This window comes from Geotrypetes seraphini, chromosome 3, assembly GCF_902459505.1.
Source record: "Geotrypetes seraphini chromosome 3, aGeoSer1.1, whole genome shotgun sequence".
Lineage (NCBI taxonomy): Eukaryota > Metazoa > Chordata > Amphibia > Gymnophiona > Dermophiidae > Geotrypetes > Geotrypetes seraphini.
The window spans coordinates 341,320,286-341,549,008 of NC_047086.1; the positions used below are offsets into that span (position 1 = coordinate 341,320,286).

At 43.2% G+C, this 228,723-nt stretch overlaps 1 protein-coding gene across 2 annotated transcripts; it reads left to right on the forward strand.

The window, feature by feature from the left end:
• Positions 1-3,985: 3,985 nt before the first annotated feature.
• Positions 3,986-207,200, forward strand: TOGARAM2 (TOG array regulator of axonemal microtubules 2). Of its 2 annotated transcripts, none has more exons than XM_033935971.1 (20): positions 3,986-4,184; positions 44,727-44,819; positions 67,555-67,686; positions 80,634-80,912; positions 83,689-83,903; positions 85,584-85,783; positions 89,204-89,250; positions 117,821-118,011; positions 124,527-124,680; positions 127,338-127,511; positions 140,330-140,471; positions 157,943-158,048; positions 158,415-158,650; positions 172,501-172,659; positions 186,841-186,958; positions 189,606-189,712; positions 202,861-203,059; positions 204,370-204,586; positions 204,717-204,803; positions 205,962-207,200. In XM_033935971.1, exons 2-20 carry the CDS (start codon positions 44,792-44,794, stop codon positions 206,216-206,218), a joined length of 3,048 nt encoding a protein of 1,015 aa, XP_033791862.1. In that variant the 5' UTR covers positions 3,986-4,184; positions 44,727-44,791; the 3' UTR covers positions 206,219-207,200. The 2 variants fall into 2 exon arrangements, with proteins under 2 accessions (XP_033791862.1, XP_033791861.1); XM_033935970.1 differs by lacking the exon at positions 3,986-4,184 and adding an exon at positions 4,432-4,486.
• The last annotated feature ends 21,523 nt before the right edge of the window (positions 207,201-228,723 follow it).

Genomic DNA, 228,723 nt, shown 5'->3' on the forward strand with positions numbered 1-228,723 from the left:
GGCTAGTCCTAATGAATATGCATGAGAAAGATTTGCATATAATGGAAGTAACAGGCATGCAAATCTGCTTCATGCATATTCATTAGGGCTATCCTGAAAACCCGATTGGCCTGGTGGTCCTCCAGGACAGGGTTGGGAACCACTGCCTTAGAACACGCGGAGATGCTAGTTTGCTTACTGCTTATTCAGATGTGACCAGGTTTTTGAGAGGGGCACTTCATTTGTGTCTTCTTTTCCTTGCATGGAATCTTAACATCATTCTTCAAGACCTTGGAGAACCCCATTTGAGCCACTAAAAGGGTGCTGCTCTTCTGGATCTGGCGATCAAGACTGTCTTTCTGGTCACAATTGTCTCAGCAATGCGTATTTCAGAGCTTCTGGCTCATTTGTGCAGGGAGTTCTTTTTCTGTATTACAGATGCAGGAGTTCTCCACACTGTTCCTTCCTTTCTACCGAAGGTGGTTCTGCCTTCCATGTTAACCAGGAGGTTCGTTTGCCTGCGTTTCATTCCACAGGCTTGGAACAGAAGGATCAGATCTTGTGCAAGTTGGATGTCAAGAGAGTCTTGCTCCACTGTTTGGGGAGGACTAATGATTTTAGGTTGTCTGATCACCCTTTTGTCCTGACTGCTGCGCCTCGCCGTGATTGGCCGACATCTATGTCCTTGATCACTCAATGGATTTGAATGTTTATTTCTGCAACTTATGTCGCATGTGGCAAGCAGCCGCCAGTTTCTCTTAAAGCCCATTTAATGGAAGTGTTGCTGTGTCTTGGGAAGAGTCTCATGGGATTCATCCTGGTGAAATTTGCTGGGCAGCTACTTGGTTTTTCTGAGTGAATGTGGCAGTTCGATCTGATACTGCTTTTGGGTACCTCAGTTTTGTGAGCAGACTCTTCTGTCCCTCCCTAGATGCTACTGTTGCTTTGATATGTCACCTAGCATATGGTATCCATAAGGAACGTAACAGAATGGAAGATTAGGTTTTTACCTTTGATAATCTTTCTGTTAGTCCTTGTAGGATTCCATACGACCCATCCTCTCTGTGTACACTCAGTGGTTTGGAATAGTCTGCTTCTTTCTGCCTTGGTTATTCTCCTTACAGGCTTGAAGATTTTCCAACCAGTTGCCAGATCCTGTGGGGAGTTTTCCACTTCTTTGAGTATTCTTAACTAAAGGCTGTCTACTGTGGATGCTTGTTGCACACAGCAAGTTACTTCTGAATTGTTCTTCAATGTTTTGCTGGATTGCCTTTGTGCCCGATTATTACTTGTTTCATGTTTTGCAGAGCAGACCAGGTCAGAAATTGTTTATGTTGCTGGGGATCTTCCCCCATACCCCATTGTCATGGATTTGTTTAAGTATGTTGCTTGGCTTTGGGACTCAACTGGATATGTGTCTAGCTCTCAGTCTAAGGGGAGGAGCATATGCTCAGAAAAGTGTTGGATTTCTGCAAATTCCAGATTGCGGGTTGGGATTGAACACCTAGTGTATGGAATCCTACAGGGACTAACAGAGAAAGAAGATGCTCAAAGGTAAAAACCTAATCTTCCATTGAGCTCCCCTGCTTCCTTTTACCACTGACCATTCTGAGTAGCACATCCTTTTTTTTGGTGAATTCGCCCTCATCACATGTCCAAAATAGGTCAGTTTGTCTGGTAATCTTGCCTTCCAGGGACACCTTTTGGTTCATAGAATCAAGAACATTTTTGTTGGTGCTCCTAGCTGTGCATGGGATTCGTTGAAGCCTTTTCCAGCACATGAGATCTAGAGCCACAAGAGGTCTCTATCCACCTAGAACCTTTGAGGTCTCTACAGTTATAAAGTGTTCACTTGCGTTCAAAGTATGCCATTAGTCCATAAATGGGAGCTTGATTTGAAAGTGATATTTGTGCCACAGTGTAGATAGGTGCTGAAAGGGTATATGAAGTGGAAGGAAATGTGTTTAAAATTTTTGCAATGTCTATGCATCCTAAGTGGCTGCTAGTGTTTTGAATATGAGTGTTTGCCTAAAGTGTAAAGGGGTAGAAGGTGCATATCTTCACTGTATTTGGAAATACCCTCTAGTAGCTCATCTGTGGAAGGAAGTATTTGGCAGCTTGTTAGTTATGTTGAAATGCTATTTTATACATAGTAACATAGAAGATGACAGCAGATAAAGACCCGAATGGTCCATCCAGTCTGCCCAACCTGATTCAATTTAAATTTTTAAAATTTTTTCTTCTTAAGCTATTTCTGGGCAAGAATCCAAAGCTCTACCCGGACTAGGACATGTTGAATTATTGCCTAATATGTTTTGTCGTTCTTTATATGGAATTTGTATCTTTTGTGGTCATTCATGAATATTTGTTATTAAGACATAACGAATAATCAAATAAATAAATAAAAAAAAAAGAAGCAGTAAATCATAGCCTGAGATTTAATGCATACTACAGAAATATGAAGCCCAGTATCCCGTTCTCATGGTGGCCAATCCAGGTCCCTAATACCTGGCTAAAACCCAAAGAGTAAGAACATTCCATGCTGCGAGGGCAAGCAGAGGCTTCTTTGTCTGTCTCAATAACAGACTATGGACTTTTCCTCCAGGAATTTGTCAAAAACTTTCTTATAACCAGCTACGCTATTCGCTTTTACCACAATCTCTGGCAATGTGTTCCAAAGCTTAACTATTCTCTGAGTGAAAAAATATTTCTTCCTATTGGTTTTAAAAGTCTTTCCCTGTAATTTCGAGTGTCCCCTAGTCTTTGTCATTTTTGACAGTGAAAAATCGATCCACTTGTAACCGTTCTATTGCAGTCAGGATTTTGTAAACTTCAATCATGACCTTTAACGAGGCCAGAGGTATGGTCCATCCTAGAGCCCTCAGGACCTCCCCCCCAAAAAAAAAAACAAACCCCAAATAAAAATTCTTCCATAGCCTTCGGAGCTACCTTCTGCCAAAAGGGGAAGGCAATCCGTTACACAATATTTAATAATACACCATGAACCACAAATCAAAGCAGCAGCAATACTAGCAAAATACATTTTCAGATAAGAGTTATCAGTGGAAACTAACATGATCATTAGAATTCACCTTTTTCTGTCTGTCTTATTTTTATTTTATCCCCAAGGAGATGTAGAAAGCTCCTGTTTAATTGCCGCCCCCCCCCCTCCCCCAAGACAGTTAGTTATACAAATATGTCTAAAGGCAAGAAAAATGCAGTATGGGTAGCTGAGTGGAGCGCTCATGAAATGAAAAAAAAAAATGTAGGACAAGAAAACTCCCAACCACCCCAAAAACAAAAACAGTGTCCCTAATAACAATAATTATAAAAACTTCATTAGATTGAATGAAGTAAAAAAAAAAGTTATATTGCTAGGACGAAAACAACGGCCCTAATAACAATAAACAAGAGCTTCCTTTTTAATGATGCTTTTAATGTATAAATTTTATATCTTAAAACTTTTTTACTTTTTATTCTATATATTTACTTTTTATTCTATATACTAAATAGAAATTTTATTTGTTACCCCTCCTATCGTTTTTTCCTTAAATGTAATTAAATTAAATTAATAATGATTGTAACCCTTTAATAAACCTTCCTTTGCTTTGAAATGATATGTAGAAATTATGTATAGTAATGTCTGTAATTATACTGTTTGTTATATTTGTCACCCTAACTGATTTTTTATGAGATTGTACATCGCCTAGGAAATGTGATAGGCGATTAATCAAATTTTTCTAATAAACTTGGAAACTTGGTAAAAAAAAAAAAAAAAAAACTTTATTAGATCTGCGCGAAAAAGTTATACTAAAATGAAAGGCGACTTGAGAATAAGATTTTGGGCAGGGCTGTGGCCCTTTGGAACGAGCGCCCCCGCCTCCCCATTACCATAACAATGCCGAGGTGTGCCCTGCCCCTGCCAGGTGAGCGCTCGCACACGGCTGCCCGCTGGTTGCTACGCAGCCTGGTTTGTTCCTGGCATGTGACAGGGCTTTGAGGAGCCTCCTGCAGGCTGCACCCGCGCGCCACACTCTGCAACGTTCCCCGGCTCAGGCCAGGGGTTCTTCGGCCGCAGCGCGGGAAAAATCTGCAGGCAGCGCCGCCGGACGGTTCAGCCTCAGCTCTCGGGGATGCGGTCTCCGCTTGCCCCGGTGGTTAGCGCAACGGTCAGCAGCTGGCAAATGGAAAGCTGAACGCAAGAGGTCAGTCCAGCAATCCCGCCGCTCTTCTAGGGTGTAAATCTTAATGGCAGGGACACACTGTTGACCTTACTAGTTTCAGTTGGCTCAGGGACTGGGCAATGGTTTTTTTTTTCCTTAGGTTCTTGGAGGCAGCCCTGGTAAAGTGAAGTGGGCTCCTTCCCTGCACTGTCTGAGGTGCATATTAAATTCTTACAGAGGAACTAGGCAACCTGACTGACTCCTAGCTCTAAAAGCCAGCAGTACAGGGGCTCTTTATGACTCCATGGATGGACCCCCAGAGATACAGACTCAGTGGCCTTCAGGTAAAAATGCCTCCTCCTTAATAGCAAACCCCATCATACCAAGTAGAGGTCTGTCTTCCTGCCCTCCTGTTAAACAGAGGACCCCTTACTCCCAAACATCTACACAAACACTGCGTCCCCAGCTCTCAGCTTTTCTATTACACAGAGAAATCCCACTCACAAACACCTCCTTAAATTCTGTATTCCCATCCTCCTGTTATACAGAGAACACCCCCACCTTCTTATATCACTGAAACCCCAGCCCCTACCCCCTTTTATAGAAAATACCCCCACTCAAAACACCTCCTTATGACACTGTATCCTTAGCCCCCAGCCTGTCTGGTTCACAAACAGCCACTGATGTTTTCCAGAGGGACACCACCAAGTCTGTTTCAACTTAGAAGTCAAATGGGTCTCTCTAATTGTAGATTTGATATATGAGGTTGTTGCAGTTGTCCGGGTCATAATGCAGAATGGCTGAAACACTGGTTTTCCCTACCGAGATGTGGCGAGACCCGGACAACTGCAACAGTCATGACGTCAGCCAGCCGCAGAAGCCCAAGAGAACATTGATATGTGGTATGTGGTTTGAAGACTCATTCTCAGGGGTTTTATTCCCCCCCAATGGTGGATCTGATACAGTGTTTCCAATGCAAAATTTAGAACAGGTCTCAAATTTACAGAATTCCCGAGCCCTGTAAATACATAAACATCCAGAAATCATTAGGCAAGATGATTTTTCCTCAGCCTCTCCCCTCCCCCCCCAAAAAAAGGCTGCAAAATTCACTTAACCTATAAGAATTTTCATTTTTGCCCTCTTAGATTACCAGAATTTTAATTTGTGAAAATCTGAAGGAGGTACCTGAACATCATTGAATGCACCCTGAATTTCAGTGGATGCACAAGGATTCACAGGGAAAACAAACACAACTTTCCTTGTGAGCTAGGGTAAAATGCAAACATTCATCAAACTGGAAACCAGGCATGAAACCCATCTGCTTCCCAGTTGATCTTACACATCTCCATGGGAAAAGATCCAACTATGATAGGACAAGGGACTTTTGGGATTTACCTTCTCAGCCTGGTCTGGCAGCTTCATGTGACAAGAGTGGGGGGAGGGTGGGTGAAGGGTGATAAAGGGAAGTATATTATTAACCAGTGTAGAGTCCAACAGATTCACTTATTAGCTCCTCTAGGAGGTTGTGCTCCTTTATCTGAGTAATAAGTTCCAGAAACCTATGGGTTGAAATCACAGACTGGAAGAAGCCCTGGTATGTGAACTTTCTTGTTTGCTTATGGTTAATTATTGCTAGTTTAGCAGAACTATGGGAGTTTTGGTTTCCTGTCCAGTGTTTTCTTATTCATGTTATGAATCTTAGGACAAATTTTGTTATAGCACATACGTTTCAATAAACAAGAGTATTTTGAGAAATCTATAATTCACAGATGGATTAAACAGCTGTAAGCAGGAAGGGATTAACGCCTTGATAAAGCCTTTCAGGCGAAACATGTTGGCCTGATATCCCGGCATCCCGACCGCTAAGGGCTCCTTTTACAAAGCGGTTAGCGGTTTAACGCATGTAATAGTGTGCGCTAAACTGCCAGCCGTGCTAGACGCTAACGCCAGCATTGAGCTGGCATTAATTCTAGCCGTGTAGTGCGGGTAGTGTGTGCGCTAAAACCACTAACGCGGCTTTGTAAAAGGAGCCCTAAGCTAAGTACATTAGAGTTAAAGTGTTAATTAAAATAAAATCATAAATATTAGAAGTAAAATAATAGTCCGATGAGGAATGGACACATAAAGCCATGAACTATGAGAGAAATTGAGTCCATGGTGGTGTCGCTGAGGACTATCACCTAATGGGTTTGAGAAATATAGAAGACACTGTTTAAGAGTTGAACAGTTGTTTAATCCATCTACGAATCTTAGGACAGCACACATCAGACTCATATAAGTTGTTTTAATGGTTTTAGAGACGTTTTCAGGATTTTCTTAGCAGAAAGCTAGAAAAAAAAAATCTGCTTGTGAATTAACAAGGTTTTGATATTCTTTTTTTTTTTTTTTGGTTGTTTTTGTTGTAGACTTAAGACTTGTCTTATTAAATCCGAGTGAAATAGCAGTTCAACTTTACATTAAAACTAAAGAAATTTCTGACTTATCATAGGGCCACACCAGGTAGTTCTTCTATGAACAATTTTGGACCCATTGAATGCGAGGCTAGAAAAAAAAAATGTGATTGAATTGCATCTACTGAAAGAGAGACATATGATAGGGCTTTTAAAATCATTATAATTTCTGTTTCATATGGTTGTCCTATGCTGCCTATTTTCATTTGTATTGTGCTGAGATTGTATCACAATTATGTTACATGAATGTACTTACATGTATGTACTGTACTGTGCTTTTTTAATGTGTACATTACTGACACTGTATCAGGTTAAATTCTAGTAAAAGCAATAATATATCTCCAGGTTTTACTTCATTGTTTTAATTGTGTGTGTAAGCTGGCATTTGGTCATTTTTATGATTGTGATATTGTTAATCCAGTATAAGTTACTTATGTCAAGCAACACTTTTGTACACTGCCTTGGGTGAATTTTTTCATAAAGGTGGTTAATAAATTTCAGTAAATAGACCTGATAAACAAAATGATCTTATAATATGGGAAGGATGGAATAGTATTGTATTTATTAACCGCCTTTTTCATGAAGAAATCTACCCCAAGCGGTTTACAATACACTGAATAGTAATCAGGTCCTTTAAGTATTTCGAATTAGAGAATGCCACGGGGACAAACTTTTCCCCGTCCCCGCAGGAATTAAATTTCCCCTGTCCCGTCCCTGCGAGTTTTGTCCCTGTCCCTGCCCCATTCCTGTAAGCTCTGCCTTAACTGCACAAGCCTCGAACACTTATGATTTTAAAGTGTTCTGAGGCTCGTGCAGATGAGGACAGAGCTTGCAGGAATGGGGCAGGGACAGGAAAAGAACTTGCGGGGATGGGACGGGAAAATGAGTTCCCGCAGGGACAGGGAAAAATTTTTCCCCGTGGCATTCTCTATTTAGAACGACCTTTTGAGAAACTTGCTGTGATGGAAGACAGTGTAATTGCTCATTTCTGAAGAAGGGACTTGTAGAACATTAGGGGCCTGATTCTAAAAATAGTGCCCTAAGTTAGTTGGCAGTAGATGCCCTAACGCCACCTAACTTTATCGCGTTTAATTGATTTAATGGGCACACCAATTGGCTGCGTTGATTTAAAGCCAATTAAAATGCTATTTAAAAAGAGGAGGTGCCTAAGAGTGCCTCCAAAAAGGCTGCAGTTATCCCATCTATGGAGGCGCCTTATGTAGGCATGGTTAACACCAGAAGTGGCATTAGGCATCGTACGGCACCTCCATAGGGGCAATTCTTGTGAAAGATAGGCACCCGAAATGTAGGCCTATAAAACCCTGGCCTACATATCCAACGCCTTTCATGTAACCGCAATTTTGTAAACATGCATGATTGACACGCGAACAGTGGCCATTTTTAAGATGTCCACCAATAACAGCGCTGTCTACAGAATCCAGGCCTAGGTGAATTGGACTTCATCAGAGCGTTTGGTTCTCTCTAGGGATATTGAGGAAGCCGCTTTAATAAGTGGTTTCTGTCAATATTGGTTTATTTAAATGGCAAAATTGGTAGCTATAGAGTACGTGATGTCAGAGAGGTGTGTCACGGTAAATAGAATGCTACTACAAACTCAATGAAATTCCTCTTTTTTATTTTATTTGATTTGGTTTAGTAATTTTGTAACTGCTTTACAGGGTAATATATAAAAGTGGCTTCTCATGCACTAAGGGGCTCATTTTCAAAAAAGATAGACGCCCAAAAGATTATATAAACCAAGACGTGAATGTCTTACTAGTCAAAACATCCAGGTGGGCATTTAGAAACTGACTTTTAGACGTCTTTCCAGTTATTTTGTCTCCAGTGCATCTAAATCTTAAGGGGGTATGTGTTTTGGGTGGGATTTGTACTTGGACATTTTATAACAATAAACATTTTATAAGCAGGCCTCTGGAATAGTCTGGTGGCAGTGCAGTGGACTGCAGAGAAGGGAACCCAGGCCCACATGCCATCCTAACTAGTATACTTGTGGTGGAAAGTGTGAGCCTACCAAAAACCCACTGTACTGCCCTATAAGGGCTTTTGGGGCGGTAGACAGATAGGTATAGTAGGTTTGGGGGGAGTTTTTGAGGGCTCACCATATAATGTATGGTGGTTATAGTGAGATGGGTACCTGGCACTCTTAATGTGAAGTTCACAGCAGAGCCCGCTAGGGTACCCCACTGCTTTGCTGGCATGACTGTATGGCCAATCCATTAAAAATATTGGCCGATCCTACATGCTGCGTGTCAAAGCAGCTCTTGATTGGTGAGGCCCGACTTTAATACAGGAAGAGGCGGTCGGAGCAAACCGCGAGTGATTTCCTTCACTCGCCGGCGCTCTGGCTGCCCTCTCCTGCCTCTCTGGCTGCCCTCTCCTGTCTCCCCTGCTAAAAACCGTATTCGTGGTTTTTCAACATTCGTGGGGGTTCCTGGAACAGAACCCCTGCGAATATCGGGGGGAGTACTGTATATAGGGAATGACATGGGAACAAATTTTCATCATCCCCTTGGGATCTCTCTATCCCCATCCTGTGCCTGTGAGCTCTGTCCCTGTCCCATTCCCTGCAAGCTTTGTTCTCATCTTCACAAGCCTCAAATACTTTAAAATCATATTATATATTCTACTAATGTTTAAGCCCGTTACATTAATGGGTGCTAGTAAAGCCTCCTTCCCTCACATGTCCCCTATTTTCAGCCCCAGCCCCAGCTCCAGCTCCAAACCCATTTCCCCCCCCATCCCTCTTCTCCCATCTTTTCCCTTTCAGCCCCAGCCCCCTTTTCTCACCAGCAGCATTTCCCTCCCCACCCCACTTCCCTGTACAGTAGCAGCATACCCTCCCCCTCCACTTCCCTGTGCAGCAGCATTTCACTCCCCCACCCCACTTCCCTGTGCAGCAGCACCTCTTCCGTGCTCCCCTGTCCCTCTTCCCCGCTCCCACAATCTAGAAGCATCTCTTCCGTGCTTCCCCTGTCCCTAGAAGACAAACTCACCGAGCATGTCCGCCGTCCGGTGCCGGGCTACGAAGCAGGCGTCACCCCCGTAGCACATGCCGTCCGCGGAAGAGGAGCAGAGTGTGGGGAAGAGGGAGGGTGAGCCTGTTAGAGCCGGTTCCTGCACATCTGCCGTGAGGTGAGCCAACCCACCGCCATCTTCCACTTTCGACGTCGTGTTCTGGACACAGTAGCCGGGGAGCCAGGCTCCCTACGCCCATGCTCCGTTAATATTCAAATGTGATCATCTCTCTGTCTTGCAGCGGGCTTGCCGGCTCCAGCCAGACAAAGTTCATTTTTTAGTTCAAAGCCAATGCTGCGTCTCCTCTCTCGATCCCCGCCAGAGTCGGAAGTCTTCTCAGCCTCTGGTGAGGTTTGATAGAGGAGCCGCGGCAGGGGCTTTGAACAAAAAAATGAACTTTGTGTTGCCGGAGGCGGCAAGCCCTTTGCGAGACAGAGAGGTGCGTGGTAAGCGCGCATGTGGACTCTGCCAGCTACGGAACTACAGATCAGGCAACACGGCATTAAGAGTGCGCATGCGCGCTTAGCGTTTTATTATTATAGATTTCTATGGATAGGGAAAGAAGTAAAGGAGTTTTACAACTATCCAAAAGTTGAGGGCAGCTTTGGTCTCCCAAACGCATGCCAGACTTTATTACTGAGTTTTGCAACTGGCTAGTTTTATTTATTTGGATTTAGTTCACATCTCTTTGATAATAGCTCAGGATAAGTTTCATTCAGGTACACTAGAAATTTTCCTGTCCCCACACGGCTCACAATCTGATTTTTGTACCTGAGGTGAATAGAGGGTTAAAATGACTTACCCAAGATTGCAAACAGCAGCACTAGGATTTGAATCTCAATTCTCTGGTTGTCAGTCGTCATCATCATTATCATGATCAGTTTTATTAGTTACTAGTGTTTAAGCCCGTTACATTAACGGGTGCTAGAATATATGCCTTACTGTCTTTGTTTATTTATGTCTCTCTCCCTGATCCTGTCTCTTTCTTCCTTTCTTTATGTCTCTCTCCCTCCTGCTATTTTTCTCTCTCTCTCCCTGGCTCCCTTTGTCTGTCTTTCTTTCTGTCTGTCTCTCTCCCTGGCCTCCTTTGTCTGTCTGTTAGTAACGAAGTGGGACTTGTGCTAAAACTGCAAGAGCTACTGATCAAATCATTTCCTCTAAAGAGGCAATTTTAGCAGTTTTGAACCGGTGGACCATAAGCTATTCCCTATTGGATGAAGACGGAAACCCGCCAGGGCGCCTGACTGCAACTGTCCCAGTCCACCTTAAAAGCCGCTTTCACCCACCTCGGTGGCGACGACTCCCGCCCGTGTGCCCAGAGGTCGGCGTGCGCAAGCCCCAACGGCTCTCTTCGGCCGCGCTCGTATCCCGCGTCTCCTCCTCCTCATTGACATGGCGGGCCCGCCGCCGCTGCCCCCCCTGGCCCCAGCGCCAACCCCTGCTACCAGGAATGGATCCTAGACAACATCGACTCGCTGCGCTCGCGCAAGGCACGGCCCTACCTGGAGCGCATCTGAACTTTTTCTGGCTGGAGCTGGCAAGCCCAGAGATACTTGGTAAGCGCGCATGCGTACTCTGCCAGCCATGGAACTGCAGATCAGGCAACACGGCGGTGAGAGTGTGCATGCGCACTTAGCTTTTTATTATAAGAGATATCACAAAGTCAACAGTGCATCTAAGCAGTTTATAATACAAGTCAAATAAAAGAAGAAAGACAAAGCATGGACAGAAGTCAACAGATACTAGAATACAAATCAAAAACCCAATCAATCAAAAACCCAAGGATAAATTATCTCTACAAGAAGACACAAAAGGAAATGAAGGCATGAAACCATAGTGGAAAGTGTATGCCACAGAGAGTTTCAACCAATCAACATAGCAAAATTCAACCCCTAAGGAATGCCTGCAAAACACAAACAAACATGTTTTCAAAGTAGATATAACTTTGGCATATGACAATTAAGAGTGGACATGAAACAGAAGGTCATTCCCTGGACCAGTCGCTGATTTTTGTTGCCAAAATTCAACGCCGCTCTTAGAAAATGACTCGGCGATTTTCAATAATGCATCAGAGTGCTCATTTCAATGCTGAAGAGCCCATTTGCATGTCATTGTTGGAGACTGCTAGAAAGCTCACTAAAGACAGAGATAATCCATTTTGATAATCCACTGTTGAAATGCATTCAGGCCAAACCGTCAGAAAACAGTTTATCGAAGGCGTTAAAGTTTTGAGAATTTGGCCCTTAGTCTACCAAACTTCACTCTGTGTTAAGTCCTGTAATACTTGGCCATTAGTAAAGAGGCTGGATTGGGTAATTTATTGAAGAAACGTCAAGAACATACACTGCACTGAATTTGTTATATCAAACATTAAACCCAAGAGAGATCTTGAATCCCATTTTAAAATCCATTTAAAAATATTTTTTAGTTAATATGTTATGAAGTCCACAAGTTATTTAAAGTAGGACTGAGAAAACATTTTATGAATAAGTTATTAGCAAGACTGACTACCAGCGGAGAAGATTTTGAGCAGATAAGGGCTAAACTTTAAGGGCTCCTTTTACTAAGCTGCGTTAGCGTTTTTAGCGCACACAGCATTTTAGCGCATGCTAAACCCGCGCTACGCGGCTAGAACTAACGCCAGCTCAATGATGGCGTTAAGGTCTAGCGTGCGGGGCAATTTAGCGTGCGCTATTCTGCGCGTTAAAGCCCTAACGTGGCTTAGTAAAAGGAGCCTTAAGTTAAGAAAATGTGTAATTGACTTCACAATTCAGTCTAATGATTAGAAAAACAAGCTAGGATAGGGTATTTAAGGGCCATGAATGAAGAAATTAGGGTAGGGTTGGGTTGTTGTTTTGGTCAAAAGAAGGTCACTGAAGGTTAATTTGAAACAAAATCTTTTGAGAGTTTATTTACATCAATTTATTGTATCCTGGACAACTGTCACACTTGATGCACATTATAGTCTTCTAAGTACTTTTCTGTTTGTTGGTTTCTCAATAAAATTTTAAAAGACAGAAGGAAGATCGAGGTGGCCTTAACAGCCCATGTAATATGAGGGTAAATCAAAAAGTAAAGGCAAAATACATTTAACAGGTTTTAATAGAAGTAACTGTGAGCAATTGAACATATCACTTTTCCACATAGTCCCTATGCAAGACGGCGCATTTGTTATATTGTTCCACTAGCTTCTGCATTCCTTCACCTGAAGCCAGGTGAGCACTACTTCCTTTACTTCATCATGTTTTGTCTTTTGTTCTCCGGGTTGCAGAGATGCACCCATGTCTCATTGCTGGTGACAGTTCTCTCCGGAATATTCATATTTATTTATTTCGATTTCTATCCCTTTCTCCCAGAAGCTCAGAACGGGTAACTAGTAGACATTCACAATCATTTGAAAACAAACTAGTCATGACAACAAATAGGTTACAGTAGACAATAACAGAGCTTATTCTAGAGACCAGACTGGTCATAGTGAAGAGTACAAGGAGAAGTATATTGAGGAGGCAGTTTTTAATAGCCTGATTGGCGGAAGAGGAAGGTCTTTACTGCCCTGCAGAAGGTCATTAGCGAGTCTAGCGACTGTGTGGGTAGTCGGTTCCATAGCTGAGGTAGGAAATGGCTGTAGGATCTTTTGTACGCCATACTCATTCAGAGGGATCTCCCTGCGGGAATGCTGAGTCTTTGTTCTGCTTTGGAGTGGAGGGGGCAGTTAGGGGTGTATAGGCGTAGCTTGGATGCTATGTAGGCTGGGGATTTTTGGTAGAATCTCTTGTGTGTCATGATCAGGGCTTTGAAGATGCATCGCTTTTTGACTGGTAACCAGTGAGCTGCATAGAGTGCATATCTTCTTCATACCATCTCAGGAACTGGGTCAAAACCTCCACACACTGTTGCTTGTGCAGATTGGGAACCCATCAAGCGCAGACTTTTCTGTATCCCAAGTCATCATGCATTGTGGCCAATGCAGCTCCATAGCTGATATCCAAAGCTGCAGCCAATTGAGACACCATTATCCATCAGTCTTCTCTAATCAGGCATCTGCCCTGTCGATATGCTCTTGTGTGCGCAATGTTGATGGGCGACCAGAACGACCTTCATTGGTTACACCTATTTTTCCCGCTTTAAACCTTGTTACCCACTCATAAATCTTTCATTGATTCATGGAGCTATGTTCATACTGAGTAAATATCCGACAGTGAATTTCCACAGGTTTCACTCCCTCTGCCCAAAGAAAGCGCACTACTCCAAATTGTTCTTCAGTGGTGCAATCTTGCCATGGAGCATCCATATTTCTGACCTCATGACTGCCACACGCCTAAAGACTGAACGCTGCACTGTGTGTGGATGAACTATCCAGCAGGCAATGTACGAGTACATTTCGCTAGCTCTGTTCTGGTTATTGCATAATTTTAACAATTGCCTTTCATTTTTAATTCATCCTCGTACAATGGTGGTCCTTTACAAGTAGAAATAAGAATACCCACTGTTCAAGTACTGTCAGGTATTATTGAATAATTTAAACTCAGGGTAGGAAAAACCTCACACTCTGGGCTCATGGAAAAAGATTTGTTATATATCTTTTGGACCCTTCTCTTATCAATCATAGGCTGAAAAAAAACCTCCCTGTATTTTTATATTCTTGTATTTTAATCCTTTTTTCAAACATCTTATCCATCTCATAAGTACTTAAGAGCAGCCAAAACAGTTATATACAGATATATTTTCAATATATAAAAAAAAATCACTTCAATAATCTTGTCTTGGTGTACTCAGTACTCAGAATTCCAAAAAGAATTTATATAGCAGCAAACTTTTTACTCTCCACAATCCTTTAGCAGCAGGTATGAAATTTCCAAAATCTGACGCTGCCAGCATTTTGTGGCCCTACTGCCACTGCATCAGGGAAAACAACCGCTGTTCTTCTGAAACAGATAATCAATTGCCTTTGTTCGCTATTCCAACATAGATCCTCACAAACTGTTTCACAAAAACTTCTGCCAGCTGCTTGATTTCAGAGTTTCTAATGGGCGCTACTCAAAAAATGGCAACCGGTCTTTCAAAGAACGCTGTCTTCAAATCTGGCCAATTGGCACACGATACGTGGAAGAAAATGATAGGATTAAAGCATGTTCAATCTAAAAAAAAAACCCCAAAAACTTTTATTGCAGTAAAAATGAATAGAAATTGCACTAATCAACGTCAATATTCAAACCATTAGGCTCAGCTGATTGTAGTTGATAAATTCAGCATTGCTCGTGTTGGGCAAACAATCTCCCCATGCAGAAATAACACATTACTAGAGTTTGACTGTAGAAGTTATTCCTGCTGTAAGACCAGTAGCAAAATAAGATAGAAGCAGTCACATTTTCTCAACGTGGGCATGTCTGTGTGGGTGACTTGGTGGAAAGAGAAATGCTAACATGTGCCTTGGTAGGGTCTGAGTGAGTGGATGAGATGCTTGGTAGTGAGTGCTGTGGTTTGTATTAGAGAATGACCTGGTGACAAAATTCATCACCGTTACCGTCCCTGTGGATAACCGTGGGATTTGTATTCAATGTATGCAACAGATGCAATCAATGGCGTACTGTAGGTGGGGCGGGCAGGGGCAAGGAGGGGTCCACCCCAGGTGCAAGGAGCTTGGGGGTGCTGGAGTGGTTATGGATCTGCCTGTGTGTAGCCTTCAGCTCCACTGGCTCCTGCCCCCTCTGACATCAACTTCCTGTTCTGGAGCAGGGGATCAGCAGAGCCGACAGCCACACACAGGTGGCCCTCAACTACCTGGAGGAGGAGGGTGCTCCGGCCAGAGGAGGGAGAGCTGTGCCCCAGGTTTTCATCCCATAAGGTATGCCTCTGGATGCAGTAAGTATTCACTGCAGACTTCTTGAAAACCATAGCTCTATAACAAGGTGGTCCTGATTTGAGGGTCCAGAATAGACGAAGGAACAACATCAGGAAAGATTTCTTCACAGAAAGGGTGATGAAAGCATGTAACAGTCTCTTAGGAGCGGTTTTGGAGAGAAAAAGAGGATCAGAATTCAAGAATTCCTGGAACAAACAAAGAGTCTTCTAAATTGTGAGATTTGAAGATGCAGCTGGAGACTGAATGTGCTCAGTGTTTTTACCCCAAAAATAAAATTAGGTGGACCAGGTGGGCCTTTTGGTGTTTTTCTGCCATCACATTCTCTGTTGCTCCAAGATGACTGTATCTTCCTATGCTTGTTTGCAAAGATACCAACTTGTCAGACAACACCAAGGCTCCGGTGGGAGCAGCTTGTGACTTACAGAGACTTCCTCTGTGAATTATTAAACATGTTTATGGCTATTCATTCTTTATCTCTACTTGTCTTTCTCTCTATCTATCCCTTGGGAAGATTTTGCCCATGTGGCTCTCAGTGCTGTATAGCTACGAACTTTCCTTCCTGCTCCGGTCTTCCTATGCCACCAAAAGATCATGTTTTAGACTTGGCATCATTAATTAAATGCTGTCATTCATCCTTGATTAACTCTCTACGGGTGAAGATTTGGCTGTACATGATGGAAGCACCGAGTGTGGCCACATGCCAAATCTCTCAGGATTCATGGAGTTTCATTATTATTTTTTTTCTTTCCTAGCCTGTGTGCCAGTTCTAAAGCAGTTCCTTTGCAAGTGTCCAATTGCACTTATAATTTTTTTTTAAAGCAGAATGAATGTTCTTTCTTAATGGAGGCATTGGATTTCACACACTCACACAAAAAATAAGGCTGCACCTTGGGTGTCCTTGGCTTCATGCCTCACTGTTCGCCTTGATTGTCCATCAAATGTCCTCCCTTATATATTTGTTGAACTAATTACTGTTTAGAATTGGCACAGGTTACCTGATGTCTGGGAAAACCTGGACATGTCCTCTTTTTGAGGACTGTCCAGGTGCCCGGATGGTTTTTTTAAAATGGGGGAGTCTGTTTGGGTTTACCTAGCTCTCCCGACTCCCCCACCTACCTCTTCCCTATGCTGGCTGCTGTAATTGAATCTTTGGGCAACCAGCAGCAGCAATGAGGTAAGCCTGCTGCCATTGGCCTGCCCCAGAAGCCCCATCTCTGTAGAGACTTCCTGTTCCCGAATAGACAGGACTTGCAGAAAGGGGTCTTCTGGGGCAGGCCGGCAGCAGCAGGCTTACCTCGTTACTGCTGCCAGCTGCCCAAAGATTCAATTACAGCGGTTGTCCTGGGACGAGGTAGGTTGGGGAGTCGGAAGCTACACAGCAGTATTGGAGAGGGGAGGGGAGAAACAGCATGGAGGGGGGAGGAAGAAACAGCATATGGGGGGCTGGAGAAACAGCACGGATGGATGAAAAGAGGGAGGGGGCTGGAGAAATACCATGGAGGGCTGGAGAAGTATTATGGAAAGGAGAGAGTGCAAGATAAAAGAGCAAGGAGTAGGTTTGTGCTGGGTGGGAGGGGAGAGACAGAAACAGCAGGGGAGGAGGTTGGAAGGAAAGAGGGGCAACCCACGGGAGGGCGATTGGGGATTGGAAGGAAACAGGATTACCAGACGTACGGGAAAACCCAGACATGTCCTCTTTGTAGAGGACTTTCCAAAACCCGACAGTTTGTCTGGGTTTTGGAAAGCCCTGAGCTCTGGCTGCATGTTAGTATATTTAGCTTCATTATTTATGAATTGGTTAAAATTTAAGTTTGAAGCTGTGCTGTGGTTATATTGTTTCCCCAGTGTCTTGTGTTTGATTGTAATTGATAGTCCATCTCTAACTTTCAGGTCTTCCAGCAGGCTCTTGGTACTGTATTGCCCTTTTCTCTGTGTCTTGGGGGGGGGGGGGGGGGGTCTTCATTCCACTCTTTATGCTGCTTTGAGCCCTCTGATGGTGTCCTTTGTTCTTCTTATTGTTCCATGGGGTTTTCATGCCACTCTTGAAGTCATGGAGTGTAGTTCCCTTTATGGATGATGCCTACCCACAAAATTTATGCTAAAGCAACTACAAATGGATGGAAAGTCCAACTGTTATGGTGTAATATAGATTTGACCTCAAAGATCTGAATAATTCAGTCTAAAGACAAACTGAACTGAAAATTTATGCTATACACAGCCTTAGCACCCTAGTTTATTCTTGCTTCACCCTTCATAAAAAATCACCAGTCGTAAACATGCCGAACCTGGAATCATATGTTTCCTTTTCTCTTATATTATAGATACACTAGCTGATGGCCCGGCGTTGCACGGGTATTTAATTATAGCAATAACACTGTAAATGGATTCAAATAAAGATACTTTATAGTGGTGAATGAAATTATACAGCTTTATAAAAAGTACAATATTCAAATTATAATGTGAAATATTTGATAAAATGAATACAATACAACTAACACAAAACTTGATTATAAACAACATTTTTAGTTTCACCTCCAGGAGCAAGAACATATAAATTCTTGGGTGAAGAGACCCCCAGAACATATCACCCCAGTTAGTGAGGATCTGCATACCAAGTTTCGTTCAAATCGGTCCCACAGCTTTTTACATTTTTTCCATTGACTTGAATGGGTGAAATCTGATTTTCTGTTTGTAGCTCCGCCCACATGTGCAGGTGGGCCGCGAGACCCCCAGAACATATCACCCCAGGTAGTGAGGATCTGCATACCAAGTTTCGTTCAAATCGGTCAAGCCGTTTTTGAATTACTGTGAGAATGGCAGCTTTTTAATTTTTTTCCATTGACATGAATGGGTGAAATCTGATGTTCTGTTTGTAGCTCCGCCCACGTGTGCAGGTGGGCCGCGAGACCCCCAGAACATATCACCCCAGGTAGTTGGAATAACTGTGAGAATGGCAGCTTTTTACATTTTTTCCATTGACATGAATGGGTGAAATCTGATTTTCTGTTTGTAGCTCCGCCCACATGTGCAGGTGGGCCGCGAGACCCCCAGAACATATCACCCCAGGTAGTGAGGATCTGCATACCAAGTTTCGTTCAAATCGGTCCCACAGCTTTTTACATTTTTTCCATTGACTTGAATGGGTGAAATCTGATTTTCTGTTTGTAGCTCCGCCCACATGTGCAGGTGGGCCGCGAGACCCCCAGAACATATCACCCCAGGTAGTGAGGGATCTGCATACCAAGTTTCGTCCAAATTGGTCACTGTGAGAATGGCAGCTTTTTACATTTTTTCCATTGACATGAATGGGTGAAATCTGATTTTCTGTTTGTAGCTCTGCCCACGTGTGCAGGAGGGCCGCGAGACCCCCAGAACATATCACCCCAGGTAGTGAGGGATCTGCATACCAAGTTTCGTTCAAATCGGTCAAGCCGTTTGTGAATTACTGTGAGAATGGCAGCTTTTTACATTTTTTCCATTGACATGAATGGGTGAAATCTGATTTTCTGTTTGTAGCTCCGCCCACATGTGCAGGTGGGCCGCGAGACCCCAAGAACATATCACCCCAGGTAGTGAGGGATCTGCATACCAAGTATGTACAATTATCTTTAAAACATTAGAAAATAAGACTCCAGCATTTTTATTTAGATTGCTCATCCCCTATTCAATTCAAAGAATTTTACGATCGAGTGAACGGAACCTTTTATCAATTCCTTCGCTTAAAATTATTAGTACAAGAAGACAATTTATCTTCTCATGTACATCTCCTCAGACTTGGAATGCGCTTCCCATGTTTTTACGGGAAGAGAAGGTGTTTGGGAAATTTAAAAGCGAGTTAAAAACCTTTTTGTTTAAAGATGCATTTGCAAATTAATTATAAATTTTATTTTATTGAGTTATTTTAGTGAATTATTTTGCTTTTACTTGTCTTCCTACTTCCTTTTGTATTTTCCTTGTATGTTCTCTCTTTACTAGAAAAATGTATTTCACCCCCTCATACCTTCTGTTTATATTATAATTAATTAAGTGTATGTTATGTTTTGGTTTCCTTAAAATGTATATTTTGCTGTACATCGCTTAGAAATCCGATTAAGCGATTCAACAAGCCAATTAATAAACTTGAAACTTGAAACTTGAAACTTTCGTTCAAATTGGTCAAGACGTTTTTGAATTACTGTGAGAATGGCAGCTTTTTACATTGTTTCCATTGACATGAATGGGTGAAATGTGATTTTCTGTTTGTAGCTCCGCCCACGTGTGCAGGAGGGCCGCGAGACCCCCAGAACATATCACCCCAGGTAGTGAGGGATCTGTATACGAAGTTTCGTTCAAATGGGTCAAGCCGTTTGTGAATTACTGTGAGAATGGCAGCTTTTTACATTTTTTCCATTGACATGAATGGGTGAAATCTGATTTTCTGTTTGTAGCTCCGCCCACGTGTGCAGGTGGGCCGTGAGACCCCCAGAACATATCACCCCAGGTAGTGAGGGATCTGCATACCAAGTTTCGTCCAAGTTGGTCACATTGAGAATGGCAGCTTTTTACATTTTTTCCATTGACATGAATGGGTGAAATCTGATGTTCTGTTTGTAGCTCCGCCCACGTGTGCAGGTGGGCCGCGAGACCCCCAGAACATATCACCCCAGGTAGTTGGAATTACTGTGAGAATGGCAGTTTTTTACATTTTTTCCATTGACATGAATGGGTGAAATCTGATTTTCTGTTTGTAGCTCCGCCCACGTGTGCAGTTGGGCCGCGAGACCCCCAGAACATATCATCCCGGGTAGTGAGGGATTCGCATACCAAGTTTCGTTCAAATCGAGCAAGCCGGTTTTGCAGAGGCAGTTTTTACATTTTTTCCATTGACTTGAATGGGTGAAATCTGATTTTCTGTTTGTAGCTCCGCAAAGGTGTGCAGGTTGGCCGTGATACCCCCAGAACATATCACCCCAGGTAGTGAGGGATCTGCATACCAAGTTTCGTTCAAATCGGGCAAGCCGTTTTTGCATTGGCAGCTGTTTTACATTTTTCCCATTGACATGAATGGGTGAAATCCGAAGTTATGTTTGTAGCTCCGCTCACGTGTGCAGTTGGGCCGCGAGACCCCCAGAACATATCATCCCGGGTAGTGAGGGATCCGCATACCAAGTTTCGTTCAAATCGGGCAAGCCGGTTTTGCAGAGGCAGTTTTTACATTTTTTCCATTGACATGAATGGGTGAAATCTGATTTTCTGTTTATAGCTCCGCCCAGGTGTGCAGGTTGGCCGCGATACCCCCAGAACATATCACCCCAGGTAGTGAGGGATCTGCATACCAAGTTTTGTTCAAATCGGGCAAGCCGTTTTTGCGTTGGCAGCTGTTTTACATTTTTTCCATTGACATGAATGGGTGAAATCTGATTTTATGTTTGTAGCTCCGCCCACATGTGCAGGTGGGCCGTGAGACCCCCAGAACATATCACCCCAGGTAGTGAGGGATCCGCATACCAAGTTTCGTTCAAATCGGGCAAGCCGTTTTTGCGTTGGCAGCTCTTTACATTTTTTCCATTGACATGAATGGGTGAAATACGATTATCTGTTTGTAGCTCCGCCCACGTGTGCAGGTGGGCCGCGAGACCCCCAGAACATATCATCCCGGGTAGTTGGAATAACTGTGAGAATGGCAGCTTTTTACATTTTTTCCATTGACATGAATGGGTGAAATCTGATTTTCTGTTTGTAGCTCCGCCCACATGTGCAGGTGGGCCGCGAGACCCCCAGAACATATCACCCCAGGTAGTGAGGATCTGCATACCAAGTTTCGTTCAAATCGGTCCCACAGCTTTTTACATTTTTTCCATTGACTTGAATGGGTGAAATCTGATTTTCTGTTTGTAGCTCCGCCCACATGTGCAGGTGGGCCGCGAGACCCCCAGAACATATCACCCCAGGTAGTGAGGGATCTGCATACCAAGTTTCGTCCAAATTGGTCACTGTGAGAATGGCAGCTTTTTACATTTTTTCCATTGACATGAATGGGTGAAATCTGATTTTCTGTTTGTAGCTCTGCCCACGTGTGCAGGAGGGCCGCGAGACCCCCAGAACATATCACCCCAGGTAGTGAGGGATCTGCATACCAAGTTTCGTTCAAATCGGTCAAGCCGTTTGTGAATTACTGTGAGAATGGCAGCTTTTTACATTTTTTCCATTGACATGAATGGGTGAAATCTGATTTTCTGTTTGTAGCTCCGCCCACATGTGCAGGTGGGCCGCGAGACCCCAAGAACATATCACCCCAGGTAGTGAGGGATCTGCATACCAAGTATGTACAATTATCTTTAAAACATTAGAAAATAAGACTCCAGCATTTTTATTTAGGTTGCTCATCCCCTATTCAATTCAAAGAATTTTACGATCGAGTGAACGGAACCTTTTATCAATTCCTTCGCTTAAAATTATTAGTACAAGAAGACAATTTATCTTCTCATGTACATCTCCTCAGACTTGGAATGCGCTTCCCATGTTTTTACGGGAAGAGAAGGTGTTTGGGAAATTTAAAAGCGAGTTAAAAACCTTTTTGTTTAAAGATGCATTTGCAAATTAATTATAAATTTTATTTTATTGAGTTATTTTAGTGAATTATTTTGCTTTTACTTGTCTTCCTACTTCCTTTTGTATTTTCCTTGTATGTTCTCTCTTTACTAGAAAAATGTATTTCACCCCCTCATACCTTCTGTTTATATTATAATTAATTAAGTGTATGTTATGTTTTGGTTTCCTTAAAATGTATATTTTGCTGTACATCGCTTAGAAATCCGATTAAGCGATTCAACAAGCCAATTAATAAACTTGAAACTTGAAACTTTCGTTCAAATTGGTCAAGACGTTTTTGAATTACTGTGAGAATGGCAGCTTTTTACATTGTTTCCATTGACATGAATGGGTGAAATGTGATTTTCTGTTTGTAGCTCCGCCCACGTGTGCAGGAGGGCCGCGAGACCCCCAGAACATATCACCCCAGGTAGTGAGGGATCTGTATACGAAGTTTCGTTCAAATGGGTCAAGCCGTTTGTGAATTACTGTGAGAATGGCAGCTTTTTACATTTTTTCCATTGACATGAATGGGTGAAATCTGATTTTCTGTTTGTAGCTCCGCCCACGTGTGCAGGTGGGCCGTGAGACCCCCAGAACATATCACCCCAGGTAGTGAGGGATCTGCATACCAAGTTTCGTCCAAGTTGGTCACATTGAGAATGGCAGCTTTTTACATTTTTTCCATTGACATGAATGGGTGAAATCTGATGTTCTGTTTGTAGCTCCGCCCACGTGTGCAGGTGGGCCGCGAGACCCCCAGAACATATCACCCCAGGTAGTTGGAATTACTGTGAGAATGGCAGTTTTTTACATTTTTTCCATTGATATGAATGGGTGAAATCTGATTTTCTGTTTGTAGCTCCACCCACGTGTGCAGTTGGGCCGCGAGACCCCCAGAACATATCATCCCGGGTAGTGAGGGATTCGCATACCAAGTTTCGTTCAAATCGAGCAAGCCGGTTTTGCAGAGGCAGTTTTTACATTTTTTCCATTGACTTGAATGGGTGAAATCTGATTTTCTGTTTGTAGCTCCGCAAAGGTGTGCAGGTTGGCCGTGATACCCCCAGAACATATCACCCCAGGTAGTGAGGGATCTGCATACCAAGTTTCGTTCAAATCGGGCAAGCCGTTTTTGCATTGGCAGCTGTTTTACATTTTTCCCATTGACATGAATGGGTGAAATCCGAAGTTATGTTTGTAGCTCCGCTCACGTGTGCAGTTGGGCCGCGAGACCCCCAGAACATATCATCCCGGGTAGTGAGGGATCCGCATACCAAGTTTCGTTCAAATCGGGCAAGCCGGTTTTGCAGAGGCAGTTTTTACATTTTTTCCATTGACATGAATGGGTGAAATCTGATTTTCTGTTTGTAGCTCCGCCCAGGTGTGCAGGTTGGCCGCGATACCCCCAGAACATATCACCCCAGGTAGTGAGGGATCTGCATACCAAGTTTTGTTCAAATCGGGCAAGCCGTTTTTTGCGTTGGCAGCTGTTTTACATTTTTTCCATTGACATGAATGGGTGAAATCTGATTTTATGTTTGTAGCTCCGCCCACATGTGCAGGTGGGCCGTGAGACCCCCAGAACATATCACCCCAGGTAGTGAGGGATCCGCATACCAAGTTTCGTTCAAATCGGGCAAGCCGTTTTTTGCGTTGGCAGCTCTTTACATTTTTTCCATTGACATGAATGGGTGAAATACGATTATCTGTTTGTAGCTCCGCCCACGTGTGCAGGTGGGCCGCGAGACCCCCAGAACATATCATCCCGGGTAGTGAGGGATCTGCATACCAAGTTTCGTTCAAATCGGTCAAGCCGTTTTTGTGTGATCGCGGCACATACATACATCCATCCGATTTTATGGGCAAATATATTTTATTGAGCAATCAAGAACACAACAGAGTAACACAAAATACAGAACCAGCTCAAAATTTTGAAATATTCCCCCAAAAGAACCACCCCCCCCAAACCCCCACCAACCCCCCCCCCCCCCCACCATACCCACCCCTGGGTCCTCCTTCGAAACACAAATTAACAAAGAATCTGAATAACAAACTATACAAAAGAGTCACAAAAGGGTAAGTACAGACAAAAGCTTCAATTAAGTATCCGGCTACGAGCCAGAGGGGTCAAAGTATTCCAGAAAGGTTCCCAAGTGGTCTGGAAAAGACGACCTTGGCGAGAAGACAAGTCAGTCACATCCCTTCGCTCCCACATCAAAAGAGCGATCATGCGGCTCCTCCAAAGGGAATAGTCCGGAGCCTCAGCTTCAAGCCATTTTAACAGGATGCATTTCAATGCGATCAGGATAGACCACTTGAGGAAAGCTGCAACTCCCTTGGAACGTTGGAAAGTAGTGAGGAACAGTCCCAAATAAAAGCAAAGGGGAACTGCGAACAGTAACATGCCAAAGAGTCTCCACAAAAGCAAATATAGCAGTCCAAAAAAGTTGTATCTGAGGACAAGTCCAAAACATGTGGCCTAAGCTGGCTTCCGGAGCCTGACAATGAAGGCAGGCTGCGTGGGGACGGAAGTGAGCCAAATATGCCCTTTTAGGAGAAATATATAAACGAAAAATCAATTTAAAATGTTGCTCCCAAAAGGTAGTGTATTTACGAAAAGCAGGCAGTCGACGGACAGCCTGAAGGAGGATATCAGAAGGCAAATCAACAGCAAGATCACCGGACCAAGCATCACGCAGCTTAGAATGGTCAAACAAAGGCATTCATCCTTCAAGTGGCGGTGATGAAACGTGAGAGGGACCGGTTGTTGAGAACCAAGGGTAAAGGCCATGGACAAAGTCTCATGACAGGCGGCCTACAAGGAGCTAGAAGGTAAGGAAGAGATGTAATGATGGATTTGCATGTAAGCAAAATAGTCAGTAGGAGGGAGATCAAATTCAGCTCGCAACTGAGCAAAAGATTTAGGGGCGCCTTCATCAGTAACCAAGTGAAATAGATATTGAATGCCCTTTGTTTCCCACCGAGCAAAACTCGGCCCATCAATCCCAGGTAAGAAAGAACCATTGAAACGAATAGGAAGGAAGGGAGAGACAGAAGGAGAAAGAGTGTGAAATTTACAGACCCAATGCCAAACCTTCTGTAAGGGTCGATGTAAAACTTTCATAGAAAGAGACTCGGGTTCAAAAGAAGGAATAGAATGAAGATAGGCACTAAAATGAGTAGAAGAAAAGCAGGAAAGTTCCAGAGCCGAGTTAGTAAACGCTGAAGTACCCCTAAAGAGATCATTAATATGCCTCATTCCACAATCAACTGTCAAATAGCGGAGATTCAATAATCCCAAGCCACCCCTATACCAGGGAGTCGCCGCCCGCTTATAAGGCAAGCGAGGCCTCTTCCCGGCCCAAAGAAATTTCTGGACTAGTCGTTCCAATCGGCGCTCGTCACGAAACGTCAAATAAAGGGGAAGGACCTGAAAAACATAAAGCCAATAGGGGACCAGAAGCATGTTATACAGGTGTACTCGACCCAAAAGTGAGAAAGGAAGAGACTCCCAAAGATGCAACCTATTCTGTAACGTCTGAAACAACGGGGTTACATTCAGCCGGTACAAACTAGATAAGTCTAGCGGAATATTAACCCCCAAGTACCGCAAAAAAGAATCAGCCCAACGAAGAGGGAAAACACCCCGCCACGAAGTTCGTAAATCTGGTGGAAAAGATAAGGCCAAGGATTTATCGAAGTTGAGAGACAGCCCTGAATAAAAACAAATTCAGAGATGAGATCCAGAGCCGCCGGGAGAGAATCTTCAGGTCGGGTAAGAATTAAAAACATATCATCCGCGTACGCCAGAGTCTTAAGTTAGAAGTCACCAACCGAGAGACCTCGGACCTCCGCGAACCCCCGAAGAGTGCATAACAACGGTTCCAAAGAAAGAAGGAACAAAAGAGGGGAGAGAGGGCATCCCTGTCGGGTACCACGAAGAATAGGGAAAGAGTCAGTACAAGTCCCGTTAACAAGCAATGAGGCCAAGGGATTGGAATAGAGGGAACGCACAGCATCTAGAAAGAACCCCCCGAGCCCCACATACTCCAAGGTACGAAACAAGAAGGACCAGTGAATGCTATCAAACGCCTTAGAAGCATCCAGGCTAACAAACAAGGTCGGAATCTGGAAAGATTGACACTGAGCAAGAGCAAGAAGTACCTTGCGGACATTATGTACAGACTGTCGGCCCCGAACAAAACCTACCTGATCCTCATGGATAAGCTGCGGTAAATGAGGAGCAAGACGATCAGCCAACATACGAGCAAAAAGTTTAAGGTCCACATTGATCAATGAAATGGGGCGATAAGATTCCGGCAAATCAGCAGCCTTACCAGGCTTCAAGAGTAAGGTAATAAGGGCCTCATTTGCAAAACGTGGAAAAGAACCATGGACCGTAGCTGCATCAAAATATGCCAATAAAGGTCCATAAAGTGTCGGAGAAAGGAGCCGATAGAAGTCACCCGAGAACCCATCTGGGCCCGGAGCCCGGTCAGAGCGGAGCGATTTAATAGCAGACTCCAATTCAACCACCCGAAACGGACTATTAAGAGAGGAAATCGCAGCCGCTGACAAACGAGGCAACCCGGAAGAGTGAAGATAGTCCGATATCATGTCCAAAGAAGCGTCATCCGGAGCTTCATATAACCGACTAAAGAAATCAAATAAGACCCCAGAGATCTCAGAAGTCCGAGACACCACCCCTCCGCCCCGGGTACGCAGAGATAAAATCGGCTTCCTACCAGTTAACCAAACGAGCCATAAGGCGGCCGGGTTTGTTACCGTAACGAAGGAAACGATGATGATAAAAGGCTTTGCATTTTTGGGAACGAGAATGGAGAAGGGAGTTCAGGGCCACCTGAGTAGACAAATAGCAGTCTCGAGTCTCCGGAAAAGGGTGGAGAGAAAAGGACCGCTTTGCCAAACATAAAGCCCGTTCCAGAGTAACGATCCCCTGATTAATACGCTTATGACGAGCACATAGAAATGAAATGATATGTCCTCGAATCACCGTCTTCCCAGCCTCCCAAAACAAGATAGGATCATCCATGTGGGGAGCATTATTTGTAGAATAATCGTCCCATTGGGTCTGCAAAAAAGCATGAAATTCCTCGTCCTGAGCAAGATAAAAGGGAAACCGCCAGGACGGCGCGCGGAGGTACGTAGGATCCAGGACAACATCAACCCAAATCGGGGCATGATCCGAGATAGACAGAGGTCCAAGCTCAGCCGAGTGAACAGAAGGTAGACAATAAAATATAATCTAGACGGGACCAAGTACCATGGGCACGAGAGAGATGGGTATAGTCACGAACTTCAGGGTGGAGAAGACGCCACGGGTCTACAACCGAAAGTGAATCACAGAAGTCGGAAAGGAGATGACTCTTAGAACCCAAAGAAGAGGCAGAAGAGCCAGACTTATCCTGAGCGGGGTGCATCACCAAGTTAAAATCTCCCAGAAGAAGCAGAGGGTCATCAGGAAAGCGGGAACGAAGGTGAAACAACCGCTGTAAAAAGGCTGATTCTCCAGAATTAGGGCCATAAACCACTAGGAAAAGATAGGAGCGACCACCCAAAGTAAGGCGAAGAAGCAAGAAGCGACCGTCAGACGACTTATCAAGAACCTGGACACCTATTGGCGAAGACTTACGAACCAGCACTGCAATGCCCCCATGACGACCCGAAGAAGAAGCAAAAAACACCTCCCCCACCCAAGAACGACGCAACTTAAGATGTTCGATATCAGTCAATCTAGTTTCCTGTAGACAAGCAATATCAGACCGGTAGCGTTGTAGAGCAACAAGTATTTTGGATCTCTTGACAGGCGACGTGATCCCCCCAACATTCCAAGAGGCAATTCTAAAAGGGGTACTCATAGCTGAAAAGCAGGAAGGAAGCAATGCCAGAAAAGGAAAAGCAGGTGAAAACTACCCCAAGGGCCCAGCCTCCCCCAGAGCAGTAGGAATCGCCAAAGAAGTGTAGTGAACAGAAAAGACCAATAATGAAACATATCAAACTTAAAGAGTAAATATATAGAAGGAGGACCCCCCACCCCCAAGAGCCCACCCCACCAACTCCCAATCCGTCCACCCCAACCCCCCTCTTCCCCCCCAAACCTCCCTCCACCCCCCAGAAACAAACCCTCCAAGAACCCAACCAGAATGAAAACCCCCGCCCCACATACGTGGAACAGAGATGGATACATCCGATTTTATATATATAGATATAGAACGATATGCTTCCTTGGTGTGACTTATTTTATGGTCATACAATAGCAGTAGTGGTGTAGTGAGGGTAGGAGGCGCTCGGGATTGTGGTGCTGCCCTGTGCCTTCCTCTCCACCCCTCCCCATACCTCTTTAAATCTTCGCCAGTGTGAGCAGCTCACACCGGCGTGGGCTTTCCCTCTGACATCACTTCCTGGCCTCATGACCAGGAAATGATTTCAGAGGGGAGCCAGACTGGCGTGAGCATCATGCCAGATAAGTTGCTCGCGCTAGCAAAGATTTAAAGAGATACGGAGGAGGGGGAGGGGGATAGTATGGTGTGAGAGGGAAGCAGAGAGGTGCTGGTGCCCCCACCAAGATGGCACCTGGAGTGGTCTGCCTCCCTGCCCCCGCCCCCACCAAACCACAGAATGTCAGTGCCCAGTTTCTTTTTTGACTGTGCAGTGTAGTAGTATGACTTATTTCATAATCCTGCACCACCATAGTCTTTTATAGTTTGACTGAGCAGTGTCAGCTATGAATTGAGATGAACCATGACAATACAAGGTCAGGCTGTGACCTTCACAACCATGCACAGTACTTAGGACCCATGAAATTGCCCTGATGATGACACCTATGGACCGACCTAACAACAATATTGAAAGAAAGCTGGGATTAGGACTGCTTCCTATTCTCACTTGCAGATCCAAATTACTGATGGAGACAGATGCAAAAGCAGAAATGCAAAATACTGAAACCTATGTATTAAAGATCAACCTTCGTGCCAGAATGAAAAAAAAAAGTCCTGCCTGAAGAAAGCATCCTTCCAGACTATGAGCTCTAGAGAAATGGTTTTGTAAAAGGCTCAACATGAATATGAGGCTTCAACTGCATCTTTGAATGTCCATTTGATTTTTCATCTCCAAGGGGGCACCATAGAAAACCTTAACATTATCACTGTTCCGATGATTGTACAACATAAATACTTACAGCAATTCCCCTGCATTCAACGGAAGATTTCTGGAGAGCATCTTGAATCTAAAATTTATCATCCAAACAAACATCAAGGGGCTGGAAGCGCTAACTTTGTTTTCCCATAAACACTTGGGGCTAGATTCACTAAGTTCAACGATCGTGTCCCGACCCCCAACCCGATTCACTAACCTCCTGGCTGATCAACCTCCCATCCGATCCGATCCGCACATGCAAATGAGGGGAAATGGCATGCAAAGTAGGAAGGCAGTGATTCACTAAACAAATTCAGGAACACCGACTGGGCTGGCCGATCCAAAAAGAAGCGACTGCTGAGGACCAGTCGCTCATGTCATTGCCGGCTGTCCTACTTTCTGCCACCCTGAAATAACCAGCCCTGCAGTCCTGAAATAAAACACATCTACCTTGCGCAAATATAAACAAAATAAAACACAGCGCAGTGCGAGCCCGTGATTTTAACCTGTGGTTTTAACCCACGGGTTTAAAGTGGGGCTGCACAAGTTCTGTTCCATTCTGGCTGCATCTGTCATGTTTTAAATGATAGGTGGTCCGGCAGTAAACTTAAAATGATTCCTCTGAAGTCCAGCGACTGCAGCCACCCCTCCCCCTTGTGTTTTGAGCGAGGGCAAGCACATGTGCATGCGTGGATAACATCTACAGCAAAGAGGATGGTCTGTACATGCATCTGGATCGCCCTGCAGTGATCTGTGGGGTCACTGTGGGACATTGTCTCCGATCGCATTCATTTGCATGAGGAGGCTTGGTGAATCGGTCACCACGGATCGGATCGCTTAGGTGAGTTTAATGAATCTAGCCCAAAATTAGGGAAACCTTTTAGTACAATTCACCTTTAGGTAAGGCTGGCTCAACCTTTGGACCAGGTGAAGACCTGGCCCAGGGTGACGGTGATAAAAGGTGCCAAAATCACAGTCTGGCATCTCTCTCTCTCTTCTTTTTCCTCTGTGAGTAGGGAGGGAGGGATACCAGACCACCAGCATTGAGAGGAGTGAAGATATGAGAAAGAGGAGGAGTTACTGGATCACAGATTGGGAGGTTCTAGTGCAACATTTGGTTCAGGGTACCACAGTCCTGTAGGCCCTGCCTGTAGCACTTCAAGACTGAGAATTAAGGCTGAATGAAAACACCATAATGAGAGACCTAACTTAGATGGGAGGATACAATGGAAACAATGCTTTAATACAAACTATGCTCAAACACTGGCCACTTGTTTAGAAGAAGCAAGGTTCTGAGATTCTGAAATCAGGGCTGAGGTCAGCTTCCTGGCAACAGTATTTAATTTGCTGTCTGCTCTCTTAGCAGTGCTTTGTTTAGGCATATTTCACAGTGGTCAGAGAAAGAATGAGACATAAATGGGCATACACGGTCCTCTACAATTACATGAGTCAAGTAACTTAATTGTCACATTTATTAAACATTAAATTAGTTACAGTGTGCACCTAGCAGGCACAGTTCCCTACAAGATAACAATAAAAGAGCAGATACCAAGTGATGTGATTTTTTTTTTTCATGCATTTTTAGATTTTTGAGACTGGGAAAGGCGTCAACTTGAGAGGATTGGACTCCAAATGTTTGATTTAAACAGAGCGCACTAGAAGTGCATCCTGGGGCTGTAGCTGTGAGTGGCAGATTATAGGCAGATAAAATGTCATAATGGAATAGATGAAATATGTATATGAAATATGTATATAAAATAGTTACATAATAAATAAAAAAGAAAGTTTGAAAATACATAAGAAGTTGTGCCTTTGTGAATGTGTTTTGTTTTAAATTCTCGTGAAAGTGGTTTTACTTTCCTACCTTTAAAATAATTTCCTTTTTTGACTTTTATATATATATATAAAAGTCTGGTAAATTGGAAATAAGTAATAAACAATATTAAGACATAAAGGCCCCTGTTTTACAATCGCTCTGATGCCCATAGGGATTCATTGGGCATCGGAGCCTTTGCCACACGGCAGCCACTACCACGCCTTTGTAAAAGGGGGTAGAGATAGGAGACCTGATACTGAGACCCAAACAGGTTAAATATGTTTATGTTTTTAGTTAGAAAAACAAAGGCAAAAACTGCAGTGATGATGTATAAGATGCCAAGTCTTTAATAAGCAATCATAACATATAAATATAATCATAAAACAGTTTGTATTCAAAAGGATTGCTCAGTTGTTTACCGCTGATTCCAGTTGTTATCCATCAGGTTTTTTGGTATATGATACCTTAAAGGACCCCTGAGGCAGTGGCGTACCAAGGGGGGGTGGGGGGGGAAGATCCGCCCCGGGTGCAAGGCCCGAGGGGGTGTTCAGCTGGCCACTTACCAGGGAATAGGCTGCCGCCGGGGAAAGGCTGCCATTGCCATCATCAGAAAGAAGCTGGCGCCGAATTCTCCCTCCCTGCTGCTTCTCTTCCCCGAGTCGTGCAACTCTAGCCGTCCAACGTCAATTCTGACGTCGGAGAGGACGTTCTGGGCCAGCCAATCGCTGCCTGACTGGCCCGGAACATCCTCTCCGACGTTAGAATTGACGTCGGGCAGCCAGAGTTGGTCGGCCTGCGGGAAAAGAAGGAGGGCGAATTCAGCACCGGCCTGTTTCCGATGGCCAGTGGCAGCCTTTCCCCGGCTGTGGTAGCGACGGTGGTAAGGGGGAGGGAAGGGAGAAAGAAAGAAAGGGGGCGGAGCCAGGGAGCCAGAAAGAAAGCAAGGGGGGGGGACAGGGATCCATAAAGAAAGAAAGGGGCAGGGTGAAAGAAAGAAAAAAATGGGGCATGGGGAAAGAGAGAGAAAGACAGACATAGAGAAAGAAAGGGGGCATGGGGAGAGAAAGAAAGAAGGGGGCAGGGTGAAAGAAAGAAATGGGGCACGGAGAGAGAGAGAAAGACAGACATACAGAAAGAAAGGGGGCATGGAGAGAGAAAGAAAGAAGGGGATAGGATGAAACAAAGAAAAAGTTGGGGGAGGGAATGAAGTCTGGAGGAGAGGAAGCATACAGGAGGCTGAAAGAAGGGAAGAAATATTGGATGCACAGTCAGAAGAATAAAGTGCAACCAGAGACTGTGAAATTACCAAACAAAGGTAGGAAAAATGATTTTATTTTCAATTTAGTGATCAAAATGTGTCCGTTTTGAGAATTTATATATGCTGTCTATATTTTGCACTATGGGCCCCTTTTACTAAGCTGCAATAGCAGTTTTTAGCACAGGGAGCGTCGAGAGCAGCGTGGGGCATTCAGCGCAGCTCCCTGCGCTAAAAAACGCTATCACATTTTAGTAAAAAGGGAGGGGGAATATTTGTCTATTTTTGTATAGTTGTTATTGAGGTGACATTGCATAAAGTCATCTGCCTTGACCTCTTTGAAAACCCGCGGAATATAAATGATAATTAACATTTTCTCTGCATACAATGTGCTTTGTGTTTTTAAAATTTTATTGTTGGTAGATCATTTTGACTTGGCCACGAAGGTAACGGGGAGGGAGGGAGGGGAGCTGCTGAAAGACATCTAGTAATCCTTGCAGGCTTGACTGCAGGGAATTATTTTTGTAAAATCATGTTTTGTTATGTGACTGGCATTATTTAGACTTTAATTTCTATGAATGAATAGAATGAAAATGATATAAAATTACTTGCTTGTTTTTATGTGCGTGCGCTGAAAGAAAGTGGAGAGAGAGGAGGCTGAGGACATTGAAGGGAAATGGGGAAGAGAGAGTGGGGAGAAGACACTGATTTATAAATTGACAATTGTACAGAATATTGTTTCTTTTTATACTTTAATATAATAAGTTCAATATAAAACAATTCAAGGATGGAATCAGGTGGTTTGTGGGGATGAGGACCGAGCTTACGGGGATTAGTCCAATAAAATGGTATTTTCATATTTCTCATTATTTGTTTTATTTTTATTTGTTAATTTGTAAAGTGGTGATTGTTATGTATCAGTTTTTCAAATTTACATCTACTGTCTTTATATTTTGCACAGTATTAGAGGACATGTATTACTGTTTTTGTGGTGTTGTGGTGTTGCATTGTATGCAGAGTCTGGTTTCTTGGCAGTTCAGTTTAACTTTTGTCTACATATTTCTATTTTTAGTTTGTGATTATTCCATATTGGGCAAAGGTGTATCTGTCTGTGTGTATGAAAGGGACATGGCTTTCTGATAGCATCGACTGTACTGGATCAATTGTGCAGGATAATAATAATAACTTTATTCTTCTATACCGCCACAATCTTGCGACCTCTAGGCGATTTACAATCAAGAGTGCTGGACATTCAGCGAAATACAATAAGTAGATATTCAGAGGAAATACAGAGATCAGAGACCTCAGGAAGCAATAGTATAGAAATACAATTTGCTGAGCGAAAATGTAATATGTACATTTTAGTAGGTAATGTCCGATAGGACCTGTTGGGGATAAATAGCAACGTAAAGTTACGATAAGATGAAGATAACAGATTATATTTAGAACAGTGCTGTAAGTTCAGGTGGAATAGAGAGGGGGGAGGTAGAGGGAGAGCGGGTCAATTGTTTAGGTATTTCTGGAACAGGTATGTTTTTAGGCGTTTCCTGAATTCCCCGTATGTAGTGGGCGAAAGCAGTTGGTCTAGGTCTTTGCCCCATAGGACTGCTTGGTGAGAGAGAAGGTGTTCGTGGTGTTTTTTCATTTTGCAGCCTCTAGGTGGAGGGGAAATGAGTTTTGGGTGTGTGTTTCTCTTGAGTTTGTTATTAGAAAATGCGTAAAGGTCCGTTATGTACTTGGGGGTCAGGCCGTATAGTACTTTGAAGCAGAGGCAGGCAAATTTAAACCTTACTCGGGCTTCTGTTGGTAGCCAGTGCAGCTGCCGATAGTAGGGTGTCACGTGGTCGAATTTCTTCAGCCCGAAGATAAGTCTGACCGCAGCATTTTGCATTATTTGGAGACGTCTCATATTCTTTTGTGAGATTGCTAGATAGTCGATGTTGCAGTAGTCAAGCTGACTCAGTATGAGGGATTGCACTAGGATTCTGAATGTTTACGTATCGAAGTATGATTTAATGGTTCTGAGTTTCCAGAGAGTAAGGAAACCTTTTCTGAATAGAGAATCCACTTGTTCCTTCATTGTTAGGCATTGGTCTAGAATAACACCTAGTATTTTCATGGTGGGCTGAATAGGTTAGTTGAGTTTATTGATGCATAGTGGGGTTTTATTGTCAAGCGGGTGAGGGGAGGCAACGAAGAATTTTGTTTTTTCTGGGTTGAGCTTGAGCTTGAAATCTGTCATCCATTGTTCCATCTCATTTATGGCCTTGGGAATGGTTTCCGAGATGGAGTTGGCAAATGGGATGATGATCGTAAAGTCATCTGCGTAGCTGAATAGTTTTATTCCTAGTTGGGTTAGTTTCACACCTAATGAGGACATGTAGATATTGAAAAGCAGTGGGGAAAGCGGTGACCCTTGTGGCACTCCGGATGAGTTGCTCCAGGTGTTGGAGTGTTCGTTGTTAAAGCGTATCTGGTAAGAACGGGATGTGAGGAAGCCACAAAACCAGTTTAGTTCCTCAGCTCTGATACCAATGGCGTCTAAGCATTGCATCATTTTCTCATGGTCTACCAAGTCGAATGCAGAGCTCATGTCGAATTGCATGATCAGGGCGTTGAGGCCCTTACTAAATAATAGGCGCAGATAGTCTAGGATGGCAGCGATTACTGTCTCCGTACTGAATAGGGTTCTAAAGCCAGATTGAGTTTCATGCAGGAGAGAGAATTGATTAAGGTAGTCCATTAGTTGGGTGTGTATTAGTCCTTCCATGATTTTTACAATGAATGGGATAGATGCTATTGGTCTGTAGTTTGTTATTAGCGCTGAGGATTCTTTTCTATTTTTTGGGATGGGGGTTATTATTATGTGGCCGTTGTTAGTGAGGAAAGTCCCATTTTTTAGGTTGTGGGTTAGTGATATTTTGAATTCTGGTGGTGCCGCTTTCATAATCTCTGGAGGGCACGTATCTAGGATGCAGTGAGATTTAGAGTATTTGTTGTAGAGTTTGGTGTAGGTATCCCATTCTGGATCTAGAAAGGAACTCCAGATCATGTCTGTAAGTATTTCATTGTCATGTGAGTTAGCTATTTGGTAGTTGCTGGGGATGATTGTTACATCGTTATTGCTTATACAGTTATTTTTTAGGTTTTTAATTTTGGAATCAAAATATAGAGCTAGGTCCTTCGCGGTGGGTAACTTCGTGTTGTGCTCAGTTGTGGTGTAGCGGTTTGTTTAGTTTTACAATGTATGTGTTGGTGTTCTAGTGCTCACTGCAGTGTTTAAGATGCTGCCTTTTCCTAGGTACACTCTTGTTGTGCGATATGTAGATTGTTACTAAAAATCATATTTTTCATATAGATGGAGGGGGTGTAAAAAAATGATGGGCCCCGGGTGTCACATATGCTAGGTACGCCACTGCAATCCACTATTACTTTTCTGTGTTTAATAGGGTCAAAGCCTTTAGTGACTGGCACTGTTACTCATGAGTTTTAAATCTGTGCTAATTCTGGCCCCAATGATTAAAAGGTTTCTCTGCTGGTAAAACTTGTTAAAGTAGTCTTATCTGGTATGCAAGCTTTCCTTCCGATGCACAAAAGGGTTCTCCATGGCTGCCACCAATCCTGGTAGCAGCCACCTAGAATCCTATGCAAATTCATTTCAAGGAGCTCATTTGTAATCTAATGAGCTTTCCTTGTGAAGCACGAAAAGGAACACCTCCCCCCATTTCCGAGGAAATTTTTACGGCAGCTCTGGGGCTGCTGGTAGCTTTTGTGTGTGTGCTGAGTAGGCAGCCCCTACTGGCTCATCTTGATCCCTCTGGAGCGGCGATCAGCTGAGTGGCAGGGGAATCCCCGATCAGCTGAGCTTGCAGGACTCCCTGAAGCTGCCTATTAGCAGCTTCAGGGCTTCCTCTACCACTCAGCTGATTTCAGCTCTGGAGCTGCGATCAGCTGAGCCAGCAGGGGAAGCCCCGATCAGCTGAGCAGCAAGGGAAGCCCCTTTGGAGAGTCACTACCAGCTCAGCTGATTGCGGCTCCAGAGCCATAATCAAGATGAGCCAGCAGGAGGGCGAGCAACAGTGGTGGCAGGAAAATTTAGCCAAAAATGACAAAGATGGAAAGGAGGAGCTGTGCCTAGCGATGTGCTTTTCTGAGAAGGTACCTTGCACAGTTCCTTTCCTTCCCCTTTTACTAGGCTGCTCTGCACAAATAGCATGAATATAATTTGCACGCTATTGTGCTGAGCATCACCCCATAAAAAAATCACTCCCAACACGGTATTTAATACCCCTATCTGTGTCTAAAACACATTCAAATTTTTCTAGATATAGTCCCCTTCTGTGCAGTGGAAATAACTCCCTGTAGACAGTGCAAGTAAAGGTGAGAGGAGGCCTGTTATCACATAGTCAGTAGCAGATTCTGGTAACCTTCCTCCTCTCCTCCCTTTATTCACAGCTTGAGGATGGAAGGTTTTCAGAAGGGATTATTCCAATGCCAATTACTGGACAGGGTGTTAAGTCGCTAAATTATTCTGCAAACAGCACAATGCTCACTTGTAAACAAGGCTCAGTGCTCCTGAGCAAATTGAAACAGACATGTGACTTTTATTTAAACATAGGCCAGATTGAGATTCTGAGGCCAAAAAGACCTCAAGGCTTTGTGCAGGTTTAGCATAGCTTTAGCGTCTTATCTTTTGGGCATGCACATGCAAAAGAGGTTTGGCATAAGAGCTTATCCTGCAAAAAGCCTAGCATTAAATACCAATGCACAGTCTATTTAAAGTAGATTGACTCATTTGAACTTTGGTGTTGGAGAAAGATTTTATGCATTCCAGGGACCACCAGAAGAACTAGCAAATCGATTCTGGAAGAGATCAAACTGGCTATGTTACTCAAAGCCCAAGTGATGAAGTTACGACTGTCTTTTTTTTTTATATATAAATTTTTATTAGAAAGATTTTTCAGGAAATACAACAGAGAACATACATCAACCATTGGGTACATCAATAGATCAGACATCAACTACTAATATTGCGCGATATACAAAAATGCACATTTTCCATACAATTTACACCCCATGAATCCCCCCCTCCTCCCCAGTCGTTCAATCATCCCCCCCTCCCCTCCCCCAGGCAAACCCCCCCCCCCCCAGAACCTTCGCTCACCATCCTATGAGCCGGCCAGGCAGAGAGAAATCAGAAACCCCTACAGGGCGTCCAATAAGGTTCCAATTGTGCTCCAAGTCAAAGAACTTGTCAGGAGCTTGTGACGGCGTTTAGCCACCACCAGTTCCATTCTCCCAATGGACAGAAATCTAGTGGTCCAGTCTGAGATAGAGGGAGCAACGTGATTTTTCCAGTGATTAGCTATGAGGCATTTAGCAGCTGCAAGACCCCAACGAAGTATCTTAGTCTGCCATGGGTGTTCTTTCTCATTATAGAAGCCCAAAAGGCAAGACTGTGGGGTCGCATCCACCATGTTTCCAACCATAGTAGACAGAACACTCGTCACTTCCTGCCAAAAGGGACCAATAGTCACGCAGTCCCACCAAATGTGTAAAAAGGATCCCACTGCTGAGCCACAGCGCCAACATTGAGCAGACACATCCGAAAACATTTTGTGCAACCGTTCAGGGGTATAGTACCACCTAGTGAGTACTTTATAGGCGTTCTCCTGAATCAAAGCACACGTAGAGGCCCGGGATACCTCCCCACAGATAACATCCCAATGTTGAGCAGTGAAGGAAAATGCTAAGTCCCAATCCCATTGCTTCTGAAAGATAGGTAGAGTAGGTAAGTGTCCCCTCCAAAACTGGTACAATACAGATAGAGGTCTGGGTACCTGTCGGAGCAACAACCACAAATTCTCAAAAGATTCCTGTTCAATACGTAATGGCATTCCCCATCCTTGAGCTTGCATGAAATGCCGTATTTGGAAATAGGCCAAATAGTCCTGGTCTGGCAAGTTAAATTTCTGCTGGAGCATGGCAAAAGATATAATCCCGGTAGACCCCATCAAGTCCCTAAAGACTCGCAGGCCATTCTGGGCCCATCTATGGAAAATCCTGTTATCACTCCCAGCTTGGAATCTGGGTTCGAATTGTATCTGGGCCAAGGAGGACACCAGTGCTCCGTTGCCCAATTTTGCTCAGGCATGGTACCACTCCGTGGCCAGATGTTGCACAAAAGGATTAACAAGACCCTGAATCCAAGATCTAGATTGTCCAGAAACCCATAGTCTATATTTCAACAGCATTCTGTCCCCCGGAACCTGTTCCTACATCACCCCACTTTTATGCTCACCCAATTCCCAGTCTAATATCAATTTCATCTGCGCTGAATGGTAATACCATTCCAAATTTGGTAATCCTCTTCCCCCCATGGAACGGTTCGCCCACAACAAGGATTGGGATATCCTAGGGGACTTACGTTGCCAAATAAAGCCACGCATCTCTTTTGTTAACCCCCTAAGTTCCCGTACTGGGACCTGCACCGGTAGTGTTTGGAACAAGAATAATAACCTGGGTAATACATTCATTTTCAGAAGAGCTATCCGTCCCCACCAGGATAGCCAAAGACCATGCCACAGTTGCAAATCCGCTCTGATGCGGCGATACAGGGGCTGATAGCTCTTCTCATAAAGCTAGGTAAGATCTTTAGGAATATGAATGCCGAGGTATTTAATCCCGTGGGTCGCCCAACGAAAAGGGAAACTACCCCGTATATTCTCTACCTCTAACGGGGTGAGGGTCAAATTTAAAATTTCTGTTTTATCAAAATTAATTTTGAACCCAGAGATTCCACCATACGAATCAAAAAGTTGTAACAGATGCGGGATAGAGACAGCAGGCCGTCCCACATATAGTAAAATATCATCCGCGAACAGCGCCACCTGATGTTCAACCCCATTCATCACGAACCCACTTAAATCGGGATGATTCCGGATGTGCATCGTCAAAGGCTCAATGGAAAGAGCGAACAGCAAAGGTGAAAGCGGGCACCCTTGTCTGGTCCCTCTACAAATAGAAATAAAGTCAGTATAATATTGATTAATACGTAAGCATGCCCTAGGATCTTTATACAGTGCCCGAATCCAAGCTATAAAATTCTGTCCCAATCCCATTCGATCTAGTACATCCCATAAGAATCCCCAAAGAACCCTGTTGAATGCCTTATCCGCATCGACAGACATCAACACAAGTTTATCCGCACACTGACTAGCTCCCCATAGTAGATTAAGGGTCCTCCTGATATTATCGCTCACCTGTCTACGCTGTATGAATCCCGCTTGATCTTGGTGGATTAAAGATGGCAACACCTTGCCCAAACGCAAAGCCAGCACCTTGGCTAGGATTTTTGCATCTAAATTTAGCAATGAAATAGGGCGATACGACCCACATGATAGGGGATCCCTCCCAGGTTTTAGAAGTAAAGTCACTCTAGCTTCCCCCATAGTAGGCGGAAGACAAGATCCCTGTGGAATCCCGTTTGCCACTCGTGCCAGTATAGGGCCTAACTGTTCGGCGAATTGTTTATTAAAAACAACCCGTGTATCCATCCAGACCCGGTGATTTCCCATTCTTCAACTTCTTAATCACTCCCATAATTTCCGTCACCTTAACTGGTTCCTGTAAGTATTCTCGATCAGATTCAGACAAAATCGGTAGGGGGACAGAATCAAGGAAAATAGCCTGATCTCCCTGGTCAATCGGGTCTGGAGGGCCGTATAATTGAGAATAAAAGGTCAAAAACTCACTTCTAATATCCAAATCTACCACCTTCAGAGCTCCCGATGGAGCACCTCGTATCCGAGTGATAATAGCTCTATTCTGTTTAATCCTGATATATCTAGCTAAGTGAGCTCCCGCCTTATTGCTATGTTCGTAAATTTGTAGACGGAAGCGTTCTCGCATCTTCTCAATATCTTCAACCTGAAGTTGGTACAATTCATCTCGCGCCCTTTTTAATTGAGTCAATACTGTCGCGTCCCGTGTTTCCTGATGTGTCCTCTCCAACACTGTCAGTCTCTGACGCAACTGGTAGAATCTCTGGGTTCTTTGGCGTTTGTATCTAGCCCCCCATTTAATAAGTTCCCCACGAACCACTACTTTCAAAGCATCCCATAATATGGCGTCGGTGACCTCCCCATTATCATTCAATTCTAAATATTCTGTTATAGTACTTGCTACCGCTGCAACAACTGGTGGAGATTCCAAAAGCGAATCATTGAGCCTCCAGTACCTGTAGCCTCCCTGATCCAACACACCAGTGCAGGCCACCCAGACGGGAGCATGGTCCGATATATGCAGGGGCTCTATTTCCGCCCGGGATAACCCTCCCATCTGGTTGCGATGTATCCACAACCCATCCAATCTAGTATATGTATTTTGAGCATGGGAGTAAAATGTGAACGTTTTCTGAGAACCATGAAGCAAGCGCCAACAGTCCACTAAGCCCAAGGAAGACATCAATTTGCCTAAAGCCCTAGCAGGACTGTTTAAGGATCTACGCCCCCCCGCCCGAGTGATCTAATACAGGATCTGGGGGGACATTAAAATCACCCCCTAGATATACCGCCCCTTTAACAAAAGAGATCAGGGTGGATTGAAGACCTCGAAAAAAGGTAACTTGACCGGAGCACGGACCATAGATATTGATGATAGTCAGCAGTTGGCCTTGTAACACTCCTTGCACTGCCAGACATCGCCCCTCTTTGTCTCTGTATATATTGTCCACCTGAAGATCCAATCCCTTTTGCACCAAAATGGCCAGCCCTCCTGCCCTTTTAGTGGCTCCCGGTCCTTGATGTGTCCAAATCAAATCAAATTGGGGTCTTTGAAGAAGACCAGTGTCCCTGGGTCTCAAATGCGTCTCTTGGAGCAAGCAAATATCCCATTTCATACATCGTAATTCTCGAAACGCCATGCTCCTCTTGCCGGGACTATTTAGCCCATTAACATTCCAGGATCCAATAAGAATCTCTGATTCCCCACCCCCTACTCTCTGCCCGGCCGGCTCATGCCGTTTAGCCAGTCCCCTCCCTCCCCCTTCCCCCCTTCGTTTAGCCGAGCTGCTTAACGCAGAATCAGCCATTATGAGAAAAGTACATCATAACAAAGAGGCTCATCTTGATCGCTATCTTAATCTCTACAGTCACATACTCTATTCGTCCCTTTCCCCTACAGTCCTAAGTTAACTCCCATTCATTCAACAATCTCACTGTCCCGACACAATCGACCATCCAAGATTATTATTATAAGTCCCACTAACCACATAATGATATACAACAAAAGTATGATTCCCTGCCATCAGTATCTAGAAGATGCAAGATATAATTAGAAGCTGGAATCCAAGAGGAACTGACAAATGCAGGGAGGAACAGCTAAATATAAACATAGCCAACCTGGGATCTCGCCCTAACAGTGAGCTGCCGTTCCCCATTCATACCACTCACTCATTCATCAACCCCTCCCATCCACCCCCTTCCATCACACAACAAATATCCAAACAGACTGAACTGTAGACTTAGAAAAAGCATTGTAAAAAATCAATGGAAATAAAACCAGCATACAATGTAAAAGCAAATACTGGTCAGATTACTGCCCATGATGGGCTCTTAATAACCAACCATTCTAATCATGTAGGAGCTCTCATAATTATAATCAGAGAGTTAGCTAAGAAATAGCTAAAGGGAACTCCTCAGTATCCAACAGTGAGATAAAACCCAACAGGAGAAGTCCATGCCAAGAATAATATGACAGTTCAGGTGCCAGATGTTGAAGGCTGAGGGATCTCTGTTGAAGCACTGTTATCCCTCGGGATAGAATTATCCGGATCCTCTGCAGGGCTCAGATCACGACTGTCCCTAGGCATCCGGCAGCCCAAGTCTTTCAGGGCCAGCCAAGCATCAGCCAAAGAATCCACCCGGCGATGTTTCCCATTTACAGTGAGCAACAACCCAAACGGGAATAGCCAGCGATACCGGTATCCCTCAGCCCGCATGAGTTGAGTCACTTCTTTAAAAGCCCGTCTCTTTTGGAGGGTCGCGGAGGCCAGATCCTGGTACACCCCTACCGCTACACCTTGCCAGGTAAAATTAGGGTGACGTCTGGCCGCTTGAAGAATCCGCTCTTTAATCGGAAAGTCCCCGAAACAGGCTATGATATCTCTATGGCCCGTGCCCCGGGCTGGGTCTAGACTCCGATGAGCACGTTGTAACACAATAACGCTCGAGTCCTCTTCATGTAGCAGGGCAGCGCAAAAATCCTGTATCACTGTCCGGGCCTCCTTGTAAAGCTCCGTGTCCGGAAAGCCTTTAAAACGCAAATTAAGGCGCCGAGAACGATTTTCCAAATCCTCTATTTGAGTCCGCAAGTCTTCTAGCTGGGACACCGCCTCGTGCAACTCGGCGGATTGTGCATGCATGGTGGTCTCCACATGCGTCAATCGGCCCTCGTTCGCTGACACCCGGGTGCCCAGTTCGCTCACCTCTGATCTTATCTCGGCCAGGGCCACCCGTACATCTGCTCGTAGCCCCACCATTTCCTCTTTCAATTCGCGGAACCACCTTTCCAAGTTCCCTTCCAAGTGTTGGGCTCCCGGATCAGTGTCTGCTACCGGTGATCCGGCATGGTTAGGCCCGGGCTGCTGCGCCATCTTAGGAGGGGCCGTTGGGGACTCAGAAGCTTGCGACCTCGTTTTTACGTTCACTGCTCCCGGATATTGGAATTTCGCTAACTTTTTCCTGCTCGCCATGCAATCACGCTGATACTGCACCTGCAACACCGCTCTCTCAGTGCTGTAGAAAGATTTTATTGAACTGGCAGTATCGAGCCCCTCCGGAGCTCGAAAATTAAGCGGCCATACTTCGCGATGACGTCACTTCCTCCGAAGTTACGACTGTCTTATTTTGGTCATACTGTCAGAAGAGAGAGATCAGTGGAGAAGGACATCATATTTGGGAAGATTGAAGGAACCAAGTGATGAGGGCAACCTGCAATCAGATGGCTGGACAGTGAGGCTATTCTGTGTAGATGCAGAGGAACTAAAAGGCTGAGCACACCAGCGGGCCGATGTTCAAAACCAAATGCAGGCACTAAAGCAGTGTATCACAAACTGTGTGCCGCCTAAGATTTCAGGAGTGCCGCGAGATGCCGGGGAGGAGGAGAGGTGCTGGCACAGGCTGACTGCCTACAGAACATGCCTCTTGCGGTGAGAGGCACATTTTGTAGGCAGTCAGCTGGTGGCAGTGCCTCGCCTTCTCTCCACGCGACTTCCCTTCCACCACAACCCTCACTGGAAGCTCAGACCTGTCTGGAGGGACTTCGCGCATGCACGGACGTTGACATGATGATGTCATGCATGCACGTGACATCATCGCATTAACATCCACGCACTTCCTGATGCCTTGAGCCGCAGCCACTACATTCAGTGTGCCACGGCTTAACAAAGTTTGCAAGACACTGCACTAGAGGCTCTAGACTAGTATCAGTGTTAAGGAGCCTAGAATGCTCAGAGGGCTGTAGCGCAGGAAAAAAATGTGTTTGCCAAAGATTAGCGCAAACAGCATGAAAATGTAGTTAGGTGCCAATGTACGCTTCATCTTCAGGTTTGCCGAGCGCATGTGCACAAGGGCTCGGCTTACTGCACAACTCTTGTGTGCATGTGCCAGGCACATTCCTCCCTCTTAACATCTCAATTCTCAACACCAACAGTGCGGATTAGCGGTATATAAGAAATAAATTACATTACATTACATTACACATATCATTTCCATGCAATTAGTTCTGAGCATTGGAAAGTTATTATGCTGTGCTGTTCTGGTGGTATTTCCCAGCTTTGGTCTGTACAGCATTGGAACTTTGAGCATCGGCCCACACGGCTTTAATGCCAAGTCTGAGAAAGTATAGAAGGGTTAATTTGTTCTTTTGCTGTATGTTTTTGAAGATTCAATGCTTGTTTATCACCTTTCCTATGAGTATACAGGCCTAGCAACTTTTTTTCATGGCCTCTGTGAAGAGAATGGTAAAAAAAAAAAAAAAAAAAGACAAGTGGACTGTTGAGAGAACACTGTTTGTGTATTAGAGCTGAGAGAAGAAAACTGTTCTGGCATATCTGTGCATGTGCTGGGATGCTATTATTTGCTTAAATATTGAAAAAATGTTATGCATTAAAAAAATTCCACAGCTCTAGCTGCCTTGGTGCAGAACCATATGTGTTCCCGCAGGTTAGTGCACAAGTTATTGCAAGTTCTATTTGCATCCAATTTGTTTATTGTACTGTATTGTAAAAAAAATCTGGTGTTATACTTGTTTTAGGAATCCAGATGTCAGCTCATGGCTCTAATGTAAGCTTACTGCATTGGCCCATCTGTAAATTGTGATGAAAAAACCATGAATGCCTCTGTTACCAACATCGCCTGTTTTGTTTTTTCTTTAGCCCAGACCTCAAGAGGTTGTCTGGTGAGGGAGTTTCGTCAGTCCTGCAGGTGCTCCGTGCTGACCATGGCTACACATAATGAGTTTGCAGTTGGTAAGAATCTGGATTGCACAACACCCTTTTATACCTCAGCTAATTGGGGTGGAGGGAGGTATTTTGGTAACAGGTTCAGCATTGTTTGTGGGGGGGTTGTTTAATCACAAAGAGGGAGGAGATGCAAGAAACTGATCTGAGAAATATCTTTCTATTTGTTGTCTTGCCTTAAATTGAGAAGGCACATAAATTTTCTGGATACCAGAGCTTTTTATTTACAGAGACCAAGTAAATCTCACATGATAGAACAAAGAGATGTGTGAACATTTCATATTGCCTAGTTTCCTTTCTCCTGTAGAGAAATCTGCATAGGCTTATGATAATTATTGTTAAGCAAATTTCTGGGTAATAAGTATGTTATTAAACATTATAGACAGCTTTGTTTGTTTGCCTTCATGTGTTAATATTTGTATGTGCTCACCTGGCAAGGGATTGGAAGGGAGGGAGGTATTGGTGATTGGTGGAGGGGGGAACTGGGACTTTCTTCTTTATATACCTAATTATGCTATAACAGTTCCTTTGCAAGTGTTGGACTACAGGCCTTGTCCTTGGCACCTTGTTGATTTATTTTTTGTGATCTTTGCATTGTTTCTGGCCTATATCAGTTTGATGCTGTTTTGTTTGGAACTGAATAAAGATGATATATTAAAAAAAAACCAAAAACATTATAGACAGCTGTGCAGCTTATAAATATTCCATGATATTATAGTATCCTCTTGTTAGGGTAACAGGGGGTGAGTATATGTCTAGCGCAGAGGTCGGCAATTTTTATAAAGCAAAGAGACATTTTATCCTAAATGTTTGACCCAAGATTTACAAAGAGCCAAATCGATAGAGAAGGGGGTTTGAGATATTCCAGGTCTCTCACGCTCTCTTTCCCCTCCCCCCCAAGGTCTATTTTCTCTCCTCTTTCCTCCAAACCCTCACAGATCTCTGTGGCTCTCATCCCTCCCTCCCCCAAACTATAGCCAAGGCTCTCTCCCCTCTCCAGGCCCCAACCCTTTGATCTCTCTCCCAACTCCAGGATTCCCCCTCCCTCCAAGAGCCTATCTAGGTACCTGGTCCAGTGGGAGTTAGGGCTATTCAGGGCAGGAGTATGGCCCTCTCTTGGCAGCTCAACCCCATAATGCCCTTGCCCCCTCCACTCTGCCATGTATAGTTTGGCCCCCCCTGGGCCTACAGAGGTCCAGTGGGGGTCTTCATGGCAAAAGCATGGCTCTCTCGCTCCTGCCTCCTTATGACTATCTTCTAAAATGGCTGCCATGACCTTTCGCAGCTGCTTGCGGCATTTCCTGTAGTACCGCAAACTGCCTCAAGAGGTCACACCATCCATTTTAGAAAGTAGCCATGAGGAGGCAGGAGCGAGAGGGCTGCACTCTTGCCATGAAGACCCCTGATGGTAGGTCTGGGGCCCTATTTGAGAAGAGCCGCATGTGGCTCGCAAGCCGCAGGTTGCTGACCCCTGGTCCAGGGTAATAAGCACACCTGTTCCTACTACTACCGTTTCCCCAAAAATAAGACCTACCCCGAAATTAAGCCCTAGTCGCCGGCAGCAGCGCTTCCCATGCCCCCCTTCCCCCCCATGCTCCCCGCTGACCCTTCCCTCTTTCCCTCCCATCCGAACCCCGACCGCGAGACTGAAATATTTGGTACCAAATGGCAGCGTCGACAGCACAGGCTGCATCGTGGCCTGCCCTTTTCACGCTCGGCCGTTTGGTGCTGCGTTGCTGATGACAACATCAGTGATGCGGCAGAGGAACGCCCGGACGTGAGAAGGGTAGGCCGCGATGCTGCCGATGCTGCTGTTTGTTTCCAGGTATTTTGGCTCTCAGTCGGGGTTCAGATGGGAGGGAGAGATGAAAGGGTTAGCAGTGGGGTGCGCGGGGTGCGCAATGGCGGTGGCAGGGGGGATGGGAGGGATAGAAGCTTCAAGGGTTAGGGATGGGAGGGAGGATGGGAGGGATAGAAGCTGCAAAGGTTCTGCTGCACAGAAGAATGGGAAAAAGGAAGGGATAGAAAGATACTGCACAAGGGGGATGAGTGAGAGGGGAGGAAAGATGCTGCACATGTGGGGGAGAGAAAGGAAATAGGAAGAATTGGGGTGGAGGAGAGGAAGGGAGAGATGATCATTGTACATTACAAAAAAAGACCTACCTGAAAATAAGACCTAGTGCCTTTTTTGGTACCAAAATTAATATAAGACAGTGTCTTATTTTTGGGGAAACATGGTACTATTTATAATTTCTATAGCACTGAAAGGCATACACAGCATTGTACATTTAACATATAATAGATGGTTACTGCTCAGAAGAGCTTACAATCTAAGTAGGATAGACAGACAGAACAAATGGGACCGATAGGGCTGGGGAGTTTCTTGCAGAGAAGATGATAGGATGGACATAGATATCTTACAGTGAGCGGGAGTTAGGAGTTGAGAACAGCCTCAAAAAGTGGACTTTTAGCTTGGATTTGAATATTGCTAGAGATAGAGCTTGATGTATTAACTTAGGCAGTCTATTCCAGACATATGGTGCAGCAAGATAGAAGGGACAGAGTCTGGCATTGACAGTGGAGGAGAAGGATATGGATAAGAGCGACTTACCCGATGAATGGCGTTCAAAGGGTGAAGCATAGGGGGAGATAAGAGGAGAAATATTGAGGAGCTTCAGAGTCTGTCAGTAAGAGGAGTTGGAAGAACTGTATTCAGAAATGGATGTGGAAACAATAAAGTGACTTGAGGAGATGGATACTTTGAGTATGGCGGCTCTGGTGGAATATAAGTCGTGCAGCAGAATTTTAAATGGAATGAAGGGGAGAAAGATGGTTGAGCAGAAGACCTGAGAAAAGTAAGTTGCAGTAATCTAAGCAAGAGGTGATGAGAGTGTGGGTAAGGGTTTTGGTAGCGGGCTCAGAAAGGAGAGATCAGATTTTGGTAATATTATAGAGGAAGGCTTTAGCGGTTTAGTTGGATCTGAGCGGAGAAGGAATCTTCACTGGCTACCCATCCCTGCATGCTTTTTTTTTTTTTTTGTTTAATCATTTTTATTGAAGTCAAACAGAGGAACAAAGGGCATACAAAAAATACCAAATGTGAACACAAGCGGCTGGTAACGATGCAAAACAATACAAGCAGCCGCACCAGCAGAGATCACAGTAATGGCATAAAGGATACATGGTTTGCATTTGAAAAACAGAAGAACAACAAAAATGCCAGAAGAAACCAGAACCAAATGAATGAGGAATCCACCGCCCCTTTAGAACTCATAAAAACTAGTATAATAGTCAATTAACGGGTAGGGTGACAGCACAGAACAGGCTCCCCAGTCCTTGAGAAAAGTAACTATGAGCGGCAAATATCTCCCAGCCGCGCTCTCAGAACACACCAACCACAAGAACAGCCCATGTCCCCCACTGGACCCCAGAAAAAGTTTTCATTAAACATAGTACCCCCCTGAAGAATCCCCTACTCAAAGATACCACACTCACACCAGCCATCACATACCATTCATACCATCACGCGCACACCACACATCCACCCCAAACAAGCACCCCCCCTACCTCCCCTCCCCATGACAAGAGACTAGAGGCAGCTGCAAGAACACTCTCCATAAAGCCAGGTAAGCCTGAACCTCTGAATTAGTGGAGCGTTTATGATAGCACAGCTCAAACCTTGCTAACTCAGACATCTGACCAAGCCAGCATTCCAAGGGGATAGCCCCTTCCTGTGTCCAATATTGTAGAATCGTCCATTTAACCATGAGGAGGGTCAGATAAATAAAATGGCACTGAGGTACAGTAAGGCCTTGAGCTTCCAGTAAAGTTTGATCACCAAGAAGCAGGGTTTTATAATCCCACTCCAGGTCACGCTGTATGACCAATTGAAGCTGCGTAAAGGAAGAATTCCATAAGATAAGTTCATGGCACTCCAGAAAGGAATGCAGAAACGTCCCAGGGGCCTGTTTGCATTTAGAGCACAAAGCAGTATCCCATAAACCCATATGGGCACCCTTGTCCTTAGTAATGTATGCCCTATGAAGAATCTTGAATTGAGTCTCCTGCCAAGCCGCGGATTTCACAAAAGCATATAAAGAGTGGAAAAGCTCCTGGAAAGTATCGGGGGTATAAGACGTGGCCAGCTCCCGATTCCACAAGTCTCGAAGAGAGTGTAAAGGCTCCGAAGAAACAGAAGAACGGATCACCCGATACCACACAGAAAGAGAACTTTGGGAGGCTGGTATACTAAGGAGAAACTCATCAAGGGGGCCGCACAGCCCCGCCGAACCATACTGTAACTGGATACTCTGAAAATAATGACGAGCTTGCAAGTAAGCAAAAAATTGTAGGCGAGGGACCGTCCACTGGTCCTGGAGTCGGGTAAAGGTGAAACATCCCTGCATGCTAAATATCATGCATAATGTATTACATCTTATGTGCAAGCTCAGCTGAACCTCTCATAAACCTTTTAATCAATTTGTGGTCCAATTCAGCCAGAAATGTTAAGAAACTTCTTCTGATTCTTCCATCACCAAAAGGGATTAAATACAAGTGCATATTTAACACACTTATCACCTACATTGGCACAAAGATCTGGAACATCCTCCTGATAACCATCAAAGCAGAACCCTATTATCTTAGACTTTGTAAAAATCTAAAATCTCATCTTTTTGAGAAAATATACTCCACACTGACAATCAGTAGTTTGTTCAAGATGAAGAGCATCAAATCTTCAGTTAATGTGGGGTCGCAAAGTCCCTCCTTGAGGGCCGCAATCCAGTCGGATTTTCAGGATTTCCCCAATGAATATGCATGAGATCTATGTGCATGCACTGCTTTCAATGCATATTCATTGGGGAAATCCGGAAAACCTGACTGGATTGCGGCCCTCAAGGAGGGACTTTGAGATCTCTGATTGTAAACTGTACTTCTAATGTCTACCCTATATTTCCCTTGTAAGAGACTCATCTTCTTTGTAGCTCCTTCTATCTCCTCCTAGCGTGCTGTCTTCTTACTCCTGTACTCTTCTGTGCATTTTGTTTATCTCTTGAATTGTACTTTGCCTTGAACCTAGTTAGGCACAAAGCAACTCATATATTGTAGATTAGATTAGATCAGGGCCGCCCAAGATCTACTGGTAGGCCAGGTTTTCAGGATATCCACAATGAATATGCATGAGAGAGATTTGCATGCACTGCCTTCTTGGTATGCAAATCTCTATTATGCATGTTTCTTTGTGGATATCCTGAAAACCTGGCCTGCCAGTAGATCTTGAGGACTGGACTTGGGCAGCCCTGGATTAGATGGATTTAGTCAAGGGAAATCTGGCTTTCCCAATCTACATTTTTTGAAGCAGTGAATAAACATGTGGATAAAGATGAGCTAGTCAATATTGTGTATCTGGGTTTTCAAAAGGCATTTGACAAAGTACTTCATGAAAACTTCTGAGGCAATTAGAAAGTCATGATATAGGAGGTAGTGTCCTATTATGGATTAAGAACTAGTTGAAAGTTAGAAAACATAGAGTAGCGTTAAATGGTAAATATTCTCAATGGAGAAGGGTAAATAGTGAGGTTTCCCAAGGTCTGTGCTGGACCCACTGCTTTGTAACACATTTATCAATGATCTAGAGATGGGAATAACTGGTAACATAATTAAATTTGCTGACAACACAAAGTTGTTAAATTGCAAGAGGATTGTGAAAAATTGCAAGAGGACCTTGTGAGACTGGGATACTTGACATCAAAATGGCAGACGACATTTACTGTGAGCAAGTGCAAAGTGATTCATGTGGGAGAGGGAACCTGAACTATAGTATGTGATGCAGGGTTCCATATTAAGAGTTATGGTCAGGAAAAGGACCTAGGTGTCATCGTTGAGGATATGTTTAAATTCTCAGCTCAGTGTGCGACGATGGCTAAGAAAGCAAATAGAATGTTAGGAATTATCAGAAAAGGAATGAAAAACAAAGATGAGAATGTTATAATACTCTTGTATCACTCCATGGTGTGGCTACTTCTTGAATACTGTGAGCAATTTTGTTTGCTGCATCTCAAAAACTATATAGCAGAATTAACATAGATACATGATGGCAGATAAAGGCCAAATGGCCCATCCAGTCTGTCCATCCGCAGTAACCATTATCTCTTTCTCTCTCTGAGAGATCCCACGTGCCTATCCCAGATAGAAACATAGATACATGATGACAGATAAAGGCCAAATGGCCCATCCAGTCTGCCCATCTGCGGTAACCATAATTTCTTTCGCTTTCTCTAAGAGATCCCATGTGCCTATCGTAGGCTTTCTTGAACTCAGGCACAATCATAGAAACATGATGGCAGATAAAGGCCAAATAACCCATCCAGTCTGTCCATCCGCAGTAACCATTATCTCTTCCTCTCTCTGAGATATCCCATACATAGAAGGATGACAAAAATGATAAAGGGGATTGGATGGCTTCCTTATAAGGAAAAACTAAAGCAGCTAGGGCACTTCAACCTGGAGAAAAGTCAGCTCAGGGGACATATGATAGAGGTTTATAAAATAGTGAGTGGAGTGAAATTAGTAGATGTGAATCTCTTATTTACTCTTTCCAAAAATACTAGAGGGTATGCAATGATACTATTAAGTAGTGGATTTAAAACAAAGCAGAGAAAATATTTCTTCGCTCACCCCCTCCTTTACAAAGCCGCGCTAGCGTTTTTAGCGCTGGCTGCCACGGTAACAGCTCAGATGCTCACGGAATTGCTATGCTTGTAGTTTTGGAGACAGAAACTTAATGAAATATATTATCTAGTGACTCTTCTTATTAATATAACCGGGAGCCATCAGAAGCAGCACTCTATTATGTGATAAGCACAGATGAAAATAGAGTTTTAATAATAATTATAATTTTATTCTTATATACCACCAAAGCCATAATAGTTTGAGGCGGTTTACAATAAGAAGTGCTGGACAATCAGAGAAAAAGCACAATGTAAAATCATCAAATAGCTACATACGAATAAAAGAAGTAAAACAATGAATCCTTAGGTTACAAATCAATTAAACAATTTCGTTTTTACTGATTTTCTAAAACTAAAATAGGATGAGGAATGCTTCATGATATTACCTAGCCAATCGTTCAATTTACCAGCCTGGAAAGCAAGAGTTCTGTCCAGGAATCTTCCTCGTAGGTTCCGGTTTGATTCTTCTAATTTTTAAATTTTTTATCAATTTTATAGAATAGTATTCCTTATCCATTCTTATCAAATCTTAATACAATAAATAGTTTTAAACTTATCTTGTAACTCTGATAAGGCGTATCGCCAAAGTTAAACCAACCGGTACTCAGTAGTGGGGAGTGTGTGGTGCAGTGGTTAGAGCTACAGCCTCAGCACCCTGAGGTTGTGGGTTCAAATCCCTCACTGATCCTTATGACCCTGAGCAAGTCACTTAATCCCCCCATTGCCCCAGGTACACTGGAAATATGATAAAGTACCTGAATATAAACCACTTAGGATATAAGTGGTATATAAATAATTAAATTAATTAATTAAATTTTTTAAAATAATCAAAAAAACATCACCGACATGCATGTTTCATTTGCATGTACTGTATATTCCCAAACTGTTTCAGGGTGTATTGTTCTAAAAAGACAAACATTTCATTAGTATTGTGACTCCAAATTCACAAAAAGATATCCTAATATCTATATTGCAATTCTTACTTACTTATTGTTAATGTTTTAACATGGTAGACCTTCGTGTTCACTTCAGTGTCTCTCTAATTGAGGGAACAGCCCACCTTCTATGTCATAAATAATGCGGAGCAATCTGATTGGACCACCACCTCAAAGACTATCTAATCAAAAAGCCATGTTCCCCAGAAATGGCTTTATGCAGATGTCTAACAATAGCATTGCAAGGCACTTTGTAATCTTGTTTGGATGAAGGGCAATCCACCATCTAAAATTCTTAACATTATTATGAATGTCTTAGGGTCTGCCTCACCACCCACAGAGGCTTTTTGCTAGTTCTCTGAAGAATTCCATTCGACCTTCATCAGCAAGCATTTTTGTCAGTACTCCAAAGTTTTACAGAACAATGGTTCCGATATAAAGTGTTTCAGTCTATTTTTATTTTTAGATTTTTAATCAAAATGTGCATTAGATCTCATGGAGCTGGAGGGATTTACTTGCTGTATGTGGTTGAACATTGCGATATTTTGGTAATCTATGCACCCAGTGACTGATTGGTTTCATAGATACATCACAATCAGGCTGGCTTGTGCCAGGGGTGGAATGTGCTTTTTTTATATTGAAGGGTTTTGTTTTTTTTGTCATATGCTTACTGCTTAGCCTTGGGCAAGGGAGCAGGGAAGAGTCAGTGAGTAGTCCTTCTTACATTTTTAGTTGGACAGTCTCAGCTAATGTTAACACTTTCCCAGTCATGGTGTAAGGTATCTGTAAGGAAGGGAGTGAGGAGTAGAGGTCTGCACGGGGACCCCCCTCTGGCCCACGGGACTCCCACGGGGATGGAAGGCTTTGGAAGCAGGGTTCATCCATATAATATAATGGACACGTCAGCCTTAGTAAAAGAGGGGGTTTATAAGTTAATTACCTGAACAGAAAACAAAAAAAGGGTTCCACCAAAGAGATTCCACAAGGAAAACAGCAGCGGAAACACAAAAGAAACTGTGGAATTGATGATCCTGTCAGAAGTAATTGCTGCTTTTTATGGGGATGGGCGGTGATGGAGTTAATTCCTTGCGGGGATGGGTGGGGACGGAGAGGATCCTGACGGGGACGGGTGGGGACAGAGAGGATCCTGGCGGGGATGGGTGGGATTTCTGTCCCCGCACAACTCTCTAGTGAGGAGTAAGACCATGGAACAGATTTTTAAAAACTTTATTCCTATAATTGCATGCTGTACTGCCCAGAGGAGACAAGAATGTTAACAGAATTTTTTTTTTTTTTGTTAAAGTACCTGCTCAAAATGTGGGTAAATGTATGCAGACCGAGAGGAGGTCTGGAGGCAGGCATGGTGAGGGGTTTCAATTACACATATATGAGTGGCCAGAAATTTATTTATTTATTTATTTAACTCATTTTCTATCCCATTATCCCCAAAGAGCTCAGAACGGGTTACAAGTTAAACATACATAATATACACTTAATGGGTTATGATTTGCCATAATTCCAGTACAAGTTTTATGATACAAGATGGCTCCTGACCAGTTAAATAGCTGGTTTGGGACTAATCGGTCATTATTAGAAGCATTAAACTGGTTAGTGCCACTGAAAATGACCAGTTAGACATTGATTCTATAAAAGACGCTTACAGTTGGGCACCTAGATCAGTGCGCCTAGCCAATCTAGGTGCCTAACTTAATTTTTTAAATTTATTCTGTAATTGAAAGCGCCATTAAAAACCAATTAAAAAAAAAACGAATTTGCCTGTAGGCACTTAAATCGGTATGTGCATCTGGTAGGCATCTACACCGAGGCGCCTACCAGTGCCTACACAGTAATTATCGATCATATAAACAATTTCATCAAAGTACACGTTTTACAAACTCACGCTAACTGGCCTCCTCATTAGTCCCATTGGTTTATTTTTTTATACTTATAAATAGTTAGTTAAATAGCAATCAGTTCATTTATTCAGTCTTCTTTAGACTTATTATTCTGTTATTTTTAATAGAATAGCTAAATACATTCAAATTAGTCAGCCATGTACTTAGCTTTGCTTAACAATACTACCTCTCCCCGAGATCAGATGGGCTCAGGCACATTCAGGGTGGTATGGCCGTAGTCATATGCGTGGTATCCTTGATGTGGGATTTAATCTTTAGTACTTCTGGTTGTAAAAATAAATCGATAAATTTTGACAAAGGCTCAAGAATAGAATTTTTCATAGAGACAATCGGTCATTCGGGTGGCTGATTCAGCCATTTGTGTACTTTGGGAAGAAAATATATCTTTGGAGTAACAGGGGACAGATTCTTCAGGAAATTCAACTCTTTTAATGTAATAATTTTCTCTTTGTATGCCTGATTTACCAGTGTATTGATCTTCATAAGCAAATCGGTAGTGGGATTGGTTGAAAGATGTTCATAAAACATAGCATCATCCAGCTGGGAGTGGGCTTCCATCAAATAATCAGGCCATGCTTGTATTACCACTGCCCCCCCCTTGTCTGCTCAAGAAATGTGTATGGCCCTGTTCTCCTTCAGTTGTTTCATGGCCATCCATTCAGCAGAGGACATATTGTAATGTTGGGGGGGCTTGTTCCAATAAGGCTAAGTACGGCAATACCAGATCTTTGAAGGTTATAAGATGAGAAGGAAGGGGAATTAGAGGTAACCATCTTTAGTTTTTCATAATTAATGAAGTATCCCCTTCAAATTAATGTTCTGCAAAGTACAGCTTAAGATGAAGCTTGCGTATTAAACTGTAAATTGCCAATCGTGTTTCAAAGGCATTGTATTTTGCGGTAGGTACAAAGCCTAATCTTGGATCTAAAACCGAAAGTTCCATAACTGATAATGCAATGCCTGAGATATTTATCACGGTTGAGTTGTCCTGTATTGAGATTGAGTTTGTGGGCCTGATATTGTAGTTGACGGTGGTTGAAATCCTACTCGACGCGCCCCTCTTTGTCTGTTGCGACCTCGCTGACCTTGGGTTAATAAACCTCTTTGTCCACGCTGCCCTCTACTACTCATTGAGCTACCTCTACCACTATTACATGTAGAGCCTACTGATGTTTGGTCATCATCAAATGGTTGTGTATTAGTATTGGTAATATTTTTAAACAACCATAGATATACTTGTAATCTTTCTCATCACGTTTAAATTTCTTGATTTTAGTGCGTTTAATGCTTTCCCTATATGTATCCAATGTCTGTTGTAATTCCTGCTCTTTTTGTTTGAATTCATCCTCATTTGTAATCAGTTGTTTTAATGGTTTGCTTCAATTGTTCAATTGATTCTTTCAACTCACTTTCCAGTTTGGTAATCTGTTTTATTATTAATAGCATCAAATTCATTGCACATTTATTCAAAATAGCTACCCATTTGTCTTTGAATTGCACATCATAAGAAAATAATGTGGGTCCTTTTTGAATTCTCAGACCTCTGGGAATCATGCTTTGGGACACATATTGGGCTAGAGTGTTGCCATGTAATTCTGCTCGAATCAAACGTTTTCCCTGATTTTCCCTTTCTGACCATGTAGGAATATTACTTGCGGCCATGTCATTATAACACAGCGTGGGGCGGTTTATTAGAACTGTCCTTTGTTGCTCAGTGAGCTGAAAATATCCTTGTTTACTTGTGCCATTTTGTAAAACAATCACTAGGGGCTTGATGATGATTCAAAAATTTAGTTCTCAAAAATTGATCATATAAACAATTTCATCAAAGTACACTTTTTACAAACTTTGCAAAACTTGCTAGTATTAAACCTTTGGGTCTTCAGAATGCCAGATAAGTCAATAGACTCATGCTGACTGGACTCCTCATTAGTCCCATTGGTTTATTTTATATACTTATAAATAGTTAGTTAAATAGCATTCAATTCATTTATTCAGTCTTCTTTAGACTATGGGTGAGGCCTTAGGCACATGGGCCAAACTAAGATTCCGGTTGGCCCAGGTGCCTAAGGCTCCTCCTATGGGTGGGGCTTTAGGCGCCTGGGCCAATCAGGCCCTAGGCTTCTCCTTGGTGCATCTCACAATCCACCGGGAAGAGGCAGGCCTGCCATTCTGAGGAAGGCAGGCCTGTCGGCCAGAGGGAGGACCGATCCATCCATCTGCTAAGGTTAGAGGGGGGTCCAGGGGGTTGGGTGTTAGGGGGAGTCTGAGTGGGAGTGGAAGGGGTATTCGGGGGGGGTGCACGGTCCGTTAGGGGTTCGGGGGGGGGGGATTGTCCGGCAGGATGGATTGGGCACCCAACTGCTGGCAATCAGATGGGTGTTTGTAGGGGGTAGGGGGTTTGTGTCCGGCAGGAGGGATTGGGCACCCTCCTGCTGGGAAACATTCAGGGAAGGTTCAGGGAATTGCAACAGGAGAGATTAGGCATCTCTCCTGCTGGGAAACATTCAGGGTGGTCACGGGGGATCGTAGCAGGAGAGATTAGGCATCTGTCTTGCCATGATAGTTACCAGTGTGTGGGGAGGTGGGTTGCCTGGACCGCGATCAGCTCAGCTGCCCGATTCAGAACTTATACCTGTTTTGACTTGGTCTAAGTCAAAACTTATAAGTTCTATCTGGCAATCTGTCAAACCTTTTTGGTTATGGCTGCCAGATGACTAAGCCTAGGTCAGCCCAACTTCCACCCTATCCACTCCTCCAAAAATGCCCCTTTTCACTCTGGGCTTACAGAGGTAGTGAAAAGGCCTAAGCTGGTTTTAGATACGTCTACAACCAGTTTTGATTATTGGTACTTGGACAATCTTTCTTTTTGATCGTCCAAGTACTGACTTAGTCTGCTTTTTGGATTTTTTTTTTTTTTTTTAATCATGAGCCCCATAGCACACAATAAAGGAGAAGAAAGGGGGGGAAAAAAACAAGCAAACCCATACTGTTTTTCTGTTACCATGTACAAGTGATGTCTTATGACAGGGGTAGGGAACTCCGGTCCTCGAGAGCCGTATTCCAGTTGGGTTTTCAGGATTTCCCCAATGAATATGCATGAGATCTATTTGCATGCACTGCTTTCAATGCATATTCATTGGGGAAATCCTGAAAACCCGACTGGAATACGGCTCTCAAGGACCGGAGTTCCCTACCCCTGTCTTATGACAAGAGAGAATTAAATAACCTCAACCTCTGCATTTGCAACACTGCCTGTACAAATCTCAGGCAGGGCCCACTGTGAAGATTAATAAAGTGATATCTAGGATGTAAATCTGGCTCTGAAGCACCCAGACAATCCATGCTGATGGATGGCTTGCTGAAACTCTTGTGAAATACCATGTTTACCATTTACCATGGCTACTACACATATCCCATGGGTCAGCAGCCACTCCAGATGGCTTGTGAGCTTTCTTAGGTCTTTAACAGTCATCACCAATCAGATGTGCTCCCCTTCTCCTCCCCATTATTACAGGAAACAGATTTTACACCATTCTACATATAGAGGTCATTCAACAGGTAACTTACTGGTGGCAGCTACCCATACTTTGCTAAAAACAGAGCAGCATAATAATTATTTACTCTTCTGCCAAGCAACACCCTTTGTTGATTTTGTAAAACAGAAATGTTTAACAGCGGAAGCTGGAATGGCCCGCTTTCTTAATGGTAACATCATCCAGCCCTTCAAACCCTTAAACAAACCCCAAAGAAGACACCTAAACGTGCGTGGTGAAACCTGGCCGCAGCCCTGTTTATTGTAAATTAACATACTTAAATAACATTTAAATAATATAAATAACAGTACAATCAACTTTTAAATAACCGTTTATCTATTAAAACCTTCACAATGGTATCACCATTGTGACCCAGATCCCGAGCTACTGACACAGATGTAAATGGCCCCCGACCCTGCCATCCAAGCAAGGGTCCGAGGGGTGGCATGTCCCCACATGCCCCATTGTCCAAGGTCATCCGACCAACCAGGCACGGCTCCCAACCGGCCCACCGCTCATCCCCATGATGAGACCAGCCGCCAGTAGCTCGGGATACCGCCTACCAATGCAAACTCACACCCCAGGTACTAACGGGCGGGAGGGCGGGAAAGTTGTCTCGGAGGACCGGAAACCCTTAAGGTCCTCCGAGACCCTCCTTAAATAATCCCTCCACCCCCCGCACCCCCCCACGGCCGCGACACTGACTTATCAGAGGCCAGTCCCTCGGCGGGACGGCCTCTGCCCGCCCAATTTCCTTTCCTACCTAACCCCCCCCCCCTTTTTCCCGAAACCTACTCGGCGGACGGCCCCGCGGGCCTTCCAGCTCCGCGTTAGAGCCGTCCGTCGAGACTAGCTCTCGGACTTTTTATAACAGCGGAAGCTGGAATGGCCCGCTTTCTTAATGGTAACATCATCCAGCCCTTCAAACCCTTAAACAAACCCCAAAGAAGACACGTAAACGTGCGTGGTGAAACCTGGCCGCAGCCCTGTTTATTGTAAATTAACATACTTAAATAACATTTAAATAATATAAATAACAGTACAATCAACTTTTAAATAACCGTTTATCTATTAAAACCTTCACAATGGTATCACCATTGTGACCCAGATCCCGAGCTACTGACACAGATGTAAATGGCCCCCGACCCTGCCATCCAAGCAAGGGTCCGAGGGGTGGCATGTCCCCACATGCCCCATTGTCCAAGGTCATCCGACCAACCAGGCACGGCTCCCAACCGGCCCACCGCTCATCCCCATGATGAGACCAGCCGCCAGTAGCTCGGGATACCGCCACAAGCCTGTAACCCGTTACAGGCTCCCCCAATAAACAGAGCTGCAACTAAGAGTCCAACACACGCTCGCAGCAGGTAGCAAAATCGTCAAGTAAGAGGTCCCACCCAATATCCGAAAGATGCACCTGATCCCGGAAAAACAAACCTGAACAACAAACATCAACCCAGGAATGTCTAATCTGAACCCCGCCCCGAGCTTCCACCCACCGACCAATCTGTCTATTCACCTTAATGAGTCCCCGAGTCCATCGTCGAGACACCAACCGCTTCGGCCGCGGAATAATGTCCGACCAGACGAGTCGTGCCCCCGGAAACCAACCCTGTATCACCCCCAGATCCCCTATCACCATGTCAATCAAATGTTTCCCACTGAGCGCATCCACATCATTGCCCCCGAGGTGGAAAAGCAATAGATCGGGACGCCGAGCTCGATGCCGCAGCTCCTCCATTAGGGGGAGCAGCTGGAGCCAACGCATCCCCCGCTGACCCCACCAGGAGACGTAGACTCCGCGATGATGGAGACCCAAGTGCTGACCACCCGGTCGAATCACCGCGCGCTCCCCGGCCCAATGGACAAAGGAGTGTCCAACGATCCAAACTGACAGGACACGACGCGCCGCACCTGAAAAGCAAAACCCAGCAGTCAAGCCAAATTCCCTAGAACTCAAGAGGTTAGTAACAAGAAGCCATGCAGTGCACCCGCCCGCACATCCCCGAACCGCAAACATCTAACCCAGAACTCAACAGCCCGCCGAACCACCCTATCCCAGGAGCTCCCATTAACCCAATCTACCTGACTGCGCATTCCCATGCAGGGCATCTATCGGGCGGATGTAGCCACGATACGCACCTGAAGACCATCTGCCCAGCCTTTGAATGGCCCCTTCGGGAACACCAGCCTCGAAAGCACTAGTGGCAGCTCCGATGCGAAAAGAGTGCGTGCCAAAGCGCGCCGGCTCTGCACCGCACCGTCCCAGAGCCCGACGCAAGACAGTCAGGAATTGGTAACGAGTAAGACGGACACCATCCGCGTGCAGTAACAAGGCCAAGTCAGAGCTAGGTCGAATCGCCATACAGGCTTCCAGCGACTGGACCGGGCATGAAGCACAGCCCACCACTCGGCGCAAGACCAAAGTGCGCCCCCTGCCCAGCTGATCCGACTTAGACCGGGCAATGAACAAGCGCACCGCATCCCCAGACATACTTACCTGTCTAAACAATAGACCTCGCAAACCCAGGGAGTCGGCCGGGTGGACAAGCAACTCACCCACCCGCAGCGCTCCAAAGAAAGCCAAGGAAAAGGCCACCCTAAACAAACAAGCCTCAAAACTAGAACTTGCAACCACAGGCAATACCGCAATGAGACGCAACAATAAGGCATGTGTGATGGGCAGCCGGGCATCTGGCAGCCGCGGAGCCACCCGATCCCAGGCCGCCAACATCCTGCGAGGCAAAAACCCGGATGTAGGGCAGGACCACCCGAAGGCCCTACAAAAATAAGCAAAGCCTGCCAGGTGCCCCGCTGCCGCACTCCGGGAAAAACCCTCCTGTTGAGATCCCGCTAAGAATTCCGCTAACAAGACCTCAGAGACAGGACCGGGGACCCAACCCCGCGTATGCCGAAATCGACAAACAGTCACGAAACCCCGATTGTATCGAATCCACGTGGCTGGCGCTACCGATCGCTGCAACAAGCTCCAGATCCGTTCACCAACAAGCCCCATAAATGTTCCGGCATCGGCGACCCCTCCTCCTTCGCCGAAGGCGCCAACTGGCGAAACTGCAAAAATTGAAAGCGAGAAAGTGTATCAGCAAGCCTGTTCTGAACTCCAGGTACATGTCGAGCCCGGATATACAAATTAAGGCGCAAACAGCGCAAGACCAGCTCCCGCATTACCCTATTCACCTGTAAACATTTTGCAGCCTGCCTATTCACTACCTCAACCACCCCCATGTTGTCACACCAGAAAACCACACGCCGGTTCCGCAACTTCTCTGGCCACAACTCACACGCGACTAACAAGGGGAAAAGCTCCAAAAGGGTCACATTACGAGTAAAACCTGCCTTCCGCCAACTCTCAGGCCATGCCGCCGCGCACCAGTCCCCCCGACAGTAGAGTCCGAAGCCTACGCCCCCTGCTGCATCCGATTGCAGCTCCAGATCCACACTGGAGGTATCCGGGAACTGAATGGGAAGCGAACCATTGAAATGAGCTAAGAAGATAGACCACATATGCAGATCTGCCCGAATCCCAGCCGAAATCCGAACAAAGTGTCTACGATCCCGAACACCGGATCCCATCGCCGCCGCTAAACGACGAGAAAAAGCCCGTCCCATACCCATACTTTGCTAAAAACAGAGCAGCATAATAATTATTTACTCTTCTGCCAAGCAACACCCTTTGTTGATTTTGTAAAACAGAAATGTTTTCATAAGCATCTCTTTCATGCTAACAGTCCTGCCCCATTTTTTTGAAAGACTTGGTAAACAGTAGGTGACATCAAACGTGTGGTGCCTAGGGAGGTCTAAGACGTTCACATTTGATCTTCACCTGCAATCCTAGAGTAACTTTTAACAGCTTGAATGAAAGTAGGATGCTGTGATTCTGCTCTCCTCTCTGATGCTGAGTCAGTGATGGAATATAGATTGCAAACTGCAGTGAGTATGTTTTCTTAACCCATGGCACAATGGTGTGCCCCAAAGAGATTCTAGGTGTGCCAAGAGAGAGTCCAGAATTTTACTTTATTTTTAAAAATTCCCTTCATAAGTATACCCTAGAAAAGATGACTTGTACGTCGCATATGCAAGATTCTGTCAATGTTATGAGCTTGTGTGTGTGTAAGGATACAACCGCCCAGACAAGCGTCATTCTTTGATGTGATTGGTCCTTGAAAACTAATGGCAAGTAATTTTAGTTTTAATTTTATTTTTTTTATGCAGTAGTTATCCTAACATGAGCAATCAAGGCTTTGTTATTGTTTGGATCTTCTTATCCTTGCGAACTTGGATTTTCAGCTCTGACAGAAATTAAATTAAAAAAATAAAAAGAACAACTATAGATGGTGGGTGATGAAATTTGTGTTTGCTTGTTGACTATCAAGACGTGTTTTGAGTTAAAATAAGCACATCTATCTCGTTGATTAACAATTCTATTCTATCAACTTTAGTTTCACCATTGTTACAATTACCCATACATAGCTTAAAGACTTTAAATAAATAACTCTCAAATTTAATTTTTTCTTGGTTTTGCAATTTTATAATTTCAATTGCAATGTGCTGTGAAAAACATTTGCTCCGTTTAGTATGCTAGAGCTAAACTTGTTTGAGAGACACTGTATTAACTTAATGAGGTTCTAGTCACTCAGCTATGTCCAGCTAGCAATGCATAGTCCATGTTAGGCAGTAGTGTTAGTGGATCATGGATTTGATGCACCACCTCACTGTGGCACAACCAAAGTAGTTTGCATTTACTATTTGCAGGTACTTTTTCTGTCCTGAGTTTTTGTAACTGAAGCAATGGAGGGTTAAGTGAGTTCTGAAGAGCTGCAGTGGTAATCAAACCCAGTTCCCCAGATTCTTAGCTCACTACATAAACCATAATGACATAAGAACATAAGAATAGCCTTACTGGGTCAGACCAATGGTCCATCAAGCCCAGTATCTCGTTCTCACGGTGGCCAATCCAGGTCACTAGTACCTGGCCAAAACCCAAGGAGTAGCAACATTTCATATTACCAATCCAGTGCAAGCAGTGGTTTTCCCCATGTCTTTCTCAATAACAGACTATGGACTTTTCCTCCAGGAACTCGTCCAAACCTTTCTTAAAACCAGCTGTGCTATTTGCTCTTACCACAACCTCTGGCAGTGCGTTCCAGAACTTAACTATTCTCTGAGTGAAAATTTTTTCTTTCTATTGGTTTTAAAAGTATTTCCCTGTAATTTCATCGAGTGTCCCCCCCAGTCTTTGTAATTTTTGATTATAATGTTTATTTTACTGCCAGTGAAAGAGAACATTAATAATCCCATTTATCCTGGTTTTAATTTTATTTAATTCACTTTTAACATTATTTAATTTTTTTTTTTTTTTGAACATTTCTTCCACTTAGCCATTTTGACTATTAGGAATCTCAATAAACACAGTTGTTGCTGTCTTGGATCCCACACAGCAATAGTCTTCACTCCCTGTCCTCAAGAACTGTCATTAGGTCAGGTTTTCAGGATAACTGTAATGAATACATTTGTATGCATACTACCTCCATTGTGTGCAAATCTCTCTCATGCATATTCATTAGGAATATCCTAACAATTGATCCATTGGCTGGAGTGAATACTGCTGCCAAGGGTAATCAAGGAACTGAAAGGGGCTATAGCTGAACTGCTTCAACTAATAGCTAATCTGTCGATCAAATCGGGAAGGATTCCGGAAGACTGGAAAGTGGCGAATGTTACGCTGATCTTCAAGAAAGGTTCGAGGGGAGATCCAGGAAACTACAGACCGGTAAGTCTGACCTCGGTACTGGGAAAGATGGTAGAGGCGCTGATAAAGGACCGCATTATTGATCACCTTGACGGACACAATCTGATGAGTATCAGCCAGCATGGCTTCAGCAAGGGAAGATCTTGCTTGACGAACTTGCTGCACTTCTTCGAGGGAGTAAACAGGCAGATAGACATGGGCGAGCCGGTCGACATTGTATATCTGGATTTTCAGAAGGCATTCGACAAGGTCCCGCATGAACGATTATGAAAAATTGCGAGCCATGGAATCGAGGATGAAATACTCATGTGGATAAAAAACTGGTTGGCGGATAGGAAACAGAGAGTGGGGGGTAAATGGACAATACTCGGACTGGAAAAGTGTCACGAGTGGAGTGATGCAGGGTTCGGTGTTTGGACCTGTGCTCTTCAACATATTTATAAACGACCTGGAAATTGGTACGATGAGCGAGGTGATTAAATTTGCGGACGATACGAAGCTATTCAGAGTAGTGAAGATGCAGAAGGATTGCGAAGACCTGCAACAGGACATAAACATGCTCAAGAAATGGGCTGCGACATGTTAAATGAGGCTTAACGTGGATACGTGCAAGGTGATGCATGTTGGTAACAAAAATCTTATACATGAATACAGGATGTCTGGTGCGGTAATTGGAGAGACCCCCCAGGAAAGGGACTTGGAAGTACTGGTCGACAAGTCAATGAAGCCTTCCATTCAATGTGTGGTGGTGGCGGCAAAAAGGGCAAACAGAATGCTAGGAATGATTAAGAAGGGGATCATGAACAGATCAGAGAAGGTTATCATGGCACTGTACCGGGCCATGGAATGCCCCCACTTGGAATACTGCATCCAGCATTGGTCGCCGCACATGAAGAAGGACATGGTACTACTCGAAAGGTCCAGAGAAGAGCAACTAAAATGGTTAAGGGGCTGGAGAAGTTGCCGTACTGCGAGAGGTTAGGGAAACTAGGCCTCTTCTCCCTTGAAAAGAGGAGGCTGAGAGGGGATATGATCGAAACATTGAAGATAATGAAGGGAATAGACTTAGTAGATAGAGACAGATTGTTCACACTCTCCATGGCAGAGAGAACGAGAGGGCACTCTCTAAAGTTAAAAGAGGATAAATTCCGTATAAACGTAAGGAAGTTCTTCTTCACCCAGAGAGTGGTGGAAAACTGGAATGCTCTTCCAGAGGCTGTTATAGGGGAAAACACCCTCCAGGGATTCAAGACAAAGTTCCTACTGAACCAGAACGTACGCAGGTAGGGCTGGTCTCAGTTAGGGCACTGGTCTTGGACCTAGGGGTCGTTGCGAGAGCGGACTGCTTAGCACGATGGATCACCGGTCTGACCCAGCAGCGGCAATTCTTATGTTCTTATACCATAAAGGCACCAAACAAATATAGCATATATAGTTGAACAGTGGACTTATGGGAATATTTTTGGACAGGCATCTTCTTGCTACTTTTGGCGTGGTCAATCAGTTGGTTCCTATTGGGTCCATGATCCTCATTTGCAAATATCTGGAATTCTCTGCCCCTCCCCCCATTTTAAGCTCTTGTCCTTTTACAGAGTCGCCACAATGATAATTTTCTGGCTGAGAGGCATGGACTACGGTTCCTTCCACAACCAACACACTGCCCCTGTTGCAAAGGACAGCTAAAAAGTATAAAAATGAAATGAAATGATATCTGAGATTCCTTTGCTCAGGAACTGTGAATGCTACCTTCACAACATCTCTCACCTTGCCCATCCTAGGGAGTAGAAGCTGAACCCAGAAATTAAACTTGAACTTCTCATATGTCAACAATGAAACAATGCCAGAACGCCAAATCTCTCATTTGCTAGCAGGCTAATGTATACATCATCTTATGGCTATATCAAGGATCCTCAGAATGCCACAAGAGTAATACAATTCAGTGTGGCTGCACTGGTCATTCATCCTGGTAACTTTTTTTTTATTTTTCTGACGTCATCTGGAAACATGAGAATTTTAGTTACATAGAATACAACATTTTTATTTTTAAAATAAGTTTTCATGATTAAAGCTTTATAATTTTCAGTGGAGCATACCATTAACAGGGTGGATCTACTCTGAATTACATCTTGAGAATCTTCTAAGAAACCTATAAGATCAATATCTGTTGTAATCAGTTGATCCACCCATTGTTCTGTATCATAAGCACTCATCTTAGGCTTCAGCTTAACCATCTGCTCTTATCTTTAATTTCAGTAGTCTCCAATCAATAATATGACTCCAAATTTAGCCCCCACCCCCTTTATGAAGCTGTGTTAGGATTTCTATTGCAGGCCATGGCATGAAAAGCTCCGATGCTCATAGGAATTCTATGAGAATCGGAGCTTTTACCACCACAGCCGGTGATAAAAAAAATCCCTAATATGCCATCATAAAAGTGGAGGCTAATGTTTAATTTACTACATCATAATTAATATGTCTATGTATTCTTCTAACACTGGAGTGCTGGGAGGGGTGGGAAGAGGGGATGGATTGGGAGGGGGTTACGGGGGTGGGGAAGATTTCTTTGGTTGGTTGCGATGTCTTTAAGTCTCCGCTATACTTTGGTTCGGATGTCTTGTCGTTGTGTTTGGTTTGAAACTTTAATAAAGAAATTTCAAAATAAAATAAATATGCCTACATATTATCAACATATAATCAGAATATAGAGCATTAACATTGCAGGATGATGTGACCGCAGGGTACATGCCAAGTGTCCAAATTTATTCTATACTTGATATACCATCTATCAACTTGTACCTAGACAGTTTACAATACTAAAAAAAATTTAAAAGAAGGTAGAAAAAATAAATATATGTTCAATAGACAAGACATAAACGTACAGAAACAAGAGGATCAAGGGTTGGGCAAGAGTAAAATACATTGAGATAAAATAAATAAAAAAGGGTGGTAAGAGGGCAAGGAGAAAACAAAGGAGGAAGGGATGACGCTTCTTAAAAGTGGTTGGTATTCATTACTGAGAGCGGAGTGTGTAGGTTAGATGAATAGCCCATTCTTATGTTAAAAATGTGTCCATAAGTTTTTAGTTTGGTCATAAATTTGTCCAGTGATTCTTCCAGTCTGATAACCAATGGAAGAGCGTTCCATAGGGTGGGGAGCTCTGACAGAGAATATGGTATTGCATGTATTATCGTAAAATAGCTCCCTAATAGATGGAATAGTTAATAAGTTCTGATTGTTAGATCATAGTCTGTGTCTGATAAGGTGTGGGGCTGTGTAGCAATGCCTTTCAAAGAGAAGGGCATCCTGGGTTGCAATAGGAGTTGCTCTTCATAGTGGCATAGTAATGTGGGGGGTGGTCTGCCCCAGGTGCCATATTGGTAGGGTGCTGATACTCCTTTTCTTCGCTGCCCCCCCCTCACTTCTTCCCATTCCTTCCCTCCACGTGCGAGCTCCCCTTACCTTCCCCCATACCTCTAGTTGAAGTTCACGGCAGTCAACAATGTGCTCTTCGCAATTCTGTCAGCTTTCCCACTGATGTCACTTCTGGATGCTGTGCATAGGAAGTGATGTCAGAGGGAGAGCCAACGGAGACGCGAGGAGCACGTTGACCACTGCAAGCAACAACTTCAACTAGAGGTACGGATAAAGGGAAGTGGGGGGAGATGCACGTGGCAGGCGGGATCAGGGAAGGAGCGGGGGTGGGAGTGGAGATGAGGGCGGGGGAGGGGTGCTACCACCCCAGGCACCTCTCATCCTCGCTACGCCAATGGCTCTTCACTTTCTCTAACCCACAGTTTTTAGACAGTAAGGTAACACATGACTGCTAATTTTCACATTCACTGTGATTTTGTTTTCAAAGCCAAGTTCCGGGCACCTGTTGCAGTGTATTGTGGGAGTGTACCAAAACTGAAACCAGGATGCAGATCATTGAGGACTGGTAGTGTTGATGCAAACCTTCAGCTCTGTGGGAACAGATGGGCACCAGACAAAGGTAAGGATAGATCAGAAATGCGGTCACTCTCTATACCTTAAGAGCAAAAGTGCTGAAGCAATCAGAAGTTCCTAGGGAAGAGTGTACTGATTGTAACCTGGTATTTACCCATATGGCCTATCCAATTTGCCCATATCAACTACAAATCTCTAATCCATTCTCCTTTGTTCTTGTCCCATGCTTCCTTGAATTCAGGCACAGTCCATATCACTATCTTCACTGGGAGACCCTTCCATGCATCCACCACTCCTTCTGTATTTAACGATGGGCAAACCTGGACGCATGACCCCATTCCATTCCATCTCAGCCCTGCCTTATTCTGCATCCAGTCCCACCCCATTCTGCCTCCAGCCCCTGCCCCCAAAAAGCCTCATCTCTTTTTTCTCAACATCCAGGTTGCATCTGGAGTGCCTCCAGCATGTGCAGATGTGTGTGACATCATCCACACATGCTTGTTGAAGGCCCTCCAGATGTGGCCGGGACTCGGGGCTTTCCAAAACCCGGACAAACTGCCAGGTTTTGGAAAGTCCATCCAGGAACCTGGACAGTCCTGTAAAAAGAGGACATGTCCGGATTTTCCAGGATGTCTGGTAATCCTACTCTCTTCTACCATGCACCTCCTACATTGTATTGTTCTCTTGGGTTCTTTTTAGCCCAAATGCCTGAGCTAAATTAAATCTGAGCTGCCAAATTCTGGACCAACATGCAAGCTTTGTTAAATCCCTCTTCATTCCACCTACCCATCCAATATTGCTTACAAAATTGTTAAAAAGAACTGAATCAAAATCAATCTTGTTGGCACATCACAGCTAATTCCTTTTTTCTTTCATTTGCCACAACTCTTTGTTTACTTCCACTGAACCAGGGTGTAACCCACATTAGTCACTCTAGAGTTCATACTGAGGGCACTGTTTATTTATGCCAGCATTGACCTGTGCTGACTGCAGGCTCTCTGAGAACAGGAGCAGAGTTGCTGGATAAAGGAACAGAGTACTGTATCTCTTTTCTAGTCTGTATCGCTTTTTCTGCTCCAGCCTTATACCCCTTCTCATTCCCTGCAGGTGAGGGAGAGCAGGATTATAGAGACTAGTGGCTCTTTTCTCCTCTGCTTGCTCCGGTTTCTGTTTCATCTCTTCCTGTCTGGAAGGGGAGGGGCTGAATAGGAAGCCGAGGGTGTTTCTTTGAGCGAGATTCTTCTCAACACAAACCCTGGGGCCAATGCAATAAAGTGCACTATTAGGCTTTTTGCTGGGGTTACCAGACATCCGGATTTACCCAGACATGTCCATGCATCCGGACAGCTTCATTTTAGAGGACTGTCCATGCATCCGGACAGCTTTTGTCCGGGTTTTGAAAAACTTCCAGCTCGGGACCGTGTGACATCATCGCATCACATCTGCACATGCACAGATGCCCTCCTGACATGTTTTTGAGCACGAGAAGAGGTTTAGGGGGAGGGGCCGGGGTGGAATGTGGTATGACTTGGATGGAACAGGGTGGGGTCAGGTGGAACTGGGTAGGCCTGTGGGCGGGGCCACGGGTTCAGATTTTATGATTGTAAAATCTGGTAACCTTACTTTTTGCACGGGGTTAGTGTGGCTTTATTGCTCAATTTCTTTGTGCACACAGTGCAGAAAGGGGTTTTGTACACAAGCTAACATGCACAAAACCTACTAGCACACAGCATATTTACAACCATGATAATGAGACTAATTAGCTATTCCCTAAAGATGCAGAGAAGTGCGCAGAAGACTAATAGGCTGAGGACGATGCCAGGGGTTTAACACCAAGTCTGAGGAGGCATAGAAGGTTGCTCCATTCTTTTGCAATAGCGTTTGTGAGATTTATTTTATTTCATTTTTATTGATGCTCCAAAAGGATTGCAAGTACACTTTAGTAAACAACATCATTATTAAAGTAATGCAAAAACTATTCAGCTGTGTTCAAAAAAATCACCAACAACGTTTTGTTGTACTAGCTGTCCTCTTCTATTCCCACCCCTATCCTCTTTTATTTCAATTAGTTTTATTGATGACAGCCACTACATTTTCGAAATACAAAATGTAAGAAACAATACTATGAATTGGAAGTATCCGAATAACAGTGAACTCGGTCATCAAACATTTCCCCCCACCTAATTATCCCCCCACTTTCTCTCCTTTCCTTCTCTCCTTCCCAAGCAAATGAGAGGGGACAAGTGAGATACATCAATGAAAAGTTCTAAATTACAACTCATCCAGGGGCCTGGGTTCTTATTAGAGAGCTGCACGGGAACGGGGACGACGGGGATCCCGCGGGTTCCCCCTTCGGGTCACAGTGATCCCATGGGGATGCCCCCTCGGGTCGTGGGGATCCCATGGGGATGCCCCTCATGGTCTTAGGGATCCCGCGGGGTTTGACGCAATTCGAGCCGTGAGGCTCGTCTTCTTTTCCTTCCTGCCCTGCCTGCAGCAGCACACATAGCCGACTGGAAGTCTTCCCTGATGTCAGCGCTGATGTTGGAGGGAGGGCTTAAGCAAGTGTGGGAGACAGGGGTGATCCTTGTGGCATTCCACATGGGTTGGACCATGGTTCTGATTTTTCTTTGTTTGTTTTGACTCTATAAGTTCTGGATTGTAGGAATCCTTTAAACCATGTTAGTACTTTTCTTGTAATTCCTATTGAGTCTAGAGTTTATAAGAGGATGTCGTGGTCTACTAGATCAAAGGCTGCAGAGAGGTCTAGTTGTATGATCATCATTTTCTTGCCTGTGCAGAGGTGTTGTCTCGCGATGTCCATGAGTGTTCCTAGTAGGGTCTCAGTGCTGTAGTTGGTTCTGAAGCCAGATGTGTGGAGTGGAGTAAGTTGTGGTTTTCTAGGTATACGTTTAGGGCTTTAGCTACTAGGCCTTCCATTAGTTTGACATAAAGTGGGATTGAGGCTATGGGTCTGTAGTTGGATGGTTGGTCCGTTGCTCCTTTGGGGTCTTTTAGGATTGGAGTTATGATGATTTCGCTGAGGTTTTGTGGGAACTGGCCATCTGTATGTAGGATTTGTATCCATTGTAGAAGCAGAGTGCGGAATAGCATACTGGAGGTTTTCAATAGGTATGGTGGGCAGTGGTTAAGTTCACAGGCTGCTTGATTGTATTTGTTATATAGTTTGTTGCCTACAGTCGGGATACTGTTTCTAGAATCCGGGCCTATGTCTGGATACTGGAATGCACCAGGGCGGGGCCTGTCTCTGATTGTCCAATGCACCTAAGGCCCCTCCCATGGGAGGGTTCTTAGGTATCTGGGCTAATCAGGGACTTAGACCCCTTCCTGGTGCATCCTAGGATACGCCAGGGAGGAGCTAAGTCTGTGATTGGCCCAGGGTTGTCAGGGGGAGGGTCCTTGAGCTGGGGGGGGGGTCAACCCAAACCACCCAGCTCATTAGACCACCTGAGTTTTGTTTTGGAAGCATGGGGAGGTATCAGGAGGGGTGGCCTTTGCTGTTCTCCCTACTGACTGATCAGCTGAGTCAGCTGCTCAGCTGTTTGGGGCCTTCCCAGTAGTGAGCCTGCAGGGGAAGCCCCAAACAGCTGAGCGGCAAGGGGAGCCCCAAAGCTGCTGTTCATCGGCTTTGGGACAGCTCCTGCTGGCTCAGCTGATTGGCTGGCAGGGAGAGCAGCAAAAAAATTTGACAGGAGGGATGGGAGAGGAGCTGGATGGTAAGGGGGAGAGAAAGGGCAGATATAGGGCGGCAAACATTATATAGAAGGAGGAGAGAAAGAGGGCAGAATTAGTGAAAGACTGGGTATAAGAGGAAGTAGAATAGGAGAGCTAGGGTGAGGGAAAGAAATGTAAAGCTGTCGGTAGATTGCAAAAAGAGGGAGCTTGACTAGATAGTACAAATGAGTTAAATCTGGACATAGTGGTAGAAAAAGAAAGCTGAAAGGAAAAGGAGGAGAGAATAAATCCTGGCAAGAGACTTAAGACAGAGGGAGAAGTAAATGGCCAGAAAACAAAGGTAGAAAAAAGAATTTTATTTTTAATTCAGGATAGTGTGATACCCATGTTTATAAAGATTAATAAATATAAATAAATTTATTTATTTATAGTCAAATCGATTTTTATTCATAAACAGACACAACAAAAGAAATACAGTGCCAAAAGGTAGAGTCCGTACTCTTGTGACTCTACTCCCAGAGCAGAATAGGTGGCACAACAGTACACCATCAAACATTAATAAATGGAAGAACCCACAGTCACCCACAAGAAGCATGCTCCCCCCATGCTCCCCCCCTTTCAATACCAAATCAACCCACCCCCACCCATCCCCGCCGGTGGAAGACGACCCGAAATGATAAAGCCAAATCATTCTGAATCAAACTCCTCACCTTATGTGGCAGGGAGTTAAGATGAGGCTCCCATGTCTGCATAAAAAATTGTTGGCGCTTAGAAGGTTTACGGACCTCCCAAATCTCAAGAAGCAGCAGGCGGTGGAGTTGATTCCTCCAATGTTAATAATTTGGAGGAGCATTGTGTACCCAAGACTGCATGATGCATTTATGACCCACCATACAGGCTTTCTGAAACAGCAAATGACGCCCTCTCCCATACACCCCACAGGAGGCTGCTTTACCAAACAGGGCACCTCTAGGGATACATGATTCTAGAATGCCCCCAAATAACCAAAAATACCATCCCAGAAGGAGTGAATAGCTGGACATTGCCAAAAGGCATGAGAAAATGTATTGGGAGCCTGATTACATTTAACACAGTTAGAGGAGGGAACCAATCCAGCATGAAAAGCCTACACCTGAGTGAAGTAGGCCCTATGAAGAAATTGATAAGTACACTCTCTCCAAAAAGAACCAGAAATAGCATGAAGTATCCGAAGGATAGCCTGACTAACATCAAGCTCCAGAATCTGCACCCCGAATTCCACACTCCACTTGTGGGCAAAGTCTGTATAAAGGCGTGGAGGCAGGAGTTCCCAAAGCAATTTATGTAACAAAGAAACTAAGATGTCAACCCTCTCAAAAAAAGTGTGTACCCTATTCCTGACTCCCACAGAAAGATCTGACTGTCTCAAAGTAGCCACATAATGGATCAATTGAATGTACTCAAAGCAATCTCCAAGCCCCACAGTCAACGCATTAGAAAAAATTTGGAACGACTGGACTGCACCCCTCTCATCTAACAAGTGGGCAATGAATTGAACCCCTTGGGCACCCCAACTGCGAAAAATTGCAGAGGTCATTCCAGGCTCAAAAATCACCATTACCTTGAATAGGCAAAAGGTCTGTCACTGCGGAGTTAAAATGCATAGCCTTCAGCAAACGATCCCAAGCTTGGCGCATATAACTCAAGATAAAACTATGACGGGTCTGAACAGGTAACTGAGAATGAGGCATATAGAGTAGATATAAGAGATGGTGGGGATGGAACAACGCTTGTTCGTAAAGCAGGGGGTATAAGTATCAGCATCCATAATCCAATCATGTAGATGTCGGAGGGAACATGCCCAATTGTATATTCTGAGGTCTGGAATCCCCAAACCACCCCTGCTTCCAGGTCCCAATAAACTAGCAAATTTCAATTTCGACTTTTACCCCGCCCAGCAAAATTTAACTAGTTCCCTCCATACAAGGCACCAATCCTTATTAGTTAGCCATAGGGAAAGAAGTTGAAAAGTATAGAGCCACTTGGGAAACAACACCATATTAAATAGGACAATACAACTCCCCAATGATAATGGCAAAAGCTGCCATTTAGTCAGGTCAGACCAGTTTACTGTCTTAATCTGGGGAAGGTGTTGGCCTCTGAGAGCTAAATGAGAAATATTTTAAGTCCTTTCAATAAACTATCATCTAATTTTCCATTTTTTAATTTATATTTGTAATTCTTAATTTATAATGTACAGTGTGTATAATACCATCAGGTTAATGTAATGGAACATTTTTGCTCACATCAACTCAGTCCTTTGCTCACAAAAAAAAGGTTTTACTCACATGAACTTTATCCTTAGAGGGAACATTATAAGCCATTCATATCCTTGTTTTTTTTGCTTCAGATCACAATTTTATTCACCTTTTTTAGAAGGTTGATGGACAGGATTCACACCTCCAAAACTCTTTACCACCTTTAGGATCCTAATGCATTTTCTTCAACAGCCCCAGTACATGGTTACCATAAAGACAACACTTTGCTTTGTGACAAGATGAATAATGAGCTCTATGTTTAAAACAGCCACTATGGAAAGAGTGTAATTATTTTTTAATTTTATTTTGTACCTGTGACACACCTAAGTGTTATGTTCTCAAATCTGAAAGGCATTTATAAACTTGTTACTGAGGAGTTGCTAAGTTACCCTAGTAATAATATCAACAACTTCTCGATTGAGAATTATCAGATCCCAGTGATACAGTGAAAAATGAACAGTCTTATATTGACAGGACGGTATGGCTTAGTTTGATAGGTGAGCATGGCTTACATTGACAGATGGGTGAGGCATTTACAGGGCATGAATAGAGCCCCAGCCATTCATTTTCTTTGGATGGTATACTAGGGGGAGGGGCCTTGGCATAGTTTCATTTGATAGGTGCATTTGATGGGTGGCACATCCCTAGTATTTTCAAGTTTCATAGGCCAGCTGTGCTGATTTAGTGCATTACAAGACTAGCACTGAATCCTTACAGATTCTGACCGTTCTTTCAGTGTTGACACTTTACAGGGAGCAATGTGCCAGGCAGGATGTGTCCACGTGCTATGTCAGCAGTTGATGATCCTTCTTCTACTGCAAAAGGCCATGATGCTGTGAGGGTAGTAGAATCCAGAGTAATATTAGAAAATATTAAAAGTGCTTTCCTCATGACTCTCCACATACCAGTTATTCCACATATCTTCTACCAAAGGACTTTCAGGGACCCCTGAAGAAGACTATCTTGTCGAAATGCGGACCGTGTTAGGTCCTACGCTTTCAGCGGACTAGGTCCTTTAGGTTTTTATGTGGATTACTTTATTTTTATGTGGATTGCTTAATTGTACCTTTGGAACTTTGAAATTCTCAATAAAGTCCATTTCAGGAACATCGTCACTGCACAGTGTTTTTTTGTTTTGTTCTTGGACTCTTTTCTCTGTGGAATCCCTAGGGTCAATTTTTTTGGTTTTGCACCAGTACAGTTTCCATTTTTATTTTATTTTTTAATAGTAATTTCAATTATACATATCAAGTATAGATATACAAGAAAAGAATAACATTGGTAAAACATATTTTTCAAGAAATATTATATATATAGAAAGAAACTAATTCTAAAGTCCACTTCAAGGAGAGACTTGTGAGGATAAACTAAAAGTAAATACAGTGGCGTACAAAGGGGGGGGGGAGGGTAGCGGTCCGCCCCGGGTGCACGCTCCAAGATGGTGCACAGCCGGCCGGATCCGGAACTTCCCGCGCTGCTTCAAACGGCACTTCAGTGTGGCTGCCGTACTTAGAGCAGAGTCGGCAGCCGCGCTGAAGTGAAGAAGGTCCCGCGATGACTGTGAAGAGGTAAGTGATGTCGGAGGGGGGACCGGCAGCCGCAGTCATTGCAGGATCTTGCCGTAAATAACTGCGTCTGCCGGCCCAGCCCCCTCCAACGTCACTTACCTCTTCCATCTGAGCAGAAGCAGTCATCGCAGGACCTTTAGGATGCAGAAAGAAAGGAGGTCAGGGTGGTAGGGAATCATGCTGAAGGGTGACAAAGGGGGGTCAGGGTGGTAGGGAATCATGCTGAAGGGTGACAAAGGGGAGTCAGGGTGGTAGGGAATCATGCTGAAGGGTGACAAAGGGGAGTCAGGGTGATATGGAATCATGCTGAAAGGTGACAAAGGGAGGTCAGGGTGGTATGGAATCATGCTGAAGGGTGACAAAGGGGGGTCAGGGTGGTATGGAATCATGCTGAAGGGTGACAAAGGGGGGTCAGGGTGTTATGGAATCATGGTGAAGGGTGACAAAGGGGGGTCAGGGTTGTATGGAATCATGGTGAAGGGTGACAAAGGGAGGTCAGGGTGGTATGTAATCATGCTGAAGGGTGACAAAGGGGGTCAGGGTGGTATGGAATCATGCTGAAGGGTGACAAAGGGGGGTCAGGGTGGTATGGAATCATGCTGAAGGGTGACAAAGGGGGGTCAGGGTGGTATGGAATCATGGTGAAGGGTGACAAAGGGGGGTCAGGGTGGTATGGAATAATGATGAAGGGTAAGAAAGGGGGTCAGGATGGTATGGATGCGTGGTGGAGGGAGAGAAAGGGACAGATGCTGATGGAATTGCAGGGAAAGAGACATAAGGGGAAACGATACTGCATGGAATTGGGTTGTAGGGAGCGAAAGGGGGCAGATACTGATGGAAGTGGGGGGAAAGAGAGAGAAGGGGCAGATGATGGAAGTGGGGAGAAGGGGCAGATGATGGAAGTGGGGAGAGAGAAGAGGGCAGATGATGGAAGGAGGGGGGAAGAGAGAGAAGGGGCAGATGGAAGTGAAGAGAAGGAGAGAGAAGAGGGCAGATGATGGAAGTGGGAGGAAAGAGAGAGAAGGGGCAGATGATGGAAGTGGGGGGAAAGAGAGAGAAGGGGCAGATGTTGGAAGTGGGGAGAGAGAAGAGGGCAGATGATGGAAGGAGGGGAAAATAAAAGGAGGGCACATGATGGGGTAAAAGGATTGAGTTAGGGAAATACTGGAGGGGCTGAGGGAAAGAGGTGGCGAGGTGTAGGTAGATAGTAAAAAAGGAAATTGATGAGAGGGTAGTAAGAATGTAATCTAGATGGATGCAGAATATAAATTGAAAAGGAAAATGAGGGAAGAAAGGGATTGCAGAAGAGAGGTGTGGGAGAGGGAAGGAGAGGAGAGAGATGCCAGACCAATGGGGGTGAAAGGAGAGATGGAAGGGGGAGGCATACAGTTTCTAGAAGGGGCATCGAAGGAGAGAAGATGCCATATAGGGGCAGAGAGATGGCAGATAGTGGATGGAAGGAAGAGAGTAACAAGAAGATGAGGAAAGCAGAAACCAGAGAAGACCTCATCCTTAACGAATTAGGGGGGCCTGCAAGAGGGGTAGAAGTGGGAGGAACACTAGGCAACAGTGATCACAACGTGATCAGATTCACATTAGAAAGGGGGTCACCCATAGTGGGGAGGGCCGCAACGACTGCGCTCAACTTCAGGAAAGGGAACTATGTTGCTATGAGGAAAATGGTGGGGATGAAGCTCAGGAACGGCTTTAGGATGGAGACTGTAGGGAGCGCCTGGACCCTTCTCAGGGACACACTGCAGGAAGCGCAAAAACTGTACATCCCGTTTCAGGAAAGGCCGCAAGAACAAGCGGTCAAAAGACCCGGTTTGGATGACACCTGAAGTAAAGAGGGCAATCAGTGACAAGAAAGTGTCCTTCCGGAAATGGAAGAGGGATCCAACGGAGGAAAATCACCAGGAGCACAGGAAATGCCAAAAGGAATGCCACCGAGAGGTTAGAAAAGCAAAAGGGAAATATGAGGAGGGGCTGGCCAGGGAGGCGAAAAACTTCAAGGCATTCTTCAGTTACGTAAAGGGGAAGCAACCAGTGAGAGAGGAGGTGGGGCCATTGGACGATGGGGATAGGAAGGGAGTGATTAAGGAGGATAAAGAGGTAGCTGAGAGGTTGAACACGTTCTTCTCGTCGGTCTTCACGAGCGAGGACACGTCCAATATACCGGACTCAGAGGAGCTCATGAGTGGGGAGCAGGCCAAAAGATTGGGGCATATAGAGGTAAGTCGGGAGGATGTCCTCAAGCAGATTGACAGACTGAAAAGCGGCAAATCACCGGGACCGGACGGGATCCACCCAAGGGTTCTAAAGGAACTAAGTCAGGAAATAGCGGGCGCAATCCAGCATGTTTGCAACCTATCCTTGAAAACTGGAGAGGTACCAGAGGACTGGAAACTGGCGAATGTCACACCTATCTTTAAGAAGGGATCGAGAGGTGACCCCGGGAACTACAGGCCGGTGAGCCTGACTTCAGTTATAGGGAAGATGGTGGAAGCAATGATCAAGGACAGCATTTGCGAGCACATCGAGAAAAATGGCCTACTGCGGACAAGCCAGCACGGATTCTGTAAGGGAAGGTCGTGCCTGACAAACCTTCTGTACTTCTTTGAGGGAATAAGCAGTCAGGTGGACAAAGGGGAACCCATAGACATCATTTACCTCGATTTTCAAAAGGCCTTTGACAAGGTGCCACATGAAAGGCTGCTTAGGAAGCTGTGGAACCACGGGGTGGGCGGGGATGTACACAGATGGATCAAGCACTGGCTGTCAGGTAGACTACAGAGGGTTGGAGTAAAGGGCCAATATTCTGACTGGCGGGGAGTCACGAGCGGTGTGCCGCAGGGATCGGTGCTGGGGCCGCTACTCTTCAACATATTTATCAATGACCTGGAAACGGAGGCAAAGTGTGAGGTTATAAAATTTGCAGACGATACCAAACTCTGCGCCAGAATTAGGACCAGGGAGGAGTGTGAGGAACTGCAAAGGGACCTCGATAAGCTGGAGGACTGGGCAAACAAATAGCAAATGCGCTTTAACGTAGATAAATGCAAGGTCATGCACATAGGGAAAAAGAACCCGTTGTTCGAGTATAAAATGGGGGGGAGATTGCTGGAAGACACCGGACTTGAGAGAGATTTGGGTGTGCTAGTGGATCCATCCATGAAACCATCCGCACAGTGTGCAGCAGCCTCGAAGAAAGCCAACAGGATGCTGGGCATCATCAAGAGGGGCATATCAACCAGGACGCGGGAAGTCATCATGCCGCTGTATCGAGCGATGGTGCGCCCACATCTGGAATACTGCGTTCAATATTGGTCGCCGCACCTCAAGAAGGACATGGCAGTTCTTGAGAGAGTCCAAAGGAGGGCAACGAAACTGGTAAGAGGGCTGGAAAACTGCCCATATGCCGAGAGGCTGGATAAACTGGGGCTCTTCTCTCTGGAAAAGAGGAGGCTCAGGGGGGATATGATAGAGACCTTCAAAATACTTAGGGGCATAGAGAGGGTGGACAGGGACAGGTTCTTCAGACTAAAAGGGACGACAGGTACGAGGGGGCACTCAGAGAAACTGAAGGGAGATAGGTTCAAATCAAATGCAAGGAAGTTTTTCTTCACCCAAAGGGTCGTGGACAAATGGAATGCGCTCCCGGAGGAAGTGATCCGGCAGAGTACAGTACAGGGATTCAAACAGGGATTGGACAGATTCCTGAGGGAAAAGGGGATCATGGGGTACTGAGGGAGGTGCTGGGGTGTTGCATAAGTATAGACAGCTCACCAGTTCTGTGCAGGTGCAAGGCCGGAGGGTTAGGACATTGATGGGAAGATAGGACTTCGATGAGAAACCTAGGGGGCAAGGGGGCCCCTTCTGGTGATTAAGGCAGGTCATGACCTGTTGGGCCGCCGCGGGGGCGGACTGCTGGGCGGGATGGACCTCTGGTCTGACCCGGCAGAGGCACTGCTTATGTTCTTAAGACAAAGGTAGAAAAAAAATTTCTATTTATTTATTGCTTTAGGAGACATGTGTCACTGTTTCTGTGGTGTTGCATTGTATGCAGAGTCCAGCTTCTTGCTGGTTCAATTTAACCTTTCTCTATGTATTTCTATTTTATCCCCCCTTTTACAAAACTGTGGAGCGTTTTTTAGCACCAGCCGTGGTGGTAGCAGCTCTGATGCCCAGAATTCTATGAGCATCAGAGCTGTTACCACCGTGGCTAAAATCCACACTACAGTTTTGTAAAAGGGGGAGGGGTTAGTTTGTGATGACATATTCCATACTAGGCAAAGGTGTTTTCTGTGTTCTATGTGTTTGAAAGACATGGTTTTCTGTTAGTATTGACGGTGTAGGATTGATCTGTACTAGTCTGGCTTGTTTAGTTTTACAATGGGTGTATTGATGTTGTACTGCTCACTGCATATGTAAGATGCTGCCTTTTCCTAGGTACTCATGTGTGACGTGTGGATTGTTACTAAAAATCATGTTTTTTGTACAGATGGGGGGGTGCCAAAAAATGATGGGCCCTGGGTGTCACATATGCTAGGTACGCCACTGAGTAAATAATTCCTGATGGAAATCCAGTTAGCATTCTAACTAAAAACATTGAGATCCATTTTCTGTTTTAATTACCCTTTTTTCATGTTCTAATAGAAATTTCTCCAAATGAGAATGATCAAAAAATATAAATTGTTTATCCTGATAGTGTAAAATACATCTACAGGGGAAATGTAGGAAAAAAGTTGCTCCAATAGCCAAAACCCTGGATATCAGGGCCAAGAACTGTTTCCTATGTTCTTGAGTGGCTCTCGTTACATCTGGAAAAATTTGAATTGGCTGCCCACAAAAAAATGACTTTTTAAAAAAAATATCTAAAATATTTTTTTAAAACTAGCAATTTATCTCTTTCTGACAAAAGAGTTATCAACAAAGTTGAACAACTGGAATTTATATTTTGAGTGTCCTCTAAGAAGGTTCCCCAGTTGCTAATCCACCACTGCTCTAGTTGACATTGCTAGTGATGATGGCAGGTACACAACCTTCTGAAATACAATTAACTCAGATATTTTCAGTTTTAAAATTTCCCTAAAATATTTTCTAAGCAATATTTCAGCTGAAAGTAAGGGGAAATTTAAAAAGTGTATGTATTTGTCATAGAATATAATTTTAATTGAATTTAAATGCTGTTAAAGTGTAAGATGACTGTATAATATGTTGCACTTATTTTTGGCTTTAAAATGAATAAAGATTTACAAAAAAAAAGTGTAGATTATTAACACGCAAATGATGTTCCAATTTATGATGCAAAATCAGACTATCTTTCACAGCTGAGGTACTAACACAGTTTCCCTTTATAAACTCAGCTTCTAAGCAGCTTGTTGCTTTGGCTTTAGTGATAAGTTCACCAGCTATGTTATTTCCACTTGCAGCCTCTTTGCAGTCTGCACTAAGCATGCAGATAAAGAAACCATATTCCTGGGGTGGTGACGGTGACCAACCTTATTCTGGAACAGTATCTGCTTCTGAAAGTTGTGAAAGCAGGAGTGCTAAACGGGATTTGGAGGACACAAGAGATTTCTATAAGATACCCAGCTCCGCGCTTGCATTAGATTGCATGGAGCCGGAGGTGTACAGTGCGGTTGTGGAGACTGCTCGGCTCAAGGATAAGATGAAAAGGAAGATATCAGAGAGTTTTGGACTTCAGGCGGGTAAGCTGTATGACTAGATGACCAATCTGAAATATTCACATTTTATCAGTCTCTTGATTTTTTTTTTTAAATATAAAATTTTATAGATCAAATAATAAATACTGCATAAAAATATTCATTGAGATCTGTTTTCAGCCAAAGGGCCTCCACTTAAATTTACATGTATAATAATAATTAAACTGGATTTGTAATTTGTTCATATCTCTACAGTTCAGAGCAACTCACAATACAAAGAAGCTGGACATTTCCAGGAAATACATATGCAAAAAAAATTCCATATAATAGAAATACAATCTTATAGTGCATCTTTAAAAACATATTTCTTAAGCAAATAAATTCTGCGAAACACCATATATGAAAGTGAAGATCTTAGGATAGAATAAATTTAATTTCCTAGTTTAGCTATTTGGTATGATAATGTTTGCTCAATTTCAGTCTTTTTGTACTTCTAGGTGATGGAAAGCAAAAGATGTTAACATTTGATTTCCTTTGAATATGTTCTTTTTCGTACATTGAATGGCACTAAACCATACATAAATATATAGAAAAAACTGAATAATTTAAAAAAGTATCCTTGCTTGTACAGGAAGCCGATGAGATCATACAAAATATAATAATATTCTCTATGGCTTCCATAATGAGTGTAATGCTGTATTTTGAATCGTCTAGAAATTACTTATCTGTGCTGAACATCCTACAAATGTAATATTACAATAGTTAATTTGACTTAAAATCATAGTTTGAACTAAGATCCTAAATTGCCCCACATTAAAATATTTGCGTGTGCCTCTAAGTTTTCTTAAAAAAAAAAACATTTTTGCTAAGGGGTCCTTTTATTAAGGTGCGCTTCATAAAAGGTGTGTGTGTAGGGGGGGGGGGAGGGGTTAGTTCCTTGTAGTAATTTTTCCCAGATGGGTCTTTTGAAAGTTCAACAAGGTGTGCAAATAATTGAATCCTGGATGAGTAAATATAAATTGATGCTGAATACCCATAAGACTTAGGGCTCCTTTTACTAAGGTGCGCTAGTGGTTTTAGCGCGTGTTAGACGCTAACGCCTCCATAGAGCTTGCGTTAGGGTTTTCTGTGTAGCGTGGGGTTTGCGAGCGCTAATCTTCACCGCGTGCTAAAAACGCTAGCGTACCTTAGTAAAAAGAGCCCTAAAATCATAGGTTTTGGAAATAATTCATCTATATTTCCTTTATTTTTATTAATCAAATAGAATATAAATTAGATTTTAGGTTTCTTCTTAGATAGGAAATTATCTGTAGATACTAAGATAAATCATTTAGGGGTCCTTTTATTAAGGTGCGCTAACTGATTTAGCTCGTGCTAAATGCTAAGGCATCCATTATATCCTATGGGCTTTTTAGTATTTATAAAAGGGGCCCTTAGACCTAAGAAACTACAGAGCTTTGATCAGCAATATCTGGGATTAGGACTATATATTTAGCTATTCTCTCAACAGTTTGCATAGGGCACACAGGGGTAAAGGAGGGAGGGGTCCTTTTAAGGGAAAAACAAATGGAGTATGTTTGGTATTCTTGTTTTGCTGACGTTCCTGTTGTTCATTGTAATGTCCTTATTCGTGTGTTTTATTATATGAGTGAAATTTTAAAAAGTTATTGCCTAAGTAACCCCCCTTTTTACAAAACCATGCAAGAGGTATTTAGTGCCAGCTGGCACGCTGAATGCTCTGTACGGCTCCAACAGTCATAGAGTTCAGAGCAGCACAGAGCATTCAGCACGCCAGCCAGAGTTAAAAACCAACTCGGTTAAAAACCAGTTCAGTTACAAAAACTTGATAATTCAAAATCTAATAGATGCTGGCATTGTCATATTAATATAAGGACGTTGGAACATCTGTTATATTTTTGTCCAATGATACTTAATTTCTGGAGGTCAATTTGGGGACAGATCAATCTTATATTAGAGTCATCTATTCCTTTATCATATGAAGCCATTATTTGTGGTACGTTGTTACAGGTAAAGCCTGTGTTAGATAAATACAAAAGCTGTCTTTTATTTATCCTGACAGCAATAGCTATTCAAATGATCACGAGAAACTGGAAATGTCATTACAGACTTAATTGCACATTCTGGTGGACAAGTGTGTGTAACACATACAAATATGAAAGAATGAACACGGAATGCTTGGGTTTTAGAAATGCATTTAATAAAATATGGAGCCCGTTGACTGCATTTGTTAATACGCAATAATAGTAATGCATTTTTCTTTCTTAGATTTCCTTACACATCCAGGGTAGGGGGGAAGGGGAGGGAAGGATATTTTGAAGAGTTAATTATTTGAGTATAATGCTATATAAATAATATGATTTAATGTATTCATAATTGAGAGGAAGTGGGGAAAATGGTTGTTTTTGCTATTCTATTTGTGTATTGTGGTGCATTTTATGTAATCTTCTAATGTTATATTATTTGTAATGCACTGTTAAAGTTTGAAAAACAATAAAGAATTTTTTTTTTTTTTTTTAAAAACCTTGCTCGGTTTTGTAAAAAAAAAAAAAAAGGGGGATACATATTTTTAATGTGTTCTTCACTGTACTGTTACTTAAATATAAAAAAATTGATTTATTTTCACTTTTACTTAAGTATTTTGACCAAGTGCTTTGAACAACACTATTGGATTGTACCTTTGCTATTATCAAATTTCCCTTAAAAATAAATTGACTGTTGAATTATTATTTTACAATTTGACTATGCAGCTCAATATTGCATCTTGGTTTTCCCTCAAAGAGCTTTTATTTCTTCACTGCAGCCCCGTCTGAATCCAATGGCAGCACTGGCATCATCTTAAAGCCCGCTGTCCCAAGATCTGCCTCTCAGAGGCTGTTGAATGCCCCAAATCCCATGCCCCCTATTCAAAGAAGCCCCACACCAAGGATCAATGGATCTTCAGAGAAGGAGCATAGGCCTGCAGAGGACAGTAATCACCGTCCTGTGAGTGCAGAGCAAACTCCTGCACCCAAGGAGGTAACTTGGTGAAAACTAGAATTCTATCTTGAGTTTTCTTTAAAGCTTCAGGAAATGTGTGCTTAGAAATGGGGTCTCTATTCACAATGAAAGACAACATAGACACCTATATATAAAGTGGCCTCACAAAACTTGAAGTGCCACTTGAATTAAAAATTGATTCCCCCTTCCCTTATATCCTCTCATTCTGGACAGATGCCAGTTATCCCTTCTTTTGGGTCACTGCAGTGAAAATGGAGTAGGAGTGATCCCCTAGTTGCTTCTGTCCAGTAGGTCCCATTTTCAGAATGATCCTTTCTGACCCTGAGGCCAGCGCCCTTGTCTTTATAGATTAGAGCTGTACCAAATATTCATATTCAATTAAATTTGGCCCTGAATACGTTATTCAGCCAAAGAGTGATTTAAATTTGAATACAAATAATCTAGTGTGCTGAATCCTACTGAAATGAACACTTGATCTCACCCATTCCCAACTCAGTGAGGTCATCGCCAAACATGAGTCTGTAAGACACTTCTCTACCTCTTTGTCCAAGTTCCCAACAAGATGATGAGCTTGCTCCTGCTCTCCAATGGTCTTTCTGATCTCTGATTTCATGTTGCTTCTTTTATTATTTATTATGTTAAAGCCCAATGCCCAGTTTTTGTATTTCGCGAAATAATATTTTTTTCATTATTCATATAGTAAAATATGCTAGCATAGATACTGTAATATGGCTGTACATCAAAGTGGTACTGACCTCAGGGCTGCCCAGCAGCCGTAGAAAATGAGAACCAGTGGGGCAGGAGCAACTGGGAATCATTCCTGCCCATTGCAACTATGGAGAACCCCTGGTTGGCATCCAGAAAGGGTATAAGGGTATAAGGTAAGGTTTGGAGGGGGAGGGGATGACAATTTTCAATCTCTAAATGGCAAGGATGGAGTTTCTTTCAGTAAGGTGAAAGGTGACAGACCACTATTTGGGGGGGGGGCTCTTTAATAAAAAAAATTAATACCCCCTCCCCCAAAAATCCCAGAACACATTTTTTTGTGTGCACCCCTGAAACAATATCATAGATATAGCAGGTTAACTGATAAGTCAGTAGGTTGTGGCCAAGGTGCCATAGTGCTGCTAGTTATTCTAAACTAAACTAAACCTTAGGTTTGTATATTGCGCCATCTCCACAAGCATAGAGCTCGGCACGGTTTACAGGGTTAGGTTGAAAAGGAGCTACAATGAAGGGTTATAGGAAAGGAGCTAGGAAGATAAAGAGGGACAGGGTACCAAAGAGTGGGAGGTGTTAGATTTTTGAAAAGAGCCAAGTTTTCAGGTGTTTGCGTAAGGATTGGAGGGAGTTTGAAATTCTGAGCGGGGATGTGAGGTTGTTCCAGAGTTCTGTGGTTCTAAAGGGGAGGGATGTTCCTAGTTTTCCTACGCAGGATATACCTTTTGCAGAGGGGAATGATAGTTTCAGTTTTTGGGAGGATCTAGTGGAATTAGGGTTAGAGGAGTTCCAGAAGAGTGGGATAACGGGAGGGAGAATGCCATGTAAGATCTTGAAAGCTAAACTGGCACATTTAAAGAGGACTCTGGAGTGAACTGGGAGCCAGTGAAGTTTGGACAGGAGTGGGGAGACGTGGTCGAACTTGCAGTGTAACTTCTCTTCTTGGCTAGTCATCGCTTAGACTTGTTCTTCCTGCAGGTGCAGAAGTCCTTGCAGTATGTGCGTTGCAGTGCTGAAAAGAAACGCAAATCTCTGTCAGGAGCATTAATCCCACCCATTCCCAACTCAGCGAGGACATCACCAGACACGAATCTGAAAGACACTTCACTACCTCTTTGTCCAAGTTCCCAACAAGATGATCAGCTTGCTTCTGCTCTCCAAGGGTCTCCTCGTGTCGGGTAAACCTCTTCTTGAGCCATCATTTATTTTTCTATGAAATTTCTTCTACAGTCTATAAAGTCTGATGAGTCTAGAGAGAAGTTATGAAATTAGATTGTATATAATTATATCCATTTGTCCATTTCCATTGCATCACTTGACAGCTTGCACACATGAAGTATCTGCTGTGAGGGTTGCCTCTGAAAATTTACCTCTTGCATGATTCATAGCTGAAAGTATCCTGGGTAATTTCTAATCTAATCTAATGATTTATATTCCACCAACTCCCTATGTGTATATGTGAAAACATACTTTTCTGGCTAAATAGGAATTCTAGAAGCACGCACTTAGATGTGATAGTGTGAACTTTGTCGGTAAACATTCACATGGGCAGGGCATATACATAATGTATATAGATTATATAATCTGTGCATGCTTTTGTGCAATTTAGGTGTGAATGTAGCCATGAGTTCAGCCACTTACACTAATATTCTATAAAGAAACATAGGAACCTATTTTTCTTTGCAGAATAGGCTTCAGATAGGCACCTTCCTAGTGCCTAAATCTAGTCAGTGCCATATAGATTTTTCCTCCTGGCAACCAAGTCTAGTGTGACTGGTTAGAAAATAATTGATCATACAGTATTCACATCTCACAAAAGTTATGGCCAAAATTCTTTATACGGTTCTGAAAAATCAGCAGCGATAAAATTTCATATCAAGCGTTATTCTATAAACAGCACTCAGAGTTGGATGCCATTTATAGACCACTGCTTGGTGCTGGGATCCATGCCCAATTTTAGGCATGAGAATTTACACCAACTAAAACCTGGTGTAAATTAACTCACTTAAATTATGCGCTGATCTCTCCAGATCACCCCCTTTTCAGATCTGCACATAAAATTTATATGTGAATCCAGTGTTTAAAAATTTGCAGTTAAATTTTAATTAATGACAATTAGTGCTGATAATTGATTATTAGTGCCCAGTTATCAGCACTAATTGGCATGTTATTTAATTAAATTGCATGCGGAAATTGGACATGCGTCAAAAAATCCACAAATAATTTTGATCATGCTACACAGAAGTAGGCAGTATATATGTAAGTTCTGAAACATGAATAGAGAACCTGAGAGATATCAAGTGGAATTTTAGGCATCCACTGTATGCTGTTTCAAATACTGTCCGCCTTAGGATCCAGTTCTGTGGGTTCTTGATACACTCCGATATTGAACAAAATCCTTAATTGTGTCTGGGGGAGAGAATTTTCATTGGGTTTAGCATCCCCAATCATTTTGAAAGGTTGGCTCTCATGCTATATGCCTGATATTCAGTGTAGAGAATGACATGGTGGCAGTTACCCGCGGCTAGCCGCAGGTAAACCTCCGAAACGGTGGGGGGGGGAAGTGTTCACTGCGGGCACGGTGGAGCGGTGAATGGCTTTGTCTCCGCAGTTAAGGGAGGGAAGGCGCGTGGTCACCGATCGCGCGCGGCCTCCTCCCTCCCTCCGGCCAAATCTATCTCCCTCCCTCCCCCTTACCTTCACGGCGCTTTCGTAAAAAAACTTACACAAGCCAGCGAAGCCTGCCTGCCTGCAGTCGCGTGTGTGTGGGCGGAAGCTTCTCCTCTGATGCAACCAGCTGGCTAAATATTGCTAAGCCGACTATCTCCCCTTGAATTTCCTAGCCACTGACTATGTTGTGCAACATAACTGGTCAGTGGCAACATTCATTGGCTGACTGGCTAAATCTAGCAGCCAGATAGACTCACCTACATAGCAGGTTTTTCTTTGGCTATTATGACTTAGACAGTTAGCCGATGAATATTGGCTTGGCCGGCTACGTCTACCATTGCTGAACATAGACCAAACATTCAATGCCGGTGGCTGGATACAGACCTGGCATTGAATTTCCAGGTTCGCTGCCAATTGTGGGCTGCATCAAGTGGTCTGAATTAGTGAGTTGCGCGGGGACAGAAATCCCACCCATTCCCGCCCGTCCCCGCCAGGATCCTCTCCGTCCCCGTCAGGATCCTCTCCGTCCCCATCCATCCCCGCAAGGAATTACCTCCATCCCCCCCGTCCCCATAAAAAGCAGCAATTACTTCTGACAGGATCATCAATTCCACAGTTTCTTTTGTGTTTGCGCTGCTGTTTTCCTTGTGGAATCTCTTTGGTGGAACCCTTTTTTTGTTTTCTGTTCAGATAATTAACTTATAAACCCCCTCTTTTACTAAGGCTGACGTGTCTATTATATTATATGGATGAACCCTGCTTCCAAAACCTTCCATTCCCTTGGGAGTCCCGTTGGCTAGAGGGGGGTCCCTGTGGGAGTCCCGTGGGCCAAAGGGGGTTCCCCGTGGGAGTCCCGTGGGTTAGGGAGGATTCCCGCGGGACCCCCATGGGACCCGCAGGATTCCCGTGATTCCCATTCCCGTGCAGACCTCTAGTCTGAATATTGGCCCCCACAACTCTGGATAACTCTACAAGACAAATGTATTGCATGGGTTGCATGAGTTGATGGGAGAATTTACCAGTATTTTGTACCAGTGCAAATATTGTTCTAGGTTTTCACCAGCATTTTTCCATTTGGAATATTTATTTATTTCATTTTCTAGTCCATTGTCTGCAAAAAGCTCAGAATGGGTTACAAGTTAAACATACATTGTGCACAGTTAACAGGTTACGATTTGCACTAGATTTGCTATAATTTCAGTACAAGTTTACGATACAAGTTTTTATCCTAACTTGACACATACTAAGGGTCTAATATAATATACATAATATACAGTTTACTATTTACAATTTGCCATAGTTATTCTTACAGTGCAAGTTTTCAAGTACAAGTTTTATCCTAGTTGACACACATAGACAGTTTACAGCAGGGGTAGGGAACTCCAGTCCTCGAGAGCCGTATTCCAGTCGGGTTTTCAGGATTTCCCCAATGAATATGCATGAGATCTATTTGCATGCACTGACTTTGGATTTGCCATAGTTACAGTGCAAGATTTTACAATACAAGTTTTCCTTACGTGACACATACCGGGTTCTGTTACCAACATACATTTCTTGTGGTCTATTGGTAAAGTCAGTGGGGTTAGGTGAAGAGGTATGCTTTTATTGCTTCCCCAAAGTTGAAGCGTCCTTCAAGGGAATATTTTGATTGATAAATTGGGAAGACGTCTGCACTACAACAGGACTGTAGCAACAACACTTTGCTAAATCAGTTGGAATACAGGTGTAAAATAAGTGCTGTATTCAAGCACTGCAGAAGCTGTTTGAGTACTCATCAAAAATCAACTGAAATTATTGTGTAATATTTGAACTGTTGAATGGTAAAGAAAGCAGAATGCAGATCTTTTATAATAAAATTGGAATTGAATAAATCCTGAACTCATCTGTCTTGATGGAAATAATTTTGCATATTCCACCTTATCCCATAGGATTACTCCAGATGGTGATGCTGCTGATAAGACCTTTGAATATCTGGGTATGTGTTGCTCAAATATTTATGCTCTCAGAACAAGTAAGAGTTGTGTAGATGTATACAATACATACACAGGACTTGTAGTTTTAATGGAAAGAGACAAAACTCCTACCTTCCATTAGCATTTTTGCAACAAAACTGAGATCTGGATTTGAATCTTCTGATACAGGGAACATTTTAATGTCTAAGTTACGTGTTTCTGTCAAAGACCGCTCAAAGCATTTTAATTAGGGCTGCATTTCAATTAAAATTTTAATTTAATTTCCCCAGCTGTGGATCTCCTTTGTCTTTCGTGATTTTATTTTTGGTTTATTTGTTCTGTGATTGTGTTGTTGTGTTTGTTTGATTCTTTACTTGTTCTATCCTATTTTCGGTGGGGGAGGGGGTGCCGGTGGGGGGAGGCTTGCCTTCTATCTCTCTGGGCTCATAAGAGTACAGGGCTCTGTTTGCAGTGTTTCCTATACAATTTTGTTTGGGCTTCCCGTTGGGCAGGGTTGAGCTTTTGACTTTTTGCTGGGTTTTTTATATTGTTTGCTGTTCGATCTTCGATTTCCTCCTTTGTTCAATGTTCCTGTACTTCTGTCCATAGTAATGGTTTAGTGGGGCAGATGCCCTTTACCTCTGTATCACCTTGATTTGGTCATAGCGGGGACAGTGGCACAGTAGATTTTGGGTGTTAGGTGGGATGGGTGGATTTAGGAGAGGGGGGAGTTGGGGGGCTCATGTTGTATATTTCTTGAACAGATATTGTACCTCTTATTGTCCTGTTGCTTTTTCTCCTGCTTGTTCAATAAAAAATTGTTTTCACTAAAATTTTAATTGCAATTAATCATGTAATTAAAGGTGAATTATTTATTTACTTTTTCCCTACTGCAGCTCTGACCCCCTGATATTCAAACCACAGGAGATAGCCAGCAATCTCCCGTAGTCCACGGTGACACCGAAAATTCAATACCGGTGCTGTATCCGTCAACCAGCATTGAATTTCCAGTCTATTTTTGGCCAGCCAATATTCATTGACTAGCTGGCTATGTCTTAATGGCCAAAGATATATCCTTTTAGGCGGCTCTATCTGGCTGCCGAACTTAGCTGGTGAGACCTTGAATACTGCCAGCAACATAGCTGGTCACTAATCAATCCGCTAAGCCGGATATTTTGTGGGAGATAGCTGCCTATCTCATGCTGAATATTGCCAGATAGCTGTCTATGTGTTATTTAGCCTGTCACTTAACCTTACATTGCACCTTTAACCTTTAATTGCACAATTAATTGAGATTACCTACTCATTTCTAAAATTTCTGAGTTGCTTCAGTTTGAAGTATCAGGCTATTATTTATATTTAGCTCAGACCTTTTCATTGGTAGCTCAAGATGAGTTGCATGCAGATGCAGCAGCTCTTTTTTTAAGTTCAAAAAGTTTTATTTAAATTTGTAGTTACAAAACATATAAATTCATGTGGCATCATAATAAACATATACAAATCAGATTAATACAGAGAAATACCATACAATGCCTTTGGGTTGTATATATTATGAATAATAACTAGAAAAGAAGAAGGAAGGTAAAGAAAGTGTAGGAAGAGGGAAGCAAACAGAAAATAGGCTAAGCAGAAAGACCTGAGTACAGTACCAAAATGCACTGGTAGCTAGATGCAGCAGCTCTTTATTTCTACAGAGCTTTACAAACTGGTTTTACAGGAGATACAACTGCCCTGCAAGAGGGGGCCTCAAGCCTGCTCAGTGCTGAAGAAGGCACAGCCTGCTGCTGGACCTTTGAGGTCCCCTTCCAAATTTTTGCACTGGATATATGCATTAACATGTTCCCAGTATATGTTATCAGCTTCTGTGCTGGTTTTTGCATTTTGGCCCTGATTCTATAAACAACATCTAACTCCTAGGCACTGTTTGGCACAGATGTCAATCAACTGCTAGGCGCTGTTTATAGAATCGCACCCAGCGGCACCTAAGCATTTGTAGGCACTCCTAGGCATTGAATTAGTAGGCACACTGCTATTCAGGCCAAGGTTTTCTTGGCCTAAATAAGTGTGCCTAAGTCATTCCATGCCCAAACTCCATCCTGAATCCACCCCTAACCATGTCTATTTTCTCTGTAGGTGCCTCAGTGTAGACACCTACCACGAAGTGGTAGGCACCTACTGAGTTAGGCGCATGTCGGGAAATTGATTTTTTGAAATTATTTTTTAATGGTGCTTTCAATTACCAGTTAGGCGCCTAGATTGGCAAGGCATGCCGATTTATGTATTTATTCAATTTTCTATACCGATCTCCCAGGGGAGCTCAGAACAGTTTACATTAATTTATTCAGATACTCAAGCATTTTTCCCTGTCTGTCCTGGTAGGCTCGCAGTCTATCTAAAGTACCTGGGGCAATAGGGGAATTAAGTGACTTGCCCAGAGTCACAAAGAGCAGCGTGGGTTTGAACCCACAACCTCAGGGTGCTGAGGCTTTAGCTTTAACCACTGAGTCACATTCTCCAATCTAAGTACCTAACTATACGCATCTTTTATAGAATCTGAGCTATTTTGCATAATTTTACATAACAATTAGCTAAAATGGTAATTAATGATCCCTCATTTGGTATGATTTTATATTGTGGGTTTTTTAATTGAAATCTAAGTTAAGCTGTTATAAGATTTTACCTTTACCTTATATTAACTGCCAAAACTAATGTGCAGTAACTACAAAAATTCTCTGCAGTAACGGGGTATTCCCAGCAGTTTCTCATCCAGTTAATAGAAAGGTGGCCTTAACTGCCACTTTAACAGTTAATGTGTGCTAACATTGTATTAACCTCAAGGCTTCACGTTATTTGTTAATATGGCAGATAACACACATTAATTGCTAAGGTACTATTCCCCCCCCCCCCTTTTACACAACCACAAAAGTGGTTTTTAGTGCCAGCTGGCATGCTGAATGAATGCTTTGTACTGCTCCCGATGCTCATAGAGTTCCTATGAGCATTGGGAGCAGTGCAGAGCATTCAACGGACCGGCCTGTGCTAAAAAAACGCTTTCACAATTTTGTAAAAGGAGTGGGGGTGGGTGGGTATGTTACATGCTAAGCAGCTTTGTCACTATGGGCCCATTTTACAAAACCACGGTAGCAAGCCCCATGCAGTAAATGTGACGCAGCCTATTCAATTCCTATGTGCCAGGATTTACTACCACAGCTTTGTAAAAGGGGCCTTAGATCTCTTAATTTTTTCTTTGCTCACACTGGTATTTGTCTGCAAAATTAAACAAAATTTCTTCCCAACCACATATGAATGAATAAACAAACTATGATATATCTAGCTTAACAGTTGGTTTCTACTGTTCAACCCAATATATACCAGAGCAATTTATTATTTACTGTAGGATTTAGAGGTCATTCTCACTATACTTCAGACATAAACAGGATGGAGTTGGTCCAAAGGAAGGATGCTAAAATGGTCAGTGGTCTTCGTCATAAGGCGTATGGGGTCAGACTTAAAAATTTCAATATGTATACTTTGGAGTAAAGTGGGAGAGGGGAGATATTATAGAGATGTTTAAATAGCTACGTGGCATAAATGCGCATGAGATGAGTCTCATTTGAAAGGAAGCTCCAAAATGAGAGGGCATAGGATGAAGTTAAAAGGTGATAGGCTCAAGAGTAATCTAAGAAAATACCTTTTTTTACAGAAAGAGTACTAGATGCATGGAATAGGCTCCCAGAAGAGGTGGTGGAGACAAAGACCGTGTCTGAAACTCTGAATTCAATAAAGCGTGGGTCAGGCGCATGGGATATCTTAGAGGGAGGAGAAGATAATGGATGCTGTGGATGGGCAGACTGGATGGGCCATTTGGCCTTTATCTGCCATCATGTTTCTATGTTTTGATATTTCAAAATTCAGGATGATCTAAATGACAGGATGTCATTTGCCTAACATCGTAACATTATCCCCCTCATTCTTATATTCTTGTGCACACATTTTTATGCTTAGCACACAAAATTGTATGTGCACGTTATAGATTACTCTTAAAAGTGGCTATATTTAAATCAATTGATGAAGCCAATAGCTGGTTGGTTATAGATTGCTGGCATGTTTGGTGATAATTGGAGTTAATTGGCACTATTTTACAGTTACAAAGGGATGCTGAAAAATTCTTAGCCCAGCCAAGAAGGGAATGACGTGGAGCCATGAAAGTTATTTTACATATTCATCCCTAAGTTCAACACACTTGGCGTATCATATATGAAATTTCTGTAACCCTTCCAAAAAATACTTTGATGTCTGGTCACTGAAATACTGCTCCGCTGCTGCAATCAGTTCCGAATCACACGAACATTGTCACCTTTTAAACTATTTTTAAGGTTTGGAAACAGAAAATAGTCAGATGAAGCAAGATCTGGTGAGTAGGGTGGATGGTCTATGCACTGAAACCCCCAACTGCGTCAAAACATCAATCGTTTTGCCAGTGGTGTGAGCAGGTAAATTGTCTTGCAAAAAGGGAACTCCTTTTCTTAGCTTCCATCTCCTTTTTTCAATACCTCCTTTAATCGGCACAGAAAGTTATAGTAGCATTCTGCATTAACTATTTGTCCTCTTGGAAGATAGTCATTACAATACCTTTCTGATCTCAAAACACTGTGGCCGTGACCTTTCCTGTTGTCTTTTGGGTCTTGAATTTCCTTGGCCTTGGAGAACCTGAGTGCCACCATTGCATGGACTGTTGTTTTGTCTCAGGATCAAACTGGTATAATCATGTTTCATCAACAGTAGCTAGTTATTCCAAAAGATTGGCACCACCTCACTGAAAATGCTGCTAAATCAATTTGGAAGTGTCCACTCAGCATCGTTTCTTGTCAGCATTCAAACATTTGGACACCCACTTGACTGACAAATTCTGCATATCCATCTGCTCGTGGATTATATACCCAACACGTTCGCTGGATATCTGTAGTGTCTCAGCAATTGTTTTAACTGATATTCACTGATCTGCCAAAATCAAGTCATGGACATGATCAACAATTTCAGGAGTTGACACCATTTGTGGCCTCCCAAACCTTGCTGCATCTTTGGTCTCACAATCTCCACGCTGAATGTTTGCATACCACTTCTTCACTGTGAAGTATAATGAGCATTTGTCATTCAATGTTTGCATCATACATTAATGGATTTCCTTTGGAGTTTTCTTCTGCTGGAATAGGAACTTCATGATGGTTCAGAGTTCCACACTTGAAAATTCCACACTTTCCATTGACATGGTTCAGTCAATGATCTGAAACAATGTCAAAACATAGCATTACGATTCTGCAAATTGGCACTTTGCAAAATAAAATAATACTCTTTTCAGCTACAGTGGTAAAATAACACTCATCATTTAGAAAGTTGCTCAGGCTGACAACTTTTCTATTCTAGAAACTTTGCAGACAAATACTATAGTGAGTAACTGCTAGGAGGATAGTGCACATGTCGAGGAGCATGGGCTATTCAGGGGTGGGCCAAGCATTTATGGGCTAAGTATCTAGAATACTGTCAGTTGCACACATAAGTGTGACATTTAGTTGTGGCCATTTATACCAGCTATTGTCATTGCATAAACGACCCATGCCTCTATTTTGGCATATAAATGCCAACTTACAGTATTATTCTAGTACAACAATTATACATGTAATTGCCAATGCAGGCCTAAATTTCAGTGACCTTTACAGAATTATACCCAATACGACAAGTCTGCCCAGTTATTTCTGTGCACACGGCTAAGGATATAGCCTATTGGCCAGCCATGGAGTGTGACCACTTGGCAGATATCTCTTCTGGGCCAGGATAGTTTTCTTCATCTCTTATTTATATGCTGTTATTATTATTGTAGAAATTTGATATGCCACTATTAGCACTAACAGTGCAGGAAAGCAGTGTACAATAATGAAATGGACTAGGCAAAAAAAAAGAAATGATAGGGCAGGAAGAGGAAATGGATGACAGGAAAGAAGGCTATATCTCGGGAAATCATCTTGCGCAGCTGAATGTACAGATCTACCTCTTAACTTGCACCCAGTGATGACTCCTATGGGTCAAGCATATAGCTGTGAGAATGCATCCCAGAAAATGTGTCATCCTAGCCCTGGGGGGGAAGGCAAGGGTCACTAGCAGCACTTCTGTAGACTACCAAGAGAGGGGTAAAGGCAGCAGACACCACTGAGAGATCAAGAGGCGAACGAGGAAGTTAAAATGTTAGTACGGTAATTCAAGTATTAAAATCAATAGTTAAAGATATTAAGATGCTTTTAAACTAGGCTGGATAAAAATGTGAAGAACCTGTTGCATAATATTTAGAAAAAGTCAAAAAGACCAAATGCAAAAGTCCAATAATCTGTTTAAAAAAAAAACACACCTAGGGACTTCCCATTCTCCCATTTTTGGAATTTCTGTTAATGAAGAACGACGGCCATGGATTTCTGCATGTCCTTTGACCCCCTCCAAACTAGAATGAAGTCTCTTGAAGCAATGGGTAAAAAAAACAAAACAATTTGGCCATTATATGGGTTTGTTCTTTGTGCAGTATGTACTGCAATTATCAATGGAAGAGTGCTTTATTACAGTTAAGTCATACATCAGTGACAAGGGGCAGCTCCACCTAACCCCAAACACATTCACCCAGAATTTTAAGTGTATCCTGACACCGGCTCCTTAAATGGAATAATGCTGACTGGAAACTAGTATGAAAATAAATTCTGAATGGTTATGAAGTATACAGTTTGTGTAAATCTTGTAAGTTAGTAAAGTAAAAGCACAGTATCATATCTCAGCTATCCCACACCGCTCTATGCCTAACATCTATAATCTTGTTTTAAGATAGCTAATGGAAAGATCATCAGTCATTGTTCAATGACATTACCTCACTAATCTGTTAAAAATATGATTTATTTTTAGTTACTTGTTTTAAAAACCATAACAAACTTTCTTAAACTTCAAATAAACTGTCTTCGCCAGCCTTAAAAAAAGCAGAGAGCTTCTTGCAATAGCATTTGGTTATCTGCAGACTGGTGGAGGGGCACTTTCAATAGTACATTTAGTCCAACTATGGACATATCCCGCAAGATGTCTAAATATCAGGGCAGAGAAACATCCATTTTTGAAATTGCTAGACATCCAGGTTTTTTTTTCCCCAAAAATGACCTATTTGGACATCTTGACCAAAGGATGTCTAATTTTCTGGCCATTTTCAAATACCAAAACATTCATATTCAAAACATCTTAATCCAGACCATTTGGACTTGGGAGAGTCCAGCTTAGTAATGGATTGGCCACAGAGCTTCACATAAAGGGTACAGAGGTATATTTTACCATAACCCCCTTATAAGTTTTGGTGAGCTCCGCTAAAACCTACTATATACCCACCTATTTACCACCCCAATAGCCCTTATAGCTGCAGGTGGCACCTATGTGGCAGTATGGTAGGGTTTAGATGTGTTTTGATGGGCTCATACTTAATACCATAGAGGTTGTGGTTAGAGTGCTTTTTGGGCCTGGGTCCTCCTCTCTGTGGTTCATTAGCCCACCCACCAGGTAACTCTACACACCTGATCCTCTACTAGGTTTCCCCCATACTAGATGCTGCTGTCCTAAAGCCAGATATGTACCTTTTGTTCTAATTTTTGTATAGTGGAAGGGAGTCAGTGAGCATTGCTGGGGGGGGGGGGGTCTTACCTTGATGCATGCAGTAATCATCTGATCAGTTTGGGCACCGTTGCTGCACTTAGATGCTTCTAAAACAGGTCTAGCTCTGAATGTCTAAGTTCTATTCAGTATACACTTTCCCAGATTGAAATTCAAAAAAACTTTTTTATTTTTTATGTGACTACTCAGGACATCTTGGAAAACATTCAGTTATCACTACAAGATGTTCAAGTCTAACCCACCCTTATGCACACCCAAAACCCGCTCTTAACAAGCATCCACAATGTACATTTCAAGCTCTGGACGCACAGTGGCTTGGACACCTTTCAAGATATCCAGAAAGGCAGTATCGATTATTGACTCTTGGATGTCCTGATGATTAGGACGTCCAAGTGTTGCTTTTTGGACATTTATATTTTTTGATTATGAGCCCCTTAGCTGGGCAGGTATCACAGACTGTACAATTTGCATGTTGGATTGTGATTATGTTTAGGTACGATATGTTTAATAATATTTGTTTAGCGAGTTGTCAATTTTGTTTTTGTTTATTATATTTTATCCTGCTGTATGTATATTTTAATTTGTAAATATATTATTGTATTCTACCTTATTGCATAGAAACATGATGGCAGATAAAGGCCAAATGGCCCATCTAGTCTGCCCATCCGTAGTAACCATTATATCTTTCTCTCTCTGAGAGATCCCACGTGCCTATTCCAGGTCCTTTTGAATTCAGACATAGTCTCTGTCTCCACCACTTCTTTCAGGAGACTGTTCCATGCATCTACCACCCTTTCTGTAAAAAAGTATTTCCTTAGATTACTCCAGAGCCTATCACCTCTTAACTTCATCCTATCATTGCAGAGTTTCATTTCAAATGAAACAGATTTGACTCATGCACATTTATATTACGTATGTATTTAAATGTCTTTATCATATCTCCCCTCTCCTGCCTTTCCTCCAAAGTATACAAATTGAAATCTTTAAGTCAGTCCCCATACGCTTTATGATGAAGACCACATACCATTTTAGTAGCCTTCCTCTAGACTGACTCCATCTTTTTTAGATCTTTTTGAAGGTGTGGCCTCCAGAATTATACACAATATTCTAAATGAGGTCTCACCAGAGTCTTAGACACAGGCATCAATACCTCCTTTTTCCTACTGGCTATACCTCTCCCTATTCAACCTAGCAACCTTCTAGCTTTCGCCATCACCTTTTCAACCTGTTTGGCCACCTTAAGATCATCACATACAATCACACTCAAGTCCCGCTCTTCTGTCATGCACAGAAGTTCTTCACTCCTAAACTGTACCATTCCCTTGGGTTTTTGCAGCCCAAATGCATGACCTTGCATTTCTTAGCATTAAATTTTAGCTGCCAAATTTCAGACCATTCTTCAAGCTTTTCCAGGTCTTTCTTCATGTTATTCACACCATCCAGCATGTCTACTCTATGCAGATTTTGATATCATCTGCAAAGAGGCAAATCTTACACAACCCTTCTTCAATATCGTTTATAAAAATGTTAACAAGAACAGGTCCAAGAACAGAACCTTGAGGCTCACCACTGGTAACATCCCTTTCCTAAGAGCGATCTCCATTGATCACTACCCTCTGTCATCAATGGAGATCGCTCTGAGGAAAGGCAGATAAATAAATGCTAACCCTAACTTTAACTTTCAAAGTTGATTCATAAGTTTAAGGGCTCCTTTTACGAAGGTGTGCTAAGCGTTTTAGCGCACGCATTGGATTAGTGCGCGCTAGCTGAAAATCTATCGCCTGCTCAAAAGGAGGGGGTAGCGGCTAGCGAGCAGGGCAATTTAGCGCGTGCTATTCCGTGCGTTAAGGCCCTAACGCGCCTTTATAAAAGGAGCCCTAAGTATTTGCATACATAGAGGGTAACATTGTAACAGACCAAGTAGGTTCCATTTTATAAAGATACGTGGAGGGGCATTTTCAAATGGATATCCAAGTTAGAATGGGAGAAATTCTATGAGGCCCCCTCCCCTTTTACTAAGCCATGGTAGAGGTTTCTACCACTGCCTGGAGTGCTAAATGCTCCAACACTGCTCCAATGCTCATAGTATTCCTTTGAGTATCGGAGCAGTGTTGGAGCATTTAACGCTCCGGGCTGCTGTAGAAACATCTATCGCGGCTTAGTAAAAGAGGGCCTTAATCAGTAAATTGGCTTCAATTATGAGCTTTAATAAACTTATAATTGAAAAGTATAAAAATTAATTGGGTGAGGGGTGCCTATCTTCTTAGGCACGACTCTACTAAAGATAGGCGCCTAACGGGAACTAAGTCCAAAGTAGATGTGTGTAGGGGCAGAGAAGGATTTAGGTGCCACTAGGCGTGATTCTATAAAGAATTTAGGCGCTTATAATGTAGGCCCTTAAAACCCTGGCCTACATTACAGGCGCCTAAGTTTTAAGTTAGGTGTAATTCTTTTATAATTGTGATTGACAAGAGATAGGCGCCTATCTTTTTAGATGCAGTATAAATATGTTTATGTTTACTTAAAATTTCCTATACCATCTTAACTAACTGGCGGACATCCACATCAGAACATCTCTAATGGATGTCCATCTCACATGTATCGTGGCTTAGTAAAAGGAGGGGTGAGGGGAGGAATATTTTATTGCTGTTATATTATATTGTGCTATACAGAAGAATCTCAGTTAAATAGTACTCAGTTAACCAGCAAAAAAATCACCAGTGAAAAGTCCCCTAAAGTGCCAGCGGCTGCAGTCCAGAGCTGTGAATCCCCCTCCTTCTCTCAAGCCCCAAAGTAATAGAAGCAGTAGCAGTCTTAAGCCGTAAACTCCGCTTCCCTCCCAACCTGAAGCACCAGCACGGCAGCGGTTCTCCTGAGCTGCAAATCCTCCTCCTTCCCTAAAGCCCTGAAGTATGTAGTAGAGGCGGCGGCAGTCCAGAGCTGTGACCCCCCCCCCCCCACCTCCCATCCCAAAGCAGCAGCTGTCCTAAGCTGCAAAGATACTCTCCCTCAAGACCAAAAGCACCGGGGCCCCTCTGAAAAAGAAGATTTTGATTTTGAAAGAAGTCCGGGAAAGGAGGGAGGTAGATGGACAGAAGGGGGAAGAGATGCCCAGACTACACAGTGGCCCTGGTCAAGTGAGGTTCCAAAAATATTGGGGGTGCTTGGGCACCCACAGAGCTGGCATCTATGCTAACAGCTCAGAAGCCAGAACAGATGCAGTGTAGGTAAGGGGTTGTCAGGGGAAGAGAGGCTGAGGGAAGAGATAGGAAATATAAAAGGGAGAACAGAGCTGAAGTGAATGCAAGCTGGGGGTGGCATGAACAGTGATACAAAGATAATTGCATCCCATTGGTCAGACATTCCTAAGGAAACTTAGCCAACCAATAGGCTGCAGGGAAAAGCACAACTGAAGGTTGATGTTTCATAAGCTATTGGTCCTGCTTCTTCTTAGCTTATGGGCTGCCTAAGGAATGTCTGAAGAATACTTTAATTCCTTAGCCAGCCAATAGTCTGCAGTGGAAAGCACAACTGAAGGTTAATGTTTCATAAGCTATTGGTCCTGCTTCTTCTTAGCTTATGGACTGCCTAAGGAACTAACACCAAAGAACATAGTGATTTGGTATGACTTGTATGCTTTGAGCTGCTGGAATATGTTTTCCCACTCAACACACAATCTCTGAGCATGTAGCAAACAATTTCATGTAGACTCTACAGGCAGAGGGTAGTCATTGGCCTGCAATCTGAGTACCAAGGGAAGTTCAAAAGGGGATCGGGATGCAGTCCCTGACAACATGAATGTAGATGGAGCCAGGGAGAGCAGAGCAGGGAAATGACCTGTGTCTGTGGTTAATAAGGAGTCACAAATTGAAGATGAATTAAACCTAACAAGGAAAGGAAGTCTCACCTGTACAGGAAGTGAGACGTGGGAAGCAGTGAAGGGATAGGTCAGCTAAACCTGCAACAAACAGCAACTACTTAGGGAAAAGTGCATCATATCCTGCTGAGAAGTGTATAGAAATACAACTCAAAACAGGCTAAAAATGATTTTGCTAAGTCAGAAGAACTTTGTTGTGAGTTTTGAGTTCAGCACCCCCCAATCATTTTCAAAAGTTAGCTCCTATGATAACTCACTTTATCCCTGCTATTCTGATATTAGTTCTTTCCATCTACCACTTTTTTAAAACCATTTTATTCTTCATTAAAATATTTTTCTTTCACCATTCATTTTTTAAAACAAAGATGTAACGCTTATCCAACTCAACTATGAACAAACCACTGCCAGTTACCCCAACAACATCAAAACAATCTGACCAACAACTCCATCATAATCATTAGCCCACTTTCCCGAGTGAAACTTGGTCTGTCATGTACTCATATCTAAGCTCAAATAATAAATTGGAAAAAGTAAAAAAAAATCAAATAATATCCTGGAAAAAAAAAGGCTTTCAGCCTTCTTTTAAATTTATGGACACTAGTTTCCAACTTAAGATCTTTTGGCAGAACGTTCCACAAAGGCGAAGCCATAACTGAAATCCTGGATCTCAGCTGTTGGCCTTTTATCTCTTTCAACATGGGTACTCAATAATAAGTGAACCAAACAAACCTATGTATCACTGTATTGGCAGAAGGCAGTTGAGTTAAGCAGTTCCACATAACTGTTCCCTGCAAGGGCAGAAGCAGGACAGCTCCGGTAATTCAGGTTCTGTTCTGTGTGTCAGATAGTTAGGCTTGTCAGGGAAGAGTTAAAGCCAGACTTTCACATACACCACCTCCACAGGGCATCTGCTTGGACTTGCTGTGAATTTCATCTTCAGAGCATGAAAGCTGGTAATAAGTCCTATGTGCATGAGTATTTACGTATGGTGAAAGTCTCAAGGGAAATAACTTGTTACCAAAGCTCTATGCTTGCTTTGAAAGTACTGTTCTTTCTTTCGTCTTTCCATCCACTTCTTTTATATTTAATTTCTTTTCATCTTTTGTTTATTCTTTTGTCTATAATATGATAGCTGTTGATAAGTGGTAAGACTTTACTTACTGATTAATCATTTAATATTTTCCATTTCTAATTTCATGTACCTGGTCCAGGAGCAACTAGTTGAAATTAGAAAAGTACCAAGTTAATATTGTTCCCTTGGAATGGTGGTTAAAACTCATTAGGTTGAGTAAGCTTAAGGTGGCCTCAATTCACCAATCCAAGGAACTAGAGTATGGGCCTTATATTAGAAGCATCTAGGTGTGTTAATAGCAAACATGCAAACAGTGATTTTATAAATACCCTAATTACATGTTCAGATCCATGGAATCTATAGCTTTCTAGGTAGGGCATAGTGGAGGAATGGGTTGGGCAGTCCCAGATGCATTTCCATTGTAAAATGAGAAATACACATCTATTTGAAATAATTTCCATATCAGTTTTTACATCTGCTCCAAGGCAGGTACAAATGCTAATAAAGGGAAGGTTCAGAACTCTAGCCTCCATTACCCAAATCCTCCTAATGACATAGAAACTCAATCCAACCCTCAGCACTTACCAGGGCTTTCCTGGTGGCTAGATGTGGAGGCAGGTATAATACCCATCTGCTCCTGTGCCACGGGTGCTGGAGTTGAAAATAGCCTCAATGGACTTATAGTGGAATTTTTATTGTATTACTGCTAGAGGTCAAGCCGCTAAATAAGGGGCTGGAGCTGAATACGTGAGCCTTTAGTAAAATACCTAGAATAACATTCATAAATACAAGGGCAGATTCGGAAGCAAGGAGGGCCAAGATGGTGGCACTAAGCAGGAAGCATTGAGAACGCTCCCATCACTGGACGACTTTCTTGCTACCGGTTATGCTGCATACGAAATGGAAAGGCATTGTGAGGGTGCTTACCTCTTCAACACCCTCGCTTGCCTTGATCCAGCGAATGTTGGAGCAATCCTTCCTGGCAACTCGCTCAAGATTGGGTTAAGTTAAGTGGAGAGAACTCATTCTCGCTGGGGCAGGAGATCTCACTCTCTCTGGCACTGGTTGCTCCGCCTCCTTGTCCGGCAGATGCTGCTACCCAGGAAGTGGAAGGAAGGGAGGATGAAGTATCACCTGACGCTCCCGCAGAAAGAGGTTCCGAGGTAGATAAGCTTCTGCCAATGCAGACCAGCGTAGGAGAATCTTTCTCCTCCAACGAGAACACCTTGTCAGCTATCTTTAAGACGCTGCAGAAATTGGAGGTTGCCACAACGAAGACGGCAGAAGAGGTAAAGGCTCTTGGAGCCAAGTTGGATTGTGTTACAAAAACCATTGAGCAAATGAATGTTGAAACTAAAGAGTCGCTTAAGAAATTGCAAACTGATGTACAATCATTAAAAGACTATAAGAATACAGCAATAAAAGATAGTATCTTTTTGCAAAAGAGATTAGAAAATATAGAAAATTATAACCGCAGACTGAATGTGAGAATTTTGAATTTTCCTAAACCTCCTGGAATCCTTCCATATGATATGTTCAAATAATACGTGATAGAAATTCTTGGCTATTCCTCAGAACTTATTCCCCCTTTGAACAAAATATATTATCTTCCATCAAATATTAAAAAATCTCAGGAGGCTATGGAAGAGGAAAATCTTCAATTTGCTCAACCGTCACAACTTGATTTAAAGAACATATCTGCTATACTTGAAGAATCTATTTCTGAGTCAACGTTGAGAGCAACATTATTGATATCTTTTGTTTTTCAACAGGACATGGATGCATTTATGAAATTATATTTTAAATTTTCTAAAAATTTGTTTTATGGTAAAAGAATATGGGTGTACCCAGATGTGACAAAAATTACTCAAGAAAGGAGGAAACAGTTCCTGTCTTTAAGACAAGATGTAATATCTCTGGGTGCCTCTTTTCTTCTGGCATATTCCTGTAAATGCATTATAAAGTATTCCCAAATTAAGTATGTGTTTTTTTCACCAGATCAGTTAAAATCCTTTTTGGAGCTGAAAAAGATAGCTTGATGAAGTGTGCACAAGTGCAATGAATAAGTAATTGTGATTTGTGAATTAGTGTTAAGCCTTACCTATTACCTTTAGGTTAATTGAATTTATCTCTCTTTAAATGTTTAGGCTATACTCCTCTCTTATTTGTGGTCTAAGGAAGATAGTTAAAATTATACCACTACTGTATTTTTGGATTATATTAATAATACTTTACTGTATTTCTGTAACAAGAAGTTATTTTTCTTGTAAAAATTTGATGAAAATTTAAATAAATATAAAAAAAAAACAAGGGCAAGTTCAAGTTCGGTTTATTTGATATACCGCAAATTTAAGACCAAGGTTAAAATCTAAGCGGTTACAATAAACATTATTAAAAAAAAATAAAAAAGAAGTGGGGAAAGTAACAACAGAAACAAATTAACAGAATTCCGACTGAACAAATTTGGAAACATGAGAAAAGGAAGGAGAGGGTAGGTTACAATAAAAATAGAAGAGTGGGAAAAGGGAAGGAGTGAAGCAAATAGGGTTGGGGTAAAAAAAAGCATATTTAATTTCTGCCCAAGTATATTGAGATATAATCAAGAATACCAGGGAAAGAAAATACCTACAGTTATGACTGAATAACAAAGAGTGAGTGTTAAGAGCAGAATGCCAAAGAGAAATACCGGTAGTATGCTTTTTATAGTTCTGTCTTAAATGTCAGAAATTATTTTTCAGAGCAGAGATAATAAGGTAAAGAGTTTCAGAGAGTGGAAGCAATGACAGAAAATGAAGAGTTCCTATGAAAATCAAGAAATAATTGTCGAAATGAGGGAATGACTAGTAACTGTTGTTGGGATGATCGTAGAGTTCTTTGTGGAGAATATGGAACCAGGAGACTAAATAAAAAAGAAGGAGGACCACTTGACCACCCCTTTGCCCCACCCCAAGTCCTTGTCACATCTATTGTTGCAGCCTTCCCTTCACTCCAACCTCTACAACCAACTGTCCCAGTATTTGTTCTGCATTTCTCTTTTCCTGTCTTTTCAGGGTCTCCTGTTCATTTAACATTTCTTCTCTCTCCATGTTCACAATCTGTTTGCATCCCTTATCCATCCTGTCCAGCATCTCCTCTTTGTGCCCCTGTCCCTATTCACTCCCTCCCCTATTATATGCCTTCGGTGTTCCTATCTTCCCCCATGTTCTGCATCTGCCCTATCTGAATCCCTGATCTCCTCCTATTTCCTCCATGGGATTATTCCTCCCTTTTCTGTGTCCCTGCCCCTATACTACCTCCATCATGCCCAACATTTCTATTTTGTGTCCATGTCCCTCCCCTTTCTCTTTAATTCCTCCCACACAACACTCCTTAGGGCCAACATCTCTCTTGGTTTGTCCTCTGCTTCCCCCCTTGGCCTGGCATATCTCCCTCCCTCCCTGGGTCCTTTATCTCTCTTTCTCTCCAACCCCCCCCCCACACACACACACTCTTCACCCTTGGGTCTAACATCTCTCCTTCATTCTGGTTTCTCTCTGTCTTTCCTCTCCTTGAGTAGATGCAGCATTTCAGTCTCCCTCCCACCTCCAACACCACCTGACAGATTCAGCATCTCTTTCCCCCCTGCCTTTTCCTCAATGGATCCTTCATTTACTGAGTCATTCTGTGCAGATGCAGCATTATTTCCTTCCCTCTCATCTCTCGCCTCTTCCTCTTTCTCTTTCCACACCAGATCCAACATCTCTCCTTCTCTCCTCCCTGTATAAATTTTCCCTTCCTCTCCTGGTCCAGATAGCATCTCTCCCGCTGCTTCTATCTCTCCTCCCCTCCCTAGATCTTTCAGTGTCTTTCCCTCTCCCTCCTGAAACGTGCTTTTGCTTACAAGTAACAGCTGCAGATTCAAACAAGCGACTTCTGCTGGCTGGCTGGTTGGCAATCCTACTAGTACATATCCTGCAGAGATAAGCAGCATAAAATCTGTTTTACTACTTGGGATCTAGCTAGGTATTTGGGACTTGGGTTGGCCACTATTGGAAACAGGATACTGGGCTTTATGGACCTTTGGTCTGTTCCAATATGGCAATTCTTAAGTAACTCAAAGCACCATATGTAGAATTCTGGGGAAACTGTGATTCCGTCTAAGCTCTGCTATAACTCAGCTTCTGAGCATACCGTGCACATTTTTGAGGTGAGGAGTGGCCTATTGGTAGAGCTGCTGCCTCAGCATCCTGAGGTTGTGGAATAAAATCCTAGCACTCCTGCTTGTGACTCTGGGCAAGTCACGTTGGGGAAGATTCTCAAATGTTCACGGTAAAATCCGACGAGCCACTGTAACATTCACTACTTACTGTAATGATTTAAACAACGTGAGTCATTCTTAAAATCTGTGCATGCAAATGAGGTTCACAGAGGGTCACTAAATTTGCATGTGCTCATCGCTGGCGATAGCAATCGGCACATGCGCAGAATAAGCACACAAAAGAAAATCAAAGATCGGCAGGAGGGACGCCCACTCCCTCTCCCTGCCGAAGTCAAGCAACCCCTCCATGGCAGCGGGAGAGATACTCACTCCATCCTGCTGCCAAGAAACCCCCCCGACACCTCCTACCTGGCAGTGGGAGAGATGCTCACTCCCTCCCACCGCCAATCAACCCCCATGACATCCCCGGCCCACTCCCTTCCGCTGCCAAGCAGCACCCCCATCGACACCCCTCCCTAGCAGCAGGATAAATGCCCACTCCCTCCCGCCGCCACTGTGCCTCTGAAACCCCCCTGCACCCCCCTTATCTTGTTTACAAAGGTTGGCCGGAGGGATGCCTACTCCCTTTGGCCAGCAGGCCCGCCTCTTCAACATTTATTTATTTATTTTTACAATTTCTATACTGTTTTTTTTAAAATAGTTTACAAAATATTACATACATAAAATATTATAGAAGTCAGAACAAGATAGAAAACCCCCCCAGACATATTCAATTTTTACATAAAGTCAATTGCTCAAAGAAATGCATCCACAAATAGTTGTGTTTTTAACATTTTCCTAAATGCATTCCTGGTTCTATATTTTCAAATTTGACCAACAAGTCTATTCCATAGCTTAACCCCCTGCACATGTAAAGGTCATGGCATTCGTTTTCACATATTTAGGATTAGCCTTCGTTTTCAGCAATGCTCTTAATGGTTAATACTCTTAATGGTTGATACTCAGACATCAAACCCTTAAAAATTCAGGGATCGTACCATATAAAAATTAATGACATAACATAATTGCTTTGTATTGAATTCTAAATGCAACTGGCAGCCAATGCAGTTGTCGGACATGTGGAGTAATATGCTCATATCTTGATGTTCCAGTTATCAATCTAGCCATGGCATTCTGTACCACCTACAATGCCCTCCCTAGTGCATCCTAGGATGAGCCGAGGAAGGGCCTAAGTCTTTCATTGGCCCAAGTTGCTTAAGGCCGCTTCTGTTGCCACCCATTTGTAAGGCTCCTAAATTTAGGCATTCAACCCTAGTAAGTTCTCAAGAGGCTACTTTAGAAACATAACTCTCAAATGTAGAAACATAAATTCTTTAATTATTGGGTCCCATGTTTTTTCTGGGACCAATACTGTTAATAGAACATCATTGCTTGCAGGAAAATATTTGAAGCACTATATATTCTAGCAACAATATTTGATTTTGTGGACAATGTTGCTATCAAAACTAAATAAAATAGTTTTTACTGCTTCGTTGATGAGAAGTATATTTGTTTTACTCACTTTGTAATATCTCAAAAATATATATATATATATTTCAGCTAAGAGAAAATTAAGTTGGAGGGTCAAATGACATGCCATAAAATATGCAAATAAGCCCGGGAGCAACTTCTGTCCTATAGGATACCCTGAATCAGTGCATCTCATGCTTTGGATAACTGTTCAGTCAGAATGAGATCCTTTCATATATGCTGGCTCAGAAGGCTCTTTTGTGATTTCTGCCACTTGTTGAAGGCCTCATGGGGCAAACTGCCTCCTAGGTCTTACGGTGCTAAGGAACAGCCCATAGCCTAAGAGTTGTAAGCCTGTGGGGGGAGAATTGTTGAAGAAAAGCAGTTACGAGAATGCATTTTTCCCTGCTGCCCCAGGGAACTTCTTCTTGCATCATGTGGTGAAATGTTTCCCATTCAGGAGGGAGCAATGGCTCCAGCAGCAGGCACATTCCACCTCCTGTCTTTATACTATGCAAAAAAACATATGACATTTGTCTAGAAACAATCTGTTGTAAAAGCTGAACATTATGGAACAAAGATTCTGCACGGAAAAGCTTTTGCAAGGGAGCTGTGTTTTTGTTGGGTGTTTTTTGGTTTTTTTTAACAGAAGAGGGTCAGTTCATGGTGCAGCAGTAAAATCCTGGTGGTTGGTGAGGCTGTTCTTCAGTGGACAGGATGAAGGATAGTTCTGGCAGGACTTATTTGAATATATTCAGCATAGGGGTTGTATGCTTTAGTGCAGCGGTCTCCAATCTTTTTCTTTTTTTAAATTCTTTATTGATTTTCAATTTGAATATAAAGTGCAATAAATTTTACATACAATTAATATCATGAACAGCACTACATTCGATCAAAGAATAATACAAAATTTATTTCCACCCTCCCACCCCATCTGGATATGTGTGCAAATCAAATAGGAAATAAAGGCATTATACAACTAGTCAGAGTTAACAAAATTTGTTAATGGACCCCATGTTATTTTAAGGTCTCCAACCTTTTTCATGTAAAGGGCAACAGTGTAAACCACCTTGATCTGCTTGTTCAGACTGGGTATTAAATACAGTCAAACCTTGGTTTGCGAGCATAATTCATTCCAAAAGCATGCTTGTAATCCAAAGCACTCGTATATCAAAGCGAATTTCCCCATAGGAAGTAATGGAAATTCTGATGATTCGTTCCACATCCCACAAACTTTAATACATAATACTATATGTACTTGTATTGCAAGACCTCGCTCATTAAAAACAATCACTACACTTCTGCAGCGTCAGAGAGAGAAAAACCATTGGCTCAGTTGTGATGATGTGACGCGTGTATACTGTACGTACTTGTATTGCAAGACCTCGCTCATTTAGAACAGTCACTACACTCCTGCAGCGTCAGAGAGAGAAGAACCATCGGCTCAGTTGTGATGTGTGTATATTGTATGAACTTGTATTGCAAGACATTGCTTGTATATCAAATTAAAATTTAATAAAATGTTTTGCTTGTCTTGCAAAACACTTGCAAACCAAGTTACTTGCAATCCAAGGTTTTACTGTATTAAAAATTAATACTATTGTTCTCTCATGATTTCCACAGCTGGCATGTTGCAGGTTTCCGGGTCTTGCTGCGTCTTGTCAGGTAGAAACCGATGTTTCAGCCACTATGCTGTGGCTTTCTTTAGGGTATGCTGTGAGGTCTGCAGTTTGTCTTTGTAAATAGTGGTTCCACTGACCTGATAGGGAACAGGACAGTCCATTGGTCACCAATTTGAATTTTGGTGGAAAAGTCAGTTAGTCACCAATTTGAATTTTGGTGGGAAAACCCAGCTTCAAGGGGAGAACATCTTAAACTCACCAGAGACTTTTCCATTCTATGAGGGAAAAGAGACCAACTGATTTTCCCACCAAAATTCAAATTGGTGACTAACGGATTGCCCTGTTACCAGTCAGGTCAGTGGACTTGCTATTTGCAAAGACAAACTGCAGACTTCACAGCATATCCTGAAGAAAGCCACAGCATGGTGGCTGAAACATCAGTTTCTACCTGACAAGATGCAGCGATACCCGGAAACCTGCAACAAGCATAAAACTATTATTGGTTCTACAACACTTCAAGGATATGTTTAAAAAATTTGCTTTATTTTGGATTGTCAACAGTAGCAAATTCCATAAATGATAAACCAGAGTAACACACTTAAGACATTGTTTGCAGTTACTATATCAAGTGGGCAAGATTGAAATTAAGGAAATTACAGCATTGAAGAGCATTTTGGCCAATTGTTTGAGGGCTGCAATGGAGGACTTCGAGGACTGCATGTTGAAGATCACTCTTTTAGTGCTTGGACCTGCTGCCTTTCTTTTTAGTGAGAATAAGGAACAAGTACCGTAATCTAACTGTGCTAGGAAATGAACTAAAATTATTCAGGTCTATATTCAGCCCCCATGGTGAGCATTTTGTTTTATATTTTTGTAATTTATTGTGAGCATTTTATTTTAATGCCAGCTGCTGCAGTCAAACATTTCTAGATATTCAGTTCCAGTATCTGGATGGTGGCTAGTGCTGCATATCTAAATAAGGTGGTTAGTGCCAGAACTTATACAGATAGTGGCAATATTCACTTGCAATCCAGATACTGGATTGTTTCTAATAAACCCCTGAGTTGTTACTAGAAACATTTGCCCAATATTTATCACTATTTAGCTGGCGGGGAATGGCTCTAGGCTGGCTAAATAGCGCCAAGTTGGTTAACCATTGATATTCAGTGGGAGATAGCCAGTTATCGCCTGGTGAATATTCTGGTCAGTGGCTAGCTGGTCACTTGCTATGTCAGCGCCAATATTCATTGGCTAATTACCTAAATCTAGTGGCCAGATAGACCTGCCTAAAAAGCAGGTTTATCTTTGGCTGTTATAACTTAGCTGATCTGCTGATAAATATTGGCTTGGTTGGCTATGTCAAACATAGCTGAACTTAATCTGGAAATTCAATGCCAGTGGTCGGATAAAGCTCCACTATTGAATTTCCGAGTTTGCCTCCAACTGCAGGAGGTAGCCAGGCTGTCTTCCGTGGTCTGAATATCAGGCCCAAAGGATTTTCTGATGTCTACAGTCAGTTATTAATGGAGGCATCATTTCTCTCTTCTACCCAGGGCCGGATTAAAGGATAGGCCCAGTAGGCACGGGCCTAGGGCCCAAAATGGTCAGGGGGGCCTGCCGGTGCAGTACTTTAGGGCTGTTTGGGCATCTCCCTCACCCTCGCTGGATTCACAATAGAGTTATCATCCCTGCCCCCCCCCCGCATCATCGTCCTGGGTGTTCCCCCCCAGCATCATCGCCATCGCCCCGGGCCCTCCCCGCTGACCCTCCCACCGCGAGACGACTGACAAACCTCCCTACAGCACTCGTTGGCAGCCGCAGCACTCTAAACAGGCTGCTTCACGGTTCGCGGCCTTCTGCTGTTGATTCCCTCTGCCGCATCACTGATCATTGAGGTTCACATGGGAGTTAAATGTTCCTTTCAGAGGAGCCCCGGCTGCCGTGTCGAGGGCCCCTCTGAAAAGGAACATTTTGGCTACAGGGGGAGAAGTGGTCTGCCCTGGGTGCTTCAAGGCCTGGCATCTATAACTTCTTCGGGGAGCAATAGCATTTACAATTAGCTGCTGTTGCCGGCTTCGGGCCTTCCTCTCTGCTGAGTCCTGCCTACTTCTTGTATCCATGAAGACAGGACCCAACAGAGAAGACGGCTCGAAGCTGGCAACAGCAGCAAATTGTGAATGCTGCTGCCTGAAAAAGTTCATGATGCCAGGCCTTGGAGCACCTGCTTAGGGGCTGCACTGCCGACCGGGGACAGGTTGACAGAAGTAGGAAAGGGAGCAGAGGGGGAGAGAATTGCTGCACCCAACTAGAGGGAAAGGAAGGAATGAAAGGAGATGCCAGGGCTCGGAGGGAAGGGAGGGAGGAAGAGATGCCAAGGCATGGAGGGAAGAGATGCCAGGGCATGCAGGGAAGAGAGGGAGGGAGGAAGAGATGACAGGGCACAGAGGGAAGGAAGAAAGTATGCCAGACCAAGGGAAAAGGAAGGAGGAGATGTCAGAGCATGGAGGGGGAGGGAGAGATGGAAGGAAGAGAGAGATGCCTGGGAATCAGGGAAGGGAAGGAGACAGAGATGCCAGACCGTGGGTCGGAAGGAAAGAAAGGAGAAGAGAGAGATGCCAGAGGGGAGGGGGTGGTGACAGAGAGAGAAAAATGGAGAGGTGGCAGGGCTGAAATCAATCATGTACAAAGGAGAGATGGGGCACAGGACAGACAGTATATGGAAGGAGCATAGAAAGAGGAAAGATGCCATATGGAATGGGGAGAGGACAGACAGTGGATAGAAGGGGCTGATGATGCATGGAAGACAGAGCGAGGACAGATGCTGGCTAGAAAGAAGAGAGTGAAGACAAGATGATTAAAGCAGAAACGACAAAAGGTAGAAAAGATTTTTTTGTTGCTTTAGAATAAAATAGTATTGTAGTTGTATTGATAAAACTTTTATTAACAGAAAATAAGGTAATCTTTTTATTGGACTCATTTTAATACATTTTTTTTACTAACGATTAGCGACTAAAACCCCCTTTCTTAGGCCAGGACAGTATAATGTAACAACAGTATACTATATTGACCTGAAGAAGGAGGATATTTTTTAAATTCAATTTTCTATACCGTTCTCCCAGGAGAGCTCAGAACGGTTTACATTAATTTATTCAGGTATTCAAGCATTTTTCTCTGTCTGTCCTGGCAGGCTCACAATCTATCTAATGTACCTGGGGCAATGGGAATTAAGTAACTTGCCCAGGGTCACAAGGAGCAGCGTGGGTTTGAACCCACAACCCCAGGGTGATGAGGCTGTAGCTTTAACCACTGCGCTACACTCTCTGAAAGTTAATTCAAAATGGATTAGTCTAGTGGTAGGCAAACTCATAAGTCAAAAGAGCCAAAGATCAGCAGTACAATGATTAAGATTTCCTTTTAGAGCCATACCCCACACTCGCTTGCACTACGATGGCTACGTCAACCCCACTGACACCCCGCATGCGCGCAAGTAGTTGAAATCAATTCGTGGCAGAGCCTAGAGAATGACACGTGGAAAAATTTGTCTCTGTTCCCTCCCCATCCCCACAAGCTCGGTCCCCATCCTCGCAAACCATCTGATCCCATCCACACAAGCCTCGCATAGTTTTATATTGAACTTTATTATATTAAAGTATAAAAAGAAACAATATTCTGTACAATTGTCAATTTATAAATCGTCTTCTCCTCACTCTCTCTTCCCCATTTCCCTTCAGCATCCTCAGCCCACTCTCTCTCCACTTCCCTTCAGCGCACGCACATAAAAACAAGCAAGCGATTTTATAGCATTTTCATTATATTCATTCATAGAAATTAAAGTCTAAATAATGCCAGTCACATCACAAAACATGATATTACAAAAAATAATTCCCTGCACAGTCAAGCCTGCAAGGATTACTAGAAGTCTTTCAACAGCTCCCCTCCCTCCCTCCCCCTTACCTTTGTGGTCAAGTCAAAATGATCTACCAACAATAAAATTTTAAAAAACACAAAGCACACTATACACAGAGAAAATGTTAATTGTCATTTATATTCCATGGGTTTTCAAAGAGGTTAAGGCAGATGAGTTTATGCAATGTCACCTCAGTAACAACTATACAAAAATAAACAAATATACCCCCCTCCCTTTTTACTAAACTGCAATAGCGTTTTTTTAGCGCAGGGATCTGCGCTGAATGCCCTGTGCTGCTCTCGATGCTCATAGGCTCCTTGCGCTAAAAACCACTATTGCGGTTTAGTAAAAGGGGGTCATAGTGCAAAATATAGACAACAGATATAAATTCTCAAAACGGACAAATTTGGATCACTAAATTGAAAATATAATCATTTTTCCTACCTTTGTTGTCTGGTAATTTCATCAGTCTCTGGTTGCACTTTATTCTTCTGACTTTTTATACCAATATTTTTTCCCTTCTTTCAGCCTCCTGTATGCTTCCTCTCCTCCAGACCTCATTCCCTCCCCCAACTTTTTCTTTCTTTCACCCTGCCCCTTCCTTCTTTCTTTCTATTTCCATGCCCCTTTCTTTCTGTATGTCTGTCTTTCTCTCGCTCCATGCCCCCTTTCTTTCTTTCTGTCTATCTTTCTGTCTCCATGCCCCCTTTCTGTCTGTCTCCTTGTCTTTCTGTCTCCTGTCTCCCTTCTGTCTCCCTGCCCCCTTCTTATTTTCAATTTTTGTTTTATTTCTATTTATTAATTTGTAAAGTGGTGATTGTCAGTTTCTTCAAATTTACATCTACTATATTTATATTTTGCAGAGTATTAGGGGGCTATGTGTTATTGTTTCTGTGATGTTTCATTGTATGCAGTTTGGCTTCTTGGTGGTTCAGTTTAACCTTTATCTACATATTTCTATTTTTAGTTTGTGATTACTTATTCCATACTGGGTGAGGGTGTATCTATGTGTATGAAAGACATGGTTTTCTGTTAGAATTGACTAACCTTGTTTGGCGAAATGCATCGGGCATGGTTCTTAGGAACACCTTGAATAAACCTGATTTGAATCTCCTTATTTTCTGCCGATCTTCTTTTGTTTCATGTTGGATTCTTTGGTGGACTGTTTGCTTTGTTGTTTCATACAAGTTAACATACATGGAGTAGAATGTACTAGAGGAGTTACAGATTTGGTTGTTTATACATACATCTGGGTTACAGTTGGTTGACGTAGAGTGAGGCAGTTGAGAGGCATTATAAACTTGGTTATTAATCTAGACTTAAATTTCAGATAGTATTACTGCTTTACAATATATTTGAACACTTTTATATATGCATGGAAAGGGTTCAGAGTTAAAGTCCTGGGTAAGTAGGTGGGAAGGGAAGGAAGGGGGATTTGTTCAGAGATGTTTGGGGGTTGCATAGAAGAAAAACTGTGCACTGGTATACTAATCTTTGTTTTGAATTTAAAAAAAAGAAAAGAAATACAAAGGGAAATAAAGATGTAAATAAGAAAACAGATAAATGGGGGTGTGGGCGGAGCAGGGGGCGGGGACAGGGAGCCCAGTATACTTGGGTGCTTAGGGGCCCTCGAAGAATTAATCCTGCCTTGCTTCCACCCCTCCTCCTCATGATGGTCACCATTTGTCTCCTCCACCCTACCCCCACCCCCACCCTGCAGTAACTGCCACTGATCTTCTCCACTCTCTAAAACCTCCCCCTCCCTCCCCCCCCCCCCCACACACAATGACTGGATCTCTCTTCTTACCTTTCCTCATGGTTATGGTGCTGGCTAGTACAGGGCCTTGAGTAAATTTTGTAAGAGAAAAGGAAGGAAGAGAAATCCAATCATCGTGGGGTTGGGAGGGGGAGGATGGAGGAAAGCAATGCTGGCTATTGTGAATTCTGTATGGTGGACTGTTATTAGAGGAATCTAAATTTGGCTTTTAAGAAGAAATTTATAGGGTTTTCCAATGCTGAAGCAGGACCATCATTGAATGTGAGCTATTACTAGAAATAATATGGTAACTTATCTGAATAACAGACTGCTGTCTGTCTGCCCTAAGTTATCTGGATAAGTTACACAGAAAGCAAATCAGATATTGCTCCTATCTTCAGAGTCCTGGGATTGTCCTGGCTTTGCTCTCTGCCCCTGCACCATCTACATTGTGCAGAGATGGTTTGTGAGGATATTTTAGAGACACTGCCAGATGCTTCTGAATATTGACTCCATTATGTTTAGTTTATATTCTTACACACAAAAAAACAGTGAGAACGGATAATGAACACTCCGAAAAAGATCAAAGATGTAAAAAAGGTCTTGTTTATTCCCATAAAAGGACAGACAACAACTTATTTATTTACGTATGAATGAAATAGACTATTAAAAATGTATATTTTAAAACTGTCATAGGCAGCTTATACATTAATTAGGCAATCTGTAAATTTATTTATTTATTTGTATTTATATCCCGTCTTCCCAGAAGAACTCAGAACGGGTTATATAGAACTTCCTGAATACATTTCACGACCACCCATTTTATACTTACTAGATTTGAAGATATTTCTTGTTAAAAGAGATATATCTTATGGAGGGAATTTTATAAGTATCCTGAGCATGAAAATCAAGGGCTTGATGTTCAAAGCTATTTAATCATCCTGAAGAGGCTCCTGGCTATTTAAATTGCATCTGCAGGGCTACCTAGGATCAATGGCGTAGTAAGGGGATGAGGGGGTTGTCTGCATCGAGTGCTGTCCTGGTGGGGGTGCTGGTACCTGGCCTCCTCTCCGCCCTCCCTGCCCTGCCCTCTGCTCCTTCCCCAACCCCCACTGCCACATGTGCGCGCCCTTTCCCACACCTCTTTAATGTTACCTGCACAAACAGCAACCCCAACCTGCTGCTCAAGCCAGCGTTGGATCTTCTTCTGATGTCACTTCCTGGACCCGTGCCTAGGAAGTGACATCAGAGGAACAGTTGACACTGGTGTGAGTAGCAGGTTGGGGTTGCTGCTTGTGCCAGGAATGTTAAAAAGGTACGGAGGAAGAGAAGGGGATAGAGCGAATGGGGGTAGGGGTGGAGAAAGAGGGTGGGGGAAGGGTGCCACCGCCCCAGGTGCCTCTCACCCTCGCTACGTCACTGCCCGGGGACACTCAGCAACACTCAAATGGACAGTGTTGCTGAATGTCTCTTCTAACCGCCCATGCTGAAACTGGGTGGTTCAGAGGCACAGTTAGGGTGGAGATAGGGTATTGCAGAAACCTATCCAGTCAGAAGATTTTCAGTCTGCTAACTGGCTGAGCATCCACATAAAATTTACACAGAAAAAAGGCTGTCCTAACTTTATGTAGCAAAGTCAAACAGGCACCGGGTCTGAATATTGGCTAGTTCCCGGTTATCTTCCAGATCTTGGCCAATATGTTCCCATTCCCCTCCCATACCCCAGTTGACTAGAATAAGCCCCTTTCTGATCCTTGGCTCCCTCCCCAAAGGAAACCCTCCTTCCAACCCCCCCCCCCCCCACACACACACCTTTCAGCTCCATCAAAGAACGTCCCCCTTCTGATCCCCCTCCCTTTGAGTACCAGGAGTGTATTAAGATTGACCAACCAGTGGAACCAATAGCTGGGACATGCAAACATAAAGAGCTCACTCCAGTTGACTGAGATGGGTGTTCTCCAGGTAAACGTCAGTCCTAAATGTGCCAACATCATGTTTGTTTGAGACTGAGAAGTTTAAACCATTTTCTGCATCACTCTTATGTTGTGACCTCATGCGATTTGCTTGACTGTCATTTGTGATCATCATAATCTGTTGATTAATCTTCTCTTGGACTAGTATAAACTCTTTGACACTGCATCTGCAGTGGGATTGTGAAGTGTTCTGTAATATATTACTAGTGACACAATGCATTGGTTCCCAGCTTGCTGATATAGGGGTCCTTTTACTGAGCTGTGGTGAAAAGTGACCTTATAATGGACTATTTTGTAGCTGTTAGGGGCTCACACGTTAAATCTACTCTAATTGGTTAGCATCTCGCAATGCCAGCACACTAACCAATTTTAGGGTTACCAGATGTCTGGATTTCCTCCTTTTGAGGACATATATGGGGGTCCAGACGGCTTTTCAAAACCTGGCACTTTGTCTGGATTTTGAAAAGCTGAAACAAATCACTGTCGGGTAAGAGTGCATGCACAGATGCCACGTGATGACATCACGCGCACAAGCACGTGCATGTGACATCATCGCATCACAGCTGTACATGCGCAGATGCGCTCCTGCCTGACAAGAGCAGGCAGCAGGGGAAGGGGGGGCTGGGGCGGGACTGGGGTGTAACAGGGCGGGGATGGGTGGAACTGGGCGTGCCTGGGGGCAGGTCTAGAGGTCCAGATTTTCCAAACGGAAAATCTGGTAACCCTAACCAATTTGCATAGTAACACACTCACTCTCCACCCCCAGGCACGCTCCATCCTGGGAAAAAAAAAATTAACGTATAGTTTCTGCACACACGTGTAAAAATTGCTGCAGGATGCTTCAGCACCCCCTGCAGTCCACCATTTTAACCTGAGGTAAGCAGGCACTAGTGCTTACTGCAGCTTTGTAAAATGGCCCCATAATTTCTTCTGTAAGTATCAGTCTGTGAAGTTTGTGTACTAATGTAAACTCTTGTGTTCTCGATCAATTAGAAATCAGAGCTTTGGAGCCTGGGTCACCTCCCCAAAAGACTGGGTTGCCTGGTACTGCCGCAAAGATCATTGAAAATCCGACACAATCCATTCCACTGAAGACCATCTTTCTCAATCCACCAAAAGAGTTAGATCTGATACTGCACCATCAGCTTTTAAATGAAGAGGATGAGAAAGAGAATAATGCAAGGGTAGGTGTTTCCATTCCTTTTTCTACCATCCAACTACTCTGTTGTATTAAAAATGAAAGTCCACAAAGTCTATGGCATTTAGGGGCCTAGTTATCAACTAGTGCTATTTCAGCATGGATTCTATAGTATGTAATAAGATCTAGTTACTAATAACCCATGTAGCTCATGTTGTTTATTAAAGCTTCAATACCACTGCTAATAACTGGGGAGTTAATTCAGAGTGTTTTACATGAGCTTCTGTGTTACATGAGTGTTTCTGTGGGGGTTTTCAATACCACATCAGATGGTATTCACTGGGGGTTTGGTGCATTTAGGCCTTTACATACCTTTAGGCCTTTACATGCATTTAGGCCTTTGGTGCCTTTACATATCATTTATATTTAGTCTTTTTGACTGAGTATACAGTATTTACTCACTATCTTCACCCTAATATACTCTAGAGAAAACTCTATTTACCCTATACAGTATATACTTTTCTCCTTAACTGGGTAGATTATTAGAGTGTGGCGCAGTGGTTAAAGCTACAGCCTCAGCACCCTGAGGTTGTGGGTTCAAACCCACACTGCTCCTTGTGACTCTGGACAAGTCACTTAATCCCCCCTTGCCCCAGGTACATTAGATCGATTGTGAGCCTGCTGGGACAGAGAGGGAAAACTGCTTGAGTACCTGGGAGAACAGTATAGAAAATTGAATAAATAAATTCTCTGGATAGCTTAGGACAGTACAACATTTGTCCTAAAGTGAGAAGTGGCCTAGTGGTAGAGCTTATGCCTCAGTACCCAGAGGATCTGGGATCAAATCCCAGCACTACTCCTTGTGACCCTGGGCAAGTCACTTAATCTTTCTTTGTCCCAGGTACAAAATAAGTACCTGTATATATGTAAACTGTTTTGAATATGTAACCACAAAAAGGTGGTATACAAGTCCCATTCCCTCCCCCCCAATCCAGTTGGCTATTGGGGTAGCAGCACTGAATATTGCCATCATCTGAGTAGTTCCCAACATTACACAGATATACAGATATACCCTGATCTTGGTATAAATTGACCAGCAGCTGGCATTTAATTAAATGCTGATTGCCATGGCTGAATACTGGGGAGACATTATAGACTGAATTCTGCAAATGACGCCTAAAATGATTATTGCCAAAAAAATTAGTGCTGAACGCTATTCTATAAACAGAACTCAGAGTTAGGCACCACTTATAGAATAGCGCTGGGAACTATGCCTAATTTTAGGGACAGTATATCCTGCAGTCAGTAGTAAGATACTGTTAGCTGATCACACATATACACCATTCAGTATCCAAATCAAATCTTAAAGTTCTTTGTTCATTTTTTTAGGACTTCAGATATGCCAATGGTTAGCCAAATGTTTTCTATGGCTACCAATATAATTGTGGCCATGGCTTCCTCACTAGCCCCATTATTTGCTTATTGTTTTTTTCTTTTTCTTTTTCTTTAATTTTTTAACTTTAAAGTGCTCTGTGCTGTATCAATAATTTACTTATCTCATATAAAAGTTAATAAATTTTAAGAACTTATCTTTTTTTCTGAGTATTATGCTCGTATTCACATCGGGAAGGGACCTGTCGTTTCGTCCTTAGGCTGCTTCAAGAAAAGTCCCCCCTTTTGTATATTCTCTGTACCATCCCGATCTGTGTAATGCAGCCTACGGGCGAAACATGCCGAAAAGACAGGTCCCTTCCTGATGTGAATACGAGCATAATACTCAGAAAAAAAGATAAGTTTTAAAGTTTATTAACTTTTATATGAGATAAGTAAATTATTGACACAGCACAGAGGACTTTAAAGTTAAAAAATTAATGAAAAAGAAAAAACCAATAAGCAAATAATGGGGCTAGTGAGGAAGCCATGGCTACAATTATATTGGTAGCCATAAAAAACATTTGGCTAACCATTGGCATATCTGAAGCCCTAAAAAAATGAACAAAGGACTTTAATTTGATTTGGATACTGAATGATGTATATGTGTAATTTTAGGGACAGCCATTTATACTAACTGAAACATGGTGTAAATCCTTGTGCCTGAATTAAACATGGATCCTCCCATAGTCTATGACTATACAAGTAAATTGCAGAAATACCCCTGATCTGCCCATAACCCTTCCGTTGCTAAACCCCCTTTTTGGACCTGTGCATAAAATTTAGTCATAGGTCCTGCCAACGTTCCCTCTAAGCCAGGGGTTGCCAAAGTCCCTCCTTGAGGGCCGAATCCAGTTGGGTTTTCAGGATTTCCCCCAATGAATATGCATGAGATCTATGTGCATGCACTGCTTTCAGTGCATATTCATTGGGGAAATCCTGAAAACCCGACTGGATTCGGCTCTCAAGGAGGGACTTTGGAGACCCCTGCTCTAAGCTGTGCGGCTGCGCACCTTGTAACAGGAGGCTGTCAGCAGTTTAGCCCCATTGCACAAGTGGAGTCAGGACCAGCACCCCTCCCTCTTCCATCTTGTGCCGCTGCTGCTGCTTTCCTGAAGCAGCAACAGCAGTGGCAAACAGGAAGAAACCAGCCACAGGACCTTCCCATACATACCCATGGCTGCCGGCCTACCCTCTCCAATGTCACTACTTCTTCTGGGGCAAAGCCAGCAGCCGTTTCTGTAGTCCAAATTCATGATCTAGCATTTCTTAGCATTAAATCTTTGCTGCCAAATTCCAGACCATTCCTCAAACTTCACTAGGTCCTTCCTCATGCAATCCACACCATCATAGGTACCTACTTTGTTGCAGATTTTGGTATCATCCACAAAGAGGCAAATCTTACCAGATAGCCCTTCAGCAATATTGCTTACAAAAATGTTAAAAATCATAGGCCCAAGAACTGAACCTTGTGCCACACTGTTGTCAACATTCCTTTCCTCCAAGCGATTTCCATTGACCACTACCCTCTGTCATCTTCCACTCATCCAGTTCCTGACCCAGTCAGTCACTTTGAGACCCACACCGAGGGCCTGGTCTACATCACTTCTTTGTAATCCATTAAAACAAATGTATCGGTTCCTATATTTTGTGGAGACAGTAATTGTAGCATTGAAGATTGAAGCATCCCAGATTCAGCTAGAGCAGTGGTCTCAAACTCAAACCCTTTGCAGGGCCACATTTTGTATTGGTGGGTACTTGGAGGGCCGCAGAAAAAAATAGTTAATGTCTTATTAAAGAAATTACAATTTTGCATGAGGTAAAACTCTATAGTTTATAAATCTTTCCTTTTGGCTAAGTCTTAATAATAATATTGTAATTTATAGCTAAAGAGACATATGATCAAGAAACTGTTTTATTTTACTTTTGTGATTATGATAAACATACTGAGGGCCTCAAAATAGTACCTGGCGGGCCGCATGTGGCCCCCGGGCCACGAGTTTGAGACCACTGAGCTAGAGGTACACTACAAAGGTAACTTTCTGCAGGAACTGATTCTTAAGTAACCAGTTTAGAGAATGACACGGAACTCAATTTCCCTTTCCCATCCCTGTGAGTTTTGTCACTGTTGCTGAACCTGCCCATTCTTGTAAGCTCTGCCTTAACCAGACAAGCCTTGAACACTTATGATTTTTAAAGAGTTTGAGGCTTGTGCAGATGAGGATGGAGGAGCTTGCAGGAATGGGAGAGGGACAGGAAAAGTAGTTCCCGCTGGAATGGGGAAAAATTTGTTCCGGTGTCATTCTTTATAAAAGACCATACCTCTGAGGGAGCAATATTCATAAAAGGCGTGAGTAATATTGATGGCATAATAAGTGGTTATTTCTATCTCTTGAACACTTGGACAAGAGTTAGTGCTACTGTACTACTTGTACTATTACTTATCATTTCTACAGTGCTAGTAGAGGTATACAGCATTGTATACAAATGACCAGGATCAGTAAATGGGGATTCTTTGGCACTTTTATTCATACGTACTTTGTAAAATAGAAATATACACCTGTATTCCAAACTCCACCCCTGGAACATCCACTTTCCAAATGCATAAACTTCAAACCCTTCAAAATACAGCTATAAGAATAATTTTCAATCTGAAAAAAGTGATAGGATCGCACTTTATCTACTAGAGCTGCACTGGATACCAGTGGAAGTGGAAGCTAGGATTCATTAATTCTTTTGTATATTGTTCAAAACTTGCTTTGGGGACACTCCAGATTATATAACTCTTTAAATTTTCCAAAAAGTCATCTTGGAATTTAAGGCAAAACCATACCTTTTGTTTTCCTGATATTAAAAATTTAAATTACTCCAGGATTTTCAATTCAATCTGGGCTTATCAAGCAGCTAAACTGTGGAGAACTCCACCTAGTAGAATCAATCAAAAAATTAACTTTAAGAGTTTCAAAAAAGAATTTGATGGAAAAGCGGAGATTTAGAGGGGATATGGATAGAGACTTACAAGATCATGAAGGGCATAAAGAAAGTGGAGAGGGACAGATTCTTCAAACTTTTGAAGACTACAAGAACGAGAGGGCATTCGGAAAAATTAAAAGGGGACAGATTCAAAACCAATGCTAGGAAGTTCTTCATCACCCAGAGGGTGGTGGACACCTGGAATGTGCTTCCAGAGGGCATGATAGTACGGTTTTGGAGTTCAAGAAGGGATTGAATGATTTCCTGAAGGAAAAGGGGATAGAAGGGTATAGATAGAGGATTACTATACAGGTCCTGGACCTGTTGGGCCGCCGCGTGAACGGACTGCTGGGCATGATGGACCTCTGGTCTGACCCAGCAGAGGCATTACTTATGTTCTTATAACTATAAGATAACCTGTTCATAATGTTATATTAGATCATTTATTTTTTTGTAAACCATTATGAACTTCCATGAGGTATTGGCAGTGTATAAATAAAGATTGTGTTGTATTATATAAACATTGGTGTGAGATCGACTTCTGTGTATACTTTTATAAGAGACAATATCTGCATGTCTAGCCCCATTATACAAGTGGAAATTTCTTCTAAAATTGCTCCCTAACCTCCAGAATGCTATATATGGTGCTTTCAGTTGCGTGTACTAATTTGAGCACATGCCCAATTTGTGTGCTGAGCTTAATTGAATTATCAGCACCGATAATTGGCCACTAACAATATTGGCACTAATTGTCAATAATTAATACATCATTTTAGGTTTATTCTATAAAGAGGTATGTGTAAATTCTACTGCATGGATTGAAAAGGGGGTATGGCCATGGGGGGCCATGGACTTTCCAACAATTTGCACGCAGTGTTACAGAATGCTCCTGATCCGTCCCTAAAGTAGGTGTGGGAAATTACAACATTTCAGTTAGTGTGAGCCCATGCCTAAAACTTTGCTGTGAATCCCAGTTCTAAGCAGATTCTATAAATGGTGCCCAACTCAGAACACTGCATATAGAATAACACTTAGTGCACATTTTTTCAGTGCTAATTTTTCAGTGCTATATATAGGAGTTACCCTAAGTGGCCAGGGTTATTGACTTCTGTAATAATAATAATAATAATAATAATAATAACTTTATTCTTTTATACCACCATAACCAAAAGTTCTAGGCAGTTTACACTAAAAAGAGCTGGACAATCAGCGAAATACAATAATACAGTAAAAAATACAAATATTTGTAAAATACTATTTCAATAATAAAACTCTCATTAAGTAATAAACTTATTGAACAAAGTGGTCTTAATTCATTTCCAAAAACAGCAATAGGATAACATAGCTTGCTGAATACATTTACCTAACCAAGATTGTTGCCTACCAGCTTGAAATGCTAGGGTCCTATCTAAGAAGGTCTTATATCTACACTCATTAATTTTTGGATAAGCAAATAAGTAGAAGTTTTTAGTTTCTCTTGATGGTCTATGCAACACAAAATGAGGAAAAAGGTAAGCTGGAGACAATCCCGATATCAGCTTAAAGCATATACAAGAAAATCTGAATAATACTCTTGCCTCCAAATGCAGCCAATGAAGTAAACGATAATATGGACTAATACGGTTGTTCTTTTTTAAACCAAAAATCAATCGAACAGCTGTATTCTGAATTATCCTTAATTTCCTTAGAATTTTTTTTGGGTGCTTCTAAATAGATGATGTTACAACAGTCTAAAATAGACAAAACTAATGCCTGCACCGATAGTCTGAACGATAAAGGATCAAAATATTTTTTTATGGTTCTTAATTTCCACAATGTAAAAAAACATTTTTGTACCACTAAGTTTGTGTGTTCTGCTAGTGTTAAATGTCAGCCTAGTGTGATTCCCAGAATTTTGATAGATTTAATAATCGGGTAGTCATGACCATTAAGATGAAGCAATGAGTTTGTTATTTTGTCATTGGGACTAGCCAAGAAAAGTTTGGTCTTTTCCGTATTGAGTTTCAGTTTGAAATTAATTGTCCATATCTGAGTCATAATAGAAGATATCGGGTTTAAAATTTCAGAGATACTGTACTGTGTGGTTAAACTGCCAGCACTACAGCTGTGTACTGAAATATCCAGCCCTTGATTAACTGAGTTTTTTTATGTCGACAGATTAACGTCACCATAGCCAAATCAGCTCAAGACAAGATGCGCCAGAAAAGGATGGAAGAGCTTGAACATCAGCGCCAAAAGAGGGAAATGGAATGGTCCCAGCAGCAGCTCCAGATTCTGAAGAGTTTGGAACTTGAAGGTGTCTCTCAAGAAAGTAAGCGGAACTTGCAATAAAAGGAGAAGACTGTGGTTAATACAATTTCTAGTTTGAAAAATATGTTCAATTTCTAATCTGGTTTTGGCTTAGGGCAGCAGTTCTAAACCTTATTCTAGAGGCAAACGATATAGCTGAACACAATTTGGGGGGCGGATACCAGGGTTGACATGAGGAGCAGTAACAAAGTAAATGTCAGCAGATAAAGACCTGCATGGTCCATCTACCCTGCTCAATAAGGTGACCAGAGTTTGTAACTAGCACTTTGAGCAGGTTCCATCCATCCTTTTTCTACACAGAGATCTTGTGTGTTTATTCCATGTATTCTTGAATTCTGTCACCAATTTTTGTCTTCACAACCTCCCTTGGGAGGGCATTACAGGCATCCATCACCCTTTCTATGAAAAAGTATTTCCTGGGAGGAGGACAAAGTAAATTGGAGACTTAAATTAAAGAACTATAAACTCCTGATTAAAGAAAATTGTTCAAAACATTATGCACAGAAAATAGGGTCAGGCAAGATAAATAGTAGAGAATTATTTAAACTGGTTAATAACTTAACCGATACTACACTGGTTTTAAAAGCAGATAATGAATGCTCGCCGTCTCCTGATACTCTTGCAGAGTTCTTCAATAATAAAATTTTAGATTTGAGAGCAACATTACAATCTCCTACTTGCAACTATGATGCTTCACAACTTAGTTACTTGGAAGATGGCTCAAGGGCTGATATGTCTGGGATCATTTCCAAGCCCCAGACTGGCAACAGTTTTTAAAGTTGTTCAATAAATATGTCAAATCGAACTGTTTGCTGGACAATTGTCCCCCAAACGTAATGAAAAATGCTTCATCTACTTTTAAAGCAGATTTATTTAAATGGGCTACTTTTTCTTTGATTAAGGGACTATTTCCTGATGAATTGGATCAAATTTTGGTTACCCCTATTCTTAAAGATCAGAAGGTATCAATTGCCATGAAATCCAATTATAGACCCATAGCAAGCATTCCTTTGTTTACCAAATTACTGGAAGGTTTAGTTAATTTAGAATTAGTAAGTTATTTGGATAAATTTAATATTCTTAATGACTCTCAGTCAGGATTTAGAAGAGGATATAGTACGGAGACCGTCTTAACTTCAATGGTTGATTATCATCATGGTCTATTTAGCAAAGGCACTAGTGCCTTAATTCTTCAGCTAGATTTTAGTAGTGCCTTTGATCTAGTAGATCATGAAATATTGTTGAATTGTTTAGACATAATAGGACTTTCAGGAAGGGTCTGGAACTGGTTTCAAGGTTTTTTGAAGAAAAGATCTTATCAAGTGATTTGTGACGGTAACTATTCTCATTCATGGAGCAACCCATCTGGTATTCCCCAAGGTTCTCCTCTATCGCCTACCTTATTCAACATCTACATTTCCCCTTTAGGACATTTATTACAGAGTTTAAATGTAAAATTTTATATATATGCAGATGACATTCCTATTTTAATCCCTCTAAATAATTTTACAACTGAAATTTTAAACCAGATATCTTCTATTATGACTCAGATAGAACAGTGGACAATTAATTTCAAACTGAAACTCAATACAGAAAAGACCAAACTTTTTTTGGCTAGTTCCAACGACAGAGAATGTCAATCATCCAACTTATTCACCACTAGCTGCACTGCTGGGGAAGCAGACAATTTCCAGTGAGCTGCCAGAACAAGTCATGCAGCTGTCTAAAGCAACTTAGTAAAGCTGATTTTCCCTTCCTCCCAAGCCAGATCGTAGTGGTGTAAAAATGTCAGCTCAAGTGAGGGTTCTACAGCTCTGCGCAAAATGGAGGAGAGCATATGAAATACAAAGCGCCAGAATGTCATAGCCATGCCACAATTCCACCACATATGAAGATAAGTGCCCTCCTGCCCACAACACGGCAATCCCCACATTTTCAATGGCATATCAATGCCACAGAACCTCCAGTGTGACTGCCAAAGCACATTAGGGCGGGGGCATTCCAGGGGAGGAGCTCAGAGTTATTGTGGGAACAAGCAGTATTCAGTGCTGGTGCCTGCACATACTTAAGGGCATGTGCCATAGGGCCACACAAAAGGCAGTCTTAATTTTGCCTGGTTAGCTATGTGGATATGTATGTAGAGCACTGAATATCAGCCATACCTGCTTAATTTCTGGGCAACACCAGATATTCAATGCTGGTGTTCAGACAGAGTTTGGAATTGACTATCCAGGTCTAGGTTGGCCATCAGCAGTCAGTATTTAAAGAAACACTGACTGCTTCTAGTTGAATATTTATCCAGGCTTTATTCATTTCTGCTTGGATAGGTTTCTGTAGTTTTAATTTATCCTTTTCTTTTCTTTTATTGTGGCATGATTTTTTTTGTTGATTCCCACATAGCTGGGAAAAAGTGGGTTTTATACGTTGGCACTGCTTCCTTTCACTTCTATTTAGCGTGATCTTGAGGAAGTCACATAATGTGTTTGTGATCAAACATAGAAATATGATCAGACTTCTCAGCGAAGGGATCTAGTTGACCATGGAATTTCAGTTGCATTACTTCCCGAATGCTGACAGTGCTCATCAATAATTGAATATATGGTGGTGTCGAAATACAGAAGGACAGAAGCTTTTATTGATCCACATCTTTTCTTGCAGATTCAAAAGACATTGGCTCAGGTAGTCTCAATGGTATGATCCAAGTACCTGTCAGCATGAAGGCTTCATACAGAGCGAGTGGTGGCATCAGCTTAAAGAAGCGGATTGATAGGCCTTCTCTACCCAGCATTCCCGTCACAAGTCAGGACCTCAGTATCTGCCGACGTCCTTCAGGTATGTATTATAATGAACATCCTCCAGGGGTGAGAGATAACAGCTACAAGTGAGGAAAGGTAGAAGAGCTTCTATAACATGACCAGCAGGAGGCATTCTCTTTTGGCTGATCAGTTAAGCTGCTGCCTATATATCTGGAGGTTGCTGATTCTGGGTCTGGCTGAGATGTTTCCTCAAGGTATGAGCTTATCATCAAGATATCAGTTTGAAAAAAGTCCAAAGGGACTCCATGTGGATCTGGAAAGAGGAAATTATATTCAACAGTGGTATAAGGTATGACCATAGGCACAATTATCTTAGGAAGCTGGTAAACAATTGAGCTTGATATCATTCAGGACTGCTGTTTATTTTTATGTTTATAAGGTTTTTAATATACTGCCTTTCAGGCTGAAACACAGAAACATGATGACAGATAGCCAAATGGCCCATCTAGTCTGCCCATCCGCAGTAACCATTATATCTTGAATTCAGACACAGTCTCTGTCTCCACCACCTCTTCCAGGAGATTGTTCCATGCATCTACCACCCTTTCTGTAAAAAGTATTTCCTTAGATTACTCCAGAGCCTATCACCTCTTAACTTCATCCTATGCCCTCTCATTACAGAGTTTCCTTTCAAATGAAAGAGACTCGACTCACGTGCATTTACATTACATAGGTATTTAAATGTCTCTATCATATCTCCCCTCTCCAGTCTTTCCTCCAAAGTATACAGATTGAGATCTTTAAGTCTGTCCTGATACGCCCTATGATGAAGACCACGCACCATCTTAGTAGCCTTCTCTGGACCGACTCCATCCTTTTTATATCTTTTTGAAGGTGTGGCCCTCCAGAATTGTACACAATATTCTAAATGAGGTCTCACCAAAATCTTATACAGAGACATCAATACCTCCTTTTTCCTACTGGCCATACCTCTCCCTATGTAACCTAGCATCCTTCTAGCCTTAGAGCCTGGGCCAATCAGACCTTAGATTAAGTGGGGATGGGCGGACCTGCTATGCCTAAGGCCTGATTGGTCCAGGCTTCTACAGCCTGGGCCAATCAGGCCTTAGGCTTCGGAAGGATGGGCCAGGAAGGGGCGGGCCCGCCTCATTTCGACGAGACGGGCCTGCCGGCTGCACGGGCAAGTCCCGTCTGGCCAACAAGGAAAGGTTAGTTTGGTTGGGGGGAGGTTTGAGGGCTGTTAGCGCGGGGGGGGGGGCAGTCGGTAGTGTCGGGGGGGGGGGCGGTCGGTATACTTATAGAAGCAGAGAGATCCCTTGCCGCAATAAGTATAGTGGCCGCGTCTACTTACAATGTAGACCAGCATTTTGTTGGCCTACATTGTAAGCGTCTCTTCCTCTACTAGGGAGACGCATAGGGCCGCCTAGGATCGCCTAAAACCCGCCTAAGGCCCTTAGGCGAGCTTAGGTGTCTTGCGGGCCTCGCCTTCAATATAGAAAGCCTGCCGGGGGAGCATTTTTTTAAAAAAACGTGCATCCCGATTGGCTTATTAGACAGCTGTAGGACACCTACAGCTGCCTAAAATCGGGACGCACTATGTAGAATCGGGGCCTTAATGTCCCATCCCTAAGGATAATAGGTACTCGCCGCACCTCAATCTTCTCAGTGACTGCCCCTATGATCTAGAATTCTCTTCCTATATATATAAGATCCAAACACAATTTACAGAAGTTTAAAAGTAGTTTAAAATGTTTTCTTTTTAAAGATGCCTTTAACTGACCATTTGATTTAAGTCCAGCAACTTTTAACCTTTCCCCGCCCTAATGTACTTCCCTTTTATGTACCTTTTCTCGATAAATATTGTAGTTCTCCCCTCTTCCTATTGTATCTCCATGGTTTTAATAGTTAAGTACGCTAAAAATTGTCTGTCTTTTGTATCCCTGTAAATGTTCTAATTATTATTGTACAATGCTTAGTATCTTAGGATAAGCGTTTAATCAAATACATGAATAAACTTGAAACTTGAATTCATTTCAAAGATAACTTTCCACAAGGTATAATTCTATAACAGGGTATTAGAAATTAGGTACAACAGCAAGAAATGAATCACCTCAAAGTTCCACAAAAGCGGGACAATCCAAGACAAGGCAAAGAGTGGAACCAATGTTCTGGATAATAAGTTTATCGGCAAGATGTATAAAAAAATCAGCAGTAAAGTCTTGTCAAAACAATCCACTTTAGCAACAGGATCCTACATATTTCGGCTAAATGAAAGCCTTCCTCGGAGGTCTGGTACGATGTTGACTAAAACCTATTTAAAGCCAATGTGGAAACAATAAAGATAAACAGAGCGGATTAGATGGTGATAGATTTTGATATTATCTGTTCTAAAAGGCATTTCCTTCTCTACCTGCCAGGATCTTTTGATGATATTGGAGAGGGCAGAAAGCCTGAGTAATGCAAAGCAGCACAGATGAAGCTCCATGCTTTGACATTAGGCAGTTAAAATAGAAAACCAGAAAAACAGTGGCATAGCTAGGATTGAATGGGTTGTGGGTAGAAAAATTGAGATGGGCCCTCTGATAACACCATCACTCCCAAAGTAGTGCAGAGCAGAGAAGTGGGGAGAGGCTGTCTTGTCCAGTGTCTCTTCTCTGTGTCCCTGTGTCCTCCAGAGCCAGCATCTCTTTTGTGTCCCTATCCCTTCTAATGTCTGGTTTCTCTCCTCTTTCCCTTCTTTCTGTGCCTCCTGACCCCCCTCCCACCTTCTGTAATTTGGCATCTTTCTCCCTCCTTCCATTGGGTCATCTACTCTCTCCGAGTCCAATCTCTGTCTCTCCTCCTTCCATTTCCCCCAGTCCAGCATCTCCTCCCTCTTTTTCATCTCTCTTTTGCTCCAGGTCATTCTCTCTTTTTTTTTTTTACTCTTCCCCCACCCCTGAGGTCCAGCATCTAGTCCTCTTCTCTTTTGCTTCAGATCTCTCTCATTCTTTATCTATTCCCTCTGCACTCCACATTGGGTCCAGTGCCTCTCCACCCCTTCTCTCCCCCCCCCCCCACAGTATGTCTGTACAGTCTGGCATCTGGTGTCTAACCCCTGCCACTGCCAGTCCTTCAAAAGCTGCAGTGGGTTGCTGCAGAAGCAGTGCTGAAAGCTGCTCTTTCTTTGGTAAGGCTTTTCCTCTGCTGCAACTTCCTGTGAGTGGGGCTTGGCATAAGAAAGGCCCTGCCAAACAGAGAGCAGTATTCAGTGCTGCCTTTGTTGTAACCCACTGCAGTGTTTGGAGAACCAGCAAGGCAGGGGGTTAGACAGACGCCAAACCATGCAGGCACAAGGTACCACACCTGGGCATGGAAGGGAGAGTACAATTTCAAGCAGCCCCAATCATTGTAGTTAACCAATTACTACTCACTACTACGCAAATAGAATAAAGATAAACCATATATTCCATCAAAACATTCAATTCCACCTGCTATTCAACTTTTGCAACTAATTGTTCAACTTCAGCTGGATCTTCAGAGTGCCAGCAAAGTAGTATAACTTCAGTGCAAAAATTGAATAGCAGGTGGAATTGAATGTTTTGATGGAATATATGGTTGCCCCAATCATTGGGCATTTTGCTGAGCCCACTCGATGGTAGCTGTGCCCCTGCAAAAAAGGATAAGGTAGATCTGCAGGTTCACTGTGCTGAGAGCCTGATTAAAACTTTCTACCCAGCAGCTGGTAAAAGAGGGAGAGGTTCAGTTAAGTTTTGAGTATCGACCCCTGAGATAGCTCCAGGATCCCAAGAAAGCCAGGTGGGACTTGCCCAGGCCTTCTTCCCCTAGATGCTGAGTCATAAAAGTAGGATAAGCAAGACTGACAGAAGCCCAAGAGTGAGAGGATGGTATTAATTTATTTTTCTTATAAGTTGTCCTGAGCCTCAAGAGTTGTTTTGGGTTGTAAAACAGGATAGCCAAAAGTGGAAAAAGGACATTATCCCAGGACAAGCAGGCAGCATATTCTTGACTGATAGGGTGACGGCACCGACGGAGCCCCGGTAAGGACAATTTTAGAGTGATTGCACTCTAAGAACTTAGAAAGTTCTAGTTAGGCCGCACCGCGCGTGCGCGAGTGCCTTCCCACCCGACGAAGGTGCGCGGTCCCCAGTTTCTTAGTTTCCGCGGAGCTAAGAAGACGCGTGTTTCCAACGGCTGTTGGAAATTTTTTTCATTGTTACTTGCCTTCCCGCTCGTGCGTTATTTTTCTTCGAGAATTGTTCTCTTTCTTGGGCGGGGCCTGTTGGCACCATCGAAGCCTCGGGCTTCGATTTTGCTACGGCCGTTTTTCCCTTCATGCCCCCTTCACCGGGTTTTAAAAAGTGTCAGCGGTGTGCGCGCCCTATATCTTTATCCGACCCATACAAGTGGTGCCTGCAGTGTCTGGGTCCGGACCATAGGACAGAAACGTGCACCCGCTGTAGTTCTCTTCAAAAGAGAACTTTAAAAAATCGTCAAATACAGCAGCGGATCCTTTTCGATACCGCTATGGAAGTTCCACCGGTATCGACTCCTGCAACTTCCTCCAAGTCGACACCGGTAGTGTCGGCACCGCAAGATCCATCGCCGGTGTCGCACCCCGTAGGTAAGCCGGCTAAGAAGCCTTCCCCTACTGTTCTCGGGCCGCCAGTCGAGCATGCAGTGAGCCAAGTCCTGCAGACTGCGCGCCGGCCCCGTAAGCGCTCCGCTCCCATTGAAGTTACTGCCTCTTCATCGGCATCGACTTCACCTGAGCGTCGAGCTGCACCGCAGGTACCGAGCAAGAAAAAAGCGGTACCGGTGCCATCGGGACCGACTCTGGATGAGCGTATTGCCTCCATGCTACAGGTACAACTTAAGGAGCAACTGCAACAATTGCTCCCGGCTCTGCTGACTCCGAACCTTCCAGTGTCGATTGTCGACCAGCCTCTTTTATCGGCATCGACGTTATCGGCACCGCAAAAATCTATATCTATGCCTGTTCTGTCGGCAGAGCCGAAGTCTCTTCGGCGTACTGCTTACTCGGCTTCTGATCCGGTACCGTTCTCTGACACCCGTACCGCCGTACAGTCACCAGGTACGGTATCGACACGTTCAGGGAAATCGGTACGCAAGACCAAGCATACCAAATCCTCCACTCCCCTTTCTCAGGGCCGTCTTCAATCGGTACGGGACCCTGAGTTGTGGGATGACTCTGACGATCCCCTCGGTACCGAGGAAGATTATTCGTCTGATGAGGATGATCCATCGGTGCAGGATCCTGCTAGTAAGCCAGAGCACTCCTCCTTCACCAAGTTCCTAAAGGAGATGTCAGACACCCTTTCAATCCCTCTAGAGTCTGACTCTAAAAAATCCAAGGCATTTCTCGATGCTTTGGATTTTGACCAACCTCCCAAAGAGTTTTTGAAGTTACCCCTCCATGACATCTTGAGGGAAACTTTTTACAAGAATTTGGAAACTCCTCTAACTATTCCAGGAGCCCCTAGGAAACTGGAATCACTTTATAAAGTGATTCCTATTCCAGGGTTTGACAAACACCAACTTCCCCATGAGTCTCTGCTGGTGGAGTCGAGTCCCAGTGTTCCCTCTAAGCTGCGCTGGCGTGCGCTGGCGCACAAAATATTACATCCAGCGCACAAGTTTCACGTCACAGCGCACGGCGGGCAGGGCGGCGAGAGGAGAATCGGGCGAGTTGGCTCATAACTTGCTGGCGCCCGATATTTTTAGCGCACAGCGAAAAAAATTTTGCTCACAACACCCGCCCGCTTAGAGGGAGCACTGGAGTCGACCCTGAAGAAATCTACGGGAGCTAGTGTATATGCCTCTGTCCCTCCTGGCAGAGAGGGCAAGGCCATGGATAAATTTGGGAAACGTCTTTACCAAAATGCGATGTTGGCCAACCGTTCAGGTAATTACGTTTTCACTTCTCTTTTTACCTGAAACATCTCATCCAACAGGTAGCCTCTTTTCAAAAGTATATTCCGGACCGAAAACTTCCTGCATTTCAACAATGCACCTCCAGCCTGTTGCAACTCAGGAAGTTTATGGTCCGTTCAATTTATGATACTTTTGAACTGACATCACGGGCCACTGCTATGTCTGTAGCGATGAGACGATTGGCATGGCTTCGAGTCTCAGACCTGGATGTGAACCACCAGGACCGGCTTGCCAATGCGCCCTGCCTAGGGGATGAGTTGTTTGGGGAGTCCATGGATACCACCACGCAAAAGCTTTCTGCCCATGAGACACGGTGGGACACCTTGTTGAAAAATAAGAAGAAGCCTCCTCCTCCTCGCCCATTTAGACAACAACCATCGTATCAGAGGAGGTTTTCTGCTCGGCGGGTTCAGCCTCATTCTCCTCAACCTCGGAGGCAACGCCAACAGCACCAACAGGCTCGTCAGCAACAGCCGCCTACCGTGAAGCCTGCCCCTCAAACTAAGCCGACGCAGCCCTTTTGACTCCCTTCTCCAGGGCATTGCCAGACTTCCTCCCTCCTGTCCTCTTCCACAGCCCATAGGAGGTCGACTTCACGTTTTTCACTCTCGATGGGAAGTAATCACCACCGACCAGTGGGCGCTTTCGATCATAGCCCACGGCTACTCCCTCAACTTCCAGACTCCTCCGCCCTTAGGCCTACCAAAAGAGTCTGCTTCCAACAAATCTCAGTCCCTCCTTCTCGCTCAAGAGGTTCAATCCCTCCTTCTTCTCAATGCCATCGAAGAAGTTCCTCAAGATCAGCGAGGCCAGGGATTTTACTCCCGGTACTTTCTAGTACCCAAAATGACCGGAGACCTCAGACCAATATTAGATCTCAGAGATCTCAACAAATGTTTGGTCAAGGAGAAGTTCAAAATGCTATCTCTTGCCACCCTATACCCTCTTCTCTCTCAGGGCGACTGGCTATGCTCCCTTGATCTCAAGGAGGCGTACACACACATTCCTATCCATCTGACGTCCAGGCAATATCTACGCTTTCTCATCAACCAACATCATTATCAGTACAAGGTGTTACCCTTCGGCCTGGCCTCCTCTCCCAGGGTGTTCACCAAATGTCTGATTGTGGTTGCGGCCTATCTCCGCTCTCACAACTTTCAAGTCTTCCCTTATCTGGACGACTGGCTGATCAAGGCTCATTCTCCTCAGGCGGTTCAGCTTGCCACCAATCAAACCATTCACTTCCTTCGACTGTTGGGGTTCGAAATCAATCTACCCAAGTCACACCTCATTCCAACTCAGCGACTTCAATTCATTGGAGCCATTCTGGACACTATTCGGATGAGGGCGTTTCTTCCACCAAACCGCCTTCACACCATCCTTTATCTCTGTCAGTAGGTGTTTCAGCAAACTTCCATCTCTGCAAATCACATGATGGTGCTCTTGGGACACATGGCCTCCACAGTACATGTCACACCCTTCGCACGTCTCCACCTGCGTACTCCTCAATGGACCTTAGCGACCCAGTGGTCCCAAGCGACGGATCCTTGTTCACAACACATATCTGTGACCTCGTCTCTTCGACAGTCGCTTCTTTGGTGGTTGACATCTTCAAATCTATCCAGAGGTCTGCTGTTCCATCTACCTCCTCATCAACTAGTCATCACCACGGATTCCGCCCCCTATGCCTGGGGAGCTCACTTGAACGAGTTCCAAACTCAGGGATTTTGGACTACCCAGGAAAAGAAACACCACATCAATTTCCTGGAACTCCGAGCGAAGTTTTATGCCCTCAAGGCATTTCAACATCTTCTCTTTCCTCAAGTACTACTCATTTGCACAGACAATCAAGTTGCAATGTACTACATCAACAAACAGGGAGGGACGGGCTCCCGCCTGTTGTGTCAGGAAGCCCAAAGGATTTGGTCTTGGGCGATAGCTCGTCACTTATTCCTGAAGGCTGTCTACATTCAAGGGGAACGGAATTCCTTAGCAGACAATCTCAGCAGAATTCTTCAACCTCACGAATGGTCTCTCGATCCCACGACTCTTCAGTCCATTTTCGCTCAATGGGGCACTCCTCAAGTGGACCTTTTTGCAGCTCCCTACAACCATCAGTTGCCCCTGTTTTGCTCCAGACTCTACTCTCCTCACCGTCTGAAGCCCGATGCATTTCTCCTGGATTGGACCAGTCTCTTCCTATATGCATTTCCCCCTCTACCGCTCATGCTGCGGACATTGTTCAAGCTCAAGAGGGAACAGGCCACCATGATTCTCATCACTCCACGGTGGCCCAGGCAACATTGGTTCTCCCTTCTACTTCAACTCAGTTCCAGGGAACCCATACCTCTTCCACTGTTTCCTTCTCTGCTTACTCAGCATCAACAGTCCCTTCTGCATCTCAACCTGCAGTCTCTGCACCTGACAGCTTGGTTTCTCTCGGGCTGACTTCGGCTCATTCACTCCTTTCTCAGCCTGTCCGTTCTATCATTGATGCTTCCAGGAAACCGTCCACTCTTCAGTGTTATCAACAGAAGTGGTCTCGGTTTTCTTCCTGGTGCCTCTTACATCACCATAATCCCATGTCTCTAGCAGTGGGATTGGTGTTGGACTATCTTCTTTCCTTGTCTGACTCTGGCCTTAAATCTACTTCTATCAGAGTTCATCTTAGTGCAATTGCTGCTTTTCATGAGCCGGTCCATGGAAAACCCCTCTCGGCTCATCCTTTGGTTTCTAGGTTCATGAGGGGCCTTTTCAATGTGAAACCACCTCTTAGGCCCCCCTCCTGTAGTCTGGGATCTCAATGTGGTTCTTTCTGCTTTAATGAAGCCTCCTTTCGAACCTTTGGCCACAGCACATTTCAAATTTCTTACTTGGAAAGTGGTCTTCCTTATAGCTCTCACTTCTGCCAGGAGGGTCAGTGAGCTGCATGCACTAGTGGCCGATCCACCTTTCACTGTTTTTCACCATGATAAGGTGGTCCTCCGTACATATCCAAAATTTCTCCCTAAGGTTGTGTCTGATTTTCATCTTAATCAATCCATTGTCCTACCTGTATTTTTTCCGAAGCCTTATTCTAATCCAGGTGAACAGGCTTTGCATACCTTGGACTGTAAACGTGCTCTGGCTTACTATCTTGAACGCACCAAACCTCACAGATCATCTCCTCAACTGTTTTTGTCCTTTGATCCTAACAAGTTGGGTCATCCTGTATCTAAACGCACCCTGTCCAATTGGCTTGCTGCTTGCGTTTCTTTCTGTTATGCTCAGTCGGGCCTGACACTGGAAGGTTCTGTCACAGGCCACAAGATTAGAGCTATGGCAGCGTCTGTAGCTTTCCTCCGTTCCTCTTCCATTGAGGAAATCTGCAAGGCTGCTACTTGGTCCTCAGTTCATACTTTTACATCTCACTATTGTCTGGATGCATTCTCCAGACGGGATGGACACTTCGGCCAATCTGTTTTACAAAATTTGTTTTCCTAATGGCCAACCTTCCCTCCATCCCTCTTTTTGTTAGCTTGGAGGTCACCCATCAGTCAAGAATATGTTGCCTGCTTGTCCTGGGATAAAGCACAGTTACTTACCGTAACAGGTGTTATCCAGGGACAGCAGGCAGATATTCTTGCGTCCCTCCCACCTCCCCGGGTTGGCTTCTTAGCTGGCTTATACTAACTGGGGACCGCGCGCCTTCATCGGGCGGGAAGTGCGGCCTAACTAGAACTTTCTAAGTTCTTAGAGTGCAATCACTCTAAAATTGTCCGTACCGGGGCTCCGTCGGTGCCGTCACCCTGTCAGTCAAGAATATCTGCCTGCTGTCCCTGGATAACACCTGTTACGGTAAGTAACTGTGCTGTCTAGTGCTACCTGCAGTGACCTTAGGAAATTCAATGAATGTTCAGAAACAGCCATGGTCAGTGAGGAAGTTTGATTGTATGTTTCAAGCTACCTGTGGGGGGAGAGAATAAAACTCTGTTGCCTGAAATCCAAGTGAGAAGGAGAGCATATGTACATTGCCTACTGTCATAAAGGGAATAACAGTCCTAAGCAGCCACAGTACTAGCCATTTAAAGTCTTGGAGCAGGATGCTCTAAAATCACTGTTAAAATCCTGTGGGTCACTGTGGTGCCTGTAAATGGTCCGATTCGAAACGGTGATCGATGTTGAAACAATTTCACATGCAAATGAGTTTCGTTGAAGTCTGCTATAATCCCATCCGATCAGTCGTTGAAGAAAGTGACAGACACATGTGCAGAGCCAGCAGGGGAAGACCCGAACAGTTGAGCGGCAGGGGAAGCCCTGAAGCAGCCTCCTGCCTCTCAGCTGTTCGGGGCAGGAAGAGTAGATTTTTTAAAAAAATGGGCACAGATTTTGTGCTTGTGTTCTAATATTGATTGATGGCCATTGATTGATTGATTTACTGGCGTTTTTTTATATAGTTTTTCAGAAAATTAGGAGCATTTCTGATATCTCTTTCCTTCCTTCCACCAGTCCAATCTAGAAAATAAAAAAAGCCTACATGGTGCAGTTGCTCAGCCCCTCTTATCTAGGGCCTGTGAAAGTTTGAAAGAAAGTAAGATGCCAGCAAAAACTCCCTCCCTCTGCAATGTTCTGCAGAAAAATAGAGCACCCCAGATCCTCCCTCCATCCATGTCACTTCTATCCATGTGCTAAATGGGAAGATTTCTCTCTTTCTCCCTTCTGACTATAAAAGTAAAGCAGAAGGGAGGTAATCCCCCAGCTGGCACTATCCTTCCAAGGGTACAAGTGATATACAGATGGAAGGGAAGTGCATGGACAGTGTTGGCTTTAAGCATGGACAAGGGCAGCCACACAGGGCCTTGTATTTAACTTAGCATTGGTTCAATCTCTGATCTTAAGCATCTTAGATTACTGCAATACTTGGGATCCTTTAAGAAAACCATCAAACGATTGAGAGTCAATCAGAATGCTGCCGTCCGTCTCATTTATGGTCTCAAAAAATCTGATCATGTAAGCCAGTATTAGAAAAAACTACACTGGCTACCGCTGGAATCAAGGGTCATTTTCAAGTTTGCCTGCCTCTATTTCAAAACCATAGCAGGTTCATCCCCAATCTACCTGTTGCACCATTTTGAATTTCCAGGCACCACTTGCACACGTAGTGACTATCTGTTTGCTTTTCCATCCTTGAAGGGCTGTATCTACAAGAGATTCATTGATAGATCATTATCATTCCAAGCAGGCAAATGGAATAAATGTCTAACCACCTTCATTTCAAATGCACCCTCCTACCAAACCTTCATGAAATCAATTAAAACCTATCTCTTTGATAAATTTCTCTGACTCCTTTCCTGCCTTGTTGTATCTTTGAAATGCTTCCGGATAAATCTTGACTACTCTTGGCATGCTAATGTAATTTGAAAGTCCTTTTCTGTAACATCACTGTCTGTATACAGTGTCTTCCTCTGTAAACCGCTCTAAACTGCTTGTGGTATTGCGGTATACAAAAATAAAGTTACTATTATTATTATTAACTGGTGACTGACCAAAAATGAAAGCTTGTTTTCCTTTTTCATCTCCATCTTCTCTCTCCCCTACTGGCTAGCCCTTACATCTCCGCCCTCTTTCTTCCCTCTTACTTTTTTTTGTTTGTTTGTGTTTCAGAGGGATAGCATCAATTTATTTCCTTTTCAGCTTCAACTTCTCCGTTATTATTATCATTTTATTTGTTATTAGGATTTTATATTATTACAAAGCAATATCCAGGAAAAGGAAAACCTCAGCATAATACATATCCACATAAAAAAAAACTTATAGCCCACATTAAGGGAAATATCACAGTATATGCTTGTGAAGTATCATAAAGAAAATCTATAACTACAGGATATAGGCAAAACAAAATTTAGAACCTTTTAACTCCTCCATTATTTGTGCTTCTGTAATGTCCATTATCTGCATTGAATAACCCCTTCCTTTATGTGTGATTCTTCTTAAAATTTGTATTTTATCTGCCTTACAACTATTTCTGTTGCAATTTTTGTTCCATAACTGTGCATCATATGACATTTTAAATCCCAGGTGGGGTGTGGAGTATCAAACTGGTTCGCACAGGGCCTCACAATTACTAAGGATGACCAGCCTTAAGCTTGGGGTGATTTTTTCTTCAAATCATTGCAGAGGGAGGGGGATTCCACTGCCATCTGACTTAAAAAAAAACTTTTAAAGAGTCCAGTTGAGGGACGGTTTGCAGGTGAAGTAGGGGCTTCTTTGTTTTTGAAGACCAGGCTTGGAGGAGAGAGAGAGAGAAGATGGAGTTTCAGTCTCACCCTTGGAGCGCTATAGATTTTAAAAGATTGGGAATTATGAAGCTGATATCCCCCTTTTCCCTCTCTCTCCTTCTGGGCTGATATTCAAAATGAAGAAGCCCCCTACAGCCACACAAATTGCTTCACAGCTAGTAATGAGAAGAAAAAGATCAAGCCAATTTCTTTTACTCAACTCTTACAAGAAATATATCCACAGAAAATATCCTTAGTATAAAATATGAAACCCCTCCCAAAATGAACCTTTGTGTTATTACAGCAGTTATCTCCATAATGAAGTCTCATGATAACAGAGAACTTTTCCAGTACAGTGGAGGAAGTATTATGTGTGTTCTTCTGTTAACCATGTCAATGTACTGACATTTAAAACAGGACTGATGACAATCTGTGGTGACTTATACACTCTGGTGTAAGAGACAGGTACACTGGGTAGTTTTACCTTCAGATGGTCCATTAAAAAATATTTTTTGACTTATACTTATATGATATTATTATCATTCTGGGAGTTATTCACTTTAATTATTCTTAACTATGCACATGAGACATAAAGTGCCTTCTGCCTTGATTGCAAATGAATCTGTTTAATATATCTGCTTTGTTTTTATTTTATTTTCAGCTAATTCTCTGCCAGTGAATATTCTGGATTCTCCAGATTATGATGACAGTTCTGAGAGTGGATACTCCTGGGAAATGAGGCCTTTCTCCCACCCAGAACAGGGGCTAATTGATGCCCTGAAGTGTCTCCATCATAAGGACTGGTAAGGAAAGAATCTACTACCTACCACTGCAATGGAGAACCAAATATTTTCTGAAGGCAAATTATTTCACCTTTGTCAGAGAGAGAAAGATGAAATATCTTGCTATTTAGGTTTTGTTTATTTTACGATGTGTGAGGAGGGGGGATTCCTTTATTCACTGAGTCTTTCAAAGGTTTCAAGGTGCAGGTAGCTGCTATTGCCTCTGAAGTCATGGCAACGGGGAGGTTGTCATGCACACTCTGTGGACTCCCACTGCCAAGAGCAGAGAACTACTATTGGCTCTTTTGAAAGATTCAGAGGGTTTTTTTTTTAGCCTGAGAACAATAAAAACAAAAGGCAGAGAACAGTGTGTATGAGAAGGAGAAGTGAGAAGTTTGAAGTAGGGAGAAGCAGCTTGTCTCTCTCTCATTAATTGTTTGATGGGAGCTGGCAGACAATTTCTCTTAAGTATCTAGCTAGGCTCTATGGGGCTAATAATAAAAAAATTAAGTCATCCAAAAACCGTCATAAGTTGGCATTTGGAAGTCCTAATCACCAAAACGTCCAAGTGCTGATTTTCAAAACATCTTTTTGGACTTCTTTCAAGACATTCTAGCTGCTGTGCATCCAAAGATCCAGGAGGCATATTGGGAGGCTTGTTATGGGCATGCTTAGACTTGGACATCCTGCACCTATAATCGAATCTTTCCCAAAATGTCCTGGACGGAACTTAGACATTTTGAGCTAAAGCCATGAGGTTGAGGGCAACTGCCCTGTTTGGCCTAAAGGCTCTTCTTGAAGTACACAGGGGAGGGGAATATGCTAGACTGAGGGAGGGGGGGAGGTGAAGGGGAAGAACTAATGAGCCTGAAAACAGAGGAGCGGGAGACATTGGGATGGAGGGAGGGAAAAGAAAGGGACCCAAGAGATAGTGTTGAAGGAGGAGGTATAGAGATACTAGATAGGAGGGTAGCTGAGAAGAGAAAGGGAGAGATGGTGGAACCTGGGGTGGTGTGGAAGGAGGGAGAGAGATGTTGGATTAAAGGGTAGTTTAGAAGATAAAAGGAGAGCTGGTGAATCTGGGGATGATGGGATCCATCGCTGCAGCTGCTCTTTCAATCTTTGGGCCGTCAGCAGAGTGAGTGAAGTAAGCATGCTGTCTTCCATGGCCTGGAAGCTTTCCCTCCGCTACTGCTGCCTGCTCCCACTTAGGCTTGAAGCAGTAAACATAAGAACATAAGCAATGCCTCCGCTGGGTCAGACCTGAGGTCCATTGTGCCCAACAGTCCGCTCATGCAGTGGCCCAAAAGGTTCAGGACCTGTGCATTAATCTTCTATCTATACCCCTCTATCCCCTTTTCCAGCAGAAAATTGTCCAATCCTTTCTTAAACCCCAGTATCGTACTCTGCCCTATTACGTCCTCTGGAAGCGCATTCCAGGTGTCCACCACACGTTGGGTAAAGAAGAACTTCCTGGCATTCGTTTTGAAACTGTCCCCTTTCAACTTTTCCGAATGCCCTCTTGTTCTCTTATTTTTTGAAAGTTTGAAGAATCTGTCCCTCTCTACTCTCTCTATGCCCTTCATGATCTTGTAAGTCTCTATCATATCCCCTCTAAGTCTCCTCTTCTCCAGGGAAAAGAGACCCAGAGGGAAAGCTTCCGGACCGCTGAAGGCAGTGTGTTTATTTCACTCACACTGGTGGCGGTCCGAGGATTACAAGACTAGCTGCCTTATTGGATCCTGTGGAGGAGAAGAATGTAGGGATGTCGCTGGGGGATTGCAAGGGTAGGGTGGAGAGTCATTAGAGAAATGCTGTACTATGGGGATAGAGAGGAAAATAAAGAAAGAGATACCAGACCTCCGGGGGGGGGGAAAGGAGGACAGAGATGCCAGACAATGGTTGGGAGGAGGAGGAGGGAAGGAAAGAAGAGGAGATACCAGACCACACAAAGGGAGAAAGGGAAGGAGAGAGAGAGAGATGCCAGACAAGGGAAGGGAAGGAGGAAAGAGAGGTAGGTGAGAGAGGTAAGAGAAGGAGATGTGAGACTACAAAGGGTGAGGAGGGAAGGGAAAGAGAGGAGAGAGATGCCAGACTTTGGGAAGGAGAGAAGAAAGGGGGGGGGGGGAGAGGGAAGATATATTGCACAGGGATGGAGAGGAAGAGGAGAGAGAGAGAGGAGATGGTGCATAGGGGTGGGAAGGGAAAAGAGATGCAAGAAATGCTGTTTAAGAAAAGATGGGTATAAGAGAGAAGAAAGAAGGAGGAGATGGTACACATTGATTGAGGGGAGGAAGAGGAAGGGCAGAGAGAGGGAGGAGATGGTGCATGTGGATAGATGAGAAGGGAAGACATGGAACAGTAGATAGATTTGAGAAGGAAGCAGAAAAACTGAAGAAAGTTGAATACTAAAATTTAATGCCAAAGATGGATGTAGGGCAGAAAGTGAAGGAGAGAAAACAGCAAATGAATAAGAAGGCCCTGGAAATACAGTTAAGAGCATAGACAAAAGGAAGTTCAACCAGAGTCTGGGAAAAGATGATTAGATAAATAAAATCACCAGACAACAAAGGTAGGAAAAATGATTTTATTTTCAATTTAGTGATTGAAATAGGGCAGTTTTGAGAATTTACATCTGCTGTCTATATTTTTCACTGTTCAAGAAGAAATGCATATGTTTCTATTTTTCTGGTGTTGTACAGAGTCTGGCATCTTAGGGTTTCTTATGTGTATATTAGGACTTTTAGTTTGTGGTCCTGTATATGTGTCCTAATATACACATAAGAAACCCTAAGATGCCAGACTCTGTACAACACCAGAAAAATAGAAACATATGCATTTCTTCTTGAACAGTGCAAAATATAGACAGCAGATGTAAATAGTTTGTGGTCTGTTCCAGGAACCCCCGCGAATCATGAAAAACCAGGAATACGGTTTTTCAATGGGGGAGACTGGAGAGGGCAGCGGGAGAGGCAGGAGAGAGCCGCCAGAGCGCCGGCGAGTGCAGGAAATCACTCGGTGTATGCTCAAACCGCCTCTTCCTGCACTAAATCGGGCCTTATCCAATCAGGAGCTGCATGTCAAAGAAGTTCCTGATTGGATAAGGCCCGACTTAGTGCAGGAAGAGGCGGTCGAAGCATACAACGAGTGATTTCCTGCACTCACTGGTGCTCCAGCTGCCCTCTCCTTGTTGGCGGTTGGCGGTTGGAAAATACCGCGAATGACCGGGACCGCGAACTGCCGACTGCGAATGACCAGGGGAACACTGTATTTATCTGTGTTCTGCATGTGTGACCAAGGCCAGGTGCTCTGGTAGGAGTGAATGATGAGAAGCACCATACAGTGTGCTTTGTGTTGTTTAATTTTGTGGTTAACATTATGTTTTGTTAACATGATTATATTGCATATATATATGAAAAATGAATGGAAAAAATGGCATTACAATTAATACTATTATTATTAGGTTGGGGTCGGGTGGAGCTTAGATGGGGTCTGGAGTGGAGCTTGGGCTGGGTCTGGGGCAGAGCTTGAGTACCCCCAATCATTTTGAAACGTTGGCTCCTGTGAATACATTTATACAATATGATGGTGGTGCCTTACTGGCTCTATGTATTTCAGATGCTGTCCATTTACTTAAAAGTTAAAGATGAGAAATATGAGGGTTCTTCAAAAAGTTTCCACACTTTCATATTTCCACAGGCTCAACCAAAAACATTTTTTTCTGATGGCATTAAGATGTTAGTAAGATGCTGGGAAAAATGTATTGCAAAACAGGGTGATTAGTGGAAAAGTGATATAATTTGCTTTTGAGACATTTAATAAATTGTGTTAAAAAAAATAAAAGTGCAGAACTTTTTGAAGATCCCTCATACATAGCTAAGATATTGCCAAGGATATATTTGGCAGAGGAAGAGGGCTAGATTAGCTCTGAAATATATTGCTTTGCCAGTATGGAAAGGGGGATTGGACTTATTAAATATTCATTATCTATTGAATAGATGTGGCATGAGACATGTAAATGATTGGTTTTGTAATACTAATGATTTTTTTAAACTCTGCACTGGTAATGTATAGAATGGGTAAAGAAAAGTTTAGTGCCTATCTCCATACTAGGCTGGCTTGGAGCCCCTCCATAGCAGGTTACTGGTTTTTTTGCACCTGTGAGAAAGGTATGGCAGTGGATATACAAGTTCTGTTCAATGGATTAGCAAAAAATGTCTTTCCTCCCCATACATCACAATGGAGCATTTCCTCTGGGCTGCAATAGTCCCACCTTTTGAAATTGGGAAAATAAAGGTCTTAAATATATCTTTCAAGTGCTATCAGAGGAGGGCATGATGAAGCCCTTCCAGACTTTGAAAGAGGAATTCCATTTGAACACCAGTAATTATTTTACATATCTACAGCTTAGGCACTACATCAGCACATTGAAGGTGACTTGTTAACCTCACAGGTGCAAGAACTGTTATCCTCAGCATACACGTTGGGTGTCCAGGTATAGGTCCACTTGTGGTTTCACCTTATGCATCTTAAGGAATATTCCCCATTATTTGACTGTTCTCATCTTTCTGCCTGTTGAACAACCAACCTGGGATTCCAAATGCCTGAAAATCTCATCGATAATGCCTTGAAAACTTTGAATTTGCTCCATTTTAACATGAACCTGTGGGAAATGTAATATAAAATCATATTGTTCCTATACATAGCACCTAGGAAAGCAAAAGTCCTTCAGAATAATATGATGGGATCCTACTTAAAATTTGGACACTTGTATGCTTCATTGGGACATATATTTTGGTCCTGCCTGCAAATAGTACCTTTTTGGAATCAAATCTTTAGATTTATATCACTTATCTGGAACTTCCCAGTAAGGCCCACATTTCAACTTATCTTTGGCCTTCTACCAGGGACCAAACCATTCAAGAAAGGATTAAAAAAATATATCAAATGATCCTCTTTGATGATTCTTAAGAGTATACTTCTTGTGTGGCTATCTGCAATTCCCCTTTCCATACAGATTTAGAGATTTAATATGATATATCTGCTGTCAGTGGAGTGATGCTAAAGACAGGGACTACACCTATGTGTTCTCGAGGATGGACTACTGCAGCGCTATCTACAAAGGACTCACCAGGAAAGACCTGAAACACTTACAACAGATACAGAACTCAGCAATCCGCTTCCTGTACAACCTCAACATCCATGAACCCATTACCCCAGCGCTCCGTGATGCGCACTGGCTACCAGTCAAGAAACGTTGTACCTTCAAAGCCCTAGTAATAGCACATAAAAGATTCCACCACAAAACCCCAACCTACATAGCAGCCAAGCTATAACCATACTTTCCCAGTCACTCCCTCTGCTCCGACTTGAGAGACGACTCTGCATCCTCTCAGGAAGATCTCTCAAATTAGAATCAGCAAGCAAACACTCATATAGCTACTTTATCCCTTGCCTGTGGAACCAACTGCCTGTTTAGATCAGGTCAATGGACTTGCTAATGGCCTTTCGGAGAGCAACAAAGACTTGCCCTTTTGCCAAAGATACTGAATGAAGTGACTCCCTGTAAACTGACCCCTTCAAAAGCTACTATCTTTAACCTCCCATCTCTATATAGAGTACTCCTCCAATATTCGCGGAGGTTCCGTTCCAGGAACCCCCGTGAATCTTGAAAAACTGCAAATACGGGTTTCAGCGGGGAAGACAGGAGAGGGCAGCCGGAGCGGCAGGAGAGAACAGCCGGAGCATCGGCGAGTGAAGGAAATCACTTGCGGTATGCTTTGACTGCCTCTTCCTGCACTAAAGTCGGGCCTCACCAATCAGGAGCTCCTTTGACACTCAGCTCCTGATTGGTGAGGCCCAACTTTAGTGCAGGAAGAGGTGGTCGGAGCATACAGCAAGTGATTTCCTTCACTTGCCGGCACTCCGGCTGCTCTCTCCTGCTGCTCCAGCTGCCCTCTCCTGCCCGGTCATTCGTGGTCAGAAAATACAGCAAATGACTGGGACCGCAAATCGCCAACCAAGAATGACCGGGGGAGCACTGTAGTTAGGAAACTGTTCCCTTGTATGCTTCTATCAGTATCCTGTCTTCCTTTTTTAGTTCTTTTGTCCTCTATAGTCCCTGTCTTTAGCTTCATGTCCTCTCCCTACACTGTGAACATCCTTTTGTAACCCATTCTGAGCTGTTGGGAGGATGGGATAGAAATCTAAATAAATAAAAATATATAAAATACACTTTAAATCCATAAAAGGGAAACAATTTCAACTGACCTGGAAACCCTTTTGGTCCACTCTCTCGCAAACAGCACGCATTAGAATACTGAATAATTGATATATGTTAGTATAACAAATATACATGCAGGGGATTTCTTAGGGGGTGGAGAGTTTATGGGAAGTGGGCAGTTTGATTGGTGGACACCATTGTCAAATTGATGTCAAGATTCTTGGGACATGTAAAAGCTAAGCATTTTATATAATACAAGTGTTTAAGCCCGTTACATTAATAGGTGTTAGAGTAGATGTGTCTGTCTGTCTTTCTTTCTTTCTTTCTCTCTCTCTCCTTTTCCACTGTCTGTCTTTCTTTCTTTCTCTCTCTCCTTGGCCGCTTTCTACATTCAGGCCCAACAATTGTCCCTTTCTATTCCCTCCCTCTTTCCTTCCTATGTCCTTAGTGCCCCCAGTGCCTCCTTCCTATGTCCTTAGTGCCCCCACTGCCTCCTTCCTATGTCCTTAGTGCCCCAAGTGGTGCCCCAAGTGCTCCTTCCTATATCCCCCCTCACTGCCTTCCAGCCTTTGTCCCACCTTCCTCCCTTGAAGCTAGCCAGCCTACCTCCCTCCCTATCTGCTGTGCTAAAGCCAGCCTGCCTGCCTGCCTCCCTCCCTCCAGCGCCGAAGCCAAAGCCTGTCCCCCCGTATCGACCCATGCTATTGCTACCTAACGACTGGCCTACTGCTGCTTCAAACATCCCCCCGATCCGCCGCCGCCGCCGCCACCCGCCGCAACTAAAGCAAAGAGAAAAGGGTCCACCACACACAAACCACCGCAGGCTCCAGCTGAACGCGTCAAACACTGCCACAGAGCTACATATCAATGAGGCAGGAATCATGAAGTTGTAAGTGCACATGTGCGCTTAGGGTTTTATTATGATAGATGCACCAGTTGGAATGCTATGTTTACTGTATTGCACAATAAAAATATTTAAACATAAAAATGATCTGGAAATTGGAACAAGCGAGGTAATTAAACTCCCCTTTTACAAAGTGGTGCTAGTGGCTGCCACATGGCAAAAGCCCTGAAGCCCTTTAAATCCCTATGGGCTTCGGGATAGCACAGCTTTGAAAAAAAGGGAGTGGTGGGGGTGGTAAATTTCCAAATGACATAAAATTATTGAAAGTTGTCAAAACACATGAGAACTGTGAAAAATTGCAGGAAGACCGTAGGAAATTGGAAGACTGTACATCCAAATAGCACAGGGGTCACCAAAGTTCCTCCTTGAGGGCCGAACACAGTCGGGTTTTCAGGATTTCCCCAATGAATATGGATGAGATCTATGTGCATGCACTGCTTTCAATGCATATTCATTGGGGAAATCCTGAAAACCTGACAGGATTCGGCCCTCAAGGAGGGACTTTGGGTACCCCTGAAATAGCAGATGAAATTTTCACTGAAAGGGTGGTTGATCGCTGGAATAGTCTTCCACTACAGGTGATTGAGGCCAGCAGTGTGCCTGATTTTAAGGCCAAATGGGATCGGCACATGGGATCTATTCACAGGGCAAAAGTAGGGGAGGGACATTAGGATGGGCAGACTAGATGGGCCGTTGTCCTTATCTGCCGTCTATTTCTATGTTTCTAAATTTAATATGGGCAAATGCAAAGGGATGTGCATCAGGAAGAATAATCCAAATCATAGCTACCTTATGCTAGGGTCCACCTTAGGAGTCAGCACCCAAGAAAAAGATCTGGGTGTCATTGTAGACCAAGGGTGTCAAAGTCCCCCCTCGAGGGCCGCAATCCAGTCGGGTTTTCAGGATTTCCCCAATGAATATGCATGAGATCTATTAGCATACAATGAAAGCAGTGCATGGAAACAGATCTCATGCATATTCATTGGGGAAATCCTGAAAACCCGACTGGATTGCGGCCCTCGAGGAGGGACTTTGACACCCTTGTTGTAGACACTACGCTGAAATCTTGTGCCCAGTGTGCGGCTGTGGTAGAAAAAAAGCAAATATGATGCTAGGAATTATTAAGAAAGGGATGATAAATAAGACCAAGAATATTATAATGCCTCTGTTTCACACCATGCTGCATCCTCACCTTGAATATTGCATACGGTTCTGATTGTCGTATTTTAAAAAAGATATAACAGAATTAGAAAAGTTTCAAGGAAGAGTGACCAAAATGATAAAGGGGGTGGATGGATCTCATGAGGAAGGACTAGAGAGGTTGGGGCTTTTCAGCTTGGAAAAGAGAACGCTGAGGGAGGATATGACTGAAGTCTACAAAATCCTGAGTGGTGTAGAATGGGAAAGGGGGAATTTATTTTTTATCACTCTTTCAAAAAGTAGAAAAACCAGGAGAACCTCAATGAAATTACATAGAAATACTTTTAAAAGTAAAAGGAGGAAATATATTTTTACTGAAAGAATAATTAAGCTGTAAATCTCATTATCAAAGGAGGTGGTTACAACAGTTAGCATAAGAAAGGTTTGGCCAAGTTCCTGGAGGAAAGATCCATAATTTGCTATTGAGACAGACATGGGGGAAGTCGTTGCTTGTCCTGGATCAGCAGCATAGAATATTACCATATTTGCATTTCTACCAGGTACCGTGATCTGGATTGGTCACTGTTGGAAACAAGAAACTGGGCTAGATGGACCATTGGTCTGACCCCAGTATGGCTATTTTTATATTCTCATGTCAGTTCCCACCTTTTGCCATGGCCTAGTAGTGCCAGGTGAGAGCGTAAGAGGCTCCCAGGCAGCACCTCTGAATAAAGTTTTTGATTTTATGATTCATGGACAGCTAGAAAAGTACCTCTTCAACGTGTCAAATATATCTATTGATACCAATATGTATGGTTGCCAGATTTCCTCTTTAAAAAAGGACATCTGGCCCTGCCCTATTCCAGCCCTAGTCCTGCCCCATTCCGCCTCCAGCTCTACCCCATTCTACCCTCAGCCTTACCCCCACATAAACCTCTGTTCTCCTTCCCCGAGCTCAGGGCCGCATCTGGAGGACCTCTGTGCATATGCGGATGTCAACACAATGATGTCATGGAATCTCCATTATTCAGGCACTGTGACTGGAACGGCGGAAAATGAACAGAGCATTTTTTATATGAGGCATTGACTCCTCTGTATTAAGGTGTTGATTGCAACAAGATGGCGGACCGGGTTGTCCGGCTCACACAGTTGGACTGATTCTCTGAAGAAGAAGTGGCGAAACGGGTCCCAGAATCAGTATCTAGAATAGAAACATAGAATATGACGGCAGAAAAGGGCCACTGACCCAACACATCTGTCCACTCTGAGGACCCTCCCCCCTAAGCACTTCCACGAAGTGAACCCACATGCTTATCCCATTTTTTCTTAAAATCGAGCACATTGCTTGCCTCAATTACCTGAAGTGGAAGATCATTCCAACGATCAACCACCCTTTCAGTGAAGAAATACTTCCTAGTGTTGCTATGAAATCTCCCACCCCTGAGTTTCAACGGATGCCCTCTTGTTGCCGTAGGTCCCGTAATAATAATAATAATAGTTTATTTTTGTATACCGCCACACCATCAGTTCTTGGCGGTTTATACAATGAATTACAAAGTATTTAAAGTACAGAGCCAGATAACAGTGTCTTATAAAAGGAAATAACACAATTCAATAAAAGATACTAACTGACAAAGTACGACCCTAACTCATTCAAACAAAGTATAGAAACATAGAAAAAATGACGGCAGAAAAGGGCCATAGCTCATCTAGTCTGCCCACACTAAAGATCCCCTTCCCTAAATTTATTCTCCCAGATATCCTATATCTCATCGAGTCTGCCTATTCCGATGACTCTCCCCCCACTATTACCCTCTTAGAGATCCCACATGCGCATCCCATTTATTCTTAAAATCTGGCACGCTGCTGGCCTTGACAACCTGCACAGGAAGTCTATTCCAATGATCAACCACTCTTTCGGTGAAGAAATACTTCCTGAAGTCGCCATGAAATTTCCCGCCCCTGATTTTTAGCGGATGCCCCCTTGTGGCCGAGGGTCCTTTAAGAAAGAAAATATCATCTTCCTCCTCGATACGACCGGTGATATACTTAAATGTCTCAATCCTCGAGAGAGTACAGCCGCAATTTATTCAGCCTCTCTTCGTATGAGAGATCCTTGAGCCCTGAGACCATCCTGGTGGCCATACACTGAACCGACTCGACTCTCAGTACATCTTTACGGTAGTGTGGTCTCCAGAACTGCACACAGTATTCCAGATGAGGTCTTACCATGGTTCTGTACAATGGCATAATGACCTCGGGCTTCCGGCTGACGAAACTTTTACGGATACAGCCCAACATTTGTCTAGCCTTGGATGAAGCCTTCTCCACTTGATTGGCAGCTTTCAGGTCTTCACTAATAATTACTCCTAAATCACGCTCTGCTGTCGTCCTTGCTAAGGTCTCACCATTTAGGGTGTAATTTCTGCACGGATTTCTGCTGCCAAGGTGCATGACCTTACATTTCTTAGCGTTAAAGTTAAGTTGCCAAGTCAAGGACCAGCGTTCCAACAAGAGTAAGTCTTGTGCCATACCGTCGGGCAAAGTGCTATTACCTACTATGTTACACAGTTTGGCGTCATCTGCGAATAATGTTATTTTACCTTGAAGCCCCTGAGCCAGGTCTCCTACGAACATGTTGAAAAGGATCGGGCTCAACATCGAGCCCTGCGGCACTCCACTGGCTACTACCAATGTTTTGGAGAGGGTGCCATTAACCACCACTCTCTGAAGTCTACCACTTAGCCAGTCGTTGACCCATGCAGTTAGTGTTTCTCCTAATCCCAGTGATTTCATCTTGCTTAATAACCTACGGTGTGGAACGCTATCAAAAGCTTTACTGAAGTCCAAGTACACGATGTCTAAGGACTCTCCCAAATCCAGTTTTCTGGTGACCCAATCAAAGAAACTAATTAGATTGGATTGGCAGGACCTACCCTTGGTAAATCCGTGTTGGTGGGGATCCCGTAGATTCTCTTTGCTCAGAATCATATCTATTTCATGTTTAATTAGTGTCTCCATGAGTTTACACACTATCGATGTGAGACTCACTGGTCTGTAATTTGCAGCTTCTGTCCTGCAACCCTTTTTGTGCGGTGGAATGACGTTGGCCATTTTCCAGTCTAAGGGTACTCTTCCCGTACTTAGGGAGAGATTGAAGAGCACGGATAATGGTTCTGCTAGGACAGCACACAACTCTTTGAGCACCCTGGGGTGTAGATTGTCCGGTCCCATGGCCTTGTTCACCTTGAGTTTTGATAATCCATGGTAGACATCGCTGGGTGTAAATTTGAAATTCCGGAATGGGTCGTCCGAGCTTTGCCTTTTCCTCAACTGTGGACCGGACCCCGGTGCCTCGCAGGTGAAGACTGAGCAGAAGTATTCATTTAGAAGTTCTGCTTTATCGGAATCTGATTCAACATAATTCCCTTCTGGTTTTCTAAAGCGTACTATCCCGTCTGTGTTTCTTTTTCTGTCGCTAACATACCTGAAGAAAGATTTGTCTCCTTTCTTAATGTTCTTTGCTAGATTTTCCTCTATTCGAAGTTTGGCCTCTCTTGACTGTCATTTTTACCGCTTTATATCTGGCTATATACTCTGCTTTAGCCTCCCTTGTCCCAGATTGTTTGTAGGAAATAAATGCTTTTTTCTTACTTTTGACGAGGTTCGAGATCTCCGAAGTAAACCATTGGGGTCTGTTGTTTCTTCGTCGTTTGCTCACTGTTTGTATGTAGCGGTTCATTGCTTCGTGTAGGGTAGATTTCAGGGTTGACCACATCGCCTCCACGTCCTTGGTTTCAGCTTGGTTTTGCAGTGCCCCGTGGACGAAATCTGCCATGAGTTTGAAGTCAGTGCCCCGGAAGTTGAGTACCTTTGTTGACATGTACGATCTAGTGTGACCTTTCCTGAGGTTGAACCATACCATGTTGTGGTCGCTAGAGGCTAGCGTATCGCCTACCGAGACTTCGAGACGCTCTCTCCGTTTGTGAGTACTAGGTCCAGTATCGCCTGATTCCTTGTGGGTTCTAATACCATTTGTTTAAGTTGTGCCCCCTTTATGGATGTTAATAGCCTTCTGCTGCCGCTGGTTGTAGCAGAAAGTGTGTTCCAATCTACATCGGGCATGTTGAAGTCCCCTAACAGTACAGTGTCCCCTCGTAAAGTGATGTTCTCTATGTCCTCGATTAATTCCAAGTCCTTGTCTTCCAGTTGTCTTGGAGGCCTGTATACTACACCGAGGTACAGGCATTTTTCGGTACCTCTGGTCAGGTTCACCCAGAGGGATTCTCCGGTGTACTTGACATCTGTGATTCTGGTAGTTTTGATGTCTTCTTTAGTGTATAGCGCCACCCCCCTCCTAACTTGTCCTCTCTGTCTTGACGAAGTAAGTTGTAACCCCGTATAGCCATATCCCACTCATGAGAGTCCGTGAACCATGTCTCGGAAATCGCCACCACGTCAAGCTCAGCGTTCAGTATTTCCGTCTCCAGTTCCAGAATTTTGTTGCCTAAACTGTGTGCATTAACATACATAGCCCTCCATACTTTATGTTTGCTAAGCCCTGTCTGAGTTAGTGTGACTCCTAAAGAATTGTTTGCGATGTGGGTACTTACCCTTTTACTCAGAAGTGGAGTCATGACTAACCTCCTCAAGATAGTTTCTTACTGCTCTGGTAAGTGAATGGATACCCTCCCCCAACTTACCTAGTTTAAAGCCCTACGAAGTAAGCGGGCTAGTCGATATCCGAAGACGTTCTTACCTCTGCTGGTCAGGTGTAGTCTGTCCGGTCCCTGAAGTCCCTGCAGTGCCTCACCATGGTTTAGGAATCCGAAGTTCATCTCCCTGCACCATCCGTGTAGCCACTCGTTAGTCCTCTGGATACGCTCCTCTCTGTAAGCCTTATTCCATAAAAATAATAAAAATCCATTTATCAAATTGATATTGATATCTATTAAGTATTGTACTGTTTAAATAGATAGGTCTTAAAATCTTTCCGAAATTGCTGATAAGTGAGAGCTGGAGTAATAAGAACATTCAAGCATGTATTCATTACTCCTGCTTGAAACGCCAGAGTCCTATCTAAAAATTTCTTAAAACGGCACGCTTTCGCTGAAGGAAAATAAAACCAGCCAGTTCTACGTATATTTTTTTTACATATAAAAAATCTAAAATGAGCAACAAGATAAGATGGGGCCAACCCAAATAAGACTTCTTCTACCTCAATACGGCCAGTTACATATTTGAATGTCTTTATCATATCTCCCCTCTCTCTGTGTACCTCGAGAGAGTATAGCTGCAACTTACCTAGACGTTCAGCTAGGTAAGTGGTTTTGATGACCTATATTGTTGAGATTTTTTGATGCACTATTTATATTGCTGATTTTGCGCACTTATTAAGAATTATTGATATTATGGTGATGGAGGAAGACCAGTGATTATAATATTGTTCACACTGGCTGAACAGCCATTTGGCTGGTATGTAACGTGAATAGACAGTCTGAGTTCATTCCTTCTTTCCACTTACTGTGGAAAAGTCAATAATTGCATAATATGAAGTAGCATTTTTTTAGACATGTCAGACGACTAAAAGCATAAAGTTTTGAGGATTTTGAATTCCATTTTTGGTTTTGTATTTTGCAAATTTTGATTGTGGAATTCTGAACACTATTGTTAATGTCTGGCTGCGACATCTCATCATTAGTGAACTATCCTCTCTGGATCTGCTTTTTCATTACTTGCCTTTGCCTGCAGTAGATTTCTGCATTGGCTCCCAAGTTCACCATGTCATTTATCTGCAGCAGACAGTAATCTTTATATACTGGGGGTGAACGATCACTATCACCATCTCTAGCCTTAGTGCGTAAGCAGTGGGTGGACACAGTTTTATCCGGGGCAACATGTTGCCAGTATGTATTTGTCTTATTCTTTCCAAACATGCTTAGCTGTAGTGTTGCCTTGCTGAGGTTTGGCATAGATTTTATGCACTGGGGTCACCATGTGAAAGGTACGCAGCAAGATATGAGGAGAAAACTTTTATTTTCTCCCCCCTCATTGATGCACAAGAATCTACCAACTGCTGCTGCTCAATTTTATATTAAGCTCCAGTTTGACCTCTTGGTTAGAGCTTTGATGGTCTCTCCTGGGCAGCGTCTGTTCACAAATACTTGTTTTGCTGTAGCTTGAGGACAAAAATAGAAAAAGCAAGCAGAAAAACAAAGTCATTAAAGTTTAAAAGAACCGACCTTAAGGTTATCAGAGTCTGCTGGTTAATGTACTGGGACACATAATTCATTGAAAAGGATACCAGGGGGAGTCCGGAGGTATTAAAAAAAGATTTTTACAATGTTTCCAAGAAGTGTGCCTGCCTTTGGGAGACAAACCTTAAGAAGAGAAATGAAAATCTCATGTGGCACAATCAAGAAGTCAAGAAAAAAAATTTGCCTTTATACTAATGAAAGGGAAAGCAACAAAGGTTAAGCCTTATGAAAGTACACAGCATACAAACAGGGGAGCTAGAGAATGATCAGATTAAAAAAAACCACAATGCCAAAAGAAAATACGGCAAAAAAAAGCAACAACAACCCCAAAAGTTTCTTTCATGTATGTTAGTAATAAAAGGATGATAAAGGAGGTTATGGGCCTTTTTATGAATGAATTGGAAATCAAATACACTGGGGAAAGGCACAGAGATTTGTAGAATAGTTTTTATGTTTCAGTGAAGAGCTGATTAAGGACAACAACCTAGTAAGAGCACTAGCCTTACACTCAGGAATGGGCAAGGCAATAAATGGACCATCCAAAACATAAGGGGCCAGAGCCTAAAAGGGATACCAGGACATAAAAGTTAATTAGTTGTATGAACCCTGTTCTTAATATATCAGAAATCAATTAAACATGGCAGGTTCCTCAGGGTATATGTAGACCCTATACTCAGAGCAATCTATATTGAAACCAGAGACATGTTTAAGTGTACAGTCCAGTGAGCTGTGAAAATTGCAGAGCCAAAAATTCATAACTATTTAGTAAGTGGTACTATGGAAACAGCACACATTAAAGAGTAATTAATGCACATTAAAACCCGACAGTCACTCTGTGGGAAGGCCGACAGTTGCTCAAAAGAGCATGGTTCGGGACAAGGTATCTTTAAAAGATATCATTATAAAAGGGAAGATAGAGCATCCTGATAGTGAGATTGCAATACAGGCCGCAATAGGCCAGGTTTCCTTAAATTCAGAGCAGGCTGATTTTAAAGGTTGTGAATTATCTATCCAAATGTGGGAAACTTGAGGGAAAAAAAAATGTCGATCACTCAGCAGTGGATAGTCCAAAAGATGCTTTATAAATCAGTCGACTTGACACTGACAGTGTTTCAGTGATTCTGCCTGTGTCAAGCACACGTTAAAATGGCTAACGCGCCTTAGTAAAAGGACCCCTAAATATATTAAGAACACAATGGCACTTTAGAACCAAGATCAAATAAACCAAGCTGAAACCAAATTAACCACAAAATGTAAAAATAAAATTAATGGACATAAAAAATAAAATGCAAGAATGAATTAAAATACATAAATGACATCGATGGGGGAGAGATCTGGGTATACTTGTCGAGTCCTTGGATTTTTCTTCCCTCAGTTGTATCTCCTCTATAACTATTAGCGCTGAACTTGGGGAATGCCAATTCAGGATGGTTTATCGAGCATACTTTTCCCAGGAGCAGGTGCACAAAGCGGGGGGAGTATTTCGTCCCCGACCTGGTCTAAATGTCAACAGGGTTATAATTTGTTTATATATGTTTTATGGGGTTGCCCTCGAGTGAAAGTTTTTTGGAGGGCTATACTTTGCTTTTTGGACAATCTATCCCAATGTCACCCGTGGGCTTGCTTTTGGACCGGTATGAATCATTACGGGCGAATGCTCGGGGACATCGGTTGTTGATTCAGAAGGATGCTGTTTTGGGTAAGAATCATACGTAGTGTTTGGATGCAACCAACTGAACCTGCTTACTGGGCTTGGAGGAACTGCTTTCATAATTTGATGCTTTTGGAGCAACGACATGCCCATTTGTCTCTCAAGCAGAAAACAGTTTTTTCCCCCCAGATATTCAATTGCTATCCCCTAGGTCCAGAAGTTTGGTCTTAAATTCATTTTAATTTTAGGCTCTGCTTGTCCTCAGATATTCCCCTGGATGATTGGTATGGTGTATGGATGGTTGATGTGGCTGCTGTGGTGTGAGTTCATAAGCGGTTTGAGAGATGTGGTGGTGGTTTCTGAGGGGGGATGGTGTGGGTTAGTCTCTGTTAAGCGCTTGCTGAGTGGCATAAGAACACAGCTTGCTCAGCATACATCATGGTTTTATCTGAATAGGGGAAGGGGTGGGGTTGGGGGCTTGGATATGGCTTGTTGGGGGGTGGATGGGGCTAGGGGAGCATGAATGGGGGGACATGTTGGGTGGGGGGGGAGAAAATCAAACCTACCTATTGTACTTTTTGTTTTCTTGGACTTGTGCTACTGGTTTACTGTGCTTGTTTGTTGTACAACAATAAAAAAAGATTTACACTATAATACATAAATGAATTAAAAACACAATAAAATCAGGTACATCAAGCTGAAATCAAATTGACCACAGAATATCCAGATAAACCATATTGACCACAGGATATCAAGATAACTTGTGTTTACATTGAAAACTTCAACAGAGATTTAAAAAAAAAAGTCCCATAATTACTACTGAACCAAATAAGAGAATGAGATATCTCAGTGAGCAGATAACTCTACATTGTGGAATCACTGGGACTATTACAGAATATATAGCATGTTGTGAAGCAAAAGATAAATAATTGAAATGCATACCTTGAAAAGTAAGGCTATTGGCATGTAGTGCTAATGGCCTAGGCTACTCTGGAAGAACAGAATTTGTCCAGCACCTCAGATCATGACTCAGTACTCTAGGATAAACATTAAAAAGTGGACTCTAGAGGGCTAGGCACCCCTTACATATGTAAAAGACTGATTTACCCATGTAACTGGGCATACATGTATATGTAATGATTTTTGAGAAACTGCTACTTACAGATACAAACCTGTGGCATGCACAGATTTGAAGAGGGGGGTGGGGGGTGAGTCTTGGAGTGGTACAGAGGGATATAGGGAACCTGTAATAGATGAGTGCTGTATTGTGCCATTGGAGTTTCAGCCTTGAATTCACATTTATGACTTGCTTTGAAGGGAACAGAAAGAGAAAGGACTCCATAGTGTGAGACGCCTGGCTGTCTATCACTCAGATGTTCTCCTCTGTAGACTTCACGACGTATCCTTGGCAGTCACAAGGGAGGTAGGACATTTTTCATTATGTTACGGTATGCATGGATGCTGCTCACCTTCAGATAGCACAATAAGATTTGCATGCACATATTGCTAAATGACTGTGTATATTAATGTGACTAGCCAGGTGACTGAATGAACTGTACAAATTATAAATTAATAGCAAATGGGAACAGTACGTTAAGAATAAACCCTCATAAGTACTTGGTTCTCAAACATGGAAAGCAACTTTTGAACCAATTATAGCACACATTGACATTTTAGGGGAAGTAATGACAATCATCACTGATCTTCCATGTGCCTAACCATTAGAGGGCCTGTTCTATCGTGTTCACATGCAAATCACGCAACTTAACACATCCTGTCTCTCGGCCAGGTCAACAATCTGCGCTCCAAGGTGTCCCGCCATGCTATTAAGTCTCTTGGTGAACTCTTTCTGGCCATGAAGAAAAATATGGACCAAGAGGTAGAAGAAGTTGCCCGAGTCCTCCTCCACAAGACGGGCGATTCGAACGAATTCATTCGGGAAGAGTCTGACAGGTCCCTGGGAGTCATGGTGGAGAATGTCAGCCCTTCCAAAGCACTGACTGCCTTGACAGTAGGTGGTGTAAAGTACGTAGCTATTCAGTTTTTTACTGTCTGGAAGGTTTGATTCTAGGATGCATAAATAATATCGTAGTTCTAGACTACCTTTCCACATATTTTGTTTTAGTTCAAGATTATTTATAATTTAAAAAAAAAAATATTTTCAGGTAGAGATATCTGCCTCACAATCTAAGTTTGTGTCTGAGGTAACTGGAGATAAAAGTGACTTGTGGTCATGAGCAGTGTGAGTGGGTGAGGCAGGACACAAAGCCTGGTTTCCCATTTCAGAACCCATTTCTCTAACAACTAGGCTCCTCCTTCACCAAATATTTGTTTATTATGGGATAATTTTCTAATGTAGTAATATTTTTCCCACTTATCTTTTATCAGTATTTCTCTGCTTTTCAAGCAGAAGTTTAGCCTACAACATGTCACCTGCATTATAAATTTTCTACCAACAATTATAGTGGACAGTGTCACTGAGAAACACCAAATGCCTTAAGCTAAGGAAACCTTGTGAGAAATGGTATTATGTCTCTTTTAGCTCCCTTCCTGATGCTTGCCAACTCACTGCCAGCTCAGCTTCTGCTGCAGACACTCCTGAGAGACACACACATATATAAGAACATAAGAATATAAGAAGTTGCCTCCGCTGAGTCAGACCAGAGGTCCATCCTGCCCAGCGGTCCGCTCCCGCGGCGGCCCATCAGGCCCAATTGCCTGAACAGTGTCCATGAGTAATTTTGTAACTGCCTCTAATCCTCTAATTCTATCCCTTTACCTACCTCTACTCCTATCTGTACCCTTCAATCCCTTTGTCCTCCAGGTACCTGTCCAGACCCTCTTTGAAGCCCTGTAGTGTGCTTCTGCTTATCACATCCTCCGGTAGTGCGTTCCATGTATCCACCACCCTCTGAGTGAAAAAGAACTTCCTGGCGTTTGTTCTAAACCTTTCCCCTTTCAGTTTCTCCGAGTGCCCCCTTGTGCTTGTGGTTCCCCGTAATTTGAAAAATCTGTCCCTGTCCACTCTTTCTATGCCCTTCATGATCTTGAAGGTTTCTATCATGTCTCCTCTAAGTCTCCGCTTTTCCAGGGAGAAAAGCCCCAACTTCTTCAGTCTGTCAGTATATGAGAGGTCTTCCATACCCTTTATTAGCTTAGTTGCTCTTCTCTGGACTCTCTCAAGTACCACCATGTCCTTCTTGAGGTAAGGTGACCAGTACTGGACACAGTACTCCAGGTGCGGGCACACCATTGCACGATACAGTGGCAGGATTACTTCCTTCGTCCTGGTCGTGATACCCTTCTTAATGATGCCCAACATTCTGTTCGCCTTCCTTGAGGCTGTGGCGCACTGAGCTGACGCCTTCAATGATGTGTCTACCATCACTCCCAGGTCTCTTTCAAGGTTACTCACCCCTAGCGGTGATCCCCCCATTTTGTAAGTGAACATCGGGTTCTTTTTCCCTACATGCATGATCTTGCATTTTCCTATGTTGAAGCTCATTTGCCACTTTTCGGCCCACTCTTCCAGCGTTGTCAGATCTTTTTGGAGGTCTTCGCAGTCCTCCATGATTTTGACCCTGCTGTATAGTTTAGTGTCATCCGCAAATTTAATAACCTCACATTTTGTCCCCGCCTCCAGGTCGTTGATAAATATATTGAACAGGAGCGGTCTCAGCACCGACCCCTGCGGAACTCTGTTTGTGACCCATTGCCAGTGTGAGTAATGGCCTTTTATTCCAACCCTTTGTTTCCTGTCCACCAGCCAGTTTTTGATCCATCGGTGGACCTACCCTTGCACCCCGTGATTCCATAGCTTCCTTAGCAGTCTTTCATGTGGTACATTGTCGAAGGCTTTTTGGAAGTCAAGGTATATGATGTCTATAGATTCCCCTTTATCCACCTGGCTGCTTACCCCCTCAAAGAAGTATAATAAGTTAGTGAGGCATGACCTGCCCTTGCAGAAGCCATGCTGGCTCGGCTTTAGTTGCCCAGTGTTTTCGATGTGTTCCCAGATGCAGTCTTTAATCAGCGCTTCCATCATCTTTCCCGGGACCGAGGTCAAGCTCACCGGCCTGTAGTTTCCTGGGTCTCCCCTTGAGCCTTTCTTGAAGATGGGCATGACATTTGCTATTTTCCAGTCTTCCGGAATCTCTCCAGTTTTTAAGGATAGGTTGCATATTTGTCGAAGTGGCTCAGCTATTTCGTTCCTTAGTTCCTTGAGTACCCTTGGGTGAATGCCGTCCGGACCTGGCGATTTGTCGCTCTTTAGCCTGTCTATCTGTCTAAGGACATCCACTTTGCTCACCTCCAGTTGGACCAGATTTTCATCCTGATCTCCTTTTACGATCTCCTCGGGTTCCGGAATGTTGGTTGTGTCCTCTCTCGTGAAGACTGACGTGAAGAACTCGTTTAACCTGTCAGCTATCTCTTTTTCCTCTTTTACCACTCCCTTTCTGTCTCCATCATCCAAGGGTCCCATTTCCTCTCTTGCCGGTTGCTTCCCCTTGACGTACTTGACATGATTTGAAGTTTGTTGCCTCCCCCGCCAGTCTCTCTTCATATTCTCTTTTTGCTTTCCTAACCACTCGGTGACACTCCTTTTGGTGTCTTCTATGTTCCTTTTGGTTGTCCTCTGATCGATCCTTTTTCCATTTTTTGAAAGATGCCTTCTTGTCATTTATCACCTTTTTCACTGCATTTGTTATCCACACTAGGTTTTTAGTTCTATTCTTCTTGCACCCTTTCCTGAACTTGGGGACGCACAGGGTCTGTGCTTCGTGCACCGTGTCCTTAAGTAGGGTCCAGGCTTTTTCTACAGACTCCATCTTCCTTGCGGTGTTGTTGAGTTTCTTTCCCACCATTTTCCTCGTGGCATCATAATTCCCTTTTTTGAAGTTGAGTGCTGTCGTTGTAGTTCTATTCACCTTTGTAGATCCAATTTCTAGCCTGTACTGGATCGTGTTGTGGTCGCTGTTTCCTAGTGGGGCTAGTAACGCCACCTCCTTGGTGGGTCCCCCTAGTCCGTTGAAGATTAGGTCAAGAGTTGCATCCCCCCGTGTTGGTTTAATATGATATTAAACATAGTCATGTCAGTGCATTTTTTTGTCTAATCTAGATTTCACTCCACATTTACCAACACACATCCAAGATATTTAATCTTCAATCATTTAACAACAAATATCTCTAAATCAAGCTCAAAAGATTAAACCTATAGGTTTAATCTTTTGAGCATGATTTAGAGAAATTTATTGCCAAATGAGTGTATTTTTTGGTCATTTTTTTCTTTAAAACATTGTTTATTTCTTCTTTTGTCTATATTTTTGCAAGTACATTATTCCTCAAACTAATCAACCTACAAGAACCACATTTTCAGATACACTGCTGGCTGCGCTAGACACTAACACTAGCATTGAGCTGGCATTAGTTCTAGCCATGTAGCGCGGGTTTAACACATGCTAAAGGGCTGCGTGCGCTAAAACTGCTAACGCGGCTTCGTAAAAGGAGCCCTAAGGATTTGGTTTTAAACTGGGAAGAAAGTATTTTTGATTGTAGTATAGAACAAACCTATAGGTGGCAGTGTACTATAACTAGATGAAACCAGCATCTTGTAGCTATTGCAAGTACGGCAGCTTGTACAGTCAGAAAGATGAGTTCCTAAGAAATCAATTTCTAAGGAAAATGTTCCTTCTTAAAAATGCTCTGATACATGTTTTTATGTTTACTGAGGATATATTTAGTTATACTGAACTCATTTGATAATGGGTCCTGAGCTTAGGACAGTTTTCAGCCTCATTTAGAACTTTTTTTAGCTGAAAATTCATCTAAATTTAGGTACCTTGGAGCAAATATTAAACTGGCAGCAGTCAACGTTTTTATGGCTGCCACAGGCATTATGCCTGGATTTTTAACAACAGGCCATTCCTGGACTTCAGCACTAATTATCCAGGCATAATGCTGGTATTTCTTATCTAGTTAAGTGCGATATTCAACACTTAACCACCTACGCACGGGCAGGAGTGAAGGAAGGTCGCTCCTGCCCATGCAGAGCCACTAGCTGATTGACTGCCACAAGTTTTCACAGGACTGTGAGAACTCACGGCAGCCAATCAGCTCCTGCCTTGTGACTCTGCACAGGCAGGAGCGAAGGAAGGTCGCTCCTGCCCGGTTCACCACTGACCCACCAGGGATTCAAAAGGTAAGTGGGGGAAGGGGGAAGGAGGTAAAACTTCTCAGCGTGGGCCGGGACAGGTGATGTGAGAGATCCCTCCTGGACCAGCCCACCGCTAAACCACCAGGGATTTAACAGGTATGCTGGGGGGGGGGGGAAGGAGGGAGATAAAAGTTGTTAAAGTTGGCTGGGGCAGAAGACAGGAGGGATCCGTTGAACCACAAGGTCTTACAGTAGGCCCAGCAGAGACTTGCAACAGGTTCAGGAGGAGGGCGGGTCTGCTCTGACTCGAATATAAACCGACACCCTGAAGACCCTAGGCCTTCACAGACAGACCACTCAACTCTCTTTATGCTGATACAAATAATAGTTTACAGGAACAAATCACACAGCATATAGAGTGATAGAGCATACACCAAGCTGGCCAGACTGATGGAGAACTTCCGATGAGTTCTGGAACTATGGTCCAGGGAGTTTTCTTTTATATGATTCTGACAGCTCTGGACCACGTTGGTGCATGTTACATTTCACACTTTCATTGGTTAATCATATTCATTATCTCATATATTAAGTTATGGATTGGTTAATATAATTGAGTGATTCTGTGCCACGCCTTTTCTCATAAGCTTCTCCCTTACTTCCCCGTAAATGTCCTTTTAATATACCAAGTTCCTCTTTTGAGCACCTGGGCCTAATGGTTTTCCTGCTCTGTGGTTAGCCTTTTTGTACACTTCTGTCTGTGGTTCGTCTTTCTTCTGGTGAAACTTTATAAAGTTATCATGCTACTTATATTTTTCATCAGAATTGTTTTCTCTATAACTACGCCCTCTGTTTCTAAGAAAAAGCAGACGTGCCTTTCAAAATTCACAGTGTCTTTCAGAGTTGACAATTTCTAGTCAGAGAGCCAATCTTGCTTTTCCAGCAACCATTTTAGGTCTTAGCTGTACTGGCCTTGCTTTGGCCTGCTACTGCTGTGACAGGGAAATTCTCGGGGGTCTTCACCTGAGCTTACAGGACTTTTCCTCCCCCTTCTCAACCCCCATTTTTGGGCCCCAAAATCTCAGTTTATATTTGAGTATATACGGTAGGTCAAAAAAAGGATGTTCATGTCTGAGGGCTGTATGCACAGAACTCTGGCAACCTGGTGGAAAACACTAGGCTGGAAGCAACTTTCATTTGCTGGCCGATGCTCAACACAGCATGCAAATTATATATACGTTGTTTCTGCTGGGTGCCGTGGTTTAAAGGGGAAGGAACTGTGCCTGGCACTTGCGCACAAGGACTGAGTGGTAGCTGCAGTTCTTGTGTGCAAGCCCAGTACAGTTCAGGGCTTTCATTGCAGAGCTCCAAAGGTAAGCAGCAGAAAGAGAAAAAAAACCCTTCCAGCTGCAGTTGAAACCGCTTTTGCTATAGCAAGTTTGGAAGTATTTTTGTGTGTGTTCCACAGTGATTTTAAATGCAGCTGTTAGGCGTGGGACAAACCCACCCACAACATACACACAAGAATTTAAAATTCAAGTAATCTGCTGAAATTTATGCAAACTGTTCCTATCAAAGAAGCTTGAGACCTGCTAGAAAGTTTTGCACAGTAAAAGGTAGATGTTCCTTTCTGTGTATTACACGTAGTGCTCATTTAATAGTAATGAGCTCCTTGCAATACATTTGCATAGGATTCTCGGTAACTGCTACCGTGATTGGAAAAAGCCCCCGAGAACCCTTTTGTGCATTGGAGGCTGAGCTAACTTGCAAATAAGACTGGCTTCAACCAGTCTTACTGGCACGGTAAGCTTTTGAGCATAAAGCCTGAGGCCCCGATACTCAAAAGGTTTCTGTGCACATACGATTGGTTAAAGGCAGTCTATAACTTGCAAGGAACCTCAGTCTCCGATGTTCATAAGGGATCTCCATACTACCAATCCTGGTAGCAGCCACTGAACATCCTATGCAAATGAATTACAAGGAGCTCATTAGTATTTAAATGAGCTCTCCTTGTGATGATGCACAAAAGGGAATGCCTCCCCTTTTATGAGGCAAAATTTTCTGGCAGGTTTAGACCTGCTGGTAACTGCTGTGCTTGTGTTACGTGAATGTATGTCTCGTTTTTTTAAACTTTTTTTTTAAACTCACAAACCTCTTCTCCTCTGCAATCAGCTGAGAAGGCAGGGGAGAAGAGCTGGCTCAGCTGATCGCCATGCTTCTCTCCTTCCTGCTCAGCAGATCGCAGCTCTGGTGCTGCTCAGCTGATTGCAGGGGAAAAGAGGTTTTTTTTGTCAGTGGGCCTGATAGGAGGAGGAAGAGCTCTTCCTACCGATTTGCTCTTATGAGCAGGTGCCAGGCACAGTTCCTCACCCTTTTACCGGGGCTGCTCTGCACAAATAGTATGCATATAATTTGTATGCTAGTGTGCTGAGCATCACCTGGTAAATTAAAATCACTCCCAACACGGTATTTATGTGTGTGTTGTCGGAGCATTGTGCATCTTACTTGGAGAGTTTACTGCAGTTTATTTATATAGGCTCGATGAATGTGTAGTTTTTAGTAAAATAGTAACATAGTAACATAGTAGATGACGGCAGATAAAGACCCGAATGGTCCATCCAGTCTGCCCAACCTGATTCAATTTAAATTTTTTTTTTTTTTCTTCTTCTTAGCTATTTCTGGGCAAGAATCCAAAGCTTTACCCGGTACTATGCTTGGGTTCCAACTGCCGAAATCTCTGTTAAGACTTACTCCAGCCCATCTACACCCTCCCAGCCATTGAAGCCCTCCCCTGCCCATCCTCCACCAAACGGCCATACACAGACACAGACCGTGCAAGTCTGCCCAGTAACTGGCCTTAGTTCAATATTTAATATTATTTTCTGATTCTAAATCTTCTGTGTTCATCCCACGCTACTTTGAACTCAGTCACAGTTTTACTCTCCACCACCTCTCTCGGGAGCGCATTCCAGGCATCCACCACCCTCTCCGTAAAGTAGAATTTCCTAACATTGCCCCTGAATCTACCACCCCTCTACCTCTATGGTCACAGGAAAAACGCATGCAGTTTGTAGCATATCCGGTAGTAACAGCCAGTTTTTAAGGACAGTATCCTTTCGGGTTCTGAACATGTTTAAGTACTGGTATTTAGAGAAGCAAATGGCAATGCCGGTTAAGAAGCTAAGTTACAAAACTCTATGCTTGCATTTTGAGGTGTTTTTTTAATACCAGAATGATATTGCCCCTGCCCCATCATTCCTCTAAATCCCAGGTCCAATGACTACTTAGCTGATGCACGTGTCATGGAGCAGATATAAATGCTGATGTCTAGATTTACAAAATATGAGATATGTGTATGCTTCTCACAGGAATAGAGATGTTCAAAACCCTGCTGCAAATATTATGTTCTATATACAGTCAGACACGAACAGACTTTTCTCCATAACTCTTTCTACACAGGCAAAGCTTGTTTGCGGTTTTAACTGATTCTCTTTTCATTTGGGACCCCTGATGAAGGCATGTTTTCCAAAACACGGACCGTGTCGGGTCCATTGGTTCATTTGCCTTTAGGTGATGTTCTTAACCGCAATTTATTAATAAACTTTGCCTGCATCATTGTCTGCAGCTTTTCTTGTTTTGGTTTGTCTTCATATTCCTGACTGCAGACCCTGTTAGTTCTCCCCTTTTGTTGCCTGCTCTATATAAGGTGTGAAGTTCGGAATTGCTTTATATAATCAAATCATAAACTAGAGGAAAAGACTTCAGATACCCTACGTACCAAAAATCAGAGGTTTTTTTTCCTAGGGTTGTTTCAAAAATCATTGGCCAAAAATCTCCAGGTGAAAGCAATAATAAAAAAAAATTTAATGACCCAGAACACATATTGGTGAATTTCCAAATTTTCATACACGCAGTGGCGTACCTAGGGGGGGGCGGGGGGGGCGGGCCGCCCCGGGTACCAGCCCTAAGGGGGTGTTCCCGGCCTTGCCGTTCAGTCCCCCGCCACCCCCGAAGGACCGCTCGCCCCCCTGGCCTCCCCGCACCACCTATGAACAGCCGCAGCAGGATCGCGAAGTCAGCGTCAGCATCCCTGCGCTGCTTCCTGCGCCACGGTCCCGCCCCTCCTCTGACGTCAGAGGAGGGGCGGGATCGCGTCGTAGGAAGCAGCGCAGGGATGCTGACGCTGACTTCGCGATCCTGCTGCGGCTGTTCATAGGTGGTGCGGGGAGGCCAGGGGGGCGAGCGGTCCTTCGGGGGTGGCGGGGGACTGAACGGCAAGGCCGGGAACACCCCCTTAGGGCTGGTACCCGACGCTGACTTCGCGATCCTGCTGCGGCTGTTCATAGGTGGTGCGGGGAGGCCAGGGGGGCGGGCGGTCCTTCGGGGTGGGTCGGGGCATCAGGCCTTCAGGGTGGGGCGGGCGGGCAGGCAAGCAGGCTTTCAAGGGGGGGGGGGGTGACAGGCAGGCAGGCAGGCCTTCAAGGGGGGACAGGCCTTCGGGGGGGGGGGTGCAGACATTCAAGGGGTGCAGGCCTTCAAGGGGGGCAGGCAGGCCTTCAGGGGGGTGCAGACCTTCGGGGGGGGGGTGTAGGCCTTTGGGGGGGTGCAGACCTTCAAGGGGGTGCAGGCCTTCAAGGGGGGAAAGGCAGGCAGGCCTTCAAGGGGGGGACAGGCCTACAAGGGGGGGGGACAGGCCTACAAGGGGGGGGACAGGCCTTCAAGGGGGGGTGCAGGCCTTCAAGGGGGGGTGCAGGCCTTCAAGGGGGGAAAGGCAGGCAGGCCTTCAAGGGGGGGACAGGCCTACAAGGGGGGGGGACAGGCCTACAAGGGGGGGGGACAGGCCTACAAGGGGGGGACAGGCCTTCAAGGGGGGGTGCAGGCCTTCAAGGGGGGGGGCAGGCCTTCAAGGGGGGTGCAGGCCTTCAAGGGGGGAAAGGCAGGCAGGCCTTCAAGGGGGGGACAGGCCTACAAGGGGGGGGACAGGCCTACAAGGGGGGGGACAGGCCTTCAAGGGGGGGTGCAGGCCTTCAAGGGGGGGGTGCAGGCCTTCAAGGGGGGGTGCAGGCCTTCAAGGGGGAGACAGGCCTTCAAGGGGGGGGAAAGGCAGGCAGGCAGGCCTTAAAGGGGGGACAGGCCTACAAGGGGGTGGGACAGGCCTTCAAGGGGGGGACAGGCCTTCGGGGGGGTGCAGACCTTCAAGGGAGTGCAGGCCTTCGGGGGGGGGGGGGGGGCAGTCCTTCAGGGGTGGGGTTTAGGCCTTCAGAGGGGGACAGACCTTCGGGTGGGAGGTAAAGTCCTTCGGGGGGTGCAGGTCTTCAGGGGTGGGGTGTAGCCCTTCGGAGGGGGGACAGACCTTCGGGGGAGGGGGGTCCTGGTGTAAAAGTACACAGAGGGAGAGAGGGAAGGGGGGGTTCAAAGATACATGCATATGCCAGACTTTGGGGGTTAGAAATAATGGGTCTAAAAACAGAGGAGTGGGAGAGAGATGGTGCATAATGGGATTTAGGGAGGGAAGGAACAGAAAGGGAGAGAACTTGGAAACAGGGGATGGTGTGGAGGGGGGATAGAGATACTGGATAGGAGGATAGTTGGGAACAGAAAGGGAGAGATGGTGGATCCTGGGGTGGTGGGGAGTTGAGAAAAGGTGAATCTGTGGATGGAGACAAAAAAAAGGAAAGATGCCAGATCTCCGGGAGAGGGAAGGGAAACGGAAGGGGAGAACAGAGATGGCAGACGGATGGTTAGCACGGAGAAAGGAGACCCTGGCAAGCAAGACAACAAGAGCCTGGGACCAACAAGATTTGAATATTGATCAGAGAACAAAAGGTAGAAAAAATAATTTTATTTTCTGTTTTGTGGTTACAATATGTTAGATTTGAAAAGTGTACATGAGACAGCTTGAAATGGGAACTTTTCTATTTTTGTGAATGGCAAGGCTGAGTTCAGTTAAAATATATGCTTTATAAGAAAATATAATAATGTGTTTTATAAAGTTTATAAGCATTGCTGGCATACTCGGTGAGGTGTTCCTAGTGTTGGTGGTGGTGGTAGCATGTCAGTGTGTTGAGAGGAAGAGGTAGTCTGGGAAATTCTGCTGAGCAAACTCTGGGCCCATTTCCACCCCCAGTTAGTCCACTCCACTCAACTGGTTCACACACTGAGTGGGTCTTTGGGTGTTATTTCTGGGTAGTTGTTTTAGAATCTCTTCCAGTGGTTTGTCAGTATCTCCTTCTGGTCCAAGGAAGGAAACTTTGTCAACCTTAGCATTGACCTTCAGAATATGTTTGTAACAGCGCTGCTTGTGTGGCATTAGGCTATGTAGTGATCGAAAGAAAAAAACAGACCTTTGCACATTTTTGCACTATATGGTGGGTGTATGAGGAGATTCATTTCCTGCACAGTTAAGTCCATTTTTTCTACTGAATAATAGTATAGGTACAATGAAAGTAAATAGCAAAAATGTTTGAGTAGATAATTAAGGAAATCTTTTTCATATTGCTTGCTTATGGACTGGGAAAAAAGACTGTTCAAGCAAATGTCTCCAGAACTGCTTTAATGGAAAAATGTGATTTTTTTTTTTTTAAGTACTTTGTGAAATTTATTGTTGTTGTGAAATTTATTGTTATACTTTGTTTAAACTTAAAAAGCGGTGTCATTAACAGTGAATCTAATCGAAAAATCGATTCAACAGGGTGAATCGGATCGAATGAAATATTTTTCTCTGAATCGGGCAGCACTATTGGCTACCATGAGAATGGGCTACTGGGCATGATGGACCATTGGTGTGACCCAGTTAGGCTATTCTTATGTTATGTTCTCATCTGTAGGGGCCTTTGTTTTCACTTCTTATTTTAATGTATTTTTTTCCTGGGAACTTATCAGTGTTTTTTTATAATGGGAACAAAAATGGAAGAGAATTAATGTGTGTGGAATGGGGGGGGGGGTAACTAATTTCTTCAGCTAAATAATTCAATCCACTTCAAACAGACATAGGAGAACTCACGCACCATTCACACACCCTCCAACCAAAAACGTCAAAAGAAAAAAACTGTTCGACAACCTCCTAGCCATTCGAGCTGCAACACTTGACCCCCAACTCTACAACCTATTGACCTCGACCACAAACTACAAAACCTTAAAAAACGAAATAAAAACCCTTCTATTAAAAAAACACATAAAACCAAACTAACATAATCAGAACTGTCCCAAGCATCACCTGCAACTACTCCATATGTACTTCTGATGTCATGACAATTCAGACATAATTTATGTTATGTTATGTTTGGAATAATGGTTACATAAATGAGGTTCAATAAAAGAAAATTTTCTGTGGGAGCATTTGTTGGAACTTCTGTTATCCTGATTTCTTCTATCTGTGGGCTTTCTTTAGCTAACCTACTTATCTGGGGCTTTCCACTTCTGCAGCTGCCCTTTTCACGGTCCACTTTGCGCTTGCACTCTCTGGGGAGGGGGGGTTGGGTCTGGGCTTGGTGGGGTAGGTGTGTCTGGTAGTTTTGTCTGGGTGGTGGCTGGGTGTTTCTTGGGTGCTTGTTGTGCGGATTGGTGTGTCTGGTGAGCGGTCTGGGTGTTGTTGCTTGTGGGGGTTTTTTTTCATTATAAAATATGGCTGAGGGTCTAGTCCGGCTTATTATTCTTGTGGGTTCTGGGGTGGGATTTGTTTGCTTGCCCCAAGTTTTGGCCTTTTGTTGTGTATTGCTATGCCTCTCATTGGCAATTTTCTCTTGGGAGAGGCTTGTTCATGCTTGTTGTTGCTGTTACTCTCATTCTGTGTTCTTTTTGATAATGTATAAGTTTCTGTACAGACCATGGTTGCTTGTCTGGACCTTTTGCCATTCTCAATAAAAATACTTTGGGAAAAAAAAAAAAAAAAAAAAAGAAAATTTTCACTGCCTGTTTCTATTCTGACCATTTATTCCATTTCATGGTTATTGCAAAAAAAAAAAAAAAAAAAATTTTACATGAGGGGGGGGGGGGGGGTGTCAAAAAATGATGGGCCCCGGGTGCCACATACCCTAGGTACGCCACTGCATACACGTATCAGTTCTTAAAAACTTTTGCCGCGAAAATGTGGATAATACCAGTTATCTTGAATGGGGAACCCGACGATGCCTCCATTTCACATTTGCCGCATCAGGGGTTTCTATTCAAAATACTCATTCGCCAGGTCATATATACCTGCTTCAAAAGTGACAAACTCAAGAGGTAAAAATGATGACAATCGTTACATCCAAAATCTGTGAATCAAAAAATATGCATCAGCAAAAAACATTATAATCAGTTCACCTAGCTGCAATGTGAAACAATAACTTTCTAAGGTGCATAGCAATTCATAGATTTAAAGACTTAAACAGCAGGGTAATGTCAAAATAATGCTGAATTTAAATAAGATGCTAACAATGTTGGTTCAGCCAATCATGTAACAAAGCTGCGATGACATCATTTTAAAGGCACAAGACCTAATTCTTAAAAAAATCTTAAAAGGCATTCCATTCAATCTGATTATTTAAGCCAAAAGTCCCCAACCAATGAATCTCTAATCAATTCATCTTTGTTCCCTCTGTCTTAACCTTTTCAGCTAGTCACCATGCTACACTTAGTCAAAAGACCCCTATGTTAGGTGTCTAAAAAGATAATTGAGATGGTGCCTAACCTTTTTAAAAATGATCTCTTTGGACATCTAACTTAGGAGCTTTGTTACCAAAACTCAGCTCATATTAATAGACATTAGCATGTGTTATGTGCCATGTGGCCTATAGTATAAAAAAGGATGTGCAGCATTTATAGAGTATACATACACATATAAATGGTCTAATGCAATGGTCTCAAACTCAAACCCTTTGCAGGGCCACATTTTGGATTTGTAGGTACTTGGAGGGCTTCAGAAAAAAATAGTTAATGTCTTATTAAAGAAATGACAATTTTGCATGAGGTAAAACTCTTTATAGTTTACAAATCTTTCCTTTTGGCTAAGTCTTAATAATATTGTAATTTATAGCTAAAGAGACATATGATCAAGAAACTGTTTTATTTTACTTTTGTGATGATAAACATACCAAGGGCCTCAAAATAGTACCTGGCGGACCGCATGTACCTGGGCCACGAGTTTGAGACCACTGGTCTAATGCATTTAAGTAACAATTTTACAAAGATGTTAATTAAAGTTTATATTTCTGCAGAATGCAGTTTTTAGAAGAGAAAATATTTCTTCACTCAACGTGTAATTAAACTCCTCAGTTAATTGCCAGAGAATGTGGTGAAAGCAGTTATGAGCTCGTAGCTTATCAGGGTTTAAAAAAGGTTTGGATAATTTCTTAAAAGAAAAGTTCCTGAATCATTATTAAGATAGACTTGTGAAAAACCACTGTTTATTTTTATGATAAGCAGCATAAAATCTGTTTTACTCTTTTGAGATGTTGCCAGGCACTTGTGACCTAGATTGGCCACTATTGGAAACAGGATACTAGGCTTGATGGACCTTTGGTCTGTCCCAGTATGGCAACTCTTATGTTCTTATATAAGTCCAAGCTGTTTGTTTTCTAGGGGAGGGGATGTTGGGGGGGGGGGGTGGAACAATGTTTCTCTTCTACACTGATGCAGTAGAATCCAAGAAAAAACCCTTAGAGGGGATACATTTTTAAGACAGCCCTTATTTTGGCTAAATCGGTTGATGTTTGAGATATGCATCTCTTTGTTGGTTTTGTAGCCACCGTAACAGTACTGTTCGGAAGTGTACTGCAGAACACCTGCTGTATGTGGTGGAGCAGCTCGGAGGAGAAAAACTTCTTGCAGGGACCAAAGACAATACCGAGATGCTGCTGCGGATGATAGTGAAGCTTACTCAGGATGGGCACCAGGATACGAGGTAATACTGCGGGTTTCATTGAACAAGATTTACTTTGTGGCCTAGTGGTTTCTTCTTGGCTTCTTTGGGATTTCCAACTCAGTTAGCCTGCCATGCTAGGGTACCATCAGACTTCATTCAAACCTACATGTTTTATTTTAAATTCCCATTTTATTTCCCAGTCCCATCCAGACCAATCCTTGTCATGGCAGTCTTCTGGCCGAGAGACACAGACTGTGACTCCCAATGGAATCTAGTACAAGTGCACCCTTGAACCAGCCTACATTACAGTATATCAAATAAAGTAATAATTCACAGCCATTTCAGTTCACCAGATCACGGGCATAATTTTATTTATATGCACTTATAGCACATTCATTCACACTCTTTATTTAAGGACCCTTGAGACAGGCCTCTTGGTCGAAACACAGACCATGTTGCATGGTGTACAGTATAGTATACAAGTTCAGTATACAGTACAGTATATAAACTATAGTATACAAATACAGTGTACAGGACAGTATATCAAAAAAATGTGATCTTGACTTTGACTTTATGTTTATTATGATTTGATATACCGCTCCAGCATTTTACTGACCTAAGCGGTTTACAATGCGACAATTGATTAATGAAAGGAACTCCATTGAAGATAGAAAGATAGAGATAGAGACAAGATATGTATATCCTAACAAGTATTCAGTGAGGATAAAAACAAAGATTACTTTACAATAAAATAACATAATAATTAATTATAAATTTAAAAGATTAAAAATTAATTAATTTAATTTAATTTAAAAATAAAATAAATTCTAGTTAGATATTAGGTGTTACTCTTACATGATGGCTCGGATTCCTTATTCCTGGAGACTGGGAGTTCTACCTTTGCAACTCCTCCCAACACCATGTGACCCAAGGACCTGAAGCTGGGTCAAAAATCACCAGGGCTTTTTTTCAGGGGTCGTGGGTATCATGTACTGGCACTTTTTCCACGGTCCCTAGGTATTAGTAAAAAGTTCCAGGCTCTGCATGCCATTGGTTCTGTGGTGATTTGCAAAGGTCTTGGCTATTTTGGGGTAAGTCCCTCAGTGATCATCCCACTCCTGAAGAATGGCCTGGAACCTTTTTTGCTAGAAAAAAATACACTGGAAATCACACTCAGGTTTCTTACTAAGAAGGAGGCAGCACTGACACTGGGCCATTATGCTGGTCTCAGCTGTGGATTTCACTGACTTTCTGAGGGTTAGTGCCATTGAGATGAAAGAATAAATATTTAATAGGGCAAATTGAAGGCTATGGAAATTAATGATAGAAGATGAGGGATTTGGCAGGGTAAATACTTTAAGGTTTACACAGGCATAGCTGAATAATTTTGGGAAGAGATAGTAGTTAAGAGTGCATGGAGGTCCACAGAAAGGTGGTTGATTTCCTAATTTTGCAATAAGTTTAAGTTAAGAAGTATATCAGATCATATTTCTTATTGTAATATAGAAGGAGCTCTTGTGCTTCTTAAATCATTCCAGTGTAAAGATGTAAACCGCTTTGGTTTGTAAAAGTGGTATATCAAGACTTAGTAAACTTGAAACTTATTTTGTAGATATTTTTGCTTGAATGCTGTTATGACCGGATAAAGCTACAGAAGTTGAGAGAATAAGAAAGAAAGTAGAAATCTTAAATTAAAAACATGTAGTACAGTTCTACTAGAGGTGTACATTCTGGAGAAAACTAGAATCTTACTTGACTGGTGATTTATTTATTTTTATTTATTTACAGGTATATAATACACTGCCTTTAAAAGCAAAGACACAGCACACTTGGGTACAATAAAATAGAAAGAAATCTAAGAAACCTCAAGTTCCACAACTAATGGAAGGAGCCCCCAAAAAACAACCCAACAGGAGAGTGGAACAGATGATCTGGATGAAGAGATCTTTGTTGGATGTCTAAAGGGAAACAAACTCTTCTATGTATAAAATGACACGAAACCCAACATGGTCTGTGTTTCGACCAAGAGGCCTTTCTCAAGGGTCCTTAAATAAGGAGTGTGAATGAATGTGCTATAAGTGCATATAAATAAAATTATGCCTGTGATCTGGTGAACTGAAATGGCTGTGAATTATTACTCATAAATAGTATGAAATGGCCCTTATGGTCATATGGAAGTAAGGATGTATGTTGATCCCTATGTTAACAGACATTATTCACACATTCTTTTGCAGATATTACTTTTTATTTTTTTGTCTTTGTTTATTGAAAAATTTCAAAACATACACAATAAGCAATTGTCACATAAAATGGACAAAGACTGAACAGTTATTAAACCAGAGGTACATAATATTGGGGGGAGGGGGAGGGAAATAGAACAATAACACATAATGAGCATTAAAGATACACAAGTGATTAAACTTATTTAGCTCTACTTAATGTTGAGAAGGTATATTTTCAATGTAGACCATTTACTAGTTAATTTACAAATTGAATTAGATCTTTTGGCATAATACCATTCATATGTATACGTCAAGCAGATCAAATTTCACAATTTATCATAAGATGGTTGCTTTAGGTCTTTCCATGAAAACAGATATTACTTTTTAGTTTCTCACTTGTACGAGGGGGGCCGACGGTCAGGCAATTGACATTTTGACACTTCTCTGGCAGCAAGCAGCTTAGCGATCCAGCTAGCTAAGGAGAAAGTTTTTGTCAGCAGTCCCTCCATAGTTGTCTGGTGCAGTTTGTTTGAAAAGAACTGTGCGCTTTCCACCATGGCATTTGGCCCCGCCCACCCAACATCAGGCACTGAGATTTTGCCTTAAAAGAGGGATGATGGTCAGGCAGACCTTTTCACCGGTGGGCCCTGCCAAAGCACCCTTTTTGTGGCCCTTTGTGAGGACTGAATCAACTCTATTATTTAAGGATTGAATTTTTTTGTGAGTAGATTCATATTGAGAATTTTAGAAAAGTGAGGTGGCTACGGATTTATTGGTTAGCTTCTATAGGTTTGCTTTTTAATGCAGGGATAGTAGGAAGAGTATACAGTTCTATTTGAAGAAATGTTATGTAATTTACCCCCCTTTTTACTAAGCCATGGTAGAGGTTTGTACCGTGGCCCGAAGCACTAAATGCTCCGATGCTGCTCCGATGCTCATAGAATTTGCTCTCAGCCTGCTGTACGAATCATTAGGCACCATGAATGTCTATAGTGCCTGAAGCTGGCATAGTGCTTGGCAGTTTCACATTTGGGTGAAGTAGAGGGGCAGCAACCTCTGACAGATTAAGTAGGTGTCATGCCTTTATCTCTCCAGTTGTCAGCTGCTCAATCAGAGCACCTTTCTGTAATCTGGATGTATCAAATATCAGGTCTAAATAAAAAAATTCCATCTTTTGGACATAAACATCCCTTCTCCTTCTGAAGTTGAAGTTAGATGTCCATATATTAGAATTCTATGAGCGTCGGAGCATCTACCGTGACGGCTCATGGTAGAAACCTTTACTTACAGCTTTGAAAAAGCCAACATAGGTGAAGAGACCTCAGAGTATGTTTACGAACTTGGAGCAGCGTCGGAACATTTAGTGCCCAGGCTGCAGGAGAAACCTTCATTTAATGCCATGGAATAGATTGCGTAATTTTAAATATCAAGGAGATTTTAGATATACGCAGGGTAATTTATTTGATTATGATATTGTACTGCAAGTTCCAGAAGTGATTTTATCAATATAAGAAAAGGAATTGTGGGAATTTAAAACAGATAATAAGCTGTTCGGAAGGAATCTTAGATGAGGAATATGTGCCAATAGAATGTTTATATCTGAATTCAAGTTCTGTTTGTAATAAGACTATAATTTTAAAAGAGTTGATAAATAGTTATCAAGCAGGATTGGTACGTGTAACTGAATCTTGGATTTCCCCTATTGTAGTTGATATTTGCTCTCTGGGGTACAAACTGATTCATTGCCCTAGAAAATCAAAGAGAAGTGAAGGACTACTTTTATTATATAGGTCATTTCTTTCAGTAAGATTATAAGATAGTTTTATTGATCAGGGATTAGAATATATGGTCTGCTGCTGTATGCAGAATCTGGAAAGAGGACAGGAGCTGGGTATTCTTTTGATATATAGACCACCTGGTAATTGAAATGAGATAGAGGATAAATTATTAAAATTTTGTTTCTCACTGCTCAACAACTTTTACTAATCTGATAGTTTTAGGGCTCCTTTTACTAAGCTGCAGTAGTATTTTTAGCATGCGCTAACCCCTGCTCTATGCGGAAAAACTAACGCCAGCTCATTGGAGGCGTTAGTATCTAGCACGCGCTAAAACCGCTAGCGCAGCTTAGTAAAAGGAGCTCTTAGGGTCCTGAATTTACATCTTGAAGTAATATATAGTAATATATATGAAAAGATGTAAGATACCAAGAGAAAAATTTTGGCAAGTGATTATGGATCAGTTAAAACCTATGAGTGATGATGTGGATAAGGCTTTACTTTCTTGGCAGGACCTAACAACATCAATTTTAGAAAAGATAGCTCCAATTAAGGTTGTAGAATTAAAAAGAAAAATAATCCATGGTATTCAGAACCATTATTAGTTTTAAGAACAAAGGCAAGGAGGTTGGAGAGAGCTTGGAGGAAACATCAAAATCAGGAATGTTATATAAGATAGAGAAGAGAAATATGGAGGGCCATTTTCTTAAAAGAATGCCTTAAGTCTGATTTGGATGTTTCCTTGTAAACATCCATACTTGGAATCACAGAAATGTCCATTTCCAAAAAATAAAAATAAAAAATCACCTACTTAGATGTTTTGGCCACCAAAACGTCTAGACCACCAGGTTATCTAACTTTATTCACCATTCTAGACCACAAAAATGTCTAGGTTAGAAACATCCAAATCAACACCATTTAGATGTGGGAGGGGCCACTATTCTAATGGACTGGCACCTTTGAGGGCATTGCTCTAAACGTCACATAAAGTGTGCCAGATATACATCTCACCATATACCCCTTCTAATTTACAGTGAGCCCTCCAAAGCTCCTCCAAAACCTACTAGATCCCAATAGCTCTGCTGCAGGTGGCATCTGTATGGCAGTAAAGTAGGGTTTGGTGGGCTCACACTTTCCACCATAAATGTAGTGGTTAGAGTGGCTTATAGGCCTGGGTCCTCCTATCTATGGTTCACTAGCCCATCCAAACAAACAATGGAGATGTCTAATCAAGACAGATGAGTTTTGTACGTTTCAAGGTTCTCTTTTATTCACTTCAATAACTTGACATGAACATGTTTCAGCTGCATTGGCCTGCATCAGGAGTCTTAAATATTGTAGAGACAATGGTGACTTAGATAACCACACGTACTAGGACCACTCTAAATTGCTAATGCTATGCTTTAAAAGAAGTGACCCAGGATTAAAAGTGCTTCTATGGTCATGATGTTTGATTTTCATGATTGCAGAAGCACTTTTAATCTCTGGTTTTCTAAATCTTTATTATTTTATTAAGAACTAACGGGTCATTTTATTAAGGCGTGCTAACCAATTTAGCACGCGCACTAAATGCTAAGGCGCCAATAGAATAAAATGGATGCCATAGCATTTAGTGCGTGATAATCTTTAGTGCGCGCTAAATCACTTAGCGCGCCTTAATTAAAGGACCCCTAAGTTAAGAAGAATGGAAAGATCTTGGAGGAAACATCAGAGTCAGGATTGTTATATAAGATGGAGAAAGGAAATTAAACAGAATAAGTTGGCAGTGTATGAAGCTAAGAGATTATATATAGATAATTTAATTGATCATTCAAGAAATTATTCAAAATGTCTTTTTAAGATTTTATACACCTTGGTATCTACTAAAGATGTTTTTGCTGATTCAACTACACAGCAACCTGATGTAGAAAATTTGGCATTTTACTTTAAAGAGAAGATTAAGTTAGTGAGAGAGTCATTTACACATATGATGGAGGATTTTATTGAAACAGATGTTTTAAATGAAAATATGATAGAAAGTATATTAACAGATGCTGGAGCAAATTTGCTATTGTTACTCCAGATATAGTATCTGGTTTGCTGAAGAGGCTTAAAAAAATATTCTGCTGTTTGGATATCTGTCCATCTAGTATGTTGGAGAGTACTCCTATTTTTTTGGTGTGGTTGACTGCCTTTGTTAATGTAACTTTGGAAAATGGTATATATGCTAAAACTTTGCCTTCTATTGCATTGACTCCTATACCTGAAGCTTTGGGATTGGATTTAACTAAAGTGGAGAATTATAGACCAGTGGCGGGAATTCTTTGCCCTACTAAATTACTAGAATTTTGTGTTAATTTACAAGTATCAGAATTTTTGCCCTTTGTTGATGGTTTCCATGACACCCAACATGGAATTGACATCTAAAATGAAATTTTACTTGCGTATTGGGAAATGGTTTGCTATTTCGTCTGCATTCGATGTAGTGGATCACTCATTGCTTCTTCTTAAGCTAAGTGAATTGGGTCTACAGGATATGGTTTTGAAATGGTTTGCAGAGTTTTAAGAGAATAGAACATATGAAGTGAGAAAGGATAGTTGTAAATCAAGTTTGGACTGCTTTTTGTGGAATTCCGCAGGGCTCTCCATTAACCCCCTCTGTTTAATATATAATTATGAGCTTTGGGTATAAATTTTTCTTCTCAGATTCATGTATTTTCTTATGCAGATATTTTTTTAGCTTTGTCAGATAAGAGATTCTTTTGATGATACATTATGTAAAGAGTATTATAGAAGATCAGAGTACATGGATACAGAGGAATTTCTTAAAGCTTAATAAACTGAAGACTAGATTGTTTTAGTTTGTTGATTATAACTCACTTCCTTGTACTGAATTTGTGTTGATGACAGGAGAGAAATTTAAGACTGAGAGAATATCAAAAGTGCTAGGTGTTATTATAGATTCTGATCTTGAAGGAGATTCATGATGAATATTACCTTTGCTGATCAAATTAATTCTCTGGTTAAGAAATTTTTTTTTAGATTAAGGCAATTTAGAACAATAAGATCAACTTTAAGCCAGGTTAACTTTAGAATTGTTGTACAGGCTGTTTCGCTTACATACTTGGATTACAGTAACTCTCTTTAATGTGGTTTAACAGAGAAAGAGCATAGGGAATTACAGTTACTCCAGAATACTGCGGCTAGATTAATTTTTCAATTAAATCAATTTGAAAAGACTACTAGCCCACTTTTAAAAGAGTTACATTGGCTACCATTGAAAAAGAGAATTAAATTTAAGATTGCTTGTATATTCTATAAGGCTATGTATGGACTAACTGCCTGTTTTACAAAGCTGCGCGGTAATGGCCTCGAAGCCCTTTAAATCTCTATGGGCTTCGGGGCCATTAGCACAGCACAGCCACTAGCGCGGCTTCGTAAAAGAGGCCCTAAATTTCAGGGGGTTAATATAGTATTAATATTATGAGATCTTTTAATAATTCAAGATCAGTGCAGCATTTCACACTTAATTTTCCTTCTCCTTTAAATGTTCATTGTAAATATGTGATAATATATGATTAACTTATGAATCAACTTTTGAATATCAAGGACCCAGAGTTTGGAATATTTTAGCATTAAGTTTGTGTCAAATTGAGTCGCATTATCAGTTTAGGAAAATGTTAAAGACATATCTTTTTCTATTGATCTTTCTTGACTATCTGCTTAACTTATGAAATCTAATTTTACGGGAATCTATACTGTAAACCTCATTGAATCCTTGTTGAAATTCTGTGGGGTATAAGAAACTGTATGGTATGGTAGTATATTGCCAGAGACATGGAGGGACATAATCGAAAGGAACGTCTAAGTCCGTTTTCGTCCAAGTCACAAGTTGTCCAAAGTAAAAAATAACTCAGGACACATTTTCGAAAAATACGTCCAAATTTTTTTTTCATTTTGAAAATTGTCTAACTATACGCCCTGCTGATCTAATCGTCCAAGCCACATTTTCGTTCAACTTTTCGTCCAAGTCAAAAACACCTAGAATAAGCCCTGTTGGGCATGGGAGGGGTCTGCAAAGTGATGAACTGAACACCCAGATATGGAAACATAGAAACATAGAAACATAGAAAGATGACGGCAGAAAAGGGCTACAGCCCATCAAGTCTGCCCACTCTACTGACCCACCCAATTTAGTCTGTGTGCTAATGACCCAATTCTTTAACTTGATCTTCGTAGTGATCCTACGTAGGTGTCCCATTTATTCTTAAAGTCAGGTACGCTGGTGGCCTCAACCACTTGCACCGGAAGCTTGTTCCAGCGATCTATCACTCTTTCCGTGAAGAAGTACTTCCTGGTGTCGCCATTAAATTTCCCTCCTCTGAGTTTGAGCGGATGTCCTCTTGTGGCCGAGGGTCCTTTGGGAAAGAAAATGTCATCTTCCACCTCGACACGTCCTGTGATGTACTTAAATGTCTCAATCATGTCCCCCCTCTCCCTACGTTCCTCAAGAGTGTAGAGCTGCAGTTTGTGCAGTCTCTCTTCGTACGAGAGACCCTTGAGCCCCGAGATCGTCCTAGTGGCCATCCGCTGAACCGACTCGACTCTGAGCACGTCTTTATGGTAATGTGGCCTCCAGAATTGCACACAGTATTCCAGATGAGGTCTCACCATGGCTCTGTATAGTGGCATTATGACTTCAGGTTTCCGGCTGACGAAACTTCTTTTGATACAACCCATCATCTGCCTTGCCTTGGATGAGGCCTTCTCCACTTGTTTGGCAGCCTTCATATCTGCACTGATGATTACTCCTAAATCTCGTTCTACTGAAGTCCTAGCCAATGTTTCTCCATTCAAGGTGTAAGTTCTGCATGGATTACCGCTACCAAGGTGCATGACCTTACATTTCTTAGCGTTGAAGCCCAGCTGCCAGGTCGAGGACCAGCATTCCAATGTAAGCAGGTCCTGCGCCATACTGTCTTGCAAGTTGCTTTCACTTACTATATTGCATAGTTTGGCGTCGTCGGCGAATAATGTTACTTTACCTTGAAGCCCTCGAGTCAAGTCCCCTATGAATATGTTAAAAAGGAGTGGACCTAGGACCGAGCCCTGCGGCACTCCGCTGGTCACCTCCGAAGTCTCAGAGAGGGTGCCGTTGACCACCACCCTCTGACGTCTGCAACTCAGCCAATCGTTGACCCATGTAGTCAGTGTCTCGCCTAACCCCATCGATTTCATTTTGCTTATCAGCCTGCGATGTGGGACGCTATCAAAAGCCTTACTGAAGTCTAAGTACACGACGTCCAGAGACTCTCCCGAGTCTAGCTTTCCTGTTACCCAGTCAAAGAAGCTTATGAGATTGGATTGGCAGGATCTACCCTTGGTAAAACCATGTTGACTGGGATCCCTTAGGTTCCCCTCATCCAAGATCGTGTCTAATTCACGTTTAAGTAGTGTTTCCATGAGTTTACACACTATTGATGTGAGACTCACCGGCCTGTAATTCGCAGCCTCTGCCCTGCAACCCTTTTTGTGCAGAGGGACGACATTAGCTGTTTTCCAGTCCAGGGGGACTCTCCCCTTACTTAGGGAGAGATTGAAGAGCATGGATAACGGCTCCGCCAGGACATCAGCCAGCTCTCTGAGCACTCTTGGGTGCAAATTGTCCGGTCCCATGGCTTTGTTCACCTTGAGTCTTGACAGTTCGCTGTAAACATCAGCTGGTGTGAACTCAAATTTCTGAAACGGGTCTTCCGCGCTTGGTGTTGCTTCCAGCTGTGGCCCATGCCCTGGTTTCTCGCAGGTGAAGACGGAGCAGAAGTATTCATTCAGTAGTTTGGCTTTATCAGAATCTGCTTCCAGATAATTTCCGTCCGGTGTTCTAAGGCGTACTATCCCATCTGTGTTCTTTTTCCTGTCACTAATATACTTAAAGAAGGATTTGTCACCTTTTTTGATGTTCTTTGCTAAAGTTTCTTCCACTCGAAGTTTGGCCTCCCTAACCGCTGTTTTGACCGCCGCAGACTTGGTCTATATTCAATGTTAGCTTCCCCTTTCCCGGGATGTTTGTAGGAGAGAAATGCCTTTTTCTTCTCCTTGACGAGGTACGAGACCTCATCTGTGAACCATTGGGGTTTCTTATTTCTTTGTTGTTTATTTACTGATTTTATGTAGCGGACAGTTGCCTCGTGTAGGGTCAATTTCAGGGTTGACCACCAATCCTCCACACTATCAGTCACTGCTTTGTCCTGCAGCATTTGATGGACGAAATCTCCCATGCGTGCGAAGTCAGTGCCCCGGAAATTGAGTACCTTCGTTTTTGTTTGCGATCTAGGGAAGCCCTTCCTAAGGTTGAACCATACCATGTTGTGGTCACTGGTGGCTAGCGTTTCTCCTACTGAGACCTCCGATACGCTTTCCCCGTTTGTGAGTACCAGGTCCAGGATCGCCTGGGCCCTAGTGGGCTCTAGTACCAATTGATTGAGCCGTACTCCCTTCATGGACGTTAATAGCCTCCTGCTACTACAAGTTGTTGCTGAGAGTGTGTTCCAATCTGCATCAGGCATGTTGAAGTCCCCTAGCAGAACAGTGTCCCCCCGTAGAGTGATGTTCTCTATGTCTTCAATTAGTTCCGTGTCCTGTTCCTCCGATTGTCTTGGAGGTCTGTATACCACTCCAAGATACACCTAAATAGTGGGGTACCTTATAGGGCACTGCTGTGAACTTCACAAAAAGGGTGCCATGTCATCATCTCACTACATCTCCCTTATAGGTCACAGTGAGCCCCCCAAACCACCTCCAGAATCCCCTAGAACCACTTATCTACCACCCCAATAGCCCTTATGGCTGCAGGAGCCACTTATATGCCAGTACAAAAGGGTTTTGGGGGTCTATAGGGGAGTGCACATGTTTAAGTATCAATGCAGTGATTACAGGAGCTTATGGGCATGGGTGCTCCTCTGCATGAGTCCCTAACCCACCCCCAAGATGGCTTAAGCTGCCTCTGTGCTGGATGACTAGGCTTTCCTGTGCCCGGCTGCCAGGTGATGATGGTCTGGAGGCTGAATTTTAAAAGTGTGATTAATATTTTTATGGGGGTGGGTGGGGTCGGTGATCACTGGGGTAGTGTGTGGGGGGGTCTGTTTTATGTGTTTGCAGTGCTTATCTGGTGACTTTAGGTGGGTTTTTGTGACTTAGACCATGTTTTACATGGTCTAAGTCACAACGTCCAAGTTCCGTCAATCCTGGACTGTATAACTTTCGGTTATACTTGCTGTATGACTAAGTCTAAGCCGGCCCACATCCCGCCCAACTCCCGCCCTTGACACTCCTCCTGAAACGCCCCATTTAGCTTTGGTCGTTCAGCGGCACTATGAAGGCCTAGGTTGTTTTTAAAAATGTCCAAAACCCGGTTTTATTATCGACACGTGGACATTTTTGACTTATGATCATCCAAGTGCCGACTTAGGCTGATTTTTGGGCGTTTTTCTCTTTCGATTATGAGCCCCATAGCTTATTTTCATTTTTTTCTTTTACTTTATTCACTTTTCTTTTACATCTTATTCACATATTCATTGTATTCATAATCTATCCTTGGTAATACATGTGTAGTATGTTTCACAGTCTCACATCTTCACAGTTTTAGACGTTTCATACTATTCATGAGTAATAATTCAAAGCCATTTTGGTTCACCAGATCACAGGCACAGTTTTATTTATTTGCACATTCATTCACATATTCACACTCTTTATTTAAGGACCCCTGAGGAAAACCTCTTGGCTGAAACACAAACTGTGTTGGATCTCTGATACATATCAAATAAAGATCTTTTCATCAGGTTTATCTGCTATAATAAAAGGTGGGCTGCCAGGGGAGGAAAAGGGCAAAATTCAGGGCCAGATAGAAGAAGAGGGAGCACAGACCCAAAGGGCAGATAAGATAATTAGGAGGGGGAATAGAAACAGGTCCCAATGAGCTGATTAAGAGGAACAAAAGGTTACTTGAAATGTCTGTCTTTCCTTGTGCACCTCTAGATTTCCAGCTGTCGGAAATGGCTTCTTTTGAGCTCTGGCACCGAGACTTCATTTAAAACTTCCCCGTGTTTCCTCTTATTTAGATGTCTCCCTCCGAGCTCAGCCCAGCCTCCAGAGGTGCCCCTATATGACCTACTAAATTTATCTGCCTGTGCATATGAGTACATCACCAAAGTGACCAGAAACAAATAGCTATGAATACAATAAACATATTTTAATAAATATTTTTTTTGTTAATGAGATGCCCTCAGATAAAATAAATTTCACCGAAGTATGCAGCAAAGTAATGCTACTTTAGAAGGTGAAAAGAGTTTTCTCATTCATCAGGCTAATCTCACTATCACTTATGAAATTTTTATAGTGTTAACAAGCATTCACCATTGCTTGTTCCTAGTGAACCTTTTTTCAACACTATAAAAATGTCATTAGTGACAATGAGATTATCCTGATTATGCTGATATAGGATTATGTTAGTTAATGAAACCTAGGCAACCAGGTGATGTTATAAAGTAGGCCCTTGGGGCGCCTAAATGGAGATGGCCATTTATAGGAGGAGACTGTGGCACAGTGGTTACAGCTGTAAAATCACTTTGAGTGTGGTTGTAAAACTACAAAAAGGCAGTATACAATCCCTTTGGAGGAGGAGAGTGAGGTGCAGTGGTTAGAGCTGTAGCCTCAATGCCTTGAGACTGTGCGTTCAAACCCCGCACTACTTCCTGTGACTCTGGGCAAGTTGCTTAATCCTCTACTGCCCCAGGTACATTAGATAGATTGGGCTAGATTCACTAAGCAAACCGATCGTGTACCGATCGGTTTGCGAGCCCTTTGTGACCCAATTTCCCTCAGACCCGATTCACTTACCTGTGTACCGATCCGATTCTGATCCGTGCATGCAAATGAGGGGAATTGGCATGCAAAGCAGGAAGGACGCGATTCACTAAAATAAAAAAGCAACACCGACTGTGCTGGCCGATCCAAAATAAGCGACTGCTGAAGACCAGTCGCTGAGGTCCTTTCTGACTGCCCTGTTCTGTGCCCCTATCTGCTCTGTGCTCCGATCTCCTGCTCCTGTCAGCCCCGATCTCCTGCTCCTGTCTGCCCCAATCTGCTGCTCTGGCCGCTCTGCTCTCGGCCCGAATCTCTTCTGCCTGCCACCCTGACTGGCCGCCCTTCTCTCAGCCCAAATCTCTCCTGCCGTCCCGACTCTCCTACTCTTGCCTGCACTTGCCTGCACTGCAAACCCGAGAGTTTAACCCTTGGGTTAAAAGCGGGTGAAAACCATGGGCTCACTGGGCTAGTAAAAGTTTTTAAAAAAATAAAATAAAGTTACGGTTCTTAGACGCATGCACAGATCATCTACAGATGGTCTGCGCATGTGTCGTGATCACACACTAGCAATCAATGCGGTCCAAGGGGGGCATTCCTCCGATCACCCTCATTTTAATTTTTTTCTTTTGGGAATTGGTCAGGCCTGCACGGATCAGCCATGGATTGGGCACAGAAACGAGGTTAATGAATCTAGCCCATTGTGAGCCCACCAGGACCAATAGGGAAAATGCTTGAAGTACCTGTATGTAAACCACTTTTAGTGTGGTTGTATACAAAAAGGCAGTATACAAGTACTAATCCCTTTCTCTTTTCCTAGCTTTGCCTCATTAGTGTCTTATTTATCTAAAAAGGTCATTGCAGAGGAACAAAAGACTTTTTACAATGCTCTATATGCCACCAAACAGTGAAAATTTAGAAACCACCTAGGCCCAGATTTTATAAACGGCGCCGTTTATAGACTTGCGCCTTTTGGAAAGGTAGGCACTGGAAATATAGGCCAGGGTTTTCACGGCCTACATTTCTGGTGCCCACCTATGATGTGAATTGTGCCTATAGAGGTGCTTTATAGTGCCTAATGTGGCATTAGCCACACCTACATTGGCGTTAGGTACAATTTTAGCACTGTTTATTTAGGCATCAGTAGGTGCCTTGAAACTTGTTTTAAAGTTCTTTTAAATGGCGTTTTGTACTTAACTTAGGTGCTGATAGGATGCCTACCGGCGCCTAAGTTAAGGCACTGTTTATAGAATATGGGCCCTAGTGATTAATTCTTTCATCATACTAAGAGTATTCTAAAACAAGTCTTCTGGCTTAAGACTCATGTAACAAAATTTGATCTGGCAGCTTCCACAGTCACTAACAGCTATGTTGTCCTTCACCAGGTTCTTTGGCCGGAAGATGCTCAATGTAGTGATGTCCCATCCAAAGTTTGACATGTACATGGAGCGCTTGGTTCCATCTCATGACCTTAGGGAAATTATGGCTACTATTAAACAGAAGGTAAGTGGAAGGGATGGTGGTTACGACTAAAGTAGGGTTACCATATGTCCGGATTTACCTGGACATGTTCTCTTTTTAAAGGGCAGTTTTTGAAAACATGGCAGTTTGTCCAGGTTTAGGAGCTTAGGACCGTATCTGTAGGGTGTCCATGCTTGCATGCATGTGATGTCATCTTGTTGTGTCTGCGCATGCTCGGAGGCCCTCCAGACATGGCCCCAAGCTCATAGAAAGAGAGGCAGAGGGTCGTGTAGGGGCAGGACTGGTGCAGGGCTGAAGCAGAATGGGGTGGGGCTGAGACAGAACAGATGGGGCTGGGGTGGGGGCCAAGTGCCGTCTTTTTTGCGTGAACAAATATGGTAACCCTAGACTAAAGTCACGCGCAACTTGTAGCTTCTGGGATCTACCTGGGATCAGCATCCTTGTTTTTGAGATGGGGTGAAGTTATAAGCTCAAGCATGAAAAGTTTCGCTATGGGTGTCTGAATACATCTAGTTAGGCATTCAAATGTAAAACCTGCTGACAGTTCCCCTATGTAGCTAGAACAGTGTGTCGCAAACTTTTTTCACTGCAGCACACTAAACTCGGGGCTGCGTCTATAGGGCCTCCAAGCATGCGCAGCTTTCGACCAATGATGCCACAAGCGTGTCATAACATCAACGTCTGCACATGCTCAGAGGTCCACCAGACGTGGCCCTGACCTCGGAGGCCTTCCAAAACCCGGACAAACTGCCATCACTGGGGGAGGGGGGCAGAGAGAAGGAGAGGCGCTAGCACCTGTGTCAACAGTGACAGGCATGTATCTCACCGTGGCACACCTAGAATCTTGCTGTGGCACACTATTGTGCCATGGTACAGTTTGCGATTTACTGAGCTAGAGGAATGAAGGTGATAATCTGTAGACCCTGACCTTGTTTGTGATTCATACTTCAGATACAAAAAGTAAAGTGACACATGTTCAGGGCCTTCAGTGAATACCCAGCCCAGCAGCTATGCTTTAAAAAAAAAAAAATAAATAAATAAATTTGTTTGATCCAGTTTGATTGGTTGAATAGCCTACCAATCTAACTGCATCAGTATAAAGTAAACAAAAAAAGCACTGCTAGCTGGGGAATTCACCCAGCCCCCTGAAGGCCCTGATGACACTACTCTGAATTTGATTGGTTGAACTGATAGTCTCTTCTGCTGCTTGCTCAACCAATCAAATACCATCAAGCAAAAGTGGCCTGTCATCAGAGGATTCAAGGGGACCAATAACCAGTTCAACAAGCACTGGCAACGCCAATATTCTCATAGGCTGTATTCTTTGAACAGCAAAATTTAAGATGAAATGATCCACTGTTTGTGACAAAACCTTTACTTAAGTACAGTAACTAGTTACCGGTACTTTTACTTACCTATAGTTACTATATAACACTGAAATTCAGCACAGTTTGTGACCCTTCTGGATGCAGTTTGAAACCAGTTTAACACTATTAAAGTATAGGAGTTCAGATTCCACTGCAAGCTCTTATTACCATGGGGAAGTCTCTTAACCCTTCCTTGCCTCAGGTACAATCATAGGGATCCTTTTAATAAGCTGCGGTAAGCACTAATGTGTGCATATTGTGCTTAAAAGGGCTTACCCATGGGACATACTGAGGCACCCCATGGTAAGTTTCAAATGTGTGCACTACTCACACACTATATTTTTGAACTTTTTTGGCCAAGGGTGTATGTCTGGGGGTGGAGAATGGGCATTTCTGTGCTAATCAGTTAGAGCATCAACATTCCTGAATGCCAATTAACACAGGATTAGCGCATGAGCCTTTAGGGAGAAATTCTACAAATGGCTCCTAAATTAATTAAGAAAACCCGTTTAAAACAGTGAAAAACATTAAAGTTAAAGTACCTACCGACGCCTAAAAAATTGGTAACAGGGCTTTAGGCTGCCTAATGCCTCTATGGGTGTGGCTAATGCTGGAAATGGCGTTAGGTGGCCTAAAGTGCTTATGTAGGCACAGTTTACGACAAAGATAGATGCTGAAAATGTGTACCTGGAAAACCGTGGCCTACATTTCCGGCACCTATCTTTCCTGAAGGAATGATTCTGTATACGGCACCATCGCGTGATTGACCAGCGATCGGTAGCTGCTGATATCAGCGCCATTTAGAGAATCCAGGCCTTAGTGCCTACAAAATAGGTAGCAGTAAGGACTAACACACTAATTTTTGTTAATGGCGGCATGCTAATGACAACATTAGTGCATGACCATTAATTTAGAAAGTGAAAAATCAGCCATTCTCTGGGCTGGGTAGAAATGGCCTTAGTGCATAGGAAAGACCTGTGTAAGAGTATTGCTAAGGCCACTTTCTACCATAGTTTTCTAAAAGGATCCCTTCGATTGTGAGCCCTCTGGGGCAAGAAAAAAAATACCTAGTGTACCTGAATGTAACTCATCTCGAGCTACTTGGGATTTAGCTAGGTGCTTGGGACCTGGGTTGGTCACTGTTGGAAACACGTTACTGGGCTTCATGGATCTTCAGTCTGTCCCAGTATGTCTATTCTTATGTTCTTATGTACAAGTGAAAAAGGTGAGCTAATCCTAACAAATTAGAAGCAGCATCCTCTTAGCTTACAACATGTAACAAATCTATTCTTTCTTTTAAGGGGACATGTGACAGCCTATCCGATCCACCTTCTGCTAAAACTCGAAGAGCGCATCGCAACAGCAGTAGCACCACAGTATCCCGAGACAGCTTGCTTTCGGAGGAAGGGTAGGTTTCTGCTCTGTTCTTTACTTACCGCCCTGATAACTAGGGGGTTAATATCAGGCTGGCAGCAGTGAACATTTTGCAGATCGCGGCTGGCATTATTGCCAGATATTCAATGCCGGGCCATGACCAGACTTCAGTATTGAATATCTGGTTTATGTGGAGCCATCTATTGCATAGCTGGTTTAGTCAATATTCAGAACTTAAGTGGCTATGGACTGTGTTTTATGCATTTCCATATAAGCCGTTACCCTGGCCAGTAAAATGTGAATACTGGCATGTAACCAACCAACTACTGACTCTGCCCCCAGAATGCCCTCAAAATAGCCAGTTTTTACTTAGATGCTAATCACTAATTTTCAGCAGTGGTAATCGGTTAAGTGCAGCTGAAAATTAACGGATAACCCAAACAAGCAATTTAATCAGTCAGTAGCCATTTCTGGCTTGTTAAATAAGAACATAAGAGTTGCCATACTAGGATAGACTGAAAGTCCATCAAGCCCAAGATATTGTTTCCAAAAGTGGGCAATCCGGTCACAAGTACCTGGCAAGACCCCAAAAGAGTAGGGTTGAACAATTTTTTTATAAAAATCTTTATTAAATTTCCAAACTACAATCGTGCATACAAATAATTAATGTATTCCAAGAATATTACAAGAAAAGTACATTAAACTTACAGTTATTAATGAGCAATTATTTTCTCCTACCCTCCCACCTAGTAATCAAGAAAATAAATACCTAGAAGAAACTATCTAATAATTACCCAAATCAATTCCAATGCAAGCCCCTGCCCCCCTCCCTCCCACCCTGGATGTGTATGTTTAAAGGTCAATAAAATAAAGTCAGTTATCATTCCTTAGTCCCCAAACATCCAGAAATTTCCTGTAACTTCCCTGCTGTATAGCCATCAGACGTTCCATTTTAAAAGTATGACAGAGATTCCTACCAGAAAGTGTAATTTAACTTATCCCAGTTCTTCCAATTCCTCAAAATAAGTTGTATGGCAACCCCTGTCATTATAAAGAGAAGTTTATTAACTTATTAGTGTATTCATTAATGTGTTAATTGTTTAACTAGCATTTAAAAAATTAATGCATAAACTTTGGTATGGGGGGAGGGGTGGCAGCAGAAGCAGTAAAAAAAAAAAAAAAATTGATTAGCACCAGAATCAGAGTGGGGTCAGCCAGGGCAGCTCCAGGGGGCCCCAGCTGGCGAGATGTCCTTTCTCCCTCCGTCCAAAGCTCTCCCCCTCCACCTTGGAAATCCAAGGTGGTTGCTGGTGTGGCAGTGATTCAAAAACACTGCCTGTGTCCTTCTCTGTGCTCCTTCCTCTGCCACGGCCACTGAACTGGAAACGGGAATTAGCATCATAGAGGAGGTAGCCACATCTCTGCCTGGCCTTCTCAGTGATTTAACAAAAGAAAAAAGAAGACCCAAAAATCCACAGAAGAATCAATCTAACAACATTGTGTTTGTCTCCAGTCAGTTCCTACTACATGCTTAAAGACAAGTACACTGTTTTCAGTCCATTTATTTATTTGTGCATTTGACATCAGTTGGAGCCCTGAGGAAGGCGTTTTCGCCGAAACATGGACTGTATAGGATCTGGTTGGGCTTTTTCTTATGTATTTTTATGTTGTTTTGGATTTATTGTGAAAGGACGTATAATAAATCATTTTCAGAACATCAGTTTCTCAGTAATTTGAAATGCTTGAAAACTAGTGAGATAATTGAATTTGCTGATAACACAAAGTTGTTAAAGTTGTTAAATCGCAAGAGGATTGTGAAAAATTGCAAGAGGACATTATGATACTGGGAGACTGGGCATCAAAATGGCAGATGACATTTAATGTGAGCAAGTGCAAAGTGATGCATGTGGGAAAGAGAAACCCGAACTATAGCAACGTGACGCAGGGTTTCATGTTAGGAGTACCTGCCCAGGAAAAGGATCTAGGTGTCATTGTTGAGGATGCGTTGAAACCCTCAGCTCAGTGTGTGGCAGTGGCTAGGAAAGCAAATAGGAATGATAGGAATTATGAGGAAAGGAATGGAAAACAAAGATGAAAATGTTATTATGCTGTTGTATTGCTCTATGGTATGGCTGCACCTCGAATACTGTATGCAAAAGATATAGCAGAATTAGAAAAGATACAAAGAAGGGTGATGAAAATGATAAAAGGGATGGGACAACTTCCCTATGAGGAAAGGCTAAAGCGGCTAGGGCTCTTTAGCTTGGAGAAGAGACAGCTCAGGTGTGATAAAATAGAGATCTATAAAATATTGGGTGGAGTGGAAGGGATGGATGTGAGTCTCTTGTTTACTCTTTTCAAAAATACTAGGACTAGGGGCATGTGATGAAGCTACTACTGTGTTTCCACGAAAATAAGACCTACCCCGAAAATAAGCCCTAGTATGACTTTTGGGGTAGGTCTTAATATAAGCCCTACCTCCAAAAATAAGCCCTAGTTACCGGCAGCCAGCAGCCTGTCTACCTCCTTCCCTATCTGCCACACACACACACAAAAAAATAAAGCCTCCCTCCTTCCTTTTCCCTGGCCCACTGCTATCTTACTGCCTTGCTGCTGCTGCTAAAGCCAACAGGAAGTCTTCTTTCCGACATTAATTCTGACGTTGGAGAGGACGTTCTGGGCCAGCCAGGCAGCGATTGACGTCAGAATTGACGTCGGAAAGAAGACTTCCTGTCGGCTTTAGCAGCAGCAGCAGCAGGGTGGTAAGATAGCAGCGGACTGGGGGAAAGGAAGGAGAGAGGCTTTTTTTTTTTTGCACAGCAGGTAGGGACAGGAAGTGATCGCCTGTCCTGTTGTTCCCGAGCACAGCTTCAGGACGCTGTCCCTGAAAACGGGACATTTCGGCGTCTCAAAGCTGTGTGTGGGGACAACATAACAGGGGGTCTGAAAATGGGACGATCCCGTTCAAAACGGGATGTATGTTCACCTTAGTTATAAGGTATTTATTTCTGTCTTGCGGTTCAGATGGGAGGGAGAGATGGGGAGGGGATGGGGGTTGGGCACGGGGGGGATAGAAAGATGCTACACAGGGGGATGGGAGGGATAGAAGCTGCAAGGGTTCTGCTTCACAAGGGATGGGAGGGAGGGATAGAAGCTGCAAGGGTTCTGTTGCACAAGGGATGGGAGGGAGGGAAAGATAGGAGCTGCAAGGGCTCTGCTGCACAAGGGATGGGAGGGAGGGATAGAGACATATTGCACAAGAGGATGGGTGAGAGAAGAGGAAAGATGCTGTACATGTGGGGGAGAGAAAGGAAATAGGAAAAATTGGGGTGGAGGCGAGGAAGGCAGAGATGATCATTGTACATGAAAAAAATAAGACATCCCCGAAAATAAGACCTAGTGCCTATTTTGGGCCCACATTTAATATAAGACAGTGTCTTATTTCTGGGGAAACGTGGTGAGTAATATATTTAAAACAAACCGGAGAAAACATTTCTTCACACAACGTGTAATTAAATTCTGGAATTCGTTGCCGGAGAATGTGGTGAAATCAGTTAACTTAGCGTGGTTTAAAAAAGATTTGGATAATGTCCTAAAAGAGAAGACCATAGGCCATTATTGAGATGGCTTAAGGAAATCCAGTGCTTATTCCTAGGATAAGCAGCATAAATCCTGTTTTACTACCTGGGATCCAGCTAGGTATTTGTGAGCTGGGTTGGCCACTGTTTGAAACAGGATCCTGGGCTTGATGGATCTTCAATCTGTCCCAATATGGCAATTCTTATGTTCTTATGTGCCCTCTAGATGTGGCCCTAACCTTGGGGCCTTCCAAATCCCAGACAAACTGCTGGGTTTTTAAAAATCTGTTTGGATACCTTAACAGTGCTCTAAATAGAGGACTTGGCTAGGTTTTCTCGGATGTCTGGTTACCCTACAAAAAAATGCAGCAACACAAAGGTGTGTATCGTGACAGTACATATTCCAATGCCTGAAAAACAAAGCTTCTGAAGTTGAAAGGGAATAATATTATCACAGGGCCCAATATTCAGCTGGCAGTGATCAATGTTTTGTTGACCACTACTAGCATTAAACCTGTGCTATGTCTAGGCTCTGACATTGAATATCCAAGTATAGGGATCCAGCTAAAATATAGTTGTTTAGATGCAGTTATTTGGAACTTAACCAGTTATGAACCGCACAAAAATAGGTCTGATTTTTTTCAGTCCTATTTATGTGGTTATTTTAACCAGTTACATGCCAAACATTTGCACTTAACTGGCTAAGTGCTGACTCAACCCCCGGAACCCCCTCAACATAGCTGGTTTTGTCTCAAGCACTAACCGGGCATTTTCAGCAACACTGTCTGGTTAAATGCTATTGAAAATGCCCAATTAGCCACAGGCAGGCAATTTAAATGGCCAGGAGCCTCTTGTGACCATTTAGATTGTTTTGAACATTGGACCCACTGTGCAAAGCAAAATCTAGGACAGTGACATGTCTGGCCCTAGATCCTGGGGAGTGGTAGCAGAAGAGGCGACATTTAAACTTTCGACTTCAAATTTGGACATTTTAAACTAAATTTGAGGTTGAACTTCTGAGGATGAATATGTAGGGTAAATATGTTCTGATTCTCTGTTTGCATGTTGGTATATAAAAAAAAATGACGATTATAACAAAACCATTTTGGGACAGGTATAGGTTGCCTTCCAAACTGATCCATTAAGAGAGTGCCTGGGGTCAGGGCCATATTTATATATAAACCAGACAAACTACAGCTTAGGGCCTCAGCATTGTAAGGGGCCTCATGCATTGCTAAAAATAATTAAATACATTTATAAATAATGAAATTTGCAATAATAATCATAATTATTATTTTTATTATCAACTATTATTGGAAGACTAGGAAACCTAAAATGTACTTCCTCGAAGGGGGCCTCTTAAATGTTACAGCTTAGAGACCACAATGGGCCCAATTCTATAAACCTAGGATTACGAGATGTCTGGATTTACCTGGGCATGTCCGGACAGCTTTACAAAACCCGGCACTTTGTCCGGGTTTTGAAAAGCAGATCGCATTGGGAGGGGCATCCGCGCATGCCCTCCCGACTGAGATGAGCGGGCTGAGGGGGAAGGACTAGGGGTGGGACTAGGGGAAAGGCTGGGGTGTGGCGTGGGTGTAACAGGGTGGGAATGGATAGAATTGGGTGGGGGGGGGGGCGGATCTATGGGTCCAGATTCTAAAATCTGGTAACCCTATATAAACTGCGCCTTATTTGTAGGTGTTGGTTGGTATGGTTGTTAATCAACCTCTAATCACTGCTTATAGAATCATGCTTAGCAGTGCCATGGGAGCTTTGTGGTAGGCCCTGATATATTAGGTCAGGGTTTTCCTGACCTAATTTACCTGTGCCTAATATTTATTTATTTGATTTTTTAGCATGTCCTCCCAAAGGAGCTCAGAATGGGTTTCAAATCAGATACTCAAGCATTTTTCCTTATCTGTCCTAGTGGGCTCACAGTCTCTCTAATGTACCTGGGGCAGTGGAGGATTAGGTGACTTGCACAAGGTCACAAGGAGCAGCGTGGAGTCTGAATCCACAAACTCAGGGTGCTGAGCCTAGAGCTCTAACCACTATGCCACACTCTCCTCACACAGATGCCTAGTGACACCTAAGTCAACCATGCTTACTTTTCAGGTAGGCATCGCTAGGTTCCTCATGCATGCACAACCCTACTTAACTAATTTTTTAAAATTCATTTTTAATGGCGTGGTCAATTACCACACCAATTAAGCCAATTAAAAAATTGCTTAAGAATTTTAGTTAGGCATTGCTAGGTGTCTGTAATTAGGGGGCCTAGCAATGCCCAACCTAGGCACCATTTATAAAAATCAGGCTCAATATGCATAAATCAGGTACTGCCTGAGAGGGAGAGGGCATGCCTCCATCTTACATAGATGCACAGAAAATTGAAGACAGATATAGACCATAAGGTCTATTCAGTCTGCCTATCCATGACTCTCCCTTAGAGATCCAAAGAACTTATCCTAAGCTTCTTTGAATTCAGATACAATTTTTGTCTTCATCACCTGCACCGGGGAGTCATTCCATGAATTTACCACTCTTTCTATGAAAATGTATTTTCTGAAGTTACTTCTCAGTCTGTCCCCTTTCCTCTTCATCCTCTGCCCCCTATTCCAGAGTTTGCTTTCATTTGAAAAAGACTCGCCTCGTGCCACGTAGGAATATAAACGTCTCTATCATATGTCCCCTCTCTTGCCTTTCCTCCAAAGTATACATATTGAGATCTTCAAGTCTGTCCCCATATGCTTTATGATGAAGACCACACCACTAACCATTTCAGTTGCTGTCTTCTGGACAGACTCCATTCTGTTTATATCTTTGTGAAGGAATGGTCTCCAGAATTGTATACATAGGGCCATTATTAATTTCCTTTTTCCTACTGGCCATCCCCAAACATTCTTCTAGCTTTTTTCTTTTCTACCTGTTTGGCCACCTTAAGATCATCACACATGAACACACCCAAGACATGCTCCTCTTTTGTGCATAAAAGTTCTTCACCCCCTAAACTGTACCATTCTCTTGGGTTTTTGCAGCCCAAATGCATGACCCTGCATTTCGTAGCATTAAATTTTAGCTGCCAAATTCTGGACCATTCTTCAAGCTTTGCTTGTCTCTTTGTGTACTACTGTGACAAGCTTTTCCCTTCTTTGAACACTTGGTGCCTCTTTAAACTTAAGCTTGCAGCTGGCAGCCCTATTTTTAGTTTGAGGATCAGAATTTGCCTAATCACCTTATGGAAATAAGAGTGAGATTTAATGAAGCCTTTGGAGTCCTATAGGGCCTCTGTACTGTGAAACTTGAAGGTCTGCAGAGATTCATTTGTACATATTAGTCCGAAGCTATGGTCTGGAAAAGGAGGCCCTAGAGAAACCAGCGCTTTGAAAAAGAAAAAGCATGGCACCAGTGTGGCAAAAAGGTATTTTATTCACAGTAATTATCCGACATAGCTATGTTTTGGCAGATGCCTACGTGGAAACTGTAAATATATAAACACTAGCTTGTGCTCTGAATTAACAATTGTTTATTAATATATTGATAAGAGGACATACACGTCTTAAGTGTAGACAAGGTATGTTCTAAATTCTGGTCAGAATCCAGTCCTTATTTAGGGTATTTGGCATCTTAAATACAAAGAAATCACATGGTTACATAAAAAATAGATTCATTATCTTTCAAATATTCTCCTTAATCCCTTGACCATGCTTAGTTCAAATTTGGAGCTATAAGTTGGTCACTACTCAAATATAATTGAATTGCAATGTTTTCCTTTCCAGAAAGACAATAAGGTAATGCATGCTCAGCAAAGAGGACAGACATAATACACGTAGTTAATGATCTTACTAGTTCCAGAAGAATCCTAGCTTAATAATAGTGATCCCTTTTTTTTTTTTTTGCACACCTGCATTACGGGTATAATAAAGAAAAACCAATTATCTGTCAAATGCACTGCATACCAATCTTTTAGAAACACTAATCTTGAGAAGAATTAGCTTAGTGGTTAGAGCAATGGGTTTGACATCCAGGGGTGTCCACTTCAAATCTCATTGCTGCTCCTTGTGATCTTGGGCCTCCAGGGACAGGGAAGCACCTGCATATAACTAAACGTTGAGCTACTACTCAAAAAGGTGTGAGCTAAAACCAAATTAATATTAATGATAAAGTTCTGCCCTGCTCCCAACCTTAGTAACAAATATATTATGTTATAGTAATAGAAAAGAGTTATCTGTGGGGGAAGGAAAACAGGAGAGATGCAGAATCTACAGAGAGTGGAGGGGACAGGAGTAAAGCTAGACCCACAAGGGAGGGGGACAGAAGTGGGGGAAAAGGAGAGATACTGGACCTCTGGAGGGGAAGGGAACAGAAGATATGCTGAACTACAAGGAGGGAAACTGGTGAGCAAGGAGGAGTATACCGTAGCATAGGCAGCAGAACACTTTTTTGTTTGGGGGAGGCAAAAGCTCTACCGCTGACCCCACCCATGTTTTGTCCCTGACTCCCCCTTCATAATAATAGTACTAATAGTAATGCTGTTTTCCCCCCATTTATTTATCTTATTAACAATGCATAATGGTTAACAATAAAATTAAACTACTCAAAGCAAACTATATGCTTCTTAACATTCATTCCTACGAGAACACCTAGCTTGGTCAAACATGCAGAACATAGATAACCCCTATGTAAATACAAGACCACAAACTAAAAGTACTAATATGCACAAACGAAACCCTAAGATGCCAGACTCTACATGCAGTACAACAACATAAGAGAAATGGAAAGAAATTAATTTATTCCTGAACAGTGCACAATATAGACTATGGGGCTCATAACTGAAAGAGAAAAATGTCCAAAAACCGATCTAAGTTGGCACTTGGACGATCATAAGTCAAAAACGTCCAAGTGCCGGTATTAAAACCGGGTTTTGGATGTATTTAAAAATGACCTAGGCCTTCAATAGTGAGCAAACTAATGGAAACTCTAATCAAACGCCAATTGGATATGATCCTGAACGAGGAGAATCTACGGGATTCCCGTCAACACGGATTTACTAAAGGGAGATCCTGCCAATCCAACCTGATCAGCTTCTTTGACTGGGTGACGAGAAAGCTGGATGTTGGGGAGTCCCTGGACATTGTATACCTGGACTTCAGCAAAGCATTCGATAGCATACCACACCGCAGGTTGCTGAGCAAGATGAGTTCTATGGGATTGGGCGATACCTTGACGAAATGGGTTGGGAACTGGCTTGGAGGTAGGCTTCAGAGGGTGGTGGTGAACGGCACCCCCTCCAAAATGACGGAGGTGATCAGTGGGGTGCCGCAGGGCTCGGTCCTGGGCCCGATCCTTTTCAACATCTTTATAAGAGACTTAGTGGAAGGGCTGCGAGATAAAATGACATTATTCGCCGATGACGCCAAACTGGGCAATGTAGTGGGCAAAAGCACAACGGACATAGATTCAATGCCCGACAACATGATGCATGACCTACTACTACTGGAGCGCTGGTCTAGGTCCTGGCAACTCAACTTCAATGCCAAAAAATGCAAAGTCATGCACCTGGGCAGCCAAAATCCATGCAAGACTTACACCCTTAATGGTGAGATCCTAACAAAAACTGAAGCAGAACGAGACTTAGGGGTGATCGTCAGTGAGAACATGAAGACTGCCAATCAAGTGGAGCAAGCTTCATCCAAGGCAAGGCAAATCATAGGTTGTATTCGCAGGAGTTTCGTCAGCCGTAAGCCTGATGTCATTATGCCATTGTATAGATCCATGGTGAGACCCCACCTGGAGTACTGTATGCAGTTCTGGAGGCCGCATTACCGCAAGGATGTGCAGAGACTTGAGTCGGTCCAAAGAATGGCCACCAGGATGGTCTCGGGACTCAAGGATCTCCCGTACGAGGAATGGCTGGATAAATTAAAGCTATACTCACTCGAGGAACGCAGAGAGAGGGGTGACATTATCGAGACATTCAAGAATCTCATGGGCCGCATCGAGGTGGAAGAAAATATCTTCTTTTTCAAGGGTCCAGCGGCAACAAGGGGGCATCCGTGGAAAATCAGGGGCGGGAAACTGCACGGGGACACCAGGAAATTCTTTTTTACTGAAAGGGTGGTTGATCGCTGGAATAGTCTACCACTTCAGGTTATTGAGGCCAGCAGCGTGCATGATTTTAAGGCCAAATGGGATAGACATGTGGGATCTATTCAAAGAGATAGGTAGGGGAGGGTCATGGGGGTGGGCAGACTAGGCCCACCCCCATGGCCCTTATCTACCGTCTATTTCAATGTTTCTATGTTTCATAGTGCCGCTGAACGACCAAAGCTAAACGGGGCGTTTCAGGAGGAGTGTCGAGGGTGGGAGTTGAGCGGGATGTGGGCCGGCTTAGACTTAGTCGTACAGCATGTATAACCGAAAGTTATACAACCCAAGTTCGATGGAACTTGGACGTTGTGACAGACCATGTAAAACATGGTCTAAGTAACAAAAACCCACCTAAAGTCACCAGATAAGCACTGCAAACACATAAAACAGACCCCCACACACTACCCCAGTGATCACCGATCCCCCCCATCCCCATAAAAATATTAATCACACCTTTAAAATTCAGCCTCCAGACCATCATCACCTGGCAGCCGGACATAGGAAAGCCTAGTCATCCAGCACAGAGGCAGCTTAAGCCATCTTGGGGGTGGGTTAGGGACTCATGCAGAGGAGGACCCATGCCCATAAGCCCCTGTAATCATTGCATTGATACTTAAACATGTGCATTCCTCTATATACCCCCAAAACCCTTTTGTACTGCCATATAAGTGGCTCCTGCAGCCATAAGGGCTATTGGGCTGGTAGATAAGTAGGTCTAGGGGATTCTGGAGGTGGTTTGGGGGCTCAATGTGACCTATAAGGGAGCTGTAGTGAGGAGAAGCCATGGCACCCTTTTTGTGAAGTTCACAGCAGTGCTCTGTAAGGTACCCCACTATTTAGGTGCCATGTCTGGGTGTTCAGTCCATCACTTTGCAGAACTCTCCCCCCAGGTCCATCAGGGCTTGTTCTGGGCGTTTTTGACTTGGACGAAAAGTTGGATGAAAATGTGGTATAAAGATGGACGATTTAGCGACTTGGACGATCAGATCTGCAGGATGTATAATTAGACGATTTTCGAAAGAAAAAAATTAGACGAAAATGGACTTAGACATCTTTTTCGATTATGCCCCTCTATAGATATAAATTCTCCAAACTGACACATTTCAATCACTAAAATGAAAATAAAATAATTTTTCCTACTTTTGTTGTCTGGTGATTTTATTTTTCTACTCATATTTTTCCAGTCTCTGGTTGCACTTCCTTCTGTCTGTGCTCTTAACTGTGTTTCCAGGGCTTTCTTATCCATTTGCTGTTTTTCTCTCCTTATTTACTTTCTGCCCTACATCCATCTTTGGCATTAACTTTTAACATTCAGCTTTCTTCCATTTTTCTGCTTTCTTCTCAAAATCTATCTACTTTTCTTTGTCGTACCTTACCTTCTATCCATGCGTACCATGTCCTCCCTCTTTCTTCTACCCTATTCCCATCTATCTATAAGAAGCATTTCTTCTATCTTCCTTTCCTTCCACACCCATTGCTATGCACCATGTCCTCCCTCTCTCTCACCTTCCCCTCTATCCCTGTGTACCATCTCCCTCCTGTCTCTCCCTCTCCCATTGTCTGACATCTCTGTCTTCCCCCTCCTATGGTCTGGCATCTTTCTCCTCTCCTTCTCACAACCTGGCATCTCTCTCCTCTCCCATGGTCTAGCATTTTTCTCTCCATTCCTCCCCATTCCTGTGGTCCAACATATGTCCCCTTACCTTCCCCCCATTCCTGTGGTATGGTATCTCTCTCCTCTCCTTCCCACAGTTTTGCATCTCTCTCCTCTCCTTCCCATAGTCTGGCATATCTCTCTCCCCTCCTTTCCTTCCATTCCCTGGTCTGGCATCTCTCTCTCCTTCCCCTTCCAGTGGTCTGACATCTCTCTCTACCTCCTTCCATCACTCTTCTCCAGAATCTGACATCTCTCCCTTCCTTGAGTCATCTCTCTGCCCTCCCAGTGTAACATTTCTCCCTCTCTGCCTCCTTTCTGCCCCCTGCAGTCCAACATCTCCCCTTTCTGACTCCCCTCCCAATCCAGCATTTCTCCCTCCTTTCCCTCTACCAGTGCAACATTTCTTTCTTTCTGCCTCCAGCATGCTTTCTCTCTTCTGGTTCTCATTTCACATCTTAACCATCTCTCCCTTTTCCTCATGAGTTTAACTTTTCACTCTCTGTCCTCACCCCATTCTCCCGACTGTGACATTTCTCTTTCCCTCCTTTCGGTCCTTCCTAACATCTCTTCCTCTCTCTCCATGAGTCCATCACTTTCTGCCTCATGCACACTTTTTCTCTCCTTGCCTCTCCCTGGAGTGTGACATTTCTCTCTCCTTCCTACCACCCCATTCCCTCTCTCCCTCTCTGTCTCTTTGCTTTATCTCTCTGCCATGGCTCTTCTTTATCCTGTCCCATGATTTATCTTCATTTACAGCCCAGAGGATGTCACTGGTGGCAGATAATCACACACTGGCACTGGTGTCTCTTCTCTACTATGGGCCCACCTCTGATGAAATGGAAGTTACATTAGCCTTCCACAGTAGTGAGAAGACAACGTGGCTGGCAGCAGGGCAGTAAATGAAGGTAGGCTGCAAATGAAGGTTGGATTGCCCCTGCTCCAGATGATGATCATGCCAATTTTGGGGTGTCATGGCCTCCATCCCCCTCCCCCTGTTTCAATGCCTATACAGGGTGGGGAGAAATGCTAGGTCACAGGATAGGGAGTGTAAGAGAAAAATACTGGACTGTGGGAGATGGAGGAATGAGAAGGGTGAGATGATGGACCAGCAGAGGCAAGGGAAGATGATGGACCTGGAGGAGGGGTAGATAGGAAAGGGAAGAGAAAGAGAGAAATGCCAGTCTACAGGATAGTAAGAAGAGAGGTGGAGAGATAATAGGGAGGGAAAGGTGCTGGACAGGGCAGAGAGGAAGTGGAGGAAGGATTGGATAGATGCTGAACCATGTTGGGCAGGAGGAACAGAGATAGATCATGTTAGGTAATGAAGGCAGAGAGAGGAGAGAATCTGGGCATGGAGAAACAATAGGGACACAGAAAGGAGATACTGGACATGAGGAGAGTATACCGATAGGGACACAAAAGAGCAATGCTGGATAGGAAGGGTTAGGGACACAGAGGAACAGTGCTGTACATAGTGGAGTGTATAAACAAGAGAGTTAAGAGAACTTAGGAAAGCAGAAACCAGAGACAACAAAGGTAAAATATTTGTATTTGGCCAAATAGTAAAATATGCTATTTGGAACAGTTCTACCTGTGATTATAATTTGGAAAACAAGCACAAGATGTGCAAAGTCCTCCTGTGTATGATGGTTCTAAAATGCATTCACAAAAGTTCTGGCCAAGATGGTAAATGTTTTGATGAAAGCTGATTTCCATATCTTGGCAGTTCCATTTCTTTTCACTGGAATTTCTTCATTACCATAAACCTTTAATGGACTCCTTTTCCTTTAAATTGAGGACCGACTCTGTGGTTTCGACTCAGTCACTTCCAGCAGTGCATCTGCAGTCTGTGCGTGTGACAGAAGTTACGGAGCAGTTAAAAGAGCTGAGCAAACTGCTGACTGCCAAGGATTTTCAGGACAAGATGGAGGGAGTGTCACTCTTGTTGCAACACTGCAAAAGCAACCCCCACTTTGTCTCCTCAAACATCATCCAGGTCAGTTTCTTTCAGATTAAGGACATGCCTCCCCAGATTCTATTAAAAAAATGAGAGCCCGCAGATCGATGCTTAGTGCCCAAAGCTGCGCATGATAACTTACTGTTTTTTATTTTTTTAAAAAAAAATCTTTATTAATTTTCAAATATTAACAGTGCAACACACAGGTATAAGAACATAGTCAAGAAAAGCACATTCAACTTAAAGATATTCAGAATCAATCATTTTATCCCACCCACCGATTGATTAATCAATAACACAAATGTATATACTCTTTCAATAACCTACACTTATTTAAAATAATACAATAGTACAATCCCTCCCACCCTGGATGTGTAAGGAAATGGCACAGAAATTAAAGACAAAAACAACTACAGAGAAGTAATAAAAGATGTCAATGGGCCCCAAACCAGTTTAAATACATTACTATGCCCCAGCATTTTAGCATTCATTTTTTTCATATCTATAACTGGAGCATAGGTTCACCCACCAAAAAGTAAAATTGAGGTGATCCCAATTCTTCCAATTATATGTTATCATCTGCATGGCTATCCCAGTCATAATTAAGAAAAGCCAGTATTTATAATGGTCCATAGGGGGCTTAACATATAGTATTACTACTTCTTAAGTCAATGGAATTGATGACTCTAGTATAACAATAATCTGTCCCCATATCGACTTCCAAAAGTTGAGTATCAAAGGACAATAGAACAACAGATGATCCAATGTCCCAATGTCTATATGACAGTGCCAGCATCTATTATTGGACATAACAGCAAATTATTGGCTATAATTGGAGTCCATTGGTGCTAATTTGCAGCTGCACACACAACTGCCTTTAGTTACTATTCTATAATCTGGGCATGAAAATTCAAGGACATGCGTCTTCAAAGGGGGCATTGATACGGGAGGGGCATGGGCAGGCCAGAGGCGTACCCATAATACGCATGCATTGGTTACAAAATACCTGCATGCACACACATTCAGGCACCTTCGCTGGCACCAGCCTTTGAGATGACATAAATTGGAACACCTAAATGGGCGCAAGTGAATGCAGACTTAGGGCTAGATTCACTAAGGGCACGGATCCGATCCGATCCGTGAGGGATCTGATCCAATCTGTGTCTGGGAGGGTGGGGGTGGGGGGGCTGATTCATGAATCGCCTTCATGCAAATGAGGGCGATTGGAGAAATCATCAGCACTCTGACTCTGAAAGATGTGATACAGTATAAAATAACCACAAGTGCAATGCAAATCTCTTCATTTTCCTTCCTAGGCAAGTTTTGTTTATTTCTTTTTAATTTTGTAGATCTTTGATTCTTTTACTCCAAGACTCAAGGACTCCAATAAGAAAGTGAACCAGTATGCGCTGGAATCCACAGTAATCATGATCCCTCTGCTGAAAGACAGTCTGCACCACGTTTTGATCTCCCTGGTAACTGCTGTCAGTGACAAACTGAACTGTAAGAATCCTGGTATTTACACGGCAGCTATCAAGATTCTCGATGAGCTCATTGCCAATTTAGGTAAACCTATTCTCTTTATGCTTTTCTGAGATTGAAAAGACTATGGTGAAACATTATTACTACAAGTTTTACTTTTGTCATGTTTCAGTAGCAATAGTGAAATGAGTAAAAAGTTCTTTTTTCATTTCAGATAATGTGTGGCTTCTACAACCATTCACAAGCAGGGTGAAGTTTCTCAGTGGGCGAGCCGTCAATGACATCACAGAGCGCTTGTCAGGTAAAGCATCCAGGGCAGTACCAGGCCCCATGTTTTGCATACAGGGTCTGCATAGATGGGCTGAAGCTGGCAACAAGTCCTCAAATTCTAAGAGCGACAAGGAAACTTTCTATGTATATTTTTTACACTTCACTGTCCTTTTGAAATTAAAGATAGGGGGATGGTGTGGTGGTTAAATAGTAGTGCTATGTGGAGAGACTTAGGTTTGATTCTCAGCTCAGGTTTGCTCCTTGGGTTGTCCAGGAGTGTGGGATCAATGAAAGCAGCATTTACAATGGGAGCTTTAGTCCACTGACAGTGGTGACACCTAGTGGCTGGATTGAGCCTATGATTGCAGAGTTCAAGAAGTTCTGGTAGGTGGACCTTAGCTAAAGATTGTGAATGTCATGGTATCTATGAGAGTTGAAGGAACACAAATTTGAGGGAAATTTGACGGTTCAAGGCTAACAGAGACCAGGTCCAATATACAGCAGGAAGAAACTGACAGTTCAAAAAATTAAAAGTTCTTCCCATAATTAAAGAAGCCTGCTTTCCCAGATACATACATCTGAGGCCCAAGCATATGTTTGGATACAAAAAATCCATCTTTATCAAGTTATCATGTCCTCCTTGAAATATAATGAAAATCTGCTATAGATAGCTACGTATGTGGCCAATGGCATTTCTTTTTAACACTGTCTGGCTTAAAATTTTTTAAACAAAGGTATGAGTGTGACAGGGCACCGTAATGTCCGTATCTATAATTTTAAGTATGCATGTAAATTAGCATATTTTATCATTTATACACAATAATAATAGAAGAAATGGAGGAATAGAACAACTTTATACAAGGACTTACAAGGATTTCATACCAGAACTTTCCATGATTTTTCTTCTTTCCATTTTCCTTTTCCTCTCAAGTCCCAGCCCAGCCCAGCCCAGCCAAATAAGGGATCAGAAGCCATGCCTGGGAACTGAACCCCACTTTGTACATTACTGTGCTAAGCACATGCTGCCGTCCTTATGGAAACTTTGAAATATAATTGCTCCTAGGGTACTCAGAGGAGATGCAGGAGAGTTGAATATGCTTGCTTCATGTACTTTTCAAATGCTTCATGCTACACAAAAAAGTCTTTGAATGCTTGTGTATGTCAAGTTCCTTTGTCTTTTGTCTTATAGTCATGGTGGCTTCTGTCTATCCCCGGAAACCTCAAGCTGTGGAGCGTCACATCTTACCTATACTCTGGTACTTCCTGAACAACATAACGGGTAATGGGGTCCTAGGTGGCAAGAGTGGAAATGTCAAAACTGTGGTCTGCAAACTCATCAAGACCCTTTATGAACAGATGGGATCCAGTCTGGAGGAATATGCGTTGAGTCAGCCCCAACTTGTCACAAAAACTCTACGGGCCCTCATGGACACGGAGCACCAGTGATCACACCCTACTTTATCTTTTGGGAGAGGGTGTGCACTTTGGCTCCATGCAGATGGATTATATCTTGACAAGGAAGCCCAGATAAGTTAACTGGAATCTGACTTTGAGTTATTGATCATCCGTGTACAGGAGGCTCTACCTATGGGGCATTTCTGACTTATTCAGCACAGCCTGTATGAGCAGCTAAGAGCTGCCTTCTAGAGTTTTTGATCATGGAAACACAAGGACTGTTGAAGCATTAATTCAGTCAGGCCAATCCAACAACTGATTATGGTGGAATGTTCAAGTGTTGGCATATAGGTGCTACAATACAGTAGTAACTTTTTGAGACAAACATGAACTAGTGTACAAGAAGAAAAATGAATTATTTCTATCATGGGTCAATCACCCAGTGGTTCTCAACTCAGTTGTTGGGACCCACCCAGTCAGCCAACCAGGTTCTCAGGATTTCCACAATGAATATGCATGAGATAGATTTGCCTGCACTGCCTTCATTGTGTGCAAATATATCTCATGTATATTCATCAGACTGGCTAGCTGTATCCCAAGGATTGTGCTTAGAACCATTGTTGTAACTGTTTATCCTATAACCACTCTATCCTGCCAAGCTGCCTGCTTTCTGGAAGCCACTTTTCCAAAGGAGTCAGCAGGGAAGAGCAAGACTTGGAATCTACCCCAAAATTGCAGATAAATATTAAAAATTTTTCCCTTTGAAGGGTAAGTTGAAAATACTTTTGAAATATTTACTATAGTATAATTGGAAGAAAAGAGACAGAGAATTTCTGTACAAGTTTTATTTTTGGTGATGTTATCAGGTCATTGTTTAAATGTTGGGTCTTTTAAACCTACAGTAAGAGATCCAGCTGTTAGTATAAACCGATAATCTAGTCAAGTATAAAGTGAACCCCTCTGGGGTAGAGTCTAGGTCTAAATGTACATACTGTATTATGAGTTAGAATTAAAGTTACATATTTTTCTACAGCTTTATTTGTTCTACTTTTTTTAAAATAATGTGACCATATAATTATCTAGTAAAGCACAGTTACTTACCGTAACAGGTGTTATCCAGGGACAGTAGGCAGATATTCTCATGTATGGGTGACATCACTGACGGAGCCCCGGTACGGACCACTTTAAAAGTGCATCGCCACTTTAAGACTCTAGAAAGTTTGCGATATCCCAAACCGTGCATGCACGAGTGACTTCCCACCCGATGTAGGGCACACGGTCCCTCAGTTAAGATAAGCCAGTAAGAAGCCAACCCAGGGAGGTGGGTGGGTTGTGAGAATATCTGCCTGCTGTCCCTGGATAACATCTGTTACGGTAAGTAACTGTGCTTTATCCCAGGACAAGCAGGCAGCATATTCTCACATATGGGTGACCTCCAAGCTAACAGAAATAGGATGGTGGGAGAGTTGGCCATTAAGAAAATAAATTTTGTAATATAAATTGACCAAAGTGCCCATCTCATCTGGAGAATGAATCCAGACAGTAGTGAGAAGTGAAGTTTTGAACTGAGGACCAGGTGGCAGCTTTACAGATTTCCTCAATGGGAGTAGATCTGAGGAAAGCCACAGAAGCTGCCGTAGCTCTAATTTTATGGGCTGTGACACGACTCTCCAGTGCTAGTCCAGTCTTAGCAAAGCAGAACAAGATGCAGGCAGCCAGCCAGTTGGAAATCGTTCCTAGAAACAGGATGCCCCAACTTGTTTGGATCAAAAGAGATGAACAGTTGGGGAGATGTTCGATGAGGCTTTGTCAGGTCAATGTAATAGGCCAAAGCCCGTTTACAGTCCATAGTATGTAAAGCAGTTTCTCCAGCATGAGAATGAGGCTTAGGGAAAAACACTGGTAGAACAATTGACTGATTGAGATGAAATTCAGTGACAACTTTTGGAAGAAACTTTGGATGTGTACAAAGAACCACCTTGTCATGATGAAAAACTGTGAAGAGTGGATCTGCTACTAATGCTTGTAACTCATTGACCCTCCTGGCAGAGGTGAGAGCAATAAGGAAGACCACTTTCCAGGTAAGAAACTTGAGATGAACTGTGGCCATTGGTTCAAATGGAGGCTTCATCAAACTGGAAAGAACTACTTTAAGGTCCCAGATGACAGATGGAGGCTTGAGAGGTGGTTTCACATTGAAAAGCCCCTTCATGAATCTAGAGACCAAAGGATGAGCAGTCAGAGGTTTTCCCTTGACTGGCATATGAAAAGCAGTAATAGCACTGAGATGAACTCTGATAGATGTAGATTTTAGACCAGAGTCAGAGAGATGAAGAAGGTAATCCAGTGTTCTCCCCAGAAAGTTTTTCCAGCCGGGTGGCATGAAAAAGTAGCCAGGTGGGGTGGGGCGGGACGGGAAAATTTGGTGGTGGGGAAAATTAAATGTGTACTATTTTTATTAGTTAATTATCATTAATTATTTTCCAATGCTCAATTTGACTTCCTTTTTTAAGGTTTGACACTTGTGCCAGAATATTTTTACTAAATTTAAGAAGTATCCAATTCTAGAAATGAATAATTAGATATTTGCCCTCTTTCAAATGGTATAGAGGTTTAAAAAAGGGAAATATGTTAATGAAGTCAGGTTCAATCTAGCCATTTATTTCTGTATGAATTTAAACAATTAAAAAAGAAAAAAAGAAAAATATAGCTCATCCAGTCATATAAGAAATGGCTCTACAACACCACTAGGTTCCTTCCTGAGGTCTCACTGAGGATATGAAATAGATGCAATCCCCACTTCCAGCCCTCTTCCACATAATTTATGGAGAGGTGTTACTGATCCTTGAAGGAGACCTATGTGATTGCACTACAGCAAAATAAAAAAAGTAGCAGATAAAGATCAAAGTGAGAGCTAGGGCAAAACAGTTTAGGTAAAGATGCAGGTAATAATTAGCAATGTATTAAAAATATTTTATTTTTATTTGCTTATAATGTCATTTGAAAGCTGCTTGATGTTAATACTTTAACTTAATTCTTCATACTGCGGGGTGGAAAACACCACTTACGTCAACAGTAAAGTTAGAATAGGGTCATTAAATCCAATGATGTACCTAGTATATATGACAGCCAGTGCTGATCATTTTTTAACAACCCCTCCTCTATATAAAAAAGTTATTTTTTGTAATAATCCATGAGTCACACAACAAGGGTGCACCTAGAAAAAGGCAGCTTCTTAAACATTGCAGTGAGCACTAGAACACCAACACACGCATAGTAAAACTAAAGCCAGATCCAGCAGTCAATTGATCATGTACAGTCGATGCTAACAGAAAGCCATGTCCTTTTCATACACACAGAACACAGATACACCCTTGCTCAATATAGAATAATCACAAACTAAAAATAGAAATATGTTGACAAAAGTTAAACTGAACCAAGAAACCAGATTCTGCATACAATGCAACACCACAGAAACAGTGACATGTCCCCTAATACTGTGCAAAATATGACAGTAGATGTAAATTTGAAAAAACTGCTACATAACAATCACCACTTTACAAATTAAAAAATAGAAATAAAACAAATAATGAGAAATAAGAAAATACCATTTTATTGGACTAATCCATTTAAAAATTTGTAGTAATTAGCTTTCAGAGGCCAAAGCTTTCTTCAAGACAGTACAGTATACTGCTGTTATGGTATCCTGTCCTGACCTGGGGAAAGGGGTTTAGTCCCCCCCAAATTGCCTTATATCCATTTCCTAGTGATAAACTTTAATCAATACAGTTACAATACTACTTGATTCTAAGTAAAGCAACAACAAAACATTTTTTCTACATTTGTCGTTTCTGCTTTAATCATCTTCTCTTCGTTCTCTTCTTTCTATTCAGCGTTTGTCCTCTCTCCCTTCCATGCAACATCTGTCCTTTCTTTGCCCCTTCCATTCAGCCTCTGCCCTCTTTCTACCCCTTCCATCTACTATCCACCCTCTCTGCCCTTTCCATCCAGAGTCCGCCCTCTCTCTCTCTTCCATATGGCATCTTTCCTCTTTCTATGTCCCTTTTAATAAACTGTATATCCTGTGCCCTTTCTCTCCTTTGTACATGATTCATTTCAGCATCACCCCCTCTCCATTTTTTTTGTCTCCACCCCCTCCTCTATGCTCTGGCATCTCTCTCTTCTCTTCTCCTTTCCTTCCCTTCCCTCCCCCAATGCCGTGGCATCTCTCTCCTATCTCTCCTTCTCCCTCCTTGCTCTGGCACCACCTCTCCTTCCTTTCCCTCTGGTCTAGCATTTTATGTCTCCTTAGTTTCCCTTCCCTCCCCCATGCCCTGGCATCTCTCTCCTTCCATCTCCCCCTCCCACTCCATTATCGGGCATCTCTTCTTCCTTTCTTTCCCTCCCTCCTTCCTTTTACCTGGTCTGGCACCTGTCTTCTTCCCCCCCATATGCCCTGACATCGCTTTCTCCCCCTCCATAGTCTGGTATCTCTTTTTCTTTCCCTCCCTCCCATGGTCTTGGCATCTCTTTCCTCTCCTCTCCCTTCCCTGGTCTTCCTTCTCCCTTCTTCCCTCTCCCCCCCAACTGGGTGCAGCAGCAGCATTTCTCTTCCCCCTCCCCCTCCCCCTCAATTGGGTGCAGCAGCATTTCTCTTCCCCCTCCCCCCAATTGAGTGCAGCAGCAGCAGCATTTCTCTTTCCCCCCTCCAATTGGGTGCAGCAGCATTTCTCTTCCCCTCCCCCCCCAATTGGGTGCATTTCTCTTCCCCCTCCCCCCCAACTGGATGCAGCAGCAGCATTTCTCTTCCCATCCCCATCTACACACCAGTCGGCAGATTCGCTACTAAGGCAAGTTGTAAGTTTCCCTCCATCCCTGACCTAGCTCCCATAGGTCAGCGACGGAGGGAAGCTTACAATTGCTGCTCTTGCTTGCTTCAGGCCTTCTTCATTGCTGGGTTCTGCCTTCGCGTAAACAGAAAGTAGGCAGAACCCAGCAGTGAGACAGGCCCGAAGCAAGTAAGAGCAGCAAGTTTTAACTTCCCTCCGTTGCTGACCTATCTCCCACTGCTCCGAGGCTCTAATGGTACCACTGTCTGTGCCGTCTTCCTTTCTCTTCCCTACCCCCGGGACGTAACTTCTGGTTTTGGAGGGAAGAAAAGAGAAGGGAAGCTGGCACACATAGTGGTACCATTAGAACCCCAGAGCACAGGTTCAAGTCGCTTGCTGCCGTTTTTTTAAAAAAAGAGTCAGACAGGAACTTTTGGCGGCTGAATTTTCGGCGGCTCTTCAGTGTTGAGCAGCGGCGGCAGCAGGATTCGCGACAGATGACAACCATGCGCTCACCTTAATTAGCCAGAAAAAGCACTAGGGAAAACCCTGGTAATCCAGCACCAACTCCACTGCCATGGAAATTGGGTCTTGATGATGAAGAAGACACCAGGAAGAAAACAGAGTCCACTTTTGTTGATAGCATTGCTGAGTGGCAGGTTTCCTAGATGCATCAAGAATTTGACGAACAGTATGAGAAAGATGTAATAGAGATGAATTCAGCCTGAGAGAAACCAAGCTGTCAGGTGTAGTGATTGCAGGTTGGGATGAAGCAGTGATTCCTGATTCTGAGTGAGCAAAGTAGGAAATACTGGAAGAAGTATGGGCTCCCTGGAGCTGAGTTGAAGTAGAAGGGAGAGCCAATGTTGCCTGGGCCACCGTGGAGCTATGAGAATCATGGTGAACATAAGAATTACTACTGCTGGGTCAAACCAGTGGTCCATCGTGCCCAGCAGTCTGCTCCTGCAGCAATCCCCTAGGTCAAAGACCAGTGCCTTAACTGAGACCAGCCCTTCCTGTGTACATTCTGGTTTAGCAGGAACTTGTCTAACTTTGTCTTGAATCTCTGGAGGGTGTTTTCCCCTATAACAGCCTCCGGAAGAGCGTTCCAGTTTTTCACCACTCTCTGGGTGAAGAAGAACTTCCTTACATTTGTACGGCATCTATCCCCTTTTAACTTTATAAAGAGTTCGCAACATGAGAGGAAGTGGAGGGAATGCATATAGAAACAGGCCTGTCCAATCCAGGAGAAAACATCTGCTGCCAGCCGGAGAGGAGCGTAAAGTCTGGAGCAAAACTGAGCAACCGGTGATTGTGAAGAGCCACAAACAAGTCCACTTGAGGAGTGCCCCATTGAGCAAAGATGGACTGGAGAATTGCCGAGTTGAGGGTCCATTCGTGAGGCTGAAGAATTCTGCTGAGATTGTCTGCTAGGGAATTCTTCTCCCCTTGAATGTAGACAGCCTTCAAGAATAGATTGCGAGCTGTCGTCCAAGTCTAGATTTTTTGGGCCTCCTGACACAGCAGGAGAGAGCCCGTGCCTTCTTGCTTGTTTATGTAGTACATTGCTGTGTTTGTCTGTGTAAAGGAGGAGGACTTGGGGGCAGAAAAGATGATGAAAAGCCTAGAGGGCATAAAACATGGCTCTGAGTTACAGGAAATTGATGTGAAATTTCTACTCCTTGGCAGACCAAAGACCTTGAGTCTGAAGATCATCCATATGAGCCCTCCAGGCGTAAGGGGATGCATCCGTCGTGATGACTTTGTGATGAGGGGACAAGTGAAAAAGAAGACCTCTGGAGAGATTGGAAAAGGTCATCCATCATTGAAGCGACTGCAGAAGAGATGAGGTCACAGATAAATGTTGTGATAGATGATCTGTTGCTTGAGACCATTGGGAAGCAAGGGTCCATTGAGGAGTGCGAAGATGGAGTCTTGCCAGAGGTGTGATATGGACTGTGGAAGCCATATGGCCGGGAAGAACCATCATGTGCCTGGCAGAGATGGATTGAAGAGTAAACAGTTGTTGATAGAGACGGATGACAGCTTGAGGGTGATCTGGAGGAAGAAATGCTCTCATGACAATGGTATCTAGAATTGCCCCAATGAACTGTAGATGTTGAGTCAGAATGAGATGTGATTTGGGGAAGTTGACTTCGAATCCTAGAGCCTGAAGAAAAGAAATGATCTGAGATGTTGCTTGGACCACTTCCTGAGAGGATATAGCCTTGATCAACCAGTCGTCCAGGTAAGGAAAGACTTGAAGGCCGTGTGAACGGAGAGATGCAACCACTACAATCAGGTACTTCGTGAATACTCTGGGAGAATATGCCAGGCCGAAGGGAAGTATCTTGTATTAGTAATGACAGTGATTGATCTGGAAACGAAGATACTTTCTAGAAGCCGGATGAATTGGGATATATGTGTAGGCTTCCTTGAGATCCAGGGAGCATAGCCAGTCGTTCTGATTGAGGATAAATCAGGGCGAGGGATAGCATCTTGAATTTCTCCTTGAGTAGAAATTTGTTGAGAGCTCTGAGATCATGGGCTGACAACTTTTGAGTAGTTGTATCTAAAGATGGCCCAAAAAGTTCATCCCCCAAACAAGGAGCATTAGCCAGTCTATCCTGATGGTTAACATCAAACTCCGACACCCTAAGCCAAGCAAGGCGCCGCATAGCTACAGACATAGCCACAGCACGTGAGGTGAGCTCATAGGTGTTATATATAGAGCGGACCAAATATTTTCAAAGCTGCAGCAAGTCAGAGATGTAAAGCTGAAAAGCAGGCAAGTCATGGTCAGGCAAGCATGTGTGAAAAGCGGCCACTTGGTTGACCAAATGCTTTAAATAAAAAGAAAAATGAAAAGCATAGTTGCCGCATGGAATTCTGGAAAAGTCGCTTGCCAAAACGGTCCATGGCCTTACCCTCTCTGCTAGGAGGTACAGAGGCATATACACTAGTTCCTGCAGACTTCTTTAAGGTTGACTCTACCAGAAGGGATTCATGTGGAAGCGGAGATTTGTCAAACCCTGGTATGGGAACCACCCTATATATGGAATCAAGTTTGAGAGGAGCCACAGGGACTGTTAAAGGAGTTTCTAAATTTTTGTAAAAGGTCTTCCTTAAGATGTCATGGAGAGGCAACTTCAGAAACTCCTTAGGTGGCTGGTCATAATCTAATGTATCCAAAAACTGCTTAGATTTCTTAGAGTCCGCTTCCAGGGAAATAGAAAGAATCTGACATTTCCTGCAAAAATTTGGAAAAAGAGGAGTTGTCAGATTTTTGAGGAGGTTCTTGAGCAGATGGTAACTGAGAATCCTCATCTGAAAAAACCTCATCATCAGAAACAAGAGGTTCTTCAGAATCACCCCACAGGTCTGCATCTCGTGTTGGTTGAAGCTGGTGTTAAGTACTGGGTGTTGAAAGCTCAAGGTGCTTTACTTTCCCCAAAGCCTTGCCTGATTTGACTGACAGCGTGTCGGGAGATGTCTGAGAGGAAGAGTGATGCCGAACTGTCCCCGATACCGGTTAACTAAGTGAGGCGGTACCGATGGGGATTCTTTAGAAGGCGGTGCTGGTGTAGAGGGCTCAGACCTGAGGGCACTGGAGGAGCCAGCGTCGCCATAACAGGGAGTAAAAGTTGCAACTGCTCCCGTAATTCCTCTTGTAGCAATTCTTTAATTTACTATTTGAGGGAGTGCACTGGTACCGCTGGCTTTTTTGCTGGTACCTTCGGTGCCGCTCTACGCTCCAGCACTCACCTAAATGGGAGCCGAGCGCTTTTTGGGTCTCCTCAAGGTTGGCAGGACTTGGCTCACTGCTGAAGTGACCTGAGGACCCGAAGGAATAGGGGAAGTGACTTACCCACTATATGCGACACCGAAGATAGATCTTTTGACGTCGAGAGTTGTGGCACTGATTTAGATGGTACCGCCGACGCGGAGATCGATGTTGAATCTTCCTCCATGCCGAAGAGCAGTTTTTGCTGGATGAGGTGGTTCTTAAGTGTTCTTTTTTGTAGAGACAAACAACGGGAGCAAGACTCTGGACGGTGCTCAGGCCCCAAACACTGGAGGCACCAGCGATGTGAGTCAGTGAGGGAAATGGGATGAGCACAACGTCCACACTTTTAAAACCCCATCTGAGGCCGGGACATTGATGAGAACACGGCCTCAGCTAAATCAAACCCAGAGGCCACGGTGGATGAATAGGTCCCATCGGGTCAAACCCGTGAAAGGGAAAAAAACGAAAAAAAATATATATATTAAAAAAAAAAAAAGAGAGAAAAGAAACAAAGAGAAAAGAAAAACCTGACTAAAAAGCAGAAAACTGCGAGAGCGGGAGGTAGCATATATGAAAAAAATTCAACAGCCGTTGAAACTTGACTTCTTAGCTCCGCGGAAACTAAGAAACTGAGGGACCACGCGCCCTACGTCAGGTGGGAAGGCTCTCGCACATGCGCGGTTCAGGCTATCGTGAACTTTCTAGAGTCTTAAAGTGGCGATGCACTTTTAAAGTGGTCCATACTGGGGCTCCGTCGGTGATGTCACTCATACGTGAGAATATGCTGCCTGCTTGTCCTGGGATAAAACAGGATTACAGCAATGACTGTCTGAGGAAAACATGAAAAGCAGAACAAAGAAAGTGAAAAAGAAGAAAAAAATGTTAAGGGTTTTGTGGCTGATTATCCAAAAATAATGAGGTACCTGATCTTTTGAGATCATAGATGTTTTTTCTGCAGATGTCTATGGATATGAAAAAGAATTTGAGACTTCATACATTCTGTTGGAAAGGCTGCATACTCTTATATCCACACACTATCAAGACAGGGTGCACAGTCTTTCCAAAACAGAGTGCCCCCTTTGCAAATAGTGCACACTATTTGTAAAGAGTATACCTTCTATGACAATAGCGTGTGCTATTTGCAAAGAGGGCACACTGTTTGCAAAGAGAGTACAGTTAACAATATTGCTCTCATAGCAACAAAATGGGCAAGAAAACACAAATAAAATGAAAATTCCCATAAATAACACAAAAAACATTGCCAGTTGCCCATCCCTATTGCTAACTCACTGCATTTTATTCACATCTTTGAAGAAATTAAGCACATTTTAAGGCAAGACTTCCCTTTGCTGAAGCCATGTTGCTTCTGTCCCATTAAATCATGGTTGTCTACGTGTTCTGTAATTTTATTCTTTATAATAGTTTCCACTATCTTGCCTGCCACTAAAGTCAGGCTTACAAGTTTGCAATTTCTCACATCACCCACCCAGAGGCTTGAGAGGAGGAAGGGAAGAGAGAGAGACAGGGCCACAAGGGATGGAGGGAAGAAAGTGGAGATATACTGACCCTGGACCAATGGAGGGAGGAAAAAATGTTAAACAGGGAGGAGTAGAGAGGAGAGACACGAAGAGATGCTGTACCATGTGGGGTATGGAGAAAGTACCATGTTGGTTTTGTTATTTTGCAATTGTGTATGTTTGGTTGTAATCCGCCTTGTTTAAAGGCAGAATATCCTCTATAATAAAACCCTAAGCGCACATGCGCACTTAGGATGGCGTGATCCCTGCACCGTGGTCTCTGGGTCCATGCCGAATTCCATTTCCAAACATGGAGGCAGGGAACACACTGGCGAGTCCCCCCTCCCTCCCTCACCATCCGCTGCCGCTGCCGCTGCTCCTCTTCGAAGCAGCCTGCTGAGGTTTGCGGCCGGCTGTAGCGAAACTCGCAGGCTGCTCTGCACCTTGGTAGCATGTTCCCTCTGATGCATGGCAGAGGGAACGTGCTACCGATGTGCAGAGCGGCCTGCAAGGTTCGCTACAGCTGGCCATGAACCTCAGCAGGCTGCTTTGAAGAGGAGGGCAGACGCGAATGACCAGGAAGCCGGATGCTGGACAGGGGGAGCAGATAAGGGGTGCTGCTGGACACGGGGAGCAGGGAAGAGGTGCTGCTGGACAGGGGGGGCGGTAACAGGAAGGGAGGCCTACTGCTGGACAGGGGGAGCAAGGAAGAGGTGCTGCTGGACATGGGGGGGAGGTAACAGGAAAGGAGGCCTACTACTGGATAGGGGGGTGAGGTAACAGGAAGGGAGGCCTACTGCTGGACAGGGGGAGCAAAGAAGAGGGCTGCTGGACAGGGGGGAGGTAACGAAGGGAGGCCTACTGCTGGACAGGAGGAACAGGGAAGGGGTGCTGCTGGACAGGGGGGAACAGGGAAGAGGTGCTGCTGGACGGGGGGGGGAGTTAACAGGAAGGGATGCCTACTGCTGGATAGGGGGAGCAATAAAGAGGTGCTGCTGGACAGGGGGAGGTAACAGGAAGGGAGGCCTACTGCTGGACAGGGGGAGCAAGGAAGAGGGCTGCTGGACAGGGGGGAGGTAACGAAGGGAGGCCTACTGCTAGACAGGAGGAACAGGGAAGGGGTGCTGCTGGACAGGGGGGAACAGGGAAGAGATGCTGCTGGACGGGGGGGAGTTAACAGGAAGGGATGCCTACTGCTGGACAGGGGGAGCAATGAAGAGGTGCTGCTGGACAGGGTGGGAGGTAACAGGAAGGGAGGCCTACTGCTGGACAGGGGGAGCAAGGAAGAGGTGCAGCTGCTGGACAGGGGGGAGGTAAAAGGAAGGGAGGCCTACTGCTGGACAGGGGGAGCAAGGAAGAGGTGCTGCTGGACAGCCAAGGAAAGAGAGAGACAGAAAGAAAGAAAGCAGCCAAGGAGACAGAGAGAAATAAAGAAAGACACACACATCTATTCTAGCACCCGTTAATGTAATGGGCTTAAAGACTAGTAAATAATAAACCATAAGAAAAGTGGAATATAAATAAACTATAAGAAAGTAGCTGGACTATCTGTGCTCAATGCCTGCTGGTTCCCACCCCCTCCAAAATATAAGTTTAGGTGGGAGATAGCAGAGACACTGCCTAGCAGTTTACTTTGCCTTATTCCCAGCTGACTAAGCACCACTTCTGCTCATTGGAACACAATAACAGCATTTGATCCCTAGCTAAGGAAAAGTGCTTACATTAACAGCACATGAGGGCAAACTTACCAAGGCAAGCTCCACAGAAGGTCAACAGGTGGAAGGTGCTGTACACAGGGTATTTATATCCCATACTCATGTCTCTTCATCTGTGGAAGGCAGATCACTCATGACAGGGGATTAGGCATTTCATATTGCAGCAAGAGCCAGTGCAAAGGAGAGATAAGACCATCTGAACTGACAAAAGATAGAGAAATGAAAATAAAAATAATTGAGGAAATAAAGTCCAGGCTTCAGCTGGGTTTTTTTCTTCCCCTTTTTCATGAAGTACAGATCTGTATATCCTTGAAACATCAAGTAAAATGACTTTTTTTGTGAATGACTAATGTTGGTTTAATGTAAGATTTCTTGTTGGTCCCAGGCTTTCACTTGTGGGCAAACAAAATATGTTTGTCTCAGGCCAGCATAGGAATACAAACATAAATATTATTTATTTATTTAAAACAATTATATTCTGCAAATTGCAAACATCTCTGCAGATTACAAAAAAAACCTTACAAATAAAACATTACAATCAATCAAAACAAACAAGCACAAAAATCACAAATAAACATCATCAGTGCATTTTTACTACACACAGTTCCCTTCATAAATCAGCAAAAGCTTCCTGAAAGAAAAATGCTTTGAGAGCTTTTCAAAAGGAAAGAAAGAGAGGAATCTGACGTATTGCATCAGGAAGTGCATTCCACAGCCTAGGGCCCATGACACTGGACGTGTATGGAAAACACTTTCATTTGGTTTATTTTTGAACCATTCAGTTCATTTTTGGATTCTGAATTATTCAGATCATTCTGCAGTTTTGCCATTCTAACAGCAGAGCTTTTCATTCGTTTTTATTGGCACTTGCTTAAAACTTGCTGGCAGGCATCTGCCACAGAGGCAACAGCACTACAAGATTTCAAGGGCAGAGCAGCACCAACCTTAGCAGAAGACCGCCAAATTTTCTGAGGATTGGGCAAAGAAATACCAAGGGATATGAGCCCTTTAGAGGGGTACATGAACAAAGTACAGTATTTGAATTTCTCCATAGACAGGTTTACCTGGAGAATTTAGTGACAAGTGTCTACTTTCTGTCATGTTAACAGAAAAATCACAACAAAAGTCTTAAGGCCCCTACTTTGAAAAGAACGGCTTTAAGAAAAGTTTGAATTATTATTATTAATTTATATTCCGCTTATATCCTAAGTGGTTTTACATTCATGTACTTTATCATATTTCCCTATCTGTCCCAGTGGGCTCAAACTCTATCTAGTGTACCTGGGGCAATGGGGGGATTAAGTGACTTGCCCATGGTCACAAGGAGCAGTGAGGGATTTGAACCCACAACCTCAGGGTACTGAGGCTATAGATCTGACCACCACACCACACACTCCCTCTGGAGGAAAAGTCGATAGTCTGTTATTGAGACAGACATGGGGGAAGCCACTGCTTGCCTTAGATCAGTAGCATGGAATGTTGCTGCTCTTTGGGTTTTTGCCAGGTACTAGTGACCTGGATTGGCCACCGTGAGGACGGGCTACTGGGCTTGATGGACCATTGGACTGACCCAGTAAGGCTTTTCTTATGTTCTTATGTTAACAGAGAATAGAGAGGTTTAAGGAATCCAGTGGAAGAAGTATGGTTTCACTAGATGCAGGTCTTGTCAGACAAATCTGATTCATTTTTTTGACTGGGTGACCAGAGAGTTGGATCAAAGGAGAGCTTTAGATGTGGTGTATTTAGATTTTAGTACAGCCTTTGACAGTGCCACATAAACGACTAATAAATAAATTGAGTGCCCTTGGCATGGGGCCTAAAGTAACTGACAGGATTAGGAATTGACTGAGTGGAAGGCAACAGAGGATAGTTGTAAATGGAGCTCACTGAGGAAAGGATGTTACCAATTTTATGCCACATGCAGGGATGGATCATAAGTTTGTGGGCCCCTGAGCCAAATAGAACATAGGGTCCCCTCCCCCTTCCTGGCTTTAACTGTCAATATCTGTCACACAAAGAACACAATATACATGCAGTTGTGCAACTGTTTTAAATTTATATAAGTACATGTTTTAAAGTTAAATAAATATGTGTACAACAGTGGCATGCAGTGAGGGCTTTCAGGGGATTTAATGAATCCCCAGCACTACATCCCTGCTTTTTTAATTTTTTGTTTACTTTTTGCTTGATGCAATTTGATTTGTTGAGTAGGCAGCCTGCTCAACCAGTCAAACTGCATCAAACAAAAAAATAACCCCCCCCCCAAAAAAAAAAAAAAGCAGGGCTCTTGGGCTGGGAATTCTCTGAACCCCCAGCACTACGTCCCTGCTTTTTTAATTTTTTGTTTACTTTTTGCTTGATGCAATTTGATTTGTTGAGTAGGCAGCCTGCTCAACCAGTCAAACTGCATCAAACAAAAAAATAACCCCCCCCCCCCCCAAAAAAAAAAAAGCAGGGCTCTTGGGCTGGGAATTCTCTGAACCCCCTGAAGGTCCTGACAGTACTGACCTGAATTTGATTGGCTGAGCAGCATCTGACTGTTGCCTGCTTGACCAATCTAATTCAAAGCAGTGCCCTCAGGGTCTTTAGGAAGTGGGGCGAATTCCCTGAAGGCCCTGACCACATGCCACAGGTGTATAACATCAAAGATCTAGCTCACTGGCTGTTGTAATTAGTAATTACTATCTAACAGGTTTAGTAGGCCTATTACTCATGCATACATAGGGCCTATAGTACAGCATCTTCACAGAGGCTTTTGCTTAGTTTTTCTCCATGAAACCTCATCTACCATATCATCAAAGTCTAACAGTTTAGTTACTTTTTAGTATTAAGGTATTGACCCAAATATTAATAAATTATAAAATCCAGTTTTCAACAGAGTTTATAAATAGATGTATTTTTTCTGAAAAACACAACCACTAGACTGTACAGGTAAGCTACTACACAAAGCCCACATTGATAATAAGAAGTGCCCCCCCAGACCTTTGATCCCCTGGGCACTGTTGCCTCTAAGCTGAGTAGGAGTCCTCCAACTGTATTGCTGCCAGTAGGGGGTGCTGCTTCAATAGTGTTTTTAATCACTATGAACAGGCAGGTTCTCTGATGTCCTGCAGAGCTTGCCTGTCCCTTATTAATGAAAATGTGATATTGAAACAGCAAGGACTGAAGGTGGAGGACTCTTGTTTAGCTTAGAGGGAACAGTGTCCTTGGGCCTGAGCCCAATAGGCCAGTGCAGAAATCTGTCTCTGGCTGTAAGGTTCAGTTCTTGGATATTTCTTTTTAACATTTTTATAACTTATTGCTGAAGGGCTGTCTGGAAAGGTTTGCCTCTTTGTGGATACCACAATTTGCAATAGGGTAGATGAAGTGAATAACTTGAGGAGGGCCTCAGCAAAGCTGCAAGTAGTTGCAGTATTCTAAATGTGAAGTTATGAGAGTGTGGACAAGGGTCTGGGTAGTCTGCTCAGAGAGGAAAGGACAAATTTTGGTGATGTTGAAATAGAAGTGACAGGCTTTAGCAATCTGTTGGTTGTACATAGAAAATGAGAGGTCAGAGTCGAAGATGGCTCCAAGGTTGAGAGGAGACTGAAACCAGTGGCGTACAAAGGGGGAGGGGGGGGTGGACCGCCCTGGTGCATGCCCTAGGGGGGGTGCACAGCTGGCCAGGTCCGGGTCTGGAACGTCCTGCCCTACTGTGCAACAGGACCTGCAACTGCCAGTGCACTCCCTTCAACGTACTTGCTCTGGAGCAAAGTCTGCAGCCGCACTGAGGAGCAGGTAGGTCCCGCGATGAATACGTCTACCGGCTCTGCTCCGGAAGAAGTAAGTTACGTTGGAGGGGGTGGACCCGTCAGACGCAGTCATCGCGGTACCTTACCGCAACTCCCTGCGTCTGCCGGTTTCACCCCCTCCAACGTAACTTACTTCTTCCAGAGTGGGGTGGACCGGCAGCTAGTCATCGCGGGACCTTGCTGCATGAAGGGAGCAGGACTGCTGGTATGAAAGAGTGATGGAGGGAGAGAAAGGGGGCAGGGTTGTACTGATGGAGGGGAAAGGGAAAGAGGAGAGAGACATAAGGGGGAAGGATACTGGATGGAAATGGATTGGAGGGAAAGAAAGGGGGCAGATGCTGATGGAAGTGGGGGGAAGGGAGAGACAAGGGATAGATGCTAATTGAAGAGGGGTGGATAGAGAGAGAAAGGGCAGACATTGGAGGTAGTGGGGAGGGTAGAGGGAGAGCCTATGCTGGATGGAAGTGCAGATAGGAGAGACAAGGAAGCAGATGCAGGAAGGAAATGGGGAGGAGCGAAAGAGGGGAGCAGACGCTGGATGGAAGTGGACAGAGTGAGGAGAAGGTACTAGATGGAAGGGGTAGAGAAAGAGGGCACATGATGGAAGGAGGGGATAAATAAAAGGAGGGCACAAGGTGGGGGAAAGGATTGAGTTAGTGAAATTCTGGAGGGGGTGAGGGAAAGAGGTGGCAAGCTGTAGGTAGACAGTAAAAAAGGAAATTGATGACATGGTAGTAAGAACGTAATCTAGACAAATGCAGAAAATAAATTGAAAAAGAAAATGAGGGGAAAAAGGGAAAATAATTGCAGAGGAGAAGTATGGGAGAGAGGAGAGGAGAGAGATACCAGACCAATGGGGGTGAAAGGAGGAGGCATACAGTTTTTGTAAGGGGCATAGGAGAGAAAATGCCATATAGGGGCAGAGAGACGGCAGACAGTGGATGGATGGAAGGAAGAGAGTAACAAGAAGATGAGGAAAGCAGAAACCAGAGAAGACAAAGGTAGAAAAAAGATTTTCTATTTATTTATTTATTGCTTTAGGAGACATGTGTTACTATTTCTGTGGTGTTGCTTTGTATGCAGAGTCCAGCTTTTTGCTGGTTCAATTTAACCTTTGTCTGTGTATTTCTATTTTATCCCCTCTCTTACAAAACTGTGAAGCGTTTTTTAGCGCCAGCTGTGGTGGTAGCAGCTTTGATGCTCAGAATTCTATGAGCGTCAGAGCTGTTACCACCATGGCTAAAAACCACACTACAGTTTTGTAAAAGGGGGAAGGGTTAGTTTGTTATTACATACTAGGCAATGGTTTTTTCTGTGTTCTAAAGACATGGTTTTCTGTTAGGATTGACTGCAGGATTGATCTGTACTATTCTGGCTTGTTTAGTTTTACAATGGGTGTATTGATGTACTGTTCACTGCAGTATGTAAGATGCTGCCTTTTCCTAGGTATACTCTTGTGTGATGTTTGGATTGTTACTTAAAATCATGTTTTTCATACAGATGGGGGGGGGTTTAAAAAAATGATGGGCCCCGAGCGTCACATATGCTAGGTATGCCACTAACTGGAACGATAATAGTATTACTTACAGAGATGGAGAACAGAGGGAGAGAAGTGGAGGGTTTAGGAGGCAAGAGGAGCAGCTCAGTCTTGGACATGTTTAGTTTCAGATGGTGGCAAGACATCCAGGCAGCAATGTCAGCCATACAGGCTGAAACATTTTCTTGGACTTTAGGTGAAATTTTGGGTGTAGAGAGATAGAACTGGGAGTCATCAGCATATAGGTGATACTGGAAGCCATGGGAGGAGATCTGGGTGCCGAGGGAAGAAGTGTAGAGAGAAAAAAAAAAGAGGTCCTAAGTCAGAGCCCTGGGGTAAGCTAACTGCTTGCGGGATAACAACAGAGGAGGACCCACCAACACATACAGAAAAGGTGCGATGGGAGAGGTAGGAGGCAAACCAGGCGAGGACATATTTGCAGAATCCAAGTGAGGATAGCATATCAAGGAGTAAGCAGTGATTAACAGTATCAAAGGCAGCAGACAGGTCAAGAAGGATGAGGATTGAGTACAGGACCTCGGATTTGACCAGGTGCAGGTCACTGCAGACTTTGGTAAGGGCTCTATGTAATAGGGAGTGATTCTAGCAAGGTCTGCAGCTGTATCACACCAGCATGCTATAGTCTACCAGACAAGGCCTGTAAAGTACTAGGATTCTAACTTTCATAAACAAATAGCAAGGATCCTTATTTATTAATACAAACAAGACAATGCACGTAAAAATATGAATATTATATTAAAAAAATTTTTTAATGTGAATACAACAATCATAAATATGCTTCAGTGCACATGCTCTGTAACAAAACAGATCTTTAAAAAAGTGAACATAATTTTACAAAATTTTCACACCAACTGCACATGAACATGAGAGGCTGCTGAAAAGTTCTCAGCACAACCAAGAAAAGAATGATGTGGAGCCATGAAACTTACAAGTTATGCCACACTTTTCTTGGCACTTTTTGTTTTATTTCATATCACTGAAATAAAAACCGTCAAGAAAAGTATGGAACCATAGGCATCAGAACAGGGGAGGCTACAGGAACCATGGCCTCCCCCCAAATTGGCGGTTGCCGGTTGGTACCCACCCTTCCACCCATTTCCTGACATTGTACTCTAAATTTTCAGGGCAACCACTGCACAGTGTCAACGAGCAGGCCTGCCCCAGAACCCTTCATTCTACTTCCAAGGGCAGGCCTTCTCATTGACGTTGCGTGGTGGCTACCCTTAAGATTTAAAGTACAACACCAGGAAGAGGTAAGGGTGGAGTCGGGAGCTGATGGACCATGCCACAGGATTCCACTGGGGCTAGGGCAGGATTCCACTGGGGCTGAGTTCCCGCGGGAAGCGGTGCGGGCGCTATGCCGCGAGAGAACAGAAGAAGAGGCAGCTGCAGCGGGGACCAGGCAGCCAGCAACCCTTGTGCACTGCTCTCAGCGAGTGAGGTGCCAGAAGTTTTTTTAAAAAAAGGTACGCGCAGGGTGGGGGGGGAGGAAGAAGAGGGCCGGCAAGAAAGGGAGGGTGGCAGCTTTAAAATAAGTTAACAAGGGGGGTGGGGGGGGGCGCTTTGCATATTCACTCCATTAGACACACCCTTATTTCCACCCACTTTTGGGAGGAAAAAAAGTGCATCTAATGGAGTGAAAAATACGGTAATCCCCCATTGTCCCAGGTACATTAGATAGAGTGTGAGCCCAACAGGACAGACAGGGAAAAATACATGAGTACCTGAATGTAAACCACTTAGGCTATAAGTGGTATACAAATACTAAAATAAATAAAATACTACTATTAATAATTTCTACAGCGCTACCAGACGTACGCAGAACTGTACAGATTTACAAAGGAGACAGTACCTGCTCAAAGGAGCTTACAATCTAAACAGGTAAGAATTAAACATAACATCCCATTTTTGATAATTGTGCCATCTTTGTTCTAAATTTGAATACTATAAAATAGGACACCATATTAAAAAAAAAAATTTCTGGTACCTTTTTCTTGAACAAAAACGTATTGAAATACAAGGGCTTTTGAGATCACATTGAATAAGGAAGCAGCAGGGTCTCAAAAGTTCTTATACTACCCCATCTTAATAGATCTTTTTTATTCCAAGGAAAAGTAACAAAGCTCTTAAGTTGTTACTCTAAAATCCTTTTCCTTTTTCCCTCCTCCCTACTACCATAAAATACCTCTTACTTCACTTATCCCCAGAACAACATGATTTCTACTTTCCCTAACTCCGGGGAAAACTCCTGCTCACCACATTAATAACAAAAATAGTCCATAAAAATTATCTGTTCATCTTAAAGCAGGGGTGTTAAAGTCCCTCCTCGAGGGCCGCAATCCAGTCGGGTTTTCAGGATTTCCCCAATGAATATGCATGAGATCTATTTGCATGCACTGCTTTCACTGTATGCTAATAGATCTCATGCATATTCATTGCGGAAATCCTGAAAACCCAACTGGATTGTGGCCCTCAAGGACACCCCTGCCTTAAAGACTATGGTTGATTTTTCACTAGACTTTCCAATGTTGACAAAGATACCACCACCGATGTTATAACCTTTCACACCATATTCCTCAGAATGCCACACAAACTGATAGTGTGGTAGCCATCCTCATGGGAACCTTATACGGTGTGATTTTTTTCAATAGATAAACCAATACTTTCAGTTGAATATACTAAAATCTCAAGTCATCTCTATTTATATTCATTTTATAAAGTGCCAGTACTCATATTAAGGTAAACTACCAAATGTAATGTAAAAATGTCACTTAGCTTAGAACAGCTCTGCCTCTATCCCCACCAACGCGTTTCACTATTTCATCAGGGTCGGGGAAGGAGAATGCAGAGTAATTAAAAAACTTAGCATTAGCTAAATCCATAAAGTGTAGTCCCGGCGAACACTTTATGGATTTTGCTAATGCTAAGTTTTTGAACTACGGTACTCTGCATTCTCCTTCCTTGACTCTGATGAAAGAGTGAAACACGTCGTTAGAGATAGAGGCAGAGCTGTTCTAAGCTAAGTGAAATCCCCCTCAGACAAACAATCCTGGCGAGCCAACATCAAGTGCTATAACACAATACTAAAAAAAGCAAGAAAGAATTTCTATGGAGATAAAATCACCAGATCAAAAAATCAAAATAGTACTCTGTTCTACATCTGGCGAAACTTAACCTCAAAAAACGACTCCACCTCTCCCCTCTCCCCGCAAACGACTTAGCCAAATTTTTCTTTTTTTTTTCCTTTATTTATATTTTGAACATATTATCAAGAATAAACTTCTTGTTCAGAATATGATTGAGTCAACATAATATAAACAATTGAAGTAACATCTATATGACAAAATTACTATTTACTCAATCAAAATTAAAGTCCCAATATTGAGATCCAAGATGTTCCTGAGTGAGAAACTATTAAAAGGAAAAAGAATAAATTCAAATTACAAATTAGGCGGTCAGATGAGAGTGGATCAAGAGTACAGATGAAACTAAACGAATCTAAAACAAAACTACTCTGGCTCGGCCCAAAATTCGAACACCTGCCCACACTTTTCACACTACCCACAGGCGATACACTACAGCTCGAGTTCTCATGCAAGGTCCTTGATATCACTATCGATTCCTCTCTCTCCCTCAATGACCACCTCAACTCCTTGGCAAAATCAAGCTTTTTCAGCCTTCACATGCTGAGGAAAGCTAGATCCTACTTCAGCCAACAACACTTTGCCATCCTTGTCCAATCCATCATCCTCTCCAAACTAGATTACTGCAACGCCATCTACTTAAATATATAAAAAAAAAGTATTCTAAGACTCCAGCTAATCCAGAATACTGCAGCCAAACTGATCTTCTCAAAACGCAAGTCTGACCATGCCTCCCCACTCCTTGCCAAACTTCATTGGCTCCCAATAATCTCCAGAATCCATTTCAAATGTTCCTGCCTGGCTTTCAAGATCATTCACGGAATCCTGCCTCCTCTTATCCCACTGTCTTTCAACTCCTCCAGTCCCGACTCCTCCAGAACTGCCCAAAGGCTTAAACTAGCCTTCCCCTCTCCACGCGGCATCCACTATTCAGGCAAACTGGGAAAATCCCTTTTCTTCAAAATCACAGGTCTTTGGAATGACCTCACCACCCCGCTGCGGAACCTGAGCTCCCTTCAGTTATTCCGCAAACAACTGAAAACCTGGCTTTTCAGCAAATTGTAGCTCTATCCTTCCCCCCTTTCTCTCCCCCCTTCTACACATAAGTTCATGTAATCCTTTTTCTTCTTCTCTACCCACTATTTTAAGTTCTTATAAACCGTGTCAAGCTCCATTCTCATGGAGATGATGCGGTATATAAACTTAAGGTTTAGATTAGATTAGATTAGAATGGCCTTGAGAGAGAAAGCCCAAGTAGATGTTCTGTATGTATTTAATCTTTTAAGGAACTGGTGACTGTAGAGCTATGCTTCTCAAACCAGCTCTCTAGACATACCCAGCCAGTTAGGTTTTCAAGAATGAATATACATTAAATTCATATTCATCATGGATATCCTGAAAATTTCTTTGGCTGGATATCTCCTGAGGACTGAGTTGGAGAACCCCTGCTGTAATTCAAGGCAGTACTGTAGTTCAGTCTAATGCTTTCTCCCTGATGAACTAATGGTGGATATAGGAGCCAGGAAGAAAGAACTCAGTCCTGGGAGAAGTGAAGCCTGAGGAAATAGAGGACCTAGCAGAGGCGTCTGAATGAGATGCCTTCTGACTGCTTTCCTTAATTGTGTATTAACATTACAGTTTGAGAAGACAAAAAATAAAATAAAGTTATACGTTTGATTATGCATCCAAATTTCCAATGGACTCCAGAGCAGGGGCAAAACCATGGGTGGATGCAGGTGTGCTTGGGCTCATCCACTTGGGGCTGAGGCCCAACCAGCAGTGGTTCCCCCTTGTTAAGTCGGTGGGGATCACCAAGCCACGCCAGCTATAGCTATCCAAAGATATCCAAAACGCCCTTCAGCCAAGTTCAGCAAACAACAGCAGCACCATGGACCCCTGCACATGCTCAGTTTTCATGCATGCTTAGTTCATGCACAGGTTGCCAGCTTTGGCAGCTCAGCAACATTCTTGCTGACTGCCGAGCTTGGCTGAGAGGAGTTCTTGGAGATCCCTGCCGGTATTTAAAGTTTAAGTTGAACTGGGTTTGGTGGGGGGGAGAGTGAGAATGGCTTGGGGAGTCATGCCCACCCATTTTGCCAGTTGGACCACCCAGTTACAGTCTGGCTACACCACTAGTTAAGAGGTACAAAGGTGAGGAGGTTTAGAGAGATTCAAGTTTTGAACTATCAGGGAGCCTGGTCAGATTTAAGAAGGAA

What these genes read in the sequence shown, in the direction of transcription:
- TOGARAM2 (XM_033935970.1), top strand. Translation starts at nt 4,447, where the DNA reads ATGGATGGACCCCCAGAGATACAGACTCAGTGGCCTTCAG. An exon ending in CCTTGGCAGTCACAAGGGAG is followed by an intron (nt 158,049 to 158,414) that starts GTAGGACATTTT and finishes TCTCTCGGCCAG; the next exon opens with GTCAACAATCTGCGCTCCAA. An exon ending in AGCTTGCTTTCGGAGGAAGG is followed by an intron (nt 189,713 to 202,860) that starts GTAGGTTTCTGC and finishes CTTTAAATTGAG; the next exon opens with GACCGACTCTGTGGTTTCGA.